This window comes from Anomaloglossus baeobatrachus, chromosome 2 (genome assembly GCF_048569485.1).
Source record: "Anomaloglossus baeobatrachus isolate aAnoBae1 chromosome 2, aAnoBae1.hap1, whole genome shotgun sequence".
Classification (NCBI taxonomy): domain Eukaryota; kingdom Metazoa; phylum Chordata; class Amphibia; order Anura; family Aromobatidae; genus Anomaloglossus; species Anomaloglossus baeobatrachus.
In genome coordinates, this window is record NC_134354.1 from 492,093,598 (window position 1) to 492,381,955 (window position 288,358).

The 288,358-nt window shown below is 47.7% G+C and overlaps 3 protein-coding genes across 4 annotated transcripts in view; 2 read left to right on the plus strand and 1 right to left on the minus strand.

Annotated features, from left to right (window-relative positions):
* Positions 1-10,333: 10,333 nt before the first annotated feature.
* LOC142290310 (interleukin-18 receptor 1-like) lies at positions 10,334-152,818 on the plus strand. The gene is made up of 11 exons (XM_075334270.1): positions 10,334-10,465; positions 45,917-46,112; positions 58,241-58,397; positions 59,728-59,875; positions 61,355-61,390; positions 62,927-63,004; positions 83,865-84,012; positions 90,386-90,525; positions 117,788-117,949; positions 139,441-139,596; positions 151,850-152,818. The coding sequence occupies exons 1-11, from the start codon at positions 10,405-10,407 to the stop codon at positions 152,233-152,235; spliced, it is 1,668 nt and encodes a 555-aa protein (XP_075190385.1). The 5' UTR covers positions 10,334-10,404; the 3' UTR covers positions 152,236-152,818.
* On the minus strand, positions 25,208-26,571 carry LOC142292414 (uncharacterized). Its single transcript, XM_075337760.1, has 6 exons — positions 26,523-26,571; positions 26,367-26,444; positions 26,052-26,265; positions 25,815-25,971; positions 25,251-25,683; positions 25,208-25,216 (listed from the first exon to the last, which is right to left on the minus strand). The coding sequence occupies exons 3-6, from the start codon at positions 26,164-26,166 to the stop codon at positions 25,208-25,210; spliced, it is 714 nt and encodes a 237-aa protein (XP_075193875.1). The 5' UTR covers positions 26,167-26,265; positions 26,367-26,444; positions 26,523-26,571.
* A 66,946-nt stretch (positions 152,819-219,764) lies between the features above and the next one.
* The window catches only part of LOC142291730 (interleukin-18 receptor accessory protein-like), a 77,290-nt gene continuing 8,696 nt past the window's right edge, over positions 219,765-288,358 (plus strand). The window contains exons 1-8 of one of the 2 annotated variants that reach the window (XM_075336476.1): positions 219,765-219,926; positions 253,804-254,038; positions 266,775-266,943; positions 268,097-268,274; positions 273,383-273,451; positions 276,086-276,215; positions 279,506-279,663; positions 280,969-281,112. In XM_075336476.1, the coding sequence (XP_075192591.1) occupies positions 219,845-219,926; positions 253,804-254,038; positions 266,775-266,943; positions 268,097-268,274; positions 273,383-273,451; positions 276,086-276,215; positions 279,506-279,663; positions 280,969-281,112 (1,165 nt within the window). In that variant the 5' untranslated portion in view covers positions 219,765-219,844. The remainder of the gene's footprint in view (positions 219,927-253,803; positions 254,039-266,774; positions 266,944-268,096; positions 268,275-273,382; positions 273,452-276,085; positions 276,216-279,505; positions 279,664-280,968; positions 281,113-288,358) is intronic. The other variant, XM_075336477.1, reaches the window with a different exon arrangement.

A 288,358-nucleotide genomic window follows, 5' to 3' on the forward strand; every position in this document is an offset into this window, starting at 1 on the left:
AGTTATTGTTAAGATCTTCCAATAAAATTATCATTCCCATATCACCAATATAAATAATATATAAGTAATATAAATGCAAAGAAAAGTTTTGTGTGGCAAAACATAGTTGTAAAAGAGTCAAACTAAGATAAATGGTCAAAAATGTTTGTGAGTGATCAAGTCCTGGAATTCATTGTCAGATGACTCAACTTTTCAAGAACATTTATGGGGTCTACATTCTGAAGTATACAAACTTGGGCACGTGGAAGAAAGTTTGCCTGAATAATAGTTTGGTATGTGAGTGATCATGTCCTAGAATTAATTGTGAAATGCAGTTAAATGTGTTTTACTGATAAAAATATTATTTGTATTACTTGTCCAATAAAAAAATCCTCTTTATTGGGGCACACTAAACAGAAAATATAAATTATTTGAAAAAAAAAAAAAAGAATCTACCACACAATTTGGTTTTGTTCATGCAAATTCAATAATTGGAAGTTATTTGATAGGTCTCAATAGAAGAGCAGATACCAAGGCCTGGTTGGTAGGGGCTCATAGAGCAATAGTAGCAGGAATCACTCCTCCTGTGCTTCCTACAAACATGGCCTCTTTTTTGGAGACGGTTTTCGGTGATGGCGACAAGGATGGGGTGAATTAAATGGCACTCCGAACATCTAGTTTGTTTGAAAGGCTGTCCCTGACTCCACAGCTGGATGGATTGAACTTTGACCTGGTAAGTATAACTACATCAACCAATGTACCACTGAAATATGCGAATAACAACAGAGAGCCAAATAACACAATTGGGTGGTCTGTGTCACCATGTTGGTCCCATGCTACACTCCATGGCGGGTTTGTCATTCTGTACTGCTAGGGACATCATATACCAAGTCTTTGGCATCAGAGTGTCAACACAAACCATCAGAAGGTGTTTCAATGACATTGGATTATGAGCCAGACACAGGTGTTCCTTAGACCTTATGCCACTGTTCTCAAAAATTATCATAATGTAATGGCAGACTGCAATGGAGGCTGGAATGGATGTCTATCTTCTTCAATGATGAGTCCCAATTTTTTTTTTTTTTAACGTAATGATAGCCAGAGATTGGTCTGGACTCTGGAGACCTGGACAATACCACAGAGTTTCACAGGAGCTGATTTTCAACACAACATTGCAAGGCCCTATGTTGGTTATGGTACTAAGAGCAGCTTACGTGGCTTAAATGTCCTACTGTATCCTGCAATGTCTCCAAATTGGTCTCAAATCGAGCACTTCTGGCTTATTGATTGGCAATTGCAAAAGGAGCTGGCAGAAGTACATCTTCATTTAATGTGGCAGAACTGTCACGTAACTCCATACCTAGTGGTCTGTGTGACCATGTGTCCTCCATGCTATTTAGCTATGTTAGGCCACGACAGAGCTGTGTTAGTTAATTCTATTCTCTATTTACATGCAGTTGGAGCTGAAGACAATTGATCAGTGGGTGCAGAGGTCCAGTGATCTAATTGTAAGGACAGGCTGTCACGTTCCCGCTGAAAACACATCATATTTATGTAATATTTTTTTCCTGTGGGCTGCAGTACTAAACACTGACCACAAGTGGTCACTGTCTCCCTTTTTACTGGTATATTAATGCTTTTTTTTTTTTTTTGGAAAGGACAGGGTTAATAACTAGTTAGCCATGGAGAGCGAGACGTGATAGAGATCAATGTAAGTGGGTAGTTGTTGGTCAACTAGAGAGAAGTGAGGATACCCTCAGAGAAAGACACACGAGTTTGGGTGTGTGTGTGTGTGTGTGTGTGTGACAAAGACGAGGCAGCAAGCATCAGCAGGGAACCTACAGTGGTGGCAGTTCTCTTAAGCAGCTGAGTGGGGGTACTCTGTGACTGAGACAGATATAATGCAGCAGTAGTGTACTGGACCTTAGGAAACAGCCTTAAACAGAAGGTTAATATGATCAGATAAGGGGTGGGTTTAGTAGGCTGATAGCTAGCAAGAGCTCACCTACGTTAATTTCATTAAAGAATGGAGTTACCCCTATTACTGTGTTGTACATCTGAAACGTTCACAGGTATTATAACACCATTCCGGAACCACTATGCATGTGCCACTGTATTGAAGAAAACTACAAGTGTAAAACCTGCTACCCTTTGTATGTAAGTTTATTCTTCAGTAAAAAGGACTCTGATTTTACAAATTTGTCTGGTATCCTCATCTTGGGGATTAAAGGGTCTGGCTCCACTCAGAGCGGCAGGGCTGAACCTGAAGGTGTTCACAGTAGCAACAGTACCACCACACACACACACACACACTCAGGACCCCCATCTTTCTGTGGCATGAGGGGACGAGGAAATCGTGTACCTCACCCATGGCTACGTTACATGGTATTCTACAGTTATTCCATGGATAGGTTATCAATATCAAACACCACTTTAATGTCTCAATAAATGATCTAATGAAGAATAGAACACAGCTTGAATATTAGTACAGCCATGGTGATACTACAGTGGGATGACCGCAATAGCTGGGGCACACTCACCGGAGACTGCCAAGAGCAGCACATGCTTGTTAAATTACTTTGAAGTAGCCCGTAGCAGATTTTACATATATATATATATATATATATATATATATATATATATATATATATATATATATATATATATATATATATATATATATTACATACATATACAGTCATGAAAAAGTTAACCTTTTTTCTTTATAACAAATTGGGGTTTTGCAACAGCTATTTCAGTTTCAAATATCTAATAACTGATGGACTGAGTAATATTTCTGGATTGAAATGAGGTTTATTGTACTAACAGAAAATGTGCAATCCGCATTTAAACAAAATTTGACCGGTGCAAAAGTATGGGCATCCTTATCAATTTCTTGATTTGAACACTCCTAACTACTTTTTACTGACTTACTAAAGAACTAAATTGGTTTTGTAACCTCATTGAGCTTTGAATTTCATAGGCAGGTGTATCCAATCATGAGAAAAGGTATTTAAGATGGCCACTTGCAAGTTGCTCTCCTATTTGAATCTCCTATGAAGAGTGGCATCATGGGCTCCTCCTAACCACTCTCAAATGATCTGAAAACAAAGATTATTCAACATAGTTGTTAAGGGGAAGGATACAAAAAGTTGTCTCAGAGATTTAAACTGTCAGTTTCCACTGTGAGAAACATAGTAAGGAAATGGAAGAACACAGGTACAGTTCTTGTTAAGCCCAGAAGTGGCAGGCCAAGAAAAATATCAGAAAGGCAGAGAAGAAGAATGGTGAGAACAGTCAAGGACAATCCACAGACCACCTCCAAAGACCTGCAGCATCATCTTGCTGCAGATGGTGTCAATGTGCATCGGTCAACAATACAGCGCACGTTGCACAAGGAGAAGCTATATGGGAGAGTGATGCGAAAGAAGCCGTTTCTGCAAGCACGCCACAGAGTCGCCTGAGGTATGCAAAAGCACATTTGGACAAGCCAGTTACATTTTGGAAGAAGGTCCTGTGGACTGATGAAACAAAGATTGAGTTGTTTGGTCATACAAAAAGGCGTTATGCATGGAGGCAAAAAAACACGGCATTCCAAGAAAGCACCCACAGAAAAATTTGGTGGAGGTTCCATCATGCTTTGGGGCTGTGTGGCCAATGCCGGCACTGGGAATCTTGTTAAAGTTGAGGGTCGCATGGATTCAACTCAGTATCAGCAGATTCTTGACAATAATGTGCAAGAATCAGTGATGAAGTTGAAGTTACGCAGGGGATGGATATTTCAGCAAGACAATGATCCAAAACACCGCTCCAAATCTACTCGGGCATTCATGCAGAGGAGCAATTACAATGTTCTGGAATGGCCATCCCAGTCTCCAGACCTGAATATCATTGAACATCTGTGGAATGATTTGAAGCGTGCTGTCCATGCTCGGCGATCATCAAACTTAACTGAACTGGAATTGTTTTGTAAACAGGAATTGTCAAATATACCTTCATCCAGGATCCAGGAACTCATTAAAAGCTACATGAAGCGACTAGAGGCTGTTATTTTTGCAAAAGGAGGATCTACAAAATATTAATGTCACTTTTATGTTGAGGTGCCCATACTTTTGCACCGGTCAAATTTTGTTTAAATGCGGATTGCACATTTTCCGTTAGTACAATAAACCTCATTTCAATCCAGGAATATTACTCAGTCCATCAGTTATTAGATATATGAAAATGAAAAAGCTGTTGCAAAAACCCGAATTGTTATAAAGAAAAAAGGTTAACATTAATAGGGGTGCCCAAACTTTTTCATATGACTGTGTGTATATATATATATATATGTATATGTGCCGCCCCCATGCCAGCAGCTGCCGCTGTTGGATCCGGACCCACTGTGTGTGACTGTGGCTCGAGGGGTCCTCCGGACACGCCGAATAAAAGGGGGGGACGTAGATGTACGGACTTGGCCTTATTAAGTTCGTGACGCCACCCACGGTGTGTGGTGAAGTGGGACACCACCGCTGCTGTTGTGGGGCACCCATGGGAGATGTAATGGCAGCTGGATGTTAACCCCTCCATGGGTAGGGATGGATGCCCCGGGACCCAGTGTCTCTGTGCAGGGTATATAGCGATGGCAAGGGCCGGTGCGCCCGGACGTGCGAGGGAATATTTGGTTACTCACAATAAATGAATCACACAAGTCTTTTGGTAACCCAAGGTGCTGGTGACCCTCCGTCGCCGCGGCCGGTTGCATTCAGGTTCCCCACCCAGGCTGGTGGTCGCTGTCCTTTCCTCTGCACTAGTTCTTTGTGATGTGGACTGCCTGGTCTGGAACTCAGGAGTCCGCTCCCGGCTGTTTGTGGGCCTAAGGAGCCGTGCCCGCTGACGCTGACCCGTGGGATCTATGGGCCCTGGCGGTGGCCTTATCCCTCTCTGTGCGTGGTTGTCTGCTTTTGGGACTTTGGTTGGGATAGGACCTGTAATCCTGCCCTCAATCAGTTAATTAGCTAGGGCGTTGGTTCCGGTCCTGGCTTCAGGGTCCGAGTACCCCCTCTGTGCTACGGTTTCCGGGTCAGTTCTCCGGTGTTGGTACCGGCAGGCTACAACCCTGTCCCGGTCCACCTCGGATCTGCTGAGCCGTCTTCCCATCTCCTGCTGACGGAGACCACCGTCTGCCACCCAGCCAAAGGCACCAGGGCTCCAACCCTGGCACTGTTCAACTTGAGCTTCTCCTCCGGCTGGAGCTACACCTAGCCCCAGCTTCCACTCCTCTCAACTTGAACTCAAACTCAATCTGCCCCAAGACTGACTGTTTTTCCCACCCCGGGCTGTCTAGACCCCTAGGTGGGCGTTTCCTACCGCCTGGTCCCGCCCACTTTTGTGCCTATCTTTCCCTGAGGGGGGTAACTAGGGTTTCAGGTCGGCTGTATGTAACCTAGGTGAGGGAAGGTGTTATGCGGGGGCCTATGTGTGACTACCTGTATGTAAATATATATATACAGTCATATGAAAAAGTTTGGGCACCCCTATTAATGTTAACCTTTTTTCTTTATAACAATTTGGGTTTTTGCAACAGCTATTTCAGTTTCATATATCTAATAATGGATCAAATGATGGACTGAGTAATATTTCTGGATTGAAATGAGGTTTATTGTACTAACAGAAAATGTGCAATCAGCATTTAAACAAAATTTGACCGGTGCAAAAGTATGGGCACCTCAACATAAAAGTGACATTAATATTTTGTAGATCCTCCTTTTGCAAAAACAACAGCCTCTAGTCGCTTCCTGTAGCTTTTAATGAGTTCCTGGATCCTGGATGAAGGTATATTTGACCATTCCTGTTTACAAAACAATTCCAGTTCAGTTAAGTTTGATGGTCGCCGAGCATGGACAGCACAAATCATCCCACAGATGTTCAATGATATTCAGGACTGGGGACTGGGATGGCCATTCCAGAACATTGTAATTGTTCCTCTGCATGAATGCCTGAGTAGATTTGGAGCGGTGTTTTGGATCATTGTCTTGCTGAAATATCCATCCCCTGTGTAACTTCAACTTCGTCACTGATTATTGCACATTATTGTCAAGAATCTGCTGATACTGAGTTGAATCCATGCGACCCTCAACTTTAATAAGTTTCCCGGTGCCGGCATTGACCACACAGCCCAAAGCATGATGGAACCTCCAAAAATGTTGCTGTGGGTAGCAAGTGCTTTTCTTGGAATGCCGTGTTTTTTTACCTCCATGCATAACGCCTTTTTGTATGACCAAAAAACTCAATCTTTGTTTCATCAGTCCACAGGACCTTCTTCCAAAATGTAAAAGGCTTGTCCAAATGTGCTTTCGCATACCTCAGGTGACTCTGTTTGTGGCGTGCTTGCAGAAACGGCTTCTTTCGCATCACTCTCCAATACAGCTTCTCCTTATAGTGACATCATCTGCAGCAAGATGAAGCTGCAGGTCTTTGGAGGTGGTCTGTGGATTGTCCTTGACTGTTCTCACCATTCTTCTTCTCTGCTTTTCTGATATTTTTCTTGGCCTGCCACTTCTGGGCTTAACAAGAACTGTACCTGTGTTCTTCCATTTCCTTACTATGTTCCTCACAGTGGAAACTGACAGTTTAAATCTCTGAGACAACTTTTTGTGTCCTTCCCCTTAATGATGCCACTCTTCATAGGAGATTCAAATAGGAGAACAACTTGCAAGTGGCCACCTTAAACACCTTTTCTCATGATTGGATACACCTGCCTATGAAGTTCAAAGCTCAATGAGGTTACAAAACCAATTTAGTGTTTTAGTAAGTCAGTAAAAAGTAGTTAGGAGTGTTCAAATAAACAAAGTGATAAGGGTGCCCATACTTTTGCACCGGTCAAATTTTGTTTAAATGCGGATTGCACATTTTTTGTTAGTACAATAAACCTCATTTCAATCCAGAAATATTACTCAGTCCATCAGTTATTAGATATATGAAACTGAAATAGCTGTTGCAAAAACCCAAATTGTTATAAAGAAAAAAGGTTAACATCAATAGGGGTGCCCAAACTTTTTCATATGACTGAATATGTATATGTATGTATATATATATATATATATATATATATATATATACATACATATACAGTCATATGAAAAAGTTCAGTCATATCCGCAAGTTCGAAGTTTTCAGTACTACTGAAAGATAGACCACTTTTCACAGTGACTGACTAGAGAGACTAGTATTTTTATTTATATATGTGTGTGTATATATATATATATATATATATATATATATACACATATATAAATAAAAATACTAGTCTCTCTAGTCAGTCACTGTGAAAAGTGGTCTATCTTTCAGTAGTACTGAAAACTTCGAACTTGCGGTCATTTCCTAAATCTACTCAAGGATAATATTGTTTTTCAGACAGATTGTTTTCTCCCTAATCTTTATGAATCATATTTACAACATTCTTTCTGCTTCTTTTACTTGTTAAATAGGAGTGAATGATTTATTGCTCTTACCACTATCTTGACAATATTATTTATGCAATACTGGACATACTGATTTATAAACTTGATCTTTCTTATTTTGTTATTTTGTTCCTGTGCATTATTAATGTTGTTAAAGAGGTTGTTCACTCATTTTGTTACTTATGTATTTTTGGCTCCAAAATTTTTTTGAAATTGGGTTTCATATTTGCATATAAAATGTTGTACTATTCGCTCTTCCACCATTTACACCCTTCTGAATATGAATCTCAAGATATGGTAGACAAAGTAAAGATTCCTAGAAACATTCACACATTTATAGTAATGGCTCTTCGGGCTTTGTTTAGCGAGTGGCTTAAACCAAACACTCTATCAATGGGAGTGATGATATCTCAAATGAAACATCTATTGGGACTAGAACTGATAGAAGCGGTAAGGAGTAAAGAAAAATCAGCAGGAAAAGTTTTTTCGGTGTGGAAAAAATTCATTGGTTTTTATTACAGTCCTCAGGAAATCCTAAAAATAATTAGCCCTGTCCACCATACAGAATGGTTTTGTCTGGAAGACCTGGGAGGGACATTGGGGGTCTTAGGACACTTAAGGTCCAGTCACACATAACGAGATCGTTACTACGTCACAGTTTCCGGATCGTTGTTAAATCGTTGGTGAGATCGTTGGTAAGATGTCACACAGTCATTTTCCCAACAACTTTAGTAACGATGCAGCGACCTGTATAACAATCTCGGTTGTTGGGGCCCTGTCACACAGCAGCTATGTAACGATTCCAACCTCGAATAGGGGCGTAGTGTTTGACGCTGTAAGTCACGTAGGTGTGCATATGTGTCGCCTTTTCCACATCCCTCCGCTCCGATTGGTGGCCAATACTGCGTTCTGATTAGGCGGCCTGCCTAGAAGGCAACTTTGTATCGCTTCATACTTTTTCCCTTTTTGAGCCTTGCTTTGAGCATAGAACCTGTGACTTCAGCTTCGATCCTCACAGCAAGCAAGCAATCGGGAACAAAGTACGAATCCTCAAAGCAAGGCTCAAAAAGGAACAAAGCATGAAGTGATACCCAATCAGAACGCAGTACTGTTCTCAGCACCAACCAATCGGTGCAGAGGGGGCGCAGAAAAAGGTGACGTAACTACATGCCTACGTGTCACACTTTAAGTTCTCATCTAGGTCATTAACGAGATCATTGGTAGGTGTCAAACATACAGATCCATCCTGCCCAGCAGGACTCCAACAAGCCAAAAATGGCCCAGGACATTCAGCAATGACCAACGATCTCCCAGCAGGGGGCGGATCGTTCGTACGTGTCAAATATAACGAGATCGCTGGTAAAGTCGTTGTTTCGTCACAGAAACTGTGACGTAGCAACAATGTCATTAGCGATCTTGTTATGTGTGAAATGGCCTTTAGCGTGCATCATATGGAGATGGTAGTCGACACCATAGCAGGAACATAATTATGGAAGGGTTCACACTCACATTCTTATTCTTTGTTTGTGATACTATCTTTTCTTTTTTATTTCTTTTTCAAGGTTTACAGATGGATTAATGAGCAAATCAATATCATGTATGCTGATGTTTACGATTTGACCTTGCTATTTACTGTTTTATTTTAAAAATTTGAATAAAAAAGATGTTTAAAAAAAAAAGTTCTATTTGCATTCTATAGCCTCAATTTTACAGTGTGTTGATGGCTGCCGAATGGGTTTAAGAGAATCTGTCAGTAGCATTTTAATAAGTAAAGTATAGACAGTGCCATATTGGCATTGGTGCTGTCATCCTGATTAAAATAATACCTTAGCTGGAGAAATCCGTTTTGTGTATTTTCTTTAATTTGCGTTTCTATTCAATGGCGCGGTACTGGTGGAAGGGTCTTCAGCTCTGTTCTCGCCGCTCCTCTGCTTCTGGGTGTCTTTTGTTCTTCCTTATGTAAATCATGCACTGGCACCGTCTTAGCCAAGGGCAGCAGTTGTACAGATTAATCTCATGGTGGGCTTCAGTAAAATGGCGCTGTTGGCATTGAGCAATCTGCGTATGCGCTGTAACAGATCTGAAGACCATTCCACCAAAACTGCCCCACAGGCCCACCCTGAGGCATGAAGATATGAGTAGTAGAAAACTTCAAATACAGATTAAAGAAAATACACACAACGGATTTCTGCACCGCAGGTATCATTTTAATCAGTATGACAGTGCCAATATTTCCCTGTCTGTACTTTACTTAGTAAAGAATCTGTTAGTGAGCTCATTCTGACCATCTAACTGGAAAGTTTTTAACTCTATTATCTGTCTTATCTCTGACCACAGACCACATCAAAGTTGAATGTGCAGGATAGAAAGAGCCCGTAAAAGCAAATACAGTTTTAATGAAACCATATTGTATAAATGATTTTTAGCCCTATGGACCTGTATATACAGTAAGTAAAAAATGAAAAAGTCCTCAGAGGTAGACAAATCCTTTTAATATTTCACACATGTGTCAGAATCAATATTTTTAATTTAGGGCTTATATGAATATTATCATGTTTATCTCATTACTCTGCATTGCTCTACATCTCTTTTGCCTGTAGATGTCATTGTCCACTGTAATATTTGGAAATAACATTTGTGCGCATTTTCAGCTTGGAAGTCCTAAGGATTGTTTAGTGGAAATTAGACAAAGAAATGACAAGAATGTATTAGTAGTATTCATGGGAAATTACACATGAATCACTGATTGAAATATACGCAAGTTGTTAAGTTTCCTCCTTGTAAAAAAAAATCCCCACTGTGAAAAAAGACTGTTGCTCCACATTACAAGTAATGTGACAACACTGGTTGCGTAATTGCTTCCCTACATGTAAATGCATGTACCGGAAATCAGTATAACAGAGGAGACTAAATGCCACAGCATTCAGCCTAAATGAGGGACCACAGACAAGATCAAGATCTTTGACCCTGTTTGCATAATATAATGAATAAGGCAAGGCTGGTGGTCAGCGTCTTTTCTGTTCTTATGTGTTTGCTCAAGATAGGTAAGTCACATTATTCTTTCTATTTGCACAGTGCTAACCAAGAATACTGCACAGTTTGAAGGGATTTTTGGAATTTTACAAAAGTTGTCACAGAATAGAGAATGTTTAAATAAAATATAATTATTATTTAGTATATAGCAACACTGGCCCTTGTGGACCCTAGAAAATGCAATTATTTATTCATGTGACCGCTGCAGTCACTCTCCTCAGTGGTCATGTGCCTGAGTTAAACTGCTAAGGCCAGTGATTTGCTACAAAGGTCAAGTAAATTATGTATGACAAGCACAGCCATTTTATAAAGTCCCAACTGCCAGTAAAGATTAGTTGTATAAATCTAATCATAAAGATATGAGGAGCCAAAACAAATGGTGATGAAATGTTTTGTTCACAAGAACTACATTTGATGCAGAAAAGTTTGCAAAAAGCTGCGACTTGTGAACATAAGTCTTTGTGTGACCATTACCTTTCTAAAAAATAGATTGAGTGAATGCTTCCAATGATTTTTCAGTGTACTGGTTGATCGATCTCTGATATAATTCACTCATTGGTCTCTTTTATGATTACTTAGAAATATCAATAGTCAGATGTACATTTGACTTATGCATCTGCCAGTTGTTTGTATTGGATACAGCAGAAAGGCCGAAAGGCAAGTGAAGGGATGAGCGAACACGAACTGTGCTCAAATTCAAACACAGACTTCTCAGAGAAGTCCGTTGTTGAGTTTGGAGTTGTGATGATGTTTCAATGCTGAATAGCTTGTTGAAAGACTGTAGTGCAGCCAATCAACAAGCTTTTCGGCATGTGGGGAGCTGCCTGGACGCTGCTGGGAACAAAATAAATATATATTTTTTTAAAAAAAAATGACGTGGGAGCTCTCCCTTTTTTTGATTACCAGCGCAGGTAACGTAGACAGCTGGGGACTGATATTATTAGGATAGGAATAGCCATGCCTATTTGGCCCCTCCCAGCCTAAAAATACCAGCCCACAGAGGCCCCAAAATTGGCGCATCACATTGGATGTGCCAATTTTTGGCGCCTTGCCAGGCTCCTCCTGATTGTCCTGGTGCAGTGGCAATCGAGATAATCGTTTTAGGGTTGATTTTTAACTGTGAATTGACGACTGGCTTCAAGCCCTGGTGTTAGTAATGTAGAGGCATGTATCAGACACCCCCATTACTAACCCAGTAAGTATAAAGAGAAAAAAACTATTTTGTAAAACACTCCTTAACGTCCTCATTGACCAATTTATTTAAAACAAAAAGAGAAAAAAAGCCATAAAGATTCCAAAGTAATCCACCCAATCAGAAGTAGCCCAAAAATGGAAACCTGAAAGACCTAAAAAGCTTAAAGACCTAAAAAGAGAGAATTAAAAAAATAAAAACAAGATAGTCTCACATTCAACACTTTATTCTTTCCCTCAAGAAAACCCCCCGCAGATCCGAAGTAATCCATGGCATTTCCACGACGACTGCTGATTCTGACATACAATCTATAGAGCCTCGTTCAGAGACGAAAGCTTCACAGGTCACTTCTGGTCATTTCTCATGAGCAGTGATGTCAGTAACCCAATGACGTCACTACCCGTGAAACATTTTGGGTTTCGCACTGCCCTCTGTGTGACCCAACAAGAGTAATGAGGTTATATAAGATTACTGACATCATCACTGCTCTCGCAGGGGCTCGCGAAGGGCAGCATGAGACCCGTTATGTCTCAGGAGTACTGACGTTACTGAGTAACTGATGTCACTACTTGAGAAGTTTTGTTCTCAGAACGAGGCTCCATAGGTTCTACTACAGAATCTGTAGATGTCGCCATGAATTACATCAGATCTGCGGGGTTTATTTGGGGAGCTAATAAAGTGGTGAATAAGGGCCTGTCTCTTGTTTTTAATTCTCTTTTTATGTCTTTCAGGTTTCCATTTTTGGACTACGTCAGATTCGGTGGATTACTTTGAAATTTTCATGGCTTTTAAAAAAATAAATAAATTGGTGAATGAGGGAGTTGGGGAGTGTTTTTTAAATCAATTTTTTGTTTCTGTGTTTTTTCTGTTTATACCTACTGGGTTAGTAATGGGGTTGTTTGATAGACGCCTCTTCATTACTAACCCCTGGGCTTGATGCCAGCTGACAATTAACAACTCACACCAAACCTCCAAAAATATTACCCCCATTGTCACTGCATCATGGCAATCAGGAAGAGCTGGGGCAAAGTGCCAAAATTAGTGCATCTAAGGTGATGCACCAATTTTGGGGAAGCTGCGAGCCGTGACATTTAGGCTGGGAAGGGCCTAGTGCTCATGGGACTTCTCAGCCTGGTAATACCAGCCCCCAGCTGTCTGCTTTACCTTGGCTGGTTTTCAAAAATAGTATCGTATTTTTAATTATTTTTTAATTTAATTATTTTTAATTATTTATTTTTTACCTTAGAGCAGGCTCAAGAGCCTTTAGTGCCACATGAATTTTATTATTATATGTTTTAAAATTTTCTAAGAAGTCATATAATATTTTTAATAATTTATAATAATATCTAAATATTTGTTACATATTTCTTCTGTTACATTTAATTTTCCTATTTTGAACTTAAAGCTTTTTAGACACACTTGTGATCTCATTCCTCTCTTTCCTAATTTCAATCCCTTCTTCATGGGTTTGATCCCATCTTTTTATTTCAACATACACTCGCGCATCAATCCAACTAATACATTCTTTCTGCTCTGTTTATTCGTTCACAAGGTTTTATCGAATTGCTCTTTAGTTAACATCAGCATGTGGTGCTCACCATAAACTGCACACAAAGTTTGAATCCCACGGTATATTTTTTTCATTTTTTTTCTCCAACCACAATATTTTTATTCTTTTATTTTTTTTATTTTTTTATTTCAAATAATATTTCCTTGTCACAGTCTCCATGTGTTACGTAGATGTTTTCATTTGAGTTTGTTATATATTGTTTTATGCTATAGAGATCAGCTGGTCCAATGGCCAGAGTCCTCATGCTATTTTTTGAAGTTGTCTCCTACTATATATACCATCATGATGTGCAGAGAAAAGTAGAGAAAGTTCCAGCTCACCAGGTTCTATGGAGGTCATTCATTCAAGCGGTGCACAGACATAAAAGTGTTAGCAAGACACTCACGGACCAGGAGGAAGTTGATATCCAGCAAACATGGAGTCCGAAACGCGTCCTGGCTATATTTGAAGGTTTTAAAGGGACTTATTTGATGTCTGAATTTTAATATTGAATAAATTTTTTTATGGAAAAGAATGGAGACGAGTTTGCTGGATATGTCCTTCCTCCCCCTCCCCCATGATGTGCAGGATATAAATGTCATTGTCCTAAAGGAGTATTCACTCCAAAATATTGCGTTCATATTCCATAATGGCAGCACAGCTTTTTAACCCTTCTCCTTCCATTGTCTGCTTTTCCACACTGTTGGAGCTGCTGCAAGCCATCATTTGTGCCATTTTGGTTGTCCCTATTCAGCTGAGCAAGCTTTGATTTCCAATCTCTTTTACCATCTTCACAGATAAGACCCTACTGTGCTTGTCTCTTTTTACATTTTTAGGGTACCATCACACTTTAGCGATGCACCAGCGATCCCACCAGTGATCTGACCTGGTCAGGATTGCTGGTGTGTCGCTACCTGGTCGCTGGTGAGCTGTCAAACAGGCAGATCTCACCAGCGACCAGTGACTAGCCCCCAGCCAGCAGCGACGTGGAAGCGATGCTGCGCTTGCAGGGAGCCGGAGTCTGGAAGCTGCGGACACTGGTAACCACCGTAAACATCGTGTATGGTTACCCGATATTTACCTTGGTTACCAGCGCACACCGCTTAGTGCTGGCTCCCTGCACTTGTAGCCACAGTACACATCGGGTTAATAAGCAAACCTTTGCTTATTTACCCCATGTGTAATCTGGCTACGTGTGCAGGGAGCAGGGAGCCGGCACTGGCAGCGTGAGAGCGGCGGACGCTAGTAACTAAGGTAAATATCAGGTAACCACCTTGGTTACCCGATGTTTACCTAGGTTACAGCTTACCGCAGGCTGCCAGACGCCCCCTGCTCCCTGCACATTCAGGTTGTTGCTCTCTTGCTGTCACACACAGCGATGTGTGCTTAACAGCGGGAGAGCAACAATAAAAAAATGAACCAGCAGTGTGTGCATCGAGCAGCGATCTCACAGCAGGGGCCAGATCGCTGCTCAGTGTCACACAGAGCGAGATCGCTAATGAGGTCACTGCTGCGTCACAAAAACCGTGACTCAGCAGCGATCTCGCTAGCGATCTCGCTATGTGAGAAGTACCCCTCAGTGTCTTGAAATCATTAAAAGGATTTTCCACTAACAAAACAAAGCAAAATAAACTAAGCAGGCACTCACCTTCTGCCACTTCTCTGTAGCATATTAACTAGACTAGTGATGTCACAATGCACCTCACCTCTGCAGTCAATCGGAAGGAGCTTTGCTGATATAGACAGAACAAGCTGCTGAGCTCAATGACTAGCGGCAGTGGTGATGTGCACTATAGTAGATTCTGACACTCCGCCCGATTGTTTTTTCTGGTGTCTGTGATGAACACATGTATGTATAATAGGTAGGTGCTCGGAAGTAAAAAAAAAAAAAAAAATGCACATTTTCAAAGTCAAACTCCGGCACACAGTAGGAAAAAAATAGATAAAAGAGATAATGTTCTTTTTCATAATGCATTTTGTTTTCTGAGTAGTGAAAAAAGAAATGAAGGACATGCGTATTCCGACATGTGTATTCCAACGTATCATCTTATACAGCAGCATTTCTCAGGGATTACATGACGCATCTATAAGGGATAAGCAGGTTATCCTGCAGAAACACCTCCCCGTACTATATCTCCTTAAATAAATACGAGAACCACGACTTTATTGCAGGAATGGCCACAGTTTTATTTTTACCGTATATATGTATACCAAAACTCGTGGCCCAACATGCCACTCAATTGTTCAACTTAACCTTATACATATATACCCGTATATCCAGAAACACCGATAGATCCGTCCGAGAGGCAAACCATCATTCCTAACCCCCCGGCCGTAACCTCCAAACCGGCCCAGAGGACCACCTCGGCCGTGATCACCCGGCCCAAGGTGAGGGGTAACAACGTTCCATCGTTAATTACCCCTACCCAGAACCTGCGGGACCTCCGCCCACAAGTTCCCATCCACTCCGAAGCCACTCCCCTTGAGCGACTTCGTACCAAACAACCGACTGTCGGTACTCCCAACCTCTCAGACGGACCTATCACCCCGCCACAGGCCGGCCAAGTGACACCCTTACTTGGCCCGAGCCCCCCACACCCCCAGTGCTTGCTCTAGGCCATCCCTCAAACCCAACATCCATAAATCCAGACCCACATCAGTCAGATGAACCCCATCTCTCCTCAGATACTGCTCCGTGGACTCCTCCAATTCTCTATGCCGCACCACCAACCCCCCATTTCTCGCCACAAACCTGCCAATAGCCCGGTTCAGCTTGCTCCGGGCCCTATTAATACGGTCTACCGACCTCCCAAAACGCCACTGCGCCCGAGCTATAATGTCTGACCAAACGATAACTATGCCCGGGAACGCCCTCCACAAATGCAACAGGTCCAGCTTAATATCCCTTTTCAATTCCCTCGCCGACCTCACTCCCAAATCGTTCCCCCCCACATGCAAAATTAACACCTCAGGGACCCGATCCATCCGGCTATAATAAGCCACCTCAGGGCGCACTCTACCCCAGGTCATGCCCCGAATACCGAGCCACTTTACTCGAGCTTCCGACACCGACACTCCAAGCTGCCGACCGTCACGTCGCACATCCGCCCGTAACGCTCCCCAATACACATAGGAGTGCCCGAGGATCCACACAAGACAAGGACCTAAAATACAAAGACCACGAATAAAAACAGCAACAGAACAAGAAATTGCCCCACAAAACCGGCATCAAACACCAACCTTGAGTCCCCCACCCCTGACCATCACCTGACCAAGTGAGGCCTAATGTACAAACGGAACCTGAAAGACTCCCACCTCCCAATCCGCCGGATACAGTCCTCACTCAAAACCCACCTGGCGGCCTCCGTTGCCGCCCCAATCCGGAAAGAGTGAGACCCGTACTCACGTGGCTCCTCCCCCACCCTTGCTAGAGCCATCTTCAGCACCGCATTGAATTGATACCGCGACAAAGCCAATCCGTCCGCATGTCTAAGAAAAACACCAGGGTAACCGCCGCGCACTTTTAAAAACTCTGACACATGTAACACTGGGCACAACTGGTGCCCCGATAAAGCGAACAACACTACTAAGCGCCCCCGGCCCCTCTGATCCGTCTTAGAAAAGCGAAGCCGACATTCCACTCTATCCTCCCCCAGCATTACATCACCCAACAGCAAACCACCCATCGCTTGCTTAGTCGGGCTGACCAATTCGCCAATACGAAAGGCCCCAAAAAACGCCAGTACAAAAGCTACCGAAAACAACACCCGCTCATAAGGAGACGAACATAACTCCCCTAAACACCCCACTAAACGCACCAACAACGGCAATGACACCGGCCGCCTAGAGTCACGCGACTGAGCCCCTTTCCGAAAACCCTTCATTGCCTGTCGCACCAGAAAATCCTTAGTTGCGTCCCGAACCCCTTGCATCTGGAACAAAAAGGCCAACGCCGCCAACTTGCAACCAATCACCGAAACCGACCTGCCTTCCGAGAAATCCCCACTTATTAACATCAGTACCCCCAATACTCGACCCTTGTAACCCGACTCCATGAACTCCCTACTTTCCAACTCTGCCCATTCCTTCCACACCGCCTGATATCGGCACCAAGTAGCCTCAGACACCGATCTCCGAATACCCTCAAATGCTATACCGATGCCAGGTCCCACAGCCAGTTCGGGCAAGGTTCTCCCTCCGCGTCCGCTTCCGGCACCAGCATCCTGAACCTGCAAAACTGAAACCGTGATAGCGCATCAGCCACCTCGTTGTGAATCCCAGGCACATGCCGAGCCACCACGCAAATGTTTAACTCCAAGCAACGCAACACGAGATGCCTTAAATACCCCACAACCGGCGGGGATTTTGCCGACAGTGCGTTGATGGAATGCACCACCGCCATGTTGTCACAATGCATGCAAACCCTTCTTCCAGCAAAAACAGGGCCCCACAACTCCACCGCCACAATAATGGGAAACAATTCCAACAGCGCCAAATTCCTCACCAAACCTGCTTCCACCCAACGCTGCGGCCACTTTCCCACGCACCAGCGTGTTTGAAAAATTGCTCCAAAACCCGTCGCCCCAGCAGCATCAGTGTACAATTCCAGCTGGCTATTGGACACTGCCTCGCTCATCCAAAGGGTCCGACCGTTGTACCGGTCCAAGAACTCCTCCCACACCAACAAATCCCCTTTCATCATTTTTGTCACTCGGACAAAGTGATTTGGAGCTTTTACCCCCGCGGTTGCGCCCGCCAGTCTCCTATTAAATATCCGCCCCATCGGCATAATGCGACAAGCGAAATTCAATTTTCCGAGCACTGACTGCAACTCGCACAACCGCACCTTCTTGGCCTGAGACAAAAACCGCACCGACGCCTTCAAATCCAACAGCTTCCCCTCCGGCAACCGGCATTCCATTGCCAGTGTATCAATTTCGATACCTAAGAAACATAAAACCGTGACCGGCCCTTCTGTTTTGTCTTTTGCCAACGGAATACCCAGGCTCCGCGCGATCCGCTCTAACGTAAACAACAACAAGGAGCAAACCGAAGAGCCCGCCGGACCCACGCAAAAGAAGTCATCCAAATAGTGAATCACCGAATGGACTCCTGCCACCTCCTTGACTACCCATTCCACAAACGTACTGAATGCCTCAAAATAAGCACACGAAATGGAACAGCCCATCGGCAAACAACGATCCACATAGTATTCACCATCCCACATACACCCCAAGAGATGAAAGCTCTCTGGATGCACCGGGAGTAAACGAAAAGCTGCTTCCACATCCGCCTTTGCCATCAGGGCCCCCCGCCCCGCTACCTTTACCAGCTCCAAGGCCCTATCGAACGATACATAACATACCGCCAACAATTCCGGTGATATCCCATCATTCACCGACAATCCCGCCGGATAAGATAAATGATGAATGAGCCGAAATTTGTTCGGCTCCTTCTTAGGAACCACCCCAAGGGGGGAAATCCGTAAATTGGAGAATGGCGGGTCCTGGAATGGGCCCGCCATCCTTCCCAACTCCACCTCCTTCTGCAGCTTTTCCTTCACCACCGCCGGATGTTCTTTTGCGGACCTCAGGTTTCCCGGGCGAAACACCGGCGCCTCAGATTCAAACAGAATCCGAAAGCCCTCCGTAAAACCCCGTTCCAACAACTCCGCCGCCCGAACATCCGGGTATCTACTTAAATAGGGAAGCATAGCCTCGACCCTCACTGGCGTCCTCCCTTTTTCCAGATCCATCCCCCGCCTTTCCTTTCCCTTTCTTGAAGCACCTGGCCAGAGGGTGGGACCCTCCACATCCGGAACACTCGTGTTTAAACCGACAAGAGGCCCCGAACTTACACTGTCCCTCGTTATACTGCCAACAAGCTCCCTTTTTCTGTCCAGCCGAGGACCCGCCGCTTGCACCCGGGCTCCCGGCACCCCCTCGAAAGGGCTGAACCGGCGCCGTCATTAACCGCATCCACAAAGAAATATCCTTGTGGCCCCACTGGACTCCCGGCCGCAGAGCCTTCCGTTGCCGGAACTGCTCATCATATCTCAACCACCCTAAACCGCCGTATACTCTATACGCTTCCCCTATCGCATCCATATATCCAAATAGGGCGGAACAATGCTCCGGCTCCTTTTCCCCGATCACGCTGGCTAAGATCGCAAAGGCCTGTAGCCAGTTAGTAAACGTCCTTGGAATCAACCGATACCTCCGTTTTTCCTCATCCTCCTTCTCCTTTTTTGTATCACTGGGCTTTACCTTATCCAAATTAAACTTTTCCAAGGGAAGCAGGGAAAAAATTTCCACATACTCCCCTTTCCAAATCTTTTCCCTCACCTCCTTTTTCAAATGAACCCCTAACTGACCTTCAAAACACACATAAATTTCACTCCTCGCCCTATCATCCAAGCGCACAACCTCATCCTCCTTTTCTTTCTCCTTTTCCGCCTCCTTACTTGCGCCCCCGGAAGCCGCCCCACCCGCCTCCTGTCCCGTACCTGCCGCCGAGGTAGGGTCCCCCGCCGCAACCTCGCGCACCGGCGCATCTGTCCGCACCACCTCCGTGGGGCCCACCCACGCCCCCACCGGAGCCCCAGGCCCAGTCCGACTAACCCGTTCCGCAGACAACCCCTGCAACACCCCCATAAGCTGCCCCCAAAACTCCGGACCCGGTAAACCAGACTGCCCGACCGCACTCGCCCCCAGCGCAACGCGTCCCGCGACGGAACCCCCGCCCCCGCTCGCACTACCCACAGCATGAAACATTTCTGTTGTCTGCTCACCAGGCTGCCGTTGCGTCGACCCCGGAACAGCCGTGCCACGATCTTCCTGCTGCCGCTCCGTCCGACCCGCCGCTGCTCTTTCTTCCTCGCTGGAGTCAGATGCGCTGCCGAAATCCTCAGGGGGGACCAGCGAGGGGACAGCCCGCACCTGGCGGCCGTCGACCCCCACGGTCACCGCACCCTGCTCGTCCGGGCGACTCCTGCTTGACCTCTTCCGTTTTTCCCGCCGTGGCGCCCTGCCGCCGTCTTTCCTCGCTGTAGTCGTGCCATCCTGCTGCGCCGCCACTTCTCCTGCCGTCCTCAGAGGGCTCTCTCCCTGCCGACTGCAGGAAGGCCGTGCCGAGCTTGCTCCTCGCCGGGACCCTCCCCCAACACGCTCCTCGCCGGGGGGGACCGTGACTACCGATCTCCTCCGTGCCTGCGGGCCACCATACCCCTCCTCCGATCTCCTGCCCTCGCCGCGCGCATCCGCTCCCGTCCTCCGTCCTGTAGCTCTCCCCTGCGGCCTGCAGGGAGTCTCCTCCGGCAATCCGGCACGCCGAGCGCCACCCCCAGCCGGCACATCACTGGGGGCTGCCGTCATCCCTGCGTCGGTCCGATGCTGCGCAGGCCGCGGACCGGAAGTGGGCCTCGCCGAGGCTCCGCCCACCCCCGACCCACGGGATCTCCGACGCGGATTCCTCCCGGTGGCCGGCTGCTCCCCTAGGTGAGTGGAAGGGCTCCGCCGCTGCTCCGGAGGGTCCCCGCAGGGGCTCCTTGATCGTATTCTCCCCCTCCCACTGGGGGAGTAGCGCTCCGGCGGTCGCGCCCGCCGAGCACGTAGCGTCGGCCCGGGCGCTGGAACAGCAGGCGGCGCCGCTCCAGCCCCACAGACCGCTGCCAGCTGCTGCCTCAGGGCATCCACGCCTAATACCTCGGAGGCCCCCCGCACCATCTCCAGCAGTTCAGCAAGGGCAGCCATGGCAGGAGGCAGCAGTACGTCCTGGGACACAGATCAATCGACGAAAGGGGAGGTGATCAGTACACCCCCCTCTCTTATACCTCTCACCACACCCCACCCCATCCTTGCTCCCCCCCAATCCCCTTACAGCTCCTTTCTACCAATCCTGTCCTCCCACACATCCCCCATCCCATGCAAACCCCATTAACCCTTTCCTAACCTTGCACCCTCCCGATCGTCATGGGTTCATTCACCCCTATGGGGCTCATTGCCCTTCTTGTCCGCATATAATAGAAAAGTAACAGAAAATACATCAAAATTAGTATGATAACAATGTCACATTGATATACAATATTTACAGTGATTTGCAAAACAAAACTTTGCTAATCATGGGAAGACAGAAAGATATATAGAAATATACAATACAAAATGCATTGCGCTAAAATGATGTCATTCAAAATTCCAATATATGAACAATATAAATATAATAGTGGTTAGAGCAGTATGTATCAAATATATGAATAGAGCCTATATGGTAGAGAGGAATCATCAGCAATCATACACGTACCAAGTGGTGTTATCTGTGAGTAGGCAGTAAGTGATCATGCACAGAGATATAAATGTGACAGGTCTGCCTGAAGGAGAAAAAAGAAACAACATGTGTCACGAGATAGAGATAAATATGGAGATAATCTCGGATAATGTGCAATCTAGCCGATAGGGTGTAGTGTACCTTGTATATCTGAGGGATCAAAATGTTAAGATAGGCAGTAAATGCTGGTATAGTGACACAATCAGGTTCTATATAGTAGCGATCTAAAGGTATTATGATCCGTGGATGCAAGGCGTCAGTGCAAGATGGTAGAGGAAAAAGGAATCTATATAATAGAATGAGAAAATCAATATGGGAAGAAAACATTATGGGAAAAAACAAAAGACAAAAAAACCCCCAAAAAGATAATGGTGGATTTAAGACTGTACAATGCCTCTTCTGTGGTGGTAGCAATTATGGGCACAAATGTAGTGGGAATGGAACTGTTGTCCTTTTTGTGTACTGTAGTAAAGGTTAAAGGTAAAAATGGGCATTATTCTACATAAACAATGTGCTGGTATATGCGGTGTTAGAATGCTGGACTGTGGGAAGACCGTGACGCCGGTGGGAGGGATCAGTGCTGGCGATGCTGTCCTGTGGACAGGGACAATCAGTACATCAAGAAGAAAGCAAGAAATCTGTTACAATCTGTGGGGAAAACAAATATTCGATGATAATAGACAAGTGATTAGAGATCATGTAATAAAATTAAATTGCTCATGAACGTCCCTAATATTACCAATTATGGATAATAAGACACCTTATTAATTGCACGTATATTGCTCCATGTGCAGAAGGAGGGCATAAAGGACTGCAAAAATTGTCCGACGCTGCTAATACTATATGGGTATGGATGCAGTGACGCCTGGTCAGAGATGAGTGAAAGGCCTTTTGGGTAGGGGGGGGGCCCTGTGGCAATTAGCTCTGTAATTAACATGTTAGAAAGAGGAGTCAAATTAAGGTAAAAATCCTATTTTAGATCAGACAATGATTAATACAGACTTCGTATTATTTTGAGAATCAGGAGGATAATGACTGCTGGAATAGTAGCTTAGCCAAAGGGTAATGGATCCCCACCTGAGTCTACAAAATAAGGAATGGCAGAAACAGGACTAGAGAGTAATATATAGTTATGTAAACATGTTAGTGGAACAAATGGTGAACATACCTGATTGTGGAAGGATACTCTATTAGGCTACTTTCACACATCAGTTTTCTGTATTCAGGCACAGTCCTTTTTTTTGCCGTATCCAACGTTTCCGGTTTTGTTGTGCAAACCGGAGAAAACCGGACCTACCGGATCCGTTTTTAAGCGGATCCGTTTATGACGGATCCGTTAAAAAACGGATCCGGTGGGTCCGGTTTGCATCCGTTTTGCATCCGTTATGTCCGTTTTTTTACGGATCCGTTTTTTAAACACTAAACAAACAATTAACGAGTTCCGTATTCTGATTGGCTATTGGGAACATATAGTATATATACAGTATTTTGAAGCATATATGACAGAATGAAGACAGAGGCAAGCAGAAACCATGGATGCTATTCTTGCAAATTACACAAAGATCGCTGCAGATTTTATATTTGAGGCAAATCGCTTGGCTATCATCGTCAGAGAAAAGGAGCGACAGCGACTGAGGCGTCAGCGACATCGACGCTTTTGGATCCATCCCCTGACTGCACAGAGACTGACACGTGGGGTGTTTTCAACCCTATACCTGGAGCTCCGTGGAAACCATGAAAAATTCACAAGCTATGTCCGGATGTCAGTGATTAATTTTGACGTCCTCCTTGGCCTTGTTGCGGACAACATACGTAAAACGGACACCTACAGCCGGTTCTCTATAACACCCGAGGAGCGTTTGCTGGTTACGCTTAGGTAAGTTTTTTTTTTTTAAATTGTATCCTCCTGTAAATTGACTTTTAACTGTAATGTGTTTGCTATTATTTTTTTATAATTATTGTCTTTCCTTTACAGATTCCTTGCAACTGGAGAGTCGCTTTCATCCCTCCACTACCAGTTTCGACTAGGAATTTCCACCATCTCGGGAATCATTAGAGACACTTGCCAAGCCTTGTGGGATTGCCTCCATGATGATTTCATCCCCCAGCCCACCAGGGACAGATGGCTTGCAATTGCTGAACAATACTATAACATTTGTCAGTTTCCAAATTGCCTTGGCTCAGTGGACGGCAAACATATAAGAATTGTGAAACCAGCTGCTTCGGGGTCAGAATACTACAATTATAAAAAATATTTCTCAATTGTCCTAATGGCAATAACGGATGCGGACTACAAATTCATCTCAGTGGACATTGGCGCATATGGGAGATCCAATGACTCTCAGGTCTTTAAAATGTCCCCAATGGGGCGGCGAATCTATGGGAATACTTTTGATTTCCCTCCTGCAAGACCTCTTCCTGGCACATGTGAGCCCCCAATGCCCTTTGTTTTTGTGGCCGACGAAGCCTTTCAACTCTCCCAACATCTATTGAAGCCATATGCAAGCCGTGGATTGACGCAAACACAAAAAATATATAATTACAGATTATCCAGAGCCAGAAGAATGGTGGAATGCTCCTTTGGGATACTAACCAGCAAATGGCGAGTGTTGTTAACAGCCATTAATTTAAACATTGAAACTGTGGATGAAATTGTGAAAGCATGTGTGGTACTGCACAATTTTGTTTTAACAAAGGAACCTTTGTCCTTGGATGACCAGAGTTTGGAATCCACCGCTTTGTCTGACTACACCAGTCCTGGATTTAGGAGTAGTGTTGCCTGTTCAACAATCCGTGACAAATATGCTGACTATTTTGTGTCCCCAGAAGGTAGAGTAGATTGGCAAGATCAAATGGTGTAAGATTTTTGTTTAGTTTTATAACAAATAAAAATAGTTAAAAATAAATTAAAAAATATCTTGTTAACCTTGTTAATTTTAAGCTTTCACTCGCTTTAAAAATTTGTAATTTTTACACCGTCAAATTACAACATGTTATGTTTTTGTATTACCTTTTTATTTACTTAACTTGCAAAATAATATTCCCCCCAAAAAAAACAAGAACAAATAAATACTTTTCAACAAAAAACTTTTATTTTTATTACAAACATAAATTATAAATTGGTATATCTTGGGCTTGGGGTGGAGATAGTACTGGAGGGGCTGACAGGTGGGAACACACGCACAGTTGGAGTATTGAGGGTGGAAAGTGGTGTTGGTGGTGGTGGTGGGGAAGTAACAGAAGATGAAGGTGTGCTTGAGAAACCAAGAGGGAAACCAGGAGATGGGATGGGATTTGGTAAGGATTGAGGGGTGGAGTGGAGGGATTGGGAGACAGAAGAGGTGGCTGGTGAATTAGTGGCTTGAGTTGGGGTCATGATGGGTGTGGAAGGCGAGATGTGGTAGTGGGTAGGAAGTGTAGGGGCAGATGTGGTTGGGAGCTGGTACTGGGCCGCAGGCTGGTACTGGGCTGCAGGCTGGTACTGGGCAGCAGGCTGGTACTGGGCAGCAGGCTGGTACTGGGCAGCAGGCTGGTACTGGGCAGCAGGGGGAGTAGGGACAATGGCTGGAGGGGGGGCAGGTGGTCTTGGAGGGGTGGGTGGAGGTGGTTGGGAGTCAACCTGCGCCAGAGCCTGCCGTGTGGCTTGCATTACATGCATCTGATGGTCAAGAGATAGCTTTTCCATGCGCTCTAGTACGGCTTGAAAAAAACAATGATTGGGTGATTTACTTGCATCTAAATGCAGCCTGTCCAGACGCGTGCACAATTCGTGTGTATTTTTTTCCATATTGGCATTTATTAAGCTAAAAGATGAACGATTTTGTTCGGCTAATAATTGAATGGCGTTCTGGAAGGCTGCATTTAGATGCAAGAACTCGGGCGCATAGCTCTTTTCCTGACCCCTATGACGCTGACGCCCAGAACCCAAAGGTGTTCTACTGAGGGCAGCAGTGTCAGAGGGGTGGGGTAGGGGAAAAGCTATCTCATCACCAGCAGCTTCAGGTAATGAAGTCTCACGGGAAGCTCCAGCGCAGGTGGATGGGACAGATGTCGATGGAAGGGAAGGTTCAGATGGGTGGGGTCTGTGCCTGTGTTCCCCAGTGGCGGACTGTTCAGGGATCGCTCCTGTCGGGTTCGATGCAGGCTCCTGAGTGCTGCAGACGGTGCTGTTAAAAAGAGGAAAAACAAAACAATAATTAATTTAATTGCTATACATTGGCACTGACTAAAAAAAAAAAAGGCAAAAAAAATCAGACATAAAATATTATACTTTGTACATATTGTGGGGAATATTTACCTTCTGCACACCATAGTTGTCCGGAGGAACGACAACGCTCTAAAGTAACGGTACTTCGATCTGCGTCCTCCGGATCCACTCGGGGCCTGCATCTCTTGATTCAACTCCTTTTTGAAGCGATCCCTGATAGACCGCCACCGCTTCTGAAGTTTGTCACCTGAAAGTGGAAAGCAGAAAGTGGTTAGTATACAACACATTACATCATGCAGCATAACCTACTGAACTGTGAATACTTACGCTGTTTCTTCTGGCCACGAGAATTGAGCTCCCCCCAACCTTCTACCGCTGCGTGGCATACCTCGTCCCAGAGTCGACGGGTTACGATCGAATCAGCGTGGCGGCGGTCAGCCATGTTCCACAGCGGCTCCCTTTCTCTAACTTCATCGATGAGGAGGTCGATGTTGATAAATCCGGCCTCCTCACCGTCAGAATCGGGAGCACGCTGTGATGCCTGTTCAAAGAAAGAAAAAAGAAATAAAAAAAAAAAATAGACAAAAATTCACACTGACATGACAAAAAAAAAAAAAAAAAAAAAAAAAAAAAATAACTTACACTATGACCACCGCCACCTCGACGACGACCCTGGGACGGTCTTGGGGGAGCTCTATCGTGAGCCCTAGAAGTTGAAGCCTTTAGTGAAGAAAAAAAAAACATTATTTACTTATGTGTTTGGTGTGCTGTGGTAAACAATTCCTGTATGAAACTTACACTATGACCGCCCGCTCCGTGTATTTCTCCACCCCTTCCGTCCTCTTCTGGCAGCATCTCCTGTGATGTTTCGGCCACCTGTGTAAATGTCGTTTATTTAAAAATTTTTTTTTTTTTTTTTTTAAAAAATAACACCAAAAAAAAAAAATACCTCAGTTTGTGAACCGAAGGGCGGGCTACCAGAAGACGACATATTTTTTTTATTACAGGCCACGCACAACAACTTGATGGGCCAAACTTTAACGGCAACACTGCACCTGCAAAAAAAGAAAAAAAATGTCTAAGTACATGTACGCAGCTCACAGCAGTGATCTGTGGACAGTACTGTGGACATTACCTCAGGAACACTCTCCTCCAAATCCGCACTGGCACTCAATGGAAACGGACACAGCAACTGGCTGTCCACAAATTCAACGGCAACACTGCACCTGCAAAAAAAGAAAAAAAAATGTCTAAGTACATGTACGCAGCTCACAGCAGTGATCTGTGGACAGTACTGTGGACATTACCTCAGGAACACTCTCCTCCAAATCCGCACTGGCACTCAATGGAAACGGACACAGCAACTGGCTGTCCACAAATTCAACGGCAACACTGCACCTGCAAAAAAAGAAAAAAAAATGTCTAAGTACATGTACGCAGCTCACAGCAGTGATCTGTGGACAGTACTGTGGACATTACCTCAGGAACACTCTCCTCCAAATCCGCACTGGCACTCAATGGAAACGGACACAGCAACTGGCTGTCCACAAATTCAACGGCAACACTGCACCTGCAAAAAAAGAAAAAAAAATGTCTAAGTACATGTACGCAGCTCACAGCAGTGATCTGTGGACAGTACTGTGGACATTACCTCAGGAACACTCTCCTCCAAATCCGCACTGGCACTCAATGGAAACGGACACAGCAACTGGCTGTCCACAAATTCAACGGCAACACTGCACCTGCAAAAAAAGAAAAAAAAATGTCTAAGTACATGTACGCAGCTCACAGCAGTGATCTGTGGACAGTACTGTGGACATTACCTCAGGAACACTCTCCTCCAAATCCGCACTGGCACTCAATGGAAACGGACACAGCAACTGGCTGTCCACAAATTCAACGGCAACACTGCACCTGCAAAAAAAGAAAAAAAAATGTCTAAGTACATGTACGCAGCTCACAGCAGTGTTCTGTGGACAGTACTGTGGACATACCTCTTCCCTGGAGCACTGGACTGGAGGACAGCAGAAGTTGAAGTCAGGATCCGGCAGGAGGTGTGTAGAATGTGCTGGATCCTTTTATAAGTTTTGTGATGATGAAAAAAAAAAATTTGCGCATGCTCTGTTTACCAAACCGGATGCGGTCACCGCATCCGGTTTAAACCGCATTGCGCCGGATCCGGCATGCATAGACACCCATTGTATACAATGCCGCATTGCGCCGGATCCGGCAGAATGCGGTTTTTTTAAGGGGCCAAAAAACGTTACATGATACGTTCTATCCGGCCGCCGCATTCAATTATTTTGCCGCATCCGGAAAAAACCGGATGCAACGCAAAGCCATCCGGTACAATCCGGTAACAATGCAAGTCTATGGGGGAAAACCGGATGCGGTACCGGATCCGTTTTACCCGTTTTTTTCCGGATTGAACCTGATGGAAAAAAACTGATGTGTGAAAGTACCCTTAGGCAGTGATGGTAGCGGTGTGTGCAGAGGAACCGTGACGTCCTTAAATAGGACTGCAGTGCTGTGAAGAAACTCCTAATGCAGTGATTTCCAGGTTGTGGAACGCAGGTCAGACGCACGCCGGCGCATGCGAAGTCGTGGGGTAGCGACTGTGCATGCGCTGCTATATGCGGTATTAGGCTATGTGCGCACATGTGCGTAATTCATGCAGTTACGCTGCGCTCTGCAGCGCAGCGTAACTGCATGCGTCCTTCGTCCCCTGCACAATCTATGGAGATTGTCCAGGAGCCGTGCGCACGTTAGAGCGCAGCGTTTCGGCTTAGAACGTGCGCACATAGCCTTAGAACGCTGGGGAAAACAAATATTAGATAATAAGAGACAAGTGATTAGAGTTACTGTAATACAATTAAATTGCTCATGAACGTCCCTAAAGCTGGTGTCACACACAGCGACAACGACAACGACGTCGCTGCTACGTCACCATTTTCTGTGACGTTGCAGCGACGTCCCGTCGCTGTCGCTGTGTGTGACATTCAGCAACGACCTGGCCCCTGCTGTGAGGTCGCCGGTCGTTGCTGAATGTCCAGCTTCATTTTTTGGTCGTCACTCTCCCGCTGTGACACACACATCGCTGTGTGTGACAGCGAGAGAGCGACGAAATGAAGCGAGCAGGAGCCGGCACTGGCAGCTGCGGTAAGCTGTAACCAGCGTAAACATCGGGTAACCAAGGGAAGACCTTTCCCTGGTTACCCGATGTTTACGCTGGTTACCAGCCTCCGCCGCTCTTGCTGCCAGTGCCGGCTCCTGCACTGTGACATGTGGCTGCAGTATGCATCGGGTAATTAACCCGATGTATACTGTAGCAAGGAGAGCAAGGAGCCAGCGCTAAGCAGTGCGCGCGGCTCCCTGCTCTCTGAACTGTGACATGTAGCTGCAGCACACATCGGGTTAATTAACCCGATGTGTGCTGCAGGAGAGCAAGGAGCCAGCGCTAAGCGCAGCTCCCTGCTCTCTGCACATGTAGCACAGCGACGTTATGATCGCTGCTTCTGCTGTGTTTGACAGCTAAGCAGCGATCATAACAGCGACTTACAAGGTCGCTGTTACGTCACCGAAAATGGTGACGTAACAGCGACGTCGTTGTCGCTGTCGTTTAGTGTGAACCCAGCTTTATATTATTGCTTCAGTTATAACAGATAATAGATGATTTTAAGATGAATAATGAAGGCATATTCAAATTGTCTCTCGAGGAAAGGAGACAAACTCTAGTGCCACTTATTGGAAGTAGCAATCCTAAAAGTCAAAAGTGGCCTTCTGAAAAGCCTTTTCATATGACTTAGGATATATGCCAGATCAGAATCCCAATTTGCAGGCACAATGTATTGGGGTGATTGCCCCTCGTCAGTGCAAAATATGGGTAACTGATCTGGCTTATGAGAAACTAATGGGGGACCACAGGGGAAGACTATTCTGTTTATGGAGACCTGACAAACCAGTCTGGCTGTCAGTGGTAAGGGTACTTATAGCTGCCATGGCCCTCTGGGAATTATTCAAATTGTCTCTCCAGGAAAGGAAACAAACTCTAGCGCCACCTACAGTTAGGTCCAGAAATATTTGGACAGTGACACAAGTTTTGTTATTTTAGCTGTTTACAAAAACATGTTCAGAAATACAATTATATATATAATATGGGCTGAAAGTGCACACTCCCAGCTGCAATATGAGAGTTTTCACATCCAAATCGGAGAAAGGGTTTAGGAATCATAGCTCTGTAATGCATAGCCTCCTCTTTTTCAAGGGACCAAAAGTAATTGGACAAGGGACTGTAAGGGCTGCAATTAACTCTGAAGGCGTCTCCCTCATTAACCTGTAATCAATGAAGTAGTTAAAAGGTCTGGGGTTGATTACAGGTGTGTGGTTTTGCATTTGGAAGCTGTTGCTGTGACCAGACAACATGCGGTCTAAGGAACTCTCAATTGAGGTGAAGCAGAACATCCTGAGGCTGAAAAAAAAGAAAAAAAGAAAAAATCCATCAGAGAGATAGCAGACATGCTTGGAGTAGCAAAATCAACAGTCGGGTACATTCTGAGAAAAAAGGAATTGACTGGTGAGCTTGGGAACTCAAAAAGGCCTGGGCGTCCACGGATGACAACAGTGGTGGATGATCGCCGCATATTTTCTTTGGTGAAGAAGAACCCATTCACAACATCAACTGAAGTCTAGAACACTCTCAGTGAAGTAGGTGTATCTGTCTCTAAGTCAACAGTAAAGAGAAGACTCCATGAAAGTAAATACAAAGGGTTCACATCTAGATGCAAACCATTCATCAATTCCAAAAATAGACAGGCCAGAGTTAAATTTGCTGAAAAACACCTCATGAAGCCAGCTCAGTTCTGGAAACGTATTCTATGGACAGATGAGACAAAGATCAACCTGTACCAGAATGATGGGAAGAAAAAACTTTGGAGAAGAAAGGGAACGGCACATGATCCAAGGCACACCACATCCTCTGTGAAACATGGTGGAGGCAACGTGATGGCATGGGCATGCATGGCTTTCAATGGCACTGGGTCACTTGTGTTTATTGATGACATAACAGCAGACAAGAGTAGCCGGATGAATTCTGAAGTGTACCGGGATATACTTTCAGCCCAGATTCAGCCAAATGCCGCAAAGTTGATCGGACGGCGCTTCATAGTACAGATAGACAATGACCCCAAACAAGCAAGACCTGAAGGCTGCGGCTGTAAAGGCCTGGCAAAGCATTAAGAAGGAGGAAACCCAGCGTTTGGTGATGTCCATGGGTTCCAGACTTAAGGCAGTGATTGCCTCCAAAGGATTCGCAACAAAATATTGAAAATAAAAATATTTTGTTTGGGTTTGGTTTATTTGTCCAATTACTTTTGACCTCCTAAAATGTGGAGTGTTTGTAAAGAAATGTGTACAATTCCCACAATTTCTATCAGATATTTTTGTTCAAACCTTCAAATTAAACGTTACAATCTGCACTTGAATTCTGTTGTAGAGGTTTCATTTCAAATCCAATGTGGTGGCATGCAGAGCCCAACTCGCAAAAATTGTGTCACTGTCCAAATATTTCTGGACCTAACTGTATTGGAAGTAGCAATCGTAAAAGTCAAAAGTGGCCTTCTGACAAGCCTTTTCATATGACTTAGGATATATGCCAGATCAGAATCCCAATTTGCAGACACGGTGTTTCGGGGTGATTACCCCTCGTCAGTGCAAAATATGGGTAACTGATCTGACTGAGAATAGTCTTCCCCCGTAGTCTCCCATTAGCTTCTCATAAGCCAGATCAGTTACCCATATTTTTGCACTGACGAGGGGCAATCACCCCGAAACACCGTGTCTGCAAATTGGGATTCTGATCTGGCATATATCCTAAGTCATATGAAAAGGCTTGTCAGAAGGACACTTTTGACTTTAAGGCTATGTGCCCACGCTGCGGAAAATGAGCGGATTTTGCCACGGATTTATCGCGGAAAAGCCGCGGATTTTCCGAAAATCTGCAGCACAGCTACTCCCCAGCCATTTCTATGGCATTTGGGAAATGCTGTGCCCACGCTGCGGATTTTTCCGCAGCGGAAATCGTGCGGATTTCCGTGCGGAAAAATCTGCAGCATGTCAATTATTGTAGCGGATTTCTCCGCAGGGTCCCATATACTTACCTGCCTTGATAGGGACCCGAGTCACTTCTCCGTCCGGTGTAGCGGCAGCGGCAGCAGCGCGGTGGATCCAGCCAGGTACAGGAAGGAAGAGGTGGGCGGAGCTTGCACGAGCTCCGGTCATGTGACAGCCGGAGCTAGTTCAGGCCCGCCCACCTCCAGCACAGTGAAACCAGACGCTGCCTGACAGTGACCCGGCCGCCGGAAAGCGAGGTGCTGCATGATGGAGGTAAGTATAAACTTCCCCGATCACGGCAGCACTTGTTCTGCATTGAGGATGCAGTGCCGAAGCCATGGCACTGTATCCTCAATGCAGAATGCCCGCAGCATATCCGCACGACATTCCGCAGCATGGAAACAGACAGAAGTTGTGGTGCTGTTTTCTGGGAGCACCTGCGGAATGTCGTGCGGATATATCCGCAGGACACTTTCCCCGTGGGCACATAGCCTTAGGATTGCTATTTCCAATAGGTGGTGCTAGAGTTTGTCTCCTTTCCTCGAGAGACAATTTGAATAATTCCCAGAGGGTATGGCAGCTATAAGTCCCCTTACCACTGACAGCCAGACTGGTTTGTCAGGTCTCCATAAGGAGAATAGTCTTCCCCCGTGGTCCCCTAATGAAGGCATAGAAATTTCACAAAATGTAATAGCAAGCACATAAATTGTACTTCAAAGAATGATGTAATAGGAGGTTCTTAAATGAAAAGAACTAAACAGACTGGATTCCACGTAAAAAATATTGGGTCCATTGTGTTTCACAAAAAAGGATTGCATAGTTCCATGGTCCATATTAAAAGATCGATCATTAGCGCACCTCGTACTCATGGTTCAATCCATGAGGTTCCAAGGTTTGGAGGATATGGATCCAAAAGCTTGCTCTCTCTTTTAATTTTTGAATTCGATTGCCACCTAGTCTGTGAATGGGTATTTGTTCAATAACTTGGAATCTAAGTTGTGCTATAGTGTGCTTGTGCTGTAGAAAATGTGAAGATATTGGTAGTAATGTATGTCCACATCTAATGGTGGATTTCTGTTTGCTGATGCGGTCTCGGATATGTTTGGTAGTTTCACCCACATATCCGAGACCGCACGGACATTTAATGAGATAAATAACAAATGAAGATTCACAAGTGAAGAAACCTGTTAAGGGATATCGTTTACCGAGACGGGGGTGAGTAAAAGTGTCACCCCTTATTATGCTTGAGCAATGCACACAATGTAGGCAAAAAAAAATTCCATTGCAAACCAAGCATAGTTTGCTCTGTCTTTGTGCCTGTTTTGGAGAGCCAATATCCGCCCGAACTAAATGGTCTCTTAGGTTCTTGGACATTTTGTGACAGAATAATGGTGGCCTGTTAAACTCAGTGATCTTAGGGCAAGCAGTGCCTAAAAGACTCCAGTGTCTATTGATGGTATTCCTAATCACAGGGTGAAAGGGATGATAGGTGAGGATGAAGGGAATAGGTTTTGAGTCAGTATCCTGTTTGTCCCAGCCTAAAAAGAGCAGCCCGCAGCTACCCCAGAAGTGGCGCATCCATTAGATATGGCAATCCTGGCGCTTTTCCTGACTCTTCCCAATTGCCCTGGTGCAGTGGCAATACTTTTGGGGTTGATGTCAGCGGTGAATTGACAGCTAGCATCAAGCCCATGGGTTACTAATGGATAGGCATCTATCAGACACCCCCATTACTAACCTGGCAAGTGTACACAGTGTGCAGAATTATTAGGCAAATGAGTATTTTGATCACATGATACTTTTATTACATGTTGTCCTACTCCAAGCTGTATAGGCTTGAGAGCCAACTACCAATTAAGTAAATCAGGGGATGTGCATCTCTGTAATGAGGAGGGGTGTGGTGTAATGACATCAACACCCTATATAAGATGTGCTTAATTATTAGGCAACTTACTTTCCTTTGGCAAAATGGGTCAGAAGAGAGATTTGACGGGCTCTGAAATGTCCAACATTGTGAGATGTCTTGCAGAGGGATGCAGCAGTCTTGAAATTGCCAAACTTTTGAAGCGTGATCACTGAACAATCAAGCGTTTCATGGCAAATAGCCAACAGGGTCGAAAGAAGTGTGTTGGGCAAAAAAGACGCAAAATAACTGCCCATGAATTGAGGAAAATCAAGCGTGAAGCTGCCAAGATGCCATTTGCCACCAGTTTGGCCATATTTCAAAGATGAAACGTTACTGGAGTATCAAAAAGCACAAGTTGTGCCATACTCAGGCCAAGGTAAGGAAGGCTGAAAAACAACCACCTTTGAACAAGAAACATAAGATAAAATGTCAAGACTGGGCCAAGAAATGTCTTAAGAGTGATTTTTCAAAGGTTTTATGGACTGATAAAATGAGAGTGACTCTTGATGGGCCAGATGGATGGGCCAGAGGCTGGATCAGTAAAAAACAGAGAGCTCCACTCCGACTCAGACGCCAGCAAGGTGGAGGTGGGGTACTGGTTTGGGCTGCTATCAACAAAGATGAACTTGTGGAACCTTTTCGGGTTGAGGATGGAGTGAAGCTCAACTCCCAGACCTACTGCCAGTTTCTGGAAGACAACTTCTTCAAGCAGTGGTACAGGAAGAAGTCGGTATCGTTCAAGAAAAACATGATTTTCATGCAGGACAATGCTCCATCACATGCATCCAACTACTCCACAGCGTAGCTAGCCAGTAAAGGTCTAAAAGATGAAAAAATAATGACATGACCCCCTTGTTCACCTGATCTGAACCCCATAGAGAATCTGTGGTCCCTCATAAAATGTGAGCTCTACAGGGAGGGAAAACAGTACACCTCTCGGAACAGTGTCTGGGAGGCTGTGGTGGCTGCTGCATGCAATGTGGATCGTAAAAAGATCAAGCAACTGACAGAATCTATGGATGGTAGGCTGTTGAGTGTCATCATAAAGAAAGGTGGCTATATTGGTCATTAATTTCTTGGGGTTTTGTTTTTGCATGTCAAAAATGTTTATTTCTAAATTTTGTGCAGTTATATTGGTTTACCTGGTGAAAATAAACAAGTGAGATGGAAATATGTTTGTTTTTTATTAAATTGCCTAATAATTCTGCACAGTAATAGATACCTGCACAAACAGATATCCTCTTAAGATAGCCAAATCTAAAAAAAACCCACTTCAACTTCCAAACATATTAAGCTTTGATTTTTATGAGTCTTTTGGGTTGATTGAGAACATAGTTGTTGATCAATAATAAAAGAAAATCCTCTAAAATACAACTTGCCTAATAATTATGCACACGGTGTATAGTTAAAAAAAAACACACAGGAAAAAAACTAGTTTAATTTACTAAACACTCACCAACACTTCCTCGTTCACCAATTTATTATTCATAAAGAAATCCTTGAAGTTCCGCTATAATCCAATGTTGTAATGTCCCGCAACGCCGATCAATTTCTATGGAGCTTCTTTCTGAGAACATTCTCAGACGAAATTCCATAGGTAACTCCTGGTCAGCGGCAACCCGGAATTTCTCATGAGCATGAATAATTACTAGTCTGCCGCTGATTCGCAGTAACATAAGAAGTCTCATTCTGAGAATGTTCTCAAAACTAAGCTCCTTAGGAATTGATGGGCACCATGGTACATTACAACACTGGATTACGTTGGAACTTTGAGGATTTATTTTTAATTAATAATTTTGTGAACAAGGGAGAGGGAGTGTGATAGTCTTTATTCCCCAATTGGATTACATCGGAACTTCAAGGTTTTTTTTTTATTCAATAAATTGGTGAACAAAGGGGTGTAAGGGAGTATTTATTCACATAACTTATTATTTTCCTGTGTGTGTGTGTGTGTGTGTGTGTGTTTTAACTGTACACTTGCCAAGTTAGTAATGGTGGTTGGTATCTGCTAGATGCCTCTCTATTACTAACCCTTGAGCTTTATGCAAGCTGTCAATTTACAGCTGATATCAATCCCAAAAGTATTACCCTTTATGCCACTGCACAAAGGCAATCGAAAATAGCCTGGTAAAGCACCAAAATTGGCGCACCTAATGGATGCGCCACTTATGGGGCAGCTTTGGGTTGCTATTTTTAGGATAAAAATGGCCAAATAACCATGGGCCTTTCCAACCTGATAATACCAGCTCACAGCTGTTTAGATTTACCTTGGATGTTTATCAAAAATAGAGTAGCACCCATACCGGTTTTAAAATTATTTATTTAAATAATTAAAAAAAAAATGGCATTGGATCCCTTCTATTTTTGATAATCAGCCAAGGTAAAGCTGATAGCTGAGGCTCGCATTCCATAGTTTTTTTTTTTTACCTGCACTGATTATCAAAAATAGGCAGGACCCCACTTCATTTTTTAAATTTTTATTTATTTCCTATTCACATTTGTTTTCTATGTACACAAAAGGCCCTTTTCTCCAAATGTTGTTCACAAATTTGGCTAAATCTGTGTGGTGAGCACTTCTTCTTTGCCAAGATAAGCCATCCACTTCACAGGTGTGGCAGATCAAGATGCTGATTAGACAGCATGTTTATTGCACATGTGTGCCTTAGGCTGGTCACAATAAAAGGTAACTCAAAAATGTGCAGTTTTACAATATTAAGGGTGCAGGGGGATCTGAAAACCAGTCAGCATCTGCTGTGACCAACATTTTCCTCACGCAGTTCAAGACATCTCCTTTGCATAAGGATGATCAGGTTGTTCATTGTAGCCTGTGGGATGTTGGTCAACTCCCCTTCAATGACTGTGTGAAGTTGGTGGACATTGGCAGGAACTTAAACATGCTGTTGTATACAGAGATCCAGAGCATCGAAACATGATCAATACCGTATTTTTCGGATTATAAGACACACTTTTCCTCCCAAAAATTTGGGAGGAAAATGAGGAGTGCTTCTTAAAATCTGAATATAGCTTACCGGGGAAGGGGGCTGTCTGTGCAGCTCTGTGTGCGGGCAGCAGGGTGCGTGTCGCTCCGTGCGGGCGGCCGGATGCCTGTCGGTACTAGCGGCCGGGTGCCTGACGGGTCTGGCGACCGGATACCTCTCTGTCCCGGCTGCCTCTCTTTTCAAGTGGGCAGCCTGCTGACTGCCACTCTTTGCGGGTGGGCGAGTCGCTGTGCAGCAAGTGTCCCAGTCTGTCCGCGGTCCCGGTTTCGCCTGGAGTCAGCGCGTGCGCAGATGGAGCTCTTGGATAAGAGCTCCATCTGCGCAAGCGCCACTCCGGGAGTCAGTGCGTGCGCAGATGGAGCTCTTGGATGTTCTGGCCATGCAAGAACTGGGATGTTTTCAGCTTCCATGAATGTTGTACAGATCCTTGCAACATGGAGCCATGCATTATCATGCTGCAATATGAGGTCATTGATGAATGGCACAACAATGGGCCTCAGAATCTTGTCACTGTATCTCTGTGCATTCAAAATGACATCAATAAAATGCACCTGTGTTCGTTGTCCATAACATTTGCCTGCGCCATACCAAAACCCCACTGACACCATGGGCTCCTCAATTCACAATGTTGACATCAACAAACCGCTCACACACACAATGCCATGTACAGTCTATCATTTGCCTGTACAGTGAAAATCCAGATTCATCCGTGAAGAGAGAACCTCTCCAACATGCCAGATGCCATTGAATGTGAGCATTTACCCACTCAAGTCAGTTATGGCGATGAACTGCAATTAAGTGGAGACCCTGATGAGGATGACAAGCATGTAGATGAGCTTCCCTCAGATGGTTTCTGACAGTTTGTGTAGAAATTCTTTGGTTAGGCAAACTAATTGTTGCAGCAGTTGTCCTGGTTGCTGATCTGAGACAATTTTGAAGGTGAAGATGCTGAATGTTGAGGTCCTGGGCTGGAGTTGTTACATGTGATCTGCGGATGTGAGGCCAGTTGTATGTACTGCCAAATTCTCTGAAACGCCTTTGAAGATGGCTTATGGTAGAGAAATGAACATTCAATTCCCGGGCAACAGCTTTCCTACAGTCAGCATGCCAATTGCAAACTCCCTCAAAACTTGTGACATCTGTGGTAGTGGGCTGAGTGATAAAACTGCACATTAGAGTGGCATTTTATTGTGGCCAGCCTAAGGCACACCTGTGTAATAATCAGGCTGTCTAATCTGCATCTTGATATGCCACACCAATGAGGTGGATCTGTAGCAACCACGGGGAAGGGGTTAAATATACTCGTCGCCGGGCCGGTGATGTCGGGTCTGGGATGTCACGGGTGGCCCTGCTAGGCTTTGTGGCTCCGAGGCGTACAATAAAAATGGGACGATGGAGGATGGAAGGATGATGAAGGGGTTGAGGATGTTGGGAGTAGTAATTGTCTTGTGATGCCACCTGTGGTACGCGGCCAGGGATTAGCCGCCGCTGCGGGTAATGTCCTCCGGGGCTGGTGGTGTCATAGCAAAGATGGTTCTGCTTCCCACAGGTGGAGCAGGCCCCGGGAAGGATGATAAGAACTGTAATGGCTGTTAGGGGCCCTTTGCACACTACGACATCGCAGGTGCGATGTCGGTGGGGTCAAATCGAAAGTGACGCACTTCCAGCGTCGCTGTCGACATCGTAGTGTGTAAAGCATTTTTGATACGATTAACGAGCACAAAAGCATCGTAATCGTATCATCAGTGTAGTGTCGGTCATTTCCATGATTTGGGAAAGACCGATGTTACGATGTTGTTCCTCGTTCCTGCGGCAGCACACATCGCTGTGTGTGAAGCCGCAGGAGCGAGGAACATCTCCTACCTGCGTCCCGGCCGGCTATGCGGAAGGAAGGAGGTGGGCGGGATGTTTACGTCCCGCTCATCTCCGCCCCTCCACTTCTATTGGCCGCCTGCCGTGTGACGTCGCTTTGACGCCGCACGACCTGCCCCCTTAGGAAGGAGGCGGTTCGCCAGCCAAAGCAATGTCACAGGGCAGGTGAGTGCATGTGAAGCTGCCGTAGCGATAATGTTCACTACGGCAACTATCACCATGATATCGCAGCTGCGACGGGGGCGGGAACTATCGCGCTTGGCATCGCAGCATCGGCTTGCAATGTCGTAGTGTGCAAAGGGCCCCTTAGTGCCGACGCCGGCAATAAGAGGATGAGTCAGCTGCTGCGGTTCCAGGTCTTTTTGCTCACAGGTCATGTGCTGCCCTCAGGGTACTGGTCTCTGCTGTCATGGGCCCCAGCCAATCCCAGATCCTTTGGAGGTCAGAACTTGTACGGTAGTCTGGCCCTTCCTTCTTGTGCTTTTAAGGATGGATCCCCATGGCCTGAAGCTACTTGGGGACCCCGGTCCTTGTAGTTTTTACTCCCATCCCATATGCAGTTGACGCAGATCCGTGGTGGGGCCAGACCTTGATCACAACTCCAGATCCTATGTGCCACTGTGCTCTGGGATGTTGTGGCGGCCAGAGGGACATACATTCCCCTTGTCCTGCAGATTCTGGTGATACAATTTAAAGTCTATTCCACCCTAGGGCTCTGCACCCTGAACTGCACCGGTTCCAAGGGAGCAATGAAGCTCTCCCCTCAGCGACTTTATGGTCTCCTATGTCCCACAGGAGCTACCAAAGAACCCATCCTCTCCTCTCTTCCCCAGGTGACCACTCCTCCCCAGTTTCTCTGTCGCTAGTGGGTGGTTACCCCCCATGTTTGGTGACAACCTTAAGACTCGTACCCTAGCCCGGTCCCCAATGGGGAGGGCAACCTGACTGTATGTATGAGTTTGTGTAATGTGGAATCAGTACCGACCTCCTCTGGATCCAGCATGAGTACCACACCTTAAATGAGGTGCAGTACACTGTGGCGACTGAAACCTCAGGGGCGCCACAGTTGGATTATCTCAGCAAAGGAGAAGTGATCACTAACACAGATTTAGACAAATTTGTGAATAATATTTGAGCGAAAAAGCCCTTTAATGTACATAGAAAAATTCTTAGCTCATAGAATTCAGCTCATGAAAGTGAGCAAAAGTAAGTGTTGCTTTTATACTTTTGTTCAGGGTGTGTATATATTATAACTCCTGTTGTAGCCTAAAAATGCTGCATCGCTACATAGGTACACATACTGTATGTTTATGCCTGGAAAGCAACATATAGCAACAGCACGTAGTATTGTTGTGAAGTATATGGTTGCAAAATGCGACTAGTAAAATGAATATGGAAAAATTAAAATGTGTCCTTTTTTTTTTTGAAAAAAAAAAACAAAACAACATGCCTTGGCCTTTACCAAAAAGGATGTTACCAGAAAAGCTAGGTGAATTAATGTCCCAGAAGCAAGCAATTTCAACAGACCACTGTATTGGTGGCGTGTATGGGTGTAAATTTAGGATTATACAATCTTTCTTTTGAAAATGAATATTTTGTGACGTAGATAGTTTAATTTAAATTTCTGGAATGTTGAGATTTTTTCTTTTGTCTTAATACAATAAAAACTGAAGAAAAAAAGCTTCACAAAAAAATTGCAAAAGACGTAGAAATAATTATCAACCATGGCTTGTCCGTCTCACAAGATCTGAAGCAAACGTTCTCAGACAGACAAGCCTTGGTTTCAGTATTTTTCTTCAGTAGGAAAACTAAGACTGAGGGGATTTGGAAAAAATGATTTTATTATTGAGGTGCTGTGCTTTACAGACCAATCAATTCACAGTAACACTGACTCTTCAGGTCTTGCTCTTTCCTATACCTTGAATCTGTGCATTATTATTCACAAGTTGAGACTACAACCAGGGTTGTAACTACAGCAGTCGGAGGTGTCGCCTTTGTGACCGGGCCCGGCAGGCTAGGGGCTATATGACCTGCTGCCGCCGCTGACACCGGGGCCCCCCGACCGGTGTCAGTGGCGGCGGCACTGGACTCACCACCCCCGTCATCGCGCACAGCAATTGAAGTGACCAGTCTGGGAGGCCTCTGGCTGTGTAGTCGTGGCAGCACTGCATTCAAGGCACATCCCTGGCTTCATCACTTCTTTAATGTTGAGAGAGTGTATGTCGGTGTCTTCATCGGCCGATGCACAAAAAGGCTGTAGGCAAAAGTCCAGATGCAATAAAAACGACATTTATTCACAAAGATAAAACACTCCGGGCAGCAGATTCCGGCAATATTAGTGGAGCTGGGGACACCCTGCCCGAACGCACCCTCTGGTGGGAATATGCCCAAAGTACTCCACTTCCTACGGGCTTCCACTCTTCAGCCAAGCATACACCGGACCCACACCGGCAGAATAGGCTTTGAGGTTGCGTTCACCTCCTTATCTCCGGTGTCCCTTGATGGTCCGCTCACACAATCACACTTGCCGCTGCAGATGTGCACTCTCCGCTGCCCCGGATCCTCTGTCCCCACACACATTCAGACCTTGCCTAGATATCCGGCCGACTCCTCCTCCCCGGTGGCAACAGCCGTCCCACCCGGTCACTAGGGGGGTGCCCTAACACATCATATACAATAATAAAAATCAACACTTTTAATAATCACAATGCCGGGTAACTATGCTAAACTAGTAGGGGGTAGGCCCACCCACTACATGCCTCCCCTCTTAAAACCCGAGCCTCCCGGCAAGGCTCTAAAACTTTAAACATATTGACACATAAAAACCTTTTGGGTCAGTCCTCAACAGCGGCACCAGTTCAGCGGCACTCCCGGTCTTTAGGGGCGCTTAATGGCGCAGCAGCGCTCCCGGTCTCTGGATAGCGCCCGGAGGCTCAACAGCGCTCCCGGTCTTAGATGGGCGCCCGGAGGCTTCAATAGCGCTCCCGGTCTTTGCTGAAGGTGCCCGGAGGCTTCAAAAGCGCTCCCGGTCTTTGCTGGAGGGCAACGGGCCCGTAAAACTTTTCAACAACAATGAAACTTTCTGCCGGTCTGGAACAACACCGGTCTTTGAAGGTGCTGAAGTTAACAACTTACTCTGGGGGCCAGGCTCGCTTCCATTCTTCCGCTTGAGCCTGGATATAGGCCCCCAGAGATTGTCCCGGCTGGCGGCGGATTCGCCTGAAAGACACAGGGGCGAAAGGCGGCTCCGCCGGTGCAGCTGCTGCAGCTCCTCTTGGGGGTGATGGTGTCTCTGCCCGAGATGGCGGTGGTGCGTCCAGCATGATGACCGGCTTGTTTGTAACATTTTGCGTTACCGCTACCACGGTTGGAACCTTCTCCGGGTCAGGGGCCGATGCAGTCGCTGTTTCCGGGACAGCAGCCAAGACACGCCGGGGTTGAGAGGGCGCGGGCGGGAGCGATCTGGCATGGCTCCGGCGCCGCTCTTGCTGCTCCTCCCACTCAATCTCCTCCTGCCACTGCTCCGCTTCCCGGGTGGTTGGCATGCGGGAGACACAAACAGCAAACAGGCCGCGGCTACCTGCGTCCGGCAGGAACTGGACTTTCTCGCCCGGCCACAAAGTATGGAGTCGCTTGGGCAGTCCTTCCACGTCGAGATGAACTCTATTATAAAAGTAATCATCCCCGGTCTCGACTTCTCGGATGAATCCATATCCGTCCTGCTGATTGAACTTAACAACCACCCCGGTCACAAACTGCTGTGCCAGCTCCTCGCCACCAGAACCGGACAGCATTTCCCGGACGATGGTCTCGGCCAGGAGACGTTCCTGGACGGGGTCAGGCTTCGGGGTCAGGACACTGGGGCGCGGCTCCGCAGGCGGGGCGATGACTGGATCCCAGAAGAAGCCCAGGTGATCTTTCTCCAAGCGCTCAGCAAACTCCTCAGCCGGCTCCGGCACAAATGGGGAAGCGGCGGCGTTAAGCTGCGGGGTCTCCCATGGGAAGACTGCAACCCCCGGACGGTTTGGCATGGGTGGGGTGGCATAGGTCGCCTTCACCTCTGTGATGGTGCTCCCGGTTTGAGCATCCCATGAGGTCTTCCAGGAAACTTTGTCCGGCCTGGTGGAACCTCCCGGTCCAATGGGAAGGTCCGCCAACGCGGCCTCACTAGCAGGGGCGAACCGGGGTCGACCTCGACCGAGGCTGATTAGGGCCATAGTCGTTGCCAACTCCGCGGGCTGCCCAAAGGTCTCCATCTCAATCTCCGACAGTATCGCTGGTAATGGCGGTGATGTCGACGCTGAGACTGGGGAAAGTGGAGGCGGGGCTTCGTTTCCCGCTCTTAAACGGACTCCACCCCCAGCCTCACGCATCATCTTGACTCCTCCGCTGAGGTACTTCTTTTTCTTTTTCTTCATCTTCAATGCCCTGGAGCTGGCGCCTCCCCTCTTTGGGCGGAGTACTCTGTCCTTTTTCTTCGGCACCGGCCAGCCCCAGGCTCTTCTTTTGGCGCCAACTTTTCGCGCGCTCTCGTTATCTTCACAGACGACGGCCATCTTGCCGCCATCTTGTGCCCGGTCCAACGCCTTGGGCACTTCTTCCTCCCACCATGGGACTGGAAATCTGTTCTCATAGCCCGGAGACGGTGCACTCGGCACCACTTGGTCTCCGGCTTCTTGGGTTCCTGGCAGGGGAATCGCATCCTGCCGACTACGCCACTTGAAGTGACCAGTCTGGGAGGCCTCTGGCTGTGTAGTCGTGGCAGCACTGCATTCAAGGCACATCCCTGGCTTCATCACTTCTTTAATGTTGAGAGAGTGTATGTCGGTGTCTTCATCGGCCGATGCACAAAAAGGCTGTAGGCAAAAGTCCAGATGCAATAAAAACGACATTTATTCACAAAGATAAAACACTCCGGGCAGCAGATTCCGGCAATATTAGTGGAGCTGGGGACACCCTGCCCGAACGCACCCTCTGGTGGGAATATGCCCAAAGTACTCCACTTCCTACGGGCTTCCACTCTTCAGCCAAGCATACACCGGACCCACACCGGCAGAATAGGCTTTGAGGTTGCGTTCACCTCCTTATCTCCGGTGTCCCTTGATGGTCCGCTCACACAATCACACTTGCCGCTGCAGATGTGCACTCTCCGCTGCCCCGGATCCTCTGTCCCCACACACATTCAGACCTTGCCTAGATATCCGGCCGACTCCTCCTCCCCGGTGGCAACAGCCGTCCCACCCGGCCACTAGGGGGGTGCCCTAACACATCATATACAATAATAAAAATCAACACTTTTAATAATCACAATGCCGGGTAACTATGCTAAACTAGTAGGGGGTAGGCCCACCCACTACACAATGATAATGTATTGAGCGGCCGGCGCAGCTCCATGCATCATCATTCTTCCCCTGTGCCTGCGCAGAGACGTCACTCCTGTGCGACTGCTGTGCTGAGAGCACAGAGTGCAGGACACTGACCGGAGCAGCGGGGGAACGAGGACAGAGGTGAGGACGGAGCAGCGGGGGAAAGAAGAGAGAGGTAAGTACTTGTTGTTGTTTTTTTTATATAATTTAGTGAGTACACAGTGGCCAGAGGCCTGGGGGGGGCTGCATTATACATGCAGGACTGGGAAGGCTGGCTGCATTATTATACATGGAGGCCTGGGGAGGCTGGCTGCATTGTTATACATGGAGGCCTAGGGAGTCTGGCTGCATTATTATACATGGAGGTCTAGGGGGCTGTATTATACATGGAGGTCTATGAGGCTGCAGTATACATAGAGGTCTATGGGGCTACACAATACAATGCATAATACAAAATGAAGGACACCTTATACATGGAATATAGGGGTGCATTATACATGGAGGAGTATGGGGCTGCATAATACAATATGAAGTTTTATCGGGTTGCGTTATAATACATATAGGACTATGAGGGCTACATTATAATATATGGAGGACTATGGAGGCTACCTTATACATGGACTATGGCAGTGCATTATAAAACATGAAGGACTATGTGGTCCAGTATAATATATAGAGTACTATGGGGTGAATTATAATATATGGAGAACTATGGGGTGAATTATAATACATGGAGAACTATGAGAAATTCATTATAATAATTGCAGGGCTATGATGGCTACTTTATACATGGAGGACTATGGGGGTGCATTATAATATATGGAGGACTATGTGGTGCAGTATAATATATGGAGGACTATGGGGTGAATTATAATACATGGAGAACTATGGGAAATGCATTATAATATATGGAGGACTATGGAGGTGCATTCTAATATATGAAGGGTTATGTGGGACCCTTTATACTATATGGAAGGCTATGTGGGGGTCATTATAGTATTTGGAGAACTATATAAAAGAGGGGACAAAGATACAAGCATGGTATGGGAACATTTTGTGATGAGAAAAAAAGGCTCTTTCCCCTCAGCACCCAGCATTCCCATGCTCTGCTATACATCTCTCAGCACCCAGCTTTCCCATGCTCTGATATGCGAAAGCTGGGTGCTGAGGGAAAGATGTATAGCAGAGCATGGGGAAGCTGTGCCAAGGACAAGATGGATATCAGAACATAGGAAAGCTGGGTGCTGATAGAGGGATTTCAGATCACAGAAAACCTTGGTGATGAGGGTAAGAGCCAAGTGTCAGTGTCATTATCCCATCGCCCGAGTGTCAGTATCATTTATCCAGTACCCCAAGGGTCGGTGTACATGGAGAGGGGGGGGGGGGCAGGTCTGAACTTTGCACCGGGGCCCATTAAACTCTAGTTATGCCACTCACTACAACTCTTATTTTCAATGTTCTTCATTAATACGATGCATTCTGATTTAGGACCTTGCTATAACTACCTGTATCTTCTATCGCTAGGCTGTAAAATTCTAAAATGTCTGCTGCTTTCCCTGCCCTCACCTTTTATAGTGGCTGTGATAGCCTTCCTGATTGTGCTAGACTATGTGATAATATAGCTTCAAGGCATTAAGGAGAAGCTTGATGTCATATGAGCTTGAACTTTAGTTGATCCAATCTTCAGTAATGTGTGAAATGGCACCGGGCATTTCTTTATTTTGCATTATCCGTGTGGATTGAATCACAATTTGATCAAATTCACCAGGACTTGTGAATTTTATTAAATTTGACCCAAAGTTGATTTGCAGCAGATTGATTCAATTATGTCTGCCCATACCCATATCTGTGTAATAAAACTTTGGATTAATTCTGCATACTGACTGGAACATGTTGTCCATGTAATTTGATGCCTCTAAATCACTTCTTTTGTGTTTTTAGCATCTCTACGTCATGTTGAGGATGCGGACTCCATGTTTGATTATGCAAGGAACAGCAGCACAATTAAAGATTCAGCATTATTGAAAACTGAAGTAAATAATTCTGAAAGTACGAGACAGATCATGATGAAGCAGAATCCACCTGAATTTTGGCCATTGTCGTCAGATCACTCTGTTCAGAATTTCTGTACAGCGCAGTAAGTGAACCTTTTGTCATTTTAATAGGTTGAGTATCAAAACCAGAAGAGTTATTATACTTAATTTCTATAGTTCTTGCCTGTTTGTATCAATGGGAGGGATCAATTCTAAATTGGAGGGGGCCTTAATTTATTAAAGGGGTTGTCTGGCACCTAAAATGTCCTTTTTAAATATCTATCTTTACACCCTAGCCACTTTTGTAATTTGCTTTATTACACGATACCCTACACTTCTCCCTATTTAGCTGATCCCTATTTGTGTTTTTTTTACTGCACTGCTTGTCATGTTTTCAAATGGGGTATCACAGGTAGCTGGAGCTGCACTCACTCACCACAGCAGAATATAGAATAGGACATCATCAGCGAGCGGCCCTGCAGTTACAAACTAGTTTCTTGCATCACCGCCCCCAATGAAGATGTCCTGTATACATGATGATAGACGCTGTTGGAGCTGTGAATGCAGCACTGGCAATCTGTTTCTATGTCCGCAGCAGTCGTAGCTTCTGTGAAAGAAGACGTTGACAGGGCTATAAATGCTGCAGGGACTGAATGCAGCCCCAGACTCCTGTGACATCATGTTTAAGACTCGTTGCAAATGAAATATCATAGGAAGTACAGTAAAAACAAAACAAAATACACACATAGGTATTAGCTAGTTTGGGAGAAGTGTAGTGTAATGTATAATACATAAAATTGCAAAAGTGGTCAGGGAGTAAAGATATATATTCAGGAAGGACATTTTAGGTGACGGTCTGACCAATTATCAATTTTTGACAGTTTTCTGCATTTTACTTTTTTTTTTTAAACACAAATTTTATTACATTTTCTTAAACAAGGGTACAGAAACAAAGAAAGGGAAAAGGGGTAAAACATGAATCAAAGCATCATCCTTTCAAGAGGGAAGGCCTCCCATAGCTACTCCTTCCTCTCAATATCAATAAACCCTGTTACCCTATTTTGAATGCTGTAATCTTTCCCACCCTCCACCCTTCTAAAGAACACCTTAACAAAAGCCCACCATAACCCTCCTCTGGTTGCAATGTGTCGCCCGGGGACCAGGGGTACTCAGATCCGGGCCACAGGGTCACTTCTGTGGGTATCACGGTGGCGTGACCCGGTCTGTGATCCCAGGCTCCACAGTAAAAGGGGATTTGGTAAGGGAGATTGTCCGTGACGCCACCCACGGTTGTGGTGAGGTTGGAACACCACCGCTGCTCTGGACGGGGATCCCAGGAGCAATGGTATGGAGCAGCTAGATGTTATTTCTCCCCTCCGTGGGTAGGGGGTTGGCTGTCCCGGGGCCCGGTGATGGGGTAAGCAGGGAGCAGGGCGCAGTGCTGCGGTGCGGTGCCTGAGGGCACGGGCGTACTCACAAGTAATTCACACGGAGTCACTGGTAAACTAGGAATTGCCGGTGTCCGCAGCCTTTGGTACGGGGGTGTTAGTGTCCCACACACGGTGCAGCAGCTCCTGTTCTTTCCATGCAGCCAGGTGCCTTTCTCTCCACTCTCTTCCTCTTTCTCCTCAGCCGGGAACGGGGAATCCACTCCCCTGTAGTGATCCGGGTCACCCTAGGTACCGAGGGGCCACTACCCTGCTCCGGCTACCTCTGGCCCCTTCCTCACTACGGCCTGTCCCGGCCCTCTCGGAGCACGCTTCACTTTCAGCCTGGGAGCTACAACTCCAGACTTCTCTTCTCTCTGTCTCTCCAAACACTCTGCTCTAGCCCATCCCCTCTGCTCTGCTTTTCTCTTACCCTGGGGGATGTGGTTTGTCTTGCTGCACCGGTGTGGGATCAGATTACCAAGGAGGATTAACTCTTTCTGTGACAACCTGGCTTTGCCAGGGTGTCACAGCAACACTACCAAACCTCCTACCGCTCCCTTGGCAAGAACACTTGAATTATCTCCCTCCGTTCAGCCTGTATCTTTAATTTGCCCAGGGAAACTTGCAAGTCTTCAGTAAGGTACCATTCTGTGTATGTAAATGAGGAAACCACCTACCTTATCTTCTCTTCTGAACATATCTGCGTTATGAATGCTATTCATTTTCCAAATAATTTCTTCATCTATTTGTCTTTACTGCTCTCCACCCCTAGCTTTTCCAAATTGAGCACATTTTTTAGTCACTTCAACAACTCCTCCCGTGACGGTACTTCCTTCACTAACCATTTCTATAATAATGCTCTCTTGCCCAACATCGCTATGCAGTGAAATAAAGTAGGCAGCCTCTCCTTCAATTTACCCTCTCCCTCCCCCTCCTCCTGCTGCCTATAATAAAATAGCCACAAAAGAGCTTTTTACATTTTTATGCCAGTACAGGCTAGCTCCAATAACTTTTTTAAAAGTGGGCAGAGACTAGCTATGAGTGGCATGGTTTCTCACAAGTTAAGGGTGCTTTACACGCTGCGACATCGCTAATGATATATCGATGGGGTCACGACGTTAGTGACGCACATCCGGCGCCGTTAGCGACATCGCAGCATGTGACACCAATGAGCGACGATCAATGAGCGCAAAAACATGAAAAATCGTTGCTCGTTGACACTTTGTTCATTTCCTTAATATCGTTGCTGCTGCAGGTACGATGTTGTTCGTCGTTCCTGCGGCAGCACACATCTCTATGTGTGACACCACAGGAACGACGAACATCTCCGTACCTGCGACCACCGGCAATGAGGAAGGAAGAAGGTGGGCGGCATGTTCCGGCCGCTCATCTCCGCCCCTCCTCTGCTATTTGACGGCTGCCGTGTGACGTCGCTGTGACGCTGCACAAACCGCCCCCTTAGAAAGGAGGCGGATCGCCGGCCAGAGCAACGTCACAGGGAAGGTAAGTCCAAGTGACGGGTGTTAGCGATGTTGTGCGCCACGGGCAGCGGTTTGTTGGTGTCGAACAACCAACGGGGGCGGGTATGCTCACTAGCGATATCGGTACCGATATCGCAGCGTGTAAAGTACCCTTTACACAACAAAGTGACATTATTGGGCGGCATGGTGGCTCAGTGGTTAGCACTGCAGTCTTGCAGCGCTGGGGTCCTGGGTCAAATCCCACCAAGGACAACACCTGCAAGGGTTTGTATGTTCTCCCCGTGTTTGCATGGGTTTACCTCGGGCTTCTCCGGTTTCCTCCCACACTCCAAAAACATACTGATAGGGACCTTAGATTATGAGCCCCCTGGGGACAGTGTTGCCAATGTATGTAAAGTGTTGTGTAATTAATAGCTTTCAAATATTAATTAATAGGTGTACTAATATGCTTCCTACTTTCTGCCATCTGGGGCTCTTCTTTTGATTATTTTGCCTGTTGCTAGTCACATGTGCATCATGCTACAAGGATGATGATGTGTCAGGTCAGCTAATCAAAAGCCAGAGCCTCAAATGCTGTTAGATTAGAGGCACATTATGACTGGTGTACAAAGAGCCAGTCCTAACTAATTCAGGCCTAAATGTTCACTTCTGGCTATCAACTTGGTAGCTTTGTAGGACTTTCCAAAGTTAATTCCTACAGGCTGCAGCTTTGTTTACACTAGCATATTATTACTTCATCAAATAGCAATTCTGGAGTAATCTGTGTTACACCAGTCCCAAATTATTTCTCCTGGAAATAGATACATTCCATTATGAATAAAGCCTGTTTCTACATGCACTGACTCTATACTAACGGGGCTGACAGTGCCAGACTATGTAGGGAGACACCCTATATACAAAGGATTAGCGAGTCACATCAACGCTTAAGGGATTTAGGTTTCCAATAGAGCCCTTCATACTGGAAAACAATGATGGTCTGAAATGATAGAGATGACCACGGTTATCTTGTCACATGTACAGTATCAATTGTATATCAGAAGGTAATGTTCACTGGATTTTCCCCAAGTATATTGTGCTCCGGTAGAAAATAAGTGATGAGTAAAAGCTAAGATCACGCATTCAACTGAAATTACAATCATTATAAAAAAAATATCAATGGAGAACTAAACATTTTAATATTCTCCTTTCCAACAACCTAATTTAAATTTGTGGGCTAATAGCATGACCCTTTTTTCCACAAAGGCCCTTAAATTGCATGCAGCCTTACATTGCACTGTACACAGTACCATAGGTAGCAGCAGCTGTGACACGGAAAACTAAAGCTGGTACAAATCAATTTTCAGACCCAAACGAGCGGCAGGTTAGTAATCTGTGTACAAGAAGCAAAAAAATGGACCTTAGACCCTTTGTACTTAATTTCTGTGCAGGTGTACTAATATGCTTCCTACTTTCTGCCATATGTGGCTCTTCGTTTGATTATTTTGACTGTTACGACGTCACATGTGCATCATGTTACAATGATGATGATGTTCCAGGCCGGCTAATCAAAAGCCAAAGCCTCAAATACTGTTAGATGAGAGGCACTTCGAAAAAAATTATCATTTAGCAGCCAAAATATTATTGACCTGGTCCTGGGAATCGATTCGCGCCAACTCTACTAAAACCTCATCTCGTGATGTGACAGGGAACTGTAACAAAAAATGCATAACACATATCTAATATGGAACGTGGACAACCCGAATGCAAAAACCACTGCTTCTGCAATGAGAATACCACTAGAGAATCCGATCATGTCAATACTGAAGTTACAGACATTCTCTATGAGGGGGGCTTTTAATTAAACAGAGAAGACATGGGACCCCATTCATGAACAAATGGCTGAAAACTGTTTATATAATGTTGCTAAAATTTTGCTCAAGTCAAAAATGTGAAAACGTTTTGTAACTTTTGCCATTTTTATGTCAGTCCTGGCCAGCTTTGCCAAACGTTTGTACATGAATTTTACATAATGTAAATTACAATAGAAATGTACCCCAGTCCCAGAGTACATTTGGAATCTATTTCCTATGGTGGTGCACAGCAGCTGAAAGATGTGCCAAATTCATTAAAAAGCACACACAATCTAATGCAGAATTCACGGTACCAAAAACATAAAGTAATTACAACCCTGACACTAGGTTTTGACACGTCTACCTAGTCCCTATCTAATCCTGCACCTCCACTTAAAATATCCTGTGCATGTATGATCATGACATCTAAAGCTGAGGGAGTTATTGCTAAAACTAAAACATGGTCTTAGTGACATCATACATAAATAATGTACACAGATTTTACATTGCTATGGTATGTACAGGAGAATTAGAGGATTCATTTTACAGATAAATATTAATTGAACATATTAGCCCAAAACAAAGCAAGATTAATGAATCTTCTGAGTTCTATTTCCCATTTCTCCTAAATAAGCACAACAGTATTATTGATATATGCTTCAAACTGAACTACTGGTCTTTTGTATCCTGTTAAAAAAAGCTTCTGCTCCATTCCACAAGTAGAGATTTGCTTTACACATGAAGATCCAACCAACTTATTACTGATGATTTGTATAGTCGGCTGCATATTCGTAATCAGATGGCACTGCTGCATACGATGGTACAATAGGGAATATAGGAGATTTTAACTACCCAGATACTGACTGAAGTCATGGCTCTGCTTCAACTTCAAATTTCAGAAAATTGGCAAAACTTGAACAGTTTATTCTTTCCATACTATGACAGACATGGCCTCACTCCTGATGATTCTGCCGTTACTGTGTTTTAGGGGTACTCTCACTAGACTTATCTCCACTATCTTGGATCTCGTCCGCAAGCTGCCAGGCACCTGTGTCTCCTTTCCTCTATGGTTTTTCTTACCACTGTCTGCTTCTTGGCCCCAATGACTATCTAGTCACACAACTTCCCTGAGCCCGCAGGGGTGAGACGTAGGCTACAGACCTATAAGAGGTTACCTCAATGTTCCCTGACTGGCTTCTGACACCGTGCCAAGTCTTTACGCCTCAAACCCTTCTGCAGAACTCCCTCTCACCAGGCCCATCTGTTTAACCAATCCACTGGACACCTGTGACTCCTCCTCTATCTTACCTAACATTTAATCCACCGCTGCTCTTGCCCGACCACTAGGTAGTGCCGGTTGCTACACGATCCTGACTCTTCTACATTGGGAACCACACTTCACCAGCAGCAGTAGTAGTCATTTTATGAAATACATTTACAGCATATTTGGTACCTAAAAAATATAATCTTCACAATACCAACAAATACCTTAAACCTGTAGTGGGCGCATAGCCACCTCCTACAAAACCATTCCAGCAAACTCTGCATTGCAATATGGTGCTCCTTCCCTTCTTTACTTTGCACTGTGACTCAAAGTAGTTTTCCACATGTGGGTTACTGGCGTACTCAGGAGAAACTGCGTAACAAATTGTACTGTTCATTTTCTTCTATATTACCCGTTTCAAAATTAAGAACTCCGGGTCAAAGCAACATTGCATTAGAAAATATGAGACATTTTCCTTTAGCCCACTCAAAATTATACAATTCTGTGAATCACCTGAGGGTGAAAAATGCTTTCTGCTCCCTAAGTAAAATTCTAGAGAGGTGTAATTTCCAAAATGGGGGGGTTTCTACTGTTTTTGCAAGTCAGAGTCTTTTCAAATGTGTCATGATGTCTGCAATCTATTCCAGCCAAAATGACGCTCCAAAATTTAAATACTGCTCTTTCCATTCTGAACCTTTCTGTGCACCCAAAAAGTAGTTTTTCACCACATATGAGGTATAAATGTATGCAGGATAAATTGCACAACAAATTTTATAATCCATTTTCTTCTGTTTTACTTATGAAAATTAAAAATTTGAGGTAAAAGAACATGTTTGTGGGAAAAATGGTTTGTTATATTTTTTTCAATTTCACGGCTCAGTATTATAAAATTCTAAGAAGCACTTGTGGGTTCAAGGTGCTCACCACACCTCCTTCAGAGGTGTAGTTTCCAAAATGGTATCACTTGTGAGGGGTTTCCACTGTTTAGGCCCATCCGTGTTCTTTGCAAATAGGACATGGCATTCGTCAGCTATTTCAGCCAATTTTGCATTCCAAAAGTCGAGTGGTGCTCCTTCCCTTCTGAGCCCTGCCGTGCGCTAAAATAAGTAGTTTTCCATCACATATGGGCTATCAGTGTACTTAAGAGAAAATGCACAACAAATTGTATGGTCCATTTCCTCCTGTTACCCTTATGAAAATGCAAAATGCAAGGCTAAAGCAATATTTTTGTGGGAAGAAGTAAAATTTTAATTTTTCCCTTCCACATTGCTTTAATTTCTGTAATGTACCTAAAGGGTTAACAAACTTATTGAGGGGTGCAGTTCTTAAAATGGGGTAACTTTGGGGTATTTTCCTTCTTATAGGCCCTTCAAAATCACACATTTCAAATGTGATATGACCCCTAAAAAATGGGTTTTGTAAGTTTTGTTGGAAAAATGAGAAATTGCTGATAATCTTTTAAAATTATGTTTCAAAATGTTTGCTGATGTAAAGTAGATGTGTGGGAAATATTATTTATTAACTAGTTTGTGTGACATAGCTCTTTGGCTAAGACCCCACTTTGCTTTTTACCTGCTTTTTACCTGCTTTTTTGCTGTTTTTTCAACTGCAGCGTTTAATGCCAAAATGGACATGTCAATTGTTTTTGCCATTTGGGTTTTGCACTGCAAAGCTGAGTTTTTTTCCCAAATATCTGCCACAAAAGGGCTGCAGTTTGAACTGCATAGTGGGGTTTAGAAACCCAAATTCCCATAGACTAAGCTTGAAAAGCAGAACACATCCATCTTGGCATTAAATGCTGCAGTTGAAAAAGCAGCAAAAAAGCAGGTAAAAAGCAAAGTGGGGTCTTAGCCTAAGGCGGGCTTTGCACACTACGACATCGCAGGTGCGATGTTGGTGGGGTCAAATCGAAAGTGACGCACATCCGGCGTCGCAGTCGATAACGTAGTGTGCAAATCCTTTTTGATACTATTAACGAGCGCAAAAGCGTCGATATCGTATCATCGGTGTAGGGTCTGACATTTCCATAATGCTGGTGTAGCAACAGGTACGATGTAGTTCCTCATTCCTGCGGCAGCACACATCGCTGTGTGTGAAGCCGCAGGAGCGAGGAACATCTCCTACCTGCCTCCCAGCTGCAATGCGGAAGGAAGAAGGTGGGCGGGATGATTACATCCTGCTCATCTCCGCCCCTCCGCTGTTATTGGCCGCCTGCCGTGTGACGTTGCTGTGATGCCGCACGACCCGCCCCCTTAGGAAGGAGGCGGATTGCCGGCCAGAGCGACGTCGCACGGCAGGTGAGTGCATGTGAAGCTGGCGTAGCGCTAATGTTCGCTACGCCAGCAATCACAAAATATCGCTGCTGCGATGGGGGCGGGGACTATCGCACTCGACATCGCAGCATCGGCTTGCGATGTCGCAGCGTGCAAAGTACCCCTAAGTCTGCCTTTGTTGATGGCTCGCATCCTTAGCCCACTTCATTCCCTGCACATGACAGCTGATTTAATCAGCCATCATGTGCTTCTAACAGCCTGCAGCTGTTAACCAGTTTAAAACCCGCTGTCTAAAGGGTACTTTACACACAGCGACATCCCTAGCTGATGAAAGCACCCGCCCCCGTCGGTTGTGTGTCACGGGCCAATCGCTGCCCGTGGCGCACAACATCGCTAACACCCATCACACGGACTTACCTGCCTAGCAACGTCGATGTGGCCAATGAACTGCCTCCTTTCTAAGGGGGCGGTTCATGCGGCGTCACAGCGGCGTCACTAAGTGGCCGCCCAATAGAAGTGGAGGGGCGGAAATGAGCGGCTGTAACATCCCGCCCACCTCCTTCCTTCCTCATTGCGGGCGGCCGCAGTTACGGTGATGTTCCTCGTTCCTGCGGTGTCACAAATAGCGATCTGTGCTGCCGCTGGAACGACGAACAACATCGTACCTGCAGCAGCAACAATATTTGCGATTAGTATGAAGTGTCAACGATCAACGATATGGTGAGTATTTTTGATCGTTAACGCTCGTTTCACACGCAACGACGTCGCTAATGAGGCCGGATGTGCGTCACGAATTACGTGACCCCCAATGACATCTTGTTAGCGATGTCGTTGCGTATAAAGTGGCCTTAAGGCTAAATGCGCACGCTGCATTTTTTTGTGTTCACAAACTGCAGCCAAAACTGCACGTTGTCAGAGAGAGCCTGGAAATGTCACAAAAATGCTTGTAAGTGTAGGTGAGTTTTTAGTGTGTTTTTGGTACGTTTTTCACAACATGCATTTTTGCTGCATTTTTGTGACAAATGTTGACAAAAACGCAGGAAGAATGAACATACTGCATTTTTTTTGTTACAAACTTTTGACAAATAAAATGCTGACAAAAAACTGCAATGTGCGCATAGCAAATCTGACTTCTCATAGACTCTGCCGGGAAGGCAAATGTCAGAAATTTCTGACAACAAAACTGCAGCAAAAAACGCAGCATGCGCATGTAGCCTAACAGCGGGATTTAACACTCACTGAGGGGGAGGGGCATTTCATTCCTCACTCCCATTGGTGCGCCCATGACGAGTGTGGGGCACCGATGGGTAGTCATGATGGCCAGGGGTCAGCTGATGACCCCTATGTCTGTCATGATGATCCTCCTGTGAGCGCCGGCTGCTGATGGACTGCTCTGTCCAGCACAAGTGATTGGACAAGCACAGCTGCAAGTCCCCTAAAAGGGAGTAAAAAATTAATATAATAAAAAGTGAAAAAAAAGTGAAAAATATAACACCCCCCCAAAAGTTCAAATCACTCCCCCTTTTGCCCCATTTAAAATAAAACAATGAAATACACATATTTGGTATTGCTGCGTTCACATATGCCTGAAAATATAAAATACATTAATTCGATCAATATACAGAGTAACAAAAAAAAAATAAAACCCTAAGAATTACGGTATTTTGTCCACCGCAAATTGAAATAAAATGCAATAGGTCAATAGGAGGTTATCAAAACATTGTAAATACAGTATTATATCCACTTGAAGACTGTGAGCCCTCGTGGGCAGGGTCCTCTCTCCTCCTGTACCTGTGTGTGCCTTGTATTGTTTACAATTATTGTTTGTTCTTGTCCATTCGATGTATACCCCTTTTCACATGTAAAGCGCCATGGAACAAATGGCACTATAATAATAATTATTAATAATAATAATAATAATAATAATAATAGTAATACCCAAGAATGGTATCAATAAAAACATCAGCTCAGAGTGGAAAAAATAAGCCATCAAACAGCCCAGATCCTGAAAAAAAAATAATCGGAAAATAGCTATAAAAGAACCCTGTCCCCCCCCCAAAAAAAAAATATACATGTTTAGTATGTGTATACTCATACTGACCTGGGAAATTATATTTGGTTTGCCCCATAAGGAACATGGCAAATATGAAAGGCCAAAAAAACAATTGTGGAATTGCATTTTTTTTGCAATGTCACCACACTTTGAATTTTGTTTCCAGTTTCCAAGTACCCTATATAGCAAATGTAATGCTGTCATTCAAAAGTACAACTCATCCTGCAAGAAACAAGACCTCATGCAGCTATATTGACAGAAAAGTAAAAAAAAGTTATGGCCCTTGAAATAGGGCGAGGAAAAAATGAAAAAGTGAGAAATGGCCATGGTGTGAATGTATTAAAGGCGTCAAAAGTAAAAGTTTGAAAATTGTGACATTTTCAATTTTTTTCCTCAAAATTCTGATATTTTCACAAACAAATGTAAAAAAATGTAACCTAAATTTACCACTTAAGGCCACTTTACACGCAGCGATATCGCTATCGATATCGCTAGCGTGCGTACCCGCAAATCGCTGCCCGTGGTGCACAACATCGCTCGGACCCGTCACACTACTTACCTGCCTAGCGACGTCACTGTAGCTTACGAACCGCCTCCTTTATAAGGGGGCGGTTCGTTCGGCATCACAGCAACGTCACTAAGCGGCCGCCCAATAGAAGCGGCGGGGCGGAGATGAGAGGGACGAACATCCCACCCACCTCCTTCCTTCCTCATTGCCAGCGGCCGCAGGTAAGGTGATGTTCCTCGTTCCTGTGGTGTCACACATAGCGATGTGTGCTGCCGCAGGAACGACGAACAACATCGTACCTGCAACATCAACGATATTTGGGAAATGAACAACGTGTCAACGATCAACGATAAGGTAAGAAAATTTGCTCGTTAACGGTCGTTCGTGCGTTTCATACGCAACGACGTCGCTAACGAGGCCAGATGTGCGTCATGAATTCCGTGACCCCAACGACATCGCGTTAGCGATGTTGTTGCGTGTAAAGCGGCCTTTACATGAAGTACTACGTGTCACAAAAAAAAAAGCAATCTCTGAATCACTAGGATCCGTTGAAGCGTTCCAGAGTCATTACCACATAAAGTGACACTGGTCAGAATTGTAAAATTTGTCCTTGTTGGGAAGATTAAAACAGACTTAGGAGGTAAAGGGTTAATGTGAAAATTGTGGTGCTTTGTGGTCCATAACCAGTGCTTCATATTTGTGTAATGTGAATTTTTTTTTAACCTCAACGGAAATCGGTCGACATGGCACTAAAATCTATTGATATGTGCTATCAAAGACAATTCAATAATACCTTTGTGGGGCCAGGCTGCACCTCTCTCGCTAAGAATTCAATTGATATACAAATGAGGCTGTAGATCTGAAGTTTCCTTCACTCCATCTTTATTCCAAGCACAGTGCAGCCTCTTTCTGCTTGACTGTTGCTGCATGAGGCAAAGAATCTATCAGTCAGGCAGGAGGAGGCGGTACTGGGCAGGAAATAGAGCTGGAGCGACAGAGGCTCCAGATCTACAGCCTCATTTGCATATCAATTAAGATGCTGATTTCTCAGTACTTGAGGAGAAAACTGGCCATGGAAAGGTATTGCTGGACTTGTCTTTGAAAGAGCTACATGTGCATATAAATACTTTGGGGGGTAAAATCCTGTTAAGAGATTGCCTTTAACACTAGAACTACTGAGGTAGTCATTTTGACTACTTTGCACCATGTATTTCTATATAGGTGTCACGAGTCCAGTAGTTCTAGTGTTAAAATTGTTTTTTTTGTTTTTTGCCACGTTGACATAGCTATAGCCACAAAACCCTGCACAATGGCCACATTTCTAGGTGTACCCTGATGTTTCCATTTTTCGGTTTCATTGATACCTCCACTAAATGGTGTTTTGTTTTCATTAGACAGAACAGAACAAATAAAGTACAGAAAGAGAATAAAGGTCACTATTGTGATGATACGTCTTTGGCAGAACCGGTGAGAAAACCTTTAGGAGAACCTGTGATAATCACTACACCTGATTTGTATAGAAATTCCAACTTCTCCACAAGTTGGTATAAGGTATGTAAACTCTTACTTGGAATACTTTATTGAAGGTCATGTTTAGTACTGTACACGGCACTAAACAGTCTACCAGTAGTCTCTAGCTTTTGGAAAAGCTACAGCTGTCCAGACATGATGGGGAGTATTCAGCGGTGCAGTACAGTGAATTGGAAATTCATTTCAAGCAATTCTATAGAATAAATATATGGCTGCCCATAGCTTCCCCAGCAATAACAGCAGAGGCTTTTATTATATGTTATGATCCCTATGAGTATGGGTTTAGTTTTAAGCCAGTGTGCTGAATATATCAGGATATTTTTTCATATCTGTTCACTGATATACTTTAAGTGAAACTGCCATAAAGCAGATTATATAAAGATGACACAGATCTATGGCATATATGTCAGATTGGAGATTTAAACAAACTTCACCAACTGCCATGGCGGCGTCTGCCTCTGTTCAGATTGCAGATTCTAAAATATAGGTCAGGTAAAGAGAAAACCGGTTTAAATGCCGCGCTAAAAACCACTGATGTTGTAGATGAAAAAGATTTCCTTTATTTCATAATTCTACGCGTTTCAGAGACATCTCCGTCTCCTTCCTCAGGAAAATAAATCATATTTCCCCCTACAGCTCTACAGATTGCAGATTCTGACACTCCACCAAATAGTTTCTTGTGTATCTGGGATCAACATAGGTAGAAATGGGTGTTAACCTGCTGTGTGCTAATTTATAGGCAGGCTAGCAAGAGTTAATCTCTGCTCGTCTGCTTGCTCCTTTAATCACATGTTGTGCGGAGGCCAATCACATCTGCTCCCCTCCTATTTATGTTTGTTGAATCCTTCCACCCATGCCAGCTATAGTTTGGCTATGTTGGTCTGTGAGGTGTTGTGTCCCACTCGATCTGGTGAAAGTTGTGCTTATTTGCTTGGTGCAGTTGTGGAGTTGACCCCTGTTGTTTTGAAGCTTCCTTCCTGCTCTTGTTTTCCTCCTGAATCTCTTATTGTCTTATCCCGTGTGTGTTGTTTCACAGCGCTCTGGTTTTCCCTTGTCCCTGTCTTTATCTGTGGTTTTCAACACACTCTTGTGTCATTCCTCCCTGGGGTTAGGGGGAGAAGGGATCAGATCAGGACTGATCAGAAGCAGGGTCAGGAAGAAGGCTCAGGCACCTCCACCATCAGGAGTATCCCTAAGATTAGGGATAGCATAGGGCCCCCCTAGCTTGAGAGACAGGTTAGGAGCCCCGGTTCTCCACTATCCCATAGTCATCATGACAGCTACAGTATATGGTAAATAATTGCAAGTATTAATATTCATTATATTAACCAACATTCCTTCTTTGATTTAGAACTGTAAGGAGTATGTGAAGAATACAAGTGAAGTGTCATTTACCTCTTTACAACAATCAGACTCAGCTGTATACACTTACATTATAACTCATATGTACAATGGGGAGAAGTCCGGTGTATGTGGGAAGAAATGGCTTATCGTGGAAGGTAATTTAACTGTTCCAATTTCTGCAACTAATGTACTACATTCTTTTATGCATCAGTTCGACTGAAATTTATTGCTATTTTCCGATGATTTAAATGACTTATATTCAATTATTTTTATTACTTACAATGTATTTTTTACTTAGAATTTATATTTACTGATATTCAATTATGTATTATTATTTATGTGTTTCAATAATTTTTATTGCATGAAGAAAATAATTCAGTATAGAACATTAATCAAGATCAAATAGATATAGCAGTAAATCAATGCAATTTCATAGTAGTATATATTAAATTCTTGGGGGAAGGTATATTATTATATATTTCACAATACCATGGAGCAAATGAGGTAAAGTAAAAGGATGCTTATCTGAATGATCAGAATCTGTACTAAATCATCACTCACTAGCTAGACGAGTGTTGCCCAATTCCAGTTTTTAATGCCCACCCACAGATCAGGTTTTCAGGATTTCCTTAGTATTGCACAGTTGATTATTCCATCATCTGTTAAATACTAATAAAATCCTGAAAACATCATCTGTTGATGTCTCTTGGGGACTTGGGATAGGGAACACTGATCTAGACTCTACTGTAGTAATCCGGATTAGGAACACTGATCTAGACTCTACTGTAGTAATCCGGATTAGGAACACTGATCTAGACTCTACTGTAGTAATCCAGATTAGGAACACTGATCTAGACTCTACTGTAGTAATCCAGATTAGGAACACTGATCTAGACTCTACTGTAGTAAAATTGATTAGGAACACTTATCTAGACTTTACTGTTGCAATCCTGATTAGGAACACTGATCTAGACTCTACTGTAGTAATCCGGATTAGGATCACTGATCTAGACTCTACTGTTGTAATCCTGATTAGGAACACTGATCTAGACTCTACTGTAGTAATCCGGATTAGGAACACTTATCTAGACTCTACTGTAGTAATCCTGATTAGGAACACTTATCTTGACTGTACTGTAGTATTCCTGATTAGGAACACTCATCTAGACTCTACTGTAAGGCTATGTGCCCACGGGACAATGTACCCGCGGATATATCTTCAGGTACGTCCGCAAGTTTCCCGCAGCAGCTCCCCAGAATCCACAGCTCTCCATTGCTGCAGGATTCCAGCGAAATATCTGTGGTAAACCTGCGGACATTTGTGCAATTTACCTGCGGAAATCCCAGACATCCGCACGTATTTCCGCAGGAATAATTGATATGCAGTTACGTGCAGCTGCGGGACATCCGCAGCATATTCTGCAGCCGCACATAACGCAGCATGGACACAGACACTCCTCATGTCCCATAGGATAACATGGGGAGTGTCTGTACTTGCTAAAACCTGCGATAAATCTACAGGTTTTCCGCGGCAAAATCCGCGAGTACATAGTCCTGTGGGCACATAGCCTAATAATTATGATTAGGAACACCGATCTAGATCCTGATTTTTATTTTTCTCATTTTATAAATAGAAAAGAAAAAGCAGAACCGGATAGCCAAGCCAACTGGTAAGTTAAAAAAAAGACAACTCCAAAATGCAAGTGAAGTTTGTCACCGCAAATACATAAATTATACCATTTACACATTCATATATGGAACTTAACCCTATAAAAATGATACATGTAGTGTAAATTTTACAAATTTGATTTTGCATAAAAAGACTACAGGAGCACAGCGCTCACACAGTATCAGTGTGTGCAGTTTGGGTTTGTTATCATGTTAGTATACAGCTCTTGGCCCAGTTTGAAGGGAGGGGATCATACTCTGCTTCAGTATGTCCCAGTACATGATACAATTCATGGTTCCCTCAATGAACTGTAGCTCCCCACAGCTGGAAGCACTCATGCAACTACAGACCTGAATGGGGCTCTCAAGTAGAGATGAGCGAACCCAAGGTTCTGTGTTCACTTTCGGCTGAACATCGACTTTTTTTAAAAACAGAGTTTGGGTTTGGAGTTTGGGCATTTTAAATATGAACTTCACTCGCGCAAGCATTGCTGTGCTCGGTTACGCAGTGTTTGAATGGCTCAAACTTGGGGTAACAACAGCGTTATCAGATGTAGTGTGCAACCCTTCCCCCCCAAAAATGGAAAAACCCTGCCCACACGTCCCTAGAATGGATCTGCTTATGGCTAGCTGCATGTGGGTGAAGGTACACACTGCCAATCAGTGACTTCCATTGTGTTTCAGGCCAAGTCCAAAACCGTGGAGGTATGGTTTAGTGCATGGAGGTACAGGTGTGCTCTTCTGTACTCTCAAGTTAAACTAATACTGTGTGTGCAATCACATCCAGTAAGTATCAGTGTGTGCTTGGTTGAGGATTCAATTCAGGCAGCGTTTCAAGGTGTTCAATGTCATGCAACATAAAGGGCGGTGCATTGGATTGCAATTGAAGGGGGATGCACTGAGTGCTATGCTGCACTGAGTTCTTTGCCACACCAAGGGTTCACCAAGGTCATCTTAGTTACACATCCAATCAATCAGTTTTATTTGAAACTAAATAAGTAAAATCTACACTGCAAACACAACTTTTAGAATTGCTAAGTCCCTAATATGAATGTATAAACAATTTAATTTAAGTCACCCTATAAAAGGACAATAAGTCCAACAGAGGCTCCAAAATATATTCCTAGAATAATTTGATTTATTACGTTTCCAAAGTAAGGAGACCTGCGGTTCTAGATATGAAATGTCCCAGTGTGTTTTTACCATATGCCATGTGGCAAAGTGAAGTATCTTACAGCGCAACATACATTTTTCTATGGGGACATATACCCCTTAATACTTATACAGAGGCATATGGCAGAGCCTTCTCTTGGTTATACATGTCACGAAATATACTCAATTTGTAACTCCAACAAAAGGGTGAACCACAATGTATTAGTAGTACTTTTTCTGACAAACTCTAACTTACAAATTGCAGTAGTAGAAATCAATGGCATTAAACATTTATGGTTGACATCTGTTAATAATTATATTTATGCTAAAAATTATATTTTTAGATTAAGAATATAATTTATGATTAACAATATTCTGTATTTTAGTTCCCAAAGCCCATAGAGAAAATATAAAGCCAAGAATCCTAGGTATTGGGAATATTACAATAACAGAAGTAGAAATTGGTAAGTAAAGTCCAATTCAATCAGTTGTGACAGCATGGAATTATAGGAGTGGATTACAGTATAATGATTGTAGGACAGGAAAAATGACAGTTTTCATCTCACAGGACTGTCATTCTTCAGATACACTAAATGCCACTATCACAGATTGACAGTGGTATTTAACAGGTTGACAGGTTAACAGCCTCTGATGTAGCTCCTTTCAACCTGTGGCTGTAAAGCCCGCTTTACACGCTGCAATGTATCTTACAATGTGTCGGGGGGGTCACGTCGTAAGTGACGCACATCCGGCATCGTAAGGTACATTGCAGTGTGTGACAGGTACGTGCGATTGCGATTGAACGTTAAAACGTTCATCGCATACACATCGTACGAATTGCATGTCAGATTGTTCATCGTACCCGGGGTAGCACACATTGCAGTGTGTGACACCCCGGGAACAATGAACAGATCTTACCTGCGTCCTGCGGCTCCCGGCCCACAATGCGTAAGGAAGGAGGTGGATGGGATGTTTACATCCCGCTCAGCTCCGCCCCTCCGCTTCTATTGGCCGGCTGCCGCGTGACGTCGATGTGACGCCGAACGTCCCTCCCACTCCAGGAAGTGGACGTTCGCCGCCCACATCGAGGTCGTATGGAAGGTATGTGTGACGGGGGTTAATCGTTTGTGCGGCACGTTCAACAAATTGAACGTGCCACACATACGATGGGGGCGTTGCAAATCGCATACGATATCGTATGCGAAATTGCAACGTGTAAAGCAGGCTTTAGGGGCAGCTGATGGCTGGATATCACAGCCATCATCTGCAGGGAAAGATGTGGGCTTGGCTTACAAATCCGCATCAAAATCAGGTAGCTGTCATATGATACTTAATATGCAATATGTCATTAAGGGGTTAATTTTTTTTTACTTTTTAGACCTACTGTATTATGTGAAACTTGTTCAAATTTAGACAAGAATTGTGATATTATATCGATCAATCTATCTGTCTGTCTCATGTATTTTTAGTGCTAGTATCTAATCTACACCATTTACGTTTCTGTTTTTTCTAAAATTTAGAAAAAAACATAAATCATACTGCTTCTGTTATTTAGCCCTTGTACCTTGATCAACAGCTCCATCACACAGTATGATGTCCACACTGTATGATGTCCTCACAGCCCCTCACATAATATGATGTCCCCACATCCCCAACACAGTATGATGTCCACACAGCCCTCCCACACACAGTATCATGTCACTACAACACTCCAACACATGGTATGATGTTCTTCACAGCTCTCAAATATACAGTATGATCCACCACACAGCCTCTAAAATATATAGTATGAGCCCCTGCACAGCTCCGTCTATACAATATGATCCTCGACAAAACCCCCATCTATAATGAATGAGCCTCAACACAGCCCCTAGATACAGTATGAGACCCCAATTGGCCCTTATATGCTGTATGAGCTCACATACAGCCCACTGTACAGTATATAGTATGATCCTCGATAGATGCTACCGTATATACAGTATGAGCTCACAAACAACTATCTAAATACAGTATGAGCTCACAAATGGACTCAAATAGTATAAGCCCCACACAGCCCCATACATATATGTATGATCCCCATAGAGCCTATACGGTCCCTCTTATTCATTCTCATCTAGACTATTGCAACTCTTTACTGATTGGTCTCCCTCTAGCCAAACTTCCCCCTCTCCAATCCATCCTGAACGCAGCAGCCAAGGTTGTATTCCTGCCCAGCCACTTCACTGACGCCGCCACCTTGTGCCAGTCACTACACTGGCTCCCGATAAACTACAGAATACAATACAAACTTATATCTCTCACCCACAAAGCTCTCCACAGTTCTGCACCACTCTATCCTTCATCCCTCATCTCTGTCTATCATCCTACCTGCACCCTCCGTTGCACAAATGATCTTAGACTGACATCCTTCATAATATGAACCTCACACCTCCGTCTCCAAGACTTTTCTCAGGCTGCGCCAGTTTTCTGGAATACACTACCCCAAAGGATGCGACTAATATCCAGCCCCCAAGTTTTCAAGTATGCGTTAAAAACACATCTCTTCAGACAAGCTTATCATCTTAACTCACTAACCCAACCCTCCCCTGTTTCCGCCTGCTATTCATAACCTCCTCCCTCCTATTTTTGTCCTCATATCCTCCATGCAACCAATAGCAACAATTCAACTTTATATGAAATCAATATGTAGCGCCCCTGAGTACATCAGGGTGCTACAGGGAACTGCATCCTTCTCCCCCAGGGTGCAGGACCTACCCCCCATGGTTCCAGGTTCCCAGAAACCGGTGTCACCTCCATCAGCACCACAAATCCCTACCCACACCTCACACCATGACCTGTCAAACACACCAGTGGGTTGGTCTTGCTGGAACAGGGCCACCCACCTAGGGGTCAGGCAGACGGGTGGAAGGGATCAAGACAGTCGAGTAGTGCCAGCTCTCAAAGTGAGAGGGGCTGGAGTGTTAGCTCCCGGGGAGCTAGAAAGACAGAAGTTGGGTCGCAGACAGTGGTCCGGGACCAGAGGAGTCGGTGACCGGGTTCAGGGACTGACAGAACTGACCGATACCGAGCACGACGGGGTACAGGACCCTAGGTCAGGAGCCGATTCAACGTCCTGGCAATTAACCTGCAGAGCCACAACCACCCCGAATCCGAGCACCCTGGTCGTCACCGGGGAGGCACATCTCAATTCTTCTAGCGAACAGGATAAGGACTGGACCCGCTAATATGGGTGACGTGCGCCTTCCAGAACTGTCTAAATTTGAACTTTAGCTGTTTGTTTACCTTGCCACCATTTTGCCCGCCATTTTGGAGCCTAAAAATAACAACTGCGCCATCATCCCCGCAAAAGGGCGCAAAACAAAGCCCCTCCCCTCATCTTAGAGTGCGGGCAGAAACTGGTAGTGGCCGGACCCAGAAGTCCCAGTGAGCCCCTGCTCCCGGAGGTTGGTGACGAAAACCAAGGGGGAGTAGCAGGATGTGAGAGCGGAAGCTGGTGCAGGGACACCAGGACTCTGTATAAAAAGTTCCTGGAACCTGAAGCAGCAAGATGTCGGCGCCGAGAGACTGGTCACCGGAGCGTGCTGCTCCCGGGATGGCTTCCTGGATTGAGGAGGAGACGGAGCAGCTCTGCAGGAGGATACGGACCCAGTTTCTGTTCTTGCTTGACGACTGGAGGATCGAGATGAGGGGAGTGGCCGCGGCGGTGCGAGCCCGTGAATCGGAAGCCCTACGTGTGGAGCGAGTAAGCAGAATCCCAGTTCCGGTTGATCTGGCCTACCCGGCCGCGGAACCCGATCTGCCCCCGGCCACCACGTCAGCAGCATCACCACCTCCACCCTCGGCCGAAGTCATGGCCGAGACTGCCCCCAACACCAGCAGCGGAGCCTCCTGCCCCAGCGAAAGATGACCTCACCACCATGCCTCCAGCCCTACCACCGGCCAGACCAGACCAGGCCGCATCACCCCCAGTCCCGTCCTCGGCCAGACCTGACCAGGCCGCATCACCGGGCCCGTACATCGGTATGGAGCACCCGACTGCCACCACTCCGGCTGCGGAACAGCCGTCCCCTCTCGTTGAAGCTGCAGTGAGCGAACCCGCAGGCTTGCCATTTCCACTTAAGAGCGGCCCTCTGGTAGCAGCCAGGGCCGCAGGGCTTCAAGTGCATCCCGGGCTCCTGGAAGAAGGAGCGGGAGACAGTGCCCCATACTGAGACAGACCTCAGCAGCTGCTTGCGGAGGTGTCCGCCAGTGAACAGCGCCAAGCGGAGATCCCCAACCGCACACTCCACGAAAAAGAACACCTAAGAAAGGTCACCTACCGGGTCAGAGGGTCGCGGTATCGGGGCTTTGTGGAGCGTTTTGACTCCATCAAGGGTTTGGGGTTTATCTTCGATCTGGGCCTTGCTGCGGGGGTGTTTGTGTTAGGAGGCAAGTTGCGGAGCACCTCCCAAAGGGTCACCCCTATAGAAACCTGAAATAAGGTGATATGGTTTCTTACACACATCACTGTGGAAAGCGGGGCTGGTACACCCTAGAGGTCAACAAGTATGCCATGGTGGAGGGGAAGATTGTACCAGCCTCCGCAGCAGCCCCAACTTCTCCAGAAAAGTGAAATGGTAGTGTGTCGCCCTGGGCAAGCCAGGGGACACGGGTAACAACACCACCACACCCCACACTCCAGGTAGGCACACCTGCTAACCAGAAATCCTTGTTGCCTCCCTCCAAGAGTCTGTTGATGCACACCAGGGGGTGGGCCAGGCGGTTGGCTCCGCCCACCAAGGAGCTCACAACTCTGGAGGCAGGAAGTTACCAGGCAGATTAGCCCAGGCAGGGCTTGAGTAAACATCGAGATTAGCCCGGGCAGGGCAAGAGAGCAGAACTGTCAGGGAGGAGGAAGTGGAAGGAGTGAGGAGTAGCCCAGGCAGGGGCTAGAGTAAAGAACCAGAAGTGAAAGTGAAGGAAAGGAAAGTGGAAAAGGAGGAAAGCAAGAAGTGGAGAGAGCGCAGAGAGTGCGCAGAGCCTGAGAGCCCAGCTGTGTGTAGGGCTAGAACAGCAAGGTCAGCGACGGCGGTGACTGTCCGGAGGGGGACCGTTTGGAAGTTCCTGGAAGGACCCCGTTGGCTGTGTGCCCGGTGGTCTGGAGCAGTGTTCCGAAGGACAGTCAGCACCAGGGCAGGGGCCTCTCGGACCCCGGCAAGGCTAGGAGTCGCCCAATTTGCCGAATCCGTCAGTGAAGGGGACGCAGATCCCCCAGCAACAAAGTCCCGATTGACGGCAACAGCCCGACCATTACCGGGGAGACACCGCCACCGCCAAGGCACCAGTTTCCCCAGGGCCAGCGCCTGCGGGCAAAGTGTAGAGCTCCTCCGGCCCAGATTGCAGTCGGGGAGTGGGTAACCGGAGGGAATCCACCGATACCATCAGACAACACAGGTGCAAGGAAGAGAGACGTCACCGTCACCTACCGGGAGTGCAGGTGCAGCCGTCTGTGGGACCGTCCTACCAGCCGTTGGTTTACCGTACAAACTGTGTCCGTGTCTCAGGCTGAGTGAGTACCACAGTGCCGCAAGGCACAGCGCTGCCCCCGCGTCCCTGCGCCCTCCAGGCCCTACACTTCACATCTCCTCACCGGGCCCCGGGATCACCAACCCCTACCCACGGAGGGGCAACACAACACCTTGCTGCTCCCATCACCATCCCCGGGACCCCCACACTGAGCAGCGGTGGTGCAATCACCACAACCGTGGGTGGCGTCACGAACTATAATCCCAACAAACACCCCCCTTTCACTCACGGGCGAGGAGTGTCGCTCGAGACACCCCGGGATCCGGCCCACGGCTCGAGCCACCAGGAGCAACTGCCGGACCCGAGCAGAAGGGGTGAGCACGGTGTGCTGACACCCTCCTCCCCGCCCGCGACAACTTGGCGTCACGAACAGGATCTTACCGCTCTGCCGTCTGGTAGAGGTGCGCCTTGTTACCGCCGGAGGTATCCGGCAGAAAAATTTCAGAAGCCGCCATCTTTGGCGCGAAAAGTTCCCGCTCGAGCGTCTTCTCGAGCAGTAGAGGCGCGAAGGCCAAAACTCCGCCCCGAGAGAGGAGGGGCCGAAAAGAGCTAAGGGGGACGCGATGGCGGCATGTAGTCGCCGCTATAAAAGCAAGGACGCCAGGACCTTGCCAGAAAAACCGTTCCTGGAAGCAAACGAACCAGCCGTCATGTGGATGCCGTCCCGCGACACCGTGCCCCCCGCGCCTGGAACCGCGGCGTGGGTAGAGATCCGGACCACGCAGCTCTACCAACGGCTGCAGGTGAAGATGCAGCTCCTCATGGAGGAGTGGGAGGCCGACATGGCGGACGTTGTAGCCACCGTGCGGAGACGCGAGGAGGAAGCGGAGAAAGGGAGGGTGAGTGACCCACGTCCCGATGCCCTTGAGGGGCCGGTCATCGCGGCTGTGGGGCCCGGTCCAAGCCCTCTCCCTTCGCTGCCTCCCTCGCCACCTGTCCCGGAGGCCGTGACCCCGCCACTAGGCCTGCTACCACCGCAACCGGTAGCAGTACCCAGCGTCCCCGCCCAAGCGGGCCAACCTGTAGCCGGAGCTCGCAGCAGGTCAGCGGTGTTGCCGTGGAAGACTCCGAAGACCGAACCGGAGGCATCCCCTGAGAAACTCCCCGAGCCGGAGCCGAAGACCCACTCCGAGACGAAGGCCCGGCAGCGGAAAGCCCCTAAGCCCATCCCCCACACCTCGGCTGAGGTAGCGCCGGGTTGTTGCTGCAAGGCAGCGCCCAAGGCCATGACACCGCGGGATACGCCGCCCACCTTCCTGACGGTGGGTAACGTTCTAGATGTCCCGCGGGGCCCGACCCGTGCGCCGGCGCTGGCAGCAGCGCCGTACTGGGATAGGGAGCCGGTACCGCTGGGCCTGGAGATCGCCGAGAGAGAGAGGAAGAAGGCCGAGCTGGTGGCCAGAGCGATCTGTGAGAAAGAAAATCTCCGGCAAGCGACCTTCCGTGACCGGGGACCGCTGTACGAGGGGCAGGTGAGGCGGTTTGATGTCCGCCGGGGCTACGGGTTCATCTATGAGCCGGGCCTGGAGGCCGAGGTGTTTGTAGCCCGGCGGGACGTGCATGCTCACCTGCCCGAAGAACATCCCGGCCGTAACCTGATGCCGGGAGATATTGTGCAGTATACCCGGCACTTTGGGGAGCGAGGATGGTTTGCGCTGGACGTTAACCTCAGAAGGGGCCCGGAGGCCCGAGCGAGCGCAGACCTTTACCCCTTGCCAGCAGCCCCAGCGCTTGAAAGACCGGAGTAGGGCAGTGGAAGCCCGCAGCACCGTTCCCGTTGGGACCATCTGTGTGTTTGTTTGAAAAAGTTGAAAGTTTTGAAAAATGATAAGATGAAAATGATTACCCGAGAAGTCACCTGATTTATTTTGTTGATTTGCAACCGGCAGGAGCCGGCACCGTTGTCCCCGTGGGGACCGTTCAAAGTTTAAAAATGCATGGGAACTAGCCATGGACAAGCCCGTGAACTCTGCAGGGCAACCACAAACGTTAGTGGCTTGTAAATATGTTGGGTACCGTTACCGTTTCCGCAATGCCGCCTCCGGAGAGGCAGGTTGGAGGGAGGGCCCTGAGCAGAGCAGGCCAGGGCCCAGCCACCAAAAGGACCGGTGGCTACCCTCTGGAGGGAAGGACAGATCCCGCTCGGGTGACTTGTGCTGGACTGTGGGTCAAGGGGTGCTGCCTGGGCTTTAGGGGCAGCATCAGGGCCAGGTTGCTTGGGTGGGAGAGAGCGGAAACCGTGACCGTACACCGTTGTAACGTTAAAAGTAAAATGTGCCTCCCGTCTTGGGAAGAGTTGATTAAAAATGTCATGTATGTTATGTTTAACCCTGTTATCCCCTTTTTGCAGAAAAATAAAACCGGTGTAGGACGGCAGCCCGCGGACGGTCTGCATTTTGCTAAGGGGGAATGTGTCGCCCTGGGCAAGCCAGGGGACACGGGTAACAACACCACCACACCCCACACTCCAGGTAGGCACACCTGCTAACCAGAAATCCTTGTTGCCTCCCTCCAAGAGTCTGTTGATGCACACCAGGGGGTGGGCCAGGCGGTTGGCTCCGCCCACCAAGGAGCTCACAACTCTGGAGGCAGGAAGTTACCAGGCAGATTAGCCCAGGCAGGGCTTGAGTAAACATCGAGATTAGCCCGGGCAGGGCAAGAGAGCAGAACTGTCAGGGAGGAGGAAGTGGAAGGAGTGAGGAGTAGCCCAGGCAGGGGCTAGAGTAAAGAACCAGAAGTGAAAGTGAAGGAAAGGAAAGTGGAAAAGGAGGAAAGCAAGAAGTGGAGAGAGCGCAGAGAGTGCGCAGAGCCTGAGAGCCCAGCTGTGTGTAGGGCTAGAACAGCAAGGTCAGCGACGGCGGTGACTGTCCGGAGGGGGACCGTTTGGAAGTTCCTGGAAGGACCCCGTTGGCTGTGTGCCCGGTGGTCTGGAGCAGTGTTCCGAAGGACAGTCAGCACCAGGGCAGGGGCCTCTCGGACCCCGGCAAGGCTAGGAGTCGCCCAATTTGCCGAATCCGTCAGTGAAGGGGACGCAGATCCCCCAGCAACAAAGTCCCGATTGACGGCAACAGCCCGACCATTACCGGGGAGACACCGCCACCGCCAAGGCACCAGTTTCCCCAGGGCCAGCGCCTGCGGGCAAAGTGTAGAGCTCCTCCGGCCCAGATTGCAGTCGGGGAGTGGGTAACCGGAGGGAATCCACCGATACCATCAGACAACACAGGTGCAAGGAAGAGAGACGTCACCGTCACCTACCGGGAGTGCAGGTGCAGCCGTCTGTGGGACCGTCCTACCAGCCGTTGGTTTACCGTACAAACTGTGTCCGTGTCTCAGGCTGAGTGAGTACCACAGTGCCGCAAGGCACAGCGCTGCCCCCGCGTCCCTGCGCCCTCCAGGCCCTACACTTCACATCTCCTCACCGGGCCCCGGGATCACCAACCCCTACCCACGGAGGGGCAACACAACACCTTGCTGCTCCCATCACCATCCCCGGGACCCCCACACTGAGCAGCGGTGGTGCAATCACCACAACCGTGGGTGGCGTCACGAACTATAATCCCAACAAACACCCCCCTTTCACTCACGGGCGAGGAGTGTCGCTCGAGACACCCCGGGATCCGGCCCACGGCTCGAGCCACCAGGAGCAACTGCCGGACCCGAGCAGAAGGGGTGAGCGCGGTGTGCTGACACCCTCCTCCCCGCCCGCGACAACTTGGCGTCACGAACAGGATCTTACCGCTCTGCCGTCTGGTAGAGGTGCGCCTTGTTACCGCCGGAGGTATCCGGCAGAAAAATTTCAGAAGCCGCCATCTTTGGCGCGAAAAGTTCCCGCTCGAGCGTCTTCTCGAGCAGTAGAGGCGCGAAGGCCAAAACTCCGCCCCGAGAGAGGAGGGGCCGAAAAGAGCTAAGGGGGACGCGATGGCGGCATGTAGTCGCCGCTATAAAAGCAAGGACGCCAGGACCTTGCCAGAAAAACCGTTCCTGGAAGCAAACGAACCAGCCGTCATGTGGATGCCGTCCCGCGACACCGTGCCCCCCGCGCCTGGAACCGCGGCGTGGGTAGAGATCCGGACCGCGCAGCTCTACCAACGGCTGCAGGTGAAGATGCAGCTCCTTATGGAGGAGTGGGAGGCCGACATGGCGGACGTTGTAGCCACCGTGCGGAGACGCGAGGAGGAAGCGGAGAAAGGGAGGGTGAGTGACCCACGTCCCGATGCCCTTGAGGGGCCGGTCATCGCGGCTGTGGGGCCCGGTCCAAGCCCTCTCCCTTCGCTGCCTCCCTCGCCACCCGTCCCGGAGGCCGTGACCCCGCCACTAGGCCTGCTACCACCGCAACCGGTAGCAGTACCCAGCGTCCCCGCCCAAGCGGGCCAACCTGTAGCCGGAGCTCGCAGCAGGTCAGCGGTGTTGCCGTGGAAGACTCCGAAGACCGAACCGGAGGCATCCCCTGAGAAACTCCCCGAGCCGGAGCCGAAGACCCACTCCGAGACGAAGGCCCGACAGCGGAAAGCCCCTAAGCCCATCCCCCACACCTCGGCTGAGGTAGCGCCGGGTTGCTGCTGCAAGGCAGCGCCCAAGGCCATGACACCGCGGGATACGCCGCCCACCTTCCTGACGGTGGGTAACGTTCTAGATGTCCCGCGGGGCCCGACCCGTGCGCCGGCGCTGGCAGCAGCGCCGTACTGGGATAGGGAGCCGGTACCGCTGGGCCTGGAGATCGCCGAGAGAGAGAGGAAGAAGGCCGAGCTGGTGGCCAGAGCGATCTGTGAGAAAGAAAATCTCCGGCAAGCGACCTTCCGTGACCGGGGACCGCTGTACGAGGGGCAGGTGAGGCGGTTTGATGTCCGCCGGGGCTACGGGTTCATCTATGAGCCGGGCCTGGAGGCCGAGGTGTTTGTAGCCCGGCGGGACGTGCATGCTCACCTGCCCGAAGAACATCCCGGCCGTAACCTGATGCCGGGAGATATTGTGCAGTATACCCGGCACTTTGGGGAGCGAGGATGGTTTGCGCTGGACGTTAACCTCAGAAGGGGCCCGGAGGCCCGAGCGAGCGCAGACCTTTACCCCTTGCCAGCAGCCCCAGCGCTTGAAAGACCGGAGTAGGGCAGTGGAAGCCCGCAGCACCGTTCCCGTTGGGACCATCTGTGTGTTTGTTTGAAAAAGTTGAAAGTTTTGAAAAATGATAAGATGAAAATGATTACCCGAGAAGTCACCTGATTTATTTTGTTGATTTGCAACCGGCAGGAGCCGGCACCGTTGTCCCCGTGGGGACCGTTCAAAGTTTAAAAATGCATGGGAACTAGCCATGGACAAGCCCGTGAACTCTGCAGGGCAACCACAAACGTTAGTGGCTTGTAAATATGTTGGGTACCGTTACCGTTTCCGCAATGCCGCCTCCGGAGAGGCAGGTTGGAGGGAGGGCCCTGAGCAGAGCAGGCCAGGGCCCAGCCACCAAAAGGACCGGTGGCTACCCTCTGGAGGGAAGGACAGATCCCGCTCGGGTGACTTGTGCTGGACTGTGGGTCAAGGGGTGCTGCCTGGGCTTTAGGGGCAGCATCAGGGCCAGGTTGCTTGGGTGGGAGAGAGCGGAAACCGTGACCGTACACCGTTGTAACGTTAAAAGTAAAATGTGCCTCCCGTCTTGGGAAGAGTTGATTAAAAATGTCATGTATGTTATGTTTAACCCTGTTATCCCCTTTTTGCAGAAAAATAAAACCGGTGTAGGACGGCAGCCCGCGGACGGTCTGCATTTTGCTAAGGGGGAATGTGTCGCCCTGGGCAAGCCAGGGGACACGGGTAACAACACCACCACACCCCACACTCCAGGTAGGCACACCTGCTAACCAGAAATCCTTGTTGCCTCCCTCCAAGAGTCTGTTGATGCACACCAGGGGGTGGGCCAGGCGGTTGGCTCCGCCCACCAAGGAGCTCACAACTCTGGAGGCAGGAAGTTACCAGGCAGATTAGCCCAGGCAGGGCTTGAGTAAACATCGAGATTAGCCCGGGCAGGGCAAGAGAGCAGAACTGTCAGGGAGGAGGAAGTGGAAGGAGTGAGGAGTAGCCCAGGCAGGGGCTAGAGTAAAGAACCAGAAGTGAAAGTGAAGGAAAGGAAAGTGGAAAAGGAGGAAAGCAAGAAGTGGAGAGAGCGCAGAGAGTGCGCAGAGCCTGAGAGCCCAGCTGTGTGTAGGGCTAGAACAGCAAGGTCAGCGACGGCGGTGACTGTCCGGAGGGGGACCGTTTGGAAGTTCCTGGAAGGACCCCGTTGGCTGTGTGCCCGGTGGTCTGGAGCAGTGTTCCGAAGGACAGTCAGCACCAGGGCAGGGGCCTCTCGGACCCCGGCAAGGCTAGGAGTCGCCCAATTTGCCGAATCCGTCAGTGAAGGGGACGCAGATCCCCCAGCAACAAAGTCCCGATTGACGGCAACAGCCCGACCATTACCGGGGAGACACCGCCACCGCCAAGGCACCAGTTTCCCCAGGGCCAGCGCCTGCGGGCAAAGTGTAGAGCTCCTCCGGTCCAGATTGCAGTCGGGGAGTGGGTAACCGGAGGGAATCCACCGATACCATCAGACAACACAGGTGCAAGGAAGAGAGACGTCACCGTCACCTACCGGGAGTGCAGGTGCAGCCGTCTGTGGGACCGTCCTACCAGCCGTTGGTTTACCGTACAAACTGTGTCCGTGTCTCAGGCTGAGTGAGTACCACAGTGCCGCAAGGCACAGCGCTGCCCCCGCGTCCCTGCGCCCTCCAGGCCCTACACTTCACATCTCCTCACCGGGCCCCGGGATCACCAACCCCTACCCACGGAGGGGCAACACAACACCTTGCTGCTCCCATCACCATCCCCGGGACCCCCACACTGAGCAGCGGTGGTGCAATCACCACAACCGTGGGTGGCGTCACGAACTATAATCCCAACAAACACCCCCCTTTCACTCACGGGCGAGGAGTGTCGCTCGAGACACCCCGGGATCCGGCCCACGGCTCGAGCCACCAGGAGCAACTGCCGGACCCGAGCAGAAGGGGTGAGCGCGGTGTGCTGACACCCTCCTCCCCGCCCGCGACAGTAGCTGAACCTGGCTATCTTGTTGTAATGTAAATATGTTGAAAAGGTCTGCATGATACGTTAATACGTTTAAATAATCTGAGAGTTTTTATAAGTTGCAGGAAGCCGTTCTAGTTTTAATTATGGACCATGATTGCAGGACTGGCAGCAATCACAAACTGTCTTGTAAATAGTTGCACCAGTTGCGCCTTTGGAGCATCACACCACTCTTCTGGACTACTTACCACCATCCTCAGGAGAGGACGGTTGGAGGAAAGGTCTGGGATAGAGACGGCTCAGACCTGGTCACCAAAGGGACTGGTAATCTGCCTCCTTAGAAGGTTTTGGGGGACCAGGATCCTTTTGGGTGGTGAGTTGAAGGGTGTGGGATGCTATAACGTTTAAGTAAAGTGCCTCCCCTGCGAGGGAAGAATGTTTAACTTGTTACCTTTTTACTTTCCGGTTGCAATAAAACTCTGTGTGCACTGTAGCTCGCGGACCAGCTACGTTTAACCAAGTGGGAATGTAGCGCCCCTGAGTACATCAGGATGCTACAGGGAATTGCATCCTTCTCCCCCAAGGTGCAGGACCTACCCCCCATGGTTCCAGGTTCCCAGAAACCGGTGTCACCTCCATCAGCACCACAAATCCCAACCCACACCTCACACCATGACCTGTCAAACACACCAGTGGGTTGGTCTAGCTGGAACAGGGCCACCCACCTAGGGGTCAGGCAAACGGGTGGGAGGGATCAAGACAGTCGAGTAGTGACAGCTCTCAAAGTGAGAGGGACTGGAGTGTTAGCTGCTGGGGAGCTAGAAAGACAGAAGTTAGGTCGCAGACAGTGGTCCGGGACCAAAGGAGTCGGTAACCGGGTTCAGGGACTGACAGAACTGACCGGTACTGAGCACGACGGCTTACAGGACCCTAGGTCAGGAGCCGATTAAATGTCCTGGCAATTAACCTACAGAGGAAGGGGTTCTTCAGGGACCTTCCTAGAGCTCAGGGACTGAGGGCATCAGCACAACATGGGAGACAGGGTTTTCCAGACAAAGCAACCCACTGAGGTCCCAAGTGTCACCCCTTAGGAGCAACACTTCACTTAAAACTGAAGAACTGGCCCTTACAGCTTCAAGCTATAGGGACCCACACAGACAACACAAACAGTGCACGGAGGCAGGTTCTGGACTACTAGTAACACCGGTGGTCCCGAGGACCTGGACGGGCTCCAGGCAGTGGCAGCTGTACACAGAGACTTGGTTAAGAACAGTGTGTGCCTCAGTTTATCTTCGCCTAAACAGTGCATCAAGCACCGCAGTGAATACGCCTGCCCCTGAACCCTGCCTTTTACATATCCTCACCAACCCGAGCTCCGGGGCATTCCCTACCTGAGGAGGAACTGTCACCTTGCTGCTCCCCACCATGTGCCCCAGTCCTCATTGCAGCAGCGGCGGAACTCCCATTACTGTACCCCGCAGGTGGTGTCACGAACACTTCCCCTGTAAATAACCCCTTCTCCAGTTCTGAGTGTCCTCGGAGCCCGGATCCGGACCCCTCGAGCCACGACCACCCCAGATTCAAGCACCCTGGTCGTCACCGGGGCGGCACAAATAATTTATCATAATGATGGCTGGACTAGACATTACAAGCACCATTTACCTTTTGTGTCCCCCCATTTCTCCATAGATTGTAAGCTTGCGAGCAGGGCCCTTAATTCTATTGTAATTGCTGAACTATGTGATATTTTGTTTTGTTTTTGTCTCTACAAGCCCCAGTGAATTGTAAAGTGCTGTGGAATATGTCGGCACTATAAAAATAAACATTGTTATTATTAATGTGCAGGCAGGGTCAATACATAGGGAGGCAGAAATAGGTGCGCAGAGGACATTTTTCAGTGTCAAGGGGCGATACTCAGGCAATGGTCTGATGGCATGTGTTTCAATAGACCACCCAAAAAATTTGATGCTTTTAGTTGCTCTGCACCAGTGTGGTGTTCCCTGGAAACCATAACAATAACATTGAGCATAAATGCATTAACAAATGTGCACGCATATTCCCTCTTCCAGATAAGTGATACTAATACCTTTACAACTAATCATTTTTGGTGTCCTAAAATTACATATTTTTAACACCACAATTGATTTAGAATATGTAATATGCTGTATTCCCAAAATGTAAACTTATACATCACACCGCTTAATCCTCATAGTGTCATTTCTAGTGGAGTTACATGTAATATATGCTGTGGTCTTGTTAGCTCTAGTTCTTAGTATTATGTATACATAGCACCTTATTTTTACAGTGACTTTCAATGATATTGATTTGTGTTTAGATAATGGCCTGCGGTTAATCATAAGTTGTGTTTGAAGGTGAATCACTCTTTCCTTTACCTCTCTTTAACCTATTTTCCAATCTTAAAGACTCATCTTAAAGATAATCTTTCTGTAAATGGCAGTTAGGTTAAATTCAGTGCATTTAAAAAAGATTCATACCACGTTAACCTTTCCACATTTTTTATGGTTACACCTACAAACTTAAGTTTATTTTTTGGAAATTTTATGATATATACTAACACAAAGTAGTAAATATTTTTGAAGTGTGAAGGAAATGATACATAGTTTCCTAAATTTGTATTAAGACTCCCTGAATCAATACTTGGTAAGACCACCTTTTGCGGCAGTTACTGTTGAAAGTCTTTTGGGGGTATGTCTCCACCAGCTTTGCACAACAAAAGGTCAACATTTTTTTCCCATTCTACCTTGCAAACTCACTCTAGTTAGTGAGATTGGAAGGAGAATGTTTGGGAACAGCAATTTTCAAGTGTTGCCACAGATTCTCGATGGGATTTAAGTCTGTACTTTGCCTGGGCCATTCACACACACGAATGCATATGCTTTGATCTAAACCATTCCATTGTAGCTCTGGCATTAGGTTTAGGGTTGTTCTCCTGCTAGAAGGTGAACCTACGTGCTGGTCTCAAATCTTTTGCAGCCTCTAACAGGTTCCCTCCAGGATTGCCCTGTATTTAGCTCCATCCATCTTCCATCAATCCTGACCAGCTTCCCTGTCCCTAATGAAGAAAAGCACCCCAACGGCATCATGCTGCCACCACCACTATATTTGATGGTGGAGATCATGTTTTCAGGGTGATGTGCAGTATTAATTTTACACCACACATAGCGTTTAGTATTTAGTGCAAATATTTCAACATGAAGATGCATCCACTAACAGCCCGACCAACTTTCGACTGTATTTGTATCCTGCTTACGTATACAATTGAAGGCTATGACGCTGACGCTCCCTCCTCCATCATTCTCCCTATCCGTCGGATGTCTCAAGACAGATGATGTCATTACATCGTGACCACTATGCTGAGCAGTGCAGACCATAGGGTGCAGAGAGCGGAGCAACAAGGGAACAGGGATAGGTGATTATTTTATTTTTTTAATCAAAAAATACTTTGTGGAGCCATCATACTAATTGGAGGGCTATTTTATGGGGCATCATACTATTTGAAGGGCTACTTAGAGGCCATCATACTATTTGGAGGGCTATATGGGGGGTTATTTGGAGGGCTATGTGGGGGGGCGTCATACAATTTGGTGTGCTATGAGGGGATTATCATAGTATTTGGAGGATTCTGTGTAAGCAATTATACTGTTTGGAGGTTTGTGTGGGGGGCAATTATACTTTTGGAGGGCTCTGTGGGGTTCATTTTTATGTGCGAAGGCTTGTGTGGGGGCTATTATACTGTGTGGAGGGCTATGTGGAAGGTCATTATATTTCTTGGAGGTCTAATGATGGCCATTATAATGTCTCTAGGGCATTATACAGTGTGGAGGGTTGTGTGGGGGCCACTATGCTGTATGGAAGACCACTATGGAGGACCACTCGAGGCCATCATACTGTGTTAGGGTCACTGTGTGGGTGTCATACTTTGCGAGGGGCATTGTAGGGTCAACATACTGTGTGTGTAGAGGCTACTGTAGAGAATTTTACTGTGTGGTATTGTACTGTGTTTGGGGACACATTTGTTGCCATCATACTTTATGGGGGGTCAAGAAAGGGGTATCAGTGTGCCTAGTCACCCCCCCAGGACAATAGGGACACACAAGTGGGTGGGGCCAGGCAGATGGTGACGCCCACCTAGGGGTCCTGAGGTGTAAGGGAAGGGAACAAAACAGTAAAGTGGAGACAGAGGAAGTGAGAGGAGTAAAGTGGTAGTGGGGGATTGTAGGTCCCGGACTACCGGAGCTGACTAGGTGACAGATGGCAGAGCAGGGCCACAGGCGATAGAGATCCGGTCGCGAGAGACCTTAAGTGGACCGGGGCAGGGTTGTAGCCACCAGTGTTGACAGCGGGAATCCGGTCCAGGGGCCGTGCACAGTCGGGGTACCTGGACCCCAGGGCGAGGACAGCTGCAAGCACCTTGTCAATTGGCCAGCAGGGGACAAGGTTCCAGATAGAGCGAGACGGAAGCCCAACACGGGGGATAGGGCGTCTGCAAGTGCCTGCAAAAATCCCAAGGGTCAGATCTCGCGGGCGCCAGCTCCCACAGCAAAGACACCGGGAGTGGACTTTACCCGTTCCATGCGGACTAGTCAACACACGAGACACCAAACTAGAGTGCAGGAGGAACAGGGCCCCTGTTCTGTTCACCGGTGTGCGGGACCCGAGCACACCCCTCTGGAGGCTACCGGTTTCCGGCACTTGGTTTACTACTTGGACACTGTGTGATTCATTCAAGAACAGTGAGTACGCCGGTACCATCCGGTCCAGCCTGCAGACTGAGCCCCAGCATTCCACTCCACCTACACTTGGGCCCCAGGACAACACCTCCCCTACCTGTGGAGGGGATACTATCCTGCTGTCCCGTTCCATCAGCTCCGGGCGCCCCATACCAAGGCAGCGGCGGTGCCACCAACTATCACCGCAACCCACGAGTGGCTTCACTGACAAACTCTCCCCTGTAAATAGCCCCTTTATTACGTTTTTGGGCAACGGGCTGCTGCAAGAGTCCCGGATCCGGCTGCCACTTGAGCCACAGCCACGATCCCGGATCCGAGCATCTCGAGTAGCTCCCCACTGGCTGTGGCCAGCGCCCCCGCCCGCGACACTCTTACTTTGGTTCTCTCCTGTTTCTCTGCCAATACCCCACTAGTTTGATTTCTGTTTATGAGCTTGCCCATGTTTTGACTCTGCTTTTGCTTGACAATTTCTTTCCTGCTCCTACCCTCCTGGTATTGACTCTCCTTACTGACCATCCTCTACCAGTACATTTCACAGTACAGCAGCCACTGTGTGGACCCAACCCAAGTGAACCCGTATAAGTCCAGATCCTTGTATAGGGATTAAAGGATGAAGGCCAGGGCACCCCTTAGGATCTGCTAGACAGAATGGCTAGCCTGAATCCTGAGCATGGAAGCCCTAATAAAAGCTGCTAGACTACCATGCACAGAGCTTCTTGAAAAACTTGTCTAACTAAATGTACCAATTCAAAGCTGTATCAATTAAATGCATCCCCTGACTTAGTTGGTTCAGACCCTTGCAATGTTGATTCAACATTATGAGACCACTCAGGCACAAGTCACTGCAGCGATGATTAAAACTTCCAAACCTAAGGTGAATTTACAAAACTATTTTTCTAGTGATGGAATTTTTTTTCACCTTTAGGGAAAGTTGTCGACTGTACTTCAGGCTCAGCTCAGAATCTTTTGGTTCCAAGAGCCAGTGAGTTGGAATCATTATACCTTTACTACAAGTTGATTATCAGGCTTGGTCCTTTTCCTGCCTGAAGCACACAAACTCTCAACAATTACCCACACATGGGGTTTATGACTGTCATTCCTGTAATAATGTCACACATCCTAATGTCTCCTGTCCTGTAATAATGTGAGGTGGTAGTGATAGGAATGGGGTATATAGTTTTATTCAAATAAGGGAAGGGAATGAGTGGAAGGCAGCATTTAAAAATTTTGGGGGATCACTAAAAATGTTGTCACTGGCGGACACAGGCAGACAAGGGCACCTGTGTAAAAACAATATATGGGCTCTTTGCAACCTAATAGATCATCATAATGCAAAGTTCCACCTGCTTTGAGGTGGAAATAGGCCCCCTTTACCTCCTCAATAGTCCCCCTTACCTCTTCAATAGGCTCCCTTATCTCTTCATTAGGTCCCCTTACCTCTTTGGCCTTTGTGCAGCTGCACAGGTTACACCAATGACATGTCCACCCCTGTATGTTCTGATGCTAAATAATGCCCCGCTGTTTTTCAAAATGTTGTTAAGATTCTAATATATAAATGTTCTATATGTGGTTGGTGTCTATTTTGAAGACATCTTGCTTTTTTCACCAGATTATGTCACACATCCAACATGTATGTAATATTCTACACAGACTCAAAGATGAATCTTTATCTGCAAAACCTGAAAAAAATCAGGAAGCAAACTTCCTTGGGTATACTGTATCTTGTCTGTCAAAAGTTTACAAATTGATCCCTCTAAGGCCATGTTATTAAGGGTTGGGTTCAGCCCAAATGTGTAAAAGCTTTTTTGGTGGGATTACTAATTACTATGGAAAGTTTATAAGATATTTTCCTAAGATAGCCAAACCATTGACTGATTTAAATAAGAAATGGGCTGATGTGATTGAGAAACTGAGGCAGTCTATGCATTTCCTGAGTTAAATGAATGTTTCTCATCGGAACCTATATTGGTCCTTTTGTGGTGGAGGCAGATACTTCAGAAATGAAGAGTTGGAGTGGTATTGTCTCAGTCTGACTCAACTCTGTCCATGTGCCTTCTACTCATAAAAGTTCTCATCTGCCAATAAGAATTATGATATCAGTAATCATGAATTTTTGACATTTAAATTGGGATTTTGAGGAATAGAATCACTTCCTTGAAAAATGCAAAAATAAAATATTTGTTATCGCAGAGCACAAAAATCTTTCGTATTTTCAACAAGACAAGTGACTAAGGCAAGCTCCATGGGCCTTTTTTTTCCCTGTTAGATCTTCTGGTGACATTTAGAGCTAGTATTAAGAACATTAAAGCCAATGCTCTGTGTGTTAGTTTCTGTCCATCACAAACTGAATACTCTCAACAAGTTTCCATTCTAGCTGAGGGCACAATCATTTCCTCTCTATCTCTACACCCCATGCAGGAGATCTGTAGATCTGAAGACTCATCCCCTGACAGAACTATTGTCCACCCAGTGTTGTCTGAAAGACCTCCATTCATTTAATGACTATGTATTCACAGTTCAACCTGGAATTGACAACAACATCCGATTGATAACCTGAAATTTAAGGTGGCGAACCATTGTTCGGGATTGTAAGAATTATGTCTCAAACCCATCCTACTGGATTTTTCCAGCTTTACATACTTCCAAAGTTCCTTGGACCCATCTCTCCATGGAATTCATTACTCAGGGGCCTCTGTGTAAGTCCAGATTCCTGTATAGGAGTTTAAAAGTGAAAGCCAGGGCACACTCTAAGCTTTACAAGATGATGTGGCTAGTGCGATGCCTCTCAGTTGAATCCCTATTAAGAGCTGCCAAGCTACAACATACAAAACAAAGCTTGTTGACAGGAAGTCTCCTACCATATTCCTGTATACAGTACTTTTCAGGAATTTAGTAAAGCTTAATGACATAGCTTGAATCCTCATGTATTGGCTAGTGCAGAGAATGTGTACAAATTTCATACAGAAATAACCAGTACTTCCACACATTACAAAGACAGCTCACTGATTTCACTGGTAAACTTGCAAAGCTTTATTTACACTGTAGTGATTCTATACGGAGATTAAGGGTAGTCCGTCACCCCCAAAAAGCATTTTAAAGGGATTATACGTTGTGTAGGAGATCCAGCACTTCTACCAACCATACTAACAATGTAGAGTAAAGAGTTTTTGTTTCAGCTCACCTTTGGATTTGTTGTGACCGATTTGAATGATCAGTGCACGGACAGTCAGCGGGCCGGTTCCCGGGAGTTCTAGCGAAAAAATGAGTTTAGACCAGCACCTGAAGAGGGATTATTCCAATTCCAAAATATTCAAGGACTTGATAAAATCATTATTGTTTATTAGTTTATAAAGATACAAAAAATTAATATCATTGCATCTTACGTGTTTCAAGCCTAAACAGGGCTCTTACTCATAGCAAATTATACTAACAATGTGCCTGTTACTAGTACAGTGACTGAACAAATATGTTAATTAATATTCAAATGGTGAGCCTTTGGCGCACCGTTGGCGTGGCCAAGGGTTTGGTGCACCGATACACTTCCTCTGCTGCTGATTGACAGTGCTTGCTTCCCATAGCTGTTGCTTGCTTCACTAATATACTCAGTTTAGCGAGTGGTGTCAGAACAAATTGAGACAGGGAAGAGGAAGCACTTGGTCACTAAGTGCTCGAGTAGCCGAACATACAGACAGCATTCGGACATTGCTCGCATTGTCATTCATCAGTGAAGGAACGCCTCAACACTCAAATGTCGAAGTGTAATGGTGCACCCTAGCTAACTAATTTGCATATGAATTAAAAGTTATTTTAGTAACAAATAGCTATTGCGTAGAAGTATTTACACTCCTATTATTATTTTATATTCAGTGACTACTGTGGGAGAAAAGAGCTTTTACTGACGTTCCAGCTCCATTCTAACAGAATGTCCATGTAAGCGAATACTGAACATTTCATTTTAATTTCTTAGGACAGAATCATAGCCTAAAATGTGAGGCTTTCGTCGGTGACTTTGGTTTGTTGACAGACCTTTACTGGTTGAGAATAATCGGGGACAACAATTCTGAAGTTTTAGATGACTGCAATTTAATTAAGAATAAACCGTGTATGGGGACAATGTAAGTACTAATGATTTCCATATCACTCTACATACTTGAAAACATCATAGAAAAATATTACAACTTCTCAAATAAAACAAGGCTGAACCCCTTCACCCCTGGCGATTTTTAGTGCTTTTCCTCCCTTTCTTCCAAGAGCCATAACTTTTTTACTTTTCAGTCAATCTCACCATATGAGGGCTTGTTTTTTGCGGGACGAGTTGCACTTTTGAATAAAACCATTAATTTCACGAAATAGTGTACTGGAAGATGGAAAATATTCCAAGTGTAGTGAAATTGCAAAAAAGTGCCATTGCACAATTGTTTTTTGGGTATTTTATTCACCCTGTTCACTATATGGTAAAACTGACAGTCAGTGCAATGCATATCGGTACAAGTTCGTAGATACCAAACATGTATACGTTTATCTAAGGGGTTAAAAAAATGTCAGAATTTTGTCCAAAAAAATGAACTGCACTTTTTTCACCATGTACCCGTAATGTTCTCATTTTTCGGGATCTGGTGCTCAGTGACGGCTTATTTTTGCATCACATGTTTTTAACTATACTATTTTTGTGCAAATGCTAAGTTTTGATCGCCTGTTATTGCATTTTAAAAAAAATGTTGCTGCGACCAAAAAACTTAATTTTGGCATTCAGATTTTTTTTCCTCTCCACACCGTGTACCAATCAATTTAATTGATTTTATATATTTTTTCTTTTTTTCTTCATTGCCTTCCAAGTACCATGTTTATTTTTATTTTATATACTGTAGCGGCATAAAAGCTTGTGACATATATGATGTTAAGTAATGAAAATGTGTACTTTTTTATCGTTGGGGCATTTGTAGAAAAAATAATCACAGTTGAACAATTTTTAGGACAATATTATTTTTTCTTCTTAATGGGTTTATGTATAGAAAAGATGTAAATGACACGCCCGCCCCAGGGCCGGGGGCCTTAAACCAGGCCGGACTAGTCCGGGAACGTCAGCGGTGATGGGGTCCGGTTCTGTGACCCTGGCGGTCTCTTTTGGAGTAAAAAAAGGGAGTTTTAAATAAAATAAAATAAAATAATTTTTGTCTACTACACCACTTGCTGTGTGCGGCAAGGTTATTTGGGGCCCCCGCTGCAGGTTTCTGCTGGAAATGATGGAGTGATGCAGCCTGGATGGTAAGAGCCCTCCCGCAAGCAGGGACAGGCCCCAGCAGTGGATGATGGGGGTTGTAGTGGGAGAACAGTCTATGTGAGTGCATGCCATCAAGGAAACAGTCCACACCAGTGTTGTCGTTTAACTTGCCTTGTTTACTTTGTTGTGGTGGTACCTGAACCCGCGGGTGCCGGTCCCAGGTGTATCCGCTCCCCTTGTTCTCCGTGCCAGCTGTGACCTGGGATCGCTGTCCTCCGTGTATATTTGTTGTTGATGGGCTCCTGTGCCCTAGAGCTACTTGGGAACCTCTCTGTTTCTGTCTTGGTCCTATTGCAGGCAGCCTGGACTATTTAAGGGGGTCAGTCCCCGTTCCCCTCTTTGCTGCTGATGCTTCAGACTCTTTTGGTGGTGAAGAACCCTGGAGATTCCTTCACCTGGCGGAATTGACAATGTCCATAAAGGGTCTCACTGTCGAAGGGATCTGCACCCTGCCTTGTGCTGAGGTCTGTGAGCCTTGGTTCCGTCCGTCTATGGACACGCTGCGGTTCCTGGAGTCTCGTTCTTCCACAAGGGCCCACAGGTCCTGGAGTTCCCGCTCCCTTACCTCACGGTTTTCTCTCCTGTTCACAGCACTCCATTCTCACTGCAGGTCTTATACTCTCTTTTCACTTTCTACTCGTTCCGACTACTACTCCTCTCCTTCACTTCCTTCTTTCACCTCATTCTCTGACAGACTTTCTGACAGACTCTCCTGACTGACTTCTTCCTTCAACTCTCCCTAACAGACTCTCTCCTCAGACTGAACACCACTTCCTCCCGCCTTTTCTAACTGACTACTGGCCCCTCCCCCTCGCTGGGTCTCTCCCTCAGGTTGGATGGCTACTATCCAATCAGCGCCCTCCCCTTTTACCTGTTACTAGGCAGTCTCCCAGTTTGGTGTTGGGGTTGTGTGTGTGGCCTAAAGGTGCTGGTCCGTTTGCTCTGGCGTGGATATTCCAGGGTTTGGGTTTCCACGGGGTACATTTGTGGCACATGGTACCACAGGGGTGCTACATAAACTTGATCCCTGAGTCAGCACAATCTGACAGTCATACAGCATTGTGTCAGATGTGTCTCGAGGCTGATGGCTGACAGTAGTTACATAGAGCGACTGCGCTACCTCTAATATGGTGCAGTCAGAATTTACCTTATCATCTAATGGGTTAAACAGCCTGGCTCCTGCAGTGATCATGTGGCGCCCCGGAGTGTCAGGTGCCACAGGGTATTACATTTAACCCTGGATTCCTGGAGGACCAGTGCTGGTAAACACCACCACACACACACACAATCCACGCCCTTTTCCCCAGACTGGGTAACAGGCTAGAGATGGACCTGACGGGTGGTCACCTATTGGTTGGGAGGAATCCAGTCCACTAGTCAGAAACCTGGGAGGAGGAGGGGCTAGTCAGTGAAGTGGACGGACAACAGACATCTTGTCAGATAGATAGTGAAAAGGCAGACAGTCAGTCAGAAGTTGACGTGCTGACGGAAAGTGTAAAGTGACTACTGAGTAAAAAGGAGTATGGTTGCCAGGGACAGTACGGTGCAAGTGCTCACTGGAGCGAGCACTGACTTGGTTACAGAGCCCTAATTCAGGAAGATACTTCAGTCTCACCTGATAACAATCTGCCCGGTGAGGGGACCATCAAGGACCTTACCGACGTTAGTGTCCGGGGCACAGCAGTAGAGAGGGAACCTGGGAATGGGGACAGAGGTCCGACCCAAAAGAGGTTCAAGCTGCCTGCCGTACGGACCAGTATGGAGACAACCGGAGGGGACCACAAAATGCTCCAGGCCACGGGGACCCACCAACTACTACAGGGTGCATGGAGGTAAAGCTCACCAGTTCACTACACCAGCACTGGAACAAAGGGAATACTGGATTGGTAAATACCAGCACAGACCGGGTGGCAGTGTGGCACCCCTGACCTGGTCAGGCACCACTGAGTATTGTACCCACGCCTGGGTCTGTACAAACAGGTAATCTCAAATGCTGAATAGGGTGTGGACACACAGACACATAGTACCCAGGACACACACACAGTTAGAGGGGACCTCTGGGCAGACCCAGGAAGGGGGCATCCCAGCTAGTGGTGGGTAGTGGGACTGGGAGCTAGAGAGTTGTGCAGTGGCAGTCAAAGGAGTAGGAGTGGAGCAGCCGCATCTGAGGTGTAGAGCCGAAGAGCAGGACACTAGTCAGACCCTGCACCGGTAGTGACTGCTGACGGAGGAGAGCACTTCCACACAGTTGCGTTGAAAGACACCAGAATAGAGGGAGAAGTATGGGGTCGAGTACAGGAACTCCTGGCAGTGGAAGCACACACGGGGTACAGGTCTCTAGAGCCAGACATCCATTTAATGGTCTGCTGAATCCTGCCGGTGGGGTGGACAAGAAGACCCACACCAACCAACACAGAACCCGCAGCATCAACAGCAACGAGGGGGCCCATAAGGAGGATCGAGCCTGGAGCCATCTTATCCTTGGTCCTTGCTGTCAGAAAACGGGTCAGAAAGGGGAGAACGGCAGTAGCGACTTCCCTGGACGCATCCCATGATACACTTCAAGTCAGGGGTGATCCGAAACAAAGGTGCAGGAAGGCGAGTCAGCAGTCACTCCTATATCAGCCTGAGGGATACCTGGTTCCACCTGGTTCATCATAGCATCGCCTGGGTTGGCTCACATTATCAACAGAGAAGTGAGTAAAAACCCTGAAAGACATTGCTGCCTGTGTGTGAGTTCTTCTGCGACCTGTGGTACTACACACTTACACCAGAGCCCCTGGGGCCAGCCTCACTCTCTGGAGGCCATAACACCAGACTGCATTTACCATCAGCCCCAGAGGCTCTCTAAACTGCAGTGGCGGTCAACCCCCTGACCGCAATACCGAGAGTGGCGTCACGATTCCCATTGAAGTTAACCTACCTGTGGCCAGAAGATTTCCAACACGTGAAGACGACAGGGCTTCACAGCAGCAACTCCAAACCAGTGAGTAAAGCACAAGCTAAACTGCAGCCCTGTGTTGTCTGAATTCTTCCTACACCTCTGCACCTATATACTACAACCACCATCATCCTCCCCTGCGGCCTAACTCTATTTGCGGAGAGCCCTCACATCTTAGCTGCCCAATACCACCAGCCCCAGCAGTGAGAGACTTTGCAGCGGCGGCTTTCCCCATATGGCCACGTACCGCAAGTGGCGTCACGAAAAACACTTTATTTTTATTTTTCCCCTGTACAAAACCCCTTTTAAGTGACCCCCAGGGTCACAGAACTGGGCAACGGCCACCCAGTGAACTATCCCGGAAATATACAGCCCGAAACCGAGTACCTCAAAGCCCTGGGGTGCGTCAATCACACAGGTGCAGCTCCTGTGGCCTGCAGTTTCACATGCTATTACATCATTTTGCTCCAATATTTGTTCTAACTTAATGGGGTTGTCCAGTACAAAGGATAGGCCATCAATATCAGAGCGGTGGGGGTGCTACAGCTGGTACCTCAGCCAATCAGCTCATCCAAGTGCCAGTGACAGACAGATGTGATGAAATATGTAACTGCACAGGCCCTGTATAGTTGTGGCATCAGGGTATTGCAGAGCCACAAACTTTCATAGGGGTACCTCTGCAGTTACCAGCAAAGGACACTATACAGATGATGGAACTGTGCAGCTCTTCAACTAATGAAATTTGGCCTCCGCTGAAACCAGGATCAGCTGATCAGTGGGGGTGTTGCATGTCATACCCCCATCAATCTGATAAGGATTTGCCATCAGAATAAAAGTACTAGGCAACCACTCTATGGTCCCATGCAGATGTCCATAAAATTCATTACATGAATTGTTCGCGGGTCTTCAAGCCCAAGCTCAAGAGCCTCATAGGCATAAATAGAGGATGTGCAGTTTGGATCGGTAAACTCATGCACGGTTCGTGTTTTGCAGTCCATGTTCAAATCAAGTTTGACAGACATCTGCATACATGAGCCCTAATAGTACATCATGGGGTAGTAAGCAGTTACAAGATTATTCACAACATTGCAAGTTATCATCTATCCTGAGGCCAGGTGATTAATTTGCTGGTCAGAGGGGGTCAGTCCCAGTGGTTAGAAACTGAATACAATGCTTAAAAAAGCTTTTCCATACACATGGGACATTTCAGAGCCTGTTTTTGGGATGGGTGGAGGACCAAGTGGTTGGACTGTCATCAATGAGTAAGTTGTGACCCTGCTTATCGATAAGTGATAATTTGCCATGTCGGGAAAAAACTATTGTTGGCTAAAAAGTGGAATCTGACTGGTTTACTGCCTTTCTCTGGGTGAGGTGGTCATATCTGTACAGTATAGTGCTCAGCTGCACCTGACCCTACTGGTAGTTTATAGCTATGCAGCACTGAACAGGCTCTGCCATTTTTTGATTGGTCAGTGCCTAATCCTGTCCTCTGCTCACTCAATTTCTCCCCCGACCTATCCATCAGAGGAAAGATAGGTCTTGATTGGTTATGTTTTTTGACATAATAAGATCCTCTACCCTCTACACACTGGCTGCAAGAAATCCATATCTGCTACGTTCATGGCTCTGGGGCCCAAAGGGAGATTCACTGAGCCCAAAGTGGGTCAGTGCAGGTAAATATTAGGTGGCCTGATTTGCCCAACTCCCCACTCTCATAAATTAAATAGCTAGCTTATGCTAGTGATCCTCCCCCTTTGCTGTAGGAAAGCCACCCACACAGTAGATGGGTCATCATGCCTCCTCTTTTCTCTGTCTTTACAGCGCTCTGCAGACAGGAACCTACTCATGGTGTCCACTCTATTGTTTATGAGATTCTCTGTAGTTAGAAGAAGAAGGAGGGGCAGAGGTCTGCCTCTAGCTCTGCCATCTTCCTATAACTCCTCCCTCTGCCTCTAGCTCCTCCTTCCTCCCGCCATATAATATCATCAGTAACAGCTGCCATCTCCTACTTCAGTAATGGGAAAGTCCTCACTGAACACAAATTGTACCTCAGAATTGAGAATTTTGATAATGACTGATCAATTCTGTCAGAGAAAGAAGCACGTGTCTGATAAGATATAATACAAAGTTGCTTAATTTCATGTGTACTATTGATTTATTAAATAAATATTAAAACGATGATTATGCTTTTAAATAAGCATTTTCATAAACTTATACAGATTTTGAAAATTAGAAACTTGCCTAATTAACCTATGCTTTTATTTAGAGATGACACGGGTCCAATTTGGATTTCTGAGCTGCACATAATTAATATAAGCAATGATGACATCAAGTATCAATATAAATGCCAACTTAATAGTGTTACAACAAACAGTGAAGTTAGGCTATTTGTTATGAAACTGAAAGGTAAGATGTTGTATTTATTCACTTCCATTATTGTTATTAAAGTTCAAAGTGAAGTTTGTATTTCATTTTTTTCTTTGTTTAGACAATAAGTCAAGCACGGACGAAAGTTAATGCTCCTTGGACCCAATATAGAAATATAGAAACCTTTAATAAGGACCCCCCGGCCATGTGCCATTTAGAATAGTGGTGTCATCTTAGTTGAAAGAAAGCCTTTGGGTCCTTTTAGAAACCAATGACCCAGGTGTGACCGCTGCATCCCTTACAGAAACATCTTTTGCTCAAGATAGATAAGCACATCTTTTAAAGGGATATTCTCAAGTTTGGAAGTCATCCCCCATCCATTGGATAGGGAATGACTTGGTGTCTTCTTAGTTGACAGAAAGCCTTTGGGTCCTTTTAGAAACCAAGGACCCAGGTGTGACCTCTGCATGCCTTACAGAAACATCTTTTGCTCAAGATAGATAAGCACATCTGTTAAAGGGATATTCTCAAGTTTGGAAGTCATCCTCCATCCATTGGATAGGGTATGACTTGTCAACCTCTGGGACCCCTACCGATCCTGAGAATCGGAGCTCAGAGAAGCCCTGTATGAATAGAGTATTGGACAATCATGCACCTTGCCATTCCATTCATTCACATGGGAGTGCAGAAGAAGAACCAAGTGCAGCGCTCAGCTATCTCCAGTGGTTCATTTGATCGATCACTGCATGATCACACAGATAAGGGGATAACTTCGGAACTTGAAAATACCCACATGGTTAGAAAATTGGGATTCAACATTGAATAGATAGAATAATGAAAAATAAATAGAAAAAGGATTAAAATGTTTAAGTAGAATACATTTTACTAATGCTTTACTTTCAGAATGACATAATCCCCTTTGTTACTGCACTCTTCTATATCTGATGACAAGTTTATTACTATGTTTATTACTATGTTTATGTTTCTAAATCTTCCAAGTTGAATGACAGGACAATCTCATTTGTAGAAAGTTATAGTTCTCATTTGTAATGTTATATTTATATGCAAAATTTTCAGTGTCATAATTATATACCTTTTTATCTTGTAGCCTTTAACAATGAATGATATTGTTACTCCTATTTTTTAAGCCCCATAATTAAACTAGCCACTTCATTCTTATCATAATTGTTTTTTAAAGTGAAGTCTCATGTTTTTCAATATATTATGGTTGACAGTAGTACTGTAGATACTGTTAGATTTTGCATGCTGAATTTATCTTTTTTATTTCTCTAGTTATTATGTATTGTCTCTCAAAATCTATGTTCTTCTGGTGAAACATAATACTTGAATAATGTACATAGCTGTAGAAAAATAAGTCATGGACCGCACAGAAAAAACTTATACATTGATGTAAAGGGGAGAAGACTGTTTGTCACCAAGAAATACACACACTTTGCTCCACTTTGTTTAAAGACTATATAGCACAGAGAAAATCTGGTCAGACAGTGGATCAGTACAGGGCAGTGCTCAACCCAACAATAAGCATAAATGTCCAAATCCAGTAGAAAGACACAAAAAGTGGTGGCACTCACCCTGTTTAAAATCTTCTATATTTCACCCAAGCATAAAAATAACAGGAGGGGGATGCGAGAGACGTGCCCTTGCGACCTGGTGCCCTATAGCATCCATGGTGCAAGGTAAAGCCCCCACCTGCCCACACAGATCACACCACCCCTCAGGCACAGAACCACAGCAATAATGGCCACCATACAGCACCAATACCAAATTGTAATACATCCAACTTCCACGTGGTCTCAGACTTAAAACTGAGAAAAAAATAGGGGGTACACCTCTTGCAGTCCCCTGCTAATGAAATGGGCCAAATGGGAGGAGTGCTGGACCAAGTAAAACAAAAAGAGAGAGGACAGATAATGTAATATGACTTGCTGTAGAAAAAGGCATTCAAAGCCCATACATTGATGTATTGCATCTAAGCAAACTTTTCAAAACTGAATATGAGGTTCTTAGTTTAACATTGAGACTGTATGAAGCTGACTGCCAAATCACAGCAAACTTCTTAGTGGGTACCCGAGTTTAAAGGGATTAAGACTCAAGTGCTGTGTTTGCTCTCAAGACCATTTTCCCATGAGCTTGGTGGCCAATGGCCATACCATACAATTCCGCAGATGTATTACCTTCACTGCAACTGGAAAAAAAATTGGCACTTGATTCTCCAGGATGAAATCTTGTTTTTTATTCAAAAATTATATGTATTGACAATGATAAAAGTATCTTAACATCTTCCTACGGATTTCAAGAAAAAATTCCCTAATAATAGATATGATTAAGGAATTTTATTCCAAAACATCTTAAAAGACATTTTGATACTTTTTTTTTTATTGTCTACTAGCTGTAGTACCCGGGTATTGCCCGGGATAGTAACTGTCTCTCTGTCTCTCTCCCAGTCTCTATCTGTGTGTCGCTGTCTGTCTGTCTCTCTGTCTGTCTCTTTCCAGGTCTGTCTCTTTCCAGGTCTGTCTCTTTCCAGGTCTGTCTCTTTCCAGGTCTGTCTTTTTCCCCATCTGTCTCTTTCCAGGTCTGTCTCTTTCCCCCGCTGTCTCTTTCCCCAGCTGTCTCTTTCCCTGGCTGTCTCTTGCCAGAGCTGTCTCTTTCCAGGGCTATCTCTTTCCAGGGCTGTCTCTTTCAGGTCTGTCTCTTTCCAGGTCTGTCTATTTCCCTGGCTGTCTCTTTCCCCGTCTGTCTCTTTCCAGGGCTGTCTCTTTCCCCGTCTGTCTGTTTCTAGGGCTCTCTCTTTCCAGGGCTGTCTCTTTGCCCGGCTGACTCTTTCCAGGACCGTCTCTTTTCCCCTCTGTCTCTTTCCCCATCTGTGTCTTTCCCCATCTGTCTCTTTCCCCATCTGTCTCTTTCCCCGGTTGTCTCTTTCTGTGTCTCTATCTGTTTGTCTTTTTCTGTCTCTCTCTATCCGTCTCACCACCGACATCATATAACCTCATGCATAAGCTTCAACTAACAGTTTATTTTGTTCCTATAGCAACCACTGACAGTTGCTATTAATAACCTATAGCTCCCACCTCCATTCAGTTTAACGGCGGCAGGATTTTAGAGACTAACTGTAAAGCACGGGGTTAATGTTTTCTGTCAAAACATAGTCTACGACGCTCCCTGGGTCACATGAGGCGTCTGTGCAAAATTTCGTGATTGTAACGACGGTGCAGATTCCTTTAGCGGACATACACACATACACTCAGCTTTATATATTAGATGCACATCATTTTTGAACAAAGTACAAGAATTCATCTTGGAAGATGGAGTGCCAACTTTTTTCCAGTCGCATTTATCTTCATATCTGCTCAGGCTGTCGAGCACCCAGAATGTTAACAATGCAGGTGTAGTGAGCTGGTCTGTTTATTTGTAGTATTACCTGCAGAAAAATGGCAGTAGATGTAAACTGCCCGGGCCAAAAAAAACGAATGCACTACCAGAATGCAGCAAGACCTCCAATAAATGGTGGCATCACAGGTGCGAGAGGAGCACCTGGCTGGCATCTAATAGGATGGGCGTAACTAATAGGCTGCTTACCAGATACTGTGAACAATCATGTGTGAACGGTGCCCTGAGCAAGCCACAAGTGTGCAATTTTACCATCAAGCAATCACCCCCACCCTCCATCATTGGAAACGGTAGAGTGATTTGCTCCTCTTGCACCTGTGATGCCTCCATTTATTGGAGGTCTTGCTGAATCCTGGTAGTGCATTATTTTTTTTTTGGCCTGGGCAGTTTACATCTGCTGCCATTTTTCTGTGAGTAATTGCTTAGCTATTGGAGGATTTAATTCTTCTTTTTGTTGTTGTTGGTTTTTTATATATACATATATATTAAGGCCACTTTACATGCAACGACATCGCTAATGAGATGTCGTTTGGGGTCACGGAATTTGTGACGCACATCCGGCCTCGTTAGCGACGTCGTTGCGTGTGACACGTATGAGCGACCGCTAACAATCAAAAATACTCACCTAATCGTTGATCATTGACACGTCGTTCTAATCCCAAATATCATTGCTGCTTTTGGACGCAGGTTGTTCGTTGTTCCTGAGGCAGCACACATCGCTACGTGTGACACCCCAGGAACGACGAGCAGCACCGTACCTGCGACCTCAGGCAACAAGGTGGGCGTGTCTTTCATGAAGCTGCTCTCCGCCCCTCGGCTTCTATTGGACGCCTGCCATGTGACGTTGCTGTGATGCCGCACAAACCGCCCCCTTAGAAAAGAGGCTGTTTGCCGGCCACAGCAACGTTGCTGGGAAGGTAAGTCCGTGTGATGGGTACTAGCGATATTGTGCGCCATGGGCAGCGATTTGCCCATGACGCACAAACGACGGGGGCGGGTGCGATCGGAAGCGACATCGCTAGAGATGTCGCTGCGTGTAAAGTGGCCTTTAGTGTAGGAACCAACAAGAATGATTGTGGATTGTGGGCTACCGTACCATAATACCAACCAATACCTCATATATTTATATATTCTTTTGCACAGAACATTTTATAGAGGATGCAGCTAGGCCCCTCTTTTTGTTAGGCCTTACATACTATAGTCACTGTCCCTGTATGGTACACATATCTAGTACTGGTGCAGTCCGCTGGCATCTAATAGGATGGGCGTAACTAATAGGCTGCATACCAGATAATGTGAACCTGCATGTGTGAACAGTGCCCTATGCAAGCCACAAGTGTGCAATTTTACCATCAAGCAATGGCTCCCCTCCATGATTGGAAACGGTAGAGTGATTTGCTCCTCTTGCACCGGTGATGCTTCCATTTATTGGAGGTCTTGCTGCATCCTGATAGTGCATTAGTGTTTTTTGGCCCAGGCAGTTTACATCTGCTGACATTTTTCTGTGAGTAATTGCTTAGCTATTGGAGGATTTAATTCTTCTTTTTGTTGTTGTTTTTTTTGTGGTATTACCTGTACTTTAAAACCCCCCCGTACACATTACACTAACATTGGCCAAACCTGCTATTATCAGCATGCTCAACTGACAGTCTAATGTGAATTGATGTCTATTGATCCTCCCCTGACAGATGTCATGGGAAATAATGATCCAGCATGTCTGATTTTGGACTGCTGATCCTTTTGTTCTCAGGGAGATTAGCCACCAAATGAATCTGGCACTGACTCTCTCGTATAGAACACTGGATCACTTGGCAGAGCAAGCTCTCCTGTGTATGAAGGTGTTGAGAGAGATGGCTACCGGCATAACGATTGGCCAAACCACCTATTATGAATGGGAGCTCGTTAGTTCCATTTACTTGAACAAGGGCAATTCAAAAATCCCTTACTTTACTAGTCAGGCTGAGCTGGCCATTGTAATAAGAGTATTAAAGAGGTTATCTAAGAATCTTTTTTACAATGTGCTTAAAAACTACATGTCTGTTGTACCCTGTTCTATTCAGCTACTCCATGTCTACAGAGCAACTCTTCTTCTTTCAAGCTGCTATTTCAATGGGGTATGACTGCTGGATTTATGCTGATTGATAGCCTGCTTCACGCAGTTAGAAGGGCTTTGCACACAATGATATCGCAGGTGCGATGTCGGTGGGGGTCAGATCGAAAGTGACGCACATCCGGCGTCGCTGTCGACATCATAGTGTGTAAAGCCTTTTACATACGAATAATAAGCGCAAAAGCGTCGTTATCGTATGATCGGTGTAGGGTCCGACATTTTCATAATGCCGCTGCTGAGATGGTACGATGTTGTTCGTCGTTCCAGCAGGCAGCACACATCGCTGTGTGTGAAGCCTCTAGAGCGAGCAACATCTCCTACCTGCGTCCCGGCCGGCTATGCGGAAGGAAGGAGGTGGGCGGGATGTTTACGTCCCGCTCATCTCCGCCCCTCCGCTTCTATTGGCTGCCTGCCGTGTGACGTCGCTTTGACGCCGCACAACTCGCCCCCTTAGTAAGGAGGCGGTTCACCGGCCAGAGCGACGTCGCAGGGCAGTTGAGTGCATGTGAAGCTGGCGTAGCGATAATGTTCGCTACGGCAGCAATCACAAGATATCGTACCTGCAATGGGGGCGGGGAATATCGCTGCAGCGTCGGTAACACATTGTTACCGATATCGCAATGTGCAAAGCCCGCCTTAGGCAGCGGGGCAGTAGGCTTTCAATCAGCATGGCATCAGCACTCACGCCCCATCTACACAGAAAAATGGAAAAGAAGGTGCTGCAATGTGAAAGTGACGTCAGCAGAAGCCACTGAATTGCTGGTAGGAAAGGTCTGTGACCACTCTGTGCAGCAGAAAGCAACTCCTGTGTTTCACCGAAAATAAGACAGGGTCTTATATTAATTTTGGCTCCAATAGATGTGTTAGGGCTTATTTTCAGTGGATGTCTTATTTTTCCATGAACAACAATCTACATTTATTCTCGAGCAATAAATTAACATGTACTCAAATATAGTAATGAAAAAAGCCAAACCAAAGCCTTTTTGCTCACCTATCAACAAACCATTCATAGATCATGTCTTCCAGCTCAGGAAATAGTTTGTTGCTGACCAGATTCACACTTGCGCTTCTTAGCATTTCCCTTGTAACTTGTTGACTGAGGTTATCATTCTCTGCTTAGAATTTTGCACCATTCAGAAATCCAACATTTTCTCTTTGCAGTAAACTGAGATTTTTGCCCTGTGAGTCCTCTATGATTCCTTTCTTGTAATTGTCGGAATAGCTATTTCTTTTTGCACTAATGTTGTCTGGAGTTCAAAATACTAGTACAATATATTTATTGTTCATCTGTTTACATATGATACTATGCTGTAGTATATGGTGTATACAGTGCTGGCCAAAAGTATTGGCACCCCTGCAATTCTGTCAGATAATACTCAGTTTCTTCTTGAAAATGATTGCAATCACAAATTCTTTGGTATTATTATCTTCATTTATTTTGCTTGAAATGAAAAAACACAAAAGAGAATGAAACAAAAATCAAATCATTGATCACTTCACACAAAACTCCAAAAATGGGCCAGACAAAAGTATTGGCACCCTTAGCCAAATACTTGGTTGCATAACCTTTAGCCAAAATAACTGCAAACAACCGCTTCCGGTAACCATCAATGAGTTTCTTACAATGCTCTGCTGGAATTTTAGACCATTCTTCTTTGGCAAACTGCTCCAGGTCCCTGAGATTTGAAGGGTGCCTTCTCCAAACTGCCATTTTGAGATCTCTCCACAGGTGTTCTATGGGATTCAGGTCTGGACTCATTGCTGGACACTTTAGTAGTCTCCAGTGCTTTCTCTCAAACCATTTTCTAGTGCTTTTTGAAGTGTGTTTTGGGTTATTGTCCTGCTGGAAGACCCATGACTTCTGAGGGAGACCCAGCTTTCTCACACTGGGCCCTACATTATGCTGCAAAATTTGTTGGTAGTCTTCAGACTTCATAATGCCATGCACACAGTCAAGCAGTCCAGTGCCAGAGGCAGCAAAGCAACCCCAAAACATCAGGGAAGCGCAATTTTTGACTGTAGGGACCGTGTTCTTTTCTTTGAATGCCTCCTTTTTTTTTTTCCTGTAAACTCTATGTTGATGGCTTTTCCCACAAAGCTCTACTTTTGTCTCATCTGACCAGAGAACATTCTTCCAAAACGTTTAGGCTTTCTCAGGTAAGTTTTGGCAAACTCCAGCCTAGCTTTTTTATGTCTCGGGGTAAGAAGTGGGGTCTTCCTGTGTATCCTACCATACAGTCCATTTTCATTCAGACGCTGACGGATAGTACAGGTTGACACTGTTGTACCCTCGGACTGCAGGGTAGCTTGAACTTGTTTGGATGTTAGTCGAGGTTCTTTATCCACCATCCGCACAATCTTGCGTTGAAATCTCTCGCCAATTTTTATTTTCCTTCCACATCTAGGGAGGTTAGCCACAGTGCCATGGGCTTTAAACTTTTTGATGACACTGCGCACCGTAGACACAGGAACTTTCAGGTCTTTGGAGATGGACTTATAGCCTTGAGATTGCTCATGCTTCCTCACAATTTGGATTCTCAAGTCCTCAGACAGTTCTTTGGTCTTCTTTCTTTTCTCCATGCTCAATGTGGTACACACAAGGACACAGGACAGAGGTTGAGTCAACTTTAATCCATGTCAACTGGCTGCAAGTGTGATTTAGTTATTGCCAACACCTGTTAGGTGCCACAGGTAAGTTACAGGTGCTGTTAATTACACAAATTAGAGAAGCATCACATGATTTTTCAAACGGTGCCAATACTTTTGTCCACCCCCTTTTTAAGTTTGGTGTGGAATTATATCCAATTTGCCTTTATGACAATTTTTTTAATTTTTTTTCATTGAAGACAAATTCAATGAAGTTAATAATACTAAAGAATTTGTGATTGCAATCATTTTCAAGAAAAAACTGAGTATTATCTGACAGAATTGCAGGGGTGCCAATACTTTTGGCCAGCACTGTAGATCCTTCACCAAGAAAAGCAGAGACACCTAAAAGAATCACACTCAAAAGACCCCATGAGACACAAAACAATAAACAATAAACAAAACAATAGACTCTCAGACACTTTTCGGGTTGTCCTGCTAGTGTGACACCCTGGACTATCCAGGTCGTCCCAGGTAGTCACACACAACAGCACACCCCCTCCCGGTTAGGTAACACCAGCCAAACCAAAACCATTGTCACCACCCTCCAGGTTTGATGTCCAGGAGGGGCGGAGCCAGGCGGTAAGCTCCACCCACCGATGATTTCATAGGCCTGGAGGCAGGAACCTAAGTAGTCAAGTTCAAGTTGAAGTGCAGAGTAGTTTTGACAGTGAAGGAGGGAGGTTGAGTCCAGAGGCAGACCTGCGCCCAGGCCTGCCATAGACTACTCAGGTGGCTGGGTCGGAGCCCAGTCACCATTGGCAAGGAGGCAGATGGTGGTGGCCGCCTGCAGGAGACCGGGAATATGACCGGTGGAACCATAAGGGACCGGGACAGGGTACCGGCTCGCCGGAACCGAACGGGGGAGCCAACTGGATACCGGAGCACCAGGCAGGGTACTCAGACCCAGCACAAAGCCCTGAACTGAGAGGGCCAAGTCGAATCAACTGATTGCGGGCTGGACTCAAGGACCTACCCCACACAAGTCCCTTTAGAAGACAACAGCCCAACCATACCGGGTAACGCCACCGCCAAGGCATAGAGACCCAAAGGGCCAGCGTCTGTGGGCAAATGGGCTCCTCCAGCATATACCAGTCGGGGAGCGGACTACCGGTGTCTAGGCACAGGAGTCAAAACATTTACACACAGAGGTGCAGGAGAAAGGTGGAAACCACCAACCTATTCTGGGAGAAGCTGCAGCCGGCTGCGGGCCCCGTTCATCACTCCGTTTGATTTACCAGTGACCCCAGTGTCTTGTGTCAGAGTGAGTACACCAGTGCCATCAGGCACCGCACCGCACTGCACCGCAACACTTCACCCTGCACCCCGGGCCTCGACTACCGGGCCCCGGGACCAACAACCCCTACCCACGGAGAGGTCAACACCTACCTGCGCCATTACACCGCTCTCGGGATCACCTTCACCGCAGCGGTGGTGTCCACAATCACCACAACCCGTGGGTGGCGTCACGAACTGTCATTCCAAATCAAACACCCAAATCCCCGCGTGTAGCGCCAACTCCCTTGCAGAGCGACGTGACCCCCGGGTCCGTGAGAGGCTCGAGCCACCACCCGCAGTACGAGCACGGATCCGAGTGGCTCGGCGGTCGCAGCTGAGCCCGCGGGGAGGTACACTAGTGTTATCATGTGACAGGCAAATTATGTGCCATCAGGTTTCTTGGTATTCCAGCTGCTCTCTTGTGCATTCCACTGCAGCCAAGTATAGTGGTTGGCTCCCCCTGGTGAATAGAAGCAGCCACAACACTCTAAAACTCCCACTCGACTTGGGAGTAGAGTGACACTAGTGAGACTACTCAATCTGTGTGTGAGATCCTGGAACTTGCGAATGTGGTGCCCCTGAGGCTTCAGTCACCACAGGGTACTGCATCTCACTTAAGGTGCAGTACATATCCCGGGTAATGAAGAGGTTAATCGCTGGTGTTTAGCACTTATACAACATTCACACAAACACCCAGTTTTTGAGCCAGTCAATTACACAACTCAGGAAGTCAGCTAGCCTGGGAAATTCCCAGTTACCAGGGCAATGGCCTGGGAGGTGGGGCAGCACTGGGGAATTATAGAACACACAGGAAAATCACTTCAGAATAGTCTGGGACACAGAACAACAAGGTCGCTGCAGAGAGTGCTTAAGAGCTTCTCCAGTTAGGACCGGCCCATCTGGAAAAGGCAGGAGATGACCGGATGAGCTGGAGAGACAGAGGAGAAACACGGTTGCTGAGGGGAGAGCTTCATTGCTCCTCGGCACCGGCGCAGAGCAGGGTGCAGAGCCCTAGGGTGGAACATACTCCATGTTGGACTACCAGAATCTGCAGGACAGGGGGATTGTACATCCTTCTGGCCACCACCAATTTCCAGAGCACAGTGGCACATAGGGCCCGGGCTTGAGATTACAGTCAGGCCCCACAGCGGACCCGCATCACCTGCATACGGGACAATAGCTAAGTTACAAGAACCAGGGTCCCCAAGTAGCTTCAGGCCACAGGGATCCAACATCAAGCACAAGGAGGAAGGTCTCTCAGTTCACAGCACCGGCGTTGGCCTTGAACTTACCCGGGATCGGCTGGGGCCCATCATGGCGGAGACCAGTACCCTGAGTGCAGTACCAGAACTGTGAGTAAATACAACTTGACCCACACCTGCTGCCTCAGTCTGTCATTGACGGCGCCGGCACCCCGTGCTCCGGCATCAGCGGCCGACTATCATCCTCATCATCTTTCCCGGGGCCCGTTCCACCTGTGGGGAGCAGAACCATCTTTGCTGCTATAATCATCTGCCCCGAAGGACAGCGACAACAGCGGCGGCTAATCCCTGGCCATGTACCACAGGTGGCGTCACAAGACAAACCTCCATCATCATACCCCTCACTTTTATTGTATGCCTTGGGGCCACAAAGCCGGGCAGGGCCACCCATGACATCCCCAAACCCGACATCACCGGCCCGGCGACGAGTAACAAACTTAACCCCTTGCCCGTGGGTGCTACACGTACCCTTATTGTCTTGGGACTCGTGGGGTCTTTTGAGCACTATTCTTTTGGAGTTTCTTGGTTTCCTTGTTGAAGTTTATCTGCCCTGCTGTATTCTATTGCCAATTGATTTGACATTTCTACATGCATACGCAGATGAGCAAAAGGGTAACAATGTTTTGAACTTTTGACTTTCAGGCTCCATATCTCACTATCCACTACAGTTTTGTGCATGAGACTACCTTCATTTTATAGACAATCATGTTAACTATCTTATGCATACATTTGAATGTCAACTATTCAGCATGTGATTAGTTATGCTGAGTCTTGTAATGTCACTCCATTGTTAATGTTTTGCTTCTTAAAATGTACATTTTTATTATTTTGTAAATCCATCTTTGGCTTTTAACACACCCGGAATCTTTTTGGACATGCTCTGTATCAGATTCAACCATGTTTCGACCTAAATCTGATCCCAGGTCTCTTCTACATGCTCCCAATGTTGGTAAATACTGGTTGACTCACTTGGGTATGTACACAGATTTTTTTTTCACATCTACCCACAAGTGTTCGATTGAGTTGAGGTCTGAGGACTATGGGATCCAATCCAGCACTTCTTATTCACTGTCATTGAACCATTTCTTTGCCAGTCTCAATGTATACTTTGGGTCACTGTCCTGATTAAACACTATGTTCTTTTCATGACCAGAGTACTCGAGTGTATGATGTACATCATCTTGTAGGATACTCACATATACAGTCATATGAAAAGGTTTGGGCACCCCTATTAATGTTAAATTTGTTTCTTTATAACAATTTGGGCTTTTGCAACAGCTATTTCAGTTTCATATATCTAATAACTGATGGACTGAGTAATATTTCTGGATTGAAATGAGGTTTATTGTACTAACAGAAAATGTGCAATCCGCATTTCAACAAAATTTGACCGGTGCAAAAGTATGGGCACCCTTATCAATTTCTTGATTTGAACACTCCTAACTTCTTTTTACTGACTTACTAAAGCATTAAATTGGCTTTGTAACCTCATAGAGCTTTGAACTTCATAGGCAGATGTATCCAATCATGAGAAAAGGTATTTAAGGTGGCCACTTGCAAGTTGTTCTCCTATTTGAATCTCCTATGAAGAGTGGCATCATGGGCTCCTCAAAACAACTCTCAAATGATCTGAAAACAAAGATTATTCAACATAGTTGTTCAGGGGAAGGATACAAAAAATTGTCTCAGAGATTTAAACTGTCAGTTTCCACTGTGAGGAACATAGTAAGGAAATGGAAGAACACAGGTACAGTTCTTGTTAACCCAGAAGTGGAAGGCCAAGAAAAATATCAGAAAAGCAGAGAAGAATGGTAAGAACAGTCAAGAACAATCCACAGACCACCTCCAAAGACCTACAGCATCATCTTGCTGCAGATGGTGTCAATGTGCATCGGTCAACAATACAGCGCACTTTGCACAAGGAGAAGCTGTATGGGAGAGTGATGCGAAAGAAGCCGTTTCTGCAAGCACGCCACAAACAGAGTCGCCTGAAGTATGTAAAAGCACATTTGGACAAGCCAGTTACATTTTGGAAGAAGGTCCTGTGGACTGATGAAACAAAGATTGAGTTGTTTGATCATACAAAAAGGCGTTATGCATGGAGGCAAAAAAACGCGGCATTCCAAGAAAAGCACTTGCTACCCACAGTAAAATTTGGTGGAGGTTCCATCATGCTTTGGGGCTGTGTGGCCAATGCCAGCACCGGGAATCTTGTTAAAGTTGAGGGTCGCATGGATTCAACTCAGTATCAGCAGATTCTTGACAATAATGTGCAAGAATCAGTGACGAAGTTGAAGTTACGCAGGGGATGGATATTTCAGCAAGACAATGATCCAAACACCGCTCCAAATCTACTCAGGCATTCATGCAGAGGAACAATTACAATGTTCTGGAATGGCTATCCCAGTCCCCAGACCTGAATATCATTGAAAATCTGTGGGATGACTTGAAGCGTGCTGTCCATGCTCGGCGACCATCAAACTTAACTGAACTGTAATTGTTTTGTAAACAGGAATGGTCAAATATACCTTCATCCAGGATCCAGGAACTCATTAAAAGCTACAGGAAGCGACTAGAGGCTGTTATTTTTGCAAAAGGAGGATCTACAAAATATTAATGTCACTTTTATGTTGACGTGCCCATACTTTTGCACCGGTCAAATTTTGTTTAAATGCGGATTGCACATTTTCTGTTAGTACAATAAACCTCATTTCAATCCAGAAATATTACTCAGTCCATCAGTTATTAGATATATGAAACTGAAATAGCTGTTGCAAAAACCCAAATTGTTATAAAGAAAAAAGGTTAACATTAATAGGGGTGCCCAAACTTTTTCATATGACTGTAGCTCAGCATTGAGACACCATCGATACTGCTCAAGTATCGAACACCTTTGGCTGTGAAACAACCCCAAATCATCAGGCTTGTTCAACCAAACTTGATAGTTCCTTCAATGTCTTAATCTGTTAACCCCGTTTTCCCTTGTTTCTTCCAGACCATTGGCACCAATCAGAGCCTATTCTATTCACTTCCACCTCAGCACTCCAAATCACCCGTTTCCAATCTCATACTGTCTGCTTTTCATACTTTCTTGAAAACTCGAGCCAACGCTTCTTATGACAGAATTGAAGTTGAAGCTTCATCACCTTTTTTCGGTCTACCATTCCAGACTATAATGTGCATCTCAAGGTGCTTGCATTGACATATATGATATCACTATTATGAAGCATACGAGACATCTTTACTGCTGTATTTGTTGCTCCAGAACTGATAGACCTTGTGATAAGCTGACTTGTTGATTCCAATCTTTTGCCTGGACGTCAACCTGTTGACTTTTGAATGGATGGACGGACTTCATTTCGTATTCTTTCAAATGTCATGGCAATTACATGATGCAGTTTGGCAATTTTCTTGGCCAAGACACCGCTGTTGATGGACTGGATCATGCTATTTATCATTTCTTGGTAAATCTTCTACATAGCTGCTCCTCAATTGAAACCTGCAACATTACACTTGAGAATCAACCTAATAACACACTGAGCTATTAGGGAATGTAAGAACAGATTGTAATTTTATCACCACCGGAGCAAAACAGTAACACTGCAGTGACATTACAAGAATCTGCATAACTAATCATATACTAAAGAGTTGCAAGTCAAATTTGAGCATGAGATAACCAAGATGATGGTCTTGAAAATGAAGGTAGTCTCAAGTTTGAAGCTCTTGTGGATGGTGAGCTATGGAGCCTGAATGTCAAAAGTTCATAACATTGTTACCATTTTGCTCTTTTGTTCATCAGTAGAGATGAGCGAACCGGCCGTGGTTCGGCTCGAGTTCGGTTCGTCGAACGGAGGTCTCGTTCGAGTTCAGTTCGGCGAACGTTCGGCGAACCGAACTCGAACCAATAGGAAATACTGGGAGGCAATCACAAACACATAAAAACGCATTATAAATGTACACATACAGTTAATAAACATTGCCATAACACTTACTGGTCCCCGCGATCCCTCCTGCACTCTGCCTCCTGCCGCTATTCCATCCGATGATTGCTAAATCCTCCCAGTGACCAGCACTGCCAGCAGTGATGCAGGACCTATCGTGACGTCAAAATAGCCATGTGACCAGTCACGTGGCTATTATCTCATTGGCTACAGACTGGTCACATGGCTTTGACGTCATGTCCTGTCCTAGGTCCTGTCATTGCACTCTCCGGTACACGGTGCACATTTGTGTATCGCCGTGTACCGGCGACATGCTCTAGCACACGGTCGACTCCCTGTTCCCTTAGGGACCGGCTGACACAGCCGGTCATTAATGGAGATCACCGTTGCCATAGCAACGCAGTTAGCGGTGATGTCACCGCTAACCGTGGCTTCGGGAATTACATGATCGGAGCACCGTTGCTATGGTAACGCGTCTGTCAGCGTTACCGCTGTTACCGCTAACAGCCAGCAGCACTGATCACTCACGGAGTGAAGGCTGCACGCTGCTTTCCGTGCAGCCTTCACGGAGTGAAGGCTGCACGGGAAGCAGCGTCTTCCCCTATGCAGCAGTGATGGAGCAGAGCTGCATTTGTTGAACGAGAAAGACAGAAGACCATGGATCATGGAGGGCTGACAGGGGGTAATAAAGATGGAGTCTCTAATGTGTCTGTGTATTTATTTCTATTAAAGTATTTTTTCTCTGTGTGATGTCTTTTTTTTAACAATTTATTGGAGATTCTTAATGGCCGGGTCAAACGTGCCTGACATTAAGAATCTCTGGCTTAATACTAGCTAGTAAAACAAAGCTAGTATTAACTCATTATTACCCAACAAGCCACCCGGCTTAAGGGCTGTTGGAAGAGTTGGATACAGCGCCAGATGATGGCGCTTCTATCAAAGCGCCATTTTCTGGGGCGGCTGCGGACTGCAATTCGCAGCAGAGGCGCCCAGAAACCTTGGGCTAACCTGTGCTGCGGATTCCAATCCCCAGCTGCCTAGTTGTACCTGGCTGGACACAAAAATGGGGCGAAGCCCACGTCATTTGTTTTTTAATTATTTCATGAAATAAGTGAAATAATTAAAAAAACGGGCTTCCCTATATTTTTGGTTCCCAGCCGGGTACAAATAGGCAACTGGGGGTTGGAGGCAGCCCGTGGCTGCCTGCTGTACCTGGCTAGCATACAAAAATATGGCGAAGTCCACGTCATTTTTTTGGTGGGCAAAAAAACTTCTGCATACAGTCCTGGATGGAGTATGCTGAGCCTTGTACTTCTGCAGCTGTTGTCTGCTTTTCTCCATACAGACAGACAGCAGCTGCAGAACTACAAGGCTCAGCATACTCCATCCAGGACTGTATGCAGAAGTTTTTTGCCCCCTGAAAAAATTATGTGGGCTTCGCCATATTTTTGTATGCTAGCCAGGTACAGTAGGCAGGTACGGCTGCCCCTAACCCCCAGTTGCCTATTTGTACCCGGCTGGGAACCAAAAATAAAGGGAAGCACTTTTTTTATTATTTCATGAAATTCATGAAATAATTAGAAAACAAATGACGTAGGCTTCGCCCCATTTTTGTGTCCAGCCAGGTACAACTAGGCAGCTGGGGATTGGAATCCGCAGCACAGGTTGGCCTGAGCTTTCTGAGCCCCACTGCTGCGAATTGCAGTCTGCAGCCGCCTCAGAAAATGGCCCTTTCATAGAAGCGCCATCTTCTGGCGCTGTATCCAACTCTTCCAGCACCTGCCTGCTATACCTGGCTAGCATACAAAAATATGGCGAAGCTCACGTCCTTTTTTGTAGTTTTTTGGCAAAAAAAAAAAAAAATGCTTCTCTGGATTTTCCATTGCCAGTGAAGGTAACACCAAGCAGTGGGGGTTAGCAGCCAGTAGCTGCTTGGATTACCCTTAGCTAGCAATACAAAAAATGCAGCGGGAGCCCATATATATTTTTTTAATTATTTATTTAAATAACTAAAAACAAAATGGGCTTCACTGTATTTTGATTGCTGGACATCACAGTGCTGTAAAAATAAATCTTTAAAAAAAATGACGTAGCGCTCCGCGGTATTTTTGATTCTCAGCGCAGATAAAGCAGACAGCTATGGGTTGCCACCCCCATCTGCCTGCCGTTACCTTGGTTGGCAATCAAAATACAGGGAAGCCCATTATTTTTTTCTATTTAAAAAATAGTTAAAAAAAATGACGTTGGTTCCCCCCATTTTTGATAGCCAGCTAGGGTAAAGCAGACGGCTGTAGCCTGAAAACCACAGCTGGCAGCTTTACCGTGGTTGGGGATCCAATGTGGAGGTCCCCCCAGGCTCTTTTTTTATAATTATTTTATAAATATTAATAATTACACAAAAAAAGTAGGGTCCCCCCCAAATTGGATCACCAGCCAAGGTAAAGCAGACAGCTGTGGTCTGGTATTCTCAGGGTGGGAAGGTCCATAGTTATTGGGCCTTCACAGCCTAAAAATAGCAGGACGCATGCACCCCAGACGTGGCACATCCACTAGATGCGCCAATCCTGGCGCTTCACCCCAGCTCATCCCGTGCCCTGGTGCAGTGGCAAACAGGGTAATAAATCGGGTTGATACTAGCTGTAAAGTCACCTGAGATCAAGCCCAGCAGTTTGTGATGTCATGGCGTCTATTAGATACCCAACATCATAAACTGTCAGTACTAACAAAAAAAAATCGACAAAAGAAATTTATTTGAAAAAACAGTCCCCAAAACATTTCCTCTTTCACCAATTTATTGTAAGAAAAAAAATAAAGGGGTCACACGACGACTCTGGACCGTCTAGAATATGGGGGGGAGACACTCAGGGAACGTATCCCCCATTTTCTAGGAGTGCAGACCCTTCATGTGAGGATTGTGGGTGCAATGAATCTGCACTCACTCTCCCCAGGTCCACAGCAGCAGAGTCCATGTCGTAATGGTTGCTACCAAAGCTGCAATGCCCTGCTCATGAGGTAAGGGCATGCCTAATCCGGAGAACTATTCTATATTTCCAAATATTGGTATTTGCTGATATTATTGCTATTCCACCTACTATATATTGGGGATAGGATCTTGGAGATGGAATACCCCTTTAAGTCCAGTTATCCAGCTGAATTAATACTTAACAACAGAGCTCGCTATTTAGATGTGTTTTCTTGTGGCGTATAACGGACTCTCATGTTTAGTAGTCGTTCAGCAGGGAAACTATAAAAGCAAATCCCTCCATTTGGAAATGTAGTATATAGCTCTCCTGATCAATTATGTTCCTTACCTCATGAGCAGGGCATTGCAGTAATAATAATAATTTATTCATTTATATAGCGTTATTAATTCCATAGCGCTGTATGTCTTTGGAGTGTGGGAGGAAACCGGAGTACCCAGAGGAAACCCACGCAAACACGGGGAGAACATACAAACTCCTTGCAGATGGTGTCCTTGGTGAGAATTGAACCCAGGACCTCAGCGCTGCAAGACTGCAGTGCTAACCACTGAGCCACCGTGCCGCCCATTTAGCTTACAGATGCATAACCACCACTCACTGTGTCTGAACACAGGAAGCTGAGCTGACAGCCGCTCTGTGCATGCGGAGCGTCTATTGTGAAGGAGAGGGCCGTGGGGGGATCAACGCTGCACAGGTACCGTGGGACACCGGGGAACACTGGTGGGGTTATAGGGGGTGACCTGGCAGGGCCTGGGGAGGAGTTTTCTGTTGCATGTGTCATGGCACATGCGACAGAAATCAGAGGAGTAGGGTGAATGCGGCCGGCGCGCTGCTGTGCGCGCGGCCATCTTGGATTTCTGGGAGGGCATCAGGGGGGGCACTTTGGCGACACTGGGGGACCGGTGGGGACCGGGGAGGAGATTTATCATGTTTGTTCATGCCAGATGGGAGATAAATAATTTTTTACCGGCGCTGTCATTTAATGTAACGTGATCATCGGTGTACGGTGTATACCTGTGATCACGTGAGCGGGGACCGGAAAAACCGTCCTGAATCATGATCTCCAGGGTCTCAGCTAGCCCTGAAACCCCGGAGATTTTCTGACGCTGGGGGGCGTTATTCACTTATTTCTGCCTGCTGTTTATAAACGGCAGATCAGAATAAGGCTACATTAACACAACCGATCCATTTTTGCGGTCTGCAAAAAACAGTCCGTTTTTTTTTCACGGGTGCATCCGTGTGGCATCCGTTTCCGTTCCGTAGACGGTCCGTATGTCATCTGTTTGTCATCCATTTGCCTTCCGTTTTTTTTGTGTACTGCAAAAAAACTGAAGGAGGGAAAATACATAAATTTACCCAGGATCCATAGCTTCATCCTACATGAGGGGGTCACATGTTCACTCCAGTGCCATTTTCTACTGCTTTTCACAGCATAGAGCGCTCTGGTGATTTTCTTGTGCTTGTAAACTTCATATCAGTCTTTTCTGTCATTATAATGGCAGAAAGACACATAATGTCCCACTCTCCTGCATTTTGTAATTTTGCACCCTCTGGTGCCTTTCATGTGGCACTAAGGGGTGCTTAGCTTTGTATTTAGCCAAAAAAATGAAAAAAAAAGTGACATAGGGTTCCCCCTATTTTTGTAGCCAGCTAGGGTAAAGCAGACGGCTGCAGCCTGCAGACCACAGCTGACAGCCTCACCTTGGCTGGTAATCCAAAACTGAGGGCACCCCACGCTGTTATTTTAAATTAAATAAATAATTAAAAAAAAAAACACGTAGGGGTCCCCCCAAAATTGGATCACTAGCCAAGGTAAAGCAGACAGCTGGGGTCTGATATTCTCAGACTAGGGAGGTCCATGGTTATTGGACTCTCCCCAGCCTAAAAATAGCAGGCCGCAGCCGCCCCAGAAGTGGCGCATCCATTAGATGTGCCAATCCTGGTGCTTCGCCCCAGCTCATCCCGTGCCCTGGTGCGGTGGCAAACGGGGTAATATATGGGGTTAATACCAGATGTGTAATGTCACCTGGCATCAAGCCCTGGGGTTGGTGAGGTCAGGCGTCTATCAGATACCCGACATCACCAACCCAGTCAGTAATAAAAAAAAATAGACGACAAACACATTTTTATTTGAAAAAACACTCCCCAATACATTCCCTCTTTAACCAATTTATTAGAAAGAAAAACAAATCCAGGTCTGGTGTAATCCAAGGGGTTGCCATGACGATCCACACTGTCCCAGTCAATGAAGAGCAGGATGTTCCCCATTGGCTGGGAGAGCAGTGCAGTGACCTGAGCTAACATCAATGGGTCAGCCCAGGTCACTGCAGGGGATGACAAGTGCTGCTGTCAGCGAGGTACATTACCTGCGCTGATCTCCTGCACTGCTGACAGCACCTGTCACTGAGTTCAATGACCGCCGCCTTCACAGCCAAGTATCGCGAGCGGCCCGTGACGTCACCGCTAGTCAGTCTCGGGTCGGAAGCGAGAGAAGGTGATGTGACAAGCGGCGGCCATGGAGGACAGTGACAGCGCTGAGGTCGGGACTTCATCACCGCAGGTAAGCCGAGCGGGACCATGTGTGCAGAGTGCAGGTGGGCGTAGCCATGTGTGCTGGCGGTGGAGTGCGAAGTGGGTGGCGCTGAGGACGTCAGTATCGTGGACTGCTTGGCTGGGGACAGGTGTGTGTGTGTGTGTGTGCGCCGCGTGCAGGAGGGGGCGGAGTGAGCTGAGCGGGGAAGTGTGGGCTTCCTGCACGTAACTAGGATAAACATCGGGTTACTAACCAAAGCGCTTTGCTTGGATACCCGATGTTTATCTTGGTTACCAGCTTCTGGCAGGCTGCCAGCGATGGCTCCTGCACACTGTAGCTGTAAAAAGCCCTGCTTTTTGCTGCTAGAACCGTTCTCGAACGTATCTAGAACTATCGAGCTTTAGCAAAAAGCTCGAGTTCTAGTTCGATCTAGAACAGCCCCCAAAATCACTCGAGCCGCGAACTGGAGAACCGCGAACCGCGCTCAACTCTATTCATCAGTGTAGCTGCCTTGACACTATTTCAACTGACTTTTTTATGAATTGTAACTAGGGTTTGTGGAGTAGGTCTTATATTTCAAGCAGCCTCAAAAATACTGAAAAATTATGCTAGGGCTTATTTTCAGGGTATTTTCAGGGAACCTGGCAGGGAAAAACATCCTAGAAACTATTGTTTTAGGCGACTGGCCACAGACCATTGCCCTCTAATATGAAGGCGACCTTACTTGAAGTTTTCATGCAATATTCTTTTTTTATTTTTGTTGAACTGATAAGCCAACAATTTTCTTTAAAAGAATATTCTCAGTTTGTTAATTACGCTATCATTGAACAGGTATAAAAGACAGTGAAAGCCATTACAAATAAATATTTGTATGGCTGTGTCTGCTTATGATTCCTCACAAATTCATCATTAGTTGGTCATCCAACAACTTACTTCTATCTAATGTATATGCCTCCTTTTAAGGCTGCTCAAGCGATCTCGTTGGGGTCACGGAGTTTGTGACGGTTTGTAAGTAGTGTGACGGTTCCTCGCGATGTTGTGTGCTAGGGGCAGTGATTTGCCCATGTCGCACAAACGATGGGGGCGTGTACCCAGGCTAGCAATATCGGTCACGATATCGCAGCGTGTAAAGCGGCCTTTAGTCACGTTCACATAGCAGAATTTGGATAAATATTCTACATCAGTTTTTATAAGCCAAGACTAAAGGCCACTTTACACGCAACGACATCGCTAACGAGATGTCGTTGGGGTCACGGAATTTGTGACGCACATCCGGCCTTGTTAGCGACGTTGTTGCGTGTGACATGTACGAACGACTGCTAACGATCAAAAATACTCACATTATCGTTGATCGTTGACATGTCATTCTAATCCCAAATATCGTTGCTGCTTTTGGATGCAGGTTGTTCGTCGTTCCTGAGGCAGCACACATCGCAACGTGTGACACCCCAGGAACGATGAACAACACCGTACCTGCGTCCTCCGGCAACAAAGTGGGCGTGTCTTTCCTTCGGCTCGTCTCCGCCCCTCTGCTTCTATTGGCCGCCTGCCGTGTGACGTCGCTGTGACGCTGCACGAACCGCCCCCTTAGAAAAGAGGCAGTTTGCTGGCCACAGCGATGTCGCTAGGCAGGTAAGAATGTATGACGGGTGTGGAGACACGGGGCTCAGTGGGCGCTCTCGTCCACTAAAACCCGCCGCCTTTAGAAAGACAGCGTGGCTCAGGGCTCATCCCAACTGAACGCCGGCCTCCCTAACCGTGGGCGTAACACTACTCAGACAACACAGGGTGAGGGAATCACAATAATTAGACTTTATTGGATCCCCAAAATATTAACGGCACATAACGCATAACCAGCAAAACACACAAATGTAACAGGCAACAGAGTCTCACCCTTCCGCTGGCTCACCAGGGATTAGAATGTCCATGCCTCACAGGTTCCAAGCTGTCTGAGGTCTGCAAAGTCTGTAACAGGTGACTGAACTGTCCCAACCTGCGTGTCCTCCTTAGGTAGTCCTGGTTTGATGTTACAATCCTGGCAGCCGGAGTCGAAATCCCTAGGCTGTGGATATGGTCTCCAACCGGATCCGGGGTCCCTAGATTGAAGCCATAAGGTGTCCTGATCCTCCAGTCAGCTCCAAAGAGCTTAGACTGAATCCATCAACCATCATCAACCCCTGGTGGCTTAAAGAAGTCCTTTTTATAGCCACAACCTTCCACTTGGGTACACTGTGTCCTCATCGATTGGTTGGACAAGATTGCTTCTCCCATTGGAGGAATTTCAAGCTGCATGGACAATGTTCATTTAAATGATATGGGTAGAAAGCCTGAGGGTGTACATGTAAACTGGGAGTCACCGTCTAGACAATGGCTACTAAGGTAATTACATTATCAATACACAACTACAATACAATGGTTACTGGAAATGTCTGGAGAACAATACGTTTGGCTTCCAGTGGCCAACACAATTACATTGAGTCAACAAGAGTCTTGTAAAAACAATGAGGGACTTCTCCCCCGTCTATAGACAATCTATCCTGCTGTCTGGCTGGATTTTAAGAAACTTTAACCCATGTCGTCACATTCCTCCCCCTTCTTAATATTAGCCAGACATGATAGGCTTCCGATCATCCTTCTCCTCTTGTCGGGAAAGCCCATCCGCATTTCCATGGTTCTTGCCTTGTTTATGGGAGATGGAAAAATTGTAAGATTGTAATGCCAGACTCCACCTGAGCAAGCGTCCGTTGTCCCCGGCAGTGCGATTTAGCCAACTCAATGGATTGTGGTCAGTGAGGACTGTGAACTCATTGCCATAGAGGTAGGGCTGCAATTTTTTTAGGGCCCAGACTATGGCCAGGCATTCTTTTTCTATGGTGGCATAAGCCCTCTCTCGGTCTAACAGTTTCCGGGAGAGGTAAGCTATCGGATGTTCCTCACCGTTGTCCCCCACTTGGCTAAGTACAGCTCCTAGTCCTGTGTCCGATGCGTCTGTTTGGACAATGAATCTGCGACGGAAGTCAGGAGCAGTCAAGACTGGGCTTTGGGCTAGCCGGTCTTTCAATTGGAGGAACGCAGTTTCACATTCTGGGGTCCAGATAAGGTTACGGGCATATCTTTTGGTTGTGAGGTCAGTGAGCGGTTTTGCTATGGTACTGTAATTGGGGATAAACTTTCGATAGTAGTTTGCGGTTCCTAGAAATGCACGGACCTGTTTTTGATTGACCGGGCGTGGCCACTGGATAATGGCTTCTACTTTTGCAGGTTCGGGACGAATGCACCCACTTCCCACCCGATGTCCCAGGTATAGCACTTCGGCCATCCCCATTTGGCATTTGTCAGGTCGGATGGTGAGCTGGGCTTTGGCTACCCTCTGCAGCACCTGGGACACATGCTGAAGATGCTCTTCCCAAGTGTCGCTGAAGATAGCGATGTCATCCAAATAGGCCTGGGCATACCCCTGACATCCCTCTAGTAAATGGTCTACCATCCTCTGGAAGGTGGCTGGGGCATTTTTCATCCCAAAAGGCATGCTGGTAAACTCAAAGAGGCCAAAAGGGGTTATGAAGGCCGATTTCTCTTGAGCGTCTTTTGTGAGTGGGATCTGCCAGTATCCCTTGCTCAAATCGAGGGTAGATATAAACCGAGACCCCCCTAACCTATCTAGTAGTTCATCCACCCGGGGCATGGGGTAAGCATCTGTAATCGTGACCTCATTGAGCCGTCTATAGTCCACACAGAAACGAGTACTCTTGTCCTTTTTTGGCACCAATACCACACTGGCAGCCCATGGGCTATGGGAGGGGACTATGACTCCCATATTTAACATGTCATCCACCTCGGCCTTCATCATTGCCAACACAGGAGGGGTCACCCGGTAGGCGGGTTGTCTTAGTGGGGTGGCTGCCCCTGTATTGACATGATGCTGGACCAGGGGGGTTCTACCAGGCTGACTTGTGAACAGGGTTTCATATGTTCCGAGTATGTCTGATATCTGTCGCTTCTGTGATGGACAAAGCTGCTCCCCTAGTGATACATCTTTTACCCCCATTTCCCTTTTGGAGTCCACTAATAGGTCTGGGATCTGGTCCAACTCTGGATCATCTAACTCTGGACAGCAAACTGCTAAATTGGTGACTTCTCGTTCCTCATAAGCTTTTAGCCTGTTGATGTGGTAGGTACGCTCACGAACACCTGCTCGATCCAGGGCCACGGTGTAGTCAGTATTGCCACATTTCTTGGTAATGGTGAATGGACCCGCCCACATGGCTTGCAGCTTGTTTTTCCGCACCGGTACTAGTACTAGGACCTTCTGTCCACAGGCAAATTCTCGGGGCCGGGCAGTGCGGTCGTAACATCGTTTTTGCCTTTCCTGAGCCACTTCTAAATTCCCATGGGCTAACGCCATGAGGTGCCTCATCCTTTCCCTAAACTTTTGAACATAGTCCAGTATGGGAACCTCTTCTGTGGGGAAGGTGCCCTCCCAACTCTCTCGTACCAGCTCTAGGGGCCCTCGTACTTTTCGGCCGTACAGCAATTCAAAGGGAGAGAACCCAGTGGAGTCCTGCGGCACCTCCCGGTAAGCAAAAAGGAGCTGCTGCAAGTTTTTCTCCCAGTCCCCCCCCTCGGACTCCACATATCGGCTAATGAGCTGTTTGAGCGTTTTGTTGAAGCGCTCACACAATCCATTTGTTTCAGGATGGTAGGGGGTTGTGCGCATGGGGCGGACTCCATGTTTTTCCCACAGGGTGTGAATCAGTTCACTTTGGAACTGTGCCCCCTGGTCAGTCAATACTTCCTGTGGAAACCCTACCCGGCTAAAGATGTCCAGTAGAGCTTGAGCCACGTGCTCTGCATCTATGGAGGTTAAGGCAACGGCTTCTGGGTAACGGGTGGCAAAGTCTACCAGGGTGAGGATGAATCTTTTTCCACTGCGGCTGGGGATGGCTAAGGGGCCTACTATATCAATGGCAACTCTCTGGAATGGTTCTCCTATCAAGGGCATGGGTTGAAGTGGGGCACGGCATGGGGCTCCCCCCATACGCTGACACACTGGGCAAGAGGCTCTGTATTTTTGCACTTCTTGAGTGACCCTTGGCCAGAAAAAACTACGCAGCAGGCGGGCCCGAGTCTTTTTGGTCCCCATGTGCCCAGCCGCAGGAACATCATGAGCTAAACGCAACAGTTGGGGTCGGTATGGCTGGGGTACCACAAGCTGATGTACACGGGTCCAGGGTTTTTCTGGGCAGGATGCGGGCTTCTCCCGATATAAGAGGCCTTTTTCCCATCTATATACCTCCCCTATGGCCTGCTGGGTATGCTTATGTGCCTCCCTGGTTGTTGAGCCCTGGACGGTGTCCGAAAACACCAGTCCACTGCAGCTCCCCTGGGTAAACCAGGCTGAGTAGTATCCCACTGCTGCCACCAATTGTGGAGACACGGGGCTCAGTGGGCGCTCTCGTCCACTAAAACCCGCCGCCTTTAGAAAGACAGCGTGGCTCAGGGCTCATCCCAACTGAACGCCGGCCTCCCTAACCGTGGGCGTAACACTACTCAGACAACACAGGGTGAGGGAACCACAATAATTAGACTTTATTGGATCCCCAAAATATTAACGGCACATAACGCATAACCAGCAAAACACACAAATGTAACAGGCAACAGAGTCTCACCCTTCCGCTGGCTCACCAGGGATTAGAATGTCCATGCCTCACAGGTTCCAAGCTGTCTGAGGTCTGCAAAGTCTGTAACAGGTGACTGAACTGTCCCAACCTGCGTGTCCTCCTTAGGTAGTCCTGGTTTGATGTTACAATCCTGGCAGCCGGAGTCGAAATCCCTAGGCTGTGGATATGGTCTCCAACCGGATCCGGGGTCCCTAGATTGAAGCCATAAGGTGTCCTGATCCTCCAGTCAGCTCCAAAGAGCTTAGACTGAATCCATCAACCATCATCAACCCCTGGTGGCTTAAAGAAGTCCTTTTTATAGCCACAACCTTCCACTTGGGTACACTGTGTCCTCATCGATTGGTTGGACAAGATTGCTTCTCCCATTGGAGGAATTTCAAGCTGCATGGACAATGTTCATTTAAATGATATGGGTAGAAAGCCTGAGGGTGTACATGTAAACTGGGAGTCACCGTCTAGACAATGGCTACTAAGGTAATTACATTATCAATACACAACTACAATACAATGGTTACTGGAAGTGTCTGGAGAACAATACGTTTGGCTTCCAGTGGCCAACACAATTACATTGAGTCAACAAGAGTCTTGTAAAAACAATGAGGGACTTCTCCCCCGTCTATAGACAATCTATCCTGCTGTCTGGCTGGATTTTAAGAAACTTTAACCCATGTCGTCACAACGGGGACTAACGATATTGTGCGCCATGGGTAGCGATTTGCCCGTGACGACGCACAAACGACTAGGGCGGGTGCGATTGGCAGCGACATCGCTAGCGATGTCGCTGTGTGTAAAGTGGCCTTAAGTCAAATATGCAGAAGAACAAGTGTTTCCATTACAATTTCTAGATAGTTATTCCACTTCTGGTTTTGGCTTACAAATACCAAAGTGAAATACTGACAAAAAACTGACATGGGATGGTGACTTTAATGGGGTTGTCCAGGCTTTGCACAAAAGTCTGCAGTCATTCATGTGACTGCAGACTTGTGAATCATCACATCACGTGCAGTGTGTGCTTGGAAAATTCTCTGGTACCGGCCGCGATCCTGAGAACTCATGTGATTGCAAGTAATATGCAAACCCCTAGCATATCACATACTTGCAGTCACATGACCCCTTGGTCTCACCACAGGCACAGGAGAATCCTTACAGTGTGCGCTATGCACAATGTGAGGATTCACAAGTCTGTAGTCACATAAAGTGACTGCAATCTTTTGTGAAAAGCCTGGACCTCCCCTTTAATGTAACAGAATATTGAAAATCTACATGATTAAATGTCAATATGATAATTGAACACTACCGTTAATAGTAACCTATGCTATAGTATAGGAAGTACTGTACTGTATTTTATGTATCATATTTACTTCCTAAGCCATACAATGCATTTTTGCTTGTGAAATCACTGTGTATCTGCAGACGTTTTGGCTTACAGTGAAATATTGTTTTTATTCCTTGCACCAGATAAAAGTCAAGATATCTCTACGATAGTCTTCACAGCTTCAATTATTTCATCTATCATTTGCGTTGTCGCCATTCTGGTTTTGGTTGGCATGTGCATACTGTTTAGGATACAAATTGTTCTCTTATACCGGAGTATTTCTGGAGTTGATGAAACCATTGGAGGTAAGTGTCACATTTCTTTCTTTCAAAGGGTCATCAGAAAATTACCTATTGATTATATCAGGTTTCATATTAAATGAATTTTAAAAAAATCTTGGCATTTATTATTTTTTTAAAATATTTAAATCTTTATTAACTCCTTAACGACTGCAGATATGCCTTTTGACGGCGGTGGTTGAGGGTCCTTATTCCTCAGCGCCGCTTTTTTTGCTCAAGCACTTCCCTAAGGGGGAGGATGCCTTAAAAACCCAGTGCCTTGCAACTACTTCCGGACTTTGCGCGCTGCCCCTTTAAGAGGCAGGGAGCGTCTGTGCGCCCGCCTTCTTAGCATGTTGCCGTGAGACCTGCCCATGGTGTGCAGGCTCCAAGGGCTGGAAGATGCAGCCGGCTACAAATAACAAAGTAGCATGGCTGGGAGAAATAGCATTCTGGTATCCCTGCCGGGGGGAGGGTGAGGCAGCATGTAAGGACGCCGGTGGTGTTATAATGTCAAACTTTACTTAAAATTGATCTCATAGCCTAAAATTTGGCTTTACTGCAGTGTAACCCTAATATTCTCAATACGTCATATTTATAGATGTCTAAGGGGACATAGGGTTAATGTGTATCATACACTCTAAAGCTGCTTAATTATTCCTGACTTTAATGGAAACTGTGACCATTGGAGATTTTCATCCCTTGACAAGAATCTGCCCCTCAACAAAGCTTAGGAACATATATTTTTTTAACCTCCCTGGATTAAAAGGGATAACACATGCTGACAAAGATGTATACATCTTTGGGCCCTTTGCCAAACCTCTGAATGCCCTTACGTAAACATTTACCAGCTTTAAGTGGAAGTTGCAATTGCAGGAATAGTTGTGGAACAAATTGAAATAAAAAAACCACAACTTCTGCAAAAACTTGTAAACAATGCAGGATTGGGACATGGTAGGCATTCAACACCAGACTAAATATTCAGACCCCAGACACCTATAGTAATACAGACTTCTAAATTAACACAGACCTTAGACTAGACTACTAAATAGTTCTGACACCCTAAACTCAGTCAGATCGCAGGTCACACAAAAACAAACATATTTGGGGCATTATTACCTACTGTTATCGCTTTCATTCAAGAATCTGAACATGGTTCTTGATACTGTGACGCCCTGGCCTATCAGGTCATCACAGGGTGCCGTGCAATCTGCCCTTCTACATGTTACCCACTCCTCCTTGGTTACGGGTCCTGTCAATTTGGTGTTGCTACCAACAGGTGTACACAAATCCTGAGGAACACTCTGCACCACACCCACCAACCACCCATTGGGCAGCCTGAAGGGAATAGGGCCACCCAGATGGAGGGATGGAAGAGGGAGGGCAGAGATGTCAGTTTGAGAGTAGTTTAAACCAAAATGTTTTTATTAAAGATTTTATACAATACATAAATCAGACAAAATCGGGGTCAACATAACCCCAAAATCCCCATCCCTCCCCCCAAGTGAAAATAAAATAAAAAAATAATAAAAAAATCACATATTTGACTGTTCACCACGTGTGATGAATAGATGTCGTAGTTCTCTTTAGAAAATACAATGTCCAAGGGTATACGAGAGGACCAGAATCATCAACATTCTGATCCCGGTCATGTATGCCAAAAGTTAGATAAAAACAAGCAATGAGCCCATGGAAGGAAGTTACGGTTCCCGCATCCATACAACATTTCAGTTATTTATACCATGGCTTAAAACAAGCCCAATCGGAACCTAAATAAGTCCCTAGATGCCAGACCGGAGTCATATTTCTACGGGGCCCAGATCTTTTCAAATTTGGCCATACAATTCCGTTTTAAATATATTTCCTTCTCCAGGTTTACCATCCAATTGATCTTGTTAACAAACTCTGATGTGGTTGGAACTTGATCTGAAATCCACTATTGTGCTATTAATTTCCTTGCCATATATAACATATGGGCAACCGCCACTTAACCTTCATTCTCCTTCTTCAGGTCTTCGATATAACCCAGGATACATATAAAGGGGGTGAGGCTCAGATCTATGGTATACACTCTATTAATGGTTGAAGTCACGCCTCTCCAAAACACCTCCACACTAGGGAAAGACCACAACATGTGGAGCATGGACGCTGAGTCCGCCCCACATCGTGGACAAGTGGAGTCCGTTCTGGCACCTATGTCAAACAAACATTTTGTGGTACGATAGACTCGATGAATCACATACAGCTGAGACAATCTGTGGGCTTCCCCCAGAGACAGATCGGGTATTCTTTCCAATATTTCCGCCCACTGATTGTCCTCAATAGGACCCAACTCTTGTTCCCATCTCCCTTTAGAGTTCGGTGAATGATGCATTAATATCCTGTCCAGTACTTCACCATACAATACCAGATGAAACCAATGATACCAATATCAAACCAGATGAACCACTTGAGAAAGCTATTCTCTGAATTATTCTATTGCATTGGATCGCATGGCCGGCTATACTGACTACGGCACGGTATGCATATCTTAATTGAAGGTATTTGTAGAATTCGCCATTCAAAAACCCAAACTCCAATTGTAACTTGGAGAACTCTTTAAAGCTATCCCCGTCCAGTAGCTGCGTGAGTCTGACCAACCCTCTCCCCCTCCAGCCTCCAAACCCCTCTAGTTTATTTAGGTTGGGCAGCCATGGGGTATCCCAGACAGAGGTAAACTGCGAAGGTCCCTTGATGTCTTGCATATCTTTAATTTTATCCCATAACTTATGTATCAACATAAGGGTAGGCGTAGTTTCCAGGGACGAGTGAAATCTACCTGATTCCAGGACCTCATAAAGACTAGATGATTTGAAATGTTGCTACAATAAGACTTTTTGCGGGCCTCCCCCCCTCCGGATCATGCCACCCTCAGATATGTTGCATTTGGGCGGCTGCAAAGTACGCACATGGATTCGGCACTGAGAGTCCTCCTTCGCGTTTATTTCTCTGTAGCGTTTCTAATTTAATTCTTGGACTATGTCGTCCCCAAATCAGTTCCCTAAAAAGTGAATTAACTTTATAGAAATATCTCTGGGGTATCCAGTGTGGAGAATTATGTAGGACGTACAGCAGCTGAGGCATGCAAATCATCAGTTGTAGAGTAGTAGTTGAGCAGTGAGCAGCGGTGACAGGTCAGATCAGGTCAGACGTTGGCCTGGCCAGAAGGAGCTGGAACCCCGGTCGCAGGGGGTAGTGACAGGGGGCACGGTGCTGCTACAGAGAGCAGGCAGGCTGCCTTGTGCTACAACCGGGCAGGGGCCAGGGCACGACTGGGTACGCGGACCCGAGGCTGGGAAGAAGCTTCACACAGCCCAGTAATTTACCTGACGGGAAAGGAATCTTCAGGAACCATTCCCCACCTGCTCCAGAATCAGAACTAGCGCAACGAGGGGGATAGGACTTCCCACAACCGTCCAGAAAATCCCAAGTGTGAACCCTGAGAGCAAGCTCACCCTGCTAGCCACGCAGGTGAGCGGGACCCGAATCGCTTCATGTGAGAGGGATCCACACGTAGGACACACAGTGCCAAGGGACAAGGCTTCAGACCAACCTGCAACACCAAAGGGGCACGGACCCAGCTTACTCGCCCAGAGAGAGCAGGATACTGAAGAGTTTGGTTTACCTGGTGTCAGCGTCAGTGACTTTGGACTGTGCGAGTACCCGATATCCCTTTTCACCCGACGGGTCCCCCACTCTATCCATCACCGGATCCCGGGACACCACTCCCCCTGCCCACGGAGGGGTTAACATCTCGAGCTGCCACACGCCATCGTCCCCGGGCCCCCCCCCCAACCGGCAGCGGTGGTTACCACACACCGTGGATGGCGTCACGAACATTATCCCATTCACCACCCAAAACAACTCCCCCCTTTTTATTTCCGAGGTAGCCGCGCGACCCCGCCTCGGATCCGAAGACCCCTCGAGCCACTGTGGATCTGGGTCCGAGCAGCCCGTCGGCTGTCATGGGGGCGGCACACCTTAGGAAAACTTGGCGTCACGAACAGGATGCAAGCAGGACCCACTAACATGGGTGACGTGCGCCTTGAGAAGTGAAAATCGCAGTCCAAAATGGCATTTTCTGCGACGCCCGCCATTTTTCCACTGTTTTCGCGCCAAAAACGCCATCTTCATGGAAAAGGGCGCGAAGCCGAAGCCCTGCCCTTCGTCTTCAGCCTGAAACCGGAACTGGAAGTTCCTAGAGGGCCACAGCACGCGAAAGAGTGCTGGGAGAAAACCAAGGGGGGCGTGCAAAGATGTCGGCTCCAGATGACGGGAGTGTGTTGGCGCTGCCTCCGCCCGATCAGGGTAGCGCTGATGCCGCAGGTGCCGCTCCGGCCGCAGAAGCGGCGGCCCGGGCACCTGACGCCGTAGCACCGATCCTGCCCATAACCCTGCACTATGTGCCGGGCGCGGCCTGGCTTCCCCAGTATGACGGCTGGCCGGATGTGCTGCAGGGATTTAAGCGGAAGATCTGCAATGTGCTCGACATGTCTGCCCTGAATGGATGGCAGCGGGCATCGGTAGTACTCGGGCAGCTAACCGACGCAGCGGAACTGGAAGTGGAGACCTGGATGGAGGCGGATTGGATCTCCGTAGCCGCCATTTTCCAGAGGCTGGGAGCTGCATTTGAGACCCGTATAGAGGCTGAGCTGCGGAAGAGGTTCTATAGCTGTAAGCAGCGGCCCCAAGATAGCATCAGGGACTATGCCCTGAAACTACAGGCAGCGCTGCGGACCCTAAGGCTGACTAACAACATCGGTGAGCTGGAGGGAAACCGAATGCTAGTGGAGCAATTGTTGCAAGGTCTTGAGTTAGTGGAGGACCGCAAACAGTTGTGGCTGTGGGCCTTGGAACACCCCGCTGTGGACTTTGCTACATTAAAAGAACAGGCGATTAAGACCCTGCAGCCCCCAGAGGCGCCTGATTCCCCCCTCCCAGCGCGGCAAGTGGAGGCATCCCCGCCTGTACCGTCCCTACCAACCGGGCCCAAGACTAGTGACCTGTCTACCCAGGTACAACAACTAACCCGAGACGTCACCCGGATCCTGGAAGCTATGCAACTCAAGACCAAGGCCACCTCGTCGAAGGAAATTCAACTGGTTGACTGCCCTGAGGATGTCCCTTGGATGAGGAAGCGGACCACGGCATACAAGGGACGGAGCGGCGACCGGTATAGCCCCCCGTCTGTTACAAGTGCAGCAAGACCGGCCACTACGTCAAGAGCTGTCCTTTAAACGAGCAACCCCTGGATCCAAGGGCCAATCCCCAGGAATAAACTTCCAAGGCCCAGCTGATTGGAGGGAGCGGTATGTCGGAGGGAGGCCCATTGTCTCTATCACCCTGGATGGGATCTCAACCTCTGCACTTCTTGATACCGGCTCTCAGGTAACAACTATCTCTTATGTACTGTATAAGAAGTTCTGGTTGGACGACGACTTGACCCCACCAGACGATAGCCTGACTATCTATGCTGTTAATGAGTTGCCAGTGACTCAAATCAGGTTCAAGGAGGTGACAATTAAGGTGGGCCGCGTAGAGTTAGTCCGACAGGGCCTTATTGTTGTCCAGAATGACCCTAGTGATCGGAACCCAAAGTTCATTTTAGGAACAAATGTGATAAAAAATTGCATGAGTGAAGTGTTGTTTTTGCTTCAACAGCTGTCAGAGACTGCAGGAGCAGGGCGACAGAGGGTCCTGCAACGTGAGATCCCAGCCCTCCTGCAGCGGCAACAGGTAAATCTCTCTGGAGGGGAGATAGGAGGTGTGCGGGTAATGGATGCAGCCCCTCTAGTGGTACCCCCAAGAAGTGAACTGTAAATTTGGTGCAGGGCAGCTGTAGGCTCCCGGGGACAGGATTACCAGGCAGTGGTAGAGCCCCTGCCCTCAGAGCATTGACCCACAGTGTTTACAGCCAGAGGGGTAGTCAATGTCCAAAAGGGGAGGGTGCCCGGGCGAATACTTAACTGTGGGGAAGAGGAGGTCACATTGCCCCGGTACGCCACCATAGCCAAGCTGTTTACAGTGAATCCAAGTGACATTCATGCAGCCGACTCGCAGGGGAGTTCCCATCAGGCCCCCCAGGTCAACTCTGAGGATCCAGAAGAAAAATCGTGTCAGGAACTACATGTGGGCACTAACACTACACCTGCACATCACAAACAAGGGCTCTACATTGTTGTCAGGGAGTACGAGCAGGTTTTCAACAAGCACCCATTGGATTTTGGGCGGATTAAAGGGGTACAACATCACATACCCACAGGCACCCCCACCATTAAGGAGAGGTATAGGCCCATATCACCTGCCCATTACCAATGTGCTAAAGATATGCTCCGAAGCATGAAGGAAGCAGGAATGATCAGAGATAACTGCAGCCCCTGGGCGGCCCCACTGGTCCTTGTGAAGAAGAAAGATGGGACCATGCGGATGTGTGTGGACTACCGACAGATAAACAAAATCACCCATAAGAACGCCTACCCTCTGCCCCGAATTGAGGAGTCGTTAGTTGCTTTGAAGTCTGCTACTTATTTCTCCACTCTTGATCTCACCAGTGGTTACTGGCAGGTGTCGGTCGCTGAAGAGGACAGAGAGAAGACTGCATTTACGACCCCGATGGGATTGTGCGAATTCAACAGTATGCCATTCGGGCTGTGCAACGCACCCGGGACATTCCAGAGGCTGATAGAGGGCTGCTTGGGCCATTGTAACTTCGAGAGAGTACTGTTGTATTTGGATGACGTCATCGTCTACTCCAAGGGGTACTTTGCACACTACGACATTGCAGCTGCGATGTCGGTGGGGTCAAATCGAAAGTGAAGCACATCCGGCGTTGCTGTCGATATTGGAGTGTGTAAATCCTTTTTGATACGATTAACGAGCGAAAAAGCGTCGAAATCGTATCATCGGTGTAGCGTCGGTCATTTCCATAATTTCGGAAGTACCGATGTTACGATGTTGTTCCTCGTTCCTGCGGCAGCACACATCGCTGTGTGTGAAGCCGCAGGAGCGAGGAACATCTCCTACCTGCGTCCTGCGGCTCACGCCGGCTATGCGGAAGGAAGGAGATGGGCGGGATGTTTACGTCCCGCTCATCTCTGCCCCTCCGCTTCTATTGCCCGCCTGCCGTGTGACGTCGCTGTGACGCCACACGACCCGCCCCCTTAGTAAGGAGGCGGTTCGCCGGCCAGAGCGACGTCGCAGGGCAGGTAAGTCCGTGTGAAGCCGCCGTAGCGATAATGTTCGCTACGGCAGCTATAACACAATATCGTATGTGCGACGGGGGCGGGGACTATCGTGCTCGGCATCGCAAGCATCGGCTTGCGATGTCGTAGTGTGCAAAGTACCCCTTAGATGTACGAGGCCCATTTGGAACATCTGGACGAAGTGTTTGATGCCCTATGCAAATACGGGATGAAGCTCAAGCCGTCCAAATGCCATCTACTCAAACCCAAGGTCCAGTACCTGGGGCATGTGGTAAGTGCCGAGGGCGTGGAGCCAGACCCTGAAAAGATCACCGCCATCCAGAGCTGGCCACGGCCTACCACTGTCAAGGAAGTGCGGCAATTCCTGGGCCTTAAGGAGGAATTATCGGAGGTTCATCAAGGGCTATACCCAGATGGCAGCCCCCCTGCAAGATTTCCTGGTGGGTCAGACCACACATGGGCGACCCTTAAGACTGCCATTTCCATGTGGCCTGGAAAGAGAAATCTTTTGAATAAATGAAGTCTGTCCTCACTGGAGACGAGATCCTGGCCTACCCCGATTATGGCCTCCCGTTCGTGTTGTACACAGATGCCAGTAATGTGGGACTGGGCGCAGTCCTATCCCAGGTGCAGAAGGGCAAGGAGAAGCTGATTGCCTACGCCAGCCGGAAGCTGAGGCCAACAGAAAGAAACCCAGAGAACTATAGCTCCTTCAAGCTGGAATTCTTGGCACTCGTATGGGCTGTGACGGAGAGGTTCAAGCACTACCTTGCTGCGGCCAAATTTACTGTGTACACGGACAACAACCCGTTGACCCACCTGGATACGGCGAAGCTGGGAGCCCTGGAGCAGTGGTGGGTGGCACGACTGGCTAACTATGATTTCATTATCAAATATAAGGGCTGGCCGCAAGAACACCAATGCGGATGTGCTGTCCAGAATGCCGCACCTGCTGAATGAAGAAGGGGATGAAGACAACCTGGAGGAGGTTAAGCTACCCGCTTTTCACCAACCCTCCACGAAAGAGCGACCCCGAACAAGTGTCCACCAGCAGGAGATATCTTGCGACCCCCTGCCTCACCACGGCTGGCAAGAAGTTCAGGATCAGGATCCTGCAATCAAGCTAGTCAAACTGCTGCTGTCCAGAGCTGATGCCCGTTTGGGACCAAATGCCCCAGAGGAAGCTAGAAAGTTGTGGCAAGATCGAAGCCAGCTTTATTTACACCAAGGCAGGCTGTGTCGGAATGTAACCAACCCCAAGACTCACGAGAGGATCTGCCAGATAGGGGTTCCCAAATTGCATGTCCCAGTAGTGCTGGAGGCCTACCATAACGGGACTGGGCACTTTGGATGGAAGAAGCTGGAGATGCTACTAAGGAGTCGCTTTTATTGGATTGGGATGCGAGATTCCATCGAGGCCTGGTGCAGGAATTGCGGCCCCTGTGCCTTGAGAAGGCAAGATGGCACCAGTCAGCGAGCACCACTTCAACCGATCATTACCCGGCAGCCCTTGGAGATTGTGGCTATGGATCATGTTAAGCTAACTCCCAGTCGCAGTGGCTACACATATTCACTCACCATGGTCGACCACTATTCACGGTTCCTAGTGGTAGTACCTATCAAGGTAAACCAGCACGGCAGCCAAGGCGTTCCAGACCCATTTCTGCAGCCACATGGGTATCCTGAACGAGTCTTGATGGATCAAGGCCCTGCTTTTGAAGCTGAAATCTTCCAGGAGTTTTGTAGTCTATATGGATGCAAGAAGATTCGCACTACCCCTTACCATGCCCAAACAAATGGGATATGCGAGAAGATGAATCACTGATGTGATCAACTTGCTCAAAAACCCTGCCCCTGGAAGAACGGAATCTGTGGCCTGAGAAGCTACCGGACTTGGTGGATATGTACAACCATATACAACCATCCACGAAGTGAACCCCAGCGTACCTGATGAGGGCTTGACCCGGAAGACTCCCAATAGATTTGGAGATGGGGGTTGAATTACCAGAGACATACGCACCTGAAGAAGATTGGGACACCCGTCGTCAGGCCCAGTACAAGCAAATCCAGCGGTGTGTTGAAGAGAATTTGAATCACTCCCAGAAGCGGAAAGAAAGAAGCTTCAATAAACAAGCCAAAGTAGCTCCCTTTGCTCCCGGCGAAGTAGTGCTAAAAAGAAAACGGAAGCAGCACAAGTTGGATGACCAATGGGAAAAGGAGCCATATGTGATACAGCCATCCAACTTCGATAATTACAAAACCTGCTTGATCAGCAAGGACCATGGGAGGACTACGGCCACGGTGTCCCGGGACCATCTAAAGAAGTGCCCAGAGCCGCTCAGGCTAGCAGAAGAGCCTCAACCCCCACCTCCAGTGGTGGTAAGAAGAAAGAAGGTGATTCAAACCATTCTAGGTGACTTTCCGGAAGACTGACCTATGCAGCATGGAGCAGTAATGGTCCCTGTGTTAACATTTCTACAACCTGTGGAAGAAACAGAACAGGAAGGGCTTACTGTCACTGCACCCACTCCAGCACCTAGGGTAACACCTATTCCCTTGCCACGCACATGTAGGGTCTTACCTGCAACACCCAGCACAGGAAGTGAGGAAGTTGTAGAGGAGGTAGCGGTGTCGACGGAAGGGGATGAGGGTCCAGAGTTAAGAAGGTCCACTCGTATTAACTTTGGGCAGCCTCCACGGAGGTACAGAGAGGAATGTTGATATAAGCAAAAATATGGTACCGTAAAATTGTTAGGTATCTGTGTTTTCCATTTGTTATTTTCCACAGTTTGTTATTTTCCTTTCTCTTATAAATACCATATAAGAGGATGGAAGAGGGAGGGCAGAGATGTCAGTTGTAGAGTAGTAGTTGAGCAGTGAGCAGCGGTGACAGGTCAGGCTGTGGAGCCAGGCTCCTGTACCTGGCTCAGGTGCCAGACGTTGGCCTGGCCAGAAGGAGCTGGAACCGCGGTCGCAGGGGGTAGTGACAGGGGGCACGGTGCTGCTATAGAGAGCAGGCCGGCTGCCTTGTGCTACAACCGGGCAGGGACCAGGGCACGACGGGGTACGCGGACCCTAGGCTGGGAAGAAGCTTCATGCAGCCCAGTAATTTACCCAACGGGAACGGAATCTTCAGGAACCATTCCCCACCCGCTCCAGAATCGGGGTACTAGCGCAACGAGGGGGATAGGACATCCCACAACCGTCCAGAAAATTCCAAGCGTGAACCCTGAGAGCAAGCTCACCCTGCTAGCCACGCAGGTGAGCTGGACTCGAATCGCTTCATGTGAGAGGGATCCACACATAGGACATACAGTGCCAAGAGACAAAGCTTCAGACCAACCTGCAACACCAAAGGGGCACGGACCCAGCGTACTCGCCCAGAGAGAGCAGGATACTCAAGAGTTTTATTTACCTGCTGTCAGCGTCAGTGACTTTGGACTGTGTGAGTACCCGATATCCCTTTTCACCCGACAGGTCCCCCACTCCATCCATCACCGGATCCCGGGACACCACTCCCCCTGCCCCCGGAGGGGTTAACATCTCGAGCTGCCACACGCCATCGTCCCCGGGCCCCCCCAACTGGCAGCGGTGGTCCCTCACGTCACCACACACCATGGGTGGCGTCACGAACATTATCCCATTCACCACCCAAAACAACTCCCCCCTTTTTATTTCTGAGGTAGCCGCGCGACCCCGCCTCGGATCCGGAGACCCCTCGAGCCACTGTGGATCCGGGTCCGAGCAGCCTGTCGGCTGTCGCGGGGGCAGCACAATACCATGCAGTATCAGGATGTATGTGTAGTGCCCCTGAAGCTCTGGACGTTACAGTGTACTGCAACTGAGTTAAGGAGCAGTATCTATCTGGGGAAAGTGACAGGAGGTTTGCCGGTGCTCACACCAGACACACACATTTCACATGCAGTTAGGTGCCTTCCCCACAGGGGGGAGTGGACTGGGGTGGGCAGGGAGAGTCAGCCATCCAGCAGCATCGGACTTCCCGGTCAGCAGGACAACCACTGGTGGGCGGGTGCCACATGGGGTATAAGAGGAGGTAGCCACTATACATAGAGAGCTTTCTAGAGGGACATCCCCTGAGACCAGATTGGGTGCAGCAAAGCACCAGTGCTGGAGGGACAAGACAAAGCTCACCTTTCTGTTGCAGAGCCTGGGGCTTGTGAACAGGAGCTCAGCCCAGGTTCTTTCTGCCAGTCGCTTAATAGCGAGGACAAACAGGACATTTACACCGACACCGGTAACTGCCTAGAACTTGCATCGGATAACCAGAGACTTATCAGCAGTGAACCAGGACACTGTCAGACAATCTCCTAACCAGTGAGTAAACACCTGAATCGGAGCTGTTGCCTCATTTCCATTATTTACCGGTGATGCCGCCCTGTGCTCCGGCGCCCACGGCCCACTTCCAGCTAGCCGGCCATCCTCCCGGGGCACTCACTCCGACTGTGGGGAGTGACTCCATTTTGGCTGCAATCAACATCCACCCCCGGTGAGAAGAACCCTGCAGCGGCTGCCCCCTTACCTAGCCGCACACCACAGGTAGCGTCATGTTTGAACTTTATCCAACAATCCCCTGTAAATAATCCCTTTTTTAAAAAACACCCAGGGTACGGAACCGGGCAAGGGTCACCAAAGTGACATTCCCCAGTTATACGTTGTCCGGGACCGAGTACCCCATAACCCTGGGTGACACATACAGTTAGGTCCAGAAATATTTGGACAGTGACACAATTTTCGCGAGTTGGGCTCTGCATGCCACCACATTGGATTTGAAATGAAATCTCTACAACAGAATTCAAGTGCAGATTGTAACGTTTAATTTGAAGGTTTGAACAAAAATATCTGATAGAAATTGTAGGAATTGTACACATTTCTTTACAAACACTCCACATTTTAGGAGGTCAAAAGTAATTGGACAAATAAACCAAACCCAAACAAAATATTTTTATTTTCAATATTTTGTTGCGAATCCTTTGGAGGCAATCACTGCCTTAAGTCTGGAACCCATGGACATCACCAAACGCTGGGTTTCCTCCTTCTTAATGCTTTGCCAGGCCTTTACAGCCGCAGCCTTCAGGTCTTGCTTGTTTGTGGGTCTTTCCGTCTTAAGTCTGGATTTGAGCAAGTAAAATGCATGCTCAATTAGGTTAAGATCTGGTGATTGACTTGGCCATTGCAGAATGTTCCACTTTTTTGCACTCATGAACTCCTGGGTAGCTTTGGCTGTATGCTTGGGGTCATTGTCCATCTGTACTGTGAAGCGCCGTCCGATCAACTTTGCGGCATTTGGCTGAATCTGGGCTGAAAGTATATCCCGGTACACTTCAGAATTCATCCGGCTACTCTTGTCTGCTGTTATGTCATCAATAAACACAAGTGACCCAGTGCCATTGAAAGCCATGCATGCCCATGCCATCACGTTGCCTCCACCATGTTTTACAGAGGATGTGGTGTGCCTTGGATCATGTGCCGTTCCCTTTCTTCTCCAAACTTTTTTCTTCCCATCATTCTGGTACAGGTTGATCTTTGTCTCATCTGTCCATAGAATACTTTTCCAGAACTGAGCTGGCTTCATGAGGTGTTTTTCAGCAAATTTAACTCTGGCCTGTCTATTTTTGGAATTGATGAATGGTTTGCATCTAGATGTGAACCCTTTGTATTTACTTTCATGGAGTCTTCTCTTTACTGTTGACTTAGAGACAGATACACCTACTTCACTGAGAGTGTTCTGGACTTCAGTTGATGTTGTGAACGGGTTCTTCTTCACCAAAGAAAGTATGCGGCGATCATCCACCACTGTTGTCATCCGTGGACGCCCAGGCCTTTTTGAGTTCCCAAGCTCACCAGTCAATTCCTTTTTTCTCAGAATGTACCCGACTGTTGATTTTGCTACTCCAAGCATGTCTGCTATCTCTCTGATGGATTTTTTCTTTTTTTTCAGCCTCAGGATGTTCTGCTTCACCTCAATTGAGAGTTCCTTAGACCGCATGTTGTCTGGTCACAGCAACAACTTCCAAATGCAAAACCACACACCTGTAATCAACCCCAGACCTTTAAACTACTTCATTGATTACAGGTTAACGAGGGAGACGCCTTCAGAGTTAATTGCAGCCCTTAGAGTCCCTTGTCCAATTACTTTTGGTCCCTTGAAAAAGAGGAGGCTATGCATTACAGAGCTATGATTCCTAAACCCTTTCTCCGATTTGGATGTGAAAACTCTCATATTGCAGCTGGGAGTGTGCACTTTCAGCCCATATTATATATATATATATGTATTTCTGAACATGTTTTTGTAAACAGCTAAAATAACAAAACTTGTGCCACTGTCCAAATATTTCTGGACCTAACTGTATGCTTAGCCCTGAAGGACCTGGTGCATGAAAGCCTCTTGGAACATGGAGCTTCAAAGATTCCTGAAGATTCCATTATTGAAGGCCTTAATAATTACTTTGAAATATGTGGTGAGAAGTTCAATAAAGAAAACTTTAGGCACATCTTGCATTGTCTCCTGGTCATCTGAGCCAATTTAAGTGTTCCTGTTGTGGGGTATCCATCCAAACCTTTTATGATTTTTTGAAGCTCTACTAGCCCCCCTTTGAGGTCTGACACTCCCAACTGAGAACTCTGGACACTGACAGTGAACATATCTAGCTATCTGTTTCTTCCATGCTCTTATTGTAGTTGTGCTCTTTCCAGCACAACTTTCTAAGGTGAGCCTTTTACCTGACCATCTTGTCCTTTATTTACCTTGACATACTTACATTATGAGTGACTTTTTGTCTGGTTCTCAAGCTGTTTGAACTTGGAACATAGCGCTCAATTGTTAACGGGAATCTGTCAGGTCCTGCATCCACTCAGAACCACCAGCAGTTTTGGGTGCATAGTGCTAATCCCTGCTTAACCATCCCTGTATCTATTAGCATAGATAAAGGGATCTTTATGCATGCTGCACAGCGGGAAAAAAAGGACCAAAGAATGGTCCTGAACGATTTGTAGCGATCAGCAACTTCACAGCAGGGGCCAGGTCACTGATAGGTTTCACACACTGCAATGTCGCTGGGGAGGTCGCTGTTACGTCACAAAACCGGTGACGTTACAGCGATGTCCTTTGCGATGTTGCAGTGTGTAAACCCAGCTTTAGAAAGAGTATTTCTAAAGATCCTTTATGATATGCTAATGAGGCCAGCGACTAGTCGCAAGGGCGTTACTTCCTTTTGCTAGTCGGCCCCCTTGTGAGCATGCTAACATGCCCTTGTGACTAGTCCCTGCGCTTATTAGCATATCATAAAGCATCTTTAGAATTACTTTTTCTAAAGATATCTTTATCTATGCTACTGAACACAGGAACTGTAAAGGCCCCTTTACACACTGAGACTTTCTAGCGATCCCACCAGCGATCCCAACCTGGCCGGAATCGCTACAAAGTCTCTGGTGAGCTGTCAAACAGGCAAACCTGGCCAATGAAGCAACAGCGATCAGGACCTGCAGAACGACCTAGCTAGTCATTGGGGACGTTGTAAAGCAGCTTTTTGAAAGGGAAGTCGCTAACGAAGTCGCTGTAAAGTCCTTTTACACACTGAGACTTTCTAGCGATCATGCTGCACAGCGGGAAACAAAGGACCAAAGAATAGTCCTGAACGATTTGTAGCGATCAGCAACTTCACAGCAGGGGCCAGGTTGCTGATGTGTTTCACACACTGCAATGTCGCTGGGGAGGTCGCTATTACGTCACAAAACCGGTGACGTTACAGCGATGTTGTTTGTGATGTTTCAGTGTGTAAAGCCACCTTTAGGGGTACTTCTCACATAGCAAGATCAATACTGTGTCACAGGTTTTGTGATGCACCAGTGACCTCATTAGCGATCTCGCTGTGTATGACACTAAGCAGCGATGCGGCTCCTGCTGTGAAATCGCTGATCGTTACACACAGTGCTGGTTCATTTTTTGTTCGTTGCTCTCCCGCTGTGAAGCACACATCGCTGTGTTTGACAGTGAGAGAGCAACAATCTGAATGTGTAGGGAGCAGGGAGCCGGCATCTGGAAGCTGCGGATGCTGGTAACCAAGGTACACATCGGGTAACCAAGCAAAGCGCTTTGCTTGGTTACCCGATGTTTACCTTGGTTACTAGCCTACGCCACTCTCAGGCTGCCAGTGCTGGCTCCCTGCACACGTAGCCAGAGTACACATCGGGTAACTAAGCAAAGTGCTTTGCTTAGTAACCCAATGTGTACCCTAGCTACGAGTGCAGGGAGCCAGCGCTCAGCGGTGTGCGCTGCTAACCAGGGTAAATATCGGGTAACCAAGCAAAGCATTTTGCTTAGTTACCCTATATTTACCTTGGTTACCAAGCGCAGCATCGTTTCCACGAATCGCTGGTGGCTGGTCACTGGTCGCTGGTGAGATCTGCCTGATTGACAGCTCACCAGTGACCATGTTGCGACGCACCAGCGATCCTGACCAGGTCATATCGTGGCCGGAATCGTTGGTACGTCGTTTAGTGAGACGGTACCCTTAGGCTATGTCCACACACTGCATCTTTTACTGTGCTTTTAGTGCATTTTTGAAGTCACAAAGATGCACCTAATTGCGTGCATTTCCTAATCCCAGCAAAGTCTATGAGATTTCTATTTTGCTGTCTACACAGTGCATCTTTTTGTGGTAGCATCTTGGCTGCGTTTTTGAAGATACAGCATGTCAATTCTTTATGCACTTGTTGCCAGCGTTTTTGAGCCCTTCCAGTCAATAGATTTGACTTAAAAAATGCATTGGGCAAAATGCGGTAAAACGCATAAAAAAATGCATGCAGCTTTGATGCGTTTTTGTCACTGGTGTGTTTTTTTTTGGCCAAAAACACTGCATTATTGTGGTTAAGAAAAGAAGCAGTATGTGAACATAGACTTAGGCAGGGATTAGAAATATGCACCCAGAACTGTTCGTGGTTCTGGGTGCATATTGCACCTACCAGGTTCCCTTAAAGCCACTGGATCTATGAAACAATGTAGCTATTGTAGCAGCTAGAGAACTTATTGATGAGTGATCTTACTGGATCTTAAAGTGGGCTTTACACGCTACAATATATCTTACGATGTGTTGGCGGGGTCACATCGTAAGTGACGCACATCCGGCATAGTAAGTTATATTGTAGCGTGTGACAGCTACGTGCGATTGCGATTGAACGTTAAAACGTTCATCGCATGCACGTCGTTCAATTGCTAAAAATTCAATGTGAGGTTTTTCAATGTTCCCGAGGTAGCACACATCGCAGTGTGTGACGCCTCGGGAACGATGAACAGATCTTACCTGCGTCCCGCGGCTCCTGCCGGCAATGCGGAAGGAAGGAGGTGGGCGGGATGATAACGTCCCGCTCATCTCCGCCCCTCCGCTTCTATTGGCCGGCTGCCGTGTGATGTCGATGTGACGCCGAACATCCCTCCCACTCCAGGAAGTGGACGTTCGCCGCCCACATCGAGGTGGTATGGAAGGGTAAGTATGTGTGACAGCAAATATTCGTTTGTGCGACACGTTCAACAAATTGAACATGCTACACATACGATGGGGGCGGTTACGATCGCATACGATATCGTATGCTTAATCGTAATGTGACGCCCTGGGCAAGCCAGGGGTCACAGGTCATAACACCACCACACCCTACACCCCAGTTAGGAACACCAAGGCTAACCAAAAATCCTTGTTGCCTTCCTCCAGGGGCTGATGTCCACACCAGGGGGTGGGCCAGGCGGTTGGCTCCGCCCACCGAGGAGTTCACAGCCCTGGAGGCGGGAGAACCAGGCAGTTCAGTTTAGGAGGAGGAAGTAGAAGGAAGTGGTAAAGGAGGACAGTGAGAGGAGTGACAGAAAAGGAACAGTTTGTAAAGCCTGAAGCTGGTCCGGGTGTGTGCCCCGGACAGAGACAGCAAGGTCAGCAGACGGCGGTGACTGTCTGCAGGGGTGGCTGTTTGGAGGTTGCCGAAAGGACCGCGGACGGGTGGTGGCCCGGCGGTACCGGAGCAGTATACGAAGAACAGTCAGCACCAGTGGCAGGTGCCTTTCGGATCCCGGCAAGGCTAGGAGTCGCCGTGAATTTGCCAAATCCGTTAGTGAAGGGGACCTCTGGGTCTCCCAACAAGCAAGTCCCGATTGAAGGCAACAGTCCAACCGTTACAGAGAGACACCGCCACCGCCAGGGCACCAGTTTCTCAGGGCCAGTGCCTGCGGGCAAAGTAGGGCTCCTCCGGTCCATATCCAAGTTGGGGAGCGGGTTACCGGTGGGAACCCATCGCAACCATCATCATCTTAGGTGCAGGAAAAGGGACCGTCACCGTGAACTACTGGGGAAAGCAAGTGCAGCCGTCCGTGGGAACCGTCTTTCCAGCCGTGTGTTTTACCAAGAACTGTGTCATCGTCTCAGGCTGAGTGAGTACCACAGTGCCGCAAGGCACAGCGCTGCCCCCGCGTCCCTGCACCCCACCAAGCCCAGCATCACCCACCTCATCACGGGGCCCCGGGACAACAACCCCCTACCCACGGAGGGGAGAACCAACAACTTTGCTGCTCCCTGTCATCAGTCCCCGGGATCCCCATACAGAGCAGCGGTGGTGTCAACAAATCACCACAACCGTGGGTGGCGTCACGGACAATAAACTATCCCAAATCCCAATCCCCTTTCACTCATGGGCGAGGAGCGCCGCTCGAGTCCCCGGGATCTGGCCCATCGCTCGAGCCACCGAGCAGCAGCAGCAGGCCGCAGCAGCCGCAGCGGCAGCCGGACCCGAGCAGAGGGAGAGCGCGGCGTCCCCTCCTCCGCCCGTGACAACTTGGCGTCACGAACAGGATCTTACCGATCTGCCGTTGGGTAGAGGTGCGCCTTGTTACCGCCGGAGGTGTCCGGCCGGAAAATTTCAGAAGCCGCCATCTTTGGCGCGAAAAGTTCCCGCTCGAGCGTCTTCTCGAGTAGTAGAGGCACGAAGGCCAAAACCCCGCCCCGATAGAGGAGGGGCCGGAAAGAGGCTGAAGGAGACGGAATGGCGGCTAGCTGCATGTGAGCGCGGCTATAAAAGCAGGGACGCCAGGACCCTGCAGCCATCTTGTTCCTGGGAGAGGCCGCCAGCAACATGTTCATGCCGTCCCGCAGCACCGTAGCCCCCGCGCCTGGAACCGTGGCGTGGGTGGAGATCCGGACCGCGCAGCTCTACCAGAGGCTGCAGGTCAAGATGCAGCTCCTCATGGAGGAGTGGGAGACCGACATGGCGGACGTCATAGCGACCGTGCGGAGACACGAGGAGGAAGCGGAGAAAGGGAGGGTGAGTGACCCACGCCCCGATGCCCTCGAAGGGCCGGTCATCACGGCTGCGGGACCCGGTCCAAACCCTCTCCCCCTGCTGCCTCCTTCGCCACCCGTTCCGGAAGCCGTGACCACGCCACTAGGCCCGCTACCACCGTAACGGGTAGCGATACCCAGCATGTCCGCCCAGGCGGACCGACCTGCAGCCGGAGCCCGTAGTCGACCGGAGGTGCTGCCCTGGAAAGCCCCGAAAACCGAACCGGAGGCGTCCCCCGAGAAAGTCCCCGAGCCGGAGCCGATGACCCGCTCCGTGCCGAAGGCCCAACCGCGGAAAGCCCCTGTGCCCATCCCTCACACCTCGGCTGAGGTTGTGCCGGGTTGCCGATGCAAGGCAGCGTCCAAGGCCAAGTCACCGCGGAACCTGACGCCCAGAGTACCAGCAGTGGGCAATGTCCAACAGGTCTCGCGGGGCCCGACCCGTGCACCGGAGCTCGCAGCAGCGCCGTACTGGGACAGGGAGCCGGTACCGTTGGGCCCGGAGATTGAAGAGAGGGAAAGAAGGAAGGCGGAGTTGGTGGCCCGTGCAATCCGGGAAAAAGAGAGCCTCCGTCAGGCAACTTTCCGTGTCCGGGGCCCGCTGTACGAAGGGCAGGTGAGGCGGTTTGATGTCCGCCGGGGCTATGGGTCTATATATGAACCGGGCCTAGAGGCCGAAGTGTTTATAGCCCGGCGGGATGTGAATGCCCACCTGCCTGAGGAGCATCCCGGTCATAACCTGATGCCGGGCGACATCGTGCAGTACACCCGGCACTGTGGGGAGAGGGGGTGGTTCGCGCTGGATGCTAAGTTAAGGGGCAGCCAGGAGTCCCGTGTGAGCGCCGCACCCCCTCCCTGAGGTGATGGTGAGGACTCTGAATAACGGCAGCGGAGCACCGTTGCACCGTCCCCGTTGGGACCACCAGTCTGAGTATGTTTACAAGTTGAAAAAGGTTTTGCAAAAATGAGAATGATAACCGAAGATTTACCTGATTGTCTACCGTGATTGAAAACCGGCCGTTGCCGGCACCGTTGTCCCCGTGGGGACCCTTCAAAAAGCTGTTTGCATAGGAACTCCTATGGACAAGCCCGTGAACTTGCAGGGCAACCACAAACGTTAAGTGGCTTGTAAATATAAATCTGTTGTTGCAGCAACCGTAACCGCCTCTGGAGAGGCAGGTTGGAGGGAGGGCCCGCAGTGGAGCAGGCTGGGGCCCAGCCACCACAGGAACCGGTGGCTACCCTCTGGAGGGGAAGGACAGATCCCGCTCGGGTAACTTGTGCAGGACTGGGGTCAAGGGGTGCTGCCTGGGTTTTAGGGGCAGCATCAGGGCCAGGTTACTTGGGTGGGAGAGAGCGGCAGCCGCAACCGTTTAAAATGTTTGCAACGTTTAAGTACCGAACATTCCGATGTGGGATGATGTCATAAGTTGTATTATGTTTACCTTTTTATATATTTTCAGAAAATAAAACCGGTGTTGGACGGGCAGCCCGCGGACGGTCTGCATTTTGCTAAGGGGGAATGTGACGCCCTGGGCAAGCCAGGGGTCACAGGTCATAACACCACCACACCCTACACCCCAGTTAGGAACACCAAGGCTAACCAAAAATCTTTGTTGCCTTCCTCCAGGGGCTGATGTCCACACCAGGGGGTGGGCCAGGCGGTTGGCTCCGCCCACCGAGGAGTTCACAGCCCTGGAGGCGGGAGAACCAGGCAGTTCAGTTTAGGAGGAGGAAGTAGAAGGAAGTGGTAAAGGAGGACAGTGAGAGGAGTGACAGAAAAGGAACAGTTTGTAAAGCCTGAAGCTGGTCCGGGTGTGTGCCCCGGACAGAGACAGCAAGGTCAGCAGACGGCGGTGACTGTCTGCAGGGGTGGCTGTTTGGAGGTTGCCGAAAGGACCGCGGACGGGTGGTGGCCCGGCGGTACCGGAGCGGTATACGAAGAACAGTCAGCACCAGTGGCAGGGGCCTTTCGGATCCCGGCAAGGCTAGGAGTCGCCGTGAATTTGCCAAATCCGTTAGTGAAGGGGACCTCTGGGTCTCCCAACAAGCAAGTCCCGATTGAAGGCAACAGTCCAACCGTTACAGAGAGACACCGCCACCGCCAGGGCACCAGTTTCTCAGGGCCAGCGCCTGCGGGCAAAGTAGGGCTCCTCCGGCCCATATCCAAGTTGGGGAGCGGGTTACCGGTGGGAACCCATCACAACCATCATCATCTTAGGTGCAGGAAAAGGGACCGTCACCGTGAACTACTGGGGAAAGCAAGTGCAGCCGTCCGTGGGAACCGTCTTTCCAGCCGTGTGTTTTACCGAGAACTGTGTCATCATCCCAGGCTGAGTGAGTACCACAGTGCCGCAAGGCACAGCGCTGCCCCCGCGTCCCTGCACCCCACCAAGCCCAGCATCACCCACCTCATCACGGGGCCCCGGGACAACAACCCCCTACCCACGGAGGGGAGAACCAACAACTTTGCTGCTCCCTGTCATCAGTCCCCGGGATCCCCATACAGAGCAGCGGTGGTGTCAACAAATCACCACAACCGTGGGTGGCGTCACGGACAATAAACTATCCCAAATCCCAATCCCCTTTCACTCACGGGCGAGGAGCGCCGCTCGAGTCCCCGGGATCCGGCCCATCGCTCGAGCCACCGAGCAGCAGCAGCAGGCCGCAGCAGCCGCAGCGGCAGCCGGACCCGAGCAGAGGGAGAGCGCGGCGTCCCCTCCTCCGCCCGCGACAGTAACATGTAAAGCAGGCTTTACTCGAGCACCAGCTTCCTTAAAGGGAATGAAGCTGAGCGTTTTGATACCCTAAGGCTAGAATACACATCAATGAAACCCACTGACATTCGCAGACTATGTGAGAGATAATATACATTACTGTATATAATTATATAATCCATCTTCTGATCAGATAAAATATAAAATATGTTTTTTTCACTCAGATGGGAAACAATATGATGCTTATCTGTCTTTGGAAAGTTTTTCCACATTTGAATCTGATGAAAGGCGTTTTGCACTCCAAACACTTGCTCCAGTCTTGGAAGACTATTTTGGTTATACACTCTTTATTTTTGACAGAGATGTTGTTCCTGGAGGAGGTAAGAATAAATTATTTCAATCTGTTATCTAGCAATTTCTAAGCATTTATGACATTATATAGTTAAGTAAATCATATCTCAAAATCTGAAAACTTAGCTTTCATGATTTCTTTAGTTTTTTTTTCTGCATGTGGCAAAATTGTTGTTTTATAGTCAGATATAGTGCCTTGTGAAAATGTTCGGCTCCCTTGATTTTTTCAACTTTTTCCCACATTTCAGGCTTCAAACATAAAGATAAAAATTTTAATGTTATGGTGAAGAGTCAACAACAAGTGGGACATGTAGCACCCAGGGATATGGGATATCGGTTCTGGGCAGTGTACGTCTTGGGAATGTCACTAAGGTGGCCGTTACCCGGTTCCGTGCCATGGGCCCTTTTTGTAATGGGGATATTTACAGGGGATTTGTGAATAGAGTTTATTCGTGACGCCACTTGCGGTTTTGCGGCTATGTATAGGCAGCCGCCGCTGCAGAATGTCTCTACTGGAGCTGATGGTATTAGCATCTAGAATGGTAGTCCCTCCGCAAGTAGGGTTTTGCCCCAACAGTTGTATGGTGCGGTGGGTGTCGGAAGAAGGAGTCCAGACAAGTATTCAGTGCAACTGGTTTACTCACTTTGGGATGTTAACTGGTTTCGCCTCCAGGTTCCCTTTGTCACAGTGCCAGTCTGGTTCTCTGGTACCTTCTTCCCCTGCACCTGTCTCTAGTAAGTGGGTCCCTGTGGTATGGACCACTGGCTGTCCCCGGTCTGTGGTTTGTCCACTTCTGTCTGCCTGATGGTAGTGTGAACCCTGTGGGGATGGAGTCTCTGGTCCTGTCCCCGGTTCTCCCTTTGCTACTGAGTCTTCAGATTCTTTAGGGTCAGCAAGGTCCTTGATGGTCCCCTTTGCAGTGCAGGTGTTAATAGGTCGGCTTGAAGCTCTTTCCTGTCCTAGGGTCCTGTACCCCGTTGGTGCGTAGTTCCGGGAGTACTCCACCGTACTCCACCAGCAACCACCTCTCCTGGGTACGAGGTCACTGTTAACCCGAGTCAGGGTGTCACTTCTCTTACACCTTCACACTTCCACTGTCACTACTTAACTGACTACTCTCCATAGTCCGCCCCTCCCACCTGGTCAACTAGTGGACTGGAGTGGCTCCACCTCTAGGCGGCCATCCATTGGTCACACCCTAGCTGGGTACCATTGCATGGGGGAATTCTTGGGGAGAACTGGGATTACCTGGGTTTTTGATGTTTCCAGCACTGGGGTTCTGGGTCCCTAAGGGGGTAGGCCCTGCACCCTTGTGGGGATGCAGAACCTTGTAGCAACCTGAGGGTTTCAGGGGCGCTACAGACACAATTGTAAAGTTGAACGAAATTTATTGCTTATTTTAAACTTTTTTAAAAAATAAATAACTGAAAAGTGGGGCGTGCAATATTGTTCAGCCCCTTTAAGTTAATACTTTATAGCGCCACCTTTTGCTGCAATTACAGCTTCAAGTCGCTTGGGGTATGTGTTTATCGGTTTTGCACATCGAGAGACTGAAATTCTTGCCCATTCTTCCTTTGCAAATAGCTGAAGCTGAGTGAGGTTTGATGGAGAGCGTTTGTGAACATTAGTTTTCAGCTTTTTCCACAGATTCTCGATTGGATTCAGGTCTGGACTTTGACTTGGCCATTCTAACACCTGGATACGTTTATTTGTGAACCATTCCATTATAAATTTTGTTTTATGTTTGGGATCATTGTCTTTTTGGAAGACAAATCTCCATCCCAGTCTCAGGTCTTTTGCAGACTCCAACAGGTTTTCTTCAAGAATAGTCCTGTATTTGGCTCCATCCATCTTCCCATCAATTTTAACCTTCTTCCCTGTCCCTGCTGAAGAAAAGTAGGCCCAAACCATGATGCTGCCACCACCATGTTTGACAGTGGGGATGGTGTGTTCAGGGTTAAAAGCTTTATTGCTTTTACGCCAAACATATCATTTGGCATTGTGCCCAAATAGTTCGATTTTGGTTTCATCTGACCAGAGCACCTTCTTCCACATGTTTGGTGTGTCTCTCAGGTGGCTTGTGGCAAACTTTAAACAACACTTTTTATGTACAGTACAGACCAAAAGTTTGGACACACCTTCTCATTCAAAGAGTTTTCTTTATTTTCAGGACTCTGAAAATTGTAGATTCACATTGAAGGCATCAAAACTATGAATTAAAACATGTGGAATGAAATACTTAAAAAAGTGTGAAACAACTGAAAATATGTCTTATTTTCTAGGTTCTTCAAAGTAGCCACCTTTGCTTTGATTACTACTTTGCACACTCTTGACATTCTCTTGACGAGCTTCAAGAGGTAGTCACCGGAAATGGTTTTCCAACAGTCTTAAAGGAGTAGCCAGAGATGGTTAGCACTTGTTGGCCCTTTTGCCTTCACTCTGCGGTCCAGCTCATCTCAAACCATCTCGATTGGGTTCAGGTCTGGTGACTGTGGAGACCAGGTCATCTGGCGTAGCACTCCATCACTCTCCTTCTTAGTCAAATAGCCCTTACACAACCTGAAGGTGTGTTTGGGGTCATTGTCCTGTTGAAAAATAAATGATGGTCACACACCGCACAGCACACCGCTGCAAGATGCTATGGTAGGCATGCTGGTTCTGTATGCCTTCAATTTTGAATAAATCCCCAACAGTGTCAGCAGCAAAGCACCCCCACACCATCACACCTCCTCCTCCATGCTTCACAGTGGGAACCAGCCATGTAGAGTCCATCCGTTCACCTTTTCTACAAAGACACGGTGGTTGGATCCAAAGATCTCAAATTTGGACTCATCAGACCAAAGCACAGATTTCCACTGGTCTAATGTCCATTCCTTGTGTTTTTAGCCCAAACAAGTCTCTTCTGCTTGTTGCCTGTCCTTAGCAGTGGTTTCGTAGCAGCTCTTTTACCATGAAGGCCTGCTGCACAAAGTCTCCTCTTAACAGTTGTTCTAGAGATGAGAAGGTGTGTCCAAACTTTTGTTCTGTACTGTATATCTTTGAGAAATGGCTTTCTCCTTGCCACTCTTTCATAAAGGCCAGATTTGTGCAGTGTATGACTGATTGTTGTCCTATGGACAGACTCTCCCAACTCAGCTGTAGATCTCTGCAGTTCATTCAGAGTGATAATGGGCCTCTTGGCTATATCTGATCAGTCTTCTCCTTTTTTGAGATGAAAGTTTTGATGGATGTCCAGGTCTTGGTAGATTTGCAGTGGTACGATACTCCTTCCATTTCAATATCATCGCTTGCACAGTGCTCCTTGGGATGTTTAAAGTTTTGGAAATCTTTTTGTAACCAAATCCGGCTTTAAACGTCTCCACAACAGTATCATGGACCTGCCTGTTATGTTCCTTGGTCTTCATGATGATATCTACCCTTTAAACAGAACACTGAGACTATCACAGAGCAGGTGCATTTATACGGAGAATTGATTACACACAGGTGGCTTATATTTATCATCATCAGTTATTTAGGACAACATGGGATCATTCAGAGATCCTCAATGAACTTCTGGAGTGAGTTTCCTGCACTGAAACTAAAGGTGACGAATAATATTGCATGTCACAATTTTCAGTTATTTATTTTTTTAAAAAAGTTTAAAATAAGCAACAAATATCGTTCTACTTCCCAATTGTGTCCCACGTGTTGATTCTTCACCATAACATTAACATTTTTATTTTTATGTTGGAAGCCTGAAATGTGGGAAAAGGTTGAAAATTCAAAGGGGCCGAATACTTTCGCAAGGCACTGTATTAACAGTAGTGATGGGCAAATAGTGCAATATTTGGCTTTGGATTATTTTTCTCGAATATATTGCACTATTCATGTATTTATCACGAATAATGAATCTATTGCAAGTTAATGGGAATGTAAAAATGCTGAAATGAATAGAATACTGCTGAAATTGAATGGGAACCGTAAGTGGAAGATGCCTGTATGCATTTCTGAAACACAGGTCGCTTCTGGGAACAATGCTGTCAGAGTATTACGCGACTTTGACGTGCAGTCATTCACCTATTTATGATAACAAGCACAGGTAAAATAAACAACTGTGGGCTGAAGCCCCCAGCTGTGTGTTTTATGTTGGCTGGTTATCAAAAATAGAGGCTCCCACACAACTTTTTTTTTTAAATATTTTAATAATAATAAAAAAAATGATGTGGGCTCCTGCCCATAATTGATAACCATAACAGGTAAAGCAGACAGCTGGGAACTGGTATTCTCAGGCTGGGAAGGTCCATGGTTATTTAGCCCTCCCCAGCCTAAAAATAGCAGCCTGCAGCTGTTCCAGTGATCAGTATGAAAGAGTGTATGAGTGATAACACCAAATTTAACACACCTGCTCCCCATTCACACCTGAGACGTTGTAACACTAAAGAGTGATATAGCACTGGGCTTGTTGGGCACAATTTAGCCATCTTCACATTAATGTCAAAATCGCTGGCAACAAAGTGAGTAGGAGGCTATCTGTGGAGTTATTTAGAGGGAACACCAATTTTACACTGTACACTGACTACTTTATGTTGTATCAAAGTGTCTCATCTGTAGTGCTGTTGTAAGGGGTGGACGGACCCCTTACAAAGAGGCGCAGTTTCCCCCCCCTGAAGATACCCCCGCTGGGGTAGACAAAGCCGGTTATGTTGATGTTTTACTGTGTTTGCACTGTATAGATGGGTTCCCCTAGTGGCCGGGTGGGACGGCTGTCCCCATAGAAACAGGGCAGGAGGAAGGAGGAGCCGGCAGCAGAAGGGGGAGGGAGAGTGTGTGGTAGAGAGTGAAGTGAGAGTTTGAGGCAGTCGAGTCCTGGACGGGAGAGAAGAACAGCGGGGGCAGAGAGTGGGAGCTAGGTGGACAGCTAACGAAGGAAAGGGAAAGAAAGAGTGTCCTCTATGGTGAAACAGAGTTGGGTGGGTCAAGTCTGTGGTAGCCGGAGTGGGAGCCCAGGTGAAGTGGAGTAGCCGGGCACAGCCCCATGAGAGGATACGACAAGAAGAGTTTTCCCCCCCAGCAGAAGTTGTGAATCGACGCTATCAAATTGTTGCCTATTGTGTGAGGATACGTGCAATAAATATGCCTTCTGATTCAACTGATCTCCGACTGCAGAGTCTTCCTACGTCTGACAGCATTCTCTGTACCACCACACTCTGCCCCACCAAGCAATCTCCTGTCCCAATAGTGACGGCGGAGCCGGGGGTTAGCCTGATAGAAAAAGGGGCCACGACTACAACCCCCGAGGCACTCCTGGCACCCCGTTACACTGTCAAAAAAGATTTACTAAATAGTGAAGAGTGAGCTTGCTTGGTACTCGATTGAGCATCAAGCTGTTCAGGCACACTCCATTCTCGATAGAGTACCATGGGTGTTCGAGCAAAATGCTTGACTTCCCATTCCAGAAGGAGAAAAAATATCTTTCTTTCCCTACACTACCTGCAACAGAAGCCTGAAAACAGCTACTGGCCACCACACTCCTCCTCAGCCATCTGCAGTAGGAGGCAAACATCACGTGTCACACTCTCTACAACCTCCCATTTCGTACACTGTCACCATGTGCGCGCTCTATACATGTTCACACCTTGAAAATATAGCAGCTCGCTTCGTTCCGCTCAGGTAGGAAGTTCGGGAAGTGGAACTAAGCAAGCATTTATTTTTTCTGAGTCGGCACATTTGTATCGTGCACATACTGACAGTGTACTTAATAAATGGTAGTAGAGGATGTACGTAAGGTGACACTTGATGGCTGCCGACGCTACTATATTGAGAGGACAGACCAGGAGCACAGAGTGTACCGCCCCGCTCTCAGCAGCCGAGCTGCTCGGATCCGGCCCTTTTGTGGGTGGCTCGAGGGTCTCCGAACCCGGGTGCCTCACGGTCACTTCAAATGAAAAGGGGTAGTGATGGGATGGTGGATGTGGGACGTAAATGTACGGACAGAGCCGTACGGAGTTCGTGACGCCACTCATGGTGTTTGGTGATATTGGACACCACCGCTGCAGTTACGGGGCACCCGGGGGAGATGTTGTGCAGCAAGTTGTTAACCCCTCCGTGGGCAGGGATAGTGGCCCCGGGACCCTTTTGGGGGTTTGGTGATGCAGGGAGATGGGCGACCGCAGGGTGGTGGTGTACTCACTATTAGAAAACTCTCACTGAACTCTGAAACTGCTCTGTCTGACCTCTACTGACTTTTCCCCGCCCCGGGCTGTCTAAAACTCCTAGGTGGGCATCTTCAAACCGCCTGGTTCCGCTCCCTGGTGTGTCTATCAAGCCCTTTGGTGGTGACTAGGGTTTTAAGGTTGGCTGTGTGTTACCTGTGAGAGAAGGGTGTAATGCAGGGCCCTATTTGTGACTACCTGGCCCGGCCAGAGCATCACAATAGGAAGTCTGATGACGCTTTCCACACATGTGACTGGTCGCATGGTCATGACATTATTAAAGGTCTTGGAGTATTTGGAGACCGCCGCTGGTAATGGTCTTGTTTCCCATTAATTTCTATTATGCTTGAAACTTGAATTGAGCATGTCCGAGTGTTTGACATGCTCAATTCAAGCACAGAATACTTGAACATTTTAGTGCACACTCATCATCAATAATAAAATATTTACAAAAATGTGAGGGATGTACTCAATTTATAGATATATATATCTCGTATATAGGTAAGCATATAGATATATTTTCCAACATTTATCTCCAGACAGATATGTATGTACAAATGTTTTTTTAAAAGTATTCTATACTTGCCAGCCCTATACAGTACTGACTGTTTTTTTCAGTCAGTTCTCTAAAGTGTAGTTATTGCTGAAATATTAGTTATAATTAGTGACTGAGCACATTACGTTTGAGTCTATTGTGAGAGGTACAGTATATTTTGCAACAATTTCCTGATGTATACTTCCGATGGATGGCTCTGATGTATGTCTCTGTATAAGCATACAGTGACATTCGTCAGACATTAATGTCAATGAAGATGAGGAAATAAATAAATGGAATTTAATTTTTCTTGAATTCTGAAGATCCCACTTCACCAAATTGAGGTTGTTTTTTTTTTTTTATAATTTGCCTCCACACAGATTCGGCAAATTGGCAGTTGCTGGCCACTATTTTACTGAGTTGCAAAAGACCACCAAAATGTTAAAAAAAAGTTTGGAAAAAAAACTATACTCACCTCTTCGTACCCTGCACACCCATCCTGTCCTCACCATAACTTCAGGTCGCCGTCGATCACGCTCAAATCCATGGTAGTCTACTGCAGAGAAAAATTCACTCTACAATATTTTATACAATAAAAATTGGTGCAAAAACACATATCAGAGGCCAAAAGTATACATTAAGGCGGGCTTTGCACGTTGCGACATCGCAAGCCGATGCTGCGATGTCGCACGCGATAGTCCCCGCCCCCGTCGCAGGTACGATATCGTGTGATAGCTGGCGGAGCGAAAATTATCGCTACGCCAGCTTCACATGCACTCACCTGCCCTGCGACCGTCGCTCTGGCCGGCGACCCGCCTCCTTCCTAAGGGGGTGGGTCGTGCGGCGTCATAGCGACGTCACACGGCAGGCGGCCGATAGCGGCGGAGGGGCGCAGATGAGCAGGATGTAAACATCCTGCCCACCTCCGTCCTTCCGCATAGCCGGCGGCGGCAGGTAAGGAGATGTTCCTCGCTCCTGTGGCTTCATACACAGCGATGTGTGCTGCCGCAGGAACGAGGAACAACATCGTACCTGTCGCGGCACTGGCATTGTGGAAATGTCGGTGAATGCAACGATGATACGATGACGTTTTTGCGCTCGTTCATCGTATCATCTAGCATTTACACAGTACGATGTCGAAAGTGACGCCGGATGTGCGTCACTTTCGATTTGACCCCACCGACATCGCACGTGCGATGTCGCAACGTGCAAAGCCGCCCTTAGTCTCAGGCAGAGATGTGTGAGTGTGCTTGGCACTGGTTTGTACTTGATCGATTATCAGAGTGCTTGAGATGGTTGATACTCGATCGAGTATCCTGGTACACTGACACCTTGCTAGAGTCCACGCCTCATATGTTTTGAGACTCTTTTCAATCACTAAACATATGACGATTGCCTGCCAATCAAACTAATGCCGAAGTCAGGGGGTGGTGATGAGGGGCGTGATAACATGGAAAGAGCGACGAATAGTCTAGGAAACTAATGCCCCATCAATTAATTAAGGCCTTAATTAGAAAAACATTGATTTTAGTAAATAGTATTATACAGGGCTGGTTAGGAAGGGAATTTCGTCATACAGATATGAACGTTGCTAGGTTGGAGGGCATAGGGGACCTGACAGATTCCGTTTAAATGTCCTGAATTTTGACTTATAAATGTTAGTATGTAATTCTGAGAGAGGACTACATATATGTGTGACGCCCCTGGACTATCGGGTCGTCACAGGGTATTGTGCAATCTGAACTTCTGTGCAATATCCACCTCCTCCTTGGTTATGGGTCCCCAACTACATGGTGTTGCCAACATCAGTCAATAAAAGTCCTAGGTACACTCTGCACCACACCCACCAGACACACCAGTGGACGGCTTGAGTGGAATAGGGTCGCCCACTTGGGGGGTTGGTTAAGGGGAGGTCAGGAGTGTCAGTCAGTCAGTGAATAGAGAGGAAGTGTACAGTCATGGCCAAAAGTTTTGAGAATGCTACAAATATTAATTTTTACAAAGTCTACTGCTTAAGTTTTTTTTTGCTCTTCAGTTAACCATGGTTATCTCTAAAGAAACACGTGCAGCCATCATTGCTCTGCACAAAAATGGCCAAACAGGGAAGAGTATCGCAGCTACAAAGATTGCACCTCAGTCAACAATCTATCGCATCATCAAGAACTTCAAGGAGAGAGCTTCCACTGTTGCCAAAAAGGCTCCAGGGCGCCCAAGAAGGACCAGCAAACGCCAGGACCATATCTTAAAACTGTTTCAGCTGCGGGATCGGACTACCAGCAGTGCCAAGCTAGCTCAGCAATGGCAGCAGGCTGGTGTGAGTGCTTCTGCACGCACTGTGAGGCGGAGACTCTTTGAGCAAGGCCTGGTTTCAAGGAGGGCAGCAAAGAAGCCACTTCTCTCCAGAAAAAACATCAGGGACCGACTGATATTCTGCAAAAGGTACAGGGAGTGGACTGCTGAGGACTGGGGTAAAGTCATTTTCTCAGATGAATCCCCTTTTCGATTGTTTGGGACATCTGGAAAACAGCTTATTAGGAGAAGAAGAGGTGAGCGATACCACCAGTCTTGTCTCATGCCAACTGTTAAGCATCCTGAAACGATTCATGTGTGGGGTTGCTTCTCAGCCAAGGGAATCGGCTCACTCACAGTCTTGCCTAAAAACACAGCCATGAATAAAGAATGGTCCAAGAGCAGTTTGGCGCCCAACAATGCCTTTTCCAGCATGATGGAGCACCTTGCCATAAAGAAAAGGTGATCACTAAATGGCTCATGAAACAAAACATAGAGATTTTGGGTCCATGGCCTGGAAACTCCCCAGATCTTAATCCCATTGAGAACTTGTGGGCAATCATCAAGAGACGGGTGGACAAACAAAAACCAACAAATTCTGGCAAAATGCAAGCATTGCTTATGCAAGAATGGACAGCTATCAGTCAGGAATTAGTCCAGAAGTTGATTGAGAGCATGCCAGGGAGAATTGCAGAGGTCCTGAAGAAGAAGGGTCAACACTGCAAATATTGACTTGCTGCATTAACTCATTCTAACTGTCAATATAACCTTTTGGTACTCATAATATGATTGCAATTATATTTCTGTATGTGATGTAAACAACAGACAAACACAATTAAAAACCAGAGGGCAACAGATCATGTGAAAATATAATTTTGGTGTCATTCTCAAAACTTTTGGCCATGACTGTAGTGGAGTGAAGGAGAGAGGAGGTCAGGAGCCGGGGTCCTTGGAAGCAACTAGGTGGCAGACGGTGGTCTGGGTCTAGTAGGAGCTGGACCCCCAGTCGCAGGGGATCGTGACAAGGGTCACAGAACTGTGGAGGAGGACAGCCGGCAGCCTTGTACCATCACCGGGCTGGGACCAGGGCACGACAGGGTATGTGGACCCTAGGTCAGGGAGTAGCTTCAGGCAACCTGACAATTTACCCGACGAGAACGGAGCCTTCAAGATCCGCTCTCCACCCGCTCCAAAATTTGGGGTTCTAGCACAACGAGGGGGATAGGACTTTCCACAAAAACGGTCCAGAAAATCCCAAGTGTGAACCCTGAGAGCAAGCTCCCACAGTTAGCCACACTGGGGAGCGGGACCCGACTAGTTTTATGCTACCAGGACCACAAAAAGAGAGAACTTAGTGCAAGGGGTAAGGTCACAGATCACCAAGCAACACCATTGGGGACGAGACCAAAACTAGCTCCCCTCAGCGGCAGCGGTGTCCAGAACTTTGGTTTACCAGTTATCGGTGTCAGCTTTTTGGATTGAGTGAGTATGCAAGTGACCCCTTTCACTCCCACGGCACTCCCCGAACACCATCACCGAGTCCCGGGGTATTCCCCCTACTCGTGGAGGGCTGTAACATCCGGCTGCACCACTCCATTGCCCCGGGTACTCCCAACTGCAGCGGTGGTACTCTACATTACCACACACCATGGGTATAGTCACAAACTCTAAATACTGTCCCCTGTAAATAACCCCCCCTTTATTTGAGTGGCCGCACGACCCCCAGGTCCGGACGCACCTCGAACCACCGCGGATCCAGATCCGAGCAGCCCGGCTGCTAACACAGGGGCGGCACATATGCATCATCATCTGAATAGAAAAGTAATAGCTCACATCTGTTCGGATTCAGGGTTGATAAATCAATTTAACTTTTCATTGTCTAGTGGAGTTGCTGGTCCAGAAAATACAAAGGCAGGATCAGGTCACTAGTTTGTTCAAAAATTCACTAAATGTGAATTAAAAACATGGCTGCTTGTGAAGGGTTACTATTCTAGATGTGGACACAGCTGCTTTTGAAGGGTTACTCTTATAGAGGGGGACATGACTCCTTGTGAAGGGTTACTTTTCTAGAGGGGGGAAACGGCTGCTTGTGAAGGGTTACTCCTCTAGAGAGGTACATGGCTGCTTGTGAAGGGTTTCTCTTCTACAGGGGGACGCAGCTGATTGTAAAGGGTTACTCTTCTAGAGGAGTATACGGCTGCTTGTGAATGGTTGCTCATATAGAGGAAGACATGGCTGCTTGTGAAAGGTTACTCTTCTAGAGGGGGGACACAGGTGCTTGTGAAGGGTTACTCTTCTAGAGGGGGACACAGCTACTTGTGAAGGGTTAATCTTCTAGTGAGGGACACGGCTGCTTGTTAATTTGAACCACATACAGCGGATCAGCAGCAGACACCCCACATTGGGAAGTCTGTGGCAGGTTTACCTTTGTTGCTGCTTATTCTAGACTTTTCCTGCTCCAGATCACACAAGAACCTAGAGTCTTTATCACTTAAAGGGGTTGTCCAGGTAAAACAAGTTACCACCTAACCATAGGATAACGTACTGATTGGTGGGTGTCCCACTGTACTGATGGGCGGAACAGGGAAATGTTATCCCCAATGGGGAATTTTTATTCTCATTACACAATTGCACGGCAGGTCGGACATTCGACCACACTCCATTCATTCTTAATGAGGCTGCTGGAAAAAGATAAGCACTGCACTCGGAAGCCCAATAAAGAATGAATGGAGTATCAATCAAGCATGAGCACTGCCACTCCATTCTATAAGTTCCCCATTCTCCTGATCAGTGAGGGTCCCAGCGGATGGACCCCAACAGATCAACAAGTTTTTTTTTATCTTGTGGATAGCTGTTAACTTGTTTTCGTTAGAAAACCCCTTTAATTAAACAAGAATTTCCAATACTCCTAATTATATCAGAGACATGTTTTATATTTCAGTCTTCTGTTACATCCTGGAAGTACCTAGGAGTTTATAGGCACTATGGTAGCATTATATATACAATATAGTATTAAATATGATATCGTAAAATAATGAGGTAAGAAATGCAGTCAAACCGACTCCATGGTGTGTGACAAAGCGCCATACCTTTAGCATGATCAGTCACAGTCCATTTCATAGATTTTACCAGGATTACGATAGAAAACTTCTTTCAAACCACAAATGGTTTTGCAATTTTATATGAATTTCACTTTGTCACCATATGCACTTGTCTGAGTAATTCTGAGAGTAGTACCTGCTAACCTACATTTTCCTGTTTTGCAGCTTTGGTCGATGACATGAACTCATTTCTTGAAAAAAGCAGAAGATTAATCATTGTCTTGGGTAACGACTTCACTTCTTGTAAAGCGATGTACGAACTTGAGAGTGGCTTATATAAAGCGATGGTGGAGAGGAAGATTAAAGTCATTTTGATTGAATTCACAATTTTAAATGAACAAAATTTCCAACCAGAATCTTTGCAACTTCTAAAGATGAAAAGTAGGGTCAAATGGAAAGGAGATGAGTCTCATCCACTTAATTCATCATTTTGGAAAAAAATTCAGTATTTAATGCCAGCAAAGCCTATGAAGCCATCTAGTAGTAGTTTGGCACTAAAAACAATTCAGGCAGATAATAATAGAGGCATTCTAATTTTGAATAGCTCGTAAGGGTAGTGGGTAGTAGAGATGAGTGAACCCGAGGTTCGGTGTTTGCACCAAACACAGATTTTACAAAAAAACCCCAGAGTTTTGGCGCTCTATGAATGAACAACACTCACGTGAGCATCGCTGTGCTCGGGTACTCTCGGAGCTCAGCCCAGTGTGAGCTGCTCGTAGTGTTTGATCGGCTTGCACTGGGGTTAACAGCGTGATCAAATGTAGTGTGCACCAAAAAAAGAATAGAGTAAACCTGCCACTTCCCCGAAAGTGATCAGTGGGCAGAGACCCAAACTCCGAATTGCTCAATCAGTGACTTCCATTGGAGTTCAGGTCAAGTCCATGTCCAAAATCGAACTTTATCTAAAGTCTGGCTGCACCCGCCGAATTGAACTTCCACGGGTCCGCTCATCTCTAGTGGGTAGCTCTTATTCTTGAATACTTGATTTTTTAATTTTTATTTCATAAATTAATAGTACACATGAAAATGAGCAACTTTGTAATAGATCTTTGGATTCAATGAAGACTTTCCCATTACTGAGATGGCAGTTGGTGCTGATGAGATTCTATGAGGATGGGAGGAGCTTAAAGCAGAGGGAGGACCTAGAGCAGAGCTCCGCCCCTTCTCTCTCTTCTATCTATGTAGAATCTCATCAGTAACAGCTGCCATCTCCTACCTCAGTAATGGGAAAGGCCTCCCTGAAAACAGATTTTACCTCAGAATTGAGAATTTTGATAATGACTGATAAATTCTGGCAGAGAAAGAAACAAATTTCTCTGATAAGATACATTACAAAGGTGCTTATTTTCTTGTGTACTATTGGTTATGCTTTAAGTTTTTTTTCCACATACACTTTTTTGTGTCTTTTAAACGTGTTAAAATCTACGTGATTTTCATGCACGTTTAAAAAAGGTTTCTTGGTGGGACACCCTAAAGGCCACCTTGCACGCTGCGACATCGCTAAAGCGATCTCGTTGGGTCACAGAATTTGTGACACACATCCGGCCGCGTTAGTGATGTCGTTGCGTGTGACACCTATGAGCGATTTTGAATCATCGCAAAAACGGTCAAAATCGCTCATCTGTGACATGCCCCGCCTATTCTCGATTATCGCTGCTGCTGCAGCTAGCGGTGTAGTTCCTCGTTGCTGTGGCAGCACACATCGCTACGTGTGACACCGCAGGAACGATGAACCTCACCTTACCTGCATCCGCCCGCATTGAGGAAGGAAGGAGGTGGGCGGGATGTTACGTCCCGCTCATCTCCGCCCCTTCGCTTCTATTGGGCGGCGGTTCAGTGACGCTACTGTGACGTCGCTGTGACGCTGAACGAACCGCCCCCTTAGAAAGGAGGCGGTTCGCCGGTCATAGCGACGTCGCTAGTTAGGTAAGTAGTGTGACGGGTCCGCGCGATATTGTACGCCACAGGCAGCGATTTGCCCGTGTCGCACAACCGATGGGGGTGGGTACGCATGCTAGCGATATCGGTCACGATATCGCAGCGTGTAAAGCGGCATTTAGGGTTTGTTTACATGTTGCTTGTTTCCGCAGCGTTTTACAGTCCCAGCACAGTGAATGAGCTTTATGAAATTTCATGCGCATGCTGATTATTTTTCCTAGCAAACTTGAACCGTTGAAGTGTTTTTTCAAATCTGCTTTATCTCAAATCTTTCTGCGTTTTTCACCCAGTTTAAAGGGAAAAAAATGAAAGTAAAAAGGCCTTAGAAAAAGCGCACATGTTTTATGCAGTGGTGTTTATACCAACACTGGTTTTTGCAAAGGAAAACATGCATATACGTTTATGGAGTTTTTGTGTTTTTCCCTTTTGTATTTGCTTTCGCATTATTTCTTTGCTTTGGATCTTCTATCTTGTTCCTTTTCTGTGTTATGTGCCTGTCTTGCCCATTTAGTGAATTTGTTAATGAAAGAATCAGCCCCTAGTGGTGAAAGGCAGTAAAGAAGATGATTTTAGGGTCATTGGTGGAGGGTAGTTACATAGCCACTACACAATCTAAGGAGTCATGCTGTTTTGTCTCTCTACGCTGTGTACCTCCATCCAACATAGGAGCCTGCAAACAACTGATCACAGTGATCAGTAGAAATGACAGGTGTCAAAACCCCAGTGATCTAATATTTATGACATATTCTAAGACCTGGAAAGCCTCTTTATTATGCTTTGTATCGGGAATAACCTAAGTGCTTATAGAGCCCACAAACATAGTTGACTAATATTGGCCAAATCCACCAAAGTCCATTGGTTCAGCCAACATTCTAATGTTTATGGGAGCCCTGGACAATTAATTGTTGGGGGAAACAACAATCCAGCATTTCTGATTTCGAACTGCTGATCACATTGTCTCCAACAGGTAAACAACCAGCAACCATGTTTGGCGACGACTCTCTCATAAAGAGCACAGAATTGCTTGTCCGAACAATATTTTGCCAGCCAAACGATTGGCAGAACCATTGTTCGGCCAACATCATCTAATGTGTGCTATGGGATTTACAGGGGTGCAAGGCCTAAAGCATTGTACCAGGCATAATACTTTTGCATTGATAGAACATGTGTGTTGCATACAAGTGTCTCCTTGTCATATACCCTTAATCAATCCCAGTAGAGTTAATTCAGGGCATTGCTAATTTAAGTAAATGTCCTATAGTCATGAACATTAACTTTAAAGGTAACTTGTTAGGTAATTCATGCTGCCCATGATCTAGGCAGCATGAATCAGAGCTTTCCTTCAAGAGTGCAGCCAGGCATTTTACAAAAAGTATATTTGAAGATCCATATCCAAGAACCATAGCCAGAGAATAGATTAGTCTGGTTATACCCCCTAATGGCTTCTCCCAGTGCTGCAGCACCTTTGCAGGTGATTAATCTGTCAATCACTTACAATAGCCTTGGGAAAATCCGGCCAGTAGCCATAGCCAGAAACGGGCACTCTTGGCCGGCTCTTTCGAGCGATGCTGCAAGGGATCTTCAAAGTATGAAATGCCTATCAATCCTTAATCAAATTAATAAGCTATATAGTTGAATAAAAAAGATGATAGGGTTGTTCAGCTAAAAAAAATGGCAGTTAAACTCCAGTTACTAATAAACTATGGGAGTAACTCATTAAGAGTGGTGTAGCGCACGCTAGTGTTAATGAAGTGCTCGCTGGAGTATATAGTCCTAATCTATTAAGTGGCATCTCTGATTCTCAGTGTGCACAGTTGCAGCTAGCATATATTTTTGAGGTGAGTTACACCACCTTATTGGCATAACCTATGTTAAATTTGACGGGCAGGTGTCACTGTACACTATATAGCTGACAACCTGCTGCATCAGCCATGATCAGTATTGGCACTGACCATGACCACTTACTCCCTTAGATGCTGTTGTCAATAGTGATATTGACATCTACATGGTTAACAGAGTGTGGGGGCTCCAATATTAATTCATTGGAGTCCTGAGATCATGATTGTGTTTTCCTGATGGTTACCATGACATTTCACAGCCAAATAATGGCTTTAGAGGCTGCCAGATAGTGACCTGTTCAGAAGTTAATCTTAAAGATCCCCTAATAAGGTGCCCAAAAGATACGACTGTTTCAAAAAGTTCCTATGAACAGATAAAAGGCATAAAGCTGTTCTCAAAAGGCAAAACCCCATGAAATAAGAATATAAAAATGTATATTTTATTGGAATTTTTTTAATAAAAAGTTTTAGTATTAAAATTCTTCCATTATGATTTCTGGGAACAAAAGGTACTTAAAAAGACAGGGTTGCTCCAAGAAGGCAAGAACGAGGGGGATAAATACGAGAGGGACCACTGAAGAGAATAATTAAAAATCCATCCAATGACATAAAAAATGACAACCAACAAAACAATACGGACAACCAAAACACCTAAGTAATAATTAGATGCAGTGCATATCCCGGTATGTGGGCTCCGATAGCAAGTGTCAGTGTAATAGCAAAGTGCAATAGTGCTCAATCAGGTGTCTCGTGCAGAGACACTGCACCGGAGGTCATGAAGTGAAGCAATGGAAAGGAATGGTAAATACTTAGAACATGGTCTGTGGACCTTGTCGGTCAAATTCCGGTTATACGCACTATGAAGCCAGGTGTACGCGAACTGGCTTCAAACTGAAGTAGTGCGCATGACCGAAACTCCGGGGTCATGTGCACTGAGACTAAATCCAGTGTGGGGTGGAGATGGCAGTGGTGAGGTGAGTGAGATCATCCTGTGATGCTGCACATTCATTAGCATATTAGCACACCCTCAGGGACGTACTAACATGGTAATGGAGCTGACTAGCCAGGGGAACTAACTCCCAGGGGACTAGTCCCCTCAATCATTAGCATATGGAATAAGATCTTTAGAAATACTTTTTCTAAAGATCTCTTTATCTATGCTAATGTATACAGGGACGGTTAGGTAGGGATTCGCAATATGCACCCAGGACTGCTTGTGGTTCTGGGTGCATATTGGAGCTGACAGGTTCCCTTTAAGGAGTTAATAGGTACGGGCGGATCGAGGATCTGCTTGTACCTGCTAGGCACACATGTCAGCTGTATAAATCAGTTAACATGTGCGCAGATCCCCCCCCGACTGCCCACGGCAGCCGGGCAGATTAACACTATGACCGCTAGGACGTAATTTTACGGCCCGCTGTCATTAAGGGGTTAAAGCTTCTAACATCCTAACAACATAAAAGAACATTTTACAAATAGTGCTAATGTTAAACAGAAGTAAATGTTATTTATCAACTTTTGTGTGTAGTAAGACTATCTGGATTAAAGGGATAATCAAAGTTTGAAAATTGACAAGTTTTTAAATTTGTAATTTATGATATTTTTATAAATAAATGCAAAATATATCAACCTACTGTAAATGTATCATTAATATAAAGTATAATGCATCACAAAAAAAACCTATCTAACAATTACTGGGCAATGCTAAAAGTAGTCCAGAGTTATTGCCATATAAAGTGACACATCTCAGATTGGAAACATTTGGCCTGGTCAGTAAAGCTTTACATGCTGCAACATCGCTAGCGATTGCTAGCGATGTCGCGAGCGTTAGCACCCGCCCCCGTTGTTGGTGTGATGTGTGGTGATCGCTGCTGTAGCGAACATTATCGCTACAGCAGCGTCACACACACATACCTGTTCTGCGACGTCGCTGTGCCCGCCAAACAATCCCTCCTTCAAGTGGAGGTGCATTCTGCGTCACAGCGACGTCACAAAACGGCCGTCCAATAGCAGAGGAGGGGTGGAGATGAGCGGCCGGAACATGCCACCCATCTCCTTCCTTCCTCATTGCCGGTGGATGGAGGTAAGGAAATGATCGTTGCTCCTGCGGTGTCACACATAGCGATGTGTGATGCCGCAGGAACGAGGAACAACCTCGCTACGTACGAGACAACGATTTTTGGTAAATGAACGACCTCTTATATACCAATGATTTTTGTCTCTTTTGCGATCATTTAAGGTCGCTCCTTGGTGTCACACGCTGCGATGTCGCTAACGGCGCCGGATGTGCGTCACAAACACTGTGACCCCGACGATATATCGTTAGCGATGTCGCAGCATGTAAATGGCCCTTAAGGGATTAAAAATGTCCTATCATGAGCGGAGTTAAGTTATCATATGACTTTAAACTAATTTTATATATATACTAAGGCTGCTTTCACACATCCGGTTTTTGCTGTGCGGCACAATCCGGCTCTTTGCAGAAAAAAACGCAACCTCTTTTTTTTTTTTTTTTTTGATGCCGGTTCTGTTTTTTCCACATAGACTTTCATTAGTGCCGGATTGTGCCGCATGGCCTTGCGTTCGGTCCAGTTTTTGACAGATGCGGCATATTTAGCCGATGCGGCGGCCGGATGGAACGTTGCCTGGCACGTTTTTTGTCCGGCAAAAAAACCCGCATTGCGCCGCATCCGGCCGATGCGGCGCTTTTCCCAATGCATGCCTATGGATGCCTATGGATGCTGGATGCGTCGCAATGCGGCAAAAACCGCATCCGGCCGCCGCATGCAGTTTTTTGCACTGCGCATGCTCAGTAGCGTGCCGTAACCGGCAAAAACCGGACGGGCCGCATGTAAAAATGTATGCGTTTTTTTCGCCGCATCCGTTGCATAGGTTTTAGAGCCGGATTTAGCCGCACTGCTAAAACCGGATGTGTGAAAGCAGCCTAAGAGATCTATCCGACTTTGTGTTTACTACTGATGTAAAGCCAACTTATTGGACTTGTTATGAACAGAAAAGTTACATCTCTCTAGTGGTGTCCTACAGAAATTTCAACAAATATGTTTTTGTATGCAGTTTTTCTTTGCCATAGGTAGAGATCGGTAGGTCTTAGCCAGATGAAACCCACTCAAAAAAAATCCAAAATGCCTGATTTACCTATTTGCCAAATTGGGGGCTCATTGGCCTGATGATTTCTTTGTAAATAATCATTTATTATTTATTCCGTATTTGACATATATGCAAAGAACTGTAGGTACCAGACAGCTGAAACCTGATGTAAATTCTGTAGAAGTGATTGATTTACCTGTATGCCAAATTTGGAGCAGATCTATCCAGTAATTTGCCCATGCATGAAGAAGAGCTATCAGACACCAGAAGTTCATACATACAGTGCTCAGCATAAATGAGTTCACCGCGTTTGGAAAGTAAGATTTTAATCTATATTTCACTGTAAACAAGAACAATTCCAACAATTTTGACAAGATTGAGTTCATAGAGTTTTTTTTCACCGATTAATATGAAAGTAAGATTAATAACTTTAATTCTAAAATCTTCAGTTTTACTCAGATTAGTTGATGCAAAAATGAATACACCCCACATCAAAAACAACGACATTTGGTATGTTATATGACCTCAATGTTTTTTTTTTAAGGACAGCACCAAGTCTTCTAGTGAATGAACATGTTGGTAACATATTGCAGCATGTTTTTCCATTCTTCAAGAATGACCTCTTTTAATTAAAGCTTGGATGCTGGATGGAGAGTGATGCTCAACTTGTCTCTTCAGAATTCCCCATAGGTATTTGATTGTATTCAGATCAGGAGGGATATTTGGTAACCGAATCACTTTCACCCCGTTCATCTTTAGAAATACAACAGTGGTCTTAGATGTGTTTTGTGGATCGATCATTGTCGCGTTGGAAAAGTCCATGTCTACCAAGGGCTTCGAGTGCTGGTAGCATCTTATCTTTCAGTATGGAGTAGTACATTGGTGAATTTGTGATATCATCAATAAAATGATAGTACACCCTACACCAAAAGTACTCATATAGCCCCACATAATGACACTGCGATCACAATTTAATGTAGGAACCATGCATTTTTCTTTGAACTCTCCATTTTTCTAACGCTATACAGTTTTGAAGCCATCAGTTCCAACAACATTTAACTTGGTTTCATTCAACAAGAGTATATAGTCCCAGTAGTCTTTTTACGTTTTTTAGCATGGGTCCTAGCAAATTGTAGACAAGCTTTTTGTGCATGGGTCTGACATGACGTTTCTTTTCTTTTTTGGATGACACCCATGCATGTAATTTTTTTGCAGTGTACATCGATTTGTTTCATGTCAAGCACTCACCCCGATTTGGCTCTCTAACTAACTACACTGAATTTGCATGTTGATTTTTTTCAACCCTTCTCATGAGAAGACACTCCTGTTTAGTTTTTAACTTCCGTAGTCAGCTTTGACATCTCTATGAGATGTTGCAGATCCAGGTTTATTAAATTTTTGTATCACTTTTGTTTACCGTATTCTGACGGCTAAGGAAAGCTTTGCTGATTTTTTTGTATACGTCACTTTTCTTATGTAAATAAATTATTTTCTTTCTCAGGTGTGTGACATTTCTCTGCCATGTGGTGCCATTGCTGACAGCATGAAATGGGAAGCAATTTTTTTAAGTAATGCCCTTTTGTAGTCAGCTGTCTACTGGACACCTGTTTACGGAATCAGACTTACTTGTTGAATTCTTGGTAATTAGAATTTAGTTATCTAAACTTTAGTTAAAACTTTCATTGGGCTGTACTCATTTTTGCATGATCTTGAATTAACTTGTTTTAAAAATGAGGTTTTTTTGGTGTGCAAAAGAACAAAGCTTGTTTTCAATAAATGGCCTACATATGTGGGAGTATTTTGTAGTATAGCATCTCATGTTGTTTTTTTTTTTTTATTCTGATAGGAAACTAATGGCTTTTTGACAAATATGTTCGAGTGTACTCATTTATGATGCTGAGCACTGCATATAAACCAAACAGCAAACAGATCCATGTAAAGCCATATATATAAAAAAATATATATACAGTGCAGACCAAAAGTTTGGACACACCTTCTTCTCATTCAAACAGTTTTCTTTATTTTCATGATTCTGAAAATTGTACATTCACATTGAAGACATCAAAACTATGAATTAGCACATGTGGAATGAAATACGCAACAAAAAAGTGTGAAATAACTGAAAATATGTCTTATATTCTAGGTTCTTTAAAGTAGCCACCTTTTGCTTTGATTACTGCTTTGCACACTCTTGGAATTCTCTTGATGAGCTTCAAGAGGTAGTCACCGGAAATGGTTTTCACTTCACAGGTGTGCCCTGTCAGGTTTAATAAGTGGGATTTCTTGCCTTATAAATGGGTTTGGGACCATCAGTTGTGTTGTGCAGAAGTCTGGTGGATACACAGCTGATAGTCCTACTGAATAGACTGTGAGAATTTGTATTATGGCAAGAAAAAAGCAGATAAGTAAAGAAAAACGAGTGGCCATCATTACTTTAAAAAATGAAGTCAGTCAGTCTGAAAAATTGGGAAAACTTTGAAAGTGTCCCCAAGTGCAGTGGCAAAAACCATCAAACGCTACAAAGAAACTGGCTCACATGAGGACCGCCCCAGGAAAGGAAGACCAAGAGTCACCTCTGCTGCGGAGGATAGGTTTATCCGAGTCACCAGCCTTAGAAGTCGCAGGTTAACAGCAGCTCAGATTAGAGACCAGGTCAATGCCACACAGAGTTCTAGCAGCAGACACATCTCTAGAACAACTGTTAAGAGGAGACTTTGTGCAGCAGGCCTTCATGGTAAAATAGCTGCTAGGAAACCACTGCTAAGGACAGACAACAAGCAGAAGAGACTCTTTTGGGCTAAAGAACACAAGGAATGGACATTAGACCAGTGGAAATCTGTGCTTTGGTCTGATGAGTCCAAATTTGAGATCTTTGGATCCAACCATCGTGTCTTTGTGTGACGCAGAAAAGGTGAACGGATGGACTCTACATGCCTGGTTCCCACCGTGAAACAAGCAGAAGGAGGTGTGATGGTGTGGCGGTGCTTTGCTAGTGATACTGTTGGGGATTTATTCAAAATTGAAGGCACACTGAACCAGCATGGCTACCACAGCATCTTATAGCGGCATGCTATTCCATCCAATTTGCATTTAGTTGGACCATCATTTATTTTTCAACAGTACAATGACCCCAAACACACCCCCAGGCTGTGTAAGGGCTATTTGACTAGGAGGAGAGTGATGGGGTGCTACGCCAGATGACCTGGCCTCCACAGTCACCAGACCTGAACCCAATCGAGATGGTTTGGGGTGAGCTGGACCGCAGAGTGAAGGCAAAAGGGCCAACAAGTGCTAAGCATCTCTGGGAACTCATTCAAGACTGTTGGAAGACCATTTCTGGTGACTACCTCTTGAAGCTAATCAAAAGAATGCCAAGAATGTGCAAAGCAGTAATCAAAGCAAAAGGTGGCTACTTTGAAGAACCTAGAAGATAAGACATATTTTCAGTTGTTTCACACTTTTTTGTTAAGTATTTCATTCCACATGTGTTAAATCATAGTTTTGATGCCTTCATTGTGAATCTACAATTTTCACAGTCATGAAAATAAAGAAAACTCTTTGAATGAGAAGGTGTGTCCAAACTTTTGGTCTGTACTATATATATATACATATATATATATATATTTATATTTATAAAAAAATATACTAGAAGGTGGTCCGATTCTAAAGCATCAGGTATTCTAGAATTTATTGTGTAGTTAATGTATGATTTTTGTTATATATATAGATGTTGTTGTGTATAGTTGCCAAGTGTTTGTGTAGGGCACTGTAAATGTTCTGGGTGTTGTCTGGGTGTGGGTGTGTGTGAGAGCGGTGTTGTTTGTGTGTTGTGTTGTGTGTGTTGTGTTGTTTGTGGAGCGCTGTGTGTCTGCAGCGTTGTGTGTGTGTGTGTGTGTTTTGGGGGGGAGGTATGTTTTGTGCAGTGTGTGTTGGAGGAGTAGTCCTGGGGGGAGAGGAGGATAATAGGAGGAATAGTCCTGGGGGAGAGGAGGATAATAGGAGGAGTAGTCCTGGGGGGAGAAGAGGATAATAGGAGGAGTCGTCCTGGGAAGAGAGGAGGATAATAGGAGGAGTAGTCCTGGGGGTAGAGGAGGATAATAGAAGGAGTAGTCCTGGGGGGGGGAGAGGAGGATAATAGGAGGAGTAGTCCTGGGGGGAGAGGAGGATAATAGGAGGAGTAGTCCTGGGGAGAGAAGAGGATAATAGAAGGAGTAGTCCTGGGGGCAGAGGAGGATAATAGGAGGAGTAGTCCTGGGGGCAGAGGAGGATAATAGGAGGAGTAGTCCTGGGGGCAGAGGAGGATAATAGGAGGAGTAGTCCTGGGGGAAGAGGAGGATAATAGGAGGAGTAGTCCTGGGGGCAGAGGAGGATAATAGGAGGAGTAGTCCTGGGGGAAGAGGAGGATAATAGGAGGAGTAGTCCTGGGGGGAGAGGAGTCTAATAGGAGTAGTAGTCCTGGGGGGAGAGGAGTCTAATAGGAGGAGTAGTCCTGGGGGGGAGAGGAGTCTAATAGGAGGAGTAGTCCTGGGGGAGAGGAGTCTAATAGGAGGAGTAGTCCTGGGGGGAGAGGAGGATAATAGGAGGAGTAGTCCTGGGGGAGAGGAGGATAATAGGAGGAGTAGTCCTGGAGGGAGAGGAAGATAATAGGAGGAGTAGTCCTGGGGAGAGAGGAGTATAATAGGAGTAGTCCTGGGGGGAGAGGCGTTGCCGAGCGGGCAAAGTGTGCGGGGGGGGTGTTGTCGAGCGGGCAAAGTGTGTGGGGGCGTTGCCGAGCGGGCACAGTGTGCGAGGGGCGTGGCCAAGCGAGCACAGTCTGCAGGGGCATGGCCAACCAAGCACAGTGTGCGGGGGGCGTGGCCGAGCGGGCACAGTGTGCTTTGGGCGTGGCCGAGCAAGCACAGTGTGCGGGGGGCGTGGCCGAGCCGGCACAGTATGCGGGGGGCGTGGCCGAGCCGAGCAAGCAAAGTGTGCGGAGGGCGTGGCCGAGCTGAGCGGGCAAAGTGTGTGGGGGGCGTGGCTGGGCCAAGCCAAGCGGACAATGCATGCAGGGGGCGTGGCCCGGCCGAGCAGCCAATGCAACGGTTGTCACTGTAATGACGTCATTTTGGAGCAAGACAGACAGACAGACAGACAGAATAAGGCAATTATATATATAGATTTATTTGCAGGGAACCCTACAATCACTCATTTGCCTTTATATGCCTCTTTGATTAGATGAAGTGTATCTATATATATATAATTGCCTTATTCTGTCTGTCTGTCTGTCATGCTCCAAAATTGTGTCACGGTGACATTGTGTCACCGTGACATGTCCTTACGGTGACACAAAGCTGATTGGCCGCTGGGTTCGCCATGGCCCCGCCCCCCCCACACGGATTGGCCTCTCGCCCCGGCTGCGCCCCCACACGGATTGGCCAGCCGCTCGCCCAGGCTCTGCCCCCCCCACAGATTGGCCTCTCGCCCCGGCACCCTGCAGGCATTGGCAACTCGCCCACGCCACGCCCCGCCCCCTCACGCAATAGACGTTAGCTCTGCCCCCCCCCCCCCCCCCGCATTGCCCGAACTGACACGGTCACGGAGCCACGAATCCCAGGTGAGTACTGTACTCCCCCCCCCTTTCCCCCCTCACCAACGGGAGCCCACATCAGCGTACGCCGCCGCCGTATGCTGGTGCCACGCCACGCCCCGCCCCCCTCACGCAATAGACGTTAGCTCTCGCCCCCCCCCCCCGCATTGCCCAAACTGACACGGTCACGGAGCCACGAATCCCAGGTGAGTACTGTACTCCCCCCCCTTTCCCCCCTCACCAACGGGAGCCCACATCAGCGTACGCCGCCGCCGTATGCTGGTGTGGGCTCCCGTGCGAGCGGGGGACGTGTTGCGCTGGTAACCATGCTTGCATAGTTACCAGTAAATCAAGGTCCTGCAGCGGCGGGACTTCCACACGCACAAACATAACAGCACACACACACGCATCATCAGATCATCACTCACATCAGATCGCACTCACTCTCACAAACACCTCACAAACACCTCACACACACCTCACACACACCTCACACACACCTCACACACACCTCACACACACCTCACACACACCTCACACACACATCGCATCCACACACTCACAGCATCCTGGGATATCGCTTGCTTCTCGGCCTCGATACTGTGCTGTGAGCTTCCAGGACCTGCCGGAGGATCACATGGCCAGAAGCATGTGGTATCTCCCGGATGTTGTGACTGTGAGCGCGTATGTGCGATATCGTCAGTGTCTGTGTGTGTGAGTGTATGCGATCGGGTGTGTGTGAATGTATGCGATCGGGTGTGTGTGAGTGTATGCGATCGGGTGTGTGTGAGTGTATGCGATCGGGTGTGTGTGAGTGTATGCGATCGGGTGTGTGTGAGTGGATGCGATCGGGTGTGTGTGAGTGGATGCGATCGGGTGTGTGAGTGTCGGCAGAGGAGCACAGCGTGCTGGAGGAGGCTGGGAGCAGAGAGGCTGATCATGGGGGAGGCTGGAAGGAGAGAGGCTGATGCTGGTGGAGGCTGATACTTGGGGAGGCTGATGCTGGGGGAGACTGGGAGCGGAAGGCTGATGCTGAGGGAGGCTGGGAGGGGGAGGCTGGGAGGAAGGAGGCTGGGAGGAGAGAGGCTGATCCTGGGGAAGGCTGGGAAAGGGAGGCTGATGCTGAGGGAGGCTGGAAGGAGAGAGGCTGATGCTGGGGGAGGCTGGAAGGAGAGAGGCTGAGGCTGGGAGGAGAGAGGCTGATGCTGGGGAAGGCTGATGCTGAGGGAGGCTGGGAGGGGAAAGCTGATGCTGGGGAAGGCTGGGAGGACGGAGGCTGGGAGGAGAGAGGCTGATCCTGGGGAAGGCTGGGAGAGGGAGGCTGATGCTGGAGGAGGCTGGAAGGAGAGAGGCTGATGCTGGCGGAGGCTGATGCTGGGGGAGGCTGGAAGGAGAGAGTCTGATGCTGGTGGAGGCTGATGCTTGGGGAGGCTGGGAGAGGGAGGCTGATGCTGAGGGAGGCTGGGAGGAGGGAGGCTGGGAGAGGTAGGCTGAGAGAAGAGAGGCTGATGCTGGGGGAGGCTGATGCTGGGGGAGGCTGGTAGAGGGAGGCTGATGCTGGGGGAGGGTGGGAGGAGGGAGGCTGATGCTGGGGAAGGCTGGGAAGAGAGAGGCTGATGCTGGGAGGAGAGAGGCTGATGCTAGGATGAGAGAGGCTGATGCTGGGAGGAGAGAGGCTGATGCTGGGAGGAGAGAGGCTGATGCTGGGGGCAGAGAAGCTGATGCTGGGGGCAGAGAGGCTGATGCTGGTGCAGCATGGGGGATGGAGCACGATGGGGGGGTGCGCAGCATCGGGGATGGAGCATGATGGGGGGGTGCGCAGCATCGGGGATGGAGCACGATGGGGAGTTCACAGCATGGGGGATGGAGCACGTTTGGGAGTGCGCAGCATGGCGGGTGGAGCACGTTTGGGAGTGCGCAGCATGGGAGATGGAGCACGATGGGGGGTGCGCAGCATAGGGGATGGAGCACGATAGGGAGTGCGCTGCATGGGGGATGGAGCACGATGGGGAGTGCGGAGTATGGCGGATGGAGCACGTTTGGGAGTGCGCAGCATGGCGGATGGAGCACGTTTGGGAGTGCGCAGCATGGCGGATGGAGCACGTTTGGGAGTGCGCAGCATGGGAGATGGAGCACGATGGGGGGTGCGCAGCATAGGGGATGGAGCACGATGGGGAGTGCGCTGCATGGGGGATGGAGCACGATGGGGAGTGCGCTGCATGGGGGATGGAGCACGTTTGGGAGTGCGCACCTCCCCCCAACACACACACACACACACACACACGCGCGCGCACTGCACAACACACCACACACCACACACACACACACACACACTGGGAACCACAAACAACTGCCCTACACAGACACCCACACACACAGACAACGCTGCACACACCCAACACACAAACACCGCGGCACACACAAATATACGCACATACCGCACAACACACACATTGCACAAAACATACCTCCCCCCAAAACACACCACACACACACAAACCGCGCAACACACACACAACGCTACAGACACACAGCGCTCCACAAACAACGCAACACACGCAACACACATACAACACCGCTCTCACCCCCCGTCACACCCAGACAACACCCAGAACATGTACAGCCCCTACACAAACACTTGGTAACTACACACAACAACATTATATATATATAACAAAAATCATACATGAACTACACAATACGTAAATTCTAGAATACCCGATGCGTAGAATCGGGCCACCTTCTAGTATATATATATATATATAATGGCATGCAAAGGTTTGGACACCACTGGTCAAAATTACTGTTATTGTGATACTACTCAGAGAAAAGACTAACTGGAGCACCTATGTGTGTAAATTAGGTGCTAGTTTAAAAATACATGACTATAATACAAATAATAAGCTGCACACAAACCACTATAAAAATATAAACCTGAAAAATTGTAAAGCATTACTTCTATAGGGATACTATGAACAATGAAAAATACATTTAGCTATCTGGAAAAAGTGAATAAATGAAAATGGTATTGCAAAAATGCTATGAATATTTGAAATTAGTAGAGATATTTAGCAAACGTATTGACCAATGCAAATGAGCCCGAAACCAATGACAAGGTAATCTCTAATTTTTTGGGAACCTAACCTTAGTGCCTCCATGTGCTATTAAAAATCTGCAAGTATGGGCAGACAGGCTCCTGGCTATATAGGATCATGAATAGCGTCTGGTAATAGGGCAGAGTTCTGGGTTCTCAGTCAGAAGAAACTGCATGCTACTCAGAGGAAAGACTAACTGGAACACCTATGTGTGTGAATTAGGTGCTAGCATAAAAATAAAAAAGTATTTTCTCTGAGAAAATTTTACACTTCTTTAGCGATGTCCTGAACAGTTTAAATTAATCTTTGCTTTAAGATTTCTTTTTAATTATGTAGAGAACTGTAGGTCCTAGAGAGCTGAAAGAGTTAAACCCTTCTAAAACCTTCCAAAGTGCCTAAATTACTAAATTATTATGTGTCAAATTTGGGGCGGATTTGTCCAATCATTCAGCAGCAAATTAATATTTTAAAAATTAATATTTGCTTTTGTGTTCCTTTTTTATTTTTGTATGAATACCTAAAACAGTAGCTCCTAGAGAGCTGAAATCTGCTCTAAAACCTTCAGAAGCACCTGATGTTTCAATGTGACAAATTTGGTACAAATTGGTCTCATTGTTTGGCTGTACTTAAAGAACAGACCACAGAAATGTATTTTTACTTATGTAAAGGTAGATGAATATAGGATGTACAATGTACTATTAGAGAACACATGCATACACTGTGACATATTTTGTCTTGACTGTAATTGTTTTGTTAATGTGTTAAAATGTATTTTATATATGAAGTTTTTATCTTTTAATAAACATTGCATTATGTAAAATTTGTGAATCTCCACGATTTTTGATTTCTTCTACTAATTTGTCAATTGATTTATTTATAGTACATGCTCACAAATTTACTCTAAGACCACACGGTTATTATTAGGGCCACACGGTCATTATTGCGAGTGAATCGCATGACACTTGGCTCACGCTCTGCTGGAGTGCAAGCCTAGTGTCATAAGACTGTCAAGCCACTGTGATCCGATCCTGCGATCGCAGCACAGCCGCAGAGGAGAGGGAGGGAGTAATCTCCCCATCTCCTCTATTGTCAGCTGATGCGATTCTCGCACTGCACTTGCGTTACACCGGTGTAATGCGGGTGCAATGCGATATTTCTCTCGCACTCATAGACTTGTATGGGTGCGTGTGAAAACGGATCGGATTCCACCCACAGTAAGCTGCGATTGTTTTCTTGCTCCGATTAGGGCTGAGAAAAAAATCGCTCATGGGAGCGACCCCATAGAGTAACATGGGTCTGAGTGGAATGCGATTTTATTATCGCATTCCCCTCGCTCCTTTTGTCTCGTCATGTGTGCTCAGCCTAAGAAACACACCCTATTGAGTAGACAGGGTTCAGTGACATGAGCAAAAGCTAAAACTTCTTAATAATAACTCTACAGAAATGTTAAATATAGCTTAGGTAATATATATGAACTTCATGAACTATTTTCTTTGCATAATCAATTTTTCTGGTTAAGTGTATTACTAACATTAAGATTCAACTTGCACCCTTATATCAATCAGCTATAATATTAAAAAACCACAGATGAATAACAGTAATTATCTAGAAGTGATTTAGTAAGGTAGGCAGCAAATGAAGTGTTAATTCTTGGAGTTAGGTAAATCAGCAAACATAAGGATCTGAACAACCTTTTAAAGGCCGAATTGTGACAACTACACCCCAAAATTACAGTTTTTGTGTGGTGTCAAGGAGTGTAATCATTATGGTCGCAGTAGATGAGGCAGTGAACAGATCTGAAGTAGGGCCCACCAGTGACTAAAGCTGTTGCTTACTGGAAGTGTGTATTCAGACCTAACTACAGCTTCAAACTACAGCAAAGCAGAGAGCCACACTCTGTCTATACATATCACAGGCCTAGCAGAAAACAGCCGCAGGGAATGTTGGTGTGTTGTCCAAGGCAACCCAACCATGTCACTGTTCTGCACCCAATGTACTAGCGAAGGAGGCTGAGCCACTCGTTATTGGAGCGCAGACAGGATAGAGGCAGGGTTGTTATTTTTAATGGCTGTTAATACAAAGGGGACAGCTTATGGAAGTAGAATTTGACTTCTACTACTGGACTACTGGATATAGGCTACAAATGGCAACACTATTATTGTGTGTCATTACCATCCTTAACTTATGGTGCCACAATGGAGGACATTATTAATATAGTGGTTACAAGGTGAAGCATTAGTACTGTCTGGAGCCACAAAGTGATACAGTACAAAGGCCAGTATATGGGCTCTACTGTTGTATGAAATCCTAAAACTTGAATGTTAATATTATATAGGTGCAAGGTAGAATGACTACTCTTTGGCATGAAGATGAATATTAGAATAATATTATTATAGGAAGAGGCAATGCTTGGCAGAGAATAGAGCCGGACTGACATAGGCTTTATAGCTATTTGTATATTAATTTAAATACAGTAACAGATGATGAAATTGACCATGTAAAGGTATTACTGGACTTCTTTGAATAAGCTACATATACGTACAAATCGTTTGGGGTGTGAAATCCTGGTGAAAGATTCCCTTTAATACTGTATGGGGATATTCTACTGTGAGAGGGAACACATAGGCAAATCGCTACTGTAATGTATTTTTGGGGATACTGTTACTGTGGGGGAGCAAAAAGGAGGTACTGGAACCTTGAAGGGTATAATATGGGTACTATAGGATTTGTGTAGAAGGGGGGTAAAAAGTGAGGAGGGTTTTCTAAAAGTGATGAGCCATTCTGTAGTGACTGATCAGCTGAGCTGGAAGAAGACATAGTGGTCAGCACCAAATGAAGAACAAGAGAGAATATTATTTACTTTAGTTGTAGTTAGTCATTGTATGGACATTGTATATGATATTGGTCTTAATGAAGGAAGATGCCGGCTCCTGGTCGCTCTGGTGTCGCACTCTTTTGATAAGTGTGTGCAGATGAGACCTCAGGTGGGAAGCACAATACTTACTGGTTTCTTGAGGTCAGCATCCATCACCCCACTGGTGGTCATCGTCGTAGACAGTTCATAACACATGTCACACCAGTGCTCACTTAGCCAGCCAGAAAGTTCACTTTATTCTTAACACCGCTATGACAGACTTGCCCTTCCTTTGCTTCCTTCTTCTCAGTATGGGGTGCTGCCTCTCAACCTGTCCCCATATACTATTTGGATCTTGTACTCAAGCTTCAGGGTCCATGTCTCCTTCCCCCTGACTCCACTCAGCTTTGTCTGATTCTGGGCCCTGGCAGCTCTCTAGACATATGACTCTCTAAGCCCACCTGGGTGAACTGTAGGCTCCAGATGTCTAGAGGATACCTCAGAGTTCCCTGACTGGCCCTAGCACCAAGACCACATCTTCTCACACTTGAACACTATTCTTGACTGGTTCCTCTTGAGACCTCCCAACCATCCACTTTCCTGCATCCGTCCCTTCCCCTTTAACCCTATCTCTTCCATTCCTTTGCTATCTCAGGCCAACCACTAGGTGGTGCCTTCACCAACAGCCCTACTCTACTGTATCTGGAACCTGCACGCAGCTAGCAGCACAACATATTAACACATGCAATCAGTAATTAATGTAACACCTTCTACATTAGCACAGTTATTTTTTATTAATAATCAGTATGGGTGCATTGTTAATCAAGAATGTATATTCTGATAATGTATGGTCATGGTGTAGAAACGTTTATCCCTTCTATGATGTATTATTGGTATATTAGTCTTGATATGGAGGGTTCTGTTCGGTAACAGGATGATCTTAATACTCTATTTATATTTATTTTTTTTTTACAGGTGACAAACGTATGTTGGTCACACCTGAGCAACATGCTAGTTAGTGGAGGACCCAAGGTTAGATTTTGCAGTGGGAACAGTGCGACTCAAGTTAAGTCACTGGTGCTTTTCCCAGTATGCATGATTAGTATTTGTCAAAAAAGTATGGGAAGGTGGTCATGGCTTCTAAGGCTTACTAATATGAATTTATCCACAGAAATTGCTCATCCCTTTCCAGAATCAAAATTACTGAAAATAGTCCCTAAAGCTTAAAATATAAAACACGAGGCAATGGTAGACTTGTCTAATGAATACTTTTGTTTATATCATGTGGAAGGGAGGATGCGTTTACATAGGATAGAAAAAAAAGGTAAGTATTCTAACAATTTTTAAATCTGTTGAACGTCTTGATCTAAAGGAATCTAAATCCTAGGAAAACCATCCTAGAATAAATCTTACAATGGCAGGAAGCCATGTTTCCCACAGACAAATCTTCTGGCTCTGTCCAGGAAGCTACACTATGTGGTATTTATCATCAATTCTCAGGAATTGAGAATAAACTCATCGTTTTGAAAACATTTTTTAAATTTAACATTTTATTGATTTTCAAAAAGCAATTCCAAACATTGACATACATAAATGGGAAAGTAGCATTGTGGTACCAATTATAACATCAATCGTCAATTAATAACGAGCTCTTACAACTCCGGTGACCACACATAAAATATATTTAATACATTTGACATCGCAAGCAGGAATCACTTAAAAAGAGAACAAGGGAAGAAAGGAGAGAATAAAGAAGAAAGGGTGAGAGATGCCACGGGGACCCCTACCAGCCATGTCCAAGATCCAAAGCCATGGAGCACTCAAGAAGATCTCACTCTGTAGACACGAGAGCGCATCACATCCTACCTCGCGGTACAGAAGCCGGGACTAGTCAAGAAATATTCCCAATGGAACCAATTTGTGGTAGTGGCATCCACATCATTACGAGATTGAGCCAGTATCCTTTCCATCCGGTAGATCCCGTCTACCTCACTTATCCATTCCTCCACAGATGGTGACTTCGTGGTTTTCCAGTGGCGAGGGATGACTGTCTTGGCTGCCTGAAGGAGATGCCTGAGCAACGATTTTTTATATGATATTTTAGGCAGCGGGAACATATATAAGAGAACGGCCTCGGGTCATCTGGGCACCATCACCCTGAGATCTCCTGGGTTGCTCTCAAGACCTTTTTTCCAAAAAGCCGCCAAGACTGTACATGACCATCATATATGGGTCATAGTTCCTCCCTGATGTCCGCAACACCAGCACGCATCTGGGACCCCCAAATACCAACTGTGGAGCAAGGAGGGGACCCTATGCCACCTTGAAACAACTTTATAACTTGTCTCCTGGGACCTGGTGGCGGTTGCTGATTTGTGGGATAGATGGAAACAACGGTCCCATTGTTCTCTAGAAAATACCTGTCCAAGCTCATTCTCCCAAGCTCTGCAAAAGGGAGGAAGATGGACCAAATCATTGACGGTCAATAACTTATATATGCTCGAAATGGCATGTCTGGGGCTAAGGCCCAAGGTACATAGGATTTCAAAAGGTGGTATAGGTTGTGCGGACTCATGTAACTGACTAGCAGATGAAAGGAAGTGCTGAAGCTGTGCGTGCTCAAAGTGATAGCGTGGCCTCTGCGGGCGGTCCCCCGGGAGCAAGGGAAGTGGGAGAACCGTCCCCTGGGGTGCCACATGAAGCATGCGCAGAGGGGCCTGTCTGGTACCGCCCAAAAAGAGGGCATTAGATGCACCAGGGGGGAACCTCGGGTTGTCGGTTATTGGCATCAACGGGCCCAGTGGTTGGATCAGAGTATCTTTCCTCCCGGAGGCGTGCAGGGTTCGTAAGGTCTGCCTCGCACTATAGACCACCATGAGTTTGTTCTTGTTCAGTAAGGGCCAGGTCCAAGACAGGGTCGGCAATGACAAGGTGCATGTATCGTGAGCAATGCTCACCCATAGCTTGGAGCCTCTGCCATGCAACAGGTCAAGAATCCTCGCATGGGCTGCCACAAGATGGTATCTCCTGCAGTCCGGCAGCCCCAGGCGACCCACGTCCTTCGGGCGGGTCAGAACCGCACCCCGAATTCTAGGATGGCCCTTGGATCAGACAAACTGGATAAATATTTGCTGAACTTTGCGCCAAAACAACGCGGGGACATGAACCGGCACAGTCTGCAGGAGATATAACAGTCTAGGTAGGACAGTCATCTTAAGGGCACCAACCCTGCCAAACCAGGACAAGACGATGCCACGCAGCGAGATTCCTTTCCAGCCTAGTAGAAAATTGTTGGAAATTAAGGGAGAATAGCCTGGAGAGGTAAGATGGTATAGTAATGCCCAGATAGCTAATACTGTCGCTACGGGGCAACTTGAAGGGGAAACTTGACTGTAACAAGGAAACCTGACTCCGGGGCAGGGTCACATTCAGAGCCTCCGATTTGTCAAGATTAATTTTGAAACTGGACCACCTCCCAAATCGCTCCAGCTCAGACATCAAAGCAGGGAGTCCATCCAAAGGATTAGAAAGATAGATCAGAAGGTCGTAGGCGAATGCCGAGCATTTAGATTCGTTATTCGCTATTTTGATTCCCCGAATGTCCGAGCTGGCCCGAAGGGCCATCATCAGATGCTCCATCACCAAAATGTATAATAAGGGGGATAGGGGGCACCCCTGTTGGGTCCCATTGCTTATAGTAAAGGGGGTGGACAGAGTACCATTAATGTTTACACGTGGGGATGCGATAGAGCACCAATATTTTAGAAGTAAAGTTGGGGCCCAACTCCATGTGGTTTAAGGTTTGCGAAAGAGATATCCATGATATTCTGTCAAAGGCCTTTTCGGTGTCCAGTGACAGTATCATGAGTGGCATTTCCTTAGAATGGGTGTGACGCCCTGGGCAAGCCAGGGGTCACAGGTCATCACACCACCACACCCTACACCCCAGTAGGAACACCAAAGCTACCAAAATCCTTGTTGCCTTCCTCCAGGGGCTGATGTTCACACCAGGGGGTGGGCCAGGCGGTTGGCTCCGCCCACCGAGGAGTACACAGCCCTGTAGGCGGGAAGAACCAGGCAGTTAGAGTTTGGAGGGAGAAGTGGAAAGAACGCAGTTTAGCTCAGGGAGAGCTTGAGTTAAGTGAGGGAAGTGAAAGTGAGAGGAAGCAAGATAGTGGTAGAGGAGCTAAGTGAAGTGGAAGTGAAGTAGTAGAGAAAAGAGTAAAAGTGTCAGTAAGAAAGCCTGAAGTTGGTCCGGCTGTGTGCCTGGACAGTGTCAGCAAGGTCAGCAACGGCGGTGACAGTCTGAAGGGGGACTGCTCGGAGGTTGCTGGAAGGACCGCGGACGGGTAGTAGCCCGGCGGTCTGGAGCAGTATACGAAGAACAGTCAGCACCAGGGCAGGGGCCTCTCGGACCCCGGCAAGGCTAGGAGTCGCCGTAAATTTGACAAATCCATCAGTGTCTCCAAACAACCAAGTCCCGATTGAAGGCAACAGTCCAACCATTGAGGAGAGACACCGCCACCGCCAGGGCACCAGTTTCTCAGGGCCAGCGCCTGCGGGCAAAGTAGGGCTCCTCCGGCCCATATCCAAGCCGGGGAGCGGGTTACCGGTGGGAACCCATCGCTACCAACACAGAAACATCAGGTGCAGGACAAAGGGACATCACCGTCACCTACTGGGGAAAGCAAGTGCAGCCGTCCGTGGGAACCGTCTTTCCAGCCGTGTGTTTTACCGAGAACTGTGTCATCGTCTCAGGCTGAGTGAGTACCACAGTGCCGCAAGGCACAGCGCTGCCCCCGCGTCCCTGCGCCCACCAAGCCCTGCATCTCCCAACTCATCACTGGGCCCCGGGATCACCAACCCCTACCCACGGAGGGGCAACACAACAACTGGCTGCTCCACACCATCCCTCCCGGGAACGCCATACAGAGCAGCGGTGGTGCTAACAAATCACCACAACCGTGGGTGGCGTCACAGACAATAAACAATCCCCACACCCAAAAACAAACCCCCTTTCACTCACAGGCGAGGAGCGCCGCTCAAGTCCCCGGGATCCGGCCCATCGCTCGAGCCACCGAGCAGCGGCAGCAGCAGGCCGCAGTGCCCGCCGGACCCGAGCAGAAGGGAGAGCGCGGCGTCCCCTCCTCCGCCCGCGACAACTTGGCGTCACGAACAGGATCTTACCGCTCTGCCGTTGGGTAGAGGTGCGCCTTGTGACCGCCGGAGGTATCCGGCTGAAAAATTTCGGAAGTCGCCATCTTTGGTGCGAAAAGTTCCCGCTCGAGCGTCTTCTCGAGTAGCAGAGGCGTGAAGGCCAAAACTCTGCCCCAAGAGAGGAGGGGCCAAAAAGAAGCTAAGGGGGACGCGATGGCGGCTGGCTGCATGTGAGAGAGCTATAAAATCAGGGACGCCAGGACTCTGCGGACATCTTGTTCCTGGGAGAAGCCGCCAGCAGCATGTGGATGCCATCCCGCAACACCGTAGCCCCCGCGCCTGGAACCGCGGCGTGGGTGGAGATCCGGACTGCGCAGCTCTACCAACGGCTGCAGGTTAAGATGCAGCTCCTCATGGAGGAGTGGGAGACCGACATGGCGGACGTTATAGCAGCCATGCGGAGACGCGAGGAGGAAGCGGAGGAAGGGAGGGTGAGTGACCCACGCCCCGATGCCCTGGAAGGGCCGGTCATTGCGGCTGCGGGACCCGGTCCAAGCCCTCTCCCCCCGCTGCCTCCCTCGCCACCCGTCTCAGAGGCCGTGACCCCGCCACTAGGCCTGCTACCACCGCAACCGGTAGCACTACCCAGCATGCCCGCCCAGGCGGGCCGACCTGCAGCCGGAGCCCGTGGTCGACCGGAGATGCTGCCTTGGAAGACTCCGAAAACCGCACCGGAGGCATCTCCAGAGAAAATCCCCGAGCCGGAGCCGATGACCCGCTCCAAGCCGGAGGCCCAGCTGCGGAAAGCCCCTGTGCCCATCCCCCACACCTCGGCTGAGGTAGCGCCGGGTTGTCGCTGCAAGGTGGCGCCCAAGGCCAAGACACCGCGGGACTTGTCGCCCAGATCCCTGACAGTGGGCAACGTCCAGAATGTCCCGCGGGGCCCGACCCCTGCGCCGGAGCTCGCAGCAGCGCCGTATTGGGACAGGGAGCCGGTACCGCTGGGCCTGGAGATCGGTGAGATAGAGAGGAAAAAGGCGGAGCTGGTGGCCCGAGCAATTAGAGAAAAGGAGAACCTCCGGCAAGCAACATTCCGGGTCCAGGGACCGCTGTATGAAGGACAGGTGAGGCGGTTTGATGTCCGCCGGGGCTATGGGTTTATATACGAACCGGGCCTGGAGGCCGAAGTGTTTATAGCCCGGCGGGATGTGAATGCCCACCTGCCCGAGGAGCATCCCGGCCGTAACCTGATGCCGGGTGACATAGTGCAGTATACCCGGCACTGTGGAGAGAGGGGGTGGTTCGCCCTAGATGCCAAACTGCGGGGCAGCCAGGAGAGCCGAGTGAGTCCTGCACCCCCTCCCTTGGATGAAGCTGAAAGCCCGGAGTAGGGGCAGCGGAGCACCGTTGTCCAGTCCCCGTTGGGACCACCAGAGTGTTGTTGAAAAAGAATAATGATAAGTAAATAAGTGATGAAAGTTACCAGATTGTCTACAACCGTGATTGAACCGGCCGTAGCCGGCACCGTTGTCCCCGTGGGGACCGTTTAAAAAGTTTTGCATGGAGAACTTTCAATGGACAAGCCCGTGAACTTGCAGGGCAACCACAAACGTTAGTGGCTTGTAAATAAGTTGTTTTACCGTTACCGTTTCCGCAGTTGCCGCCTCCGGAGAGGCAGGTTGGAGGGAGGGCCCCCAGCAGAGCAGGCTGGGGCCCAGCCACCACAGGAACCGGTGGCTACCCTCTGGAGGGGAAGGACAGATCCCGCTCGCGTAACTGGTGCAGGACTTGGGTCAAGGGGTGCTGCCTGGGTTTTAGGGGCAGCATCAGGGCCAGGTTGCTTGGGTGGGAGAGAGCGGAAACCGTAACCGTAAACCGTTAGTAACGTTTAAGCAATGAACCTCCCGCTGTGGGATGATGCCATAAATTGTTATGTTTACCTTTTTTTATATATTTTGCAGAAAATAAAACCGGTGTTGGACGGGCAGCCCACGGACGGTCTGCATTTTGCTAAGGGGGAATGTGACGCCCTGGGCAAGCCAGGGGTCACAGGTCATCACACCACCACACCCTACACCCCAGTAGGAACACCAAAGCTACCAAAATCCTTGTTGCCTTCCTCCAGGGGCTGATGTTCACACCAGGGGGTGGGCCAGGCGGTTGGCTCCGCCCACCGAGGAGTACACAGCCCTGGAGGCGGGAAGAACCAGGCAGTTATAGTTTGGAGGGAGAAGTGGAAAGAACGCAGTTTAGCTCAGGGAGAGCTTGAGTTAAGTGAGGGAAGTGAAAGTGAGAGGAAGCAAGATAGTGGTAGAGGAGCTAAGTGAAGTGGAAGTGAAGTAGTAGAGAAACAGAAGAAAAGAGTAAATGTGTCAGTAAGAAAGCCTGAAGTTGGTCCGGCTGTGTGCCTGGACAGTGTCAGCAAGGTCAGCAATGGCGGTGACAGTCTGAAGGGGGACTGCTCGGAGGTTGCTGGAAGGACCGCGGACGGGTAGTGGCCCGGCGGTCTGGAGCAGTATACGAAGAACAGTCAGCACCAGGGCAGGGGCCTCTCGGACCCCGGCAAGGCTAGGAGTCGCCGTAAATTTGACAAATCCGTCAGTGAAGGGGACGTCTGTCTCCAAACAACCAAGTCCCGATTGAAGGCAACAGTCCAACCATTGAGGAGAGACACCGCCACCGCCAGGGCACCAGTTTCTCAGGGCCAGCGCCTGCGGGCAAAGTAGGGCTCCTCCGGCCCATATCCAAGCCGGGGAGCGGGTTACCGGTGGGAACCCATCGCTACCAACACAGAAACATCAGGTGCAGGACAAAGGGACATCACCGTCACCTACTGGGGAAAGCAAGTGCAGCCGTCCGTGGGAACCGTCTTTCCAGCCGTGTGTTTTACCGAGAACTGTGTCATCGTCTCAGGCTGAGTGAGTACCACAGTGCCGCAAGGCACAGCGCTGCCCCCGCGTCCCTGCGCCCACCAAGCCCTGCATCTCCCAACTCATCACTGGGCCCCGGGATCACCAACCCCTACCCACGAAAGGGCAACACAACAACTGGCTGCTCCACACCATCCCTCCCGGGAACCCCATACAGAGCAGCGGTGGTGCTAACAAATCACCACAACCGTGGGTGGCGTCACGGACAATAAACAATCCCCACACCCAAAAACAAACCCCCTTTCACTCACGGGCGAGGAGCGCCGCTCAAGTCGCCGGGATCCGGCCCATCGCTCGAGCCACCGAGCAGCGGCAGCAGCAGGCCGCAGTGCCCGCCGGACCCGAGCAGAAGGGAGAGCGCGGCGTCCCCTCCTCCGCCCGCGCATAATGAATGATGTCCAGGGTTTTCAGGGTGTTGTCCCTGGCTTCTCTTCCAGGGACAAAGCCCACCTGGTCCCAGTGTATCAGATCCGGTAGATGGGGATTCAATCTGTTAGCAATAAGTTTGGTGTAAAATTTGAGGTCCACATTAAGTAAAGAAATCGGCCTATAGCTCCCACATGTGTTCGGGTCCTTCCCCGCCTTTGGGATGACCATGATATGTGTTAACATGGAGTCGGCTGGAAAGGATGCTATCTTGGAAATAGAATTAAAGGATTCCAGCATTAGAGGGGCGAGAAGCTCCGGAAAAGCTTTATAAAATTTTGTCGTCAGACCATCCGGGCCCAGGCTTTTATTTGTAGGTACTTCCCGAATGACCTGCAAGAGTTCCTCCAACCCAAACGGGGTCTCCAAGTCCTCAATTATGGCTCTAGGCAATTTTTTAAAAGGGGAGGGGGGGAATGTATTACGTCCTTGGGGACCACAGGAGGCGGGGTCAGGTTATAGAGCTTAGAATAATAGTCATGGAAGGCATCCGCGATGTCGGGTGTAGTGTGCACCAACTTATCCAGTGAATTTTTAACACAAGGTATAAAGGCCCTGTAACACACAGAGATAAATCTGCAGCAGATCTGTGGTTGCAGTGAAATTGTGGACAATCAGTGCCAGGTTTGTGGCTGTATACAAATGGAACAATATGTCCATGATTTCACTGCAACCACAGATCTCCCAAAGATTTATCTGTGTGTGTGACGGGGCCTTAAGAGATGTCGCCTTTTTGGCCCGTACCACGTTGGCTAACATTCTGCCTGGCTTGTCCTCAAATTCGTAGAATTGACTTTTACCTATTTGGATAATATGGCTGTATGCTGAATCCATCAACTTCTTAAAATCCAGTCGCGCTCCCAAAAGCGCCCTCAGGGTGGCAGCTCCCAGAGCCCGCTTATGAAGGAGTTCTAAATTTGTGACCTTCTGTAGGGCTTCTTTTATGGCCTGGGCTCTCTCTCTTTTAATCCGTGCACCTTGTTTAATTAATAGTCCCCGTAGGACACACTTGAGGGCCTCCCACTTGAGAGTAGGTGCCATGGCGTCCGAAATATGATCCGCCACAAAATTGGAAATAGAGGCACGTATATCCAACGCACAAGGCTCATCCAAAAGCAGGGATTAACTCAGCCGCCACGACCCCATCGTCCTCGTCATGGATGGAACAAAACACTGGGGCGTGGTCCGACGATAGGATATTTCCAATCCCCGTGAATGAGAGCCAGGACAGCGCAACGTGATGAACCAAGATGTAGTTCAAGCGGCTGTACGAATCCTGCGGATGTGAATAAAAACTATAGCCCCTCTCTGAGGGATGTTGCATTCGCCACGCATCATATAATTGTAAATGTAATAATGACTTCCTAATCCACTTAATAAATGTGTAAGAGAGTCTGGCTCGGCCCTTGAAATTGTCCAGCACCGGATCCAGTGTCACATTCAAGTATCCACACACAAGCACCAGACCTCTCACCAAAGGTAGAGCAGTATCTACCAGGCCGGAGACAAACAGGTCCTGATTTTGGTTGGGGGCGTACGTATTAATAATTGTGAAAATATGGTCACCCAGAATTTGATGGGGGAGAGATCTATGCACTGCAATCGCCACCCCCTTTGAACGCGACTCTGGGTTATTGGAGAAAAACCAAGTAGGGTAATATTTATTTTTAATCTTAGGGGAATGATTAGCCTTAAGGGGGCTTTACACGGTAGCGATATCGCTAGCAATTTGTAGCGATAGCGAGCGTGTAAGTACCCGCCCCCGTCGTGCATGCAATTGTTTGTGATCGCTGCCATAGCGAACATTATCGCTATGGCAGCGTCACACGCACTTACCTGGTCGGGGGCGTCGCTGTGACTGCCGAACAATCCCTCCTTCAAGGGGGAGGGATGTTCGGCATCACAGCGACGTCACTGCAGCGTCACTAAGCGGCCGGCCAATCAAAGCGGAGGGGCGGAGATGAGCAGGACGTAACAACCCACCCACCTCCTTCCTTCCGCATTGTGGCCGGCGGCAGGTAAGGAGACGTTCCTCGCTCCTGCGGTGTCACACATAGCGATGTGTGCTGCCGCAGGAGCGATGAACCACCTGGATAAACAACCCTTACCGATTTTTGAGTTTGGGACGACCTCTCCATGGTGAACAATTTTCACCATTTTTGAGGTCGCTTAAGGTCGCTGGTCAGTGTCACACGCTGCGATATCGTTAATGACGCCGGATGTGCGTCACTAACAACTTGACCCCGACGACCAAACATTAACGATATTGAAGCGTGTAAAGCCCCCTTTAAAGTGGGTCTCTTGAAAACACGCTAAATGTATCTTACGTTTGTGGAGGTGATACAGGATCTGTACCCTTTTCTCCAGCTTATTGAAACCTTTCACGTTGAAAGAGACGATGATCAAGTTTGCCATTTGTAATATAACCAGGGTTCTGCACTCGTACATAAACCGGCCCTTTTGAAAATTTTAAAAGGACCAGGCATCAGTCCACCATTTCATTCATCATGCAGTAACCGAAATTCCCTTGTCTGTGTTAAGTTTGGGCCTTTGATGGCAGAAATCAAATAATTTCGGTCACTGTTAGCAAACATCTTGAATTATCACGGATACCTCTAGTCAAGACTGAGTTGTAAATATGCCATTGGTCCAAGCCAGATGAAACTAGAGAGACCTTACCACTTCATCAAATTGGAAAGAAATAGGGACAATTGTCATGCCCTAGCCAGAACACCCAATTTCATCTCTGTTCCATCTATGCCTAATGTCCCACTGGCTGTTGATGTCTTTTGATGATGTGGGACACTTTTATTTATATTTTTCCCCCTCAAGTGATAATTTATTGGGTAATTCAGAAAATCAACAAGCACATGCCATTTTGATAGTTCTTCTCTGGTCCTAGACCCTAGTCCCTAGCATCTGGGCTAAATTTTGTGATGGTGTGAAGCCCAGTAGATACATCCTCTAGGTGTTTATCATTTTCTGGGGTTTCTACAAAATCTATTTCATAAAGGCCTTAAATGCTGTACCTACTAAGTTACATTTTGTGTCATCAAAGCCATGCACTTAAAAAAGTAACCAACGTGTGTTTTTTAGGCTCCACATAGGCCTGATAGAAAAAAAGCATCAAAACCGAACAGTTCAGCTCTGTCTTTTGACAGTGGGTGAAATTTTCATAAAATCAATCCACTTTGCATGTGCGACACCCCTGGACTATCAGGTCGTCACAGGATATTGCACAAACTGTCCTTCTGCGTGGTATTCCAAGTCCCTCATGGTTCTGGGTCCCTAGATAAATGGTGTTGCCTCCAACAGCAAATCAAATCCTAGATACACCCTGCTCCACACCCACCAGGCACACCAGTGGACGGCTTGAGTGGAATAGAGTCGCCCACCTGGGGGGGTTCAGGGAGGGGAGGTGAGGAGTGTAGTCAGTGAGTGAGTAGTCAGAGAGTGAGAGGAGGTCGGAAGCGGTGGCTCCTAGAGAAGCTGTCTAAGTTGCAGACGGTGGTCTTGGGCCTAGAGGAGTCGGATCCCCGGTCGCAGGGGATTGTGGCAAGGTGCCTGGACTTGTCGAGGAGGACAGCTGGCAGCCTAGCACTATCATCGCTCTGGGACCGAGGACACAACAGGGTACACGGACCCTAGGTCGGGGAGTAGCTTCAGGCAACCCGACAATTCACCTGAGGAGAACGGAGCCTTTATGATCTGTTCCCACTCGCTCCAGAATCGGGGCATTAGCGCAACGAGGGGGACAGGACTTTTCAATCCAAAACGGTCTAGAAAATCCTAAGCGTGAGCCCTGAGAGCAAACTCCCACACTTAGCCATAGTGGGGAGCGGGGCCCAGCAAGTTCCACACTACTGGGCCACCACGTGGAGTGAGAGTGATGGAGTTGGGGGGATGACCTGGAAAGTGCACTGTGGGGACAGGAGTAAGCCAACTCCAACACCATGTCTGTTCTCTGGTCTTGGTGAATGGGAAAAGTGTAAGGGCACCATGAGAAATCGCAGCAGGGGAAGCAGTGTCCAAATCCTGAATCCAGGTCTTAGTGAGGGCCAGCAGATTAAGAGAGTTATTGATAAAGTAGTTGTGGATGTAAGGCTGTGTGCACACGTTGCGTTTTTTACCGCGGAAACGCTGCGTTTAGAACCGCAGCGTTTCAGTGGCAAATTGCATGCGTTCAGCTTTCCCAGCAAAGTGTATGAGAAAGCCGAAAAATCAGTGCACACGCTGCGTTTCTAAACGCAGCGTTTTGGATGCCAAAAATCGGTGCGGAAAGAAAAGCAGCATGTCATTTCTTTTGTGCGGTGTGGCTGCATTCTCTCCCCCATTAAATCAATGATGTGGGTCAGAACGCAGCTACACCGCAGTGAGCTGCTTTTTTGTTGCGGTCCGCGGGCTTTGTCGGCACACAGAACGCAGGCATTTACCTGGAAGTGAGGTCAAGAGGTTTCCTGTTGACCTCACTTCCTGGCAAAGTCCTGGAAAGCCCCCGGTGTCGCCAAAGTGCCCGCCCCGACCCCCCTCCCGAAAATCCAACATGGCCGCGCGCACAGTAGCGCACCGGCCGCCCTGCTCCTATGCTTTCTGTCGCATGTGCCTTGAGACATGCAACAGAAAAATGCCCCCCAGGCCCTGCCAGGTCACCCCCTATTCCTCCCGGTATTCCCCCTTACCTGTCCGGTTGCAGCACTGATCCCCCGCGGCCCCCTCCTCCTTCACAGTGCACGCTGGCCGGTCACGTGTGCCGAGCAGCTGACAGCCAGCACTGTGTTCAGAGAGCTGTGCTGGCTGCTCGCACTCTACAGCTGTGACCCGGGGAGAGTGGGTGCAGATTTTTGGCACCCACTCTCCTCAAATGGAGGGTCTGCCCTACTAGAAAATGGGGGATATGTTCCCTGAACGTGCCCCCATATTCTAGAAGGTCCAGAGCCGACGTGGGACGTCCAAATGGATTTCTGCGGACCCATTTTTTTTCAAATTTTTTGATTAAATTGGAGAACAAGGGAATGATTTGGGGAGTGTTTTTTCTAATAAAAAATTTTTTGTCATTTTTTTTTGCTTTTGTTTACTGTCAATTAGTTATGTCTGGTATCTGATAGACGCCGTGACATCACTAATTGCTGGGCTTGATGCCAGGTGGCATTACACATCTGGTATCAACCCCATTTATTACCCCGTTTGCCAACGCACCAGGGCGCGGGATGAGTTGGGGCGAAGCGCCAGGATTGGCGCATCTAATGGATGCGCCACTTGTGGGGCAGCTGCGGCCTGCTATTTTTAGGCTGGGAAGAGTCCAATAACCATGGCTCTTCCCACCCTGAGAATACCAGACCCCAGCTGTCAGCTTCACCTTGGCTGGTGATCTAATTTGGGGGGACCCCACGTTATTTTTTTTTTAATTCTTTATTTATAAATAAAAAAAAAAGCCTGGGGAGCCCTCCAAATTGATCACCAGACAAGATGAAGCTGCCAGCTGTGGTTTGCAGGCTACAGCTGTCTGCTTTACCCTGACTGACCCCACGCCATTTTTTTCATTGTTTTTTTTTTTTGGATAAATACTAAGCTAGGCACCCTTTAGTGCCACATGAAAGGTACTAAAGGTGCCAGCTTAGAATATGCAGGGGGGTGGGACGTTATATATATTTGACATCCATTCATCCATTGACGCTTTTTAGGCTGTGTGCCCACAATCAGGGTTTGCAGCGTTATAGGCGCTGAGTGTTTTCCCTGCGTCCATAACTCTGCGTTGTGCAGTAGAAGCACAGTGGAAGGATTTTTGGAGATCCCATGCCCACTGTGCTTCTTTTCTCCGCAGCATAAACTGACCGGTGGCGTGGCTTCCCGAGCCTCAGCATGTCAATTTATGCTGCGGAGACAAGAGTGTTCTCTACAGGTAGCATAGAGCTCCACAGCAGCCTGAACCCAAATCGTGGGCATTGGCAGCTGCAGGAAGGCTGACACTGTGTACTAGACGCCGTGTCGCTGGATCATGGCCACATAGCCTTAGGCCCCTTTCACACGTCAGTGATTCTGGGACGTTTGTGCTTTTTTTTAAACGTACCAGAATCACTGACATACGCAGACCCATTATAATGAATGGGTCTGCTCACACGTCAGTGATTTTTCACTGCACGTGTCTCCGTGCGGCGTACCCGCGTGTGCGTGATTGCCGCACGGAGGCATGTCCATTTTTTTCTGGCATCACTGATGTTCCACGGACCACGCAGTGGTGTGGTCTGTGAAACACGTGCCAGAAAAAAACGTGCATTTAAAATAAAAATCATTTTAACTCACCCGGCGTCCAGCGATGTCCTCTGCAGCCCGTGCAGCTTGCTGCTTCTGAGCCGGCTCATTATTGTCGCGCATATTCATGATGCGCGATACAGCCGACCCGGAAGCAGCTGCTGCGGGGGTCAGCACCAGCCGGATGCTGCACCGCGGGAGCGATCAGCACCATGGAGAGCGGGAGCGGGCACAGGTGAGATGATTACTGAGTGCAATCACGGGCCATGGAGAACGGAGCCCGGATTGCACTTAGACAACCCACGTGTGCCGTGAATCACGGCACACGGAGGGACATGTGCGTGTTTTACACGCCAGTGAAAAACGTCATTGTTTTTCACTGACGTGTGAAACGGACCTAAAAGTGAGAATATTGTTGCTACAGCAACATTTTGGGGGAAGTAGCTGTGGATTCAAAATGCTTAATATACTCCTGAATAAAATCCTTGAGGGGTGCAGATTCCAAAATGGGGTCACTTGTGGGGGTTTTCTGACGTATAGGTACCCAAGGGGCCCTGCTAATGTGACATGGTGCGCGAAGTTTATTTCAACTTTTCCAAAATTCAAATGGTGCTCCTTCCATTCCAAGCCCTCCCATTTATCCAAACAGAATGTGGAGAAGGAAATGACATCAGAGTTTTTTTTTTCCAAAGGTCTGTGTTCAACCAACTTTATTAACACTGACAAGTCTTAAAAAAATGCACCTAAAAAAACGCATGAAAAACGCATGCGTTTTCGATGCGTTTTTCTCAAAAAGCATTGTTTACAATTCTCCCCTCTGCCAGAGGGTGTGTTTTTTTCCGTGCTGAAAAAAAAGCAACGTGTGCACATAGCCTCAGGAAGCTTGTTACATACAGACCGTGGATTCTAGAGAGCATAATTAAAAGAGGGAGGTGAGGGTGTACAACTAATGTTAATGAGGTTAGCAAGGTTTCTATGAGAGGTGGGGGAGGGGGTAAAGTTGGCATGGGGTGAACCGGGATTAAGAGAGATATCGCCTGAAAGAAGTAGCAGTAAAAGGAGGAGGAGCAGATAGTTTTTGGAGTTGTGGCATGTTTTTTTCTGCAAGACCCTGGAGCATGAAGGAGTAAGGTTATTAAGGAAGGTGAAACGAACGTGGGAGCTGTACATAGGAGAGGGGAGGAGAGAGGCGCTGATGTCGATGAGTGGTGATGGAGGGGGGATGAGGCTGTGAAAGTGAACAGTAAAAGCATATAGGATGGTGAAGATAGAAATAGAGATCATAGTAGTACCAGAGGGTGGTAAAAAGTAAGTCACCTGCCAGCTCCTGCCTTGACTAAAGGGTACTTTACATGCTGCGACATCGCTAACGATATATCGTCGGGGTCACGGTGTTTGTGACGCACATCAGGCGTCGTTAGTGACATCGCAGCATGTAACACCTCTGAGCGACCTAAAACAATCGTAAAAGAGGTAAAAATCGTTGGTATTGGAGAGGTCGCTTCAACACCAAAAATCGTTGACAGGTGAGTAGCGAGGTTGTTTGTCGTTCCTGCGACAGCACACATTGCTATGTGTGACACCGCAGGAACGAGGAAACCCACCGTACCAGCATCCTGCCAGCAATGAGGAAGGAAGGAGGTGGGCGGGATGTTTGGCCCGCTCATCTCCGCCCTTCCTCTGCTATTGGGTGGCCACTTAGTGACGTCACTATGACGCCGAACGAACCGTCCCCTTAGAAAGGAGGCGGTTCGCCGGTCACAGCGACGTCGCTAGTCAGGTAAGTAGTGTGACTGGTGTAAGCGATGTTGTGCACCACGGGCACCAATTTGCCTGTGTCGTACAACCGACGGGGTCGGGTACGCTTGCTACGATATCGGTACCAATATCGTAGCGTGTAAAGCACCCTTAACTGCCATTGAAATAACTGCCCAGCACTTTAAATAGTTTTATAAAAATAAAACAATAATATTTTTTCACCTCTAGAATACAGGGACATACAAATACATTGCTATTTACAGATGTAACTCTATTTACTGGTATAATTTGCTTCTACGTTCACTGTCTGTAATTCAGCTCAAGTATACCAAATTCTCCTCAGTGTGGGCTGTGGCTCATTGTTGGAGCTGCTGCCTGCGACCATGGACTTTGCGAGTTGGAGTCTCGGGGGGACCAGACAGCACGCCAAGTATCGTATTTTTCGGACTATAAGACGCACCGGACCTTAAGACACACCCTGGTTTTAGGAAGAAAATAGGAAAATAAAATTTTAAGCAAAAAATGTGGTCATGACACATTGTTATGGGGCGAGGATCAGCTGCTGACACTGTTATGGGGGTAATCTCCTCAAATTCTCTAACTCAGGTAGCCCATCCTAGTAATGATCCAACTGCCTTGTATATATATGTCCTTCATCCTGGTATAGCCCACATCCTGCTATATACTGCCATCCTGGTATGTGCTCCCATCCTAATATATACCCCATCCTGGCATATAGCCGCATCCTGCTATATACCCCATCCTGGCATATGGCCGCATCCTGCTATATACCCCATCTTGGTGTATGGCCGCATCCTGCTATATACCCCATCCTGGCAAATGGCCGCATCCTGCTATATACCCCATCTTGGTGTATGGCCGCATCCTGCTATTTAACCCCATCCTGGTATGTGCTCCCATCCTGCTATATACCCCCATCCTGCTATATACCCCCATCCTGCTATATACCCCCATTCTGCCATATACCCCCATCCTGGTATGTGCTCCCATCCTGCTATATACCCCCATCCTGCTATATACCCCCATCCTACTATATGCCGTCATCCTGCTATATATCCCTATCCTTCTATATACCTCCACCCTGCTATATACCCCCACCCTGCTATATACTCCTATCCTGCTCATAATAAACCCCCATACTGGTATATGCCGTCATCCTGCTATATACCCCTATCCTGCTATATGGCTGCATCCTGTGGCACACAAAAAAAAAAATAAGCGTTTATACTCACCTTTCCTCGCTCCATGCAGCATCGCTCCTCCTCCTGTCTGTGCCAGCAGCAGCAGCGCCGCTTACCTATGTGGAGCCGGCCACGCTCCCTGCAGCATCGCAATGTCCTCCTGTCTGTGCCGGCCGCGGCTGCATGTGGACACGTGCGCACAGCGATGACGTCATTCCTGTGAGCACCGCTAGTCTCCACACACAGCCGCGGCCGGCAGTCAGGAGGAGATTGCGGTGCTGAAGGGATCGTTGTCGGTGAGTGTACTGATTCACTGCTGATGATGATGCGCGGGGGGCAGTGAATACAGCCGCACATGATCACTCCAGGCTTTAGTTGCCAGGGGTGATCATGCGGGCCGGCTGTTTACTATGCACGTATCCCCTGCCCATCACCCAGCCCACCTGTCAGCGCCGGCTTCAGTGCTGAGAGATGGGAGGGAGGATGGGCGTGCATATGAAATGAGCGGGCTCACGTGGTCACGGCAGGCTGCTGCAGCCTGCTCATGCCCCCAATGACCCGCTCCACCGCAGCACCGTCATTCCACGCAGCCCTACATTCAGACTATAAGACACCCCCCCCACTTTCCCCCAACATTTGGAAGGAAAAAAGTGCGTCTTATAATCCGAAAAATACGGTAGTCCTCTAATGATAATTTACTGCTGATTAAAACTACACTAAGCAGCCCAGTAAGTGACACATTGCTGGAATGAGGATCTACATTATACTGCTCTCCAATTAGGTGCCAAAAACCTGGTGACATATTCCCATTAAGTTTTGTACTATTGTCAGCCTGTACTTAGGTAGTGGGCCTGCCATTATGTCTACAGTTTTATCCAATAGAAATTTAAATCCAGATGTTTTTTCGTTCAACTAATTTCCATGATCTCTTGAAGGGCAGGAACCCTGACATTGTCTGGATATTTCTTGAGTGGTCATGATTTACCTTGACAGAACAAATGAGTTAAAGCGTAATTGTTGTTTTAATTTTTATTTCCTACATCAATGATATACATGAAAATAATCAACTTTGTAATATATCTTATCAGAGAAATCTGCTTCTTTCTCTGCCAGAATTGATCAGCCATTATCGAAATTCTCAATTCTGAGGTAAAATCTGTATTCAGTGAAGACTTTCCTATAACTGAGATAGGAGATGGCAGTTGTTACTGATGAGATTCTATGTAGATAGAAGAAGATCACTGGGAGTGGCTGCAGCCAGAAATTTCCATGGGCCTGAGGCGGACTCTGTTTGAAACACGGTGCTGTTAAAGATACCCGGGTAGTCAATCAATTTATGCACATGTATGTTGTGTTTGTGTTAAAGAGAAATTCCACAGTCTTGGGAAAGAAATCTCCATCTTCCAGTGAATGTCTGCTGAAATCTCAAATTGAAGGTCACTGAGCGCCGGTAGAGAAATTCAGACCACACAGATACTGCTGGTATAAATTCCTTTCTCAGTGAAAAGCAGGTGCACATGTCTGTCATGCTTTATTGTTACAAACCTTTTTACAGAACAGTAATGGTTAATCTTTTAGCATAATTCCTAAGTACACCATTGGTTATATTAAAAGCATATGCAGAAAGTCTGTGATGTTTGTCCATTTTTGGGACTTCCTCTCCATCCCCTTCTGTTTTCCGACTCCGTAATTTGCAAAATCCCTTTCATGTAACTCACAGTCATACATTTGGACTTGCACAGATGCAGCAGGTCATTATTATCAACATCTTCATTCTGTTACCTTGTCTCATGACATCAGCTGCTAACCTTGGTGTAGACATGCTTACAGGCTCTATTTTCTTACTCATATAGAAAAAAAAAACTTAGTTATAGAAAGATATATATTGTATTCTCACAGTAGAAAAACACATAGAAAAATATATTGTATTCTCACAGTCCCCCCTAAAATATTTTTCTATTTGATTTCTTAAGTCATTCCTTGAGTTTAGTTTTCTGTGTGTGTCGCGGGCGGGGAGGGCGCTGTGCTCACCATGCTCGGGTCCGGCGCTGCTGCTGCTGCTCGGTGGCTCGAGCGGTGGGCCAGATCCGGGGACTCAAGCGGCGCTCCTCGCCCGTGAGTGAAAGGGGTAGTTTGGGTTTGGGGAGTTGGTCCGTGACGCCACCCACGGTTTGTGGTGAGGTTGGGACACCACCGCTGCTCTGGATGGGGATCCCGGGAGCGATGACAGGGAGCAGCCGAGATGTTTCTCTCCCCTCCGTGGGTAGGGGGGGTTGGTGGTCCCGGGGCCCGGTGAGGTGTCGGGGAGGCAGGGTTGGCGAGGTGCAGTGTCGCGGAGGCAGCGCGGTGCCAGATGGCACGGTGGTACTCACTCAGCCAAGAATGGATACAGAGTCTCCGGTGAAACAAACGGCTGGATGGACGGGTCCCGCAGCCGGCTGCTGTGGTTACTCCTGGAAGGTTGGTGGTGGCTGCCTTTCCCTGCACCTGTTGTGTATCTTCGGTCCCGATGGCTTCCCACCGGTAACCCGCTCCCCAGCTTGGATATGTGCCAGAGGAGCCCCTTTTGCCCGCAGGCTCTGGCCCTGGGAACTCTAGCTGTGGCGGTAGCTGTATTTCCCTTTCTCTGTTTGGACGGTTGCCTTCAATCGGGTCTTTGCTGCTAGGAAACCCCGTAGGTTCTGGTCGCTAACGGATTTGACCTGTTTAACGGCGACTCCAAGCCTGGTCGGGGTCCGCAGGCCCTGCCGGTTTGTGCTGGCTTCTCTTCGCTCCCCGGTTCGGTACCGGCGGGCCACCGCCCGTCCCCGGTCCTACGGTTCCGCATTGATCGGCCTCTCCTGCAGACGGCCACCACCGTCTGCCAACCTTGCTCTCGGTGCCTGGGCCAAGTACCCGGACACGGTCAGTCTGCTCCTCTACTACTACTTCACTCCTTCCTCTTCACTCTCCCTAACTGATCTCTCACTGACTTCCTTTTCCTGCCTCCAGGACTGTGAACTCCTCAGTGGGTGGGGCCAACTGCCTGGCTCCACCCCACCTGGTGTGGACATCAGCCCCTGGAGGGAGGCAACAAGGATTTGTGTGTGACTGGTGTGCCTATCTCGGGGTGTGGGGTGTGTTGTTGCAGTACCTGTGACGACCTGGCTTGTCCAGGGCGCCACATGTGCTTTAGGTTTTACGATTGCTATGGCCGTTGGTTGTTTGAGAGCTGTGAGTAATGCTTTACACCCAATCTGCCGCTGTGTTAGTTTACTGTTGATTGTCTCTTATGTGAGTCTTAGGTAAATTTGTTCCTATAGTTTGTAATACACATTGTAAGGATCTCTGGAGCTAACAAACTGACCCCGGCATATAGCCTGTGTGTGTGTATCATAGATGTAGTAGTTCTTGGGGAGTAATTGAATACTGAATTTTATTTTGAGCCCATTCCCCATCCCTTTAAAAAAACAGAGTATTGTGACATTTATGATTTGCCTCAGTTTTGTGACTCGCTGGATTTCATTTGGACTTCTGGTCATTACAACTGCATAAAACAAAGCTTATTATTATTATTATTATTATTATTATTATTATTATTGAGTTATGTAAGAGGTTGTCTGGGCTTGGGATCACTCTATGAAATCATTATGGGTGTGGTGCACATCCTGTCATGAGCCTTCAATATCACCAGTGCGAGCAGGCGGTCATGCAACCACATGTAAACTATTTGTACATGCTGACTAGATAAGTTTGGCTTTATTACTTCTAAGGTGACAAAATAAAGGCATTAGTTTTAGGCCTCTTGCACAGGGCATTTATATGTTCTAGGTGGCAATGTTACCATTTTGGAGGCATTTTACTTTGTAATGAGCACAGTGTTACACATTATTATGTGGGGCACCAAAAGGAGCACTGTATAGGTGCCACAGCTTGTGTAGTAATAGGGACACATACGTCAGCAAAGGGTTCAGCACTAGGATGACAGTAGGACGAGGAGTTTGTTCAGGTTGGGAGTAGATGGGGACGATGATGATAATGTGAGACAACCACGTCTTTGTTGTAAACTCTGAAAAAGAGTTGTGTCTGGAAAAGGCTGTAATGTTGGTCTGGGCCAGATGTAAAAGATCGGAAAAGTGAACAACTCCATCAGAAAGAACATCAGCTGTCAGTCACTATCTATAGCTCAACTGTAATCTCTTACATGTTCAGCAGGACTGGTATCTACCATTAGATTGGTCATCATATGGCGGAAATATTGATGTTGGTCTCTGAATAGAGATTTATTTCCAGTAATAGCATTGCCATCTGCTGAGGTTCCTCTATACCCACGATTAGGGTGCACCACCGTAGTTGTAAACGTGGTTATCTGCTTAGTGGACCACTCATAAGTTTAGCCCCACTGAGCTGAACCACCAGCTACGCCTCAGCTTCCTCTGTGTAGAAAAATGATGATAATTCAATAGTACATGAGGTTCTTTATCTGTTAAAGCTTTTCATATGAAACTTGCTTTTAATAACACATTTAGCCTAAAAACGTTCATCCCAGCAAATAGATAGCAAATTTACTATGAAGGAAATAGCTTGTGAAGGCATATGCGTAGGCATATGTATGTTACTTATCTAGGTCATTACTAGTTTTCTAGGTCAGAGATTTGCCACTTACAACCACAGAATACAAGTGAAAAAATCTGTGAAAAAAAAATCCATTTTAAAACCATAGCACCTTGTATAACCCAGCAAAGTATTTTATGGTTATATTTGCCTGGCATAGCTCTAGTAGGTCAGATAAAACATCATTCTCACTGAACATTTTTATAATGTATTTACTTCATATTATTGTGAACACTAAAAAGAGAATTTATCTTATAAGGAAAAATTTGAATTCAGTCGGCTATGTGCGCACGTTGCGTATTTACATGCAGTTACGCTGCGATCTGCACCGCAGCGTAACTGCATGCGTCCTGCGTCCCCTGCATAATCTATGAAGATTATGCAGGAGACGTGCGCATGTGGCGTATTAGAGCGCAGCGCTTCGGCTGCTGCCCGAAGCGCGCGTTCTAAGAAGTGACATGTCACTTCTTTCCTGTTCTCTGCCTGCAGCTCCTGCTCTGTCTATTGGAGGAGCTGCAGTCAGAGCGCATGGAATCGGCTTTTTTTTTTTTTCATTACGGACTCTTTCTGAAGCGATTTGAAGCGCACGTGTGCTGTTCAAATTGCTGCAGAAATTTCTGCAGGGACAGAACGCAACGTGCGCACATAGCCTTACTTCTGGCTGCATTGTTATTAATTCGGCCAAACTGATGAAAGTGTCACATGATGTTGGATAACTTTGTGGTATCTTTAGAAATTACACCACTCCACCACTGGACTGATTTTGCGTCATTTTGTGCAACATTTTAAAGTGAAGTTGACACGCCCAGCTCCAAGGCTGGGGGGACTCGTTACCGGGCCAGACTAGTCCGGTGATGTTGGGGCGGCGTGGCCCGGTTCCATGACCCTGGTGTTGTCTTTCAATAATAAAGAGATGATGATTGTGATGATGGGAGTTGTAGTTAAAAGTAAAGGTTTGTGACGCCACCTGTGGTACTGCGGCTATGTAGGCCACCGCTGGGCTGTGTATTCCCCGGGGCAGATGATGATGGCGCAGCTGAAGTGATATTGCTCCCAACAGGTGAAACAGGACCCGGGGCAACCGTTGGAGAGTCTACTTTTGGGAAACTGGTGGGTTTTAGGGTGCAGGGCCAGGAATGTGGACGATAACGGACAAATACTGCAGTGTCATTACCTTTCACTTTACTTGGTAACCGGTGAGGAAGTCCTGGGAGACTGGTACAGGTGGTGATGATGGTGGTCCAAATAGCCTGGATGCAGTCGGCGAAGCCTCGCAGGCCAGGTGGGTGTGAGGCCTACCCGCTACGCTCTTTCCTGGTTTTCAGGGCCCCGGCTGCATCAGCTAGGCTGAGGCCCTCTCCTCTGTCACTTGTGGTAATTTTCTCACCCATATGGCAGGCTGCATGGGCCGTTGCAGGTACCGCTTTGCTGACAGTGGATCCCAGTCCCTAATCTGCGGCTTTGCCTTCAGGTGGTCTGTAGGGGCCAGTAGACTTGTAAATTAAATTAAATTATAATTAAATAAATAATAATTATAAATTAAATTCTTTACCAGGACAGGCAAGACTCGAACTCGTAAACTAATTGTCCTTAGGCACCAGCTCTACCCATTGAGCCACTGCCTGTAATGAAAAACATAGGAAGATTTGGTAATCTTGACCTCTGTATTGCAGTAGAGAAATCAGAAGCAGATTATTCAGCTACAAAGATGATAGATATAGATAGATAGATAGATAGATAGAGGTATAGATAGAGGGATGGATAGATAGAGGGATAGATAGATAGATGGATAGATGGATGGATAGATAGAGGGATAGATGGATGGATAGATAAAGGGATAGATAGATGGATGGATGGATGGATGGATAGATAGAGGGATAGATAGATGGATAGATAGATGGATGGATAGATAGATAGATAGATAGAGGGATAGATGGATAGATAGATGGATAGATAGATGGATAGATAGATAGAGGGATAGATGGATGGATAGAGGGATAGATAGATAGATGATGGATAGATAGAGGGATAGATAGATAGATAGAGAGATAGATAGATGGATGGATAGATAGAGGGATAGATAGATAGATAGATAGATAGATAGAGGGATAGATAGATGGATAGATGGATATGTACCGCCCCGTGCTCGGCAGCCGAGCCGCTTGGATCCGGACCTTCAGTGGGTGGCTCGAGGGTCTCTGGACCCGGGGGTCCTGCGGTCACTCCAATCAAAAGGGGTTTTGTGGTTTGGGGACGTAGGTGTACGGCCGGAGCCGTGTTAAGTTTGTGACGCCACCCACGGGATGTGGTGAAGGTGGACACCACCGCTGCAGTTACGGGACACCCGGGGGATATGTTTGGCAGCAAGTTGTTAATCCCTCCGTGGGCAGGGATGGTGGCCCCGGGACTCGTTGGGGGAGTGCTTAGCGGTGCAGGGAGATGGGCGGCTGGAGGGCACTGATGTACTCACTATTAGTAAACACACGAGTCTCTGGTAAACCAAGGTGATGGTGGTCGGTGCCCGCAGCAGGCTGCAGTCTGGTCCCCCACCCGGCTGGTGGTCTCTGTCTTTCTCCCGCACCTGTTTGTGATGGTGGACTACCTGCGCTTGCAACTTCAGGAGTCCGCTCCCAGCTTGTGGTTGCCTGAGGAGCCCTTTGCCCGCAGACGCTGGCCCATTGGATCTCTGAGCCGTGGCGGTGGCTTTCTATCCCCCTCGTTGGGCTGTTGCCTTCAGTCGGGACTTTGGGTGGGACAGGACCTCTAGTCCTGGCCGCAATCAGTTAATTAGCTAGTCCCCTGTAGCTTATGGACCTAGCTTAAGGGTCTGAGTACCCCCCTTTGTGCTCTGGTTTCCGAGTCTGTTCCCCGGGTCGGTACCGGCGGGCCACTACCCTGTCCCGGTCCTCCTCGGTTCCACCGAGCCGTCTTCCCGGCTCCTGCAGACAGAGGCCTCTGTCTGCTTCCTAGCCTGAGGTACCAGGGCTCCTACCCTGGCACCTGCTCAAATTGGTTTCTCGCCTGCACTGGAGCTGCACACAGCTCCAGCCCAGACACCTTTCCAACTTGAACTCTAGACTTGTTCTGTTTTCTTTCCCACCTCAGGCTGTCTGAACTCTTCGGTGGGTGTCTTCCAACTGCCTGGTTCCACCCCCTGGTGTGTCCATCAAGCTTTGAGGGGGTTAACGGGAGGCATTTTGCTTAAACGTTGCATAATAAAAAACATTTTTATTAACTGGGAACGGGACGTGAATGGGTCCTTTTCACTTTGCCCACCCAAGCAAGCCTAGCCCTGATGCTGCCTCTAAAAACCAGGTCAGCACCCCTTTTCCCCAGTCCAGGAAACAGGTTCAGATCCGGGTGTTGCCCACACGTGCCGGGTAATAAGTTCGTTACCAGGCAGTCTGTCTCAGAGGCCCCACGTCCCACTGGTGACATGACCTCGGCCTACAATTTCCCGCAGGCCCTTCCTCCAACCAGCCTCTCCGGAGACTGCAGGACGGTGAAAAAGGGTGGTCCAGGGACTATTTACAAGGCCCAATAGTTTTTGAGTTGGCCTGTAAGTTCTCAGCCATGTCATTTTTTTTATAAACATTAAAACAACAGGAACGTCAACTTGGTCCCAACGGGGACGGGCAGAAAGGTAGCCGGGAACCGCTACCACTTAATACTCTGAATCTGGTGAGAATTTCGGCTAATTGGCATTCATTCACACATCTATTTACACAATCAACATACAACACCCCTAGATTGCGGTCTCCCTGTATTTGAGCGGGGGCTGACTGAAATTAGGGTGTGTGGACCTTCTCACCCCAATACTCTCATGTGGGGCAGGTAGAAGAGAGGGGACGGCAGGTCCCTCTTCTGGAGTGTCAGGTATGGCTGGCAGAGACCTGCGGGGGCATGGTGTAGGTGCATCCCTGGGCGCTCGTTCTGGTAGCTCACTGATGGACCTCTCTGGCTCTATTTCTTCCACGGGTTGTGGGAACATTATAACGGGAACAATCACCGCGCCATTGTGCATAGGCCAATCAGCTGGAAAATCACCCATCACTGTGTGGATCACCTCTTTCTTCTTTTCCACGCTCGGCGTGGGGACAGGAACCTCGTCTATCAGCTTCAGGTGGTCCCTGGAAACAGAGGCCGTAGTCTTCCTCTGGTCGCGACTAATCAGATAGGTCTTCTTGTCCACCCATCCGGCTGGCTGTATGACGTAGGGGGTCCTCTCCCACTGATCATCAAGCTTGTGCGTCCTCCTTTAACGCTTCAGCACCACATCTCCGGGTCCAAAAGGGGCAGCCTGAGCCCGTTTGTTGAAGCGTTGTTCCTGCCTCTCCCGGCTTTGACGCAGATTCCTTTCCACATACTCCTGGATCTGTTGGTACTGCTTCTGTCGCTTGGCATCCCAGTTGACAGTGGGGGGAAGAGTTTCAGGCACCTCTATGTCTAATTCTAGGTCCACTTGCAGCCGTCCCGGCCGAGCTCTCATCAGGTACGCAGGTGTGCACTTGGTGGAGCTGCAGGGGATGTTATTGTACATGTCCACCAAGTCAGGCAGCTTCTCGGGCCACAAATTCCGCTCTTCGAGGGGCAGTGCCTTGAGGAGATTAAGGACCAGATGGTTCATCTTCTCACACATCCCGTTAGTTTGGGCATGGTATGCCGTGGACCGGATCTTCTTGCACCCGTACAGGTTGCAGAACTCCTGAAACACCTCCGCTTCAAAAGCCGGGCCCTGATCCGTGAGCATCTTCTCCGGGTAGCCATGCGGCTGGCAGAAGTAGACCTAAAAGGCTCTGGCTGCACTGTGGCCTGTTAAATCCTTGACGGGGACAACCACCATGAATCTTGAGTAGTGGTCTACGATGATCAGAGCATATGTGTATCTGCTCCGGCTAGGCGTGAGTTTGACATGGTCCAGAGCGACCAACTCCATCGACTGGTGGGTGACAATCGGCTGCAGCGGGGCCTTCAGACTGGCTTCGTCCCGTCTTCTCAGCGCACAGGGACCACACTCTCGGCACCAGGCCTCCACGGACTCCCGCATCCCACTCCAGTAGAAGCGCTCCCTCAGCAGCATCTCCAGCTTCTTCCAGCCGAAGTGCCCTGCGCCGTCATGGTAGGCCTGCAGGACCTTGGGCACATATGCCTTGGGTACCACCAGCTGGCAAACTTTTTCATGTGTTTTCGGGTTAATCAACCCCCTATACAGTTTGCCTTGATGCAGGTAGAGGCGGTCCCTCTCTTTCCACAACTGCTGAGCTTCAGAGGTGGCTGTAGGGTCCAGCCTGGAAGCACCTTGGGCAATCATCATTTTGACGAGCTGGACTGCGGGCTCCTGATCCTGAGCTTCCTGCAACCCCTGCCCGGGCATCGGGTCAAGGTTCGCTTGCTGCTGGCCAACACAGGGTTTTTCATATTTTGGCTGATGAAACGCGGGCAGCTCGATCTCCTCCAGACCGTCTTCCTCTATCCCCTCATCGGGCAGGTGTGGCATTCGAGACAGGGCGTCTGTGTTGGTGTTCTTACGGCCAGCCCTGTACTTAATGGTGAAGTCGTAATTGGATAGCCGGGCCACCCATCGCTGCTCCAAGGCACCCAGTTTGGCCATGTCCAAATGGGTCAACGGGTTGTTGTCCGTGTAAGCAGTAAACTTTGCTGATGCCAGGTAATGTTTAAACCTCTCCGTTATCGCCCAGACGAGGGCCAGGAACTCCAGCTTAAAGGAGCTGTAATTCTCGGGATTTCTCTCTGTCGGCCGGAGCTTCCTGCTGGCATAGGCGATCACCTTCTCCCTTCCATCTTGCATCTGGGACAGGACCGCACCTAAGCCCACATTGCTGGTGTCAGTGTAAAGAATGAACGGGAGGCCATAGTCGGGGTAAGCCCAGATTTCTTCCCCTGTCAAGGCCGACTTCAGCTGCTGGAAGGACTCTTCATGCTTCTCACCCCAGACAAACGGGGGTCCGGGAGCTCTGCCATTCTTGGTCTGTCCCACGAGGAGGTCTTGCATGGGCGCGGCCATCTTCGTCTATCCCTTGATAAAGCGACAGTAGTAGCCCACCAGGCCCAGGAACTGCCTCAGCTCTTTTACTGTGGTAGGTTGCGGCCAACTCTGGATAGCGGTGATTTTCTCGGGATCCGGGGCCACGCCCTCTGCGCTCACCACATGCCCGAGGTACTGCACTTTGGGTTTTAACAGGTGGCACTTAGAGGGCTTTAACTTCATCCCATACTTGGAGAGGGCCGCAAACACTTCTGCCAGGTGCTCCAAGTGGGCTTCATACGTTTTGGAATAAACAATCACGTCATCCAGATACAGCAGAACAGTCTCGAAGTTGAGATGCCCCAAGCAACATTCCAAGAGCCTCTGGAAGGTTTCCGGGGCGTTGCACAGCCCAAACGGCATACTGTTGAACTCGCAGAGTCCCATCGGGGTAGCGAACGCAGTCTTCTCGCAGTCCTCTCTTGCAACCGCCACCTGCCACTAGCCACTAGTAAGGTCAAGGGTAGAGAAATAATTAGCAGCCTTCAGCGCAGCCAGCGACTCTTCAATGCGAGGGAGAGGGTATGCATCCTTATGCGTTATCTGATTAATCTTCCGGTAATCCACACACATTCTCATGGTACCATCCTTCTTCTTTACCAGCACCAACGGAGCTGCCCAGGGAGTACAACTATCCCGGATGACCCCTGCCTCTTTCATGTTCCTCAACATATCTTTGGCGCATTGGTAGTGTGCAGGTGAGATCGGTCTGTACCTCTCTTTAATGGGTGGATGTGTGCCTGTGGGGATATGGTGCTGAACCCCCTTAATTCTCCCAAAGTCTAACGGGTGCTTGCTGAAAACCTGCCTGTACTCTTGCACTACTCAATATACCCCTTCTTTGTGATGTATGGGTGTGGACTCGGTGCCGACATGCAACTCCCGGCAACTGTTTGGGTTGGGGGTCGCTGTCTGAATGCAGTGTGGTGGTCGTGGCGGCTGGTTCATGGATAGCGTGTGCGTCTACAGTGAACAATTTAGCTATGGTGGCGTAGCGAGGTAGCCTGACCTCTTCCTCTCCGCAGTTCATTGCTCTCATGGGCACTCTCCCCTTCTTGACATCAATCACCCCTCTGGCTGCCATTACTGTGGGCCAATGCTCCGATGGCAGCGGTTCCACCACTGCCGGGTAATCCTGTCCCTGGGGGCTTACTGCTGCCCTGTACCAAATCATCATCTCACTCCGCGGCGGCACCACCAAAGGCGCTGCGTCCATCACTCGTACACCACCGATCTCTCCACCTGTCATATTCACCTGTTGCTGCTGCAGGAGGGCCCGGATTTCACATTGCAGAGCCCTCTGCCGGCCCCCTCCCACAGTGGCAGACAATTGTTGCAACAGGCTCAACACCTCCCCCATGCAGTTCTAAATCACATTGGTCCCTAGGACCACTTTTGGGTTACGGTCACTGGAATCATTCTGCACCACAATCATCCCCTGACGTTTCAGCACTGTTCGCCCTACGGTCAAAGTCACTTCCTTGAACCCCACTTGGGTCATAGGGAGTCCATTGGCCGCAATGATGGTTAGACTATCGTCCGGAGGGGCAAGTTCGCTATCAGACCAATACCGTTGGTACAACGTATAGGGTATAGTCGTTACATGCGATCCGGTGTCGAGAAGAGCCTTAGTCGGGACACCGTCCACCGCCAGGGAGATGATGTTTGGGCGACCTCCAACGTACCGGTGCCGCCAGTCAGCTGGGCCTTGAGGATCTACTCCTGAGGATTGGCCCTTGGCCTCAGGGGTTGCTCATTTAACGAACTCCGTCTGGAGTAGTGCCCGGTCTTGTTACACTTGTAGCAAACAGGTGGTCCATGGGCGATAACAGAAAGGTTTAAACATTACCTCGTGGCAGCGAAGTTCACTGCCTACACGGACAACAACCCGTTAACCCATCTGGATATGGCTAAGCTGGGCGCCCTGGAGCAGCGGTGGATGGCTCGACTGTCCAATAACGACTTCACTGTCAAGTACAGGGCTGTCAGCAAGAACACCAACGCGGATGCGCTGTCTCGGATACCACATTTGCCCGACGAAGGGATGGAGGAAGACAGCCTGGAGGAGATCGAGCTACCCGCATTCCATCGGCCACGGGGTAAGAAGCCCTGCGTTAGCCAACTGCAGGTGAACCTTGAGCCGCTGCCCAGCCAGGGGTGGCAAGAAGCCCAGGATCAGGAACCTGCAGTTCAGCTGGTCAAAACAATGATTGCCCAGGGTTCTTCCAGGATGAACCCCACAGCCCCCTCTGAAGCTCAGCGGTTGTGGGGAGAGAGGGACCGTCTGTACCTGCATCAAGGCAAGCTGTATAGGGAATGGATCAACCTGAAGACCCATGAGAAAGTTCACCAGCTGGTGGTGCCCCAGTCATGCGTACCCAAGGTCCTGCAGGCCTACCATGATGGCGCAGGACACTTCGGCTGGAAGAAGCTGGAAATGCTGCTGAGGGAGCGGTTTTACTGGAGTGGGATGCGGGACTTCGTGGAAGCCTGGTGCTGAGAGTGTGGTCCCTGTACGCTGAGAAGACGGGACGAAACCAGTCAGAAGTCCCCGCTACAGCCGATTGTCACCCACCAGCCGCTGGAGTTGGTTGCCCTGGACCATGTCAAGCTCACTCCCAGCCGGGGCGGGTATACCTATGCCCTGACCATTGTGGACCACTACTCAAGATTCATGGTGGTTGTCCCCGTTAAAGACTTGACAGGCCGCACTGCAGCCAGGGCCTTCCAGGCCTACTTTTGCCGACCGCATGGCTACCCGGAGAAGGTGATCAGGGCCCGGCTTTTGAAGCAGAGGTTTTCCAAGAGTTCTACCACTTGTACGGATGCAAGAAGATCCGGACCACGGCATACCATGGCCAAACTAATGGGATGTGCGAGAAAATGAACCATCTGGTTCTTAACCTCCTCAAGACACTGCCCCTGGAAGAACGGAATCTGTGGCTGGAGAAGCTGTCCGATTTGGTGGACATGTACAACAACATCCCCTGCAGCTCCACCAAGTGCACACCTGCATACCTGATGAGAGCCCGGCCGGGGCGGCTGCCAGTGAACATAGAAATGGACATAGAGGTGCCTGAAACACTTCCTCCCACTGCCAACTGGGATGCCAAGCGACAGACGCAGTACCAACGGATCCAAGAGTATGTGGAACGGAATCTGCGTCAAAATCAAGAAAAGCAAGAGCAGCGCTTCAACAAGCAGGCTCAGGCTGCCCCTTTTCGACCTGGGGATGTGGTGCTGAAGCGCAAAAGGAGAACACATAAGCTTGACGATCAGTGGGAAAGGACCCCCTACGTCATACAGCCAACTGGATGGGAGAACGTGAAGACCTACTTGATTAGTCGCGACCAGGGGAAAACTACGGCCACTGTTTCCAGGGACCACCTGAAGAGATGCCCGGGTCCCCTGAGACTGGTAGAAGAGGTCTCCGTGCCCACGCCGAGCGTTGAGGAGAAAAGAGGGGTGATCCATACAGTGATGGGTGACTTTCCAGCTGACTGGCCTACGCAGAACGGCGCGGTCATTGTTCCTGTAATAATGTTCCCACAACCCGTGGAAGAAATGGAGCCGGAGATGTCCGCCAGCAAACCACCCAAGCAAGCGCCCAGGAATGCACCTATACCACGCCCCCACAGGTCTCTACCCACCATACCTGACACTCGGGAAGAGGGACCGGTTGTCTCCTCTCCCCCATTGCCTCCACCTGAAAGTATTGGACCCAGGAGGTACATGCGCCCTAACCTAGGTCAAACCCCACTTAGGTACAGGGAAACTGCCATCTAGGGGTGCAACATGTTGATTATATATATATATATATATATATATATATATATATATATGTGTGTGTGAATGAGTGTCAATCACCCGAGACTCTCACCTGATTCACAGCCTGTTAAAGAAGGTAGCAGTTCCCGGCTACCATACTGCCCGTCTTCATTGGGACTTTGTTTGATTCCCGCTGTTTACCCTGTTTAAAACGAACAAGGCTGAGAACTTGCAGGCCACCCAATAACTTTTGGGCTTGTAAATAATCCTGGACCACCCTTTCAGGTCCTGCAGACTCCGGAGAGGCTGGTTGGAGGAAGGGCCTGTGGCAGAGGAGGCCGAGGTCCCGTCACCATTGCAACCGGTGACAACCCTCCGGGTCAGGGGTCCCCTGGACGTGGGGCCTCTGAGAGACTGCCGGGTATGGAACTTTGTACCCGGCCCGTATGGGCAATACCCGGACCTGAACCCGATTCCTGGACTGGGGAAAAGGGGTGCTGACCTGTTTTTAGAGGCAGCATCAAGGTTTTGGTTTGCTTGGGTGGGCAACTGAAAGAACCTGGTCCCGACCCGTTCCCGGTTTAATAAAAATGTTCCGTAACGTTTAAGCAAAATGCCTCCCGTCAAGGGATGAACCCTAAGCCTTCCTAATGTAAATATGTTATTACAGTCATATGAAAAATTTTGGGCACCCCTATTAATGTTAACCTTTTTTCTTTATAACAATTTGGGTTTTTGCAACAGTTATTTCAGTTTCATATATCTAATAACTGATGGACTGAGTAATATTTCTGGATTGAAATTAGGTTTACTGTACTAACAGAAAATGTGCAATCCGCATTCAAACAAAATTTGACCGGTGCAAAAGTATGGCCACCCTTATCAACTTCTTGATTTGAACACTCCTAACTACTTTTTACTGACTTACTAAAGCACTAAATTGGTTTTGTAACCTCATTGAGCTTTGAACTTCATAGGCAGGTGTATCCAATCATGAGGAAAGGTATTTAAGGTGGCCACTTGCAAGTTGTTCTCCTATTTGAATCTCCTATGAAGAGTGGTATCATGGGCTCCTCAAAACAACTCTCAAATGATCTGAAAACAAAGATTATTCAACATAGTTGTTCAGGGGAAGGATACAAAAAGTTGTCTCAGAGATTTAAACTGTCAGTTTCCACTGTGAGGAACATAGTAAGGAAATGGAAGAACACAGGTACAGTTCTTGTTAAGCCCAGAAGTGGCAGGCCAAGAAAAACATCAGAAAGGCAGAGAAGAAGAATGGTGAGAACAGTCAAGGACAATCCACAGACCACCTCCAAAGACCTGCAGCTTCATCTTGCTGCAGATGGTGTCAATATGCATCGGTCAACAATACAGCGCACGTTGCACAAGGAGAAGCTGTATGGGAGAGTGATGCGAAAGAAGCCGTTTCTGCAAGCACGCCACAAACAGTCGCCTGAGGTATGCAAAAGCATATTTGGACAAGCCAGTTACATTTCGGAAGAAGGTCCTGTGGACTGATGAAACAAAGATTGAGTTGTTTGGTCATACAAAAAGGCGTTATGCATGCAGGCAAAAAAACACGGCATTCTAAGAAAAGCACTTGCTACCCACAGTAAAATTTGGTGCAGGTTCCATCATGCTTTGGGGCTGTGTGGACAATGCCGGCACCGGGAATCTTGTTAAAGTTGAGGGTCGCATGGATTCAACTCAGTATCAGCAGATACTTGATAATAATGTGCAAGAATCAGTGACGAAGTTGAAGTTGAAGTTACGCAGGGGATGGATATTTCAGCAAGACAATGATCCAAAACACCGCTCCAAATCCACTCAGGCATTCATGCAGAGGAACATTTACAATGTTCTGGAATGGCCATCCCAGTTCCCAGACCTGAATATCATTGAAAATCTGTGGGATGATTTGAAGCGTGCTGTCCATGCTCGGCGACCATCAAACTTAACTGAACTGGAATTGTTTTGTAAACAGGAATGGTCAAATATACCTTCATCCATGATCCAGGAACTCATTAAAATCTACAGGAAGCGACTAGAGGCTGTTATTTTTGCAAAATGAGGATCTACAAAATATTAATGTCACTTTTATTTTGAGGTGCCCATACTTTTGCACCGGTCAAATTTTGTTTAAATGCGGATTGCACATTTTCTGTTAGTACAATAAACCTCATTTCAATCCAGAAATATTACTCAGTTCATCAGTTATTAAATATATGAAACTGAAATAGCTGTTGCAAAAACCCAAATTGTTATAAAGAAAAAAGGTTAACATTAATAGGGGTGCCCAAACTTTTTCATATGACTGTATATTTGTTAATGTTTTAAAGCGTTTATCTTTTTCAGTTCCAAATAAACGGTGGTGGTCGGAAAGCCCGCGGACGGTCTGTAGTTAACCACAGGGGAGTGTGATGCCCTGGACTAGCCAGGAAGTCACAGGTAGACCCCCGCACAACACCTGTCCCCGAATAAGGTAACATCAGCCAAACCATAAACCCTAGTCACCTCCCTCAGAGCTTGATGGACACACCAGGGGGGCGGAGCCAGGCGGTTGGCACGCCCACCGAGGAGTTCTGAGGGCCTGAGGCGGGAAACAGTTCAGTTGAGTTCAGTTTGAGTGGCAGTGAGTGAGGAGTGAAGGAGACTGACAGGTGTGAGGGTCGTAGCCCGCACACCTTGGCTAAGAGGCATATGGTGGCCTTAGCCTGCAGGAGCCGGGAAGACGGCTCGGTGGAACCGTGGTGGACCAGGACAGGGTAGTGGCCCGCCGGTACCGACCCGGGGAACCGACTGGAAACCGGAGCACACAGGGGGGTACACAGACCCTGAAACGAGGTCCAGAATCCACTGAACTGAGTTAATTGACTGATTGCGGTTTGGGCTATAGGTCCTTTCCCACCCAAGTCCTGACTAAAGACAACAGCCCACCGAGGGGAATAGAAAGCCACCGCACGATAGAAAGCCACCGTACAGGCAGAGAGATCCCAATGGCCAGCGTCTGCGGGCAAACGGGCTCTCCCGACATACACACAGCTGGGGAGCGGACTCCCGTCGCTGAAGCGCAGGCAGTCTACACATACACTACACGGTGCAGGAGAAAGGCAAAGACCACCGAACCGGGTGGGGGACCAGACGCAGCCGGCTGCGGGCACCGACCATCATCAACTTTATTTACCAGAGACTTGTGTGTGTCAATAACAGTGAGTACCACAGTGCCATCCGGCTGCGCACCTCCCTGCACCGCCCAGCTCTCCCTAATGGGTCCCAGGGCCACCACCCCTGCCCACGGAGGGGTTAACACCTTGATGCATCACCATCTACCCCGGTTGCCCAGTAACCGCAGCGGTGGTGTCCACCTTCAGCACAACCCGGCCGTACACCTACCTAACACCCCCAACGTAGCGCCAGCACCCTTTCAGAGTGAAGTGACCCCGGGTCTGGAGGCGCTCGAGCCACCCACCAACGAGCCCGGATCCGAGCAGCTTGGCTGCAGCTGAGCATGGGGTGGTACAAGAGCAGCAAGTAAAGGTTAGAGGAAGCTGGGACAGAAGCCCTTACTGCTGGGACAGTCCTTACAGGTCACAGGTAACACACACACCCCCACCCCCACTAGACAGTAACATTAGCAAAACTCAAAACCCTTGTTGCCTCCCTCCAGGGTCTGATGTCCACACCAGGTAGGAGTTCACAGGCCTGGAGGCGGGAAAAGGAGTAGTTTAGTTGAGGAGGTTGAAGTGAGAGGAGTGAAGTGGAGAGTGTCTGGGTTGGTGGCCCAGGCACTGACAACAAGGTTGGCAGACGGTGGTGGCCGTCTGCAGGAGTGGTGGATCGATGCGGAACCGTAGGACCGGGGTCAGGCGGTGGCCCGCCGGTACCAACCGGGGAGCGGAGTGAAGCCAGCATACACAGGCAGGGCCATCGGACCCCGACTAGGCTTGAAGTCACCGTCAACAGTCAAATCCGAGTGTGACAGGAACCCCAGGGGTTTTCTAACAGCCAAAGACCCGTTAGAAGGCAACCGTCCGCACTGTGAGGGTATACAGCTACCGCCAAAGGCTAGAGACCCAAGGGCCAGCGCCTGCGGGCAAACAGGCTCCGCCGGTATCCATACACCGGGGAGCGGACTACCGTTGGGAACCCATGGTACTCAAGACACTACACAAAGGTGCAGGGAAAGACAGCCGCCATCACCTGTCCGGGGAAAGACACTGCAGCCGGCTGCGGGACCAGTCTGTGACGACATGGACTCTCATGGGTTAAAGTTTCTTAACATTCAGCCAGACAGGATGATAGATTGTTTATAGCCGGGGGATAAGTCCCTCATTGTTTTTACAAGACTCTTTTGGACCCATGTAATTGTGTTGGCCACTGAAAGCCAGACGTATTGTTTCTCCAGACTTTTCCATTAATCATTGTATTGTAGTTGTGTATTGCTAATGTGATTACCTTAGTAGTCATTGTCTAGTCAGTGACTCCCAGACTACATGTATACCCTCAGTCTTTCTGTAGACATCATTTGGATGAACATTCTCCATGCAGCTTGAGATTCATCCAATGGGAGAGGCGCTCTTGTCCAACCAATCGATGAGGACGCAGTGTATCTATGTGGAAGGCTGTGGCTATAAAAGGGACTTCTTTAAGCCACCAGGTTGTTGATGGATGCTGATGGATCCAGTCTAAGCTCTTTGGAGCTGACTAGAGGATCAGGATATCTTATGGCTTCAATCTAGGGACTCCGGTTCCGGTTGGAGACCATATCCACAGCCTAGGGATTTCGACTCCGGCTGCCAGGATTGTATCATCATACCAGGACTACCTAAGGAGGACACTCAGGTTGGGACAGTTCAGTCACATGTTACAAACTTTGCAGACCTCAGCCAGCTTCCTAAATCTGGCATTATTCCTTTCTCGGTGGGTGCCCGCCAAAAGCGGGGTGCTGCTGGATTGGAGTAAATAGCCCTGGAACCTCTGAGGCATGGACATTCTAAATCCCTGGTGACCCAGTGGAAGGGTGAGACTCTGTTGCCTGTTACATTTGTGTGTTTTGCTGGTTATGTGTTATGTTCCGTTAATTGTTTGGGGATCCAATAAAGTCTAATTATTGTGGTTCCCTCACCCTGTGTTGTCTGAGTAGTGTTACGCCCATGGTTAAGGAGGCCGGCGTTCAGTTGGGATGAGCCATGAGCCACGCTGTCTTTCTAAAGGCGGTGGGTTTTAGTGGACGAGAGGACCCACTGAGCCCCGTGTCTCCACACCGTCCATCCAGCCGTTTGGTTTACCGGAGACTTTGTGCATCTCTTGCTGAGTGAGTACACCCGTGCCATCCGGTACCGCGCCGCGCTGTCCCTGCAACCCTGCACCTCACCAACCCTGTCTCCCCGTCTCACCACCGGGCCCCGGGACCACCGACTCCTACCCACGGAGGGGGAAAACAACATCCCAGCTGCTCCCTACCATCGCTCCCGGGATCCCCGTCACCAGCAGCGGTGGTGCCCATCTTCACCACGACCCGTGGGTGGCGTCACGGACTAAATCCCCCAAACCAACCACCCTTTTCACTCACGGGCGAAGAGCGCCCTGCCGCCCGCGACAATACAATTTCAGGACAATCCGTAGCAGCTTCCTGCCACCAAAGTGGCTTTCATTCAAATGGTTTGTATAGTCAGCAAAGCTTGCTGGGAGACCTGGCTATTTAAACACAAGGGGGTGTGTCTACAAAGCAGGTGCAGCTGACCTCAACTGCAGCTGAGCTGCTGGCAGGAATACTGACATTAACTACTTCAGTGCCAAAGGAAACAAAATTACATTTTAATTCAAAGCCCTAGATAGAGATAAGGGCTCAAGTTCTCAAGCTGGCACTAGTCTCCAAAAACAGGGAGACGACCATGACAGGTGGGCATTATACAGTGTATAGACCATTGTTTTGGCGGAGCTGTGGGCCCATTATGCCATATATAGGGGAGGTGTAGGGGCTTCATACTGTGTATAGACGAGCTGTACATGGGGGGACATTACTAAATGTTATTGTTATAGGGGCACTCAGGGTATTGTGACCGTCAGAGGCACACTGGGGGCATTATTACTTTCTAGGAGCAAAATGTGGACACTTTTCTAGGGCACTTGCACAGGTCATTACTATTTCTAGGGAGCAATCTTACCATCAAGAGGGCACAAAGGAGGCAGTTACCTTGTAAGGGGCACAGTGGTGGCATTACTATGTGGTAGTAGTAGGAGCCCTGGTTTTGTGTCACACAGCAGGTGCAGTCATACAATTACAGCAGCAGAGCCTCAGTATTAGGGTATCACATGAGGACGGTACCAGAAATGTGAGAAGTCACATGTGTCTTGCTGTAATCTTTGTAGTCTCTGTAGATGAGTCGTGGCTGAAGAAGTTGTTATGGTGGTCTGGACCAGATGAAAAAGATGGGAAAAGTGAACAATTCCATCAAAATAAAGTCAGCTGTAAATCACTATCTGTAACTGCACTGTAACCTGTTTTATGTCCTGCAGGACAGATACCTACCACTATATAGTCACCATATAACGGTAATACAGTTAGGTCCACAAATATTTGGACAGTGACACAAGTTTTGTTATTTTAGCTGTTTACAAAAACATGTTCTGAAATACAATTATATATATAATATGGGCTGAAAGTGCACACTCCCAGCTGCAATATGAGAGTTTTCACATCCAAATCGGAGAAAGGGTTTAGGAATCATAGCTCTGTAATGCAAAGCCTCCTCTTTTTCAAGGGACCAAAAGTAATTGGACAAGGGACTCTAAGGGCTGCAATTAATTCTGAAGGTCTCTCCCTCGTTAACCTGTAATCAATGAAGTAAATAAAAGGTCTGGGGTTGATTACAGGTGTGTGGTTTTGCATTTGGAAGCTGTTGCTGTGACCAGACAACATGCGGTCTAAGGAACTCTCAATTGAGGTGAAGCAGAACATCCTGAGGCTGAAAAAAAAGAAAAAATCCATCAGAGAGATAGCAGACATGCTTGGAGTAGCAAAATCAACAGTCGGGTACATTCTGAGAAAAAAGGAATTGACTGGTGAGATTGGGAACTCAAAAAGGCCTGGGCGTCCACGGATGACAACAGTGGTGGATGATCGCCACATACTTTCTTTGGTGAAGAAGAACCCGTTCACAACATCAACTGAAGTCCAGAACACTCTCAGTGAAGTAGGTGTATCTGTCTCTAAGTCAACAGTAAAGAGAAGACTCCATGAAAGTAAATACAAAGGGTTCACATCTAGATGCAAACCATTCATCAATTCCAAAAAATAGGCAGGCCAGAGTTAAATTTGCTGAAAAACACCTCATGAAGCCAGCTCAGTTCTGGAAAAGTATTCTATGGACAGATGAGACAAAGATCAACCTGTACCAGAATGATGGGAAGAAAAAAGTTTGGAGAAGAAAGGGAACGGCACATAAACCAAGGCACACCACATCCTCTGTAAAACATGGTGGAGGCAACGTGATGGCATGGGCATGCATGGCTTTCAATGGCACTGGGTCACTTGTGTTTATTGATGACATAACAGCAGACAAGAGTAGCCGGATGAATTCTGAAGTGTACCGGGATATACTTTCAGCCCAGATTCAGCCAAATGCCGCAAAGTTGATCGGACGGCGCTTCATAGTACAGATGGACAATGACCCCAAGCATACAGCCAAAGCTACCCAGGAGTTCATGAGTGCAAAAAAGTGGAACATTCTGCAATGGCCAAGTCAATCACCAGATCTTAACCCAATTGAGCATGCATTTCACTTGCTCAAATCCAGACTTAAGATGGAAAGACCCACAAACAAGCAAGACCTGAAGGCTGCAGCTGTAAAGGCCTGGCAAAGCATTAAGAAGGAGGAAACCCAGCGTTTGGTGATGTCCATGGGTTCCAGACTTAAGGCAGTGATTGCCTCCAAAGGATTCGCAACAAAATATTGAAAATAAAAATATTTTGTTTGGGTTTGGTTTATTTGTCCAATTACTTTTGACCTCCTAAAATGTGGAGTGTTTGTAAAGAAATGTGTACAATTCCTACAATTTCTATCAGATATTTTTGTTCAAACCTTCAAATTAAACGTTACAATCTCCACTTGAATTCTGTTGTAGAGGTTTCATTTCAAATCCAATCTGGTGGCATGCAGAGCCCAACTCGCGAAAATTGTGTCACTGTCCAAATATTTCTGGACCTAACTGTATCTGTGTCATCTGCTGACGTTCCGCTATACCCACAATTAGTTTGCGCCACCATAGTTATCATGGTTACCTGGTTAGGGGCCCACTCAGATTCCCCCCCCCCCCCCCCTTGAGCTGAAACACTATCTACCCTTCTGGTTCTGAGCTCTCCCGTTTGCCCAAACAGAACTTTTTGACTACAAGTAGGGTATCAACCCACTCATCAGAAATTAGGTAAAAAACTATGGGGTCCACTTTTTGGTGTTACCTCTTGTAAATTGAGAAATTTGGTGCTACAATAACATTTTTTGTGAAAAAATTCTTTTCCATATAAACGCAAAAGATGTCATACTAAATTTGCTACTAACATTAAGTACAATATGTCACGAAAAAACAGGCTCAGAATCACTGGGATCTGTTAAAGTGTTCTAGAGTTTTAACCTTATAAAGTGACACTGGTCAGGATTGTAAAATTTGGCCTAGGCATTAAGGTCAAAATTGGCTCCATCACTAAGGAGTTAACTTGTCAGATAGCACAATACTTTATTAACATAACCATGTATCACATAGGTTTACAAGTTATGTGTAAGCTGTTAGATAATAGTCAGCCATAATATGCTGAGCAGCCATGTTGTATCTAACAGCCATTTTAGGCAGACTTGAGCAAATTAACTTTTCAGCTAATGAGATGCTTTGGCTAGAGTTCTTCCCCCGGAGAGGAGATAGAGATGACATCAGTGTAATTAGCAAGTATAAGGCTATGTGCGCACTAGAAATGTGAAGTTTCTCAAGAAAATTTCTTGAGAAACTTCTAGGAGTGAAAGATTTCCGGACCTCCGGAAAAAATCCGCACCAAATCCGCATGCGGATTTGCCGCGGATTTGCCGCGATTTTCCCGCAGGTGGTTCCCTGCGGATTTTGCAGGCTGTACTGCCGAAATCCGCAGGGTACCTGCGGAAAAGAATTGACATGCTCATTTTCTCAAGATATTTTCTCGAGAAATTCTTCTCAAGGAAATTTCTTGAGAAAAATCCGCACAGTGCGCACAGCTATTTTTTTTTCTCATAGAATTTGCTGGGAAATGTCTGCACAAAGATTGCAGACATTTCTCAAGAAATTTCCGCGGCAAATCCGCGGGTAAATCCGCGGGTAAATCCGCGGGTAAAATGCACTAGTGCGCACAGAGCCTAAGAAAAAGTCCAAAAAAGTTAAATTAAATAGAATAGAATTGTGTCAGTTGATAGATGGTGATGTGTAGTCATGAACAGTAGGTATATTGCATTGATAGGCAAACTAAGTTATCAAAAGAGTTGTCAGTGTTTGAAGAGTTATATGAAGTAGAGGCGCATTCAGGGATCAGAGATGTCAGCAATGACATTGCTGAATTAGTTAAAAGTGTCATGGAGGCCCATAGGGATCTAAGTTTTTACCATAACACTCGTAAATAATGTCATGATGTAGAATTATATTCTTTGTTCTCTAACGTATATGTGCCGCCCCAGGAGTGCTGTTCCTGTTCGGGGACGCCACAGTGCAGGGAATCTTTTGGCCACGGGTAGGTCAGGTTAACTTCTATAGGAATCGTAATGCCACTCTCGGTATTTGCGGTCAGGGGTTGACCGCCACTGCAGTTTTGGGAGCGCCTGGGGCTGATGGTAAATTTAGTCAGATGTTGTAGCCCCCCGAGAGTGAGGCTGGCCCCAGGGCCCAGTGTAAGTTTGTAGTACCACAGGTCGCAGAAGAACTCACACACAAGCAGCAAAGTCTTTCAGGGTTTTTACTCACTTTCAGATGGTAGCTGTGAGTCAACCCGGGCAATGCTATGATGAACCAGGAGGAACTAAGTATCCCTTTGGCTGATGTAGGGGTGACTGCTGACTCGCCTTCCCTGCCCTTCTTGTTTTGAGGTGACTCCTACTTGTAGTATTACTGGAATCACCCAGGGAAGTCGCAACTGCCGTTCTCCCCTTTCTGGCCCGTTTGCCTGACAGCGTTGACCAAGGATAGATGGCTCCAGGCTCGATCCTCCTTTTGGGCCCCCTCGTTGCTGTTGTAGCTGTGGACTCTGTGTGGTTAGTGAGGCGCATAAAGTGCCCTCACCAGCAGGTTTGGCAGGCCAACTGAATGGGCCCCTGCTCTGGGGACCTGTTTCCCCGTGCAGGCTTGGACTACCGGCAGTCCCCTTACTCAGCCACCTCTTGCTAATGCCCTTGGTGGATTTCAGGCGGCACCACTGGGTAGCCTTTTTCCCCCGCTAGCAGCCACTGACTGGTGCAGTGTCTGGCAGGGCCCTGCTCCTCTGCTCTGCCCTCCAGATGCGGCTCTACACCTCCTGCTCCTTCGGCTGCCTCTGCACAACTCCTTGTCTCCAGTCCCACACCCACCACTAGCTGAGATGCGAGGGCCAGCCCCCTCCCTGGAACTGCCCAGGGGTCCCCTCTAAGCTGTGTGTGTTCCTGGTTACTTCGTGTCTGTGTGTCCACACCCTAGTCAGCCTCTGGGATTACCTGTTTTGTACTGACCCAGCATGGGTGCAGTACTCATTGGTGCCTGAGCAGGTCAGGGGCGCCACATATATGCCTTTCTCTGCAGTATGAGCTTTCCTTTGTCTAACATGTATAAAACCCCCACACGTCTTTCGGGGGCTACTTCTTCATCTGTTGCAAATTCTGCTGTTTCACAGGACACCTGCATGTGTCTCCATGCTGCTTAACCTGTCTAATCTGCTCTGTTGCTATCTCGGAATAAACTTCAGTCTCTGCTTAAAATGGATTGTCTACAGCAGCTTCTCTAGCTCTCAAGGTCTACAGACATTTTCTTTCATAAGCTTATGTGATACATGGTTATGTTAATAAAGTCCCCCCTCACTCCTCATACTGTGTCCTCATACATTCCCCCCTTGCTCTCCATACTGTGTCCATACCCATCCTACCTCCTTGCTGCCCATACTCTGTCCTTAAATTCCTCCCCTCGCTCCCCATACAGTCCTTAAAATTCTTCCCCCCTTATTCTCCATACTATTTCTTTATACATTCCACCCTCACGCCCCATGTTGTGACTGTTTACATTCCCCAGGCTCTCTCTCCCCATAATTTTTCTCCAAATTTCTTCCCCCTTCCCCTAATTACAATAAATGTTTGGTGTCTTCAGCTCCATTGGAGCACTTACCACCAATGCTGCCAGTCTGTCAGCTGCCTATGCAGCTCTGACAAGTGCCGTCAACAGCGTGAACAGCTTACCTGATGATGCTGCAGACATAGCCCTGACCTGGAAGTTCTGGTGGTCAGGGCTTCACTTGTACTAATGTCTGAAAGATTCGAGTACAATTGATCACTGGGAGCTGGCGTGCTGCACCTTCAACCAGCCTGTCATCAGTTAGACAGCCAGCTCAGAGAATAGCCCACTCCCACTATAGGGGTGGCAAAATGCAGCTACTGGGCAGACACCACGAACTGCTGCATCAGGCGGCCCAATGGCACCCCCCTGCCATCTGCAGCCAGTGAAAATGCCCCACAACCCACCCCTGGATATGCCGCTGTAACATCTCAAACATACCAGAAGCTACCACAGACGTGAAGAGCCCACAGAGACATGGTATGTAAATGATGTTTCATCCTATACATTTGGAGTGATTAAAAGAATAAGATGCAGTTGTAACAATGCCCAAGTGTCACAATGTTACTCGGGATAGCGAGGGACAGGAGTCTCCTTTGCTGTCCTTTATGCTAGGGGACCCTAAGTTTTCCCTCACCTCCAGATTACCCCTAATGGTGGAGACACCAGAGTCCCATGCCTTTCTATACTCTTGAGAAATGCTACTCTAATACACCATTCCCCCCAAGGAGGGATGGGGCAGAAGTGAGATGGTAAATAAACAAGGGAAAACCAAAACTCTGACACACTGCACACACAGGAATAGACAAAGAGAGACTCAGGAGAAAAAGATCAGGACGGTAGTAACAAAAAGCCAACAAGGGTAAACTCCACCACAGCACACAGCAACAGTTATCACACCAAATAGTCTGGATCACCATACCTCCCCAGACCAAATAAAATAAACTATAGCTGGAATACAGTAAGTGGAAGGATACAGCCAACATATCTAGGAGGCGAGAAGATGTAATTGGCCCCCCACAGCAGATGATCAAAGGAGACAAGCAGAGATTAAAGCCTGCTAGCCTGTCTTTGAATAACCAGGTCGATGCCCAAGTCTACCTGCGTAGATCATTGACACCAGAGGAGTTATCAGGTTGAGAGTCAGAATCTGTAGTCTGAACAGAACTCAATGCCACCATTACAGTCAGCAATGTTTGTGAAAATCTTCATGTGACAGGGTGGAACGCATGCAGACAAATATATGAAAATGTCAGACGGCCTGAAATAAATGTGTGCACATGCATTCTACATTAAACTGCATGACAGAGTTTGGACACTCTGACGTGAAGAACATGATGAATAGCCAGAGATGCAAAGATAGAGAAAGGCGCATGAGCGCAAGGTGTGCATCCCAGGGTAAAACTCAGGACCATAGGGCCCTACGCTACAACCAGGGACACAGACGAAGCAGCACATGTGCAGTGGACATATAAAGGGATTGAACCACACAAGAGCAAGTGCATAACCTATAGCAGAAGTTTATACCAGAAATACTTAGAGGGGGCAAGAGAATTGCACAGATGTAAACACACTGGAGATGCGTGCCAGGGTGGTACGGACAACAAATAAGCCGCTTGTGACAGCCTGGAATACATAGTGTATGCTGAGTTAAGGAAAGAAGACAAAAGAGAAGGACTAAACAATGGAGTGAAACAAATTAAATAAGATAAATGCATACATGAAATAATGTACATAAATTTGCAAAAAAAAGTATTAAATAAGGCATATGTAAAAAGTACTATATATAATAAACGTTTCAAACAATACAAATAATAAACAACATACAAATACACAAGTGAAATGCCACATCTGAGCTCGTTGAGGGTTAAAAAGGTGACAAAATGACATAATGATTGATTCATCATTATGAAGAGACCTGAGAAGTCTCAAAAGCTTGCTTTGTAACATCATTTTATTTTAGTTAGCCATTAAAAGGTATCACAACTACAAAATTATAATTTTGTTTCTCTCACTGAGAGCAATCAATCATTTTTTAACTGGCTAACATGGTACTAAAACTTTTTTTTTTAACTAAAAATTACATAAAAAACATTAATAAAAGGTCCAATATTCTCAGATGGAGATTTAGGCACCATGAAGTATAGAAAGGATTTCTGGTCACAGTGAAGATTTTTTTTAAAATGCAGCAGAATCAGATGGGACATCAAACATGTAAGCTACAGAAAAAGAAACATATAGGTGAAAAAATGTAAATATAAAATAGATAAAACATAAAATAAAAGTAAAAATGGTTCTATAGTAAATTCTATACAGTACCTTATTAAGGAGAGGACCATATTACAAAAAGGAGTTGAAACTGATTTGTTCATTGAGACCATGGGGTGACATGGTATTTAACCTAAAGGTCAATTTAGACTCAATCTGAACTAGGCGCCTTTTTAATGTCACCACCTCTGGAACTGAAACGAACATGATCATTGCCTTTCACTTTTAACAGTGATTCATTACAATTGTGAAAGAATTTAAGGTGTTTTGGTTGCATCTTGAATGTTTCAATATCATCACATTAATATGCTGCTCTAATATCAAGGACATTCTCTTTGACTCTTCATTTAAAATCCCTTGATATCAACCCAATATATTTAAGGTTACATGGACAGGTGGCACCGTATACAGTATAACCACAGTGGGGTGCAGTTTATTGTATATAAGATTCTATATACGGTACTTTTTGCCACAGATGAAAGATAATGAAGTCAAAGTTCATCTCAATAAATTAGAAAATCATCAAAGAGTTAATTTATTTCAGTAATTCAATACAAAAAGGGAAAAACATATATTATATAGCGTCATTACAAACAGACTGATCTATTCAAGTGTTTATTTCTGTAATGTTGATGATTATGGCTTTGAGCCAATGAAAACCCAAAAGTCATTATCTCCGAAAAGAATAATTACCACAAAACACCTGCAAAGGCTTCCTAAGCATTTAAAATGGTCCAAAGTCCAGAAGTAGAAAGAAAGCGGCAGCTCACTCAGCGTATGGCAAACATAAATCCTTTATTCTGCTATCGCAGACATAGCCGCAGGAATAGCGGGGAGAGGAGGGAGTGCGGGGACGGAAGACGGACGACAGCCGTTTCGTGCTGTGGGTAGCGCTTAGACAAGTCTATTCCTGCGCCTATGTCTGTGATAGCAGAATAAAGGATTTATGCTTGCCATACGCTGAGTGAGCTGCCGCTTTCTTTCTACTTCTGGACTTTGGAATCTTGATCATGCTACTAGCAGAGCGCCACCCAGCATGGTATCATTAGCCTGGGAATAGTCAAGTCCTGGAACAGCTGAAACAGCTGACTGCCTCTGAACTGTGAGTACGGCTCCACTGACTGGCTTAAGCGCTGCAGTGCCCGACTTTTCTCTTCTATATCACCATTTCAAATGGTCCCTTAGTTTGGTTTAGTAAGCTACCCAATCATTGGGAAGACTGCTGACTTGGCAGCATCATGGTTTTGGGCCTGCTTTTTTCAGCAAGGTCAGGGAACATGGTTAAAATTGATGGGAAGATGGATGGAGCCAAATGCAGGACCATTCTTGAAGAAAACCTGTTGGAGTCTGCAAAAGACCTGAGACGGAAATTTGTCTTCGAACAAGACAATGATCCAAAACATAAAGCAAAATCTACAATGGAATGGTTCACAAATAAACTTATCCAGGTGTTAGAATGGCCAAGTGAAAGTCCGGACCTGAATCCAATCGAGAATCTGTGGAAAGAGCTGAAAACTGCTGCTCACAAACGCTCTATATCCAACCTCACTCAGCTCGAGCTATTTGCAAAGGAAGAATGGGCAAGAATTTCAGTCTCTCAATGTGCAAAACTGATAGATACATACCCCAAGCGACTTGCAGCTGTAATTGCAGCAAAAGGTGGCGCTACAAAGTATTAACTTAAAGGGGCCGAATTATATTGTGCGCCCATATTTTCACTTTTTTGTTTCTTACAAAATTTTAAAATAAGCTATAAATTTCGTTCAACTTCACAATTGTGTCCCACTTGTTGTTGATTCTTCAGCATAAAATTTAAAATTTGTATCTTTATGTTTGAAGCCTGAAATGTGGGAAAAAGTTGAAAAATTCAAGGGGGCCGAATACTGTATATAAGTGCCCAGGCTGCTCTCAATAATGTAAAAAAGAACTTTTACTATACTCACCTGCGGGCAGTCGGGTCTGATGGGTGTCGCTGGTCTCAGTCCAGCACCTCATCTCTTCCTTCCATCGCCGTCCTCCTTCCCAGCTCCGTGTGGATAGTGCATCCTATGTCATCCACACAGTGTCCTCCATTGCGCTCCTGTGCATGCGCACTTTCATCTGCCCTGCTGAAGGCAGAGCAAAGTACTGTAATGTGCAGGCATGAGGAAAAGTCAAAGAATGCCCGCTCAAGCACACTACAATACTTTAATCTGCCCTCGGCAGGACATAGGAAAGTGCGCGTGCACAGGAGTGCAACGGAGGACACTGTGTGGATGATATAGGACACATCATCCATATGGAGCAGAAAAGGGTGGCAGCGACTGCACAGGAGAGGAGGTTTGACGCCCTGGACTTGCCAGGTAGTCACAGACAGGCCCTTGCACAAACACCAGTCCCCTAAAAAGTTAACAGCAGTCAACCTAAAAACCCTGAGTCACCCCTCTCAGGCTTTGACGTTCACACCCGGGGGCAAAGCCAGGCGGTTGGCCACGCCCACCGAGGAGTTCGGATAGCCTAAGGCGGGAAAAGCAAGCAGATGAAGTTAGGGAGAAGAGGAGAGTAGTAGAGAAAGAAAAAACGTCTGTCGGGGATCTGGGTCGTAGCCCGGATACCCCGTGGCCAGGAGGCAGGTACCGAACCAACTGGAAACCGGAGCACCAGGAGGGGTACTCAGACCTAGAACGAGGCCCAGAAACCACTGGACCGAGTCAAATTCACTGATTGGGGTCTGGACCTTAGGTTCTTTCCCACCCAAGTCCCGACTGAAGACAACAGCCCAACGAGGGGGATAGAAAGCGACCGCTCAGGCAGAGATCCCACAGGCCACACACACAAAGCCGAGGAGTGGACTCCTGTCGCGGAAGCGCAGGCAGTCAAAATCTACAAAACGAGGTGCAGGAGAAAGGCGGGAACCACCAAACCGGTGTATCTGTCATAGTGAGTACAACAGTGCCCTCGGGCCGCGCACCGCCCCGCCCGCACTCCCACATCCTAACCCCAACAACCGGGCCCCGGGACCATCAACCCCCTACCCACGGAGGGGTCAACACCTGGCTGCGCAACATTGTCCCCGGGAGCCTAGTCAATGGTAGCGGTGGTGTCCACACTCACCACGACCCGTGGGTGGCGTCGTGAACTTAAACCCAAAACCGCGGCTCCGCCCGTGAATCTCCCCACCGAAACCCCTCATGTAGCGCCAGCCTCCCTTCAGAGTGACGTGACCCCCAGGTCCGGAGGCGCTCGAGCCACCCACCGACGAGCCTGGATCCGAGCGGCTAGGCTGCGACTGAGCCTCGGGGCGGTACAGAGGCGCTGGACCAAGAGCAGTGACACCCATCAGAGTGGCCCGCACCCTAGGTGAGTATTACATAAAGGTGTTTTTTACATTATACAGATCAACCTGGGCACTTATATACAGTATTCTAGAATGCTGTATGGTGGGGGCCGCAGCTTAAAAGGGACAAATCTGGTGACAGGTTCCCTTTAAGACTTTTTTTGAAATGCTTGGATAAAGAAATGTCTGCCATTTTCATCTATAGAAATCTATGCAGAAACTCATCTTTCACTTGCAGACATTGGTATATCAAATCTACAGTATGTGAATATCCCAACTAACATTGGCGCAAACATAAAAGCCACACTGCAGCCAACAGTGCGGAAAATAAACAACTGAATCCTCACTAAAAAATTGCTCAACACATCATATTATGAACCAAAGCTGAGTGTCACACACATCATATCTGATTATTATACCTTCAAAATAAAGAAAAAAAATCACAGCACTAATCTATTGTTACTTTTGTGAATTTTTAGTGTGCTGTTGCATAACATTCACTGTACATTGTTTCAACAGGACATAAACTCTGTGCTCTTTACGTAAAACACAGTGACATGAATCATCATGTTTAAAATATTAAAATGAAGACGACGGAATTCATTTCCTCTGTTCCACCCTCCTTATGGGCGTCTGCTGTAAGAAGGAAATTGTTTTCTTGTGGTGATTTCTACTTTCTTCTGTCATGGAAAGGATTGCTGCAATATGTTTTATTATATAGATATATATGTATAAACCATGATTGGCGCGCTCTGGATTTTCATGACTTTTCTGTTCTCCAATATAAAATATTCGGTCTTAGAAGAGGCTAATGTATCAGGTAAGAACTTTTCTTTGCCTTGCTTTTGTAGTATTATACACTACTGTATATAGTATGTGTATATATATATATATATATATATATATATAGTGTGCATATATTCTAAATACTACATAGCTTGTCAGTGATATATTTTACCTCTTTAGCTTACATTCTGATGCCCGTTCCAAGTGGAGAACATGATTTTGTTCACTTTAGTCACAGAAAATAGGTTTGAGTCTGTAAAAAATAATGATTCAATATTACAATATTGTATGATCAGAGTTTAGATACTGGCATGATAAAAAATAAGGGGATGACTTGAAGCTATAGTAAAATCTGAAGCACGGTACCCAAGTGACAGTCCTTGTGTGCATTTCTATAAAGCAAAGTGGATTTTTAGACATCAGAGACCAAGAATGACCACAATATCTGCACCTCCTGCACTGTGTGCTTCACTTAATATTGTATTGTTATATATTTCTAATATTAGTTACATATCATTATTCGTATTATATCAATATTGGTGCCGTGAAGTAGATTTTGGATCATAGATCATGGGAAAAATATATTCTAAATTATTAATTCTTGTTCTACAAATATTATTCATTGTCCTCTATATACAATAATGTTACAAGGTCAATGAATAATGTATACTTGTAATGAATATAGTCTATAGAAGTAGAACAGTATTTACTCTATAATGGGTCTGCTCGGTTTTACCTTGTTGGGAAAGCAGAGTATACATGGTAAAAGTCATGTATTTCCGCTGAAATCCTCCCTTGACGTAAATAAAAACAAAAACACAGTAAGGAATTCCTGCCCCCTTGTGGCTGAACCTGCCATTTTCACTTAAAGCAATAAACTGGTGTCCTGATGATCTGTTTTAACAAAATGTTGAAAAAGCTCCTGGAAACACTTTAGGTTGAACTAGCACTTTAAAGCATACTTGTCATTTTAGGTGACTTCAGAATAATAATAATAATAATATTTATTCACTTATATAGCGCTGTTAATTCCACAGCGCTTTACATACATTGGCAACACTGTCCCCATTGGGGCTCACAATTTAAATTCCTTATGAGTATGTTTTTGGAGTGTGGGAGGAAACCGGAGGAAACCCACGCAAACACGGGGAGAACATACAAACTCCTTGCAGATGGTGTCCTTGGTGGGATTTGAACCCAGGACCCCAGTGCTGCAAAGACTGCAGTGCTAACCACTGAGCCACCATAAGCACTTGTGTGTATATTATGAATAACACCATCTCTGGCCATTATTTCATTTGTATCCTGTATTTTCAGCAGTTGTTCCCTCTTCAGCTGCTATGATTTCTCCCATACACAGTACACATGTGAAAGATTCCTGCTCTTCCGTCTATGTATCACCTGCTGAGAAGCAGGAGGACGACATTATACAGCAGTATTAGCAATATGGCTGTGAATCCATTACTAGGGTGAGATAAAACACTTACTAGAAAGCCGCACCTCCTGTATATATCTTTTCATTCCTCTTTTTAAGGGTTAATAAAGATGTCAGTTTTTCACGTACAAGTTCTATCTATAGTTTTCATCGATAGAAATCATTCCCATTATAGTCTATTTACATGTCCGTGTATTTTTGTGGATCTGAAAAAAATCACTGAGATATGCATTAGTGAGGTTGATCAGAGACTTGGATCAAAATCAGACAAGTCTATGAGACCATTAATAAGATTGGATAATACTCAGAAGCCATTCGTGTGCTGTCCATTATTCACGGACTGTTTCATATGAGAAGGTTGAGAAATCTCCATTTTTTATCTGAGAAAAATGCTGAAACTCTTACCAAGCTCTGAGGGTAAAAACTGACACAGTGACCACACTGTAATGAAGCTCGGACCATACAAGAAGAATCACTGATGTCCAAATGAGCTGTCGCGGGCGGGGAGGAGGGTGTCAGCACACTACGCTCACCCCTTCTGCTCGGGTCCGGCGGCCGCTGCTCAGTGGTGGCTCGAGCTGTAGGCCGGATCCCGGGGGTTTCTCGAGTGGCACTCCTCGCCCGTGAGTGAAAGGGATTGGTTGGGTGTGGGGATTGTTTATAGTCCGTGACGCCACCCACGGTTGTGGTGATTTCACCACCGCTGCTCCATACGGGGGTCCCGGGGATGGTGATGCGGAGCAGCCAGGTGTTGTGTTGCCCCTCCGTGGGTAGGGGTTGGTGATCCCGGGGCCCGGTGACGGTTTGGGAGGTGCAGGGCCTGGTGGGCGCAGGGATGCGGGGGCAGCGCTGTGCCTTGCGGCACTGTGGTACTCACTCAGCCTGAGACGTTGACACAGTTTGTACGGTAAACCAAACGGCTGGTAAGACGGTCCCACGGACGGCTGCAATGGCTCTCCCAGTAGGTGACGGTGATGTCCCTCTTCCTTGCACCTTGTGTACTAGTTGGTTGCGATGGGTCCCCACCGGTAACCCGCTCCCCGGCTTCAAGCTGGGCCGGAGGAGCTCTACTCTTTGCCCGCAGGCGCTGGCCCTCAGAAACTGGTGCCCTGGCGGTGGCGGTGTCTCTGTTGTACAGGTTGGGCTGTTGCCTTCACTCGGGTCTTGGTTGTTGGGGGATCTGCGTCCCCTTCACTGACGGATTCGGCAATTTACGGCGACTCCAAGCCTTGCCGGGGTCCGAGAGGCCCCTGCCCTGGTGCTGACTGTCCTTCGGAACACTGCTCCAGACCACCGGGCACACAGCCTACGGGGTCCTTCCAGGAACTTCCAAACGGTCCCCCTCCAGACAGTCACCGCCGTTGCTGACCTTGCTGACCTGTCCTGCACTTAGCTGGACTCTTCAGGCTTTTCTCCCTCTCTGTCACCACTCTTGCTTTCCTCCTTTACCACTTTACTTTTCTTACTGTCACTTGCTGTTTACTTTAGCCCAGCCTGGGCTACTCCTCCACTCCTTCCACTTCCTCCTCCCTGACTAGACTCTACTCTCAAGCTCTTCCCTGAGCTGACTGCCTGGTTTCTCCCGCCTCCAGAGCTGTGATCTCCTTGGTGGGCGGAGCCAACCGCCTGGCCCACCCCCTGGTGTGAATCACCAGCCTCTGGAGGAAGGCAACAAGGATTTTTGGTTCAGCTTAGATGTGCCTACCTGGGATGTGGGGTGTGGTGGTGTGTGACCTGTGTCCCCTGGCTTGCCCAGGGCGACACATTCCCCCTTAGCAAAATGCAGACCGTCCACGGGCTGCCGTCCTACACCGGTTTTATTTTTCTGTAAAAAGGGGATAACAGGGTTAAACATAACATATTCACATTTTTAATAACTCTTCCCAAGACGGGAGGCACATTTTCTTTAACGTTGCAACGGTTTACGGTTACGGTTTCCGCTCTCTCCCACCCAAGCAACCTGGCCCTGATGCTGCCCCTAAAACCCAGGCAGCACCCCTTGACCCACAGTCCAGCACACGGTACCCGAGCAGGATCTGTCCTTCCCTCCAGAGGGTAGCCACCGGTTCCTTTGGTGGCTGGGCCCCAGCCTGCTCTGCTGAGGGCCCTCCCTCCAACCTGCCTCTCCGGAGACGGCACTGCGGAAAACGGTAACGGTAACCAACATATTTACAAGCCACTTAACGTTTGTGGCTGCCCTGCAAGTTCACGGGCTTGTCCATGGATAGTTCCCATGCATTTTTTTTAAACGGTCCCCACGGGGACAACGGTGCCGGCTCCAGCCGGTTGCAAATCACACGGTGAATCAGGTGAAACTTCGGTAATCATCTTTTCTTATCATTCGTCAAACTTTTAAACTTTTCAACAAACAAACACGCACTCCTTGCATTCCCTGACCCCTTTTACTCACAGAACGGTCTCCCTGTACCTAAGTGGAGGTCTACCTAGGTTGGAACGGGTGGACCTTCGGGGCCCGGTGTCAGTGGTGCTAGACAGTGGGGTAGAGGGAACAATCGGTTCCTCCTCCCGGCTATAGTGTGGAGCAGGCGGGGGCGTAGGGGAGCTGGGTACAGGTTCATCCCTGGGCACTGGCACTGGTTCTGGCTCACGGTTAACCACTTCCACTACTTCTTCATCCACGGGTTGTGGGAACAGTATCACTGGAAGAATCACCGCGCCGTTCTGTGTAGGCCAGTTTGCTGGGAAGTCACCCATTACCGTGTGGATTACCTCTGCTGCCTTCTCCGCTGGTGGAGGAACCGGTACTTCAGCCTCTGCCCTCAACGCTGGAGGGCACCTTTTTAGATGGTCCCGGGAAACTGTGGCCAGGGTGCCCCCTTGGTCACGACTGATCTGGTAGGCCTTCCCATCTTCCCATTCTGTGGGTTGTATGACGTAAGGGACTTGCTCCCACTGATCATCCAGCTTGTGGGCTTTCCTCTTCCGTTTCAGCACTACATCTCCTGGCTGGAAAGGATCCGCGGACGCCTTCTGATTGAACCGGTGTTCCTGCTGTTCTCGACTTCGACTGAGGTTTTTCTCCACATACTCCTGGATTTGCCGGTATTGTGCTCTCCTCCGACTTTCCCACTCCACCGTCGAAGGGAGTGCTTCGGGGGCCTCCAATCCCATCTCCAGATTCACCGGCAGGCGGCCGGGCCGAGCCCTCATCAGATACGCTGGGGTGCACTTCGTCGAGCTAGAGGGGATATTATTGTACATGTCGACCAGGTCGGGTAGCTTTTCCGGCCACAGGTTCCGTTCTTCCAGTGGTAGCGTCTTGAGAAGCCCCAGGACCAGGTGGTTCATTTTCTCGCACATGCCATTGGTTTGGGCGTGGTACGGAGTGGTCCGGATTTTCTTGCAGCCATACAACTGGCAGAATTCATGGAACACCTCTGCCGGGCCCTGGTCAGTCAGCACCTTTTCGGGGTACCCATGGGGCCGGCAAAAATAAGCCTGGAACGCTCGAGCAGCGGTTCGACCAGTCAGGTCCTTAACGGGGACTACCACCATAAATCTTGAGTAGTGGTCCACAATGGTCAATGCATAGGTGTACCCACTTCGGCTAGGGGTGAGCTTGACATGGTCTAGGGCGACCAATTCCAGCGGCTGATGGGTGACTATTGGATGTAAGGGTGCCCTCTGGCTAGTCTCGTCCTTTCTCCTTAGCGTACAAGGACCGCACTCCCGGCACCAGGCTTCCACCGATTCACGCATCCCACTCCAATAGAACCGCTCCCTCAACAGCATCTCCAGCTTCTTCCACCCGAAGTGGCCAGCACCATCATGGTATGCCCGCAGGACAGTGGCGACGTCAGCTTGAGGAATGACCAACTGGCATATTTTCTCATGGGTCTTCGGGTTGATCAGCTCACGGTACAGCCTCCCCTGGTGTAGGTAAAGCCGTTTCCGTTCCTTCCACAAGCGTTGGGCTTCGGCTGGGGCGGCAGGGTCTATTCCCGTAGCACCTTGTTCCACCAGAGTCTTGACAAGGCGAACAGCCGGCGCTTGGTCCTGAGCTTCCTGCCACTCTTGACTGGGCCGTGGGTCCAGATCCACTCGTTGCTGATGTACTTGTACCCTCTCAGTAGGCGGCTGGTGAAACGCAGGCAACTCAATCTCCTCGAGGTCGTCATCCTCGCACCCCTCTTCTGACAAATGGGGCATTCGGGAGAGTGCATCCGCATTGATGTTGACGCGACCGGCTCGGTACTTTATGGTGAAATCATAGTTGGCTAGCCGGGCTACCCACCGCTGCTCCAGCGCGCCCAACTTGGCCGTGTTCAGGTGAGTCAGCGGATTGTTGTCCGTAAACGCGGTGAATGTTGCTGCCGCCAAGTAGTGATGGAACCGCTCCGTGATGGCCCACACCAACGCCAAGAGCTCGAGCTTGAAGGAGCTGTAGTTCTCAGGGTTCCTTTCGGTCGGCCGGAGTTTTCGGCTAGCATAGGCAATCACCTTCTCCTTTCCATCCTGGACCTGGGATAGGACCGCTCCTAGCCCCACGTTACTGGCGTCCGTGTGAAGGATGAATGGGCGCCCATAATCAGGGTACGCCAGGACCTCTTCTCCGGTCAAGGCCGCCTTCAACTGGCAAAAGGACTCTTCATGCTTGTCCTCCCACGACAGTGGGGCTCCAATGGGTCTACCACCTTTGGTCTGTCCCACGAGGAGGTCTTGCATGGGGGCAGCCATCTTCGTGTACCCCTTTATAAAGCGCCGATAGTACCCCACCAGACCCAGAAACTGCCTTACTTCCCTCACTGTAGTTGGTCTCGGCCAGCTCTGGATGGCAGTAATCTTCTCAGGGTCGGGGGCGACACCATCCGCACTCACCACATGCCCTAGATACTGCACCCGGGGTTTCAGCAGGTGGCATTTAGAGGGCTTCAACTTCATCCCGTACTTGGCAAGGGACGCGAATACCTCGGCCAGGTGCTTCAGATGGGCCTCATACGTCTGGGAATAAACAATCACATCATCCAAGTACAATAGGACGGTCTCGAAGTTTAAATGTCCCAGACAGCACTCCATCAGCCGTTGAAAGGTTCCGGGGGCATTGCACAGCCCAAACGGCATGCTATTGAATTCGCAGAGCCCCATCGGGGTGGTGAAGGCGGTCTTCTCCCGGTCCTCTGGGGCCACGGCCACTTGCCAGTATCCGCTGGTGAGGTCAAGGGTCGAGAAGTAGTTTGCAGTTCTCAGTGCAGCCAAAGACTCTTCAATACGAGGTAACGGATAGGCGTCTTTATGGGTTATCTGGTTGATCTTCCGGTAGTCCACACACATCCGCATGGTACCATCCTTCTTCTTGACCAGTACCAACGGAGCGGCCCAGGGACTACAGCTGTCCCGAATAACCCCTGCCTCCTTCATATTTCTCAACATATCCTTGGCACACTGGTAATGTGCAGGGGGACTAGGTCTATACCTCTCTTTGATAGGGGGATGTTCACCGGTGGGGATGTGGTGTTGGACCCCCTTGATCTGCCCAAAGTCTAGGGGGTGCTTACTGAAAACCTGTTCGTATTCCTGCATCACCCTGTATACCCCTGCCCTGTGATGTGTAGGGGTATCATCAGTGCCTACATGTAGCTGTTGATGCCACTCCTTTGTCTCCCCCTGGGGTGGGGAAGTGTTGGTGGTAGGTGGGAGTGTGGATGGACTAGCTTCATGGATAGTGTGAGGGTCCAGGGTGAGCAGCTTGGCAATGGTGGCATACCGGGGAAGCCTGACTTCTTCCTCTCCACAGTTCAGCACTCTCACAGGCACTCTCCCTTTCTTCACATCCACCACCCCTCGGGCGGCCATTACAGTGGGCCAGTGCTCGGAAGGCATGGGCTCCATCATCGCCGGGTAGTCACGCCCCTGAGGCCCTACTGCTGCCCTACAGCAGATCATCATCTCACTCCTAGGGGGCACAGTCAATGGAGCAACATCCATCACTCTCACTCCACCAATCTCCCCTCCTGTTGAGCTTACATGCTGGCGGTACATCAGGGCTCGGATCTCACGCTGCACAGCCCTCTGCCGGCTCCCTGCCGCCGTGGCGGCCAGCTGTTGCAATAGGGACAACACGTCAGTCATACAGTGCTCCATCACATTGGTTCCCAGCACTATTTTCGGGTTATGATCACTGGGCTCGTTCATGATCACAATCATACCCTGGTGTTGCAGTTCGGCTTGCCCCACTGTCATAGCCACTTGTTTATACCCCACCTGGGTCAATGGGAGTCCATTAGCGGCAATCAATGTTATACTATTGTCTGGGGGCGCCAGTTCATCTACGGCCCAATACCGCTGGTACAACGTGTACGGTATGGTAGTTACCTGTGATCCAGTGTCCAGGAGAGCCATCACTGGTATGCCGTCCACAGCCACGGGGATGATAGGGCGGGCCCCGATATATCGGCCCCGCCAGTCCGGGGGGCCACGATGTTCTACTCCTGAGGATTGGCCCGGGGCCCCAGGGGTTGCTCGTTTAACGGGCACTGTCGGTAGTAATGACCCGACTTACGGCACTTGTAGCAGATTGGGGGTCTGCTCCGCGGGTTGTTAGCACTTTTCCGCTGCATCCAGGGAACATCCTCGGGACTGTCAGCAAGCTGGATCTGTGCTGGAGGCTGAGGTCTGGTCAGAGGTTGTAGTGCAGCCAGGATTTTGGCGAGGTCTCCGTCCATGCAACGGACCTGGGCTGCCAGTTCTTCCACTGTGCTGCAGATGTTGGAGAGGTTGATTTGGCTGAGGCCGCCACAATGGGAGCCGTCTCAACGGGCCACGGGGCGGGTTCCAGACCTTCTGTTGCTGGGGGCTGTAGTGCTAGTGCTTTAATGGCCCGCTCCTTTATCACAGCAAAGTCCACATCAGGGTGTTCCAGGGCCCACAGCCGGAGTTGTTTACGGTCCTCAGGGGACCTCATCCCCTGCGCAAATTGCTCCACTAACATCTTGTTGCTGTCCGCCTCATTAATAGGATTCGCCCGCTTCAGCGTGCGGAGGGCGGTCTGCAGACGTAGAGCATAGTCCCGAATGCTATCCCCAGCTCGTTGCCGGCACTGGTAAAACTGCATCCTCAGCTCAGCTTCAGTCCGGGTCTCGAAGGCAGTCTGTAGCTTCTCAAAGATGGTGGCTACAGAGAGCCGGTCCCCCTCGGCCCAGGTCTCCGCTTCCTGCTCCGCCGCACCGGTTAACTGGCCTAGCACTATCGCTGCACGTTGCTTATCAGTCAGGGGGTACAGCTCTAGCAACGGGTTAAGCTTTTTCCGGAAGGCCTGTAGGGCATCCGGTTTCCCGTCATACTGCGGTAGCCAGGCAGCTCCGGGCGCATAGGGCAAGGAGAACGGCATGACCTGAGCGAGCGTGGGGGCCGCGGCACCTCCCGCCGGTACGGCCGGGACCTGGGCAGGTCCATTCCCATCCGCGGGTGCCGCTGCGGCTGCGACCACCGCTCCTCCAGCGGCTCCGTCGGGCGCAGACATCTTGTTTCCGTCCCCCTTAGCTCTTTCCGGCCCCTCCTCTCTCGGGGCGGGGTTTTGGCCTTCGCGCCTCTACTGCTCGAGAAGACGCTCGAGTGGGAACTTTTCGCGCCAAAGATGGCGGCTTCTGAAATTTTCCTGCCGGATACCTCCGGCGGTAACAAGGCGCACCTCTACCAAACGGCAGAGCGGTAGGATCCTGTTCGTGACGCCAAGTTGTCGCGGGCGGGGAGGAGGGTGTCAGCACACTACGCTCACCCCTTCTGCTCGGGTCCGGCGGCCGCTGCTCAGTGGTGGCTCGAGCTGTAGGCCGGATCCCGGGGGTTTCTCGAGCGGCACTCCTCGCCCGTGAGTGAAAGGGATTGGTTGGGTGTGGGAATTGTTTATAGTCCGTGACGCCACCCACGGTTGTGGTGATTTCACCACCGCTGCTCCATACGGGGGTCCCGGGGATGGTGATGCGGAGCAGCCAGGTGTTGTGTTGCCCCTCCGTGGGTAGGGGTTGGTGATCCCGGGGCCCGGTGACGGTTTGGGAGGTGCAGGGCCTGGTGGGCGCAGGGACGCGGGGGCAGCGCTGTGCACTGTGGTACTCACTCAGCCTGAGACGTTGACACAGTTTGTACGGTAAACCAAACGGCTGGTAAGACGGTCCCACGGACGGCTGCAATGGCTCTCCCAGTAGGTGACGGTGATGTCCCTCTTCCTTGCACCTTGTGTACTAGTTGGTTGCGATGGGTCCCCACCGGTAACCCGCTCCCCGGCTTCAAGCTGGGCCGGAGGAGCTCTACTCTTTGCCCGCAGGCGCTGGCCCTCAGAAACTGGTGCCCTGGCGGTGGCGGTGTCTCTGTTGTACAGGTTGGGCTGTTGCCTTCACTCGGGTCTTGGTTGTTGGGGGATCTGCGTCCCCTTCACTGACGGATTCGGCAATTTACGGCGACTCCAAGCCTTGCCGGGGTCCGAGAGGCCCCTGCCCTGGTGCTGACTGTCCTTCGGAACACTGCTCCAGACCACCGGGCACACAGCCTACGGGGTCCTTCCAGGAACTTCCAAACGGTCCCCCTCCAGACAGTCACCGCCGTTGCTGACCTTGCTGACCTGTCCTGCACTTAGCTGGACTCTTCAGGCTTTTTTCCCTCGCTGTCACCACTCTTGCTTTCCTCCTTTACCACTTTACTTTTCTTACTGTCACTTGCTGTTTACTTTAGCCCAGCCTGGGCTACTCCTCCACTCCTTCCACTTCCTCCTCCCTGACTAGACTCTACTCTCAAGCTCTTCCCTGAGCTGACTGCCTGGTTTCTCCCGCCTCCAGAGCTGTGATCTCCTTGGTGGGCGGAGCCAACCGCCTGGCCCACCCCCTGGTGTGAATCACCAGCCTCTGGAGGAAGGCAACAAGGATTTTTGGTTCAGTTTAGATGTGCCTACCTGGGATGTGGGGTTTGGTGGTGTGTGACCTGTGTCCCCTGGCTTGCCCAGGGCGACACAGAGCCATTACTGTTCTTCTCGTTTTCCCCCTGCAACCCGTCTTCATTAATTTCAATAGGCAGCTATAATCTGATCTCTCAATGGTCTGTCTGTCTTGTTTTGACCAAAAAATATTTTAGCTAATTTTTCCCCAAAGTGAATAATGAGTTTTGGAGGTGGGAAAGAAGTGGCTCATAGGTGGAGAAAAAAATATTTCTGTGATAATGTGACGCCCTGGGCAAGCCAGGGGTCACAGGTCATGACACCACCACACACCGCACATTCCCTGCAGGAACACCAAGGTCAGACAGAACACAAAACCCTTGTTGCCTTCCTCCAGGGGCTGATGTCCACACCAGGGGGTGGGCCAGGCGGTTGGCTCCGCCCACCGAGGAGTTCACAGCCCTGGAGGCGGGAAAACCAGGCAGATTAGTTAGGGAGTGGAAGTGAAGTGGTAGAGGAGGAAGAGAGAGGCGTTAAGGTGGAAGAGAGAGTGACAGTTAAGAGCCTGAAGTTGGTCCGGGTGTGTGCCCCGGACTGAGACAGCAAGGTTGGCAGACGGTGGTGACCGTTTGCAGGAGAGGCTGATCGGAGGTTGCCGAAAGGACCGTGGAGGGGTGGTGGCCCGGCGGTACCGGAGCGGTATATGAAGAGAAGCCAGCACCATTGGCAGGGGCCTTTCGGATTCCGGCAAGGCTAGGAGTCGCCGTGAATTTGCCAAATCCGTCAGTGAAGGGGACCTCCTGGGTCTCCCAACAGCTAATGTCCCGATTGAAGGCAACCGCCCAACCATATTGGAGAGACACCGCCACCACCAAGACACCAGTTTCTCAGGGCCAGCGCCTTCGGGCAAAAGAGGGGCTCCTCTGGCTCATATCCCAAGCTGGGGAGCGGGTTACCGGTGGGAATCCATCGCTACCAACAACCGCATTTAGGTGCAGGAAAGAGACAGTCACCGCTAACTTGCAGGGAACATCAACACCGCAGCCGTCCGAGGGAGCCGTCCAACCAGCCGCTTGTTTACCGTGAACTGTGTCATCATCCTTGGGCTGAGTGAGTACCTCCGTGCCGTGCGGCACAGCGCTGCCCCTGCGCCCCTGCACCCCAACAGGCCCCATAACCCGCCTGTCAACCATCCTAACTCTCCATCATCGGGCCCCGGGACCACCAACCCCCCTACCCACAGAGGGGAGGGCCAACATCTAGCTGCTCCATACCATCACTCCCGGGATCCCCATACAGAGCAGCGGTGGTGTCCACACAATCACCACAACCGTGGGTGGCGTCACGGACAATAAATCCCCAAAACCAATCCCCCCCTTTTCACTCACCGGCGGGGAGCGCCGCTCGAGTCCCCGGGATCCGGCACATCGCTCGAGCCACCGAGCAGCAGAGGCCGCAGCAGCAGCGGCAGCCGGACCCGAGCAGTGGGAGAGCGCGGCGTCCCCTCCTCCGCCCACGACAATAAGATATATTACAATAATACATTTTCTTACATCCCACCTACTAATTATGCCAGCTTTGTTGAACCAGTGGGATCACATTTTCTTAACCTCATAGACCTCATATGATTTCTGATATTAAAAAGCCGTATAATTGTAGTCATGGCTGGCACTAGTTATTCATAGGCCCTTGGGCTTCAGAGCAGGGGCGGACATGCCATTGGTAGAACCTGAGCAGCCCCACAGGGGCCTTAATAGGGCTTTACACGCAGCGACATCGCCAGCGATGTCGCTCATGAAAGCACCTGCCCCCATCGTTTGTGTGTCACGGGCACATCTCTCCCCGTGGAGCACAATATCGCTAACACCCGTCACACGTAATTACCTTCCTAGCAACGTCGCTGTGGGCGGCGAACAACCTCTTTGTTAAGGGGAAGGTTCCTGCGCCGTCACAGCGACGTCACACAGCGGCCGACCAATAGAAGTGGAGGGGCGGTGACCAGCCACATTAATGAAACGCCCACCTCTTGCTGGAGGACGCTGTTGTTCGTCGTTCCCAGGGTGTCACACGTAGCGATGTGTGCTGCCTCAGGAATGACGAACAACCTGCGTCCACAACGACCAACGAAATTTTGACAATGAATGACGTGTCAATGATCAACGATTAGGTGAGTATGTTTGATCGTTAACACTCGCTCGGAGCTGTTACATGCAACGACATCGCTAATAACGCCGGATGTGCGTCACGAATTCCGTGACCCCGACGACATATCGTTAGATATGTTGTTGTGTGGCGCCCCTGAGGCTTCCGTCGCCACAGGTCATTGCAACCCACCAGCGGTGTGATGCCCCATTCTGGGAGAGGAAGAGAGTGAACTCCGGTCCCCTGGTAAATCCACACTACACCCATTGTTAGGTACATACTAGGACCAGGGAAAGTGGCAGGCAACCCTCCCATGCTGTATGCTGGGAGGGGCCGTAAGACCCATCCCTGCTCCTATAGGTTACAGCTTAGCAACTGGGAGGTGGGAGGAGCCGAAAGAGAGCAGACACAGATAGGAAGGTCTAGTGAAGTCAGTTTACCTCAGAGAGTGAGAGTGTGAGGAGCCAGCATGTAGCTGGGGAAGAAGAACGAGAGAAAGGAGGGAGGAGGAGGCCTGCTGGAGGCAGGCAAGGAGGAAAGAAAGAAAGAAAGAAAGAAGGAAAGAAAGCTCCAAGTCAGACAGGAGCAGAGAAACAGAAGGAGACGCTTCCTGGTGAAGACCCTGGGACCCAGAGGTCCAGGTGACACCACGTAGGAGACAGAAGGAGTCGCAGGGCCGCGGGTAGTCCTGGAAGTATCACGAGCAGGCCTAGAGGTACCAAGGAGAGAGGGCCCTAGAAGTGCCACGGGTAGTTGTAGGCTGCGGTGGCCTGTTCCACAGTAACATCGGTGGAGGGATTAAGCTGCGACAGGGGACGGTCCCTAGAGACTGGAGGAGTGCAAAGATCATCTCCAAACAGTAAAAACCGAGGCCCAGGGACGTTGTAAGCTCCCAGGGCCAGAACCCATAGCGGACTTCCAGAAAAGGGGTAATCAGTAGTGATGAGCGAGCATGCTTGTCACTACTCGGTACTCGCACGAGTATCACTGTACTCGGGCTGCTCGGCGGGGACCGAGTAATCTCGCGATACTCGTGCTTTACTCGTGGTCTTCATTTCTGCATGTTGGCGCTCTTTTGAGAGCCAGCCCTCATGCAGGGATTGGCTGGCAGACCACTGCAATGCCACAGCCCTGTTAGTTGTGGAATTGCAGTGATTGGCCGGCCTGCACAGCGTCACCGAGCCTTTATATCGGCCGGCGCGCTGTGCTCTGCTCACAGCTATTCTGACAGTGAGTGTAGGGAGAGTGTCGCTGATTCAGGGAAAGCTTTGCGGCCCTTTATAGCTTTTTCAGTTGCAGGGCTGCAAACAGTGTGACCAAAAGTCCTTCTCAGGACTATTCTAGTTGTATACAGGCAGGCAGGGTATAGCCAGGTCGGAGTACAGTAGCAGAGTCCTTCTCAGGACTATTGTTGCTATATACAGGCAGGGTATAGCCAGGTCTGAATACAGGCTAGTGACCAAAAGAGTCCTTGTCAGGACTATTGTAGCAGTATACAGGCAGGCAGGCAGGCAGGGTAGTGGTGACCGTATACCAGCCTTCATATCTGGGGCTGGTGTACACAGTGTAAAACAGTCCAGATAGTGTCTGACTTGTCTGTACTGTAATTGTCGCTCCCCAAAAAAACCTGTTAGTAGGTTATTATTGCGTCCGTGCTTGGTTTTTAAAACCGCACGTGTGTGCCTGTTGGTGGCAGCGTACAGGTGCACTGGTGTGCGTTTACCAAACTATTATATAACGCACAAGTGTAGTGTATAATACACGTCAGTCAGCAGTGGCTGATAGTGTCAGAGTTCTTAATTTTTGCTCCTAAAACCTGTGTTAGGTTATTATTGCGTCCGTGCTTGGTTTTTAAAACCGCACGTGTGTGCCTGTTGGTGGCAGCGTACAGGTGCACTGGTGTGCGTTTACCAAACTATTATATAACGCACAAGTGTAGTGTATAATACACGTCAGTCAGCAGTGGCTGATAGTGTCAGAGTTCTTAATTTTTGCTCCTAAAACCTGTGTTAGGTTATTATTGCGTCCGTGCTTGGTTTTTAAAACCGCACGTGTGTGCCTGTTGGTGGCAGCGTACAGGTGCACTGGTGTGCGTTTACCAAACTATTATATAACGCACAAGTGTAGTGTATAATACACGTCAGTCAGCAGTGGCTGATAGTGTCAGAGTTCTTAATTTTTGCTCCTAAAACCTGTGTTAGGTTATTATTGCGTCCGTGCTTGGTTTTTAAAACCGCACGTGTGTGCCTGTTGGTGGCAGCGTACAGGTGCACTGGTGTGCGTTTACCAAACTATTATATAACGCACAAGTGTAGTGTATAATACACGTCAGTCAGCAGTGGCTGATAGTGTCAGAGTTCTTAATTTTTGCTCCTAAAACCTGTGTTAGGTTATTATTGCGTCCGTGCTTGGTTTTTAAAACCGCACGTGTGTGCCTGTTGGTGGCAGCGTACAGGTGCACTGGTGTGCAATTTCCAGAAACTTTGATATAACGCACAAGTAGTGAATATACACGTCAGCAGTGCACAGCATTGCAAAATGCGCAAGGGCATTGGCAAGGAACAAGGAAGTGGACGTGATGGTGGTGCAGGCAGAGGCCGAGGTCGTGGGCAAGCTCTAATTTCGCCACAACAAAGGGCCACATCTAGTCGCTCGCACGTCCTGTCCCAAATTCTTGGGGACCGCAGCAGTACACCGCTCTTGAACCAAGACCAGTGTCAACAGGTTGTTAGTTGGATAGCGGATAATGCTTCCAGTCAGATTGGCACCACCACAAACACTCTGTCTTCCACACGGTCAAGTGTCAGTAGCCGTGATACTGCACCGCACATTTCTGAACCTGATCCTCCTTCCTACCACCAGGCTGAGTACACGTCCTCCTCGGACATTAATGATCCCACACTTGGACACTCGGAAGAGCTGTTCACGTTTCCATTCACACATTCTGGCCTCTCGCCAGCTCATATTGAAGTGGGTCATGAGGAGATCGTCTGTACAGATAGCCAAATATTTGAGCAGCCACGTTCTCACGAAGTTGGCAACGTGTCTCAACAAGTGGTGGACGATGATGAGACACAATTGTCAGCAAGTCAGGAGGAGGAGCAGGGTGCGGAAGAGGAAGACGACGTGGTGGATGATCCAGTAACTGACCCAACCTGGCAGGAGGATATGCAGAGCGAGGACAGCAGTGCACAGGGGGAGGGAGGCGTAGCATCACAACAGGCAGTAAGAAGCAGGGTGGTGGTCCCAGGCAGAAGTCAGGCAACCGTTCCCCGTAACAACACGACGACACAAGGTGCCTGTACAAATGTTAGGTCTTCACGAGTCTGGCAGTTTTTTAAGTTGGATCCAGATGATTCAAAAAAGGCCATTTGCAACACCTGCCGTGCCAGCATCAGCAGGGGTACCAAAACTAGCAGCCTGACCACCACCAGCATGATCAGGCACATGTCAGCCAAGCACCCGACTTTGTGGGAAGTACAACAGAGTCGAGGAGCAGTGCTTGCTGATGTCACTGCTACGTCTTCGCTGGTTGTGCATGCGAGCCAATCCTCTGTCCATGCTGCCTGCGAACAAGCCTCCTCCACTCCTGCACCTGCAGTTGCCTACGCAGAAAGAACACCATCATCAAGCACGTCCTTGTCCCAGCGCAGCGTTCAGTTATCCATTCAGCAAACCTTTGAACGCAGGCGCAAATACACTGCCAACACCCCACATGCCACAGTTCTAAATGCTAACATTTCGCGACTGCTTGCGCTGGAAATGTTGCCTTTTAGGCTGGTGGAGACAGAAGCATTCCGTGACCTGATGGCGGCAGCTGTCCCACGTTACTCGGTCCCCAGCCGCCACTATTTCTCCCGGTGTGCCGTCCCCGCGTTGCATAACCACGTGTCACAAAACATCACACGTGCCCTGAACAACGCTGTTTCACCCAAAGTCCACCTAACCACAGACACGTGGACAAGTGCTTGTGGGCAAGGCCGCTACATCTCGTTGACGGCACACTGGGTTAATATTGTGGAAGCTGGGACCCAGTCTGAGCGAGGGACGGAACACGTCCTTCCCACACCAAGGTTTGCAGGCCCTACCTCAGTCAGTGTTTCACCCACACTCTACAGCTCCGGAATGTCATGCTCTTCAGCCTCCTCCTCCTCCTGCGCATCCTCATCCACTGTGCCCTCCACACCAGTCACAAGCTGGAAGCACTGCAGCACTGCCTCGGCGAAGCGGCAACAGGCTGTGCTGAAGCTAATCTGCATAGGTGACAAACCCCACAATGCAGAAGAGCTGTGGACAGCTCTGAAACAGCAGGCAGATCACTGGCTCACACCTCTGAACCTAAAGCCAGGAAAGGTCGTTTGTGACAATGGCCGGAACCTGGTGGCGGCTTTGAGGCGAGGCCAGCTGACACATGTTCCATGCGTGGCCCATGTGCTCAACCTCGTGGTTCAGCGGTTTATAAAGTCATACCCAGAGCTGTCTGATCTGCTGGTAAAAGTTCGCCGCCTGTCTGCACATTTTCGAAAGTCACCTACTGCTTCAGCCGGCCTTGCCGGCTTTCAGCGCCGTTTGCATCTTCCGGCTCACAGACTGGTGTGTGATGTCCCCACGCGTTGGAATTCAACTCTGCACATGTTGGTCAGGATATGTGAGCAGAAGAGGGCAGTTGTTGAGTACCTGCATCACCTAAGCCGTCGGGAAATGGGTCAAACTCCACACATAACACCTGAGGAGTGGAGATGGATGTCAGACCTATGTACCATCCTCCAAAACTTTGAGGACTCCACCAAGATGGTGAGTGGTGATGACGCCATTATTAGCGTCACCATACCGCTACTCTGCCTTCTAAAACGGTCCCTTTTGAAAAACAAACATGATGCATTGCAGGCGGAGCGCGATGAGTTGCAGCAAGAAACAGTAGTGGGTGTGGGTGATAACACACAGCCCAGCCTCGTCTCATCACAACGTGCAGTGGAGGACTATGACGAGGAGGAGGATGAAGACATGGAGCAACTCTCCGGCCAAATTGAGGATATGACATGCACACCAGTCATATCCTCGATTCAGCGTGGCTGGCCAGAGGACAGGGTAGATGAGGAGGAGGAGGAGGAGGAGGAGGAGGAGGACAGCATGTTCAGTCATCTTGTTGGTCAGGCTACTGAAGTCCTGGCTGTTAAGAGTCTGGCGCACATGGCTGACTTTATGGTAAGCTGCCTGTCTCGTGACCCTCGCGTTAAGAACATCTTGGCCGACAATCATTACTGGTTGGTAACACTGTTAGACCCACGCTACAAGGAGAACTTTTTGTCTCTTATTCCCGTGGATGAGAGGTCAACCAAAATGCAGCAGTTTCGGAAGGCCATACTCACGGAAGTAGGCAAAGCATTCCCCTCACAAAACGCTAGCGGCATAGGTCAGGAATCAGTGGACAACCGAGGCGTACAGCCGAGAGAGGCACAAGTCCAATCCGCCAGAGGTAGGGGAACAGTCTTTAAGATGTGGGACAGTTTTCTCAGCCCCTCACGTACCACAGCCCCTGAGGTGCGGGGTAGTGCCACAAGAAATCCTAAGTTTGCCCAGATGCTGAAGGAGTACCTTGCAGATCGAACAACTGTACTCCGACATTCCTCTGTGCCTTACAATTATTGGGTATCCAAGCTGGACACGTGGCATGAATTGGCTCTCTACGCCTTGGAAGTCCTGGCCTGCCCTGCTGCTAGCGTTTTGTCAGAGCGTGTTTTTAGTGCCGCAGGTGGAATCATTACAGATAAACGCACCCGCCTGTCAACTGAAAATGCTGACAGGCTGACTCTGATAAAGATGAACAAGGGTTGGATTGGGCCAGACTTCACCACACCACCAGCAAATGAGAGCGGAATTTAAAGTTTGCCATGTACCTCCACTCACCCATGGGTACACTTCTCGACTTTGGATAATCGCTGGACTGCTCCTCCTTCTCCTCATGCGCCATCATGATGACCGTTACAATAGTTAGGTCTTTGTTTCAGGTATACCCCCAGTGGTAAATTTTTTCGCCCATTCTTTGCAGAATGGACATTACAACGACAGGAGACCCGCTCCTTTGCAATGGGAACAATGTTTTGAGGCCCTCATGCACGTCTCTACCCAGGGACAACGTGGAGCCTCCCAATTTTTGGCTGCCCTGCCTAAGGGCTATACTGAAATACACCCACTTCCTTAAAATGGACACTTAATGTTTTGAGGCCCTCATGCACGTCTCTACCCAGGGACAATGTGGAGCCTCCCAATTTTTGGCTGCCCTGGCAAAGGGCTATACTGAAATAGACCCACTTCCTTACAATGGGCACTTCAGGTTTAAAGGCCATCATGCACGTCTCTACCCAGGGACAATGTGGAGCCTCCCAATTTTTGGCTGCCCTGCCTAAGGGCTATACTATAATACACCCACTTCCTGACAATGGACACTTAATGTTTTGAGGCCCTCATGCACGTCTCTACCCAGGGACAATGTGGAGCCTCCCAATTTTTGGCTGCCCTGGCAAAGGGCTATACTGAAATAGACCCACTTCCTTACAATGGGCACTTCAGGTTTAAAGGCCATCATGCACGTCTCTACCCAGGGACAATGTGGAGCCTCCCAATTTTTGGCTGCCCTGCCTAAGGGCTATACTATAATACACCCACTTCCTGACAATGGACACTTAATGTTTTGAGGCCCTCATGCACGTCTCTACCCAGGGACAATGTGGAGCCTCCCAATTTTTGGCTGCCCTGGCAAAGGGCTATACTGAAATAGACCCACTTCCTTACAATGGGCACTTCAGGTTTAAAGGCCATCATGCACGTCTCTACCCAGGGACAATGTGGAGCCTCCCAATTTTTGGCTGCCCTGCCTAAGGGCTATACTATAATACACCCACTTCCTGACAATGGACACTTAATGTTTTGAGGCCCTCATGCACGTCTCTACCCAGGGACAATGTGGAGCCTCCCAATTTTTGGCTGCCCTGGCAAAGGGCTATACTGAAATAGACCCACTTCCTTACAATGGGCACTTCAGGTTTAAAGGCCATCATGCACGTCTCTACCCAGGGACAATGTGGAGCCTCCCAATTTTTGGCTGCCCTGCCTAAGGGCTATACTATAATACACCCACTTCCTGACAATGGACACTTAATGTTTTGAGGCCCTCATGCACGTCTCTACCCAGGGACAATGTGGAGCCTCCCAATTTTTGGCTGCCCTGGCAAAGGGCTATACTGAAATAGACCCACTTCCTTACAATGGGCACTTCAGGTTTAAAGGCCATCATGCACGTCTCTACCCAGGGACAATGTGGAGCCTCCCAATTTTTGGCTGCCCTGCCTAAGGGCTATACTATAATACACCCACTTCCTGACAATGGACACTTAATGTTTTGAGGCCCTCATGCACGTCTCTACCCAGGGACAATGTGGAGCCTCCCAATTTTTGGCTGCCCTGGCAAAGGGCTATACTGAAATAGACCCACTTCCTTACAATGGGCACTTCAGGTTTAAAGGCCATCATGCACGTCTCTACCCAGGGACAATGTGGAGCCTCCCAATTTTTGGCTGCCCTGCCTAAGGGCTATACTATAATACACCCACTTCCTGACAATGGACACTTAATGTTTTGAGGCCCTCATGCACGTCTCTACCCAGGGACAATGTGGAGCCTCCCAATTTTTGGCTGCCCTGGCAAAGGGCTATACTGAAATAGACCCACTTCCTTACAATGGGCACTTCAGGTTTAAAGGCCATCATGCACGTCTCTACCCAGGGACAATGTGGAGCCTCCCAATTTTTGGCTGCCCTGCCTAAGGGCTATACTATAATACACCCACTTCCTGACAATGGACACTTAATGTTTTGAGGCCCTCATGCACGTCTCTACCCAGGGACAATGTGGAGCCTCCCAATTTTTGGCTGCCCTGGCAAAGGGCTATACTGAAATAGACCCACTTCCTTACAATGGGCACTTCAGGTTTAAAGGCCATCATGCACGTCTCTACCCAGGGACAATGTGGAGCCTCCCAATTTTTGGCTGCCCTGCCTAAGGGCTATACTATAATACACCCACTTCCTGACAATGGACACTTAATGTTTTGAGGCCCTCATGCACGTCTCTACCCAGGGACAATGTGGAGCCTCCCAATTTTTGGCTGCCCTGGCAAAGGGCTATACTGAAATAGACCCACTTCCTTACAATGGGCACTTCAGGTTTAAAGGCCATCATGCACGTCTCTACCCAGGGACAATGTGGAGCCTCCCAATTTTTGGCTGCCCTGCCTAAGGGCTATACTATAATACACCCACTTCCTGACAATGGACACTTAATGTTTTGAGGCCCTCATGCACGTCTGTATGCAGGGGCATTGGTGAACCTCACAATTTAGGACTGCCCTGGCAAAGGAAAATACTACAAAGACTCACTTCCTCAAAATGGGCACATTAGACTCAAGAGGCCTTCATGTACGTCTCTTCTCAGGGACATCGGAGTGCCACACAATGTTTTCACGTAAAATCTTTCATGTATTGATCTCAAAAAGTAACATACACCAGATCTATCTCACTATTGGGTATGTGCCCTTAACATTTCCGCCATGAAAAATCATTTTGGGGTCATTTTGGAAGGTTTTCTGGTGAGTCCGTAAAAATGGCGTAAAACGCGGACAAAATTGTTCACAGCTGTGACTTTTGAGTGATAAATGCTTCAAGGGGTCTTCCCCATGCTGTTGCCATGTCATTTGAGCACTCTTCTGAGACTTTTGTGACATTTTTAGGGTTTCTCCATGCTGCCGGGAGGTCATTTCACAAAAATACTCGGGTCTCCCATAGGATAACATTGGGCTCGTTGCTCGGGCCGAGTACACGAGTATCTTGGGAGGCTCGGCCCGAGCTTCGAGCACCCGAGCTTTTTAGTACTCGCTCATCACTAGTAATCAGCCGACAGGTGACCCCCCAGCCTGGAGGCTGTAGTGGAGGCCAAGCCAGGTCCAACCTAACAAAGGCAAGGCTAAGGAAGACAGCAGAAGAAAGAGACACTAAGAGAAAGGCACTGGCTTTCACTCTCAAAATCACCCAGAAACGGCGGAGGTCCCTGACAGTGGTCCCAGCAGTCCAAGGGTCCCTACAGCTGTGACAAGAAGTGTGAGTAAAGAACTTGAACTGCACCCTTGAAGTGGTCTCTGTTATTTCAGCTGCATAGACATTCACAAGCACCAACTGTGCCCCGGGCATTGCTCCACCTGTGGGGAACAGTACCACCATAGCTGCCATCACATCATCCCGGTGGCCTCACACAGCAGCGGCGGCTTATTAGCCGCATACCACAGGTGGCGTCACGAACACAACCATTAACAAGCAAGCCACATATTCAACTGACACCCACCAGGGCCACGGAGCCGGGCCCAGCCACCACTGACTACCACCGGACTAGTCCGGCTCGGCACCGGGTGTCCCATAGCCCTGGGGTGGGCGAGTCAACTTTGGCGTCAGGAACAGGATTTCGTGCCCGGTCTAACCGGGTACTGTGCGCCTGAAGAACCGTGTGACAGACTGTGTACTTTACTGAGAAACCGCCGCCATTAGCGCAGCTGAGAGCGGGAAGAAGGGGGGCGTGCAAGAAGAAAGGGCGCGAAGAGAAGCCCCGCCCCCTTGTCCAAGAAAAGCACGCGAAGCGGTGCCCGCCATAGAAAGCGGAAGAAAAAGAAGTGGCGACCAAATAAGCTGGCCGGCTGGCAGAAAGAGTTTAAAAGCCAGACCAGCAGATAAAGAAAATGTACCTCATCGCAAGCGGAGTGATGCCGGCCGTGATGGGCTGGGCGCCAGTCTGGCGCCAGCTACTAGTGCAGCCTCCGGCCCCGCCTCCAAGAAGGGAAAGGGTGCAGCCGAGTGGCGTAGTCGAGCACCCGAGCAGTGTTCCAGGCAGCATTCCCCAGGTCGGTAGCATAGCGGAGGAGCTGCAGCAAGGTGCACCAGGGACCGGAAGAGTGGATCCCGAGCTGGACCTGCTGAGAGAGGAAATGCGAGTCCTGGCCCGGAGGCTGAGCAGCGTGGAGGTGGAAGCGGACCGGCAGAGAGAAACACCGCTGATACCGGAAGGCCTGGGCCAGTGGATGGATGCCGCGGAGCAGCAACCGGGTGAGCTAAATGAACCCCCGATCCGTCCGGACCCATGGCCCCGCCACGCGCCCCCGACCAGCCTCCTCACCGACCCCCTGGCCTTCCCCGCCAGCCCCGCTGACGCCCGGTGGGGCACCGGAGGCCTGCTTGAGACCCCCGCAGACGGGGCCTGGGGTGGGGTGAACCCTGAACAACTAGTGGGCCCCCTGCCGAGTCCCCCTGTGAGCCTCCTGGGAATGGCATCCCCGGGAGTGAATTGGGACGCAGCGCCCATAGAAACCAGGGGACTGCAGCGGCCGCTGCTCCCCAAGGAAACTCCCCTGGCCAACGAGATGACGTGCCGGAGGCTGGTGGTCGTGTACCAGAGGGAGCGGGAACTCCGGGAAGAGAAACGAAGGGCCCGAGAAGTCGCCAATCTGGCCTCCAAAGAAGAGGTCAGGAAGGCCCTGAAGGGAACCGAGTGCCCAGTAAGACGGGGCACCGTAGTTGATTTCCGGCCGAAAGGCGGCTGGGGCTTCATCCGGGAGCCTGGCCTGGGCAAAGACGTGTTTGTGGCCCGGAGAGACATTGAGGAGCACCTGCCCAGAGGCCACCCAGGGCGCGATGCCAGGCCGGGTGATGTGATGGAGTATACCCGGCTGATGGGGGACCGTGGATGGTACGCGCTGCATGCGCATATTCTGCGGGAAGAAGCGGCCCCAGAAGAGCCAGAGTGGCGCCGCACAGCACAAGAGCGCAGCATCTCTCCAAGCAGCAGCACCACCTCAAGGCAGACCCAGGCCACAGAACCGAGCAGAGGTCCTGCGACAGCCACTCAGGAGACGCAGACCAGGATCTCCATGGCGTGTGTGATGCAGGGAGCCCGGCCAAAGCAGGGCCCTAGAGACCACAGCAACAGCCCCCTGCAGACAAGCAGCCCTCTGCAGCAACGCCGTACAACACCTACAAGCAGCCCCACTCCAATCCAGGCTGCAGCACAGCGCAGAAGGTCAGGGACCAGCGCCCAGGGGACCCAGACGATGATCTCGTCGGCATACCTGCTGCCAGGAGCCATGCCGGAGTGGGACCCTGATATCTACCCTCGAGAGTAAAGAAGATGAAGAGATGCTGAACTGTACATAGCCCCTGTCTGCCCCTCATTCTTTTTGAAGAAGTCCCTTGTGTTTTGCCCCTCATTCTTTTCGAAGATGACACCCTATCCTGCTGTACTGCCCCTAATGCTTTTTGAAGACGTCACCCCCCATGTTATGTGTTACCGGGCCACTGAACTGGAATGTGGGCCCCGGTGAAAGTGTATGTGTCATGTCATACCAGGCCACTGGACTTAGTGGCTGGTATGTTGTTTATGTGTCCTATGTAACCAGGCCATTGGACTTAATGGCTGGTTGATTTTGTCCAATTATTGTTGATTGAAAGAAACGAACTGCCAGGCTACTGGACTTGTTGTAGCCAGAAATGTAATTAGTTGCACCTGTTGTGCCCCCTACCAGAATTATGGGGGATGTGCCCAAACCGTGCAATGGACTGGAAGTGCACACTTAGAGTTTTTCTTTATAAGAAGTTTGCAACGTTTACTTTCATGTGCCTCCCATAAAGGGAAGAAATGTTTTATTGTTTTATGTTTTGCATACCAAAAATGTTTTGCAGTTCTTCCACATGTTTTTGTTGTTTTTCAGCCCGAGGACGTGCTGGGATTTGCTGTGGGGGAGTGTGGCGCCCCTGAGGCTTCCGTCGCCACAGGTCATTGCACCCCACCAGCGGTGTGATGCCCCATTCTGGGAGAGGAAGAGAGTGAACTCCGGTCCCCTGGTAAATCCACACTACACCCATTGTTAGGTACATACTAGGACCAGGGAAAGTGGCAGGCAACCCTCCCATGCTGTATGCTGGGAGGGGCCGTAAGACCCATCCCTGCTCCTATAGGTTACAGCTTAGCAACTGGGAGGTGGGAGGAGCCGAAAGAGAGCAGACACAGATAGGAAGGTCTAGTGAAGTCAGTTTACCTCAGAGAGTGAGAGTGTGAGGAGCCAGCATGTAGCTGGGGAAGAAGAACGAGAGAAAGGAGGGAGGAGGAGGCCTGCTGGAGGCAGGCAAGGAGGAAAGAAAGAAAGAAAGAAAGAAAGAAGGAAAGAAAGCTCCAAGTCAGACAGGAGCAGAGAAACAGAAGGAGACGCTTCCTGGTGAAGACCCTGGGACCCAGAGGTCCAGGTGACACCACGTAGGAGACAGAAGGAGTCGCAGGGCCGCGGGTAGTCCTGGAAGTATCACGAGCAGGCCTAGAGGTACCAAGGAGAGAGGGCCCTAGAAGTGCCACGGGTAGTTGTAGGCTGCGGTGGCCTGTTCCACAGTAACATCGGTGGAGGGATAAAGCTGCGACAGGGGACGGTCCCTAGAGACTGGAGGAGTGCAAAGATCATCTCCAAACAGTAAAAACCGAGGCCCAGGGACGTTGTAAGCTCCCAGGGCCAGAACCCATAGCGGACTTCCAGAAAAGGGGTAATCAGCCGACAGGTGACCCCCCAGCCTGGAGGCTGTAGTGGAGGCCAAGCCAGGTCCAACCTAACAAAGGCAAGGCTAAGGAAGACAGCAGAAGAAAGAGACACTAAGAGAAAGGCACCGGCTTTCACTCTCAAAATCACCCAGAAACGGCGGAGGTCCCTGACAGTGGTCCCAGCAGTCCAAGGGTCCCTACAGCTGTGACAAGAAGTGTGAGTAAAGAACTTGAACTGCACCCTTGAAGTGGTCTCTGTTATTTCAGCTGCATAGACATTCACAAGCACCAACTGTGCCCCGGGCATTGCTCCACCTGTGGGGAGCAGTACCACCATAGCTGCCATCACATCATCCCGGTGGCCTCACACAGCAGCGGCGGCTTATTAGCCGCATACCACAGGTGGCGTCACGAACACAACCATTAACAAGAAAGCCACATATTCAACTGACACCCACCAGGGCCACGGAGCCGGGCCCAGCCACCACTGACTACCACCGGACTAGTCCGGCCCGGCACCGGGTGTCCCATAGCCCTGGGGTGGGCGAGTCAGTTGCGTGTAACGGGGCCTTTACAGCTAATGGGGAACAATTCCACCTCCAAAACAGGTGTAATTATGCATTATGATGAGCTACTGGGCTGCAAAGAGGCCCATATATTGTTCTAGCCTTTTTCTGTCAGTGTCCATACATACACCAGGGTTATAATGGATCTCTACAGGTTATTACTAAAAGTAAAATAATATAAACAAAATGGTGCCATGGGAATTCACAGTAATGATTTTTCAAGACGATATAACCTAGGGTTAAAGCCAACGCACTTTCGCCTATATTTATTCTGAAATATTACAATGCACTGGAACCGCAATGCAGTAAAAGAGGAAGACTTAACATACAGGGTATTCAATGAGGGATAACAGTGCAACTGTAAGCACGCTCTCTGCCAAACCACACAAATACAAGGATTCTACATAAGAAATATATACTGCTCACATTATCACTATGATATTGTAAACTAAGCAGCCTGATCCCACTATACTTCATGGGTTCATAGGAAAAGTCCTGCTAGACTAGTATTATTTAGGCTCCCAAACCACCGCCAGCCTGTAATCCAGAATGGTAGCAGTGTCTTTCTATATTTTGCGGGACACAGCATAATCTGAAAAAATTACTTTACAAACTGCTATACTCTAATGACCAGGAGGTAGTCATGGATCTGCAGATGCTCCTCTGATATGCCACAAAGGTGTCATGGGTGGGTCTCGGGTGACAGACAGTCCTGTGGTGTCCAGCAATAGAAGTTCACAGTGTTTGTCTGTGCAAAATGCTTCTTGACGTTTTATTGATCCTGCTGTCTGTATTCAGTGTACTAGGTATCTCCTCTGCTGGGTTTTCATTGTTTTCCCATTAGGACCCTGCAGAGCTCCTCTTCTCTTCAGCTGCCCATCATCTGTACTTCCCTTTGGGTTTAAATGCTCTCATTTTCACTGGACTTGTGCTGGTGATATTCAGTTCTTTCACAGACTCTGGATGCAAGCATGTGGCTTGCATTCATCTGTAGAATTGTTGCTGCTCTTTGCTGAACTTCTTCCTCAGGCATCTGGAGATAAGTTGTTCATGTGTTTAACCATGTGTGTGGTGTGTTCTCACTGTGTCTTCCTTAGTGTTTAATGGGGTTGACAAAGAGCTCATCCCACCTGTTTCCTATCTAGGGCTCAGCTCTAGGGTCATCCTAAGGTCAGGTATCCAGCTTGGCACATAGGTGCAGAACCTATCTAGGGTGATGATGGACCCCAGGGGCCAGCGGTAGGTTTGGTCAGGGGTCACCATCTCCCTCTCCCCTAGATGCAGAGTTTCCCTTTCCTTTAACCATTTGCTTGGTGCTTCTCCAAATCTAGCATGACAAAAGGCAAGTCCTCCAACTCCAGGCTGAATATGCTGTCATAAGCCACCGCTAAGGGAAATTGGTGCATGCACAGTAAAGTAGGATATACAGGCTTCAGCTTCTCCTGCATATTGCCTGAGGGCACCTGCTCATGACATACTATGCTCGGCGTATTGGATGTTAATCAAGCTTGCATAAGAGCCACTCAGTGTGATTCTCAAGAGGAGCAGCTATGCTTTCATAGCTAATTAGACGTCTTAAAACATATCATGCACTGTTTGTTACTTTCAGTGCTTTTTCTATATTATGCTGCCTCTGCCAGAATATGCAAGGACATAGCTGTGTGAAGCCCCACAGGTGTTGTGTCGGTGCATTACCTTCAGGGACTCCACTCGGCTGTCTGGATCTTGTCACAGGTAGGAGATCTTCTTTTAGGATTGTCGTGACGCCACTCTCAGAATTGCGGTCAGTGGGGACCGCCACTGCAGGTTGAGGGACGCCTGGGGCTGATGGTGAGTGCAGTTAGTTGGAATAGCCTCCTGAGAGTGAGGCTAGCCCCAGGACCCTGTGTAGGTGCGTGGAACCACAAGGCGCAGAATAACTCCACACACGCAGAATGTCTTTCAGGGGTTTTACTCACTTCAGATGGCAGGGTGAGTAACCCGGGCGTAGCTGGGATGAACCAGGCTGGAACCAGGTATCCTTCAGGCTGACTTCTGATGGTGACTACCAACTCGCCTTCCTTAGCCCTTGGTGGTTTGGGGTAACCCCGACTTTTAGTCCCTATGGGGGTCACCCAGGGAAGTTGCTGAAGCCTCTCTCCCCTTCGTTTGCCGTTTGCTTGTTGCCTGGGCCAGATCACTCCAGCTACTTGCCTCCTGTGAACTATGGGCCCTAACTGTGGCTACGTGGCTGCGGCTTTAGGTGTTGTGGTGTGGGCTTTGAGGGCCCCACACCGGCAGGTTTAGCAAGGAAAGGTGGATCTATCCCCGCTCCGGGATCTGCCGCCCGTTTGGGCCTGGTTCTCCCTAGCAGTCTCCTTACTTCCCACTCTGTGCTCTCACTCTAGCTGGAGATGGGTTTCGGGTAGCACTCCTAGGTGACCGTTCTCCCCCGTCGGTAGTCACTGCGCGGACGCTGTCAGACTGCAACAGCCCCAGGGGTAGGGTCTGCTCCCTTCGGAGCTCCCTGGACTCTGCTCTGCACTGAACCGGCTCACTGCTCCTCCTCTCCTGTTCTTGCCTACGCCACCTAGCAACCAGGCTCTCTTACCACACCCCTTGAGAGGAGATGGAGGCTTTTGGCCCCCTCCACTATTCCAGTGGAGGTGAAGGCTTTTCCCCCTCCTGGGATCCCCAGGGGTCCTCTCATAGGTACATGTGTGAGACCTGATCACTATGCGCCTGTGTAGTCACACCTCGGTCAGCCTTCTGGATTACCTGTATTGTACTGTCCCCAGCATGGGTGCAGTACTCAGTGGTGCCTGACCAGGTCAGGGGCGCCACATTCCCCCTTAGTTATCACCAGCACGTCCTCGGGCTGCAAGACAACATTTTAAATGCATAAAACATTAAAACATGTAAAACATTTTTAAAACCACCAGGTACCATACATCACCACCCTCCACCCACAAGTCCGTTAACCCACCCAAAACCCTTTCACGTTGGCCGCGCCTTCAGCCACTTCTGGCAGGATGTAGAGGCGGCTTTCATGGTCTGGTGGTCTTCAGGGTATACCTGGCCTGGTGGATCCGCGCCTTCAGCCTCTTCTGGCAGGATCCAGAGGCGGCCTTCACAGTTGGTGCTGACCAGGTACCCTCTTTGTGGTGGAGAGCCAGGCCCCATAAACAGGCATGCTCTCTGGTCGCAGGTGAGCCAAGGCCCTATATACGGACGTGCTCCCTGGTTGCAGACGAGCCAAGCCCCTAAACAGGCTGGCTCTGGTGGTGGTGGTGCCCTCTGGTGTAACTATTTACACTGCGAGAGTTTGTGGCTATAGCCAGTTCATAGCCTTAAGGTTCATTTCTCACATTAGTTTATGTGGGCACATACTTAAACTTTAAAACGTTGCAAAACTTCAAAACTGGTAACTTGCTGTATTTCTTATGTTATTTACATGGATTCCTCCTCACCAGGGCTTGGGCCTGTAGGGCTGCGGCACCTGTTGCTTCCTTGACCTCTTTCTTCATCTGTGGTAGTCTCGTCAGTAGGTTCTTTGTCTGTTCTTTCTCTATCTTTCCTTTCTTCCTCTGTGTCTGTTTCTTTTTCTTTAGGACATGGCGTAACATCAAGCGCATACCAGCCTCTTTCTCCTTGATGCATGGTAAATTGCACTGTGTCTCCTGTTCGCAGATTTCTTCCAGGATGTCCTCTGGGCAAATGAGCTCTCACGTCTCTTCTGTTGACGAAGATACCTTCCTTTATACCAGGTGCAACGATGAATCCGTATCCTGACTTCAGGCTAAAGTCTTCCACAATTCCTCTACAAAGGGGTCCTCTGACCTGTGCTTTGGCTCTTCTCAGGAACCGTTTTTCTTCTAGGTCTCTGGCCGTGACTTCTCTCTGCTCTGGGGATGGCGGTGCAGGGAAAGATTGGGTTCTGCTACGGCGCCGTGTCTTGCGGACTGGATTCTGCGAGGTACAGCTTACAAGCTCCCAGGTGAGGCTTTTGGGCAGATCTTCCTCAGCAGACGGTGTTAAGTCTTCTTCATCCCAGCGGGAATATGGCAACATCTCCGGCTCTGGGCATGGATCCACTGCTGGTGGCTCCTGAGTCAGCTCCTCAGTTTCCTGGCCTCCCCTCCCCCTTAGTTCTTCTGAGCACTCCTTTGGTGGCAGTGCTGGGGATGGACTTTCATCAGCAGGCCCAGGCGGGGGACTCTTTGGCGTGGTTGCTGCAGGGGTTGCCGGAATCCTCTTGGGGGTATGCGGAGGGAGCATGTACCGGTCCACCATCTCCTGTGGGAACTTGGCCTCCAGGTCAGCCTTCAGCTGCCAGTATTCGGGGTCCTCCCCCAGCGTAGTCTTCCTAGCAGGGACCTCCTTGGACTGGGGAGCGGTGTCTGCTCTGGCCTTGCAGGCCGGGGTAAACGGTGATACTTTCTTATCTTGGCGGGCCGCGCCCGATATGGCGGCGGCCTGGTCTTGGCGGGCCGCGCCTGGCATGGCGGCGGCCTGGTCTTGGCGGGCCGCGCCTGGCATGGCGGCGGCCTGGATTGGCGTTTCTGTCGTAGCCGGAGCCTCAGCGGGCATCGCTACCGTAGCCGGTTCTTGGCGGGACGGACTGGGCGTTGCTGCCGCGGTCTGGGCTTGGCGGGCCGGGCCTAGCATGGCGGCGGCCTGGGTCAGCGTTACGCCTGCGGCGTGGATTAGGGTCGCGGCGGCAGCCGGATCTTTGCGGGCCGGGCTGGGCGTTGCTGCAGGGACCGGGTCTTGGTGAGCCGAGCAGGGCATCGCTGCGGCGGCCTGGGCTTGGCGGGCTGCACCTGGCGTGGCTGCGGCCTGCTTCAGCGTCGCCGCGCCGGACGCCTCTTCAGGGACCGCGGGCGTGGCAGCAAGGGTCGGGGCACTCGCGCGGGCAGGGGCATCACTGGACTCACCCATCGGTGGCAGCATCGGGGTCTGAATCGTCACCGCCCGGTCTGGCACTCGGCGCGCGGCTCTCTCTTCATAGGCCTGCACCGCCGCGGTCATTCCCAGGAACTCCGCACGTCCCTCTCTGATCAGCCTTCCGACCCTGGCCTCCAGTTGATCGCAGAACTCGGCGAGCTCCCGACACCACCAGGCAGCGGAGCCTGGCTCCGGGTCTCTGCATTCAGACGCCATTTTCTCTAGCAACAAGCTGCTGGCTTCTTTTCCGTTCCGCCGTCTCTGGACGCTTCCGCTCTCTTCACAAGCGAGGTCAGAACTCTGCAGGGGATCTCTGGGTAGCCACACCTCTTCGTGGGCGGTAACTTCTCCCAGCGCGGGCTGCTGTTGTTTTTCAGCGCGCTTTTCATGGTGGCAATATGGCGGCGCTTCCAATTTTTCAAGCGGACCGCCCAGGCACATGGTCACCTGTCTGAACAGGTCTAGTCCTTATCCTGTTCGTGACGCCAGGTGTGAAGCCCCACAGGTGTTGTGTCGGTGCATTACCTTCAGGGACTCCACTCGGCTGTCTGGATCTTGTCACAGGTAGGAGATCTTCTTTTAGGATTGTCGTGACGCCACTCTCAGAATTGCGGTCAGTGGGGACCGCCACTGCAGGTTGAGGGACGCCTGGGGCTGATGGTGAGTGCAGTTAGTTGGAATAGCCTCCTGAGAGTGAGGCTAGCCCCAGGACCCTGTGTAGGTGCGTGGAACCACAAGGCGCAGAATAACTCCACACACGCAGAATGTCTTTCAGGGGTTTTACTCACTTCAGATGGCAGGGTGAGTAACCCGGGCGTAGCTGGGATGAACCAGGCTGGAACCAGGTATCCTTCAGGCTGACTTCTGATGGTGACTACCAACTCGCCTTCCTTAGCCCTTGGTGGTTTGGGGTAACCCCGACTTTTAGTCCCTATGGGGGTCACCCAGGGAAGTTGCTGAAGCCTCTCTCCCCTTCGTTTGCCGTTTGCTTGTTGCCTGGGCCAGATCACTCCAGCTACTTGCCTCCTGTGAACTATGGGCCCTAACTGTGGCTACGTGGCTGCGGCTTTTAGGTGTTGTGGTGTGGGCTTTGAGGGCCCCACACCGGCAGGTTTAGCAAGGAAAGGTGGATCTATCCCCGCTCCGGGATCTGCCGCCCGTTTGGGCCTGGTTCTCCCTAGCAGTCTCCTTACTTCCCACTCTGTGCTCTCACTCTAGCTGGAGATGGGTTTCGGGTAGCACTCCTAGGTGACCGTTCTCCCCCGTCGGTAGTCACTGCGCGGACGCTGTCAGACTGCAACAGCCCCAGGGGTAGGGTCTGCTCCCTTCGGAGCTCCCTGGACTCTGCTCTGCACTGAACCGGCTCACTGCTCCTCCTCTCCTGTTCTTGCCTACGCCACCTAGCAACCAGGCTCTCTTACCACACCCCTTGAGAGGAGATGGAGGCTTTTGGCCCCCTCCACTATTCCAGTGGAGGTGAAGGCTTTTCCCCCTCCTGGGATCCCCAGGGGTCCTCTCATAGGTACATGTGTGAGACCTGATCACTATGCGCCTGTGTAGTCACACCTCGGTCAGCCTTCTGGATTACCTGTATTGTACTGTCCCCAGCATGGGTGCAGTACTCAGTGGTGCCTGACCAGGTCAGGGGCGCCACACTGACAACTTGTTATCATTTCATATGACTGGTGGACACAGACAAATGAGGGCCCCCGTGCAAGGACAGTATAAGGGCCCATTGCTGCCCAATAGCTCATCATAATGCACAATTCCTCCTGCTTTGGAATTGTAAATGTCCTCCTCATCTTTTGGGCCCCTGTATAGCTGAAAAGGTTGGATCATTGGTATGTCTGCCCCTGTCTGAGATAACAGACTAGTGAGGATCCATTCGGTTAATGATTCCAAGCAATTATGTCCTGTTCTATTTCTTTGCGCTGGCGTCATATAAGGCTACTTTCACACATCCGGTTTGAGCCCTGCGGCTCAATCCGGCTGTGAAAACTATGCAACGGATGCGGTGAAAACACCGCATCCTTTGCATAAGTTTTTACATGCGGCCGGTCCGGTTTTTTCCGGTTGCGGCATGCTACTGAGCATGCGCAGTGGAAAATACCGCATGCGGCGACCGGATGCGGTTTTTTCCGCATCGCGCCGCATCCGGCCTCCATAGGGATGCATTGAAAAATGCGCCGCAGCGGCCGGATGCGGCGCGATGCGGTGTTTTTTGCCGGAGCAAAAAACGTTGCAGGGAACGTTCGATCCGGCCGCCGCATCGGCTACATCTGCCGCATGCGGCAAAAACCGGACCGAACGCAAGCCCCTGCGGCACAATGCGGCACTAATGTAAGTCAATGCAAAAAAACCCGCAATCGGCGTTACAAAAGCCGGTTGCGGTTTTTCTGCAGAACGCCGTATTGTGCCGCAGAGCAAAAATCCGGATGTGTGAAAGTACCCTTAGCCTCCACATAGTGTGGATGCCCCAACTTGCAAAGAACAAAAAGGCACTTCCTAGCGGTGGGTGATATCACTTAGGGTATATATAGCCAGTATAGACAAACCTCTCTAGTGGGTTTCTACTTTAAATATCGAGCCAGACTATCAGTTATTCACCAACATTTAGTGGACTCATGAGCACAGCCCCTGCAGTAAGGTGAAGGGAGGCTAAGGCTACTTTCACACATCCGGTTATTGCAGTGCTGCACAATACGGCGCTCTGCAGAAAAACCGCAACCGTTTTTTTTTGCCGCCGGTTGCTTTTTTTTTGCATAGACTTACATTAGTGCCGTATTGTGCCGCATGGGCTTGCGTTCGGTCCGGTTTTTCCCGCATGCGGCAGATTTAGCTGATGCCGCGGCCGGATGGAACGTTGCTTACAACGTTTTTTGCTCCGGCAAAAAAAAACGCATCGCGCCACATCCGGCCGCTGCGGCGCATTTTTCAATGCATGCCTATGGACGCCGGATGCGGCGCGATGCGGAAAAAAACGCATCCGGCCGCCGCATACGGTTTCTTCCACTGCGCATGCTCAGTAGCGTGCCGCAACCGGAAAAAAACGGACGGGCCGCATGTAAAAACTTATGCAAAGGATGCGGTGATTTCGCCGCATCCGTTGCATAGGTTTCACAGCCGGATTGAGCCGCACTGCTCAAACCGGATGTGTGAAAGTAGCCTAAGCTAAACCAGTCCAACCATTTGTCTTGTACACTGGTGCAATAGTGCACCAACATACTAATCCTCACTATAGTGCACTGTAGATCCAGTCTTAGTATATCTGTCATCTATCTTTTTTTTTTTACTTCTAATAATGAGAAGATACCCTTTCTTTTGCTAATTCTACATTTTTCAGATTGCTTAGATGAAGACCCACATTATCGGTATCAGGCGTATGCTGGAGAAACCGTGTACTTCCAATGTAATTTGACATCCAATAATTCAGAACATCTAATTCAGTGGTTTTTACAAAAACCTGACAAAAGCCTTGAAGAAGTCAAAAGTAGAAAGGATCTTAATATTAGTATCATTGACACAACCCTTCAGATATCCTCTCTGGAAAAAAATCACTCTGGAACATACATATGCAGGTAAGCAATTTGAGGAACATGATGATTTGAAAAAGAAGAACAATATGTAGCAATTATAGGGCCCTATAATTGTAATGCTATGACAGATATTCATAGGGTTATACTCAGTTTTGAAAGTTATCACAGAAACACGGGAGTGGAGTGATGAACTCTGCTATCTCGGTCAGTCCAGTATAGAATAATTGGATTGGTGTCTTACATGCATGGTATGTATTTTCTACATTTGGGCCTGAAAGTAAAGGGAGTAACAAAAAAAGAGTCAGAGCTGTTAGTATTATCAGTATTATGGGAGGAGAAATGCAGGAGTTGACCAGAGGATTAAGTCTATGTGGCGGCGCTATTGCCATTTTTCCTGGTGGTGTTTCACTTCCATCTCTCCCACCAAATGTTTTAATTGTAATGCGGGCGTCACACGAGACGATCTATCGTGCGATGCATCGTCAGGGTCACGGTTTTCGTGACGCACATCCGGCATCGTTCACAACGTCATCTCGTGTAACACCTCAGAGCGACGCAGAATCGGTCACAAATCGTGAGTCGTGTACACGACGCTTATTTTTAAAAAATTGTTTATTTTTCATGGCGCCGGTGGTTCATCGTACCCGGGGTAGCACACATCGCTCCGTGTGACACCCCGGGAACGATGAACACAGCTTACCTGCGTCCCGCGGCACAGCCGGCTATGCGGAAGGAAGGAGGTGGGTGGGATGTTTACGTCCCGCTCATCTCCGACCCTCCGCTTCCATTGGCCGGCGGCTGTGTGACGTCGCTGTGACGATGAACGTCCCTCCCCCTTCAGGAAGAGGATGTTCGCCGCCCAGAACGTGGTCACTCAGCAGCGAAGTACGTGTGACGGCGATTTGCTCGTGACACACAAACGACGGGGTCGGGTACGATCGCTCGTGCGATCGCACGATAGATCGTACCATGTGCCGCCCCACCACCGTGCGGAGCTGCCGCCCCACCTACACCCCACCTACTGTCTCCTCCCCAAAATCCTTTAGGATGTAAGCCCGCAAGGGCAGGGCCCTCTTCCCCCTGTGCTAGTCTGTCTATTGTAACGTGTACATGTATTCTGTATGTAACCCCCTCATGTACAGCACCATGGAATCAATGGTGCTCTATAAATAAACAATAATAATAATAATAATAGTAAGCAAGTCATTCCAACAAAGCGCAGTCATATTATAGTACAACTGTGTATTTTATTATAGTATGCTGTGGTCATAGAGCCATCACATGAGGACAAAACTTATTTTTGAAACAATATTATAGAGACAGAGAAATTAAAAATAAAGTTTAAAAAGTTTAATAAACTTTCTAACCATTTTGAATTCTCTTCTGGAGATCTTGGCTGATTTCTTTTGACTTTCCCATTATGCTACACAAAGAAGTAGTGTGTTTCAGGTGTGCATTAAATTACATCCACAGGTGTGTCTCTAATTAACTCAGATGTTGCCAATAAACATATCAGAAGCTTCCAAAGACATGACATCATCATATGGGCTGTCCCATATTATTGTAAACTTTTGACTTTGCAGAAAGTAATAAAAAATGCCTTAAAACATTCTCTCATTATTCTGGCATTTGGCAAATATACGGTAAAACCGGACAAACCTGCAGATGTGTCTTTTTAGATAGTGGATGTAAACTTCTGATTTCAACTGTAGCTCCCTTTTTTTCAAGGGACCAAAAGTAATTCGACAATTCTCAAAAGAATTTGGAGTACAGTACGTACATGATTAAGAGAAAACTCAATCAGAAGAATAAACCAATGTCATCCAGATAGCCAACAATGATAATGACATTCCAATTAGAACATAGTTTTAGTAATGGTTAGAGTTGAGCGCGGTTCGTGGTTCGAGGTTCTCCAGTTCTAGGCTCGAGTGATTTTGGGGGATGTTCGAGATCGAACTAGAACTCGAGCTTTTTGCAAAAGCTCGATAGTTCTAGATACGTTCGAGAACGGTTCTAGCAGCAAAAAGCAGGGCTTTTAACAGCTACAGTGTGCAGGAGCCATCGCTGGCAGCCTGCCAGAAGCTGGTAACCAAGATAAACATCGGGTATCCAACCAAAGCGCTTTGGTTAGTAACCCGATGTTTATCCTAGTTACGTGCAGGAAGCCCACACTTCCCCGCTCAGCTCGCTCCGCCCCCTCCTGCCCGCGGCATGTACACATACACACACACACACACACGCACACGCACACACACACACACACACACACACACACACACACACACATGGTCCCGCTCGGCTTACCTGCGGTGATGAAGTCCCGCCATCCCGACCTCAGCGCTGTCACTGTCCTCCATGGCCGCCGCTTGTCACATCACCTCTCGCTTCCGACCTGAGACTGACTAGCGGTGACGTCACGGGCCTCTCGCGATACTTGGTGTGAAGGCGCCGGTCATTGAACTCAGTGACAGAGGCTTTCAGTGTTCTGGAGATCAGCGCAGGTAATGTACCTCGCTGACAGCAGCACTTGTCATGCCCTGCAGTGACCTGGGCTGACCCATTGATGTTAGCTCAGGTCACTGCACTGCTCTCCCAGCCAATGGGGAACATCCTGCTCTTCATTGACTGGGACAGTGTGGATCGTCATGGCAACCCCTTGGATTACACCAGACCTGGATTTGTTTTTCATTCTAATAAATTGGTTAAAAAGGGAATGTTTTGGGGAGTGTTTTTTCAAATAAAAATGTGTTTGTCGTCTATTTTTTTTTTATTACTGACTGGGTTGGTGATGTCGGGTATCTGATAGACGCCTGACCTCATCAACCCCAGGGCTTGATGCCAGGTGACATTACACATCTGGTATTAACCCCATATATTACCCCGTTTGCCACCACACCAGGGCGCGGGATGAGCTGGGGCGAAGCACCAGGATTGGCGCATCTAATGGATGCGCCACTTCTGGGGCGGCTGCGGCCTGCTATTTTTAGGCTGGGGAGAGTCCAATAACCATGGACCTCCCTAGTCTGAGAATATCAGGCCCCAGCTGTCTGCTTTACCTTGGCTGGTGATCCAATTTTGGGGGACCCCTACGTGTTTTTTTTTTTAATTATTTATTTAATTTAAAATAACAGCGTGGGGTGCCCTCAGTTTTGGATTACCAGCCAAGATGAGGTTGCCAGCTGTGGTCTGCAGGCTGCAGCCGTCTGCTTTACCCTAGCTGGCTACAAAACTAGGGGGAACCCTACGTCATTTTTTTTTTTCATTTTTTTGGCTAAATACAAAGCTAAGCACCCCTTAGTGCCACATGAAAGGCACCAAAGGGTGCTCCACTTTTTCTCCACTTTTTCTCCATTTTTTCTCCACTTTTTCTACATTTTTTCTCCACTTTTTCTACATTTTTTTCTCCATTTTTTCTCCACTTTTTCTCCACTTTTTCTCCACTTTTTCTCCACTTTTTCTCCACTTTTTCGCCATTTTTTTCTCCACTTTTTCTCCACTTTTTCTACATTTTTTTCTCCACTTTTTCTCCACTTTTTCTCCACTTTTTCTCCATTTTTTTCTCCACTTTTTCTACATTTTTTCTCCACTTTTTCTACATTTTTTCTCCACTTTTTCTACATTTTTTTCTCCACTTTTTCTCCACTTTTTCTCCACTTTTTCTCCATTTTTTCTCCATTTTTTTCTCCACTTTTTCTCCACTTTTTCTCCATTTTTTTCTCCACTTTTTCTCCACTTTTTCTCCACTTTTTCTCCACTTTTTCTCCACTTATTCTCCACTTATTCTCCACTTTTTCTCCACTTTTTCTCCACTTTTTCTCCATTTTTTCTCCATTTTTTCTCCACTTTTTCTCCACTTTTTCTCCACTTTTTCTCCATTTTTTTCTCCATTTTTTCTCCACTTTTTCTCCACTTTTTCTCCACTTTTTCTTCACTTTTTCTCCACTTTTTCTCCACTTTTTCTCCACTTTTTCTCCACTTTTTCTCCATTTTTTCTCCACTTTTTCTCCACTTTTTCTCCACTTTTTCTCCGTTCTTTTTCTATGGTCGGTCTACCCATTAGCTCTGCCATGCATAGTGTAGCTCTACACCTACTGCACATGTTACTTTATGATTGACATCTCTTTCGTACCAGAGCTGTCTAAGCCTACTCTGACCCCATATTTGTCATTACTATATTGTCCTTGTACTGTATTATGACATTTGTATCATGTGTTTCATTTCTTGCTGTGTTGCAATTTTTTTGCTGCATCCCAATTGTACCTCTACATTGTTCGAGTTTATGTTATTGTTCTCTCACTCTTATGTGATACTGATTATTGTCATTTTTCATGATTACATGCAGATAAGTCCAATCTGACGAAGGCTCAGGCCGAAATGTCATTTGTAACTTGTTTTGGACAAAAACATATATGCTTATGAAAAAATTTTTTTTCTTAATACGGACCAATAAAGAGTGATTTTGCATTACTATCCGTTGTGACTTACTGACTTAGTCTGGGAGATTTAGAGTGCCGAGGTTACTCACTAATTTTATCTATTATTACCTCTGAGCACCTATATACCAGTGAGCAGAGCTTCCTCTACAGTAGTTCTCCTGATTAGGCATGCCCTTACCTCATGAGCAGGGCATTGCAGCTTTGGTAGCAACCATTACGACATGGACTCTGCTGCTGTGGACCCGAGAAGAGTGAGTGCAGATTCATTGCACCCACACTCCTCACATGAAGGGTCCGCACTCCTAGAAAATGGGGGATACGTTCCCTGAGTGTCTCCCCCCCATATTCTAGACGGTCCAGAGTCGTCGTGGGACCCCTTTATTTTTTTTCTTACAATAAATTGGTGAAAGAGGAAATGTTTTGGGGACTGTTTTTTCAAATAAATTTCTTTTGTCGATTTTTTTTTTTGTTAGTACTGACAGTTTATGATGTTGGGTATCTGATAGACGCCATGACATCACAAACTGCTGGGCTTGATCTCAGGTTACTTTACAGCTAGTATCAACCCGATTTATTACCCTGTTTGCCACTGCACCAGGGCACGGGATGAGCTGGGGTGAAGCGCCAGGATTGGCGCATCTAGTGGATGCGCCACGTCTGGGGTGCCTGCGGCCTGCTATTTTTAGGCTGTGAAGGCCCAATAACTATGGACCTTCCCACCCTGAGAATACCAGACCACAGTTGTCCGCTTTACCTTGGCTGGTGATCCAATTTGGGGGGGACCCTACTTTTATTGTGTAATTATTAATATTTATAAAATAATTATAAAAAAGAGCCTGAGGGGACCTCCACATTGGATCCCCAACCACGGTAAAGCTGCCAGCTGTGGTTTTCAGGCTACAGCCGTCTGCTTTACCCTAGCTGGCTATCAAAAATGGGGGGACCCAACGTCATTTTTTTTTTTAACTATTTTTTAAATAGAAAAAATTAATGGGCTTCCCTGTATTTTGATTGCCAACCAAGGTAACGGCAGGCAGATTGGGGTGGTAACCCATAGCTGTCTGCTTCATCTGCGCTGAGAATCAAAAATACCGCGGAGCGCTACGTCATTTTTTTAAAGATTTATTTTTACAGCACTGTGATGTCCAGCAATCAAAATACAGGGAAGCCCATTTTGTTTTCAGTTATTTAAATAAATAATTTAAAAAAATATATATGGGCTCCCGCTGCATTTTTTGTATTGCTAGCTAAGGGTAATCCAAGCAGCTACTGGCTGCTAACCCCCACTGCTTGGTGTTACCTTCACTGGCAATGGAAAATCCAGGGAAGCATTTTTTATTTTTTTTGCCAAAAAACTACTAAAAAAGGACGTGAGCTTCGCCATATTTTTGTATGCTAGCCAGGTATAGCAGGCAGGTGCTGGAAGAGTTGGATACAGCGCCAGAAGATGGCGCTTCTATGAAAATGCCATTTTCTGAGGCGGCTGCAGACTGCAATTCGCAGCAGTGGGGCCCAGAAAGCTCAGGCCAACCTGTGCTGCGGATTCCAATCCCCAGCTGCCTAGTTGTACCTGGCTGGACACAAAAATGGGGCGAAGCCTACGTCATTTGTTTTCTAATTATTTCATGAAATTCATGAAATAATAAAAAAAGGGCTTCCCTTTATTTTTGGTTCCCAGCCGGGTACAAATAGGCAACTGGGGGTTGGGGGCAGCCGTACCTGCCTGCTGTACCTGGCTAGCATACAAAAATATGGCGAAGTCCACATAATTTTTTCAGGGGGCAAAAAACTTCTGCATACAGTCCTGGATGGAGTATGCTGAGCCTTGTAGTTCTGCAGCTGCTGTCTGTCTGTATGGAGAAGAGCAATCAGCAGCTGCAGAACTACAAGGCTCAGCATACTCCATCCAGGACTGTATGCAGAATTTTTTTGCCCACCAAAAAAATGACGTGGGCTTTGCCATATTTTTGTATGCTAGCCAGGTACAGCAGGCAGCCACGGGCTGCCTCCAACCCCCAGTTGCCTATTTGTACCCGGCTGGGAACCAAAAATATAGGGAAGCCCGTTTTTTTTTTAATTATTTCACTTATTTCATGAAATAATTAAAAAACAAATGACGTGGGCTTCGCCCCATTTTTGTGTCCAGCCGAGTACAACTAGGCAGCTGGGGATTGGAATCCGCAGCACAGGTTAGCCCGAGGTTTCTGGGTGCTTCTGCTGCGGATTTCAGTCCGCAGCCGTCCCAGAAAATGGCGCTCTCATAGAAGCGCCATCATCTGGCGCTGTATCCAACTCTTCCAACAGCCCTGGAGCCGGGTGGCTTGTTGGGTAATCATGAGTTAATACTGGCTTTGTTTTACTAGCCAGTATTAAGCCAGAGATTCTTAATGTCAGGCACGTTTGACCCGGCCATTAAGAATCTCCAATAAAGGGTTAAAAAAAAACACCACACAGAGAAAAAATACTTTAATAGAAATAAATACACAGACACATTAGAGACTCCATCTTTATTACACCACTCCATCTTTATTACCCCCTGTGTCAGCCGGTCCCTAACGGAACGGGGAGTCGACCGTGTGCTAGAGCATGTCGCCGGTACACGGCGATACACATATGTGCACCGTGTACCGGAGAGATGCACTCGCAGGTCCTACATGACGCGTCATAGTCATCTGACCAGTCTGTAGCCAATGAGATAATAGCCACGTGACTGGTCACATGGCTATTTTGACGTCACGATAGGTCCTGCATCTCTGCTGGCAGTGCCGTCACCGGGAGGATTCAGCGATCATCGGATGGAATAGCGGCAGGAGACAGAGTGCAGAAGGGATCGCGAGGACCGGTAAGTGTTATGGCAATGTTTATTAACTGTTTGTGTACATTTATAATGCATTTTTATGTGTTTGTGATTGCCTCCCATTATAGCCTATTGGCTCGAGTTCGGTTCGTCGAACGTTCGACGAACCGAACTCGAACGGGACCCCCGTTCGGCGAACCGACCTCGAGCCGAACCGCGACCGGTTCGCTCATCTCTAGTAATGGTAGCTGAAGAACTTTTACAACTTTAGCGTCAGCAAAATTCACTGCAGAACCACAATCAATAAATAAGACACAGATATTTCTACATAAGATAGACAAAGAGGGAACAATAATTTTACAAAATCATAGGTAAAGACGTCTGTATAAAAGAACAAAAAAAAAGTTGTTCCAATAAATAATATATATTATCTTGTTGCCAGCTTCAGTGAACAAAAATACAACAACAGATGAAGAAACAAAAAATGAAGAGATAAATCTTTTTTTAAAAAATAAAACCTTACTTTATTAATCCATTACACATACATGTGTGTATAGGTGGGCATCCCTGGTCTCACCTAGGTACTGTTGTCTTTCTGGCAGGCATGCATTTCACGTCCAGACTCTCCACCGTTGCTACCAACTGCAACTCTGGGTTGCTGGATACCTTGTTGTGGATAGGACTGATTCACTCAAATCTGGATGGGCTCCTCAGTAAGAATAATATGCACACAAGACTTTAGATGGACGTGAAGGGTCGGCAGTACGCTCCTGTCTGTGTTCTTACAAATGCTTATCCAGACAAGTGGCTAGAGACATACCTAAATCAAGGGAGTCAAGATAAAGAAACTGTACCAAGATGTCCTTGATTTGGTGAGAAAGGCCTGATCATTCCACTGAGAATCAGTGGTCGGCACCAATACTCAGTTTAGTACTCCTCTGCAGAACCTTGCCCTTGGTGATGGACTATCAATTTGGATTCCATGAATGCTGCCAAGAAAGAGTCATCATACAAGAGTCCCAGGGCTTCAAGAAGCTCAGCAGAGGAGAGTTGTGGGGCATTGGGAGTTACTTAAAAGATCCAATTATGAGGAGTTCCCTGCAGTAGGGATCTCATAAATCCTACTTTTTACTTTTTGTGTCTTGGAACTCAATGATTGTGGATGGAGTCTGAAGTACAGTATACAGTTCTCCATAAAAATCTAAAGAAACTGAAAAAGCAGTCAGTTAAAGGGTATATCCAGGACTTTAAAAAAACAATAAAAATGTGCTTAAGCACTAACAAACAAGTAGTTGCTATCTACCTGCTTGTTGTCCCCTGTGCCATTGTTTGATGGCACAGAGTGGTCACAGACTGCTCCTGCCGGCAATACAATGACTTTGTCAACAGAGCGATAGTTTCTTTTCTTGTCTGCTCCCTAGACGACAGCAGGATCCCAGCTGTCTAAATGGGGGAGCCAGCTTTCAACCAGTATAACATCAGCACTCCCTCCTCGTCTATAGAGTAGAGCAGATAAGAAACTGACGATCTGTTCTTGCAACTTAAGCGGAGTCAGCTGATTCGCTGGCAGGAGCGATCTGTGCTGGTGAACAATTGTGCCAGGTACAACAGGTAGGTAGGTATCATCTATCTGCCTGTTAGGGTACGTGTCCACGATCAATATTAGCAGCGTCTTGGGATCAGCGTGTTTTCACTGTCTAAAACTCTGCATTGTACATTACAAGCACATTGGATGGGATTTATAGAAATCTCCTGCTTACTGTGCTTCTTTTTAACGTTGTGTGAACTGACTGGCAGAGTGACTTTCCGAGCCGCAGAATGTCAATTTATTCTTGGGGAGACACTAGCGTTCTGAGTGGGAGAAAACAGCTAAATCGCTTTGTCAGTAATCCTGATCATGGGCACACACAGCACTTTCTCCAGCATAGCACACTTGCAGCTCTGCAAGAGAAAATACGCTATATCCAGTATGTGAGGAAGCCTGATTGTGGGTACATACCCTTAGAGCTTAAGCATTTTTTATTTTTTAAAAGTCCCGGATATAGCCTTTAAGTTCATCATAGGTTCAGGCCTACAAAATTCAGCAACAGTAACTTGGGCCTGAGCAGATTCATGATATTACACACATACTGCAAATTCTGAACCAGCTTAATCAGAGCCTCCATCTGATCCATCATGGTCTGGAGTTTCTCCTTTTAAGTTGGCTAGCATTAATATAATGGGGATAGTATATGATCAATAACCAGGAAAGTGGGATAGAAATGGTGTTCAGGAAGCTAAATCAAACCAAGACATCCAAAACAATTGGCAAAATTGACAGGAGGTAAACTAACTGTAATAACTAAGAACCAGACTAGCCAGGCTATAACTGGCAACGAGGGAATGTCTGTTGGAGGTTTCAACAGAGAACTAATTGACATTAACTAATAGGCTGCCAGGACAAAACAAAAGAAACTGGCTGAAAGTACACAACTCCCAGAAGTCCTACGTGAGCCATGCTTGCACTGCCCTGTGGTAACCACGGCATTAACACTGCGCTGCCTAGCACTCTTGGCAGATGTGGCAAGGTCATGTTCATAAACGGATGTGACAATAAGTATGACAAATTCTCATTTTGCACCTTTTAGTGCATCTTTCCTCACAGAAACCTCTAATTAAAAACACTGTATTGTAGAAGATGATTCTCAGTTGTAGCAGTCTGATGGACAGGTCTGGCCACATGCCTCCTCTATACGTCTGCGTTAGGCCTCTGCCACACTCACGTGGAAATCACGCACGTTCCGCTAGACACGTATTTTCCTTTCGTGTTGCGTGTAGGTAAGTACGTGTCTCCGGTATGTGCAGACCACGTGTGTTCTCCGTTTGCTATCTGCGATAACACACGGAGAACCAGTAATTTGCATACTCACGTGGTCCTGCCTGCTGTCCGTGGTGCTGATCTTCGGTCTCCAGCCCTGCCGTCTCCCCGCTGCTGCCGGCTGCAGTGAAGTGAATATTAAATGAGCATAATGAGCGGCGGACGGCAGCAAGTGACAGCAGCGGCAGAGACAGTAGGGCTGGAGAAGGTGAGTAAAGATTTGTTATTTTTTACTCTGACACGTGAGTTTTCTCCGGCGCGTGTCACACGGGACCGCATCCACACTACATCCGTGTGGTACGGGTGGGGGCCGTGTGACACCCGTGATGCCGGAGAAAAACGGACATGTCAGCGTGTTGGAAAATGCACACTCGTACAAACGGACACGGACACACGTTCCGTGTAGTTTTACGTGTGTGTGCCTGCTAGCATTGGTGTATGTGTCTCCGTGCCGCCGGTACGTGCAAAAACGTACCAAACACGTACCGGCGGCACGGATGTGTGTCGGAGGCCTTAGGAGAAGAGGAGAATTGTGCAGTCTGTGAGGAAGATGGCACTAACAAGTGCAGGGTGAGAACCTGTAACATTTATATATTAAAGAGTGACAAAAAGTCTTGTCCACAACATATTTATTAAAATAGTGATACAATGATCAACCCCTCTAAGCTGGGCACCACTTTTTACACTCAATTTTTGCACCTACGTCATGGTAGCAAGGGTTAAGAGGGGCCTTCCATGATAACCATCAATTTGGTAATCACTATAGTTCAGTCCTGAAATCATGTAGTAAAATAACCATTAAAAGAAGAAAACTCAAGATGACATGAAGACAGGCAAGATGCGAGAGGAACAGAAAGTTTGCAAACTAACAGTTAAGGGTATGTTCACACATCAGGTTTTTGCTGTGCGGCCCAATCCGGCGGGAAAAACGCATCCTTTTTTTTTGCTGCCTGGTGCAGATTTTCCTCATAGACTTTTATTAGCGCCAGATTGTGCCGCATGTACTTGCGTTTGATCCGGTTTTTGCTGGATGCGGCAAAAATCGTCACTCCGGCGGCTGAACAGGACGCAGAGAGGAACGTTTTCTGCCAGTGGCAAAAAACTGCATAGCGTCGGTTGCGGCGCTGTGCAGCATAGTGCATAATGAAAGTCTATGCGCACTGGATACGGTGGCATGCGTCAAACGCCGGAAGCATGTACCGGATTCGATTTTTACTACTGAGCATGCCCAGAAATGATATAAATTCATTGCTTGTCAGAAAATCAATCAAACACTCACTCACTCACTCACTCTCTCTCTCTCTCAAACTCTCTCACTGACTCACTGACTCATTCACTCACTCTCACCCACTCACCGATCACCGATGTGGCACTGCACAGCTGTCACAAAGCTCTGGCGGCTTCTCCTGAATTGAAAATGCCGGCCGCCCATTATTCAATCTTGAATTCACTGCTTCCCGCGCCCACCGGCGCCTATGATTGGTTGCAGTCAGACATGCCCCCACGCTGAGTGACAGCTGTTTCACTGCAACCAATCACAGCAGCCAGTGGGCGGGTCTATATCTTGCAGTAAAATAAATAAATAATAAAAATAAACGGCGTGCATTCCCCCCAATTTTGATACCAGCCAAGATAAAGCCACACGGCTGAAGGCTGGTATTCTCAAGATGGGGAGCCCCACGTTATGGGGAGCCCCCAGCCTAAAAATATCAGCCAGCAGCCGCCCGGAATTGCCGCATCCATTAGATGCGACAGTCCCGGGACTCTACCTGGCTCATCCCGAATTGCCCTGGTGCGGTGGCAATCGGTGTAATAAGGAGTTAATCATGGCAGGCATCTGAGACACTCCCAATGATTAACCTATAAGTGAAAGTAAATAAACACATGCACCCAAAAAAATACTTTATTTGGAATAAAAGACAAAAAACACCCTCTTTCACCATTTTATTAAAAACCCCAAATACCCCTCCAGGTCCGACGTAATCCACAGAGGTCCCACGACGCTTTCAGCTCTACTACATGAAGCTGACAGAAGCGGCAGTAGAACACCGCCGCTCTCTATCAGCTCCACGCAGCAACTGAAGTGAATCGTGCTGTCAGCGGTGACGTCACTGAGGTAGTGCCGGCGTGTGCGGTGATGATGCGAACGGTAGTGCCGGGTGTGTGCGGTGATAATGCATGCGGTAGTGCCGGGGTGTGTGTGGTGACGATGCATGCGGTAGTGCTGGGGCGTGTGTGGTTATGATACATGCGGTAGTGCCTGTGTGTGCGGTGATGATGCGTGCAGTGGTGCCTGCGTGTGCGGTGATGATGCGTGCAGTAGTGCCTTCGTGTGCGGTGATGATGCGTGCGGTAGTGCCTGCATGTGCGGTGATGGTGGGGGCGGTAGTGCCGGTGTTTGTGCGGTGATGATGGGGTCTCTCTCTCTCTCAGAATAAAAAAAACCCAAAAAACGTATCCGTTTTTTCACCGGATCCGTCGCGTCAGTTTTTACACAATCTGAGATGGATCCGTTGCATCAGGCCCAAACCGGACTGTGCCTGATTGGAAAAAACGGATGTGTGAATTTAGCCTTAGAGAGACAAGTATTTACCGCTCATGATCAGTCTGGAGTGTCTAACATTTTTTTCCCTTTATCAATTAACCTGTTTTATATGTCACTCATTTTTTTTTGCTCTCTTAACACAGAAGGGGAAATCTCTGCATGAAAATGACAGTACACGCCACTGAACGGGAAAACTGTCAAAATGATGGCCCTCAAACATTCTTTTTTACAGTTATTGACACACCGTCTATTTCATGCCCGTCACTAAGCTGTCCGTTAGGAAAGAATATAAGAAATGTTACATGGTACAAGGTGAGTTGTATTCATTTTCTCCTATACGGCACATATATGGGCATACTGCTAATACTACATTAATAGTCATAATTTTAAAAATAGATAGATTTTCTCCATCCGAGATAAATTGTCTGGTTTTGCTAATCAGACTCTGATCGAAAGAGGGAAAAACAAAGGGGCTCCATTCTGTCAGCTCGTAAAAATCGGACAGCCCTTGGTTGACATCCGAGTGCGGTCTGATATTTTTTCATGGACCTATAGTCTTGAATAGGCTTCTAATTCTCGGAGACAGTGATTTTTTTTTCCGTGGACCATTCGGTATGAGGAAAACATTGGACATGTGAACTGTCTCATTAAATAACTTTAATCCACATGCAATTCAATGTTTTGATGGCTAGCGCTAGGCCCAACATTACGGTCATCTGCATGAGCTCATACTCTAATGCAGTGGTCTCAACATATGGGCCACAGACCACATGTGCCACTGAGGCTGCTTCATGTGGCACACAGGCATCGGAGCTCTCTTTACTATTAAAGCCCTGTCCTTGGGGCTGCTGTCTCCAGCGCTTCTTTTTAATTGAATGTGCATCCTTGGGTACACATTCCATGAAAATGTATCACAGCTCAGAGACCAGCTATCTGCACCACACTACCAGTACCAGCTACTGGCCAACCAATGGCCGACAGCTGACGTGATAACATAGGTGGTATATGACGTTACTGCTATGTGTCACCCACTATGAAAGAGATGATGATGCTCTTCACTGAGGGAACTGGAGAACAAGTGAGAAGGATAATTGTTTTTTTATGTATGTGAAGACTGGCACAAAAGGGAACATTATTGCAAGATGGGGATCAGGATGGGGAATATCATTACAAGAAGGAGCCCAGAATGGGGACATTTTTCAGGATAGAGACATTACCACAAGATGGGGACCAGGATGGGGAGATTACTACAAGATGAGGACCAGGATGGGACCAGAACCTTTTTTTTTTTTTATTTCTCTCCTCCTTTGAGAAAAAGTGGTTCCACTCTGATCAGACTGTAATCAAACCACTTTGCATCATCGGAAGTACATAAAAACATAATTGAGAAATGTTAACTCTTTTATTCCTGTAATATCTCCTCATTAAATCTGATTAAATAACCTCATGGTTCTTTTTATTTCAGACTTTAAAATTTTCCTCCGTTACATCTGAAAACCGGTTAAGTTTAAAGATAATCAATAATATGATCCACTTTTCTAAAATCCTTGTTCCTGATGCTGGAATTTATATATGTGATTATGCCTTATATATGCATGGAAAAGAATGGATAATGAGAGAAACTCTTCAGATTTTTGTTGATGGTAAGTCTTCTCTCGTACATCCATAATGTTTCTTAATTGGTGAAAATAGAAAAAATTTGCTCTAAGGAATAGTAAACATGTTATAGCAGGGCCGGCGTCAGCACCCGGCAAACCCGGGCAAATGCCGGGGCCCTGGAGAGCCGGGAGGGCCCACTCGGCCTCGTCAGTTCTCCTGTCCCTTGGCCGGGGCCCACTCGCCTTTACAGTTCTGCGGTCCCCGGCCGAGTTCCGGGGACCGCAGTCCTCGGCAGCAATCTGCGGCGCCGTCACTTTAAGGCGCGCAGACATCCTCGTTTGAATTTCACCTGTGGGCGGAGCTACCACCTTCTCAGTCCCACAGATGAAGGAGGCGAGCTTCTGTCCGGCGCTGTGTGGGCCCCCTCTGAGCCCTCTCCACCGTGACCTAATCGGGTAAGTGCCCTCCCCGCCTCCCCATTATAGGCCCCGGTGAGCTGCTTCTACCCCCTGGATGTATGCCCTGGCCCCTGCCAATGCCCCCACCCGCCGATTCCGCGGGTGCGGGCCCCGCCGAGCCGCGGGTGCTGGCCCCGCCGAGCCGCGGGTGTGGGCCCTGCCGAGTCGCGGGTGCTGGCCCCGCCGAGCCGCGGGTGCTGCCGCTGGTGCTGTACCCGCCGAGCCGCGGGTGCTGCCGCTGGTGCTGTACCCGCCGAGCCGCGGGTGTGGGCCCTGCCGAGCCGCGGGTGTGGGCCCTGCCGAGCCGCGGGTGTGGGCCCTGCCGAGCCGCGGGTGCTGCCGCTGGTGCTGTCCCCGCCAAGCCGCGGGTGTGGGCCCCACAGAGCAGCAGAGTTGTGTGCATTTGTCTGAATGTAGCAGAGTTGTATGTGTTTGTCTGAATGTAGCAGAGTTGTATGTGTTTGTCTGAATGTAGCAGAGTTGTGTGTGTTTGTCTGTATGTAACAGAGTTGTATGTGTTTGTCTGATTGTAGCAGAGTTGTGTTTGTCTGTATGTAGCAGAGTTGTATGTGTTTGTCTGTATGTAGCAGAGTTGTATGTGTTTGTCTGTATGTAGCAGAGTTGTATGTGTTTGTCTGTATGTAGCAGAGTTGTATGTGTTTGTCTGTATGTAGCAGAGTTGTATGTGTTTGTATGTAGCAGAGTTGTATGTGTTTGTCTGTATGTAGCAGAGTTTGTGTGTGCGTTTGTCTGTATGTAGCAGAGTTGTATGTGTTTGTCTGTATGTAGCAGAGTTGTATGTGTTTGTCTGTATGTAGCAGAGTTGTATGTGTTTGTCTGTATGTAGCAGAGTTGTGTGTGTTTGTCTGTATGTAGCAGAGTTGTATGTGTTTGTATGTAGCAGAGTTGTGTGTTTGTCTGTATGTAGCAGAGTTGTATGTGTTTGTATGTAGCAGAGTTGTATGTGTTTGTCTGTATGTAGCAGAGTTGTATGTGTTTGTCTGTATGTAGCAGAGTTGTATGTGTTTGTCTGTATGTAGCAGAGTTGTATGTGTTTGTCTGTATGTAGCAGAGTTGTGTGTTTGTCTGTATGTAGCAGAGTTGTATGTGTTTGTCTGTATGTAGCAGAGTTGTATGTGTTTGTCTGTATGTAGCAGAGTTGTATGTGTTTGTCTGTATGTAGCAGAGTTGTATGTGTTTGTATGTAGCAGAGTTGTATGTGTTTGTCTGTATGTAGCAGAGTTTGTGTGTGCGTTTGTCTGTATGTAGCAGAGTTGTATGTGTTTGTCTGTATGTAGCAGAGTTGTATGTGTTTGTCTGTATGTAGCAGAGTTGTATGTGTTTGTCTGTATGTAGCAGAGTTGTATGTGTTTGTATGTAGCAGAGTTGTATGTGTTTGTCTGTATGTAGCAGAGTTTGTGTGTGCGTTTGTCTGTATGTAGCAGAGTTGTATGTGTTTGTCTGTATGTAGCAGAGTTGTATGTGTTTGTCTGTATGTAGCAGAGTTGTATGTGTTTGTATGTAGCAGAGTTGTATGTGTTTGTCTGTATGTAGCAGAGTTTGTGTGTGCGTTTGTCTGTATGTAGCAGAGCTGTATGTGTTTGTATGTAGCAGAGTTGTATGTGTTTGTCTGTATGCAGCAGACTTGTGTGTGTGTGTGTGTGTCTGTAAGTGTATATGACTGTATATATTTGTCTGTTTATATGTATTTTTGTGAGTTTGTCTTTAAATATGTATATGTTCGTATCGGTGTCTGTGTGTGGATGGGGCCCACTGGGACTCTTCCGCCCGGGGCCCACAAAAACCTGGAGCCGGCCCTGTGTTATAGCATGAGAGATGTTCAACAGTGAGAAGATTACATTGATCCGACTGATACTTTATGTCAGGGGCGGACACAGACAGAAATGGGTCCCTATGCAAAAACAATATATGGGCCCTTTGCAGTACATGAATGTTTATGTGGCAGAACCTACTTAGCTCTGTAGAGGTAGAAGTGGGGCCTATAACCTCCTCGGCCATTGTGGCCAGAACAATAATATGTCCGCCCATACTTTATGGAACATCGGACAAATATTCATTATTATTATGGACAATGATTCAATTATTAAGCTACGATGTTTTATAGGTTGGGAGACAAGAAGTCCAGCATTATTAGACTTAAAGGGTTTGTCCCATTTATAAAAAAATAGGGCACAGTTTGCTACAAAAACCCTTAAGGGGGCTTTACATGCAACAACCTATCTAACGATTTGTCGTTGGGGTCACGGAATTCGTAACGCACATCCGGCGTCGTTAGCGGCGTCGTTGCGTGTAACAGCTCTGAGCGACTGTTAATGATCAAAAATACTCACCTTATTGTTGATCGTTGACACGTTGTTCATTTTCAAAATCTCGTTGGTCGTTGTGGATGTAGGTTGTTCGTCGTTCCTGAGGCAGCACACATCGCTACGTGTGACATCCCGGGAACGACGAACAACAGCTTACCTGCATCCTCCAGCAACCCGGTGGACGTGTCGATAATGCGGCTGCTCTCCGCCCCTCCGCGTCTATTGAACGCCTGCCGTGTGACGTTGCTGTGACGCCGCACGAACCGCCCCCTTAGAAAAGAGGCGGTTTGCGGGTTACAGCAACGTCGCTGGGAAGGTAAGTCCGTGTGATGGGGCCTAGCGATATTGTGCGCCACAGGCAGCAATTTGCCCGTGATGCACAAACAACGTGTAAAGCAGCCTTTAGTTTCACTCATCATTCCCAGATCCAGTGCTGAGTTTCCACCGCTGTGCCTGGTGTCTTTTATTGGATGTAAAATTCCCTGAGCTCTGCCTCTCCACATGGAATGCCCTGCTTAGAGCCGCTGAGGTCACTGATTACCTGCTGGGCTGTCAACTTGATATGCCAATAAGGCCTGTTTCACATGTCAGTGATTTTGGTACGTATGTTGCTGTTTTTATACATACCAGAATCACAGACATACAAAGATCCATTAAAATCAATGGGTCTGTGCACACATCAGTGACTTTTCACTGATTTTCACTGATTTTCACTGATCCTGTCTTCATACGGTGTACATGCGTGTTTGTGATTTCCACATGGAGACATGTCCATTTTTTTCTGGCATCACTGATGTCCCACGAACCACACTATGGTTTGATCTGTGAAACACATACCAGAAAAACACACTTGTACATTGAAAATAAAAAACTTTTTAAACTCACCCATCTCCAGAGATGCTGTCTCCAGACGCTGCTCTCTGCTGTTTCCAAGCCGGCGAATTATTCTCATGCATATGCATTTATTCATTGTACAGCCGACTCAGAAGTAGCTGCAGAGGTGAGAAACACAGCAGAGCCGGAGACTCAGCACCGCGGACAGCAGGAGCTGGGACAGGTGAGTGTATTTCCATGTGCTATCACGGATCACTGATCACGTATAGCACATGTAGAACACACGTGTGCCGTGAATCACGGCACATGGAGGGACATATGCATTTTTAATACGTCAGTAAAAAACGTCTGGTTTTCACTGACGTATAAAAAAGGCCTAACAGAGACTGAGACTCCGCACTGCACCCGGGAGGACGAGTAAAGTGTGGTTTGTTCTCTTTTATAGGAAACCTCGCCCAGTGATTGGGATTTTATTAAAGGGCATAACCCATTTAAGGAAATGTGCCATCTTAGAAGCATTTGTACAATTCTCCTCGTCTTTCTGGATAGACTATGGGATACCAATCAGCTGTGAAAGTAGTGCAGTATTTTAATGAGATCACCAGCTTTACTAAATACAGCTCTCAGGTTTCAGAAATATGAAAAAAATGCCAAGAAAACCTTACTTTTTGGAAATAAACATTAATACTAATGAGTATCAGACCAGTTCAGGTATGGAGTTTACAAGAAATAATAAAGAAAATTAGCATTAGAGTTGACCAAAAATATTTGCAACACTCTTGCCCAGTGAGTTCATTGGCAGTCCATGGCCACCAGACCAGAGGTTTGTGAATCTACTCCTATCAGCCAGCAAACATGGCATCTTTTCTAATCAGTAGGTGTAAGGCTATGTCCGCACGTTGCTTTTTACCTGCTTTTTACCTGCTTTTTTGCTGCTTTTTCAACTGCAGCGTTTAATGCCAAAATGGATGTGTTCTTCTATTCAAGCAAAGTCTATGGGAATTTGGGTTTCTTGTCCGCACTATGCAGTTCAAACTGCAGCCTTTTTGTTGCAGAACTTTGGTCAAAAACTCAGCTTTGCAGTGCAAAACCCAAATGGCAAAAACAATTGACATGTCAATTGTTTTTGCCATTTGGGTTTTGCACTACAAAGCTGAGTTTTTGACCAAAGTTCTGCAACAAAAAGGCTGCAGTTTGAACTGCATAGTGCGGACAAGAAACCCAAATTCCCATAGACTTTGCTTGAAAAGCAGAACACAACCATTTTGGCATTAAACGCTGCAGTTGAAAAAGCAGCAAAAAAGCAGGTAAAAAGCAGGTAAAAAGCAACGTGCGGACATAGCCTTACACCATTATTGTATGTTGGTGGTAAAACGGGGGTTCTTCAGACTTTGGTCTAGCAGCCACAAATTACCAGGGTCCTGCAATTCTTTTTGCTCAGCTGCATTTAGCATACCTTCAGTTGCTTAGTAATTTTGTGTACATACTGGATGAACACGGTCTTTGTGCAACCTGCGTATTTTTTTCTTTCAGTCCCAGATACTCGAAAACCCCCCAACATTTCGGGTCCATCCAATGGGACTGAGCTAGAAGTAGAACTTGGTAAGATTTTAACAGTTAATTATTTTACTAATATTTGCTTTTACTAGTGAGACAGTTAGTGTTAGTAAGTACAGTGTGAAGTTAGTCACTTACTCACGGATAAGTCAAGAGACAGGGTAGTTGGATGTTCTGGAGTCAGGTACAAGGAGATCACATTGTGGATACAGAAAGTAAAAAGAGGCGTAATCAGTAGTGTTGATCGTGCATGCTCTCCAATCACCAATGTTTGGTACTCAATCAAGCATCATGGTGTCCATGAAACAATGACCACAAAGTACAAGCTTGTTTCACTGAATGTTGCCAGCTGACACCCTAGAGAGACCCATTCACAGTCTTTGAATGTAGAATAAAATCTGGAAGAGACAAAATGGCGCAAATGGTGTATTATCCTAGTGGAGCTGGAAAAAGGAGGTTTGGAAAAACTCACCTTGGGGAGTTGTGAGGGTCACAACTACCATTAGAGCATAGTGTCAAAACACGTGGGCTGCCGCGTACCCAGTAAATACAAAAAGTAGCAGGAGGGAGTAAAAGCTTAATCGCGCTGCCGTGGATATAAGCAGAAGATGAATCCTAGGGTTAATCTTCATGATTTTTATTATTCAACGCATTTCAGAGTCCAAATGACTCCTTCATCAGGAGTCAAAAACCACTTTTGTACATCAGTGATTTTTGATTCCTGATGGAGTTATTTGGACTCTGAAACGCGTTGAAGAATAAAAATCACAAAGATTAACCCTTGGATTAATCTCCTGCTTATATCCACGGCAGCGTGATTAACCGTTTCCTCCCTCCTACTACTTTTCACAGTTTCTGAATGACTCTCAGTGGAGTTGAAACAACGTTTTCAGATGTAGTGTATCAAAAGGAAAAAAAAAGAAAATTTGCACTTCCTCCCCACTGAAATGCTCTGTTTATGGCTGGCTGTATGTGGGCGGAGAGCTGAACTGCCAAATCATTGACTTCCATTATAATCATTACTCGAGTTGAGCACTTTCAGAGCATCTGACCTGATCAAGTCGAATACCGTGCACACGAGCACTTTAGTGCTCACCCATCTCTAGTAACAAGTCACAGTCTGAAGTTAGAATACTAAGAGGATAGCAGATCAGAGTAAAAGGGCAAGGTAAGAGAAGGTCCAATGTCTGGCAGCAACGAGAGCATGGAAATGCAAGCCAACAGCACCACTTAAACAGAATGCTACAACTGGCAAAGTTCTGAGAGAAACTGCTCAGATAAGTAGCTGGGCAATCACCGGGACCACCTGAATAACTCACAGCTCCCAGAATATGATTGGATGACTGAGCTGTCACTAAACACACCAACAGTTCAGCACGCCCCAGTATTAGATTGGGTGACTGAGCTGTCACTCACCAAATTGACAGCTCAGCACTCTCAATAGTCACAGCAGTCAGTCCCTCATTGCACTCTAGTTGAGGAATCGTGACATACAGTTTTTTCATGGGAATTATGCCACTGTTAATCTAGTATATTTATTTATATATTGATAAAAGGGAGTTTGACAGCATCATTTATTCTTAGAAGCTAAGAAGGGATCAGGAGTGCTTTATCAGCCGTGTAATATTGTTTTTAATGTTCTCGGTATGATTGCTAATTGCTTTTTCAGTATGTTTAAAACTGATGTCTGGGACTGCTGTCAGTTATTTCAACAACGCTCGGATCACACCTACAGCAGGGTGAAGGACATCTCAGAATGTGCAGGGAGAGCAGGCAGAAGGAGAAAAGGGGACTTTCTCTTTACTATCTTAGTTTTATAAATCACAAGACTTGAGACATTTTATATCTCCACACTCTGTCAAGACTTCTTTATATAACCATTGCTGCTAATAGCATAGAATGTTCATTTTTCATATGAATTAACGAGGAACTTTACAAGATATGCCATTGTTCACCGCTATATTGTACAGCCAGCAGTTCAGCTCATGAATATTCACAGCACCTCTCCCCTGAAGAAGAAAGAAAATCTTTATTGAAACGTACGTTGGGCCGGTTTGAGGACTCTCTTGAGACTTACCGCTGTTACCATCTTCAGCGGTAAAACTTCTGAACTTTTTGCTATTTCCTGGGCTGGTTTGAGGACTTTCTTATGACTGACCGCTGTTACCATCCTCAGTGGTAAAACTCCTGAACCTTCTGCAATTCCCTCATTCTCCTGGGATTTCCCCTATATTTATTCTCCATGGGCAATATGCAATATATATCCTTGACATTACCCTCATGTCACTGAATTGATCCTTGTTTGGACATCATGTGGTGTATATGAATGAACATGTGTTACTATTAAGACTCCTTGTGTGCTTCAACCTTGATTACTGCCTATATTTATGAATAGGGGAATGATATGCAGTAACTTGTAAACGAATGGTCTCTGTTTTTATGATTTTAACTCAAAATGAAATGTCACCATTGTCATAATAAACGCTACTCTTTTTTGCACTTTAAAAGCTTTATTCTCGGTTCATGTTTATAATATGTTTATGAGCTTGTGCAGTGGGTGGGCTACTGATTACAATCGGGCCCCCCGCTTTCTTTGTATGGCATTGTGGAATTTTTCCCTAACAGTTCTTATAATGTAATTACTTTTTGCCACTCTAAACATATTTTTTTTTTAATCAGAAAAACCCTATAATTTAACCTGTGAAGTTTTTTTTGGATATGAAAGATCTTTTAATCCAGTAATCAAATGGACAATTTTACACCCTGAAGTCAAAGAGCGTTCTGCCCTTATTGGAGGACGTGAGCTTTGGTAAGTGAATATCGTGAAGTTTTCCTTATAATTGCTTATTTGCTAGATGTTGAATCAGCAATTAAATCACTTGCAAGCCACCACCTTTTCCATTGGAAAAATGATAAGAGAGAAGGGGGAAGAGAATATTTTATTATGGATTCCAGCCAGAATGGCATTTAAATAATCAAAAAATAAAGTTCCCAATGGGACTGAAAAAAATAGTGAAATGTAAAAAAAAAAATTAAAAAGTCATAAAAATTTGAATCATTCTTTTTTTCCTCAGTTCAAAATAAAGAAATGTAAAGAAAAATACATATTTGGTATTCCCACATCCATACAAATCTGCTCTATAAAAATATAATTTTTGGTGAAGATTAAATATTTAAAAAATGAGACTCCAAAATTACCTTTTTTTGTAAATGAACATCACAAAAAATGCAAGAAGATGCAAAGTGCAGTAAGTACGTGAAAATGGTTTCGGTAAAAAAATACAGCTGCCCACACAAAAAAACAAGCCCTCATATAACTCCATGGAGTGTAAAGTAAAAAAGGTATGAGTCTTAAAAATTTACACAAACAAAAATGTTATTTTTTTTATTACTTTAATTTTTTTCCAATCACTAAAACAGTAATAAACCTTTACATGTATGCTATCGCTGTAGTCATTATTGTTTCCTGCACAATGAACACCTTAAAAATAAAACTCCAAGCTAACCTTAGGATGTGCTATGAATATCTGATTAGAGAGGTGTGGCATAGGGCACCCATGCCAATCAGCTTTATCCGATGCCGCTGCTGTCCTGAAGTACTCAGTTGTGGAGCTGCATACCCCCCATCACTAATCTGTAAGTGACAGTAAATAAATACAGACACTGAAAAAATCCTTTACTTGGAACAAAAAACAAAAAACACCCTCTTTCTCCATTTTATTAGCCTCAACACATCCCTGCAGGTCCGATGTAATCCACACGAGGTCCCACGATGATTCCAGCCCTGTTACATCTCTGTCACAGCGAACGGCCATAGAACATGACCACTCGCTGTGTGCTCCAAAGAATGAATGAGCAGTGATGACTCATTGCAGTCAGACGCTGTCACAGTCCGGGGGCACGTCCGACTGCAACCAATCACAGAGGCCAGGCAAGCCGGAGGGTGGGGAAAGCAGTGCTGAGTGCATATGGACGAGCAATGATGACTGGAGGCCGCAGGAGCAGCGTACAGCTGTGCGGGAGCAGTTTACAGCTGCAACGGAGCCTCGGTAAGTATGAAACGCTTGCTTCATTTTTATTTTCTTTATTTTTTTTTATCTTTTCAAGTGCCGGATTCGGATCAAAGAGCCAGAAGCCTGAGCCTGGACTTGGCTCCTGGGAAACTTTGAAACTGCGCGGATCAGGACTTTTACAGTCCGGGTCCACCCAGCTCTACCCATAGGCCATCAATGTAAAAGCCCAAGGCAATCCTTTTCCTGCACTTATATCTGGAAAAAGGGACAAGAAATTTTTTATTATAGAGCCCAGTATGTATGACTCGCCCACCCCAGGGCTATGGGACACCCGTTGCCGGGCCGGACTAGTCCGGAGGTAGTCAGTGGTGGCGGGGCCCGACTCCGTGGCCCTGGTGGGTGTCAGTTTAATATGTGGCTTGATGAATAAAGTTTGTGTTCGTGACGCCACCTGTGGTCTGCGGTTAATAACCCGCCGCTGCTGTGTGAGGTCTCCGGGGTGATGATATAGCAGCGATGGTGGTACTGCTCCCCACAGGTGGAGCGGAGCCCCGGGGACACTGTTAGTGCTCGTGAAAGTCTATGGTGTTGTGTGGCTAACACGGTGCAGGGCCGACAGGCAATGAAAGAACCAGGCACAAACAACAGTCTCTTTACCTTTTCCTCTTTTACTTTGGAAACAGTCCAGCCCTGGGAGACCGTTACAGGTGGTGATGGGGATCTGGTCGGCCTGGAAGTATTTGGGGGGATGTTTCTGGCCAGCTGAGTATGAGGCCTACTCCTGTGCTTTTCTTTGTTATGATAGGACCCTGCTTCTCTGAATCCAGCAATGGCACTCTTTGCTGCTGGGACCAATGGTACGTCCCTTTCTCTCTGTAGCAGGCTGCGCAGGCCCTCTCTGGTGCTTCTCTGCTGGAGTCCACACCGGGCCCTGATGCTGCAGCTGTGTCTTCGGGATGTATATGGGTCAGGTGCTTGCAGCTCTCCTGCCCTTCGGATTCGGCTACCAGGGAGTATTTTAAGCCCTGGTGGCCACAGACTCCGATGTCCGAGTCTCTTCGCTGCCTCTCTGCTCCTCCTGCTTCCCTGGGCCAAGCTACTCTAGCTCTAGGCCCCAGATCCACAGGACAGCACACTCTGCGTCTGCTCACTATCACTTCTCTCTACAGACTGACTGCTACTTCCTCCCTCAGGTCAGACTTGAGGAAGGCTCCCTGGAATTCCAGGTTCAGAGCTCCCCCTGCTGGCCGGAGGGAGAACTGCGTTGGGTGTTAAAACTTGCTGGCCAATGGACCTCCCAATTACCTCCAGGCTCAGCATTAACCCTTTGGAAGGGCAATGCTGTTGTGGCGACCAGGTCCTGGGGCGCCACATGTACTTTGCCCATATCACGGGGCACTGCCTGACACTGGCAGAAGAGGGCCACTGTCCGAGAAAAATATTTGTTCCCCTGATAGCTCAAGTTTTTCATAATGCACAATTCTACCTGCTTTAGAGGTGGTAATGGCCCCTTAACTCATTGGAAGTTTGGTTCGGAGGGCACAGTTCATAAGAGAGATAATAATAATAATATTTATAATAATAATAGAGATAAGGTTCAGTTTGTGACGCTGACTTGACCCGAACCCCAATGGAAGTCAGTAATTGGGCAGTTTATGTCTCTGTTCACATGTTGTTAGCCATAAGCAGAACACTTGTGAGGGAGGATGGGTGAAGTTATTCAAAAAAGTTAATTTTTTTTTTTGTGTGTGCACACTCCATCTGGTCATGCTGATTTTACCCCCATTGTGAGCCATTCAAACACTGCATGCGGCTCACACAGGGCTGAGCATCACTCATACTCAAGCACAGCGCTGCTCACTTGAGTGGTTTGAACTCTAACTCACTCATACTTCGAACCCAAACTTATTAATTTTGAAGTCTGTTTTCAAACCTGAAGTCGAACCTGAAACCTCAGGTTTGTTTATCTCTACTCTTTGGCCCCTGTCCGACCACGCAGGTTGCACCAATGATATGTCTGTGAATATTGAAGTATTCAATAAAGTAACTTTGCTGCATCAGTGATCTCTTTTTGTTTTGTTTCCAGCTTACATACTACCAATAGACTGAAAGGATATGATTGCACCTTGACAATGCCTTTGAAAAGTGTAACGACCAGTGATCTACGTGCAATGTTTCAGTGTTCTGCTCAAAATTCAGTGGGCAACGTTACATCTACAGTCAAGTTATCCAGAAAAGAAATAGGTAATCCTGGAGAATATCGATAAAAATTGGTCTGCTGATAGATATAAATTTCACTGGGATTTAAAAAAGGTCACCATTCACTTAAAGTGTATTTCCATTAGAGATAAACTATCATTGTAATGTGAACTTTTTACATTTTTCATAAATTTCACCTGAAAGCCAAATATCCCTAACTTTTTGTGAGTAGTGTACTTCAAATAACAAAGATCTCTTCTTAAGGCTATGTGCGCACGTGTGCGCTCTGTACCGCACACAAAAGGTCCGCTTCAGAGCGCAGCTGAAAAGCTCCGTTCTGAAGCGCATGGTGCCTGCAGAATTCGTGCGCTCTGCATGCTGCCTCACCCTATAGACAGCATGCAAACCGCACGGAAGAAGTGACTTGTCACTTCTTAGAACGCACGCTCCGGGCAGCAGCCGAATCGCTGCGCTCTAATACGCCACGTGCGCACGGCTCCTGCACAAGCTCCATAGATTATGCAGGGGACACAGGACGCGTGCAGTTACGCTGCGGTGCAGAACACAGCATAACTGCATGCAATACGCACACGTGCGCACATAGCCTTACACTGCTCTAGTCATGATATCATGTGTCTAACCATAGCAGAAACCTTCATATTAGGGCACCTTTGTTAACTTGAAGTGTATCTGTTGTGTATCTTTTTTTTAACATATTTTTTTAACACATGTTACAGGAATCTGTCCCCAAGTTTTTAATACCTATCTGAGAGCACCGTAATGTGGGGGCAGAGATCATAATTCCAGCAATGTATCACTTACTGGGCTGTTTGCTGTACCTTTCATAAAATCACAATTTTATCATCAGGACATTATCAGTAGAGGACTACTTGTCATGCAGCCACACCACTACTGATTGTCAGATTTCTGAGTATGCACAATGAACGCAGAAAGCTGCTAATCAGTGGTGTGGACAGGATTAAAAAGAACATTCAAAAGACCTATGGTAGTAGATCTACAGCAGAGAAAACAGTTTTTAATCAAAACTGCAGCTCCAAGTAAAGTAAGTGATGCATTGCTGGAATTAGGTTCTATGTACCTTAATCATGCTGTCAGATGGGGTAACAAAAATCTGCTAAAAAATTATTATAAACAATTATTAAAGGATTTTTTTCTTTTAGCTGGATAACTGTTTTAACAACCTTCTTTAGAAGGAATAATTTACACCTCCATACATATGTTAATTTATTCTAGAAGCAAATGCTAAATGTTGTGTTGTTCATGAGTAGAAAAGGGATCTGATCAGACAATTTGTTTACTTCCCTACTTTTCACAATTTTCTCTTATCAGATATAGTGTTCCGGAGAAACGTATTGTGTGTATCTGTAGTGCTGTTGCTGATCATGCTCCTGGGTGCTGGCACCGCATATTTATACTGGGTTGAAATAGTGTTGCTTTATCGCCATTATCTGTCAAAGGATGAGACCATTGGAGGTAAGATATTCATTTCTTGTCCGTGAAATAAATATACTGTATATACATGCACTTTTTTTTATTGCTTTTATTGTATTGCTTGTTTCAGCTCAAATTGTAGGGATAGATAAGAACTCTGATTTAAAGAACTATTTAAATTGTTTTTACTATGGGCCTAAGTACCAACAGGCAATTAGTTGCCAATTGCCTGAACTGCCTCTTGTGCCCAGCCCCAATCTGCTGTCATGTTGGCTGCCAATGTCATGCTGATTGACACGTGGCTTCTTGCTGCCATACACTACTCCATCAATAGAAGAACCCAGAAGATTTGCTCTGTTGATGTGGAGCAACTGCACCTCCAGCAGGAGTAGTCAGTGACCGCTCTGACCTGGCAACTGGTAGAACATGCTTGTAGTTAACAAGTATCTACCTGTAAGATTTTAGTTTTAGGCCCATAGTAAAAAAAAACAAAAAAAAAAAAAATAGTCTTGGGTTATCCCTTTAACTCCTTTTCCCCTTCAGCCCTGGGGCACTTTCCGTTTTTGCGTTTTTGTTTTTTGCTCCCCTTCTTCCGAGAGCCGTAACTTTTTTATTTTTCCGTCAATCTTGCCATATGAGGGCTTGTTTTTTGCGGGACAAGTTGTACTTTTAAATGAAACCATAAGTTTTACCATATGGTGTACTGGAAAACAGCAGAAAAATTCCAAATGCGGAAAAATTGCAAAAAAGTGTGATGGCACAATAGTTTTTGGGATGTTTTATTCACGGTGTTCATTATATGGTAAAACTCATGTGTGAGTATGATGCCTGAGGTCGGTGCGAGTTTGTAGACACCAAACATGTATAGGTTTACTTGTATCTAAGGGGTTAAAAAAATTTCACAAGTTTGTCCAATAAAAGTGGCGCACGTTTTGCGCCATTTTCCGAAACATGTTATTGCATTTTGCGTAAAACTTGCGGCGACCAAAAAACGTAATTTTGGCGTTTGGAATTTTTTTGCCACTACGCCGTTTACCAATCAGATGAATTGATTTTATATTTTGATAGATCGGGCATTTCTGAACGCGGCGATACCAAATATGTGTATATTTATTTATTCTTTAACCCTTTAATTTTCAATGGCGTGAAAGGGGGGTGATTTGAACTTTTAGGGTTTTTTTTTTTATTTTTTAAAACTTTTTTTTTTACTTTTTTTTTTATTTTACTAGTCCCCCTCGGGGGCTATAGCGATCAGCAATCCGATCGCTCTTATCTATCTGCTGATCACAGCTATACAGATGTAAACAGCAGATTCAGTCACTTTCTCTTTCTCTCTGCTCGCGGCCGAGGGAAAACGAAAGTGAAACTTCATAGCTGCAGGTGTCATCACATGACCCTGTGCTACGATGGCAACCACCGATAGTCACGTGATCACGCACATGACTTCTGGTGGGGGCGGCGGTAAGTAAAAAACATGGCCGCGCGCATTTAGATCTTGCTGCCAGACTTTGGCAGCAAGATTTAAGGGGATATTGGCCGCGGGTGGAAGCGATTCCACCCGCGGCTAGCAGGCACACATGTCAGCTGTTGAAAACAGCTGATATGTGTGCCGACCGCCGCCTGCCCGCGGCAGGGGGCGGGGCTTAACGGGACACACTCCATGACGGATATATCCGTCCATGGTCGTGAAGGGGTTAAGGACGAAGCCAGTTTTGTACTTAATGCCCAGGCCATTTTTTGCAATTTTGACCAGTGTCACTTTATAAGGTTATATCTCTAGAATGCTTCAATGAATCCCGGTGATTCTGAGATTGTTTTTTCGTGACATATTGGGCTTCATGTTAGAGGTAAAATTAGGATGATATTTTTTTTATTTTATTTATTTTATTTGTGAAAAAATCTGAAATTTGACAAAAAAAATTAAAAATTTTGCAATTTTCAAACTTTTAATTTTTATGCCCATAAACCAGAGAGTTATGTCACACAAAATAGTTAATAAATAACATTTCCCACTTGTCTACTTTAGATCAGCGCAATTTTTGAAACAAAATGTTTTGGGGTTAGGAAGTTAGAAGGGTTCAAAGTTCATCAGCAATTTCCCATTTTTTCAACAAAATTTACAAAACCATTTTTTTAGGGACCACATCCCATTTGAAGTGACTTTGAGAAGCCTAGGTGACAGAAAATACCCAAAAGTGACACCATTCTAAAACCTGCACCCCTCAAGGTATTCAAACCCACATCCAAGAAGTTTATTAACCCTTCAGGTGCTTCACAGGAACTAAAGTAATGTGGAATGAAAAAAAATAAAAATTAACATTTTACCTAAAAATGTTGCTTTAGCACTAATTTTCTTACTTTTTCAAGAGGTAACACTGAAAATTGGACCTCACACTTTGTTACCCCCTTTCTTATGAGCGCGCCGATACCCCACATGTGGTCAGAAACCTCTGTTTGGACAAATGGGAGGGCTTGGAACGAAAGGAGCAATATTTGAATTTTGGAAAGCAAAGTTGGCTGAAACAGATTGCGGGCACCATGTTGCATTTACAGATCCGCTAAGGTACCTAAACAGCAGGAAACCCCCTCAAGTGACCCCATTTTGGAAACTAGACCCCTTAAGGCTTCTATCAAGGGGCATAGTGAGCATTTTGGACCAATAGGTACTTCACAGATTTTGATAACGTTACGTTGTCATATTGTATATTGTCATTTTTTTCTCAAAAATGTTGCTTTAGCATCAATTCTCTCACTTTTTCAAGAGGTAATTCCAAAAATTTGACCCAAATGTTTGTTACCCACTTTTTTATGAGCGCGGTGATACCTTGCATGTGGTCTGAAACCTTTGTATGGACAAATGGGAGGGCTTGGAACGAAAGGAGCAATATTTGAATTTTGGAAAGGAAATTTGGCTGAAAAAGATTGCGGGCACCATGTCGCATTTGGAGGACCCCTAAGGTATGTAAACAGCAAAAAAATACCACAAGTGACCCCCATATTGGAAACTAGGCCTCTCAAGGAATTTATCTAGATATTTGGTGAGTACCCTGAACCCCCAGGTGCTTCACAGAAGTTTATAACGTTGAGCCATGAAAATAAAAAAATAAAATTTTACCACAAAATTGTTACTTCAACCAGGTAGCTTTTTTTTTCACAAGGGTAACAGGAAAAAAAATCACCATGAAATTTATTGTGCAATTTCTCCTGAGTTTGGTGATATCTTATATGTGGTGGAAATCAACTGTTTGGGCACACGGCAGGTCTTGGAAGGGAAGGAGTGCAATTTGACTGCAAAATTGGCTGGAATCAATAGCGGACACCATGTTGCATTAGGAGAGCCCCTGAGGTACCTAAGCAGTGGAGATCCCCCACAAGTGACCCCATTCTGGAAAATAGACCCCTCAAGGAATTTATCTAGATGTTTGGTGAGTACCCTGAACCCCAAGGTGCTTCACAGAAGTTTATAATGTTGAGCTGTGAAAATAAAAAAAATACATTTTTACCACAAAATTGATACTTCAACCACATAGCTTTTTTTTTAACAAGAGTAAAAGGAAAAAAAGCAGCATAAAATTTATTGTGCAATTTCTCCTGAGTATGCTGATACCTTATGTGTGGTGGAAATCAACTGTTTGGGTGCACAGCAGGGCTCGGTAGGGAAAAAGTGCCACTTGACTGAACACTTGGCTGGAATAATTAGTGGACACTATGTCGCATTTGGAAAGCCCCTAAGGTGCCTAAACAGTGGAGGTCCCCCACAAGTGACCCCATTCTGGAAACAAGACACCTCAAGGATTTTATCTAGGTGTATATTGAGCATTTTGAATCCACGAATACTTCACAGAATTTGATAAGCTTAGGTTGCCATATTGAAAATTTTCATTTTTTTCCCAAAAATGTTTTTTAGCATCACATTTCTCACTTTTTCAAGAGGCAACAACAAAACGTGGACCACACAGGTTGTTATCCAATTTCTTGTGAGCGCAGGGATACCCCATATGTGGCCAAAAACCTCTGTTTGGATAAATGGGAGGGCTTGGAATGGAAGGAGCACCATTTGAATTTTGGAAAAGTTGAAATAAATTGTGAGCACCATGTCACATTTGCAGGGCCTCTTGAGTACCTATACATTAGAAACCCCCCACAAGTGACCCCATTTTGGAAACTGGACCCCTTAAGGATTTTATTCAGGAGTATAGTAAGTATTTTGAATCCACAGGTACTTCACAAAAATGTTGCTGTAGCAACAATATTCTCACTGTTAGGCTATGTGGCCATGATCCAGCGACACTGCGTCTAGTACACAGTGCCAGCCTTCCTGCAGAGATGTGAGTGTTGTCCACGGGAGAACGCAGCTGCCCATGCCCACGATTTGGGTTCAGGCTGCTGTGGACTTTAGCTCTATTCTACCTGCAGAGAACACTCATCTCCGCAGCATAAATTGACATGCTGAGGCTCGGGAAGCTGCACCACAGGTCGGTTTATGCTGCGGAGAAAAGAAGCCCAGTGGGCATGGGATTTCTAAAAATCCTTCCACTGTGCTTCTACTGCACAACGCAGCGTTATGGATGCAGGGAAAACACTCTGCGCCCAAAACGCTGCAAACCCTGATTGTGGGCACACAGCGTAAAATGCTACAATGGATGAATGGATAGATGTCAAACATATATAGCATCCCACCCCCTGCATATTCTAAGCTGGCGCCCTTTAGTGACTTTCATGTGGCACTAAAGGATGCCTAGCCTTGAATTTAGCCCAAAAAGAAAAAAAAATAATTAAAATAAATGACGTGGGGTCCCCCCTATTTTTGATAGCCAGCTAGGGTAAAGCAGACAGCTGTAGCCTGCAAACCACAGCTGACAGCTTCACCTTGGCTGGTGATCAATTTGGAGGGCTCCCCAAGCTGTTTTTTTTCTTTATTATTTATAAATAAATAATTAAAAAAACAAAACAAACGTAGGGTCCCCCCAAATTAGATCACCAGCCAAGGTGAAGCTGATAGCTGGGGTCTTGTATTCTCAGGGTGGGAAAAGCCATGGTTATTGGACTCTTCCCAGCCTAAAAATAGCAGGCCGCAGCCGCCCCAGAAGTGGCGCATCCATTAGATGCGCCAATCCTGGCGCTTCGCCCCAACTCATCCCGTTGCCCTGGTGCGGTGGCAAACGGGGTAATAAATGGGGTTGATACCAGATGTGTAATGTCACCTGGCATCAAGCCCAGCAATTAGTTATGTCACGGCGTCTATTTGATACCAGACATAACTAATTGACAGTAATAAAAAAAAAAATTGACAACAAAAAAAAAAATGTATTTGAAAAAATACTCCCCAAAAACATTCCCTCTTTAACCAATTTATTGAAAAGAAAAAAAAAATTGGTCCCTGCTGTAATCCATTGTGAAAGTCCCGCGGCGATTCTGGACCTTCTAGAATATGGTGGGAACGTTCAGGGAACGTATTCCCCATTTTCTAGGAGTGCAGACCCTCCATTTGAGCAGAGTGGGTGCAAAGAATCTGCACCCACTCTCCCCGGGTCACAGCTACAGAGTGCGAGCAGCCAGCACAGCGTCTCTGAAAGCAAACCAGGAAGCTGAGCTGACAGCCGCGCTCTGCACGTGTGACCGGCGTTCACTGTGAAGGAGGAGGGGGCCGCGGGGGATCAGAGCGGAGACAGGTACGGGGGACACCGGGGTGGGAATAGGGGGTGACCTGGCAGGGCCTGGGGAGCAGTTTTCTGTCGTATGTGTCATAGCACATGCGACAGAAACCAGAGGAACAGGGTAAATGCCGCCGGCGCGCTGCTGTGCGCGCCAGTGTGCGCGGAGCCATGTTAGATTTTTGGAAGGAAGGAGGGGGTGGGGGGACACTTTGGCGACACCGGGGGACCGGAGAGGACCGGGGGATGAGATTTATCTCCCATCTGACATGTTTGTTTATGCCAGATGGGAGATAAATGATTTTTTACCGGCGCGGTCATTTACTGTAATGTGATCATCGGTAAACGGTGTGTACCGGTGATCACATGAGCGGGGACCGGAAAAACCGGCCAAAATCATGATCTCCAGGGTCTCAGCTACCCCTGGCAGCTGAGACCCCGGAAATTTTCCGACTCTGGGGGGCGCTAGACCCTTTTTTCCGACCGCCGTTAAAAAACGGTGGTTTGGAAGAAGTACCCTAATTTATCGCCGTTAAAAGGCGTATCGGCGGTCGTTAAGGGGTTAAAGGGAATCTGTCACCAGATTTTTGCCACCTAATCTGAGAGCACCATAATGTAGGGGCAGAGATCCTGATTCCAGCGATGTGTCACTTACTGGGCTGCTTAGTGTTCTCTTTTTTAATATCACTGTTTAATCAGCAGGAGATTATCATTACAGGATTACTAGGCGTGCTACCAGGTAGTTCGGCATATTCAGGAGCTCTGTTTAACTGCTAGATCTGTAGCAGAGAAAACATTGATTTTATCAAAATGACAGCAAAGAGCTCAGTTAGTGACACATCCCTTGAATCAGGGTCTCTGTCACTACATTATGCTGCTCAGATGAGGTAGCAAAAACCTGGTGACACATAAGCAAGTCAATCATATAACGTAAGGGTGATCCATGGTTTATTATCATGAATATAGATTTCATCTAGATGGTGCCATGACATTAGAAGCTGATTGATCATTTACCAGACAGATGAACATAGGTTTCGTGCACTTATTTACTAAACCAGTACAGTAGATTTTGACTGGACATATGATCTAAAGGATAACCGAAAGAGTCAGCATCAAAACCAGTGAAAGAATAGACAATTGCATAATCAAATTATGTACAATCAGATTATACACACAAGAACAAGATTCAGGACAGTCTGACAGAATATCAGGTATAGAAAGTGTCAAGAAAGGACGCACATAGGTTAATCCTCAGGTTAGATCACTAGAGGATAACTAGGTACATCAGGTAGGCTATAGACAAAAGAGTAACTGGCATTGGGCACAGAAAACAATAAACTTAAAGGGGTTGTCCTACGATCAAAGTATATTTTAATGAATAGATCTTGGAATAATAATAGGTCCCATAATTGTATGGTTTAATTTATTTTTCCTGTGCTGAGATAATCTTAGAAATGTCCCCTGCTATGCACTGTGTAATGACTGACCATGCAGGGACATGGTGTGATTATATCACGTCTCCTGGGCAGAGGAGGACGCAAAAGAGTATACAGACATCAAAGCACAGGATCTCAACTACTGGTTTCTGTGAGGTAACACATATTTAAAAACAGGCAGGGAAATGTTTTAGCTCA

Bases quoted from the DNA above. Each gene is read 5' to 3' on its own strand.
- LOC142290310 (XM_075334270.1), top strand. From the start codon at position 10,405: ATGAATAAGGCAAGGCTGGTGGTCAGCGTCTTTTCTGTTCTTATGTGT. The intron at 10,466-45,916 runs GTAAGTCACATT...TTGTGTTTTTAG, and splicing joins TATGTGTTTGCTCAAGATAG to CATCTCTACGTCATGTTGAG. The intron at 59,876-61,354 runs GTAATTTAACTG...TTTTATAAATAG, and splicing joins GAAATGGCTTATCGTGGAAG to AAAAGAAAAAGCAGAACCGG.
- LOC142292414 (XM_075337760.1), bottom strand. From the start codon at position 26,166: ATGGCTGACCGCCGCCACGCTGATTCGATCGTAACCCGTCGACTCTGG. The intron at 25,972-26,051 runs GTAAGTATTCAC...TTCCACTTTCAG, and splicing joins TCGTGGCCAGAAGAAACAGC to GTGACAAACTTCAGAAGCGG. The intron at 25,684-25,814 runs GTAAATATTCCC...TCTTTTTAACAG, and splicing joins ACAACTATGGTGTGCAGAAG to CACCGTCTGCAGCACTCAGG.